This window comes from Anas acuta, chromosome 2, assembly GCF_963932015.1.
Source record: "Anas acuta chromosome 2, bAnaAcu1.1, whole genome shotgun sequence".
Lineage (NCBI taxonomy): Eukaryota > Metazoa > Chordata > Aves > Anseriformes > Anatidae > Anas > Anas acuta.
In genome coordinates this window covers 77956139-78244496 of record NC_088980.1, presented here as the reverse complement: position 1 = coordinate 78244496, position 288358 = coordinate 77956139, and the positions used below count along the sequence as shown (strand labels likewise).

The 288358-nt window shown below is 39.9% G+C and overlaps 3 protein-coding genes and 1 long non-coding RNA gene across 6 annotated transcripts; 2 read left to right on the top strand and 2 right to left on the bottom strand.

The window, feature by feature from the left end:
* Window positions 1-52567: 52567 nt before the first annotated feature.
* On the bottom strand, window positions 52568-66549 carry C2H5orf22 (chromosome 2 C5orf22 homolog). Of its 2 annotated transcripts, none has more exons than XM_068670872.1 (9): window positions 66414-66549; window positions 64520-64665; window positions 63298-63447; window positions 61385-61835; window positions 59303-59365; window positions 57037-57158; window positions 55259-55325; window positions 54427-54566; window positions 52568-53040 (listed from the first exon to the last, which is right to left on the bottom strand). In XM_068670872.1, exons 1-9 carry the CDS (start codon window positions 66504-66506, stop codon window positions 52911-52913), a joined length of 1362 nt encoding a protein of 453 aa, XP_068526973.1. In that variant the 5' UTR covers window positions 66507-66549; the 3' UTR covers window positions 52568-52910. The 2 variants fall into 2 exon arrangements, with proteins under 2 accessions (XP_068526973.1, XP_068526974.1); XM_068670873.1 differs by lacking the exon at window positions 66414-66549 and adding an exon at window positions 65061-65298.
* On the top strand, window positions 66496-137530 carry DROSHA (drosha ribonuclease III). The gene is made up of 32 exons (XM_068670871.1): window positions 66496-66664; window positions 68438-69295; window positions 71710-71802; window positions 72609-72840; window positions 73693-73834; window positions 76842-76996; window positions 79644-79724; window positions 81750-81836; window positions 81942-82028; window positions 84519-84590; window positions 86099-86180; window positions 87297-87371; window positions 90838-91007; window positions 94896-95020; window positions 97048-97147; window positions 100003-100110; window positions 103992-104099; window positions 106526-106664; window positions 107319-107379; window positions 109341-109400; window positions 111381-111480; window positions 114199-114301; window positions 116667-116737; window positions 117822-117866; window positions 121267-121424; window positions 123894-123999; window positions 127371-127512; window positions 128492-128574; window positions 128686-128789; window positions 130696-130788; window positions 131569-131615; window positions 134596-137530. The coding sequence occupies exons 2-32, from the start codon at window positions 68445-68447 to the stop codon at window positions 134724-134726; spliced, it is 4011 nt and encodes a 1336-aa protein (XP_068526972.1). The 5' UTR covers window positions 66496-66664; window positions 68438-68444; the 3' UTR covers window positions 134727-137530.
* A 19312-nt stretch (window positions 137531-156842) lies between these two features.
* LOC137850629 (cadherin-6) lies at window positions 156843-261073 on the bottom strand. 2 transcript variants are annotated; one of them, XM_068670870.1, is made up of 13 exons: window positions 260893-261073; window positions 214983-215105; window positions 209504-209858; window positions 185346-185640; window positions 183696-183815; window positions 181512-181679; window positions 179847-180034; window positions 178111-178364; window positions 172214-172350; window positions 167774-167895; window positions 166827-166944; window positions 166488-166739; window positions 156843-162628 (listed from the first exon to the last, which is right to left on the bottom strand). In XM_068670870.1, the coding sequence occupies exons 3-13, from the start codon at window positions 209729-209731 to the stop codon at window positions 162138-162140; spliced, it is 2373 nt and encodes a 790-aa protein (XP_068526971.1). In that variant the 5' UTR covers window positions 209732-209858; window positions 214983-215105; window positions 260893-261073; the 3' UTR covers window positions 156843-162137. The 2 variants fall into 2 exon arrangements, with proteins under 2 accessions (XP_068526971.1, XP_068526970.1); XM_068670869.1 differs by lacking the exon at window positions 214983-215105.
* LOC137850630 (uncharacterized) lies at window positions 220088-249058 on the top strand. The gene is made up of 3 exons (XR_011092693.1): window positions 220088-220288; window positions 243151-243269; window positions 248857-249058. It is a non-coding gene; the product is annotated as an uncharacterized lncRNA (long non-coding RNA).
* Window positions 261074-288358: the final 27285 nt, after the last annotated feature.

Genomic DNA, 288358 nt, shown 5'->3' with positions numbered 1-288358 from the left:
AAAAATAAATAAATAATCAATTAATACAACAATTCTCTCTTCCAACAGCAGTTTGGCTATTACCACATAAGGGTTAGAAGTGGCTGCAAAGATCATTCAGGCAGCAGGGCAGTATTTCAGTAATTAGCTCTACCAGGTGCAACACATCTACTATTTACACATTAGCTAGCAGACCCAGTATAACTCAGTACTTAGTTCCCTGGATGGTCCTGTGACTCTTTAGATGAGACACTGGACTGATTTGTGGCAATGGATTGATGCTTAACTAGGTCACTGACTGAGCCTTCATGATCAAATATTTGACCAATTGTTGCAAGAGCTCCCAGCTGGAGATTTTGGATAGGACTAGAAGCTCTATCAAGCAGTCTGCTGTGCCTAGTCCAATTTGTATGCTTAAATGTGATGATTAACAGCCCAGGCAGAGCATCCCAAAGACTCACCTACACAGTTTCTGTGCAGTATTCATCAAATTGTACACAAATAAGATGTTTTGCAACTGCCAATGGAAACCGTCTCTGCAGAAATGATTGCTGAGAACAGTTTTTTGTATGCAGACGTTATATTTTAAGTGTTTTGCATGTAGCAGTTAGGGTACACCAACAGCAAGGAGTTATGCATGTGCTAGGGTGGTTGTGCAGTGCTACTGCTGGCTGAATTATTAAAACAAAGCAGAACAGTACTTCAGAGAGTTTCTTCTGATCTAGAATGGGATTATGCTCTATTTTGATCATTCAAATGTAATCCATTATTGTTATTATTATTTTTTGTTTGCTTTAATATTGATAAAGCACCTGACATTTGTAGTGTCATGATGGAAGGAAAATTGCTGAGGACCAACTGTAAGTATAGTAGTTTTGTTATTACATGTCTTTTTTCCTAATTCTTTAATTTTCTAGTACACCCCTGGGTTCTTCTGTTTACTTTGAATAGTATCTTTCCTGTGGTGGGCTGAGGAAGGTGTTACAAAAAAGTAGATAAAATGTATACAAAGACAAGTTATTCTATAGTCAAACTCTAATCTTTGAACCAACCAGTGATTTGAACATGCTGAGATAGAATTTGATAGAATTCATTAATTTCAAGGAAAGCATTCACAAGACAATCCACTGGCAGGATTCCTTGATGTTGAAATGAGTTAAAGGAACAGCAAAAGCATTATCAACAATCTAAAAAGTTCAAACACTTAGGTTTAAAACATTGGCTAGAAAGATAATTCAAGTTTGGATGAAAATGCTGTTTTTCTATAGCAAAAACATTATATGTGAACAGTAATCTAGCTAAAGGACTGTGGTGGTTTTACCGTGCTGGGCAGCTAAACCCCACAACCGCTCTCTCACTCCCCGTCCTTTAGATGAGAAGGGGGAGAAGTAAAGCAAAGAACAACTCACGGGTTGAGATAAGGATAATTTAATTAAAGGGAAATAATTATAATAATTAAATAAAGACTACCATGAACTAACAATATCAGAGCATGTCATGGCTTGCTCTCCAAAGCTGTGAGTGGTCAAATGATGAGTTGATATATTTGCACATGACCTACTGAGGGTGTTAGTATTCCTGATAACAGGAGAGCAACATGCTGCCCTTTCTGTGAGTTACCTGGCTGTGTAGGAGCGTGATGCCGACCCACGTGAATAGAGAACGTCTGGGAGAAATTCTCCAAAATGTTCTTCAAGGCCTCCCTTTTCAGCCAGATGTTGTGTATTTCCAGAGTAGGGTTGGGCCAAAGCAGCATCTCTCAGCTAGAAATTTAATTTTGCACTGAAAAGGCGTACTGTGAGATTGGTCTGCTAATACTCAAAAGCGGCAGGCAGAATGGAAATAGATACCAATGAAAGATTATACTAAAAACGAGGCTTTCCTGAATAGACAAGTATCAATAAGTATATCAAATTACAGTATTTTGCGTATTGTTCTGGTGATGATGGGATCACTGATACCAAAAAGCACCTCCTTAACCACTTAACTCTTCTATGCTAGAAAAAGATAAAGAGTAGTAGACAACTCGGTATTTTTAAGAGCCTTCAGTGGTTGCATCAGATAACTCAAGCAGGTACAGTCAGAAGATGGCAGCTCAGAGTCAATTTATAACCTATTGTTCCCCATTGTTTGTGTTTTGTTTGTTTTTTATTTTTGAGACTAAAGTAAAGTTGTTGCAGTACTGTGATACAAGAGCATGAGAAGAGTTTTAGTGTTTGAGTCACACACTGTTCTTTCAAAGTGTATCAAAATTTCCGTTGTCTTATATAAAGGGTTCAAAACCAACAACAACTTCCCAAGAAGAGTCTTTCCTCTAAATCTTTCTTAATTTGAAAAACAAAACAAAACACTTTGCATTCATTTAGAGGCAAAGAATTACAGAGAGAAAAACTCTGGCAAAACCAGAGAAAGCAACAGTTGTTGCAATGCATTCTCCAGTTGGTGGAAACAATAAGATGACCAAGATCAGCCACACAGCAAAGATAAAAATACAAAGATACAATAGTTTTATAAACTTGTGTGGGTTCTTTGTTTGTTTGTTTGTTTGGTAGCTCTGGTAGTCTATCTCAAACTCAACATGAACCATTAAAGTAGAACCAATTCCTAATTTATGCATCGCCTTTTGTCTTTAAAAAGTAAATGCATTTAAGCAAAATCAGTCTCTTCTCTTAAGACAGAAAGGAGTGTGAAGTAGGTCAACTGGGTTAATCGTAGTTTGAACATAATATGGAGACGTGGGCATCTTGTTTTGTGCAACCAAACATTTCCCAAAGATCTTCTGTAACCTGGTGAGACTTCTTCACAAATCACAAGCCTGCAAAAGCTGTAAAAACACTATCTGCAATTGTTACATAGAACTCAGCAGTTAGAAAAAAATCTGATGAAGATGCCCGGGCACATTATTGCACACTCTGTGCCCATCCCCACCCAGAGAGTATCTTCACTGCAACTAAAAGGTGGTGTTGAGAGCAAAAATAGACATACCCACAACTATATTTGGGTGATTAGTTTATGCAGAAAATTCATGTGTTATACCCTAGTAGCACAGATGTCTGTACAAGGTTGCTGGCAGAGTTGCGTACGAGGTGCTGTTAACTCATCTTAACAAGGTTAAAGCTTGCTTGAAAATGTTTACACGTGCTACAGTTACACCACTGAAAAATCAGTGTGTCCTTACTTTAAAGCCCTTACAAATGCTAGAGAAGTCCTCTATATAAACAGCACTATACCATTTTTTTTTCCTTAAGCTCTACAGCACAGAAAACAAACAGTCACACTGACAATATATGTATTAACTTGACCTATGTGATAACCTAATAAAACTTGCTCTATGGAAGCTGTCAAGTGAAAACATGACTCCCTGTCTCATATGGTGATTGCCAAGGGTAAAAGAAAAGCTTATACCATATATGTTATAGAGAGTCAAACAAATAGAAAACTAAACTCCAGCTTTTATTTCTCCACCAGGGTGTAATAACAGTTCTTCTGAATCTAGAATGAAACTTTCCAGTATTCCAGGGGAGCAAGGAAGAATTACGTAAATACTAAGCAAACAGCATGAGTCAGGGACATCAGAGAGTGCTGTGGACATGCCCTTATCAGTCAGTCATTCCAGAAGCTGAGCTGTTTGGCCTACACATTCATCTCAGAACTGCTTCTGTCATGGATTAAGGGCTGAGCAAGCAAGGCAGCTCTTCAAGGGTGTGTTTGCTGCTGAGGACAACAGGAAACATCCTTCTTTCCACTCCACTCATGTATTCACAACACCCACGTACATCATCAGCAACTGAAGTAAAAAAAAAAAAAAGTCACTAATTCAACAAAATCCTGAGGAAATGTTTCTACCTTTGCTTTACACTTACATTGCCTGGAGTTTCAGTGAAGGGAAGTACCTATTATTAAATCCACTCCCTATCTTCTTGTGAGAAGTGGGAAGGAAAGCAACTCTAGATGCTTTCACCCTCATGGTGTGAAAGAGAGGAGGAGCTTTCTGCATGGCAAACAATCTATTTTCTGAGTATTTGTTTTGACTTTGTTTTCATGGATATGCTTATTAGGTTTATTTGGCAATGAACAGAACAGGAAGCAGTCTGGCTGTGGTGACACCAGAAATACAGAGCCCCATATCTTGAAATAAAAGCCTTGCTCCAAGCTGCTACAGCTTCATAACTCAACTGCAGGTGCTACACATGCCTGCAGCATTTTGTTTAACTCTTAGCAACCTCATTCTTAATTACCTGCTACTTTCCAATCTGCTTAGTCAAGGGTTGATTTCTGCTTGCCTGCTGCTGCCGTGCATTCAGAGTCTAATTCTACACTAAACTGGAAGAATATATTTATTCTAAAAGCTGACGTCCAGGTTTGAACACAATTATTCTGGTGCTGTAAAAATGTGTTTGTGTTTAAAAAATAAAATAAAATTTAAAAATGAGGATGGGATCACTTCCAAAAATTCTGGTCTAGCTATTACTTCTGTTGATTCCAAATTTGCCTTGAAGTCATGGATAGTGAAAGAAGGTAATGACTTCAACTAGTGAAGGCATCTGAAAGTAAAGATTCCTTCAAGAGCCTGGTATCTTGTACATGATATGAGTCGGTCAGAAGTACTGAACTTTAATATTAATTCTGAGCTGAGAGGCCTCAATACTTTCTAGATTAACAGATTTGAGCCCCTCTCTCCCCTTTACATATTAGGTGCCTTCATTCTCAAAATTTTCTTGCTGATGGGCATTTTAAATAGAAGTGAGGAAAAAGACATGACTGAGTAATCAGCATTTTTTTCTTCTTTTTTTTTTTAAAAAAAAATTCCTCTCATGCCAATGGAGATTTCCAAACATCACACTAAGGGAAAAAGCTAGACTAAGAAATCTGTATTCAGGAGTACGGTCAAAGCAGTCCCAAACCACCTTAAATATTTAATTTTTCCAGGAGGCCAAGCAGATGAGCTCTAGGTAAGGTACTCCCTAGAGAGCAGTGGTCAACTCCTCATAGCAGGGCACTTCTGCATGAAGGCACCTGGGGCATCCTCAGAAGCAGGAGGAGCAGCACCGCAGGGCAAGGGGGAAGAAGTGGATTTGCATCACTGCTGTTGCATAAATAACTGCTGTGACCCAGAGCTCTCCCACCACCCTGGGTAGTGTCTGTGGGGAACATATAGACTGTTTTTGCAGGGCTGCAACCCTTTTTCTATCTGGGCATTTAGAAAATGCAGGCTTTACGAGGTTTCTTTGGGACTTGGTCAGGAGTCACAGGGCTCTCGACATCCTTTGCAGGTGTCTGAGTTTGGTAGCACTTACATGCCCGAGCCCATCTTGGAGAGTATCAAAGGGGCTAATTTTTTAGATTTTTTTTGAGCCTGCCACTGAACAAGAACAACCAAATCCATCTCCTTCCCCTCCAAAACACAGAGTAATTTAAGAGACGCCAGTGGGAGGAACTAGTGAATTCTTCATTTTGGGTTGTTGCTATAGCAATGCACTGAACATTTACACCACTGAGCTGAAGGAGAGCTCTGTGAGGTTGTTTATCCCCTTGTACATTGGCCAGCCGTCACAAAGCAATATCTCATCTGCTCACATGCAAAGAAAATAATCATGTTTCCTACCTGAAGAGTTAAGGATGTTTTAGAAAAAAGCTGAAGAAGACTGATATGTTTGTTAGTGTTCTGCTTGCAGCAGCTGAGAACAGACCATGGTGAATATTAACAAAAATAATTTATATGTACTTTATTTTCATACACTGTATGCCAAAAAATGACAGACAGTAAGAGTTAATAATGTGGAAATTTCCAGCTGTGTCTGCACCGAGTTTCCATAAACCCTACTGACTTCAGCTGAGTTTAACTTGTTTTTTTTCCCCACTGAGGGAGCTCCATTGACAGTTTGTGTTAATGATGTGATAGTTCCAAAACTACGTGCACTTCTATAGACAGTTTGAAGCAATTAGTAATGGAAATTGTTTTACTTCCTTTAGGCATTTCATCTTGCTGAAGACTTCCATACATAGACATTACACATATGATGAAGTGCTGTAGTGCACTAAATATGCACTACTTGTTTTGCACTCCTGATATTTATTCAGAGAAGTATTTCACTCTGGCTTGTATTTTATTATAAAACTTGGTTGGAAAATCAGTGGTGGAATAAGAAACAATGCAAAACATTTGAGAGAGAGTAAAAATGAATTAAAGTAGGAGGAGACTACTATCAGATATTCAAAATAAGCACAGGAATCTCACTCCTGAAACAAAAACAAAAACAAACAAACAAACAAACACTCAGCATGTTCCTTTCAGAATATACACTGGAACTTTGTTACATCTCTATTGTGAAAATAAACTTAAATAAAAATTGTTGTTTCTGGGCAACAGTAAAAAATATACATCGTAAACTCCACTGTAGGCTGTTTATAGAGAAGCCCCTGGGCACAGGCTAGCTGGTGCACTGGTTGCCCGCAGACCAGCAGAACTCTGCCCTCATCTCCCTTCCCATGGGGTATGATTTCCCCTGTGCCCCAGTGAGCCAAGCCAAGGAGGGCTGGGGCCAGTGCTGTGCCCAGGAATTGTCATGGACCAACAATCACCAGAAAGCTGCAGCAGTGAGGCAGTTCCCAAAGCAGGCCAGGAAATTTAGGAGGCAAGACAAAATCTGGATGAGCAACGCAAAGGCAAGACACAGACATACCTGCAAGAAACGTGGGGAAGGGATGCTGACAGGCAAATGGGAGAACAACTCTTTCTTTCAGCACAGCAAGAGCTGGCCACGGTCACGTCTCATGTCTTGAACTAACTCAACACATCCCTCCCAAGCAGAAACAACCCGATGGAGACAAACCTTGTTAGAGCACTCTGATAATAACTGGCTATGTAGAGGAGCATTGTTATGTATGGAAAATTGTCATCCAAGTGAGAAGGGTTTCAAAGATTAATAGCTGATTTTTGCTGATTGACGGTTCCATTTGGCAGTCTCCCTGCCTCCAGCTATTGCTTGATCACAAAGTCCTTCTTGCCACACTCTGAAATCTCACCAGCTCACAGAAGCAATATGTTCCTCATCAAGTCTCCTCATTTTGGTTATTTTTATTGGCTTTCATTCTTTCCCCCAACCTAATCCCCATTGCCTCCTCAGTAAGCTGTATCAAGGTAAAAAGGGGTTTTCCTTTCAAATTAATTCAGCTAGTACAAACTCATGAAAACTGGAAGTACCAAAATCAATTTGGTATTAGATACAGTGTGTGATTTGTCAACAACACTCAGACATGTATTTCCATCCCTCTGCATGCTGACCATAATCCTTGTGAAAGTACAGATGTTCCAGTTCCTGTCCTGGAACAGTAACAACATTAAAAAAAATAATAAATAAATAAAAAACATCCATATCACTCTCTGGAAAATAAGAGAATAAGAAACTCTAAAGGATTGAGTGCTGTTTGGTTCAGAAAGCCTCTGCTGAATTATAGCTTATTGCAACATATCCTCAGCCTGTACCATTTAGATGAAAACCCACTTGCTACTGCCTTTCTTCCATATATTCATTTTAGTAATGATACATTACTATCCATTTCTGTATTCTTTTGTTGAAAGAGAACTAATGGATTTCATAACATATGACTCAGATAAACACTTGATGGAGAGTAAAAATTTAAAATCACCTGGTCTTCTGTTGCACCAGGAAGTTGTCACCAAGATTGCTTTATTTCCAATCTTCTGTCTTTGGGCTCTCTACTTTCCCCATGAACAGGCAGGAGCTCACTCTCTAAACCTCTAATCCCACCTCTTTCACCTCTTTCAGATTCTGCCTCTTAATTCCACTCAGAAGCAATGGCCCTTCAGTACACAGAAGGTGATGAAGCTGTTGCTTGTCTCCTATTGTCTCTCTTTTCCTGAATAACCCTCTTTGATATGTTTATTTGTTATCTTGTCTTAGTCTCTCCACATCAATTTCCAGCTGGCTTTTGTTTACTTGGACAGCATTTTGCATACAGAGGTCTTGTTTATAATGAAGGTTTAGACAGTGTGAAAAGAAAAATATCTCAGTAAGAGGAAGCAAAATCAAGCATCTCTACCTGAGTGTCTCCAGCTGTTGTCAGTATAAGAGTCCTAACTCCTTACCTCCAAAGTACGAGATTTGGTAGAAACACTTAGCTTTCTTGTTCACATTTTTTAATCATGAATTAACATTTTCATTGCCATATTCACTATTAACTGCAGCTCTTGGCTGGATGTAAATGGAGATGGATAATGCTCTGCAAACCCAGCTCAAACAGATCAACACACCGAGTTACCAAGCATAGGCACCTCATTCATATTTGGGAGGCTTCAGGTGTGTGAAGAGACTAGCACTACTGCAATAACAACAACAAAGCAAAAATGGGAACACTTTGGTGCCAGCACCTCCCTCACTAATTCCAGCATTCACTGGGAGAGAGGCTTCTTGTCAAGGACTGCTTATTCAAATTATCTCCTATGAGATAATTAGTTCTGTAAATGAAGATCTGCCAAAGGCCCATGCTGAGAGAGTATAGGTGCATGGGGAAGAATAATCTGAAGAGCATTTTCTGCACTTGATTGTTAAAGGGACTCTTGACACTTCAGTACAGTATAGGAAAACAAATGTACACCACCACCAAGTGTGTCTCCTGTGGAAGTACTATACATACATGCTGATATTGAACCAGAGCTTGGGTTTTGTTTTGAATCTGCTGCTGATGTGATTTGCCACCTAAGATAAAGGCCGTTTATTTATTTATTTCCAAAAAGAGCACATGGTACTGTACCATTCTTGTTTCTGTTTTAAAGAAGCCCTCTTCAATATGTAATCATATCAGCTTTCATAGTAAAAATTAGTAATTTTGTCATTAATAAATACAGTGAAAAATAAATAAATAACCTCCTGCCTGTGAGATATCAGTGATTTAACACTGTGTCCACATCAAGGCAAACTACACCTGGCTTTGGAGATGCCACAGACCTGACATGAAACTAGGCATAATGCTGAAAAGGAACTATAAATAAGAAATTATCCCCCAGCCAAATCTCATATTTTCAAATGTCTCCCCCTGCCGTTTTTCCTGACTGTTATTAGTCATACATGTATGTTGCTCATTTCATCTTGGTTAGGTAACAAATGCAAAAGGGAAAAGGAGAGAAGGAAGGATTCTTTTAATATATATTGTTATTCTATTTAAAGCTACACATTATGCTTCATTCTTGCTTTGCAGTCCTTGGCTTGCAAGAAAGGTTTTCTTCAGAAGGGTCTTTCCACATCTGTGATTACCAGTGAGGACTGAATCTCAATACCAAATGAAAACAAAACAAACAAACAAACAAAACAAAAACAAAGATTTCAGATGCAGATGTGCGACCTTACATCACAAGTGTTTCTTCACAAATGCCAAATGTCTCTGGTACAAGAAACACATGGAGAGACATCACCAGTTGGCACCCTTACACTGCAGAAGGACCACAACCATGATATCCCAAGCTCCAAGCTACTGCACCTTTCTGCCTTTAATGTACTCCTCTTACTGCAGATTTACATTACTCTGTTAAAATTTGTTTTAACTCTGTTTCCAGAAGTTTTACCTCTGTCTTCCAGAAGAATGCAGAAACAGAAGACATCTCTACTGAAAATCAGCTTATCACACAGTTTGTGAGTTTACAGAATGACATAATATTAAATGTGTTCATTCTAGTGATTTCTCTTCAGGTTAAAAGGCTGAACCTCTTGCACTGTTTTGTCAATGTAAGAATGCATTTGCTAATCTTTTTTGCTTGCATTTTCATAATACGAACAGAATTCTCTGAAGTTAAACAGGAACCTTGTGCAGGTTGTGACTGAAGGTTCACTAACGACTGATCATAATGAATTCCTCAGTTTCCTCATTTCTGTTTCATACCTTCCCTGTTCCCTTAACCTTCTGACCATGGAAGCCATTCTTCCTCCATCTGGTTGAAACCCCTGCCAAACACATCACCAGTTCCCAAACTGACATCTCACTTACTGTTCATTCAGCCTCCTTGCAAATCTTTTCTTGTTATCTAAACCAAATTTCTTCAGAATTTGTTCAATCTAGTATTTACTAAATTAAGCTCTCACTGCAAATTAGGCAAACTAAACACTTGGCTGCATTAGGAGGAGGATGGCCAACAGACAGGAAAATTCTCACCCCTTTCTGCTCAGCACTAGTGAGGCTGCCCTCGAATACTGCATCCATTCCTACACATTGCAGTTGGAAAGGGATGTGGAGAAACTAGAAAACGTCCTGCAGAAACCCACTGTGACAGGCAGGGGTCAGGGACATGTGCTCTGTTGAGAATGGGCTAAGGATCACATAGATGTACTTAAAGAGCAGCACAAGGGTTATGGTGTCAAACTCTGCCTGATAGGTCTAGATACAGCAGGAAGCAGCTGTCACAAATTATTGCTTGAGAGGTTCACATTCAGAAAACCTTTTTTGGTAGTAAAGTAGAGCAGCACAAGAAAAGGTTGCACAGAAAGACAAGCCTTTGTTGGAAGTTTTGAAGACCCGGTTAGATGTAGCCGCAGCTTACTCAGTGTCAACAGTAATCTTGGCTTTGAGCGGAAGGTTGCTCCAGATGACCTCCACTATATCTATTTACGACCTGGGATTTGATTAAGATTTGTTGGTCTCAGCCAGCAGTCAGTTAGAAAGTTCATTTTCAGTTCCTAGAAATAGATAATGCTGTGAGCCACAAGGACCCTTGACACAGCTTTAGTGAAAGACTCTGCTTCAGCGGAATGAAACAGCAGAACAGAGAGAAGCAAGGTAGAAATAAATTCATGGAGTCACAAAACATCTCAACATTTTATGTCATCTATTTGTTCTTATGTTTGTTGTAGATAGGGAGATATATTTATATTTTTATTATTTTCTTAGTTCCTTTTTCCAGTTCTCTTCAGTTTTTCTTTGTGACTTGTTTGTCTTTGGAAACAGATTGCCTAGCTCAGTTCCTGTTGAAGATATTAGGGTGATTAAATACTTTTTGTAGTGATTTAAGCTTTATTTTGTTTTGAGATCAGGCAAGCAAACACATTATGGTATAATTTATAAACAAGAGAAAAATAAAATCTTTTATAGCATGCACGCCTGGTTTTACTGATGACTGTAGTTCTCTGTCTCCATTAGCACAGGCAGATGCAACATATACTCTGGATTATGTGATGGAAATCAAGTATTACACTTCAGTCCTTCCTCTTAAATTTGCCAGTTTTTAATTGGATTTCAGCCCTGACATACAGCTTTAATCTTGATCTCCCTGAAGTCAGAGGGAATTCAGTCACCAGACAGAAACTGCAGAAAAAATGAAGAGAATACAAGATGACAGATCAACACTGAAAGAGTAAATAGAGCTCAAACATGTTCAATACATTTTGTAGGTTATTATACATAGTAAGTCACAGACTGCCTCTGCACTATTCCAACAGGACTGTATTGGAGAACACTGTACAAGAGTAAACTGCTTCCCACAAGTAAGGGTTGTTTTGAAGCCCCATGACTAAGTGCTCAGAGAATGGAATTACAGGCCTGGAGACTACCCGAGGTCTAGTGTACCAGCTAAAACAGCAATGCTAAAGGACGTACACTCAACACCTTCCAAAGATAAGTGAATGTGAGTGCATTTTCTGAATGACACACAAGAAACATGATATATCAGCACCACTCAAAACTGCCTTTTCTGGTAACATTTCTATGGAACAGTATTTTTGGTGTGTCTTAACATTTTAGAGACCTAGGTTGTCCGGTTTTGAAATTCTCTTAGACTGGTTGCAGAGCTATCTCAAAGCACCTACAAGCCTATCTCTTACTCTGTTTTTGAAGAAAAGATGCCAAATGTATTTCTGCACAATTACATATATGAAACTACGGTCAGTTTAAACTGAATTTAACTTAAGTATTAGGGCTCCATAATTTTAAGACTCTACAGAAGTATATGGCTCTGAGATCAAAGCTAACTGCTTTATGATGAAATCATGGAGGGAAAAAATCAAATGACAAAAACACTTTGTTGTCCTCTTCTGTGCATAAGCCGATCACTAAGTACTTTGCCAATTATATTAGCATATCATGTTGTTTTTTCTATGCTATATGATATCAGAGTTTTCTACTAGAGTAGAAACCTTTCTGGTCTAAATGTCTTTGCCTGGGATTTGTTTTATACAATAAGTTCAATTTGATAGACAGCTGGTGGATTATTTCCACTTCATCCTGTGGTTGGGGCTAAGCATGAAATGCTGCTCTGGATTGGTCTGGATTTACAGTTTTAAAGAGTTTTCTGAAAGAGGAAGGTTACCACTGTAAAAGTTAACTCTCACAATATAGCCGGAGATAATTCCCTCTCTGCAGCTGAGTCTTCCCTCTCAAGTATGCTTCCATGGTAACATACTCACATACTGCAATGCTGAAGTTAATCTTAGAAGTTAAGCTTTCCAGTTGATAACGTTCTGCACTGAACCATAGCTCTAGCCAACAAAGTCACAATCAATAACACTACTTGTTCCTCCACTCAACCTGACCATGGCAAGAGATTTAAATCAATACGTTCTTCTGCTTTACAGGCTGGGAAAAGAAAGTGAACTCGAGAGTGCTATTAATAAACAAAAATTACTAGAAGAAAATTAGAAAAACTGCACAGTGTTAAGGGTAATTTTAACGTTAATATATATATATATATATATGTATGTTTAATGAATACAGAGGTTAAGACAGATAAACAAACTTTCCCTGACACATTTATCACACAAAAAAAGTTGAGTCTTCAAATTGTGGTTGTGTCTGGTTTTCATAGAGCTGATTACATGCTCTGAATTGACATGTGTGTTCAATTTTCACTTTAAACAGAATTCTATGGCTTTGGTTAGGATATTGTGAAAGAAGCCTGGGCCATCAGTAGAAATTCTTGAGATGTAGCTGCTTTGAGACACAGGGTAACTTCCTCTCTGACTCAGTCATTCCAGAGTTGTGGCTGACACAAAGAGCACAAAATCTTCTTGACCATCGTCTGTGTTGGCAGAATGAGGAAATCCCTGATCCTAGAGGTCTCCCCTCCTGACACTGCTCCAGAGTAACCTGGAGCCACAGGGCCAAAAGCATCCTGAAGCCATGGCCCAGTCCCTGCTCCTGCTGCTGCAGGACTACCTATACTGGGGTCATTCCTAACCTGTGAGGAGGCCCTCTTGCACCCTGGGGTTTCCACATGGGAAATGCCAAAACCTCTCCAGCTAGTTATTTTAGTGTTTCTGTATACTACCATTATAAAAGTTTCCCTTATGTTTAATCCAGGTTTCCCTAGACACAGCTTAGATCCATTTTTCCCACCCTAGCTGCTGTGGATATACAGAACAGATTTTTCCAGTATGACCTGATTATTAGTTAAGTCACACCTCAGTCTTCTCTTCTTAATGCCAACAACCCCAGTTTTCTATTATGCAGAGGTACATAAAATCATGTGTAACACAAGATCTCTGTTCTACATTTTCTTTTTCTTTTTTTTTTTTTTTTCTGCAAATAACCAAAAATGTGTCAGTCGGCCCAGCTGCATAATGTAAGTTATATAATACAACACATCCAGCATACAATAGATCTACAGTTACATTTTCTTGAAAATAACAGCCAAGCTAAATAAATAAATAAATAATAATAATAATAATAATAAAAAGGTTGCTCAGTGGGAAAGGTTTCCCTCTGAAGAAAAAATAAAGACTAAGGGACTTAATTAGCATGATATTTTAACATACCATCCTTGAAAATTCAATGGGAGTGAAAGGTTCTTATCCTTGGTATATTTTTTCACAACTTAATTTTTCATTTAGCAGACTTCACACCTGAATTCAAGGGGGGATGTGCGGGAGGAAGAGGAAATACTTTCCTCTTTATTAAAAAATGTGGGTTTTAAGATGTTGAGATCCTAGTAGCACATAATAGAAATTATATTTAGTAGTTATTGTGTTACTTTTACTTTCTGATTTATTTTCCAATTATCTTCTGTTTCATGTAGTAACTTTGTAAAAGACTATTGTACAAAAGAGACTAGTATTAAGAAAAAATATTATTTTTAATTAATATAAACTTAAAGCTAAATATTATAAGGGAAATTAGAATAAATCATACTTTACAACTAATGCACTACTACAAGGTAGGAGGGACAGCAGTTCAAAAACTTAATTTACAGTAGGTGGATAATATTTGAAATTATTTCATTATTCAGGAATCTCTTAGTGTCCTCAATGCTGTGCATAATGAGATGTTAAAGCACCTCCTGATATCAGCATCTGGGGAAAATTCAGCCTGCATCTTGTCATTCACATCAGAGTCATTCCTGTATATTGGAAGCACATCCTGAATTTCCGTTGAATAGCACTGATAATAAATGAGCTACATGATTTTACTATCCATAACAAAATATTCATTGAGATCCTTCTTGAACATCTGTCAGTATTGATGAAGAACATCTGAAAATAACTGGATATAATAATAGTTATCAAAAGCATTGGGGGTGTTTTATAACTGTCAATGAAAAATTTTATTTGGTAGACTATTTTCACATTTGATGTATGTAATGGGCCATTTAGGTGGGGCCTACAACCTTATTGCAACTGACTTCCAGCTAAGGAACTGTACTCCCAGTACTCTTATGAACACTTGTAGTGTGCAAAATGTTTTTGGTTTGCTCAAAAGCTCTGTAATTCTGGAGAGTCTCAGGTTAGTGTTAAACTTAGATCAGCCTAGGTATGTAGAATATTAGGAATGTGCTATTAGTGAACATTCCCAAAAACCTTGTTCTCGAGGAATTTCTCAACACCTTACCAATTCCAAGCTGCTTCTTTCTTGCCTTACTGTAGATGGATTCTGAAATAAGCAGTAAATGAAGAAAAGGAACTGCGAGAAATTTTTTCACTGCAACTCCCTTTTTTCTATTCCGGATGGGTGCACAATGAGCTTGTGGTCCTGCTGTTCCTGCTGGATTTAGGACACATCCAGGTTGTTTTAAGAACTAAATAAGGAAGAATTGGATTTGAGTGCACAACCTTATTTCCATTGCTCTTAACTTATAAGTGCCTGATGTTATAAAAATACTGTCACAATGTATGAAAGAGAAAACCACTTGTTTCTTTTGGTTGCAAAGACTGCCTTCTAAATGTGAACAGCTGCTATTTTATCTTAGCCTGAAAAATTCAGCTGTGAGCTACACAAACATTTCCCATTAACATCAGTGTGGCATTAACCTGCAAGTAAAGTCATAGCTAAGGGTCACATTTGCAAACAGATCAGACATACACTTAAGTGGACATTTCCATTTGCAGGCAGTCTGAGCGTGACTCAGACAGTTGCATGTGTAGCAAGCCAAATGAGCACACAGTAGAAATTGTTCAGCATATTTTCCCTCCCCCAAAAGATATTTTAAATGAAACACTAAGCACACTAACAGATAAAAATATGCTAATGATTTATCCTATCCAGCTTCCCATTGGCAGTGAGTGGAATCAGCTGTGAATTAAGTTATTGCCATTCATACTGCTGTTCATGCCCTTCATTCTCTGCAGGTACCTAAAGGGGCTTAGGGGAGTTAAGTGCTCTGGTACTGTGTCTGGGAACTTTAGCTTTAGATGGTAAAAGGACTGGATCTGCTTGAGGGTAGGAAGGCTCTGCAGGAGGATCCAAATAGGCTGCACCGATGGGCTGAGGTCAACTGTATGAAGTTCAACAAGGCCAAGTGCTGGGTCCTGCACCTGGGGTGCAATAACCTCAAGCAGAGCTACAGGCTGGGAGACGAGTGGTTGGAAAGCTGCCTGGCAGAGAAAGACCTGGGAGTATTGGTTGATAGTCGGCTGAATATGAGCCAGCAGTGTGCTCAGGAGGCCAAGAAGGCCAACAGCATCCTGGCTTGCATAAGAAGCAGTGTGACCAGCAGGGCTAGGGAGGTGATCGTCCCCCTGTACTCGGCTCTGGTGAGGCCGCACCTCGAGTACTGTGTTCAGTTTTGGGCCCCTCGCTACAAGAAGGACATCGAGGTGCTTGAGCGGGTCCAGAGAAGGGCTGTGAAGCTGGTGAGGGGCCTGGAGAACAAGTCCTACGAGGAGTGGCTGAGGGAGCTGGGCTTGTTCAGCCTGGAGAAAAGGAGGCTCAGGGGCGACCTTATTGCTCTCTACAGATACCTTAAAGGAGGCTGTAGCGAGGTGGGGGTTGGCCTGTTCTCCCATGTGCCTGGTGACAGGACGAGGGGGAATGGGCTAAAGTTGCGCCAGGGGAGTTTTAGGTTGGATGTTAGGAAAAACTTCTTTACCAAAAGGGTTGTTAGACACTGGAACAAGCTGCCCAGGGAAGTGGTGGAGTCACCATCCCTGGAAGTCTTCAAAAGACGTTTAGATGTAGAGCTTAGGGATATGGTTTAGTGGGGACTGTTAGCGTTAGGTCAGAGGTTGGTCTCTTCCAACCTAGAAATTCTGTGATTCTGTGATTGCATAAAAAATAAACTTTAATGTCTGACGTAGTATATAAGAAAAGGTAAAGGTTGTTGCTGAGGTAAATACAGTTAAAAACCATTAGAAATTTGTGTTCTTGCTCCAGCAGGGGGGATTGGACTAGATGATCTTTCAAGGTCCCTTCCAATTTCTAGTATTCTGTGATTCTGTGAATTTAGTACTTACAATCTCTTCAAATTGATACAATATCTTTTTTTCCCGTCTTCTTTTAAAATGTAACTAAAAGAAGATAGAAAATTAAAGAAGGACATTGCAAAAGACTCCAGGCTAGTCAAGAGAAGCAACTCTACCTTTAAAATATCTCTTATAAGTAATCCAGTAAATATCTAATGATATTGATATGGATGAAGGCTATTTATTTAAAGAATCAGTCTTCTCTCATCCTTTTACTTCAGTTCACCTTATCCAAGAAGATGGTCTTCTTGGATAACCTGAGGGCATGCATTAGGATTACAAAGGTAACTAATTTCAACCAAATTTATCAGCCAAGCAGAAAAGCAATTTTTTAGGCTCTTTATACATTTTACTACTAATGGATTTTCATGATCTTAGGTAGAAGTAATTGAATTTCCCAGTACAATTTAGAATTATAATAACCATATCAAAGAATAACTACCTAAAAATGAATGAAAATGCATTACACACACACACTTCATATTTACAGCCTTGATTAAACCTTCTCCCTGCCTCTGCATTTACTCGGTCACTTAAAATTTTATGCTTATGTAAAAAAAGGATGTATCCATTTACTGTAGTTAAAACTGTGCCAACTGTACAAAAGTGTTTGATTAAAGAAAGTGAGATAATCTTTGTGAATGTATTATGAATTCCAGGAAGGAAAAAAATATATTTAATTTCTCCCCTTTTGCTTCCTTCTTTCCTCCTTCCCAGCCTCTCCTCCACAACACATTTCAGGCCCCGGAGAGGACATGGTAGTTTCCAGAAATATTTGATGTAATAGGCAAAGGTGGGTGGAATAAGAGGAGAAGCAGGCAATTTAATTCAGCTCTGTGTCACCACAGAAGAATGAAGTCTAAGTAATGTGAAATGGATGTTGTAGGGCTGTCTCTCAGGCAATGTCATTGTGGTAAAGATGATCCTAACTGTCTCTACAGTTTTAAAAGCTGAAGAATTGTATCAACAAGTAAAAGTAAGATTAGTGCAGTACTTTTGATTGTTTTGCAGAGGTTCATTTTGCTCCACCAGACTGAAGTATTACGGGCATCCATAATGATATCGGTGAAGTCAAATTTCAGTATGCAATTCTTCTCTTAGGAACTGCTCCAGTAGATCTGTCTTTTCAAGTGTTTCTTTTACTAAATTTTTTGAGACTTGGGAAAAAAAAAAAAAAAAAAAAGATTTTAAAAAGAAAACACTTACTGGAACACCAGATGAACACTATCCATCAGTTTTCCATTTATTTGCTATTCCAAATGGTGCTTGACTTTCTGATCACTACACTTGAGAAAAAAAAAAATCAGTCTTTTAAGTGAGCCTCAAAATTTGAACCAGGAAAGCAACAAGAAAATTAGTCAATCAGGGCATCTTTTTAACATAGTGGAACATAAAATGGCAAAAATCAAATCTCAGAACATTTCTTCACATTGTCCACAAAATAATAGCTATATAATAGCTATCCTCTGCTTGTTTGTTTCTCATTTTACCGCGTGTTGATATCAGTTATTAGCAGCAAACAGGTTTTATTGGAAAGTTTTTGTTCCCAGCCAGTTCAGGCACAACTGTTAGGTAGCCCAAAAGCAGACCAGCTACTTCCTAGCAGTTCAAGCATTCTGAAATGCCAGCTCATAGTGCCAAAGAGGCAACCACAGCTGGAAATTTGAGTCTGAAACTTTAGAAAGAGCTGCAAAGGTGTAACTGTGGATAATAGCATTTTTTTTATTATTATTTTTTTTTTTTAAAGAAATGTCATTACTGATCTTTCTCTTCCACTACAGGGAAGCTTTCCGTTTTTTGTTTGTTTGTTTGTTTGTTTGTTTTTTATTTTCCAGCTTATGTTGTCCACAGTAATTTGATGCTCTTTCAGCTTGTAGTTGAAAAAAGACTCTTTTTTTCTTTTGTTGACATTCTAATTATTTATTTATAAATGCCCAGTGGCCTCAGTTCATTTTATAAGGCAACTCACATGTAAAGCCAATGCTCACACATTTAAGTCATCCTTAAGGAAACACAACAGGAATTAATCCTCCCATCACGATTTTAAATCACAGCCATCAACTCACATTTATGTTCCCCCATGGCAGGGGACAAAGAGGAGGCCGGGTCTCTGCGTAGTGCCTGTGGGGCCCTTCCCTGCCTTGGGAGGCCCAACCCAACACCAGGGTCATCTCCATCCTGCCACTGGTCCCTCCTGGATGAACTCCTGTCCTGCCCAGTGACAAACTGGGCCAGAGAAGAGGGACACGAAGGCACCAAGGAGCTCATACTGCTGTGCCCTGCCTCCACCTAGAGACCAAGCATTAAGTGACACTGATCAGAGGGACTGAGACAATGGAGGAACAGTTTTACATTTAACTGAGAACACAAAGAAAACAGGCTTGGAAAAGCTGTTTAGCAAGTGCTGTAGGGCAAGCAGCTTATGGTGTTTTTGCTAGACCAGGAACAGGAGCAAGGCAGGGTGTGCACCCAAAACAAAGCAAGGTGGAGACAAGTGAGCCCTGTTCTGCTACGGATGTTCTGCCACCCCATGGGATAGGTGGTAGGTCAGCAACACTGGTGTGAAACAGCAGCCAGAAAGGGAAATATCAGCTTGCATCATTCAAGCAGTTACCAAACAAACAACAAGAAAACAAGCCCCAAGCACCACCAAAACCCTAAGCTATAAATAAATAAAACACTCATTTTTTTTGCTCAGTTTTTAAGAGAAGCCTCCATTTCCGTGTGCTGACTGCAACTGCACATCCATAGCATGCATAAGCAGATAGACAGATTTTCAGCTAGCCAGTTTAGGAGTTGCAGACACTTCAGCTGCAAACTTTGCACCTACCATTCTTAGCTGTATCAGACACTTACGAGCTATGTTTATTTATATGTACATAAGTTTTAGCACTACAAAAGAGAAACAGATAGTAGGCTGAGATTAAAGATCTGGATCAACAGTCATCACACCTTGTCAAATGCTGAGGTATATGACAGGCATGGATGTATAGGCAAGCCAGTGCAAGCGTACAGATTTTAGAAGTTACAAAAGAGCCCAAGTATTACACTTTCAGCTATGACTGTGATTTGGAGTGCCTAAGGAATATGATTTGGAGACTTCAAGTGATTTCAGCTCAAGTTGGTTTCAGCTATCAAACTGTGTTTCCCACAGGGTTGTGTTTTTTTTTTTTTTCTAATCCCCATGTCTGCGCCTTTGGAGTGTGACGAGGCAAACAGCTGGAAGCTGATAATGACAAGGAACACCATAAACTCCTGATGTATTAAGATCTGTGGGTTTATGATACAGAAGACCTGGATTAATCTGAGAGAGATATATCCAGTGGAATAACTCAGAGAAAGCATTTATGCAGTGGTGTTGACACATGCACAGCCTGTAACAGAGCCCTGAAAGTCTGCCTCCTGTGTTACCCTGTGACTGAGTGCCTCCATCCTTAAGAAATAATATTTAATGAAAACCATAAATCTTCAATATAATTTAATCTAGTTTGCTCTATATGCCATTGCTCATCTTCTTTTGCCAACTCTTCTTTCCTGTGTTATTCCCACCACTTGAACATTTAACTAAAGTGGTATTTAATATTAAACTAGAGGGTTCATCACTTTCCTTGTTATCCTACCCTTCAGCACTCAAAATATATTTTCATTAGAATTAACACTAACAGTTCCTTTAATCGATGCTCAGGATGCTAGGTCACTACTGTAATTGTCTTTGCATTGTATTCTCAGTATGGATTAGCTTCATGTATTAACACAAACTCTCTCTGAACTGAAGATACGAGGGTTCATAGTTACAGGACATTAACTGCAACATTTACTGATTTGTTAGGATCATTATGCATTCATCTTTTTTCAGTGAAGTAATTTTGAAAGAGCTTTTAAAAATCTGGCCATCACAGATATAAAAGCAAATCTGTGTGCAAAAAAAAAATCAAACATGATAGCCTGATTTATTTGTACTAAAAACAAACAAACAAAAACCACAAGAAAATAGATTCTTACAGCTTTATGAAAAGCACCTTTTCACATGTATCAGCACTTGGATTAATCTGAATTTGAACCCATTGTATTAATTTGTGGTTAAGAAATATCATAGTCTATAGCTGAGATGAGTCTTAACAGTGAGGATAAATCTTAACAGAAGCTATTTCTAGTAGTAAATTGGCAGATCTGTATTCAGCTCCATTGGGCTGCTACCCTCCTGTTACAGAGGTATGGCATTTAAATACTGCTTAAGAGCTTGTTACCTCTCACCAAGGTACCCTCGACTGTCAAGAAAGACCTGCAAAGATATTTAGATTAGCAGACTAGACCTGCCAAAAAACTTCAGGCAGGTAGAATTTGCAATAGCAGGTTTCACCATGAAGCACAATCACTTGATTCTTAAGTGGCTGTTATTTGCTAAGTAGACAGTCTGTTCATTAGCGGAACTGATGAAGAGTGAGATGTTAACTGAGTATTTTATTGCCAGCTTTCAGACCTCAAAGGGGAATATACAGAGAGAAAGTGAGCCTTCAGAATCTTCTTTCTTCATCATTACAGATGCTTCCTTAGAAATGCAAAGAAAACAGAGGAACAGCTTTGATGACTTTCCAAAGGCTGCCTTTTACAGCCATTCATGCCTTAGGTAGTTTAATCATATCATGATGCTTTTCTTCAGATACCAGTTTGAGAGAAGTCTCAAACTAGGCTCTTATGCACCTATTTATCCTTGATTTAGCCTAAGTTTGTGATTCCTTCTCACATGGGAAAAATCCTAATCTTTTCAAAAGTGAAGAGCCATGGACACATGCAGAACTGCTGTCTTCTAGTTGTGAAAGCTACATGTCTTTCTTTCAGAGCCCCACACAAAACTGGAGTTGATACAGCCTGTGAATAATTGTCAGGGTGTATGAGAAGCTGCTGTCTTCTCCATTCAGCCCATCAGAGGTTACCCCACCTGATGTCCCTTCTCTCTACCCCTACCTTACCCTGTCTTTAAACACTGGGAGTTCCTCGGCAGAACTGAGGATCCTCAGGAAGTGTAATATTTAACTCTCAAGTTCTCTACTCTGCAGTTCACACAGTATTTTCTTTGCCTTTTAAGTGGCAGGACTATTTATAACTCCCTGTAGTACAGAGATATAAACTCCTTCCCCAGTGCAAAATTCGATTGCAATCAGGTTTCAACCCTGAACCTTTAGAGTATGCTGTGGACACCTACAGTTATTACTGAATGTGGTAACAGTAAGATCTATTTACTTTTAAAATGTCAAAAGCCAGTCTTACAGACTTCATTTTTTAAGCTATCAGTGACAGCGAAGAAAAATAGACAAGTATATCTTCATTTCTATCACCTCAGCTCAGAAACTGGTGAGTACAAAGGACAGGATCATGGACCTTTCCATGTTTACTAGGTGTTAGCATGAATGTTTAGACATACTCTTGTTTTTCAACCTTGGAGGTGAGTTTCAGCTCAGGCACAAAGATCACTGGACCTAAGTGTTTGGCAAGGTAGTATCAACAGTGGATTTTATTTTGCTCTGTGAGGCTCCAGAAATTCCTGTTGCTTTTGGATGTTACAGTGACAACATGAGCCAAACTTTAATACTTATTTTCATCATTTGACTGTCTGCCACATATTTCTTGAGTTCAAGCAGGAAGTTAGAAGCCGCAGTTAAGAGCCCCCTATCTCAGTAAAGCTGAGATACATGGGGAGTTGAACTTCTGGAGTGAGCCTTTGTCCCCTGCTGTCCAGGGCCTGCCATGTGAGTACATTTAAAAAAGGCCAGAACAATATTTTAATTTTAAAAATATTACGTAACTGTTAGTTAAGCAACTAACATTCATTTTCAAACCAGACATACCTCTACTTACAGCTGATAACTTTTAAACACCATTAGGACATCCTGATAACCAGGGTCACATCTTCTGGTTACAGCTTCCTGTTAACATGCCATGGGATTTGCAGAATCCACACCACACACAAGTAGTACACTTGTTTACATTAATATTTCAGTTTCTGAAAGACCATTGACAGATACTATTTGTTCCAAGTACCTTGTAAGTTTGAAAAACTCTAAATACTTAAACAGTATATCTGACTATCAGCATAGGTTAGACATGGTTTTGAATTTGTTCATATTTTTGGCTTGTATCTGTTCCATGCTTCATGCTTCAATTTTATTTTATTTTTTAAGCCAAGCTGTACTTCTCTGAATTTATTTACATTTTATTATTTATTATGGAATCTCAACAAGATACTTTTTTTTTTTCCATTCAACAACATATCACAAGCCTTCCCCCTGCTCTTGGAACAGAGAGCCTGAAATGTGAGAATTTGCTTAGAACTGAACATTTTCTTCCATTTTCTCTTAATGACACTTTTTAGTGTCTACCCGGAGATAGTTGTAAAAATACATTGCAAGTCAAAGCAACAATGTTCAGAAAAATTTGTTCTGTCTGAAATTGGACATGTTCAACGCATTGTAATAACACAATTTCCCTGTTGATGTAGATTGTGTACAATAATGAAATATATATTGCATCTGATGATCCCTAAGCAGTTAAGCAATTGTCACAGCACTGACAAATCACTGTGTAGCAGAACATTTAAGGCAGCTGCTGGGAGCCCACATTTTCCTGCAGAAATAATAAATAGGCTGCAGATTCATCAGCTCAACAAGCATCAGGTTTTCGTTCCTAAGTTGTTTCTTTCAGGAAGAAGTCAGCTCATTCATTGCCCAAATATATTGACCTACAGTTATTACTTCTCTATTAAAAAAAAATAAAATCAATAGCATGACCTGTCTCAGTCTCTTCACATTGAAGTACCATAAAGTAGAGCCTTTCTTCTGAATGAATCTATTGTACTAATGTAGATGAGAAACTCTTGCTTCAGGCTTATAACTTCTGACCCCAGTAAAGATAACAGAACACTCTGTCAAGGACCATGGATGAAAAATTAGATTCCATTATGCTTGAGTAGCCAAATCAATTTATTTTTTCCTAAGAACAGGCTCTTGAAAACAAAACAAAACAAAACAAAAGCAACAACAACAACAACCAACTCACCAAATTAATACTCAGCTGCCTTCCAGGATTACTGCTAGCTTTACTTCTGATGGGTGTATGTGGTTCTACTTCTAGAAATCCAGTGATGCTACAATGTGACTGTAGATCTTACTCCAGCACACTGAAAATCACATCAAGGTTGGCTATTCAAACAGCTCCATGGTGAGGCAGATAAATGCAGTCACAGGAAAGGGGTTACGCAGTCTCTTCGCTGCACAACTAGGTTAGAAGTTTTATAATTTTTATAATGCTGGATATTTATTATCTATGGATAACACAGCATTACTTGACAGAAGCAGTAAGTACATGGATCACCCTTTAAGTCAGCATGTTCCTACAACTTTCCCTGGTGAAGGAGTTGCTCACGTTGTAGCAGGACTGCAGTCTACAGCCTTCTCTTTTGAAGCTGCTTTTTGAAGATAATGACTTGCCCCTACCTCCTTCAAGTCATTGCAGTATTCCTTCAAACCTCACAGATGGTTGGCTGTCTAGCCCACATCACCTCTGTGCTGTGTCTTGCACATGTTTCTACTGACAGACTTTCTTTAAAACATGAAAGAATATTTCACCCCAGTAATTCTTTCTCCAGCTTCATAATAACATCCTTGCTCCTCAGTACCCCCACTTTATTTACCTTGAGACCTCCCTCTCATCCTGGCTGGCTGTCAGCCCTGTCCTCAGCCTCTCTCCCGAAGACCTCTAGAAAGTGAATTTACAAGTTTCATATGCTTTGCCCCTTACTATCGAATTGCTAATACTATTGTCCTGTCCCCAGATGTGTTTTCCTCTGGCCAGTCCTGGAATTCCTTTATATTTCCAGTGTGGCACCCAGTACTTTCTCGATAGTCACAGTCTCTCTGCTACACTGAAAATAAGTAAGCAGTATCACCTTCTTGTCCTTGAAGCTTCAAGTTGTTCTGGCAGTAGCCTAACCCCTGCTTTCCTCTTTCTGTGCACAGAAGGCTATTTTTCTTCCTTGGTTATGAATTTTGGAACTAACAACAATCCCTGATCTAGAAGATCAGTTGAACTTGGATTAAAACTTGTATAGAAATCCTAGAGCTACTTGGCTGGGGAGTGCTACTCCAGAGACTAGCACTGTCACTCCTCCTTAATCTACACTATGACTACACTCTTTCTCTTAAAAGCGTATGCAGGCATAAAACAAATTGAACTACAACATTAATATTTAGATAAAGCCATGTATTTTTTATGCTCTTTGTGATCAAGTAAATCCCTTGATGTTATTGAGAAATTCTGCTCTGTAATTTATAGATATGAAGAAGAATTCATAATACACTACTTTTAAATCAAGATGAACAAGAGTTTTGACAACTTTGATCATTTCTCTAGTTACACCACTACTTTTTACAGAGAGCCAAAACTGTGAAATACCATTCAATCACAGGTGTCTGTTCTAACTAAGGGAACTTTTCAGATGTGCTTGTATACCATTTGCTGGTGCAAGGAAGGAACTGAAAATTAAGTGGTAACAACCAATTCCTCCCACCACCATTTCACAGATTTTTTTGCTACCCTCAGATTTAAACCCTGATTGAACACTTGCTAAATTAAAATAATGAAAAGAAAAAAAAATTTAAAAAAATTGCAAACATTTTGATTTTTCCAGAGCGACAGAAGCCAGGTCACATGTAGAACTATATCCAAAATATACAGATTTTTTTTCACCTAGTAAAAACTGTAACACCCCAAATGTAGATTCTCTTTTGCAAAAAGATTGCTATTCAGATGGCTTCCGTAGAGTGTAAACACCATTTCCAAACCATGGTATTTGTTTCTGACATGAGGTCTGTCACCCACCATAAACAATAGCTCGCTCTTAATGTCTGCTTCACAGCTTTGTCAGGGCTTGCAGCATAGATTTGGCCAGAAGGATCTTCTGTACAAGGTGATCAATTTTTCCTCCTGGTCCATATGTTACCACTTAAAATACATTGTCGTGAACTTTAAATAAGAACATAACAAATTAAACTAGAGGAGTCTCAAGGCATTTAAAATGTTAACAGCTGGAGCACTATAGCAAACATTTTTCCAATTTAAAAAGCTCTACCTCATTAAGTGTGAAGGAAAGTTCATTTCAGATCTTCAAATGCAACAGGCTACTAAACAGTCAATTAACTTTTGAGTCCTGTCTTGTTCTCCAAGCTGAATATTAATAGAATGCTATTAATTGAACATTGTATCTAAGTGAGAAGAAACAATCCATTTCATACCTAGTAATTGTTTAAATGAGCCCAATTATAGACAGTCTTTAATGCAGCATGTGTCCCATGTACAGTCTGCATTGCTCACTTTGAGATTTAACTGCTATGCAGTAGCTAAAACAATGATTATGCTGCAATAGTGTAAATGATAGTTGCAATCACCTCTACATTCCCTTTCACTCACATATACACCATTTTATCTGCTTCTTTTGTTCACTGCTTACTGTTTTCAATCCCAGATAATGCAGTGGGTATATATGGAGCTGTTTGTCTCTATTGGTATGTTCTTAATGACATCCTAACATGCACATCATAAAAAAATGCACTTGGGGAAAAGAACCGCAGGCAGGTCTGCAGCTTGATGTACAGAATGTTTTTCACTCTGCTGAACCATACACTGCACTGCAAGGAGGAGAAGTTTAGATGGCAGGGAAATTTAAAGTACAGTTTCTGCAAATTACTCAAAAAAAAAAAATGATAATAATCCTACAGGTAGGAGTATGGAGATGATTATTTGGAAACAAGCTTTTAAAAAGAAAGGTACTGTGGGTGGAATTTCAGCTCAGATAAACCACTGCAAAGCAGGGAGTTCAGACTCTCTGCTGACAGGATAAAATGCAGTGATGTGACATGAAACTCTAACTATACCAGAGAGCTACACAACCAAACTCAGGAGGTGAGTTTGTAGAAACTCAGTGTTTTCTGCACTCCTTCATTTCTCCTGATTTAGGAAAAAAAAAAAAAAAAAGAAAGAAAGAAAGAAAAAAAAAAAGAAAAAGAAAAGAAAAAAAATATTCACTTTCATTAAAAAGACAAAGCCAAAGGGAAAACTCTCTAAATTTGAGGAGAGTATTTGCACTGAAATGTTCAGATTCCAAATATAAATATCATGTTATCTTCAAGAACAACACCTAGTGCTTAGTTTTTAAACCATGCTAGTGTTTATCATAAGTGTTTCATGGATATCCATCAGGGATATATTTTGAAGAAAAACTTATTGAGCAGAAAGTAGTGAAGAAAGCCCTGTTCACCAAAGATAACTATGGCTGATTTTCATTACCCTCCTGAGTGGCAGGAGACTGCCAAATCTGAGTCCAAACATAGATTTTGTTGAACAACATTCCTCAGGCAAAGCAACACCAAGCCAACTTCAAAAGATCTTCTTTTCATCCTCCTTAGTTTCATTTTTTCTGTTCTTAGAGAAGCTTTACCTGTGGGGACTGAGCTTGTTACACCAACTTCCATCCACACAGTAGTTAATTCTGATATAGAATTCCCCAATAATTACTTGTCTGGCCCCAAATCTCAGAAGGAATATCACATTTTGAGGCAGCACGCACAACCATGTAGAGAGAGAACAGAATCCATGAGGTTATTATGTCCATAGTGAGGGCCATGCTAATTTATGCCTTGAAGAAATAAAAGTTTTATCTAATGCCAAATAGCTAGAAAATTTACATACACCACTGGTTTTAAATAAAGAGAGAGAGAAAGGAGGAAAAATGGTAAGAGCTTATTTTTCAGTCCTCTCTGCAGTATACTCCCCCTGTCCTGTAGAATTTCTATACAGTATAAGCGCATCTTCAAAATGGTACTCTCTTCAGCATCTCTTTCTGAAAAATCTCTATTCTAATATTTAATTGCTACAGCCTGTTGCTGGATGGTGAGCCTCTTCGGGTAAGTAATACAGGCCTGTGCTTCTGTTTCCCTTGTGGAAGCTCAGTCCTATAGTATACGTTTTTTGGTCTACACCCACATTTCCATAGCATTTCTGTTTCAGAAAAATCAGATGTAAGACAGCCTAAGATTCATTTTACTTGAAACTGAATAAGAATCAGCAAGCATTAAAGGCAGATCCATCTTCATCTTGACGAATGATTTATCTTAGAGAGAAAAGAATAAAGTGGTACAATAACTGCAGTATTAAGAAATGCCAGTTTTACTCAGCCTGTCTCCACAGGAGAGACTCTGTACAGATGGATTACAAAACAACAATGAAAAAGAAATGAATGCTAAAGAGCAATTCAATTTTTGTGTCTAATCTGAAGCTACTACACTTTTCACATACTTATTTGAATGCAATTTGCTGCTATTATTCTAGCATAATTCAATTGTTTTAAGAACTAGGATCACAATCTCTTGAGCAGTGAATGAAGATAACGAGAGCTGTTTAACCTTGAATGCTAAAACTAAATCAGAAGCCATTACCTTCTGAGGAAAGAACTCCCTTAATGAGTAGGTACCATAAGAAAAGTTTCTTAGCAAAATGTTTTTAGATCACAACCACTCTTTCCCAATTCTTGAACTATTTTGACTGGAAAGTCTGAACAAGTGCATGCATGTATATAAAAAAATAAGAAGGCCATCAACTTACCTGATGACTTTTCTTGTCTGTTTTGGCTGATATGAAGCTCTCAGAGTGTCATCATTTTATACAAGATTGACTAGGATGGGTACAAAGTAAAATTTCTTTAAGGCAATGAGTCACCTTCTGGGATCTCTTAAAGATCTCTAGTCTACAAGAGGAAATGTTTTCCAAAACCAAAGTAGTAGATGGTCCTGTGTGCACAGGGGTGTTGAACAGAATAACCTCCAAAGGCTCCTTCCAACCTTGACAACTCCATGACTCTGTTTTTACTGGATTTGTTCCAGGAATGCACATGGAGAGAACCTGGCTTGCATTCCCACATCCTGAAGCTTTAAGTACCCATGGAGCCTGTAATTTTCCAGGCAAGGCACTTCTATACCCCATGTCTGAGGGCACACAAATAAAAATAATTTTCATGTCAAAGACTATCTCAAGTCCTAAATGTTTTGTAAATATCAAAAGATAAAATTTTAACTCACCACTGATTTCTGAATGATCTGGCTGCAGTCAATTTCTGTTGAGCTCTTCTCATGAAAGATGACAAATTCCCAAGTCTGAACTTTCACAAAGATGGCTTGTGAATATGTTCCTGCAGAAGCTTGAATGCATGAGGAATTCATAAAGCTTAGGACTTGATTGCTTTGAAGTTGTTGAAGTCTGCAGGCTGAATACTCAAGCAGCTGGACCTTCTGCCACATAAATTAAATACCCCAGGTGGAAAATAAAAGATTATATAATTTTTTTGATTATTTCCCAAATCCTGTGCCTCACTGTAAAGTCTCATAGGAATGAAATCTGCTGTACATATATATTACAGATTACTTAATTTTTATAAGAGGTAACATCCAGCCCTTTTAAAAATCTTGAGGTTCCAGAGTTCACTTTGCAAGATAAGGTGATGAGACAACCTTTAGCAGCTGTGTTATTTAAAATAAATAAATAAATAAATTCTAAGGTATCAAAAGGGCTCACCATTTAAAATGGTCAATTTTTTACATAACCTTCCTTTAACACATAGATAAAGGAATAACTATATTGTCTGCTGTAAAAGGCTGGTTCAGACATTTTTGTCTTTGATGTTGCTGTTGCCCAAAGTGCATATTCTCCTGGTTCTTCTTAGGCTTTTGGACAGTTTCTACTCCACCTCAATCCACATGAAGCTCAACATTTTCAGATTAGTTAGAAAATACTGTTTCCACATTTCCTTCTCTCATCCCCCTACCCCATTGTTAGAAAACCCTCAAGATGAGTAAAAGTATATTCACAGATGAATCTTGTCAAAGTCAAAGCAAGCCTTTCTTCCATGCTCAGTGTTTTGCAGGACTTTCTTCTCCTGGGCAAACTGTGGTGCGGCAAACAGCTGCTTCCGTTGCACTCCCGAGTTGCTGATCTCAATTTTAACTGTATTTTCCTACTGCAAGTATTCTGGAGCTGGCTTGGGTCCCGACAAACCTCTGTTTTGCTAATCTGTGAGTTTCTTACGGTTGTGTCCATACTTGTGCTTGAACCTAGACACACAAGATGTGACCCCTGGGATAAACAGCTTTAGGCCAAACCTTTGCAAACTTTGTGAAGATCAAGGAGACTCAGATCAACCAGAATCAGCACTATCTGGGGAAATGGAAACATGGAGGAAACAGTCACACTTGCTCCCAGACCATTGTGATATATGGCTCATTTCTTTAGGAGGCCACACGTTACCAGGAATTTCTACAGCTCTCCTCCAGCCCAAATTCTTTATTTGTCCTCCATCTGCAGAATGAAAAGGGTTTAAAATGTTAATTCAGTTTCTTTTGTTTATTTTGTTCCCTACAAAGTTCAGGTAAGTAGGCCTATCACTATCCCTTCAGAACTGCAGAATTATCTCCAGCAGCCCTTGTCCTGAAATCTTTCTTAACTTATGAAACAATTAAAGCTTCTAAACCACAACTAGGGATATTTTTCTGTGTTATCAAATACCCATGTTACTTGCATATGTAAATATGTATGAGTTCTGTGAAGAGAAGAATTGTATTGTCCATAGATTTCCTCTCAGGTTTATTTTCTGCAATTGGAAGATTATTTTTCAGAATGTAGCAAATACTAACAATATATTATTTTCCTGTTATGTTATATTTTTATTTTTAAAGAAAAAAGTTTTTCCCTTTTCCTACCTATCAGTATTTAAAAATAATATATACAACTTGATGTTTGCTTGCAGAGAGCTCATATCTGATGCTATTCTATCTTTACAGCATGCCTAATTCTGAAAATCAAAACTGTATCTTCAAAACATAGCCACACTATTAATCCTACTGATCACAGGGAGAACACTCAGAGAACAACCATATTTAGGGTTGTGTCAGACATACTTGATAGTTACCCTTTCCATAGCAACTTACTAGTTTTCATATTTGCATTGATCAACCAGAAGTACATTCCGGGAAACAAAAATTATGCAATAACAAACATGAAAAATAATGAAAATATTTCCTTCTTCCCTTTTTCCTTTACTCAGTGGAATGCTTCCTGTGATTGAGCAGCTTGGGTAAAGCACAAGGTGATTGAGATTGATGCATGTCTAAAATAAGTTTTAATAAAAGATGAACTGTTACTCACAGACTGTCCGTACAGTTAGAGATATGCACTTATGAACACATAAGGGTCTTCATTGTATAGATTTCAGCTACAGAATCTAGCCAAAGATTATTCTAAGGCCATAGACCAACAAGCTGTTTATAACTATATATGTTTTCTGCAAGTAAATTTCTTAAGCCATTGATGACATACATGCATATTACGTGTAGCTGCCAATTGTGCTAAATTAACTCATTATTCTTAACATGTCACGTTACAAAGTGTGGTCAATACAATGAAGACCTTCTTTTAATAACTAAAGGACTCTGGGTATTAATCTAAAATGACTGGAATGCTGAGCACAGGACAGTCATATTCGTGTGACAAAATAACTTTTTGTTTTGGGGACAAAAGAGTACTACTGGCCTGATTTGAAAATCATCAAAGTTACGAATTCAGAACAGACAGTGGGAGAAAGTTTGCAGCAAGAAACAACAACAACAACAACAACAACAACAACTAAATATTATCAGGAGTGAAAACTCTCTTTGGTGCAAAACCAAACATTCTGGAAAGCTTTCATTCAAACACACACACAAAAAAAAAGCAAACTACTTCACAGAACAACCCGATTTGCAAAATCCAGAAGTAGGACCTAAGAAGAAAAACTAAATGTGGTAAATAAACTATTTAACAAAAGTAACCTAGCTGCTAAAGCCCTTTCATTAGTTGTATTGATTACTCCGGTGGGACTGTGGACATGACTAGAAGAGAGGTCTTGAAATTGAAATGCGGCTAAAGTAAAGCTGCTGTGATTTGCAGGATACTGTTTTGCTGTATTTTTTTTTAAATAAAATTATATTTTTTCTTGCATGTTAGATAATGTGACATAAAATATGACAAGTACTGCTTCTGGAAGAAAAATACAGAAGAAATTAAGTATGATAAATCCCAACCCACAATTGTTAAGTTTTAGACAATACTTCAGCATCCTAGTTGACAATATTTTTCTTGTTATTAGCCACTATTTGACAAGTTTATATATATTTTTTTCTTTTTTTAATCAAGAAATGTGGTTTTCTTCTGAAGAATGTAAGTTGGAATGTTTTGATATTTTTTTCAGTGAAAACTGTTTTTCAGATGAAATTATTTTTATTTCTACTTTTCCTTAATCTTACTTAAAAATATTTTAAAGTCTTTATGTTGAAGTAAATGCATTAAAAAAAAAAAAAAAAAAAAAGCAGATTTCACCAATTCAGCATGAAAAAGGCTTTACAAACTAGTAAAACTACAAATAAAAATGGTGAAGATTTGCTATTACCAGTGAATCAAAAGGGAGGTGGATTCTTTTTTCTTCAAATGACTTAGTCAGTGTTTATCAGCTATGAGTTATAAAATTAGACATAAAAAATGAAACATTGGAATACAAAAGGGTGAAATAGAAACTGAAGGAGCATTGTTGGCAGGTAGGGAAGGACACAAGAGATAAAAGAGGGGATAATAACCTCATTTATATTTGGAACTTTCTTCCAAAAGTACCTTTAAATGAGCAGATAATTTTAGTATTACTCACTTTGTATCATGCACCAGCTTGTGACTTAAAGTAGGGTATTTAATGCTATGGCATTAGAGTGGCTAACATTTAGGGCTTAAAGGTGTTTTGTGCATAATGCGTCCTGTGGCTGAATGTAGGACGTGGCTCGCAGCTCTGTCATCCTGCGTCTCCTGCTGAAACACAGACCCCAGGAAGGGCAAAAGAAACAGTCTGGAAGTCTGAGGCAGTAGGAGTAGTTTTTCTTTCTCCTTTTGACTAAATGGAACAAAAGAAGCTTTGTAATTGATTAATACAAAGGCAGATTAATAAGAATGGTGTTTTTCAGAGCATGTGAAGTGCAGATGACTGTTGTCTAGAGACAGACATTATCAATTGAATTATTAGAATTATTGAATTATTTGCTTCTGTATTAGAAGCAAAGGGAAGAAACCAAGGGAAGGAAATAGATTTTAAAAAGAGTGAGTGGGTGTGAGGGGAAGGAGCAGAGATTTTGGTGAGATTATTTTTTTGGTGAGGAGCACAGATTTTTTCTGGTGTTGCTCATCTCTATGAAATATAAGGAAGAAAGGACCAAATGTGAACAACTATTCTTCTGCAGTGTAATGATATGTGAAGTGACTTGTTAGAAAAAAAGGAGCAGTGTTCGCAACTCATCAAAGACAAAAATGTTAATGCACTCATTTTATTGCATCAAACCTGTAAGAACAAAATTGCTTCACTAGGGTCTGGAAGACTGAGGAATTGCCTTGGATTTTTTTGCTGTCAAGCACCCTACAAAAACTACAGTGTATCACTTACATTTTCTAAAGTTATTTCTACTCTCCTTGAAATTTATAAATGAGGAAACAAAAAATCTTGTGAGTAAAGTATTTCTAACTGACAAAAATTGTAGCTTGCACTGAGACTTCTGGCCTATCTGAGAAATGGAAGTCACTACTGCATCAGCTTTTGATTTGCTCTTCTCAATAACTTTAATGAGTGAGCCATGAACCAGTCCCACATATACTCAAAATAAAATGGCTCCTAGAGGCATGGAAACAGAATCCACCCAAGATTTAGTTACAGGAATGCCAATCCCAGATAGAAAGAGCTGTCTTTCTTTTTATGTGTTCAAGATGTGAGGAAGGACTGAGGTTTATCACATCAGTGCTGATTTTTGAGAAGAATTAGCTTTATATACCAAATGAGGATGATCATTCACCTCCCAGTTTAATGACCAGCCTGGAATCAAGACAGAAAGGGACTCAGAGAAGCAGTGGGCTGTCTGGAACACGGGGACATTTGGTATCATGCAGTTGAAAATGCACAGACAATAGTAGTAATTCATTAGACAGCCTTGTACTAATGGGAATTGTGTAGCTGGTGACCTGTACTTCCTTCAGGTGAAAAACTAAATACAGCTGAATTAAAGAGAAAGCCCCGAGGAGGGCTTTGATGCATTGAAGTCAGGTATTTGAGTTAGCTCAGGCATTAGTGTTCAGAGCTGAGTGACATCAAGAGCAGGGTGGGAACACCTTGTGTGGTGTGGAGCGTTTGAGACTGTTTTCATACAGCTTATTAAATAAACTTGTGTTTGCAAAGCATGTTTCCAAAGCAGTAACAAGAGTGGCTGAAAGAGATTCTGGACAGGAAACAGAGCACAAAGGGCATAAATATTAGAATACACAGTACAGTGTATTCACCATATTATCTCAACTTCATGTTAATAACACTGCCATGAGATGTTTTCTGACTAATTGACACTGTACATTGCATAAAGATTTAAAATCATTTAGAGCAGTTGAGGGAAGGACATGCATTAGACCTGCTTTAGGAGGTCTAGCCCTAAGTTTTCACATAACTGACTTCAATCTGTAATGTAGTGAAAAACAAACACAAATGTAAGGTTATTTTTCTGTTGTGCCAATGGCTTTGAGTAAAATTATATGCTAATGACCCTGCTAAGGTTAACTAATCTCATAGGAAAGGTCCCTAGCAGGCAATAGAGTCCCCTGTGTTGGACATGAGAAACTATTAGCATATTTATGCAAACTGCTGGCCATATATAACCAGCTTTCAGCCAGGGAGGGCTGGAATGACTCGCCTTTCTCCTCTGAGGTTGCTCCTTCCCTGGAAGGGCTAAATATCCTTATTTGAAATGATAGAATCCCTGACGTAAATTGCAATTAAATGGTAAAAAAATCAGAACCTGATGAAAATCCAGATCAGAACCACTCCTTGAATGCTTAGGGATATGGTGAGGAACAGCTTTTCCTTGCAGAAGAGTTGCCTGAGCTGAGAGGAGGAAGATGGGAGCCCCTGTGAGGCTGCAGGGTGGTCAACACCAGCAACAGGATCCAGCACATTTGTGACCTCTGCTTGTGGCAGAGAAATGGGGCAGCCAGAGGGCCAGAAATTAAATAAAGGTAAGGAACTAACCTGTCTTTGAGGGGTGTTATGGTGTTGCCCCGTGGATTTGCAGACTTAGCCAGACTTCCCCAAGCTGAGGCTGATGAGGCTGAGGAAGGAGGTTTGTGCCAAGGCACAAGCTGGGACTGGGCTTGCCAGGTCCCTGAGCTCCTGCCTGCCTCAGGGTGTGAGAGCTGCACCTCCGTTGCAGCAAGAGAGGAGATCCTTGTGCAAGAAATATTGAAAGCTGAAGGTAGAAAAACAATGTCTTTCATCTCCTTGCCCCTCCTGACAGTGGATGTGATGTGCAAAGAGTTTGTGGCACAGATGGGACTATGTGCCCCTGTCCTGGCAAGGGCTATCAGATAGGACCCTCATCCTGGGTCTCATTGAAATGGGTCCCTTCCCCTGAGACTGATTCTGCTGGAAAGCGACTTTCTTGCTTTCATGTCTAACCTCCTCCATAGCAGCAGCAGCAGTAGAAGAGAAATTCTTACGCAATTGACCCTTTGACCCCATAATCCAGTTCTGTCCCCAGCCAGGGAGACAAATTCACAATCCAGTCATCAGCTGGGGAAGGAAAGGGCAGAGCTGCCAGAGGCACAGACAGAAAGCCTGCAATGAGGGGAAGGAACAGTAACAGAGGGCATGGTAACCTTAGCCATCTGACTCATCCCCTGTCCATTTTTCCCTGAAAGAGCTCATCTAGTTCCAGCGACAGGCAGGGAAACCAGAGCATGCTGCTGATGCACAAGGAATACTCAGTGTACCTAGATTAAAACCCAGTTCTGTAGCACATGCAGATGTGTGATCGTTTTACTGTCGTAATGAAAAGACAGGGAACTGTTGGAGAGAGTCCAGAGGAGGGCCATGGGGATGCTCAGAGGCTGGAACACCTCTCCTACAAAGACAGGCTGAGGGTGTTGGGGTTATTAAGTCTGGAGAAAAGAAGGCTCCTGGGAGACCATGTAGCGGCCTTCCTGTACCTAAAGTGGGCCTACAGGAGAGCTGTGGCAATGGGACAAGGGGGAATGGCTTTAAACTAAAAGAGGGTAGGTTTAGGTGAGATATTTGAAAGAAGTTCTTGACTCAGAGGGTGGTGAGGCCCTGGCACAGGCTGCCCAGAGAAGCTGTGGAGGCCCCATCCCTGGAGGTGCTCAAGGCCAGGCTGGATGGGGCTTTGGCCAACCTGGGCTGGTGGGAAGTGTCCCTGCCCATGGCAGGAGGGGTAGAACCAGATGGTCTTTAAGGTCCCTTCCAACTTGAGTCATGCTGTGATTTTATGATTATATGATTCTATCATCTGTCTTGAAAGCTGAGATGTAATTAACAGAATTATCTCTGCAAGCCTCTGCTGTTGAGGAATATCTGTAACTACCTTCTGAAGTGTGTGGCCTCACTCCTCAGTGGTGGCAAAGGCAGTAGCAGGGATGACAGGGACATCAAGCTACAAGTCAGTGTGGGGCACTGCTGTCTAAAGAGGCATCACTATGCTGATAACCCCAAAGTTAGTTTTGCAGGGCACTAACGTCCCATCCTTACAGCATGGATTACAGTTCTTATGCATTACAGTTTCCTTGTCTTGCTCTGCACAGAAGATCTGAAAATAAGCTGAAAGAAAACTGAAGCAGATACAGGTAACAGAGGGTCCGTACACGTGGTCAATAAAGCAGCCACATACAGCAGACCGGAGCAACAGAGATACCTGCTTCTGGGTTTGTTTGATGATTACTTTTAGCCAAAGTAGAAAGTAGCCTTGCAAATTTCCTCTTAAAATAGAAACTAATTTTGTTGTAATTATGTAAGACTGGCATTTTCTGGAACACGATGCACAGTCTGAGTTAGTCATAGATTTCAGAGGATACTAGTTTGACATTAGTGAACAAAAACTGTGCCTGAAAGGAAAATTTCTTAAATAACTTAGCTAATACATAGAAAATTCATGACGATACTTAAAGTCTGCAGAACCATAGTGAAAGTATGATCCAGCTGAGATATGCTTACTGGTGATTTTTACAAAGAAAACTCCAGATATAACTGAAGAGAGAGAAATGACTATGCTAGTAACAAACTGAAATTTTACTGAAGACTTCCATGTATGCTACCAGTAGTCATATTGTAGTCCCAAGTCCCCATATACAGTGTTAAGATTTTTATCAACCATATTACAGGAGGCCTTGTCCCTTTGCAGGGAAAACATCTATGCTGGGCTTGGGTCAAAACTGTAAGTAAAAATATACACCTGTAGGAGATTAGTTTGTTGTTGTTGTTGTTGTCATTTTTCCCCTTCAAAATTAGATACCTTAGCATACTTTCTCAGAGTGTATGTGCATTCTTCGTGTTTTCTTTATTTACTTGGGACTCTTCTATTTCATTGCAAGTTTTCCAGGAGATGCATCAGCTATTAAAATGGTAAACAGTAGTGCTGAGCTTTCAATATAGCAGAAATCCTTGAATACGCAAGAGGGGATTATCCCATTTCTTTTTCATGACCGCAATTCAGTCAGGAGATGAACTTGCAAAGCCTCCAGGTTTCTTTCACCTTGTTTCCAGCCTTCCAGGCAGCTTTCAGATGATGCACCTGTTGCTCCACCTAGTGATGGCACCAGGTATGTCCACGGACTGGACGTTTAGATGTAGAGCTTAGGGATATGGTTTAGTGGGGACTGTTAGTGTTAGGTTAGAGGTTGGACTCGATGATCTTGAGGTCTCTTCCAACCTAGAAATTCTGTGTGTGATTCTGTGTGTGATTCCTCAGCCCAGGAGGCAACTGCGGCTGATGAGGCTCCAGGACTGTGAGGGACACAAGAGGATGATGGTTAGCTGTTTAGCTGCTCTGAGCAGCACAGAAGCACAAAGCAAGGACGCTTGTTTTTCCAATTATCACATCTGGGTAGCAGTGAAAGGGTCTGCACAAAGGATAGCGATGTGATGAAGCATTCTGCTAAGCTGCATGAAGTTGAAAAGCCTTTCTTTCATCCCAGTGCGGGATGCAAGTGATTTGTGAGGTTTCAAGAGACAGAGAACTGTTTCCTGTGCAGTAGGACTTGAGTAGACTTGACTTGCTGTCTGAGCTTCTTCTGGAGTTTCTGGGCATCTTTCTCCAACCCTAGAGAACATTCCTCTGACACATAACAGTTAATTCAAAGCCTATCACTGTGCAACTTTCAATAGAATCACAGCCTATTACAGCATGGTTAAACTAGCAGAGTGCTAAAGGCCTCTTCAGCTTTGGGGTGACTTCTGACTCCTCCTAGGACCTTAGCTTTCCTCAAGCAATGGGTGATTGCTAATGAAATGTGATTGGCTCATACACTGACCAGGGTTCCAGCTTTTCCATGGTATTAATTTACCTCTTTTACTTCAGATGGAAATCTGATGGTTGTGTCTAGCCCATGATGTAGCTGAATGTCTTAATATGCTGTTTTTTTTTGTTTTGTTTTGTTTTGTTTTGTTTTGTTGTTGTTGTTGTTGTTTTGTTTTTCTTATTGTTTGAAAACACCAGAAAGTTGTAAAATTCTGTTTCACTGTGGTGATTCCAGGGGCACATGTGCATCCATGAAAATAACACTTAGCCTCAAAAAATGCATATATATTTTAGAATGTGTCATATTGCACATAAGACAGTAGGATGGATGAACAGGTGACACTTTTACTCAAGATATACTACTTGATTCCTTACAACTGCCACACACCAAGAAATTTAAATTCATATAACTTGTCATGGTTCAGTAATAATACTCAGCTGCTGGTGCTGAAACCAGCTGTCCTTGGGTATTCTCTTTAAAAAATCTTCTGTACTTCTGATATTTTTAAGCATTTGTAATATTTGTGTCAGAAGGAAACAGCCAATCCTCCTAGAGCATTCTTGCTTTTGGTACCAACATAGAAAGTGCAGGAGTTACCTTCTACTTATAAACCGGAATTCTCCATTCAGTTCAGGTTTAATTTTCTGTCAAAGAGGAAGCCAAAGCTTTATCTTTTCAAGACCTTTTTACAAAGTCTGTATGTCTAAGAAATTATTAACTGTTTCTGGATGGCTCTGTGGCTTTCCATCTGTGCTATCTAACCCACCATCTGTGCATAAATGGAAATATAAATCATTGTCTAGCTCCGATCCATAAGGCTGCACCAAATACAATGTTTCAAAACAAAAAGTTCATATTCAAACCAGGCTAGTTATTCTGTCTTTCAAAGTAGTAGTGGGTAAGTGCAATTTTAAAAGGCTTTCCTTCTTACAACTTGAAGAAAAGAAAGGCTTGTATGACAAATATGCTCATCTGAAGTGACTCCTGTGTTAGTGCCTCAGAAAAGAGAACAAAGCATCCATTGCTGCAGTGCTGAAAAATGCCAACGTCGTTCCATTTCTTGACATAGAAGAAAATCCTATGCTGGTGGATTTAAGAATAAAAATGGAAATGAACTGTAATTTTAAGAAGTAATTTAAATTCTAATTGTAAGAGAACCCCCACAACATTCTCAAACTTGCACTTCATTGTAATACACTGCTGTTGTTCCAGGCTAATTAATGCAAATCAGTTACCTAACACAGTGAATGAAGAATATCATTAAGTGTTCAAAAGATCACGTATAACTGGTACAAAAGTCTCAGAGCAAATACTAGGTCTAAGATTAATGTTTCCAGGGAGACAACCATCTTGATGTGCAGACATCTTGAGAACTACTTAATATAAAAAGTTTCTGGAAATTTTCAGCTCTGTTCCTAGAACTATCTTGACAACGTCTTGCTTCCAGTCAAGTAAGTGAAAAGGATTAATGATAAAATTTGAAAAACCAAAAGCAGATGAAGATGCAGGCATCTGTTTTAACGGTAATAACCAAACTGGGGGTGGGTTATTCCATTCAGTTTGCAAAGACATCCAGTGCCCTAAAATTATAATCAATCCTTTCACTATTACTGCTTCTTCTGCAGTAAAGACTAGAGATTTCTGGAGTTGCTGTGTATGCAGCAGATCTCTCTTTATGCTCTCAAGTCTCACTGGTGGGTGGAGTAACGAATACCTATATAACTCACTCTGCTGTTACGGGTCCTTTTTAAAATCAAATCCTCAAACTCTCTTCAAATGGGAAGCTGTTTATTCCCTGCAAGCAATATGCCCGTACTTTTTACTTAACTGAGGTACTTTTTACTTAACTGAGTTAATCATAATCCTAGTGCCTAAACCAGATTTGCTATTTTAGGCTTAAGCTTGTTTCTAATAGTCTTATTTTTCCAAGCACTGAAGGATGCAACACACATTTTCACTTAAGTGTACTGCTTAATTAATACATACTTAAGGTTCCTTCAGTTATAACTTTTTTCAGTTTTTCTGATGTTCTTGACAATGTAATTTTATTTATTTATTTCATTTCTGGATACAATATGTTAAAATTTAAAGTGAAAGTCTCTAATGATGCTGGGATAAGTAAAATATTATATATTTTCTGCTTTATGAATATGTTCACAGTAAAGTTGTTCAGAGGAATTTTTTGCCTGTGTTTCATGTGTCAGTCTGTGGCAAAGGAAGCTGCAGAAATTAAGCAAAAACATTAATTGTTGGCCATCTAGAGGGACTTGCAGAGAAAGGGGGAGTAGGATTTTTTTTTAATATAATCTGAAATATAGGTATAATCTTACACAAGTATCAAAAGAGTGAAATCAGGATGAAACTGTTGCATTGTGCTAGGCAAAAACACCCAAGAAAATAGAGTTGTTGTTTTTTGACAGGATAATGTTTTGGTAGGAATGCTTTTGGGTAAAAACTTTCTCTTGACAAGTAAATTATATGTTGTAAAACCTGTTTGCTATGTAGTTGTCTCATGGCAAACAGGCTGCACCAGGCTCAACAAAAGGTTCTTTAAAAGTCATCAAAACGTTATAATAAAAATTGAGTCCCTCAGACTCAAATTCAATTATACCCACCATAATGTGAAATCAGTATCTGATGAATTACATAGTTTTTCATCAGTGCTATGGACAGACAGGCTCTCAGGAAGGATTTTACTTGTGTTGCAGTCTTCCACTAAGGCCCTGCGACCTGGATATTGTTTAATTTTAAAAGCAACAACCAACCCCATGCAAGGGTAGTTGGTTGAAGTTCACTACAATACAAATAACCGCATGGGAAATGAAGGAAACATTAAGTTATGTCTTATCTGTGGGAAACTGGTATAAACTGATCACGTGTAACCCACAAACACAAAGAACTAGGAACCTGTACTGAAGCTTGAGCTAGAATTGAATTTGGCATAAAGCATCCATCACAGGAGTGTATGCTGGTTTATAAACTCAGCCTTTCCTGATTTATTACATTAAGCCTTTTCAGCCAGAAAAACAGGCAGCAAGGTCTACCCAAGTCAGCAGCATCTGCTTCTCACCAATTCTCTTCTCGTTCTGGATGACTGCTTTCCTGGGTGGGCCTGCTTCCAGACTGGGTAAGAGCTCTGAGTTTCCCTTCCCTCTGTCCTGCTTTTTTATTTGTTTGTTTGTTTGTTTTTGTTTGTTTGGTTGGTTGGTTTGTTTTGTTTTGCTTTGTTCTGTTTTGTGTTTTTTTTTTTGTTGTTGTTGTTTTTTTTTTTTTTTTTTTTTAAATAATCTTTTATCTCTAGACCACTGGCCCGTCTATCAATTTATCACAGCATCTCCAAAATGATTTTTTTTGTACACCATTTCCTAATATAAATTTCAGGGTAATCAGTGATTTTGCAGTCATGCTTTATTACAAAAGCACAATTTTCATGGGTGAAAGAATTATCTTATCCAACTGACAGGTGCTTCTGAGAAAGGAAATTACTACAGTGCTGATTGCAGAGAGAAATAAATATACTGCATTTGAGCAGGAAGCTCTTCCCACAGCAAGGAAAGTATTTGATCCCTGACAAAGCAAATCTAGCTGTAAAATTGTTTACAACATTAGCAATTAACTTACATCTTTCAAGTGGCTGTGCAGAAGGAAGGATGAAAATGGCAGAAATTTCATCTTCGTAAGAGTCTTTTGTTACAGACCGTATTCTCTTAGTATCCAATCTCAGACAAGAAAGGCATGTGGATTTTGCCGTGTTAGCCTTCCATAATGCTTTTGACATGAAGGAAGCAGAAGAGAAGCTTACAGACCACACAATGGGCTTAGAAATGTGTACTCTGGTTGCACTGCCTGGAGTCTAACACCATCACTGAAGTTATCAGCTGTTGCAAAACCTTTCTTGACCTGAGAGAAGGTCTGATCTGAGAAGGAGCCAGACTGATCCGGTGACTCTGAGTAGGCTGGAGTCCAGATAAAGACCCTTCTTTTCCAGGTAAATGTATGGCAAGGTTGAAATTAAAGGTCTTTTTCATTAAGTCAGAAAATTAATTATCTAATTGCTTCATTTTGGAAGTTTTTTTACTCATGCGGTTATTTTAAGTGTCTCAAGTTGCAACATTTTTATAAATTTTGAAACAGCATTACTCAAAGACCCTTGTTTTGTCCATTTTCTTCAGCACCATATTCTTGAGTTTGTTCCAGAGGCTAGCTTTAGATTTGCTCCACTTCTAAGCATTTTTGTAAATGTGTGTGCTTGGCTATGAAAGAAAACATAGATGGTCCCGGGATCTATTGACCCTTTCTTTTCTGCTGGAGAAGCCTCATCTGCTTTGGCAAGTTTCTGTATCCTGCTGTGATGAAAAAAACAGCGTGACAGTGATGCAAATGATCTGTGGTTTCAGTTTGGCATCCAAGATGCTGTGAACTCTGAGTGAAGTGGGAAACCTATGAAGTTGTCTTTGTGCTGTTGCCTTCTGTCTCCCTGAGGATCTAGGACAGGATTAAAGGCGGAGGAAAGGCCCTTTAAACTGGCTTCAAATCCATCTGCTCCTAATGCCCATAAATTACCTGGGAATGTGTTTTTTCCTTCAGTGCTTCTATAAAGGGAAGATAATGATGCAGAACAGGGGATTTTGCTCTGTAATAAGGCCTGTGTACGCCTCTATTCAAAAGAACATCACCCTTACCCACCTGGTTACCAGCCCTCTATCTAATGGCGTGTGTAACACTACCATTCCAGACAGAGCCAGCTGCAGGAGAAAGTGAAAGAAAAAAGACAAAACTTGGATAAGATGATATGTGGATATGATCAAATCAATGACTTATTCTGCATAGAGAAGAGAGAAATAGCACTTTCAGGAAGCCGCAGTAAAGTTCCTGTGCTTTATAAGAAAATTTTAAGTGAAATAAAAAGTAACCTTGGAAAATGTCTCTGTCAGAAAACTGACTTTTATGACTTAGCACACATTAAGTTGTTCCATGTGCTGAAGATTTGGAAACTTTACACACATGTTGAAGAGTTGACTTTCATTAGCAAAAGCAGTGCTGGCTTCAGCTTGTCTTTGAAGAAATACAGAGCAAGGGGAGAAACAAACTAAAAAATGAGAGTAAAGATTCAAGATTCTGCTCATCTTCTCTGAAGCTATGCAGGGTTTTAGGACATTACTGTCAGTGTTTGAACCTTGAAACACATGGAAATGACTTTTAAAAACAACATCAATACATGAAACATCAGTGGGAATTCTGCTGAATGCTATCAAAATAGAGTAAAGTCGGTTATATGCCCAAAGTGTTTACCTGGTTAGGCACAAGGTACTTCCCTGGTGTAGTGGTATAGCGTCCATAACATGTTCTGATAAGAATGTCTATGAAAATTGATATATAGAATTCAATTATACATTTTTTTTATTAGTATTTTTTATTTAGCTGCATTTAACCACCTATGCCTGTATTTTTATCACTTCTCTTTTCTCTGTTTGTTTCCCTGTAGCTGGTATACTCTCAAGCCACCAAGCCCAATTAAAATTGAGGCTGTCTCCATGTTTACATCAAAGTTTAACCCAAACAACACTACCTAGCACAGGAAAACCTCAAAAACAAGCAAACAAACAAACCCTTTTCCATTACCTTTTTTTAAGATAAATTTTGCATATGCAGGAAAAAATAGATATCATTATTTCCCTATGGTTCTTCAGGTACTCTTACAAGTACTTCCTCAGAGCAGAATTCAACAGTAATGTCATGTTTAGCTGTGGCATCATGCCTTTTTGTTCACGACTTTTCTCAAGATGCACACATTTAAATTTGCTATTATGTGCTACTAGCAAGTTGTGGACTGTCATTCAAATTCAGCTATTTCACACAGAATACTTTACAATTTCATTACAATATTTGATGTTTACAGAAATGATTAAAGAAAGGAAGCCTAAAAAATCCTTGCTTCAGCACACTCTCAGATCCCAGCAGGTTAGGGACCTTGAGAAAGATTTTACTGCTATGTGTTTTAGCAGCTGTGATTGATAGACTAAAAAGATTATTAGAGAGAAAGCACGGAGGACAAATTCATCTGAACTTATGGTATTTACACATTCCCTACCCATGTGCTGCACAACTTATGTATTCTAAGGAAAATAAAAAAATAAATAAAATCCCTTTTTCTGTTTTTCAGGTCTGCTATCTCAAAATTTCATCAGATGCTCTCTAGTTCTTATATTGTAGAGAAACAAAAAATTATCTTCCCTTTCCACTTTCTCCATGTCAACTGTCATTCCTTTAATTCTAGTTCTTTACCAGAGTGAAGATTCTGCTTCACCTCTTCTTGTACGAAAAGACCCATACCTGATAACCCTCTTCCTTTCTATGGCACTACAACATTCTTCTGGTACTGCCACATTGATAGCAAGACTACAACTATCACCAGTGATTAAGATGTAAGTGCATGTTGCTTTCTTCTGTCTTTGAGAAGACAGTTTCTGTATTTGATCATTGCTGAACTTTGATCTTATCTTTTAATCCTGTAATAATTCCAAATTATTCAGTTTCTCTATGTCCAACCCTGGTGGGAATAATAATTGATTTAGGAACCAACACTGCATGTGTCTAATTAAGATGGTTGCTTGAGAAGAGATGACTTCTATATTGGTGCAATCATATGCTTGAGAATAGTCTTTGGAATCCTTCACTGATTAAAAACACAACTCTCAAGGGGAAACTGAATCCAACAAAGTCCATCTGGGCTTATTCAGAGGTTGCTCCCATCAAGATCTGTCTTTCTAGAACCTTTGCAGAGGACTATTCCTTTCTCTTTCCTCTTCCAACACAGACTGGAAATAGCAGCTAGTCCAAGATGGTATAACAAAGTTCTCTACACACTTCTTTTCATGCTGTCTTCTTTCTTCACCTGATGGTTGGAAAGCCAATTTGTCTACTTATCCCAGATGCATATATATGTGTTTAAGAAGTAATACATCACTGCTTATCTTGAAGTTAAAATTCCTGTTCTTACTGGAATACCGTATCTATCAGAACCTCAGTTACCTCTCACCCAAAGACCACCATGGCAAGCAGTGTTTCACCCCACAGACCTGGATGCCTTAGTTGCTGGTGAACAAAAATCTATAGGCAGCACCCAAAGTAGTACTGCTGTTCAGACCCAACCTTCACGAAGATACAATCAACTCTACATCAGCCATCTAATGAGTTGAAAGCATATTTTAAACTTTGTCTTCTTTTCCGTCACCTTTTATTTTTAGCATTTTCATCTCATTCATGTCAGAGGCAGTAGCATGTGATACTTCCCAGTTGTCTTTTACCATTCAGCAAGTTTTTTTCTGAGCTTTGGATAGTGTATCCAACAACTGCTTTCCCCACCCTTTTGCCCTTTCAGATGCATTGCCCAGCTTTGCATGCACGTGAATATGTAAAAGAAGTTTATTGCCTACCTTCCTTTCTAACAACTAGGATGTATGACTATTCAGCTCTCCTGTCTTCACACACTGAGGCATAAAATCAATTTTTATAAGCCTCTGCTACCTATGGGAAGAAAACAATCTTTATTAAAACATAGCTACTCTCCCTGCCAGTAACTCACACAAGGGAACAAAACATGATGCACTAGAGTAGTACTGAGAAATGCTAGTTTTATATAGTTACTTGCCAGAACAGGCAATTGGTGAAGACAGATTTGGGAACAATAATGAAAATGAAGTGCAATTTTAAGGCACAGTAGAAGTTTTAAGTTCTAATGAAACCCCATAGCTCTATCCCTCAACACTCATTGCAATAAGATATGCTGTTAAGCTGTTCTAATTAATGAAAATTAAACAGAACTAAGAGTGTTGTTAAGTATTCAAAAGACCACATAAAAAATGACTCTGTGAAAGTCAACACAAAAATACTGTGCCTCCCAAAGATGCACCTCCCTTAGCGCACAGATGGCTCAGTGCATATCTGCAACATCACAGTGCAAAAGCCTTTGTCTAATCGTGGCACTTGTTTTCCCAGCTCTCAGATTACGTTAGCCTTTTTGCTGCAGGATTTATTCTTCCTCATCCTTCAGAGCATGAAGAATCAGATGATAAGACATATATATGGCCAATTAAACGGGAAGTGTGCAGAGGTAGAGATCTAAAGCAGAGGCCGCTGCAAAAAATACCTACTAATGGTGATGCTGGCTCAGGGCATGAGATGGCCTCATCTGGCCGTCGGGGTGCAGCAAGGGCAGTGGCTCCATCTGGGCAGGGAGCAGGGTGCTGGAGGGGCTCCAGCATGGGCTGGGTTTGCTGCATCTACAGGGCATGGCTGGGTGGTGACAGCAGAAGGTTGTGTTGGCAGTCCTGTGATGGCTGGGTGAAAGCACAGAAACAAGCCAGGTCTGTGGTCAAACTGGTCGATCTATAAAGAAATGAGGGCACAGTTCTGGGCTCAGGCCCTGCTGCAGCATCTCTGGGGCAGAGTGGGGGGAGCCCTGGGGCAGTGCGGCAGGAGCAGTGAGGGCTGGTGGTGTCCCTGGGACCTCAACACACAGTGGAGGAGGAGGAAGGTTATAGATGAATAAAACCACCTTCACCTAGTACCATAGATAGCCCTGTACCTGAGGAACCATTAAAGGGGCTACTGGGCTACTGTCATGAACAACAGCGCAGTGTAATGTCAGGTCATTCTGTGTTAAATCAGGCAGAGTATCCATTCCCTCTCCCCAAAAAGCCCTGACCCAGTGCCTCTGCCAGCTCCAAAGCTTGGTCCCATCTTTACTCCGTTTTGACAGGTCTGGTTGTTTAATTTCTGATTTTAAGTCCCTTATAAAAATAATGATTTTAATGCTGTGCCTTTGTTTAGTAATAAGCTCAACATAGTTAAGTATGTTAGGGAGGCTTCTAGTTGTCCTGACACTGTCTTACGAGAAAATAAAGCAGATAGCATGTTTATTTAATGAGTTATTGTCTTTTTCTTGTTCCGCTGAAGGATTCTTCTCAGCAAATGAAATGTATTCCTAGTCTATAGTGTGGTAATATGCAGGGTTTAACAGCACAGAAATGGACATTTATTCTTTGGTGAACTCTTTAAGGTATAAAACAGCTGAATCTGGACAATGAGACATTTCCCTAAGAAAGAGCAGTAATCTTCCTGGCTTTGTGGTTCAGACCCTTGTTTTCTCTGAGTGCTGATCTGTGGTGATGGTAACTGCATCAAGCCAGAAGTTGTCTTGACTGATGCTTTATTTTGAAAGAACAGTTTGGGGAAGGGGAAAGGAGGGAAGACAGAAGCTGGGTTTTATATTTGTTCTGAAACATAGACAAAATATTGTAGAAATACTGCAATGAAAAAATTGCATGTTTTTGTGCCAGACAGAGGTCCTTCTTCATTCAGAAAAGCACAGAAGAGGGAGACTGATTTGACAGCAAATTTTTCAAGGCATGTGATTTTTCTGTAAGGATAGTTCCTTGGGACAAGTAAATTACACACTGTAAAAAGTAATGGGCCTACACTCTTGTCAAATCTCACAACATAATTAGGGCTAATTTATTTAAAACTGTCTCCACACCTTTTAAGGGAAGTGCCTCAAACAGCTCAGGTAAACAGGAATTCCCTTGATCTGTATGCAGTTTTACCTCCTCAGTCTGTTTGGAGGGGCTAGGCAGTCTTCTAGCTTTCCTATCAGGAGGTAGGATCTTGAGGAAGGGATTACTTCTGCAAGAATTGCCCTGAGGGACAGCAGTCAAGCAACAGGGCTGCTCATCGGAGCCAATAAACTAATCTGAATCACTGCTATCCAGTCCATACATATATATGTATATAGATCTAAATCTAGATCAGGTGGTAGGATTAATCCCCCACACTCATAAGCAGGAGCTCATGAAGAGGTATCTTCCTCATGTAGTCAGAAACACAGGCAGAACAACTGGCTCAGCAGCACCAGCCTTTCCCCTCTGCTCCTTCCCTCCAGCTATCTTGTGAGGGTTGTCTGCCTTGCTGCACTACTTTAGGTGGCCAGGAACCTTCCCATTTCCACTTACTCATTGCTTTGGCAGCAACCTTTTCTGTCCTGTCAGTGGCCATCACAGACTTCCCAGTGGTTTATTAAAATTATGACACAGAATCCAAAGTATAACACACAAGTTAGAGAAACAGAAAAGAGAGATGGTTGTTGGAAATGCATGAGGAAAGAAAGATCTTAAACCATCATAGCCTAGCAAGTAAACAATTTGCCTTGTTTTCTGCAGATTTTCAGAGAATTTCCTGAAGTGTTATCATAGTGGACTTCATTTTTAAGAGTAACTTCACTTGGGAACTTAGTGCTCAGAACTGCTTATATATGAAAAACTGGTTGTTCTCAGAAATCAGATCTCTAACAATTTTAACTGAAATTCTGCAATTGGCCTTCCACTGTTGTAGTGCTGAAGTATCATTTACCTATGCAAGTTCACATTCATAAAACTCTGTCCTGGTTTCAACTGAGAGTTAATTTTCTTCATAGTGTTTGATATGTTGCTCTGTTTTGGATTTAGGAGAAAAATAACGCTGATAACACAGGGATGTTTTAGTTGCTGCAGAGCAGTGCTTGCCCAGAGCCGAGGACTTTTCTGCTTCTCTTATTGCCCTGACAGCAAGGAGGCTCAGGGTGCACCAGGAGCTGGGAGGGGACAGAGCCAGGACAGCCGGCCCAGGCTGGCCAGACGGATGTCCCATACCTTGCGGTGTCATGATGAAGAATAAAAATGGGAGGGTTGGCCGGGGGAGCAGCCGCTGCTCAGGGACTGGCTAGGCATCAGTCAGCAGGCGGTGAGCAATTGTGCTGTGCATCACTTGCTTATTTTTATTACTATTATTATTGTTTTCCCTTCCTTCTTATCCTAATAAACTGTCTTTATCTCAACCCACAAGTTTACCTTTTTTTCCTGATTCTATGCCCCATTCCACTGGGAGGGAGGGAGCAGAGTGCTGTGTGGTTCTTGGCTGCCTGCCAGGTTAAACCACAGCAAACTCAAGAAAAGTTTTCTTTAAAATTCAGTTGTGTTTGGCCCCTAGCTCAGGCTGTAATTTTTCATTTGTATTTTCTTAACTTGGGCAAATTTCACCTCTTGTTTATCTGCATGACAGATCTTAGGGGCAAACATTGATGCAGAGTTCTTTGTGACTGGAAATTTTCTACTGCATTAAAGAGGCTGGTTATTCTGTTCTCCTTTTATTATTTCCAAAGGATAAATAGAGTTTAATCACAACGTGAACCTGGAAACGCATTTGCAGCCTTTCAGATAATTAGGACAGTGGAGACAGTAACACGCACTTCTCTCTCCACCTAGTGGGAAATACGCAAGATGCTTTTAACTGTGTTAGTGAAGCCTCAGGCTCCATCGGCACAGGTATTTGTGGCAGGAAGACAGGCATTTAAAAGAAGTCTCTTCTTTAGCTGCATGGAGATACGCTGTTCACTACAGGTTAGTTTCTTTTTGAGGCTAAACATAACCCATTCAGGTCTGCTGTCACAGAAATGCTGTACCAAATTCTTCTCTTACTTCTCCGAAGTATCTTCAGGTTAACATTGGAATTGATGCCCCTGCCCACAGGCTGGTGTGGATGCATCCCATCAAGAATGTATGGAGCTACATTTTACCATAGGTAACGACATAAGCTAAATTGGTGCTAAACTGGGATTCCTACCAAAAAAAAGGTTTACATGGCACACTTGCATCACAGAAAGGGCATCTATAGGCATGGGTCAGTGTGACCGAATCACGGATTTAAGCAAGGAGAAAACTAGGAGGCCCAAAGTTAAATATTGAGCAGGAAAAAAGCTTTCACATTTTGTTTACATTTCTTTTTCAGAAGAGGAGCACACTGTGGGAATAGAGGCATTTCTTACCAGTACCACTTTCAGGAACTACTGGTTACTTACATGAGAAACCACTGTGGGAAGCAACCTGTGTTGTGGAGTTTATCAGACTACATAATAAAAATGCTGCACTCTGCCTTAACAACTAAAATAATAATAATAAAAAATAAATAAAAATAATTAAATAATAAATAATAAATAATAAAAAAATAATAATAATTCTTGCAATTAAGTGTAACTAGCTTACTCTTTCGCTATAATCAGTGTAGCAACAGCTCATTAATTCTTGCATTAAAAAAAAAATTAAGCTGAAACAATACAAATTCGAATGACTGTTTCTTACTGTGAAGAGATCCTCCACACGACTTCAAATAACACCTATTTGAATTCTAAGTTAGTGTAACATTTAAAAAGTAGACATGATCCACCCATTCTATTCTGTATCAAAAAGCATTCTACTGCAAATATTCATTTTTGTAAAGAAATATTTGAAAATGGAAATCAAGTCAATATTGACTGTATGTCTTCTTGAAACCATGCTAATCATTCCCCCACTTCATTACGGAAGCTTATTTCTGGGACTACGTTGACATTTCTAAGCACAATGAGAAGTAAAAAAGTGACCAAATAAAATTATACACTGCAAACATTGCACAGGATGCTGATCTTTTCATTTGACTTAATGCAGTATAACCTCCATAATTTGTCTTAACCTGCTGTAAAATTCTCACTGTTGCACCCAGACTACGTATTGTGAAGTCAACCTTTGTGAACAGGCAAATGGAAAGACTACATAACTTTCTTTTCTGGAAATTAAAGAAAAACTGATTTGCTTTTTCATTAGTATTTTTCTGCATGGAGTAAAGGTAGCTGGCTGTTGACACATATGATTCCATTGGCACTACTTCTAGGCAGTATCAGTGCACAAAACCTCCAACAGACATCTAATCAGGCTTGGCAATACTTATGTTCTTAATTTCGTTCATTTTAATCGTTTGAGGGAAAAGGCTTCTAAGTGTCACTTGTAACCTGGTTATGTTTACCATGCTGAACACCAGTTTTGTGGAGTTTATATTCTTCCCCCAGGTTATGACTACCAACAACCTGGGCTACAGCTTGTACCCATCTTAACTGTTTCAGAACTTCAGTCGACTCCCATAGGTCACACCCAATCCTGCAATACAGGACTGCTCAAAAGCTCGGAGACAGTCTACAACAAGCCTTAGCATTGTGGGGGGCTATCTGAGATGGCTGCCAGGTGCCCATCCAGCCCCTCCTCTGCAGGATGGAGGGGAGAAAATGAGGCAGAAAAAGCTCATTGGAGGCCAAAATAAATAAAAAAAAAAATACATGTGCCCTCCTTTCTTCCCCAGGCTGTCCCCAAGGCAAGGCACTGGAATCTTGGCTGCTGGGCCCAGCCATACCCTGTTGGAGCCAGCACAAGGCAGCCCCAGGCTGATAGTTGGCAGGGCCTAGCCCAGGCCAACCTGCTACTGCTTCTGTTGGGGGACCCTGAGGAAGAATCCTGTCAGGCACCCAGGCAGAACTGTGCTACAGCACCTCTCCGGGGCTCATAGTACGCTGTAGCAGGGATGTACCCCAGCACCTGCATTTCAGTGCTGTTTTAGTTCTTTACAACCTTACCCAAAGCCCAGCAAAGAGCATCTCTTACACACATACACACACAATCCTCTCTGCACAAGCAGTACATGAAATTACTCCACTTGATTTCTGTACACAATATATATGCTCTGTAATTCATGAAGTACTAGGAAGCTTGGATCCAAGATTAGAGCTGTCTTTGTGACAGAACTCATAAAGAATAAAAAAGGTGCTGTAGTCATGGAACTTATTGTTTTAAAACATTTCTTCTATTAAGTATTCATAATCTAGTCATTTGTGTCAACAGAAATAGTACAAAAAAATGTAAAAGTAGATGAAGTCACTGTAGAGCAAACTATTAGTGCTTTTAAATCATCTATTTCAGAAAAGTTACAAGCATAATTTATTCACAAAAAAAAGCACAATAATCTAGGGGGGTAGTTTCTTTCCCATTTCAGCTTCATTTCCAAAACAATCCTCTTCTTTTGTTATTGTTGTTGTTGTTCTTGAAGTATCAGTTTTCTCTAGAATTAGATTGCTTTGCATATTAAATAGTTCTAAAACTTACTTTCCAAGTGGGAAATGACATGAGTGAAAGCCCGGTACAGAAGGCTCTGTACTTCAGTGAACTTAAATTTTTGTTCCTGAAGAAAACATCAATTCAGTTCCTTGCAGGATTCAGTAAATAAAAGCATGCACACACACATATTATTTTTATGTATTTAAAGGATTAAAAAGTATCTTTAAAAATAAAAATTCAACGTCTGCATATCAGGAACATTATCTGAGTCACCAAAGAAATACTCTAAGGTAAAGAGACAATATTAATGCAGATTATAAATACAGATAATATTCTGTGGATGGGAAGAAGCCATAAACTGCTCTTGAAAATGTGAGGGGAGTGCTGAAGTACAGCAGTTAGGAAAGATCACTACGCAACATCAAGGTCTCATTGGCACTACTGAGGTAACTTTTAAAAGAACAGAATGCAACTCAGGAACACATCTGTTACTCACTGAACTCCAAAAAGTTTAAGTTTATAAAAGAAATCTGTTTATTTTTAGATTTTATTATTTTTTTTTTTTTTTTTACACACACTTCAAGAAATCAGATGGAAAAAATACATTCTGTGGACAAACAGTTTCTCTTGACCCAATTTTTAAAATAAGCAAGACAGTAAAAATAACAATCAAAAGAAACAGGTAACAGTTCTGATACAGCTGACTGAAAGCAGTGCAACTTAAACCTAGCTCTTGGTCAGCTTGGGTTCTAGTGCCATCTGCTGAAACAAGTGTGTTTTTTCCCCCTGCAACCACAGCAAATATGCAATTTAAATTAATCTACTGCATTGGAAAGCAATATATGAAGACATGTCACAAAGAAGAGTTGGTTGAGTAATCTAAGTGCACATCCAGAGTGCCATACACCAAACCTAGTAAATTGAGAACCTTCTCTTGAATGATGTCAACCTGCTCAGAAGGGCAATAGTCGTCCAAACTTGATCTGTAACAAAGATTTGAATAAAACAATGAGGGAGTATAGATATTAATTTGTATTCTTGTAATGCTTTGTATCCAGGGTGTTGAAGCTACTTTCAAAGCATGAAAAGTTCTGCCTCCCAGTATCTCTTCAAAGCATACTACTGTGCTTTTCCTCTCTGCTTTCAACAACTGCAATTTGCCTGAAGTTGAACAGAAAGCCCACAGATGATCAGAAACATGACTTCCAACTCTAACACAACATGTTGCCAATCAGAATTCAAGCAAATAATCCAATTAAAGTACTGGTGGAAAGGTAGACTGAAAATTTCAATTGCTGCTAGTTAAAATGGGTAGAAAAATTAAAAAAAAAAAATCTGTGTAATTCCTGGGATAACAATATTTACCACAAACAGATGCTGGTAAAAAAAAAAAACAAAAACAAAAACAAAAAAAAAAAAAAAAAAAAAACAGAGCTACACTTCTAGGATTTTAGATCTGTCAAGACCTACATAAATACTTCTCTATTTCCTCTGCAACAGTGCATAACAACCCTGTGGCTGGCGCAGAAAATACAGCTTTCTTTTGTTGTAGGTATTTGCCATGGTATTTGTTGTTGACACAAATTATTTCATGTCAGATCCTAGTGTTGCTGCCCGTACTTTTAGGGCACACACGGTATTCTTCAAGTAAGTAAGTTGCAATAATTTGTTAAGTTACACTGTGGTCTTCAAATTAAGTTCTCCCAGGATAGGGTAGTACATTGGCCCCAACTCCATTCTGCTCTCCCAAATAATTCCTTTACAGTCCTGGAAGAGTAATTTTAACCCTATGCAAAACATCATTAGAGCTTTCTAGAATATAAATACCCTTCAGATTATTAGATGAAAACCTGTCCCACCTAATCAAAATTTTTTCCATGAGAAATTTCACTGAAAACAGATCTTACCAATAGTGTAATGAATCCTAACACAAGAGTAGAGAAGGCATAATTTCAGCCCATGCAAGGTTGTTTAAGATAGCTTTACTCTAAATTGCTAAACAGAAGTAGCAAAGGTAATATGAACCTCAGTGACAGCCATCCACTGCAACACACGCAAGGCCTCATCATAGGCTTTATATAGCCTGCACTGAAACTCATTAAGTCATCATGTTTTCACTGCTGTTGAAATCTGTGCTGGCCACTCTGAAGCCTAGTAAAACTGGCCATCAGCACAGAACCTTCCCTTAAGCAGTATACTGTCACTGCCTTATGATTAATGCTTTCATATGTCAATTTTCACTACACTTAAGTTTTCCAATGGAAGATGGATTTTTTTTTTAAAAAAGATACATTCACCAATGTTATATTCATAGAATCATTCAGCTTTGTAAAGCTGCCTGAATGTTTTAAAGAATCTACACATCTTACCGAGCAATTGTCACAAGTGTGGGCTTAGGCATGTTTTTCAGTAGAACTTTAGTGGATTGTATGAGGCCTTCAATCTCCTCTTCTGTGCTAACATGGTGGGGAAGCTCCATATAATCACAGGTCAGACCAGCCTGATGGACCTACATGTAAATTATACATATTTTCATTTTGTAATTAACAGACAATTAACAGATTTTCACTTGTCCTACAAACAAAGTATTGACATGGCTTGTCTATATAAGAAATCCCTAAATTGCTATCCCTAGCCCAAGAGGTAACTTACACACCTTCAGACAATAAGTTTTTTATTCCTAGCTAGTACTCAAACAAACAAAAAAAAAAAAAACACAACCTGAGTTTACATGGATTGTTTCATTATCTCCAGTGCAATCAATGTGCCTCTCCTATGAATTCAGAGCATGCTGCAGTCCTTGAAGATGGCAAGCCCGATCTTTTACAAACAGGTACCTTAAGTTCTATAAAGTATATCGACAGACCCTGGTGAAGTGAAAGCTAATTTCAAAAGAAGCAGCTTGAGACATGAGTGTCCTAAATATCATATTAATGTTGCATAAATATATAGACAATATAAAATATAGACAAGCAGAATAAAAATTCATATAACATTTCAATAAAAATTCATATAAAAAATCAATAAAAATTCAAAAGCTTTTAAAAAAAGCTGCTCTAAGCAGTAACATTAAAAAAACTATTAAAATCCCAAGTACTGAATCAAGGAGTCAAGTCTAAAATTAAACATAACTTTTTCCCTCCCTGTTGAACATATGTTTTGGAAATTACCAACTTTCTGCTCCTTTATACAGTGACTTACCATTTCATAGTCTGGGCTCTCCATCCTGCTTTTCAAACTGTGAACTAGCTGAACAAGGGGCTTCATTCTGCAATAAAAAAAAAAAAAAAAAAAAACAGAACTTGTTATGTAAAAACTTAGAAACTGATACATTTAACCTAAGTTAAAAAAAAAAGAAAGAAAAAAGCAGAAGTTATGTTGCCCATGTCATCTTGTACCTAAGAAAAATGGAGAGTATCAGTATTATTTTGCTGTTTCCCTAGGTCTCAGGAAACCCTACTATTCATACCTAGTCTGCAAGGCCTCTTCCCCTTTCTTTCAGGGCAGACCTAGAGAGAAGCTGTTGTCACGCAAAAGTTTTATTAACTTGATATACTTGCATTGATTGTTACAGAAGTCTGGCAGTAACTGCTGTATTTAACAGCAAAAATGAATAATCTTCCTATTAAGGGAAAACTTGGTCTTTTGCTCGGTTTCTTTTCAGATTAAAACATTTATTTAGAATCACAGCAGATGCCACTGACATGTTTTGTGGACACTCACTCATGTATGCAGCCTTTCACTCATTTCCATTCTTCCACAGAAAGCAAGGACTTCTGTAGCACCAAAGCAGCCCTTCTGTATAACCCCAATATTTTGTTGCTTTTTATGAGAGTTCTGCCTCACATCGATCACAAAATTTCACCAAACTTGCTTCCCTGCAGAGAGGACAAAATTTGCATGAAGGTTCATGCAGAAATCAGCCTCTATAAGGCTGATCTTATAAAAAGTTCGCCATGTGGCACTGCAGACAGACTTAACTTTTGCGTTGTCTGACTTGCTCTTCTAAAAGCAAAGAAAATCTTGTAGCCTTGCATAGATCCCATCCAGATTCCCACACTTTCTGTTAGCAAAGTGCTGGGCTAATTGGTTCCTAAACAACTGCATTACAGAAATAAAGGAAAACTGAACTTAAGAAGACTGAACACTTAAGTTCTTAGGTGTAAATCTAAGACATGTCTTACACAGACTAAATTATAGTTATTATTCCTGGCCTTAAGAAAAAGTTTAGGAAAAACAGTATGTGAATATACAGGTCCACAAGTTAAGTATTCTTCCATTTAAAACTGAAATATACAGATAGCTATCACATATTTTTCAGGAAACTCATTTGAAATCACATCCTTTTGACTCTGCTGCCTTATAGTACATACTGTTTTTCCTCTTCAGAGTTATTCTAATAGAAGACTTCTTCCAGAGCTATGACCTTGTCTGTGGTTCTGACACTTTTCAAGACTATCCACCAGGGTAAATCTGGAGGTCTCCTGCAGCACTGCTTCTGCAATAGGTCAGGAACGAGAGCCTTGTCTACTGTGCTCCAGAAAGGCTCCCAAGAAAGGAGCAGTTGCAGGAAAGAAACCTTACTGGCACTGGTAAATTGCCTTTTTTTTGGGGCAATAGACAGCTGAATCTTAGATAAGGGAAAGGAAGGTGCTAATGTAATGAGATCCAAGAAGAATCAAAACCTACCCATACTAGTATGGGAAAGGTAAAGGTCTTTCAGAAGAGGAGATTATTCTAGTAGTATTAGCAGGAAAGAGCTTGATCTAAAGGAATCAAAAACAGGCTTACTTATCTGAAATTGTGTCATCTCAACTTACTTAAGCTTAATAAGCTGACCAGGAAGAGTTCCAATATGATGGGAATAAGGAAGAACACTTTACTGTTAACTGTGTCACCAGTTCATGAAGATTCTTCTCCAAAGGCTACGGGAATAAACCAATGGCAGGAGGGTTTTAAGCCATTTAGAGATCTCCTACCCAGGATATGAAGCCCACTTCTGTATGGTTTCTTCATCATCATTGTCACACAAATCTGCAAATGCTGCTTCCAGATCTTCTAGCTGATGAACACGGTTTTCAACACAATCCAGCAAGCCTTCCTTTAAATATACACATATGAAAACGTGTTAGGAAAAAGAGGCAAGAATGATTTTCCTAGCTAAATCATGGCTTAATTGATCTAGCGTATGTGGGGAAACAAACAACAAGTTTATTGCTACAGAACACCTTTACAAGATGATCAGAATGAATGCCTGCAGAAACTGGTACCTTCAGAAAAACACACCTCTTTGCTCTGTCTTTCCTATAGCATATAAAAAGCTGCATCTACATTCTGGTAGAATTTACACAGAACAAAGATAAGAGCAAAGAAATGGTATTGTCAGATTTGTTTGTATAGCATTGAAATGTTGCAGTATTTGATTGATTTAATATTAATACACAGGAACTCTGAGTGCAAGCTTTACATCGTTGTAATGAAAGATTTTAATTTTATAAGAATTATGAGCATTACTCAATTAAACGGAAATTTTTTTCAGGAAAAAAAAAACACAAAATGTGCTATTGGAAGGTTTTGCAGCTCTGCATGCATGCCTGAAAGAATTTGGAATTAATTTAAAATGCTTGCTATGGCTGTGATCCTGCAAAAGTTTATGCACTTTCTTAAAATGTTCATAATACATGAAGAGGAAATCTTCTTGGAATAAGCAAGACTACAAATGCACACAAGTTGTGCATATAAATATTTGCAGAGGGAGGCCCTATATAGCATATCAAATGAAAAGCAACGTTTAGCACATTTATTGTAAAAGAGACTCAGTGCAGCACTGCGTGAAGGAAAATTACAAAGCACATTGGTATAAATGGCTATAAATTAAGAACAGTTGTTCCTCTTAGGATGCTGCTGACTACCATATAACAGATGCTGCTTCTTTTCGCTAGTGTTGTCAGCTTCAGGCTAAATTAAGAATAGCTGAGGGTATCAGCTATTCATGAAATACACCTTCAGGTTTCTGAGGGATGAATAAGACATCTTTCTGTGCAGCACCAGTAACTAACCTTAAAGATATATCCAATCTCTATCTGTACTGGAAAAAAAAAAAAAAGGAAAACAAAAGCCCCATTAACTTACCTTGCACTATGATAGAAATACACATCTAGTTGTACTTTGGAATAACTAACAGATTTTCAGAGACAAGACATCTAGAATACTTTTGAGTCCTGGAAAAACTCTGATTTCTTTAGTTTTCTGAATTTGGACCCTTTAAGTTAGTTGTCTCACTACAAACCAATCCATAGATCAGTACCTATTACTGAGTACCTATTACTCTGTACCTATTACTCACTTTCTGCTAACTACTTCAATTGCCTCCAATAAATTTGTCGTCTTAAATAAATGCGTCATGCCCTGAAATCACATTGTGAACTTAATCACAATCCTTTTCCCCTACCACATTTCCATACCTTTTAAGTAGGTACCTGTTTTCACCACAGTCTTGCAGATTGACTAAGAAATATGAAAACCAATTTGACACATCTCCATTTCTTTATTTTAACAAATTAAGATTTATTAATCTCGGATTATTATATGTATTCACTCTCTCTGTAAAATTTCTCTTTTATAATCATCTGTAAAAGCCTTCAGATGATTATAAAAGCAAAGCTAAGCTCTTGTTTAGAAATTATGTGGTATAATGACCACTAATATGACTCTTTACATGGTTTAGGCTCAGGGCTAAATAAACATTTGGCAGCTGCAGCAGGTGTATGTTTCCACGATTCAGAAACACCCAACACATACAAAGAGAAGTACACTGCAGTGGCACAATACCAGCCCTTCCACATCTAAATAAATAAATAAAATATCAACTAGGCATTTAGCACTACTTTCACTATCAAGGAAGAACAACTAGGGCAAGGAGAAGGAGACCCTAAAGGGAGAAAAAAAAACATTGAACCTTGAGAGACTGCAGATGACTTACTGTATTTTCATTTCTATCTTGTCAATTACCATTTGTTTACAGAAATTAGTGTTTACTCTCATGCTAAATATTTACATGGTTACATATTTAACATAAAAAATTCCTAAGACACTTCTGATTAGTATTCAGCATGCTGCATAGCTTAATTGGAAACCACTTCATTAAGCACCTTTTATAGGTTCTTTCCTTCTCATAATTCATTTTTACTGCATAAATCAAAAGAATCATTCCCACATAATGTATCCCACAAGGAAATGCCTTACCTCTGTTGCATCCTTATGCGGCTTCTTGAAGTTGTACAACTCTTGTAAGATCTCATACTCTGTCTTCAAAAAAGAAAAAGGGGAGAAAATTAGTCTCTTCAAATGACAACCAGGAACTTCAAAGCCATCTGTCTTAAAACAAACAAACAAACAAAAAACAAAAAACACCCACACTTCAACGTAACTTTTCTATGCCAGTAACACAGACAAATCCCTGTAAATGCAGGTGAGGAAGATGCTGTGAGAGCACTACTTCACAGCCTCAGCCAAGCATTTTTGAAACAGCTAAACTTTAAACCTGACTTCAATAACACAGCTGTATAAATTACATACATGTATTTACAAGTTCTGTTAATTAACCAGTCTCTGAAGCTAAGCATCTATTTTGCTGATCTAATGTCCCAATAAGTTGATGAATAAGACTGATAAATAAGTAGGATTTTAAAGGAAAAACAGACAGCTAAAGGCTTTAGGCTGGTTGAACAAGTAGTTCACTAGTAACAGGGGCTTGTCAGCCCTACTCCTTGATAATATTCAAGTTTCTTTAAACAATAAACATATCTCATTATTTACTTAACAGCATTGAAAAGGTGAACACAGGAATTTTTCAGGAGAAAGAAATGGTAGACTAAGAGACCATAAATTTTACAAAAATATAAAGCATCTTTAGTGCACTGTTTTGGATTTTAGTGTTTTGGTGGTTTTTTTTTTTGGTGGAAGGAGAATACTCTTCTGATTGGTGAGACGTATTTGCTTTTTAGCTTTTCCTTGGATTTTTATATTCCAATAGTTAACTTGAGCAACATTTTCTGATAGAATTACTGTATTTTACAGAAAAGGGAACGTAGTTAAGAAATGTTAACCACATATGAAGTTCTTATCAAAAAAGGTAATACTGGGCGCTCTGTGCAACTCCACTTCCAAAAGTGGTTCCTAGAGCTGAGAACTTATCTCAGCACAAGAAAAAAAAATCCGTTCCCACCCCCAAATAAACAAAACGCATTAAGACTCCTCTATGGCTTTATGAAGAATGTATTGTAAGCCCTAAGAGGGTATTCTTACATGACAAGACCCCTGTGGTGCTTCCACTTTGTCTTACATTTCTGTGATTCAGAATGATTGGGATTGCTTATTTTTGGAAGGTACCGGGATTATAAATACTGGATGTCAGAAACTAACAGAGGTCAGGGACACTGCATTCACTTCTATACACTGAACAAGGAAGCAGTACTCTAGCTAAAACTCAAAGATGTCAGTGTTCTCCAGCACAGACTGAAGTTAAAGTAGTGTTAAGAAGAGTTTTAATCACTAGAAACAATCATAACATTGCAGTAAATTTTTAAGCCCAAATGCTGCACACAGTTTTCAGGGCAGATGAGTTAGTTCCTAAAAAGCCTGTTCACATAAAGAAAAGCTCCTAACTGCTTGACACAGCTGAAGGTCTACATATTTACAACATCACAAAAGTGAGGCAAGTTCTGTACCCACAAGCTATACATTGAATATGGTGCAGAGTCTTAAGCTCAGAGCCACAACACCAGAAACAACAGCTGCTTGCTCATCGTTACACTCAGCAGTCCAGACAAAGGAAATCAATCACAGCCTCTCATCAAGAGGAGTTACCACTCAGAATAATCAATGCCAACAGATCTTTTGGAAAGGCAGTCTCAGGGTACCATTGCGGCTTTCCAACAGCATACTACTGGAAGGGGTGAGAAATACAGTCTGCCACCACTCCCTGATTAATCAATCCTGCTTTGGGTACTTGGGACATGAACTTTGGAAATCCAAGCAGCTTTTATTGCCCACACAACAAGCAGGAGCATGCCACATAACTCTAAGCCAGAATGTTTTCTCTACACCTATTTCAAATGTAAGGACCTAGCTTTATTAGGTTGTTGTACTTCTTTGGAATATGCACTCCCTTAAACTGTCTCTCTTCAAGTAGTAGTGTGATTCATCAATCATGATTCTGCTGATCTGCTAATTTAAATTAGATGACAGTTTCTCCAAAGACACTAAGCACTAGGAGGACTAGTACTCTTCTACTAATGTAAGAGGACTCTCCATTGTCATGCTTACCTGTGTGTACATTTCTTTGAATGGATTCTTAACTGAAAAAAAATCTAAGTCAATGTCTAAAACAAATGCATCTCCTTTCTGAAGAACTTGGCAGATATTTTTAGCAACCTCCCTTACTGGGCATTCATCATTTCTGAGAGAGCTTGAAGATGAACATTCTGCCCTGTTCAGGGCACTTGCATTTTGCATTTCCTTGTTCTTCACACTTGAGGAGCTGTGTTCAAGGTCACCAGGAGTCACTGATGAAGAGGCAGCAACCGTGTTTGCTGTGTCATCTGTATTTAGCTTCAGTCTCTTAGCAGATATTACTTCACCATTTTCTTCCTGGTTGTTTGATGTTTCCGTAGGATTAATGAGAATGACATGTAAATTTAAAGGCTTCTGGTTTTCTAGCTGATCAGCAGGGACATAAAGACCATCACTTAAAAAGTAATCATCTGTACCTGTAACCCTACAATTGACAGCAACTCAAAGTTAATACAGAACTTTGCAAAGAACTTAGCAAAAAAACATGCATTTAAAATGAATAGATGTTTGATGGGTAACAAAGCCAATAGAACTGCATATACAAAGTTATTTATTTTAATTCCCATTTAAACACTTGGAGATTATATCTACCTCTTCAATGCTGAATCACTACATTAAAATTGTGGAATTTTTTTGATAGCTCTACAAGGCTTCTAATAGGTAGAGAAAGATATTCTATATTATGTGCTACTAGGATTAGTTTGACATTGAATTATATCTTACATCAAGAATTTAACAAGATACTGTCAATGTTACGGCATATAAGGCTGCAAAGCACTGTATGTTTTGCCTTAGATCGCCTTTTTTCTTTAGAAAAACTACTTTAGTTGCATTTGAGAACTTCTGTGAAACCCATGGATATAATTTACTTTATTATAAGTAAAATAATATGCATTAATAGTGTTTAACTTTTCTCTACCTCTGACATATGATTCCTTATTCTAGGTGTAAGGAGAGCAGGTAACAAGGATTAATAGCTACATATCCACTTAATTTAAAAACAACAACAAATAATCAAAATAAAAACTCCACCTAGATTGGAAGTGTATAGAATATTATTTTCAAGCCATATTTCAGCACATTAAGCCTTACGTAACAAATTCAGACTGAAAAAACCTTGAAAGAAGTGAACTTCTGTTCACTTGTATTAAGACCTTGCCAATTACAGGGTACCACCATCCATCAACCACAGACAGATAATTTTATGAACAGCAGAAGTTTAGATCCCCATTGTTGGCCTCCTGAGGGATGTAGACAGCCTAGAGGAACAACCTACAAACATCTCATTAATTTCAAGAGAAATGAAAGGTCCCACATCTGAGACAGAAAAACCCCATGTGGCAGTAGCAGGTTGGCACAGACCAGCAAGATGCTACAGAGGAGGACTGGGCAGTCACAGTAGGAAGCAAATTACGCATGACCAAGCCGTACACTCCTACAGTGAAGACTACTCATTAATTTATCTGTACAGAGAAATTTTGTCTAGTACTAGCCAAAATGCCAAGAGAAGAGACTTCTTTCTCTTTGTGTTCAGCACTGGTGAGGTCACATTGCACATACTCTGCCAAGGTTTGGGCCCACAGGACATGAAAGATGTCAACAAACAGAAGAGGATCTAACAGAGGACTGCTACGGAAATTAGTTAGGTTGACGCATGTGATGGACAAGGGGAATAGCTTGAATTAGAAAAGAGACTACAAGGCACATCTTAAACTGTACCCATTAAAACATATAGTCACATTAGGTCCTAAAGAACTCACAAATACAGATTGTATTTTTCATTGCGAAAAACAGATGTATCACTATCTTTATCCAAGAAATATAAAAAAGGTCAATTAAAACTACGTGTCTTTTATATTACCAACATATGATAGCAGACAACCTACCTGATTGTAGTTGTTGATATGTCTTTCCCAACTAAAAAATTGTGTTTTCCCTCTGAGATCTGCTGAGCCCATGGTGGGTGAAGCCACAGAACTTGAGAAATATGGCCAGCATAAACAGCAGGCATAATCCAGTTCTCAATACTTAATTCACTGTAATGAAGAAGGAAAGACCAGGGATAATACTTACTTTTCTTGCAAGGAAAACATGGTCAAGAACAGCGCAAATACATTCCACATCTTGAAAGCCCCCATGCAAATCATCAGAAATTAAAACAAGAAAAGAAAAACAACAAATATTGATTTATAAGAAGAATCAAAAATGTCTGTAGTAAAACTAAAAAAATTACTAGGAAGTATAGTCAGCTTCACTTTTAGCATGGTACTTTGATTATAAAGTATGTGGACTTGTCCTTCTCTCTATTAATACATCTGACAGAGAGAAAGTGCATCATCAATGCTATTCTGAACAGAGCTCAAGGGAGTGTTTTATTGTAAATTGTTCTAAGTAGACTTCAAATATAACCTCAGTAGTGAAAGTGAGTCATCCAAAACCTACAAAATGTTTGGGTGTATGATGCAGCCCACAAGGCTTCTTATTCATACAACAACAACAACAAATACAGACTATAGGCAGAGTGATACAATTGCTAATATACTATTTATGCCATTCTTGTCACTGTTGTGTATCACCATAATACTGGAACAATCAATATTTATTTTAAAACAGGAAGAAAAAGACAAGAACACAGATCATTGTGTGTTTTTTTGCCTACGCAAGAAATTGAGGAAAAACACTGGTCTTAATTAACTTTTTCAACTTCACATTTGTATCTTGTCAGTGCAGATGTTATTTCACTCTCAGTCAATTTTTCAGTACGAAGAGAGAAAAGCTGTTCTAATACCACAGCTCTCCAGGTGAACAGCATCCACTCAGAATGCTGTCCTGTTAGCCAGGGGAGCCATCTGGTTTAATAACGTGATATGTTACTAAACAACTAAACACACCTCCTGGACACGTAACATAAATGTTTGACCACATTCATAAAACAAACATAACTTCTTCCATGCAAAATCATTTAGTTCTGAATAAAAGTGAAAAGACAAAAGAATACAGCTCAAGGATTATTTATACATTTTTTGTTCATACTTCACACACAGGTCTGCAAACCAAATGCAGCAAGAAGTGGAGTTAAAGTGTTCTGATGCAGTATGTAGGACTTACCTAAAAAGCACTTCTTTGTCAAATACAGTGTCTGCAGGCATATTCACAGGGATAAGGAGGTCTGGATGGGAGTCAAGATGAACAAAGCTAATGTTACTGGCAGGAAGATGCTTTGAACCAATGGCACGATAGATGAAAGGCAGCACCTAAAAGAACATGAACAAAAATAATTCTACTGCAATCCCTGAAATGATAAATACAACAGCTTTATCAGCAAAAACATTTGTCTCACTCTTACTCTCTTAGAATTTGGGTTACATATTGGAAGGAGGAGAAAACAGAAAACAATACAAAGGGGAAACAATTCCAGCAACAAGGCTGCTCGTGAGCTGCAAATACTGAGCCTGAGAGCTCTATAGATGAGAAGCTGCTAGAAAAATCACAGCTCTATCTTATTCATAGAAATTATTCTTTGCAGTGGCTCGTCTCACTAATCATACAACTGAATGACCAGGCTTTTCTTTTATTCCATTTCTAACTTATCTTCCCCTTTCTGCAGAACATGGCACCTGCGCTGCCTTTTCCATACCATAGAACTTACTCATTATGCATGGGTGCTGCAGAGATAAAAACTCTTCATTACTCAGATTTTAGAAGTTAATTGATACAGAGTGAAAACTAATGCCACCATTGTTTACACTTTAGCTGATGTTTAGGTCCACATGCTTATAAAGAATTTAATTCCTAACATCTATATAACTTAATAACTGCAATATACTACCTTTCCCAGGTACCTAGCCTCACCCCCTACCAAAGGTCTTCACTCAAAGGTACATGCTAATAAAGAAATAGGAACCACCTCAGCTCCTCAATTTATAGCATAACAAGTAACTGCTGTGCAACAAGGTCAGGTGGTGAATGGAAAACACTGATTGCTGGTTCCCAGTGCTTCTCACTGGACTGCAAGACGTAAAGCTTTTCCCAGTTACAGTTACATTGCCCCAGCTACCAGAACAAATCCAGCCAGAGCTGCGAATCCCAGCCCTACTACACAGGGAAGGTGAAGACTATAAAGGGACTGGGCAACAAAATCACTCTATGCTAAAGCAGAAGCAGAACTACCTTTTAGGAATACAACCGATTAAGATCACAAATCCTGAACAGTGCATGGATATAACTGGACAATTTGGCCAACGCCAGAAATTTGGACTCTATTTCACCTGTCTAGATATAAATTATTCAGTTTACCCGTTCCTTATGCAGTAAATAAAACAAGGTCAAAAATAACAAGGGTACCCTTGTTGTTCCACGACTGTAACATCTTTGGGAAAAGGCAATAATCTGGCCTACCTTTACAACCTACAACTTTTGCGATTTAAATCCAAGTTTCATCTCATTGTTTGCATAAACTGTGAGATTAGGAAGGGATGGGGGAAGGGAGAAGAGCCTAAAACCTCTAACTTTCTCCTGCTTTGGGCTGAGAACAAAACTGCCTTCGCACCAGCTGCGACTATTAATCATAGCGCAATGCATCTAGCGACCCCTTCCCACCGATCAGCACCAGAAATGGGCTGGATAAAGCTTTGGGTGCTTTGTGATGAAAGGTCCCGTATGCTTTACACGGCAGATCATGCACATATATGCATGTAGTGAGAACACAGAGCATGTATTTAGCGTGAATAGCCCTCGCTAAGCTAACTCAAAACAGAAGCGTAATGAAAGTTATGCTTATACCACTATAAGCAAAAGCTGCAAGCTGTTTACAGAGGTGCCCAAATGGCTGCATGGGGAGGGAAACTGAAGCCACCTGGGTGCTAAACTTCATTTAGGGGCAGCGAGGTGACGCTGCTATTAAGAGGGCGCCTGGGGCTGGCTGCGCTGTCCCGCTGGGGCTCCCCTTCCCCGGGCTCCCCCACCTCCGGAGGGGCTCCCCCACACCCCCAGCCCCACTCACGTCCTGGTGCTCCTCCACCACCCGCACCGGCAGGGCCGTGTACGCCCGCAGCCGCCGCCCGGCGGGGCCAGCAGCCGCCCCGGCCCCGCTCATGGCGGCTCAGCGAGCCCGGCCCCTTAGGGCGGTGCTCCATGGCTCCGTCCCTCCCGCCTGCCTCCTTCCCTTCCCTTCCCTGCCCGCCCATTGCTTTCCTCTTCCGGAGCCGGGGCGCTGCGGGCCGGGCCGGGCTGTGCTCGGCGGAGGGGCGGCAGGTGGGCTGGGGGCTCGGCTCGCTGCCGGGGGGCGAGGGGGTCCCGGGGCGAGCTCCGGGAGGGGAGCGGGGAAGGAGCGCGGCCGGGCTGGGGGCTTCGTTCACGGAGCCCGGGGAGGGGGTGGATGTGGCGTGGGTGCAAGGGGAAGGGGTTTTACCGAAGGGACGGCTGGCACCAGCGGGATGGGTTTGTTCTCCCCAGTGGCTTGTCCTCGGCGCCTTCCAGTTTGCTTCAATGAAAACAGCGCGACCAGAAGCTGCAGCGGAGGGAGCTTTAAAATAACACGGGGGCTTAAAAGCAGTTCACACGGTTTTCTCTAGTCTTTTCGCCTAGGGTTTTATCACTCTGAAGCCGCCAAGCTGCGGCAGTGGGACCAGTGTGGCTCTCTGATGGTGAGGGCTTGTAGCCATGTCTGAGAGCAAGACCTTTTGTCTGAGTGCCCTGGTGTTTTAAAACGAAATATGCCGCAAGCTAAGGCACACTGCAGCAGCGGCTTCTGCTTTATTTTAAGGTCACAAAAGTTTAGTTCAGCCTGTTTAAATAAAAGATGTATGTAAATGCCAGCAAAGCATATAAAATAGTATACTGGCACAGGGCTGGGCTATGCAAGATCATGACCTGAGAACTTAAGCAAAGCTACTTCAGTTCCTAATGGACTAGAATTAACAGTGGCAAAAGGAAAAAATGTGTTATTGCCAGGCAAAATAATGAAAATATAGACTTCTTTATCATGTTTCTTCTTGAGAGCCTTTAGAAGGTTGCCTCCTGTAAACGCAGGACTCTGTCTTACTCTGGCCTTTGTGCAGGGTGCTCTGAAGGGGAGCGGAATGAACACCACATTAGTGGTGTGTACCAAGAGATGCTTTTTGTCCTCTTGGTTCCTCCTCCCTGAGGTGTGTCCTCCTCCCCTTATTTCTTTTCTCTTCTCACACTTGTACATCAGAAGCTGCGTGTTGTACAATGCATTAAGTACATGTAGAGTTCTGAACAAGACTTCAGCCTACTTGAAGCATTGGCAATTGCTGGTAAAGTAACAGGGTCACACAGAAAGCTGAGGAGTTTTGGAAACCATTTATTTCAAAGAATTTGGACTACCAGCATGGCCTACCTCATGAGTCTTCTGTGACCTGTAACATTCTCATCCCACAAACATTTATCTGGCTACCTTAAAATATGGTGAAACTTCTGTTGAATTTGGTTCTGTACTAAACATGGGACACACATTTTCAGTGTAAGTTGCTACATAACTCATTTAAAAAATACATGGTTTGTTGGACCAGGTAGCTTGTGGCTAGGTATCAGAACAGGCATTCTGCCTGGTTTAGAACAATGTGCTGTGCTAGAAAGCGAGTCCATGCTGGGGGATCTGGGTTGCTAGAGTGACTGGTTTCTTTGATACAGTGCACCTGAAGGCTTTGTATCAAAGTATCCAGTGCATGTTAGTAGAGATGTTTGCACCTATGGCCAGTCATATCAATCAAGCATTAGAAAAAACATTACCCTAAGCCAGAGCATGGTCCAGTTTGGGTTCTGGATTACTACTACCAGACTAATGTCATGGATTAAAGGTTTAGAGGAATCAAGGGCCACGATGACCTGTACTAGCACTTTGAGGAATGCACAGGTCCCACTGAAAGGTGGTGGTCATCATCCACTTCTGTTAGAGGAAATTGCAGAAAACAGTTTCAGTGTTTCAGGACCAGTTCTTGCAAATGTGCTAAGGGCCTCCCATAAAACTCGTGTGACAGTGGACTTTTATTTTCCTTGTTAAAGGTGAGCCATGTCTTTCCATTCGGGACGAGGATGTCCCCGTGGTCAGGGGGGACCAGGAGCAAGAACTTCCACACAGACCTACCGCCCTCAGAACCTGCGGCAGATCCACCCGCAGCAGCCCTCTGTACAATACCAGTATGACCAGCAGACTGCACCTCCAACCTCCTATTCAAACCCTCCGGCCACTGGTTACATGCCACCCAGGCCAGACTTTGTGCCGTATCCTCCTCCAGTGCCCCCTTCCACGCAAAATCCCATCAGCCAGTGTCCCATGAGGCCACCGTTTCCGAGCCATCAGATGAGGCAGAGCTTCCCGGTGCCTCCATGCTTCCCTCCTGCTCCTCCACCAGTGCCAACCCCTAGCAGTGCCCCCGTGCCAGCAACTCCTACTGGGCAAAGCACGTTTCCATACATGATGCCCCCTCCGGCAGTACCGCATCCTCCCCCACCGCCTGTCATACCGCAGCAGGTCAGCTACCAGCCTGTGTATTCCACAGGGTATTCGCAGCAGTCATTCCCACCACCCAACTTCAACAGCTACCAGCACAACTCTGGCTCTTTTCAGAGCAGCACAACCAACAGCAGTGGTGGCAGCACCCATTTTCGGCACACGGGCCAATATCAGGGAGAGAAGTCGCAAAGCGATCGACGGTCTCCGGAGAGGAACAAGCACTACGATGAGCACCGGCATCGTGAGCACAGTCACATCCATGGGGACAGGCATCGGTCCAATAACCACGGGGATCGTCGGGATCGAGGCCGGAGCCCTGACAGGAGGAGGCAGGAAAGCAGTCGGCACCGGACAGATTATGACAGAGGAAGGATATCACCTCATCATAGAAGTTACGAGCGTAGCAGGTAACTTGGAATAGCTTCTGCCTGCAAAGGGAGAGGTTGCTGCTCTATAGTATTTGATTGAATTCATGTATTTCCTCGTGCTTGTTTTTCCTCCTGATGTGGGAGGTAGCCAGTGCTCATCTCTGGTGGAAAGAGCTGCTGTTCTGCCATCTTTCAGATGCACTGCTCCAGCCTCAGCTTTGCAGGCTCGTAGACTTGTTCCCCTTGTCTGTGGCAATGGCTGCGAGCACAGGAGCTTGTTTGAAAACTGAGTGGTGCTCTAGTCTACCATAGGATTTTATACATATCTGGCAGGAGCGTAGAGTTGGCACAATTTTGTGTGGAAGACCTTGTTCAGAGTTGAGCCTTAAAAACAGTAAGTCCCAGTACTTAAAAAAAATAAGAAGAAGAAAATAGAGATTTAGGTGTGAGACTTATGGTCCCAGATGTTACCTGAATTTGCCCTTTGAGAAAGCCCTGTATTTGTAGGCAGCAAGCAAACAGGCTGGGGGTCTATAGCCTGATAGATGCACACATGTAATCCCCGGAAAGCAACAGTAAGTTATTTTTTTACTAAAAAACTTTCTCACACCGTTTTTCATCCTGCTCCATCCTCATCCTTGTGGGAGACCAGTGTAGGCATGTTCAGTTCAGTTCAGGATGAAGACCTTAGCAAACCAGTCAGTGATGTCCAGGGAGGACTGAGGTGAAAACTCATGCACCAGTCCAAAGGAACAAAGAAGTTTTGTTCCTTTACATTACATTACTATGTTACTACATATAAGATACTACATTAGTATCTTATGATTCAGGTAGATGACTGTGGACTGCTAATTTTGGGATGTATCATGAAGTTTCTGTCCCCCTGCTTCATAGATAAAAGCAGCTTGTGAGCTATGAATTGGCCTAATACAGTTTGCTGCGTGGTGTTTTAGAGCACACCATCAGTTGTTTAGTCTTAAATTTGCTCTCTTGCTCGCTCTTTTTGTCTAATGATCTACATGTAGGTCAGAGTTTTCAGAGATACTTTAAAGTTGAGTTTATCAGAGTAGCTGGATCACATGCTTCTAATTCTAAAGATCTGATTTTTTCCATGTGTCCCATGTGAAACATGAATTTACGTTTAGTGCCTGTGGAAATGAAACTACTTTGATTTAAAAAAACAGAGATATAATTTCAGAATAGCTGTATTCAAAGGCAAACAAACAAAACACATTTAGCAAGTTTAGTTTGGTTTGGTTCTGCTCACTTTGGCTTCCAGAATAAGATTTTCCTAAAACTGAATGTGGCTGGCTTTAAGTCACGAGCCTTTACTGTATGATGAGTCTCTGTGTTTTGTAGGTGACTCAGTTATTTGCCACATAATTTCACAATTTGTTTGTTCTCAAAAGTTCAGGTTTAAGTTTTGAAAGTATTTCCAGCAGCTTCCTTCTCAAAGATTTCTGTGTTACTAGCTGAGGTCAACAGTTTCAAGGTCTAGTTCACAGTGTATCTCAACATCTTCTCACAGTGCCTTGGTGTAGTTTTTTGCACAGCATCCTCATCTCTCAAGCAAATCAGAGGGCAACAGAGCATGCTCTCTGAAGGCTGAAATCCATGCTTGAACAAGGCACAGGTGAAGGATGAATGTGTGTGGGGAAGGCCAGTAGATAATTCATATGAACTTTGTGCTTTATAAAATTGCATGCTATGTCATGCATATGTGTATGGAAGCATAGATATGTACTCCTAAATCTTGGTTCATCATCCTGCTCACCCACAAAACCACCCAAGGCATGTATTTGTGCTTTCTTGTGTATCAGCATACTCATTTACTAGGAGATGTGACAGTTACACAAATGAGTGTGGACAAACAAGTTGTCAGCTGTTAGTCTGATAACCTGCCTGTGTGTGATCTGTGCTACCTAAGGTAACACAATAATTCCTGTTAACTGGGGCTGTTTTGCCGCAGACATATGTTTGGGTGGTCGACTTCCTTATGAGTATCTACATGTTGAGTCTTGTAGGTAAGATTCATGGTGTCAGTGTTGTTGATTTTCTGTCTATCAGCTTTTTTTGCATGTGCCTGAGGTGGCTGTCAGGAGAAGAGTGCTTGCTTGAAACATTTGAGTTAACGCTGTGCTTCCAAAGCTACTGTGCATGGAAAAGGTTTTCATTCTGTTCCTTGAGGCATTAAGAACGGTTAAAGGTGCAGTAATCTTACTCTTCACTATTTGTAACAGAAGAACAGGACGAATGGCAAGAAGTCCTGTGGTGAATTTATAGAAGTTCTTTATACAGTATGAATTAGGTATAGCATTGAGATAGATGGCTTCATTGAATGTTGTGTCATTTTGAATAATGTGATCTCAGCCTGATTCTGCATCTCTTCCAGGGGTGTGGAATGTAAGAAATGCCAGATTTCTTATTTAACTTCTGTTTTTGAACTCTTTAAGGGAGCGGGAGAGGGAGAGGCATAGGCACCGTGACAGCAGAAGATCACCATCACCAGACAGATCATACAAAAAAGATTACAAGAGAACAGGAAGGTAAGGAGGACAGGTTTGGTCTCTCTCATATTTACGAGGCTCTGTGCATCATGTGTATGTGCATACATGCCTGGTTTAAAACTCAGAGATGAATCTTATAACCATCTTCATAGACGTGCAAATGTCACAGCTCTCTCAAGGCCTTGTAGACTTGAAGCAGGATTAATCTCTGGAGACTCGGCTGCATCTCAAAGACTCCCCTGTGCATCTGCTCCCGGTCTGTGAAGTACCAAGATAGCATAAAGTTCATTCTATGTTTAGATCATATTTTTAAGAACTTTTTCTTGTTTTGATGCTCCTTTCCTTTTAAATCCTGGGTAGTTGAATTCAGTGACATTACTGGCTTTAAAGACAAGTATTGTGTTTTTTTTTTTTTTTTTAAATAGTTTTCCTAAATTTGGAGCTTGTGTTGTTCAATGAACTGCTAGAGTTAGACTAATGCAAGCAATGGTTTTAATCCTTCAGTATTTATTCGGTATGCCAAACAGGTTTCTGTATAATCCTTCCAGTAAGATCCTGTTCCTCTCATACAAATAGCTTGTGGGATATATATTAAAACTTAATATGGTAACTTAGTTGATGGGCTTCAAACTTTGGAACAAAATTAAGAAACTGATCTAGAATACAAGTAAGAATTTCAGTCTAAGCTAGTGTGGATTTTTATTCTAATTATTGAATAAGGTTTAAAATACAAAAGCACTTTCAATTTAACTTTTCTGTAGTAGATCTAAACTATAGAGTACTTCTAACCGTTGCAAGTTAAAAAAAAAAAAAAAGTTAATTGCTTTTGTTTTTCTTCCATTAAGCTGCTCTCCAAGCAGAGAAAGGAAGAGACCCCGATGGGAGGAGGACAGAGAAAGGTGGTCTGAAAGCCAGAGTGCCAGTAAAGAAAAAAGTTACACTAGTATCAAAGACAAAGAGTCAGAGGAGAATGCATCTGAAAAGAATGAAGATGAAGATGATGAATTGCTTAAGCCAGTCTGGGTTCGCTGTACCCATTCTGAAAGCTACTATTCAAATGACCCTATGGATCAAGTGGTATGTTCGTGAGAAGTCAGAAATCACTGTACACAGTCCTTTATTGGTTATCTGATTACCTGATTAATGACAGTACTTCAGCAGGATCATGTTTTATGTCTTTCAGTGTTGAATCCTTCTCTCTTCCCAGCCATCTCAGTCTTGAACCCTGTAAGGGCTTTTTTGGTGTTCTCTATTTTCATGTTTCTTCAGTCTATTTTCATTCAGATTAGTGATACATGAAAGAGGAATATTTTTGTCTCCAGGAGAGAAGGTTTTATCCATAAACACCTGTATTTGAACAAAACTGCGTAAATTATCATCCCATAACCCTGGAGAAATTTCATACAGGAGGAGGAAGTCAGTTCTTTTTATTTGACAATAACAGTTGCTGGGGGAGTAAAGAAGTAGTAATTGAGTGAGGAGGTTTCTTCTTTCTCTTGTAGAATGACACAGTAAAATCAGTGTTTCAAAGGAGGCAACAACATCAGTTAAGTTCTGCGTGTCTAGGGTGTGATATGATTCTTCTGAATAACAAAATACTTGCACAGAAGGTCTGTTTTTTCTAAATCTGAGCTGTTAGAAAACAGTACTGAGCTGTATTAAATATGCCTAGCCATAGCTCTGCTTGGCTAGGCCAAAGGTTTGATAATTCCCCAGCAGATGAAGTTCTCTGCTCATTTACCTAGAGGAGCAATGACAGTGTTTAGTTTAAAGCCTGATCAAGTACTTCCATGTTTCATTTGAACTATGGAACGGAGATCTTTTCTTTTCGACATTGCTTTTCCTTATGAAACACTGATACACTTTGTTCTCTTGTCCTCTGTAATGTCAACACTGCCTTTACTTTTTTACCTGTTTTTTAATTAACAGGGAGACTCAACTGTAGTAGGAACAAGCAAGCTCCGAGATCTGTATGAAAAGTTTGAAGAGGAGTTAGGAAAGCGACAGGCAAAGGCCAAAGCAGCCAGACCACCATGGGAGCCACCAAAGACCAAACTGGATGAAGATTTGGGTATGCAGAGATGATGGCAAAGCTTTGAAATGGAGCAAACTGTAGTTAACCTTTTCTTTTTAGTACTTGTGCACGTTTAATGATGTCAGTAGGCTAATACATGTTTTTAAATCCATCCTTTCTATTGCAGTTCCATGGAGTTTTACTGTTGCTTTTGACTGAAGTAGAGCTAGATGCTTTGTCTAGAAGGCTTAAGGGAAAACAGAATCCAGCACTGCCTAATGCTGAAGTCTCTTCCACGGCATGGAAGTACCCTGAGCACGATCAGATAGGCCAAAGTATGGTGCATAAGGGGCTGCAAGGACCTCCTGCTCTTCATTTTTATTAGGAAAAAAAGAGAAGCAAGAGCAGTGATGCTAAGCTGTTTTGAAAACTGATATTTCTGCATAAGGTCACAATAAGCAAAATTGCACAACTAAAATACAATGTAGAAGGAAAATGAATTCAGTGCCATAACAAGCAGCCATATGAGTTGATCTACACTATCACAGTTCACATATGGGTCTTTTCACAGAGAAATATATCTGCTAGCTGTATCAGTTATTGGGGAAATATTGGTTGAAACAGCAGGGCATAGCTTTTGCTAGCAATTTATTCACTCATCACTCGTTGAAAGCTGTTTTTTCTGATTTGGTTTACTTACAACTGTTAGCTGTTCTTATTGTACTTCCAGCATCTCAGTATTACAGAATGTATCTTTTCCACCATGAAAGTAGTGTTCAAGAAATTCTTAGGCATATCACGTTAATTTAGATGCTCTTGGGCTTGCTTTGTAAGTGACGCTTCATGGTCTCATGTTGAGATGCTTAGATTGTCAGATCTGAGCCTAGTAACTTTCATAATCAAATACCAAAAACTGTAAAGTTGAAATACAAGTGTATATAACGACAGGGTCAGTTAGTTATGTGCTGCTAGCTTAAAATAACATAAAGATGAAAGGAAAGAAAAAAATGTTCCTATTTTATTTGAGCTGTGTAAAGAAAACACCTTTTTGAACATCAGATTTGCATGTTTAAATTCACTCAAGAATCATTAGCAAAGTCTTCTGCACAGTTATTCAGAAGGTATTTTCATGCACATAAGGGAAGGACAAAACTTCTACATTCAACCTACCTGTCTAAAGTTTCACTTCCTTGGATCTCCACAAGTTGTTCCTTCTCTGCTCTATGATAAGATATGATGGGGCCAAGAGCAACTTTAGCTGTGTTTCCTGTTCCACTGTTACTGGGGGAGCCAAAGGCTCTGCATTTGCACTGTACCTGGGCTGACATGGTGCCCGAACCAGCTTCTCCTACAACAATATTTCTGTTGGGTCTAATAGTTGGTTGTCTTTTGTACCTAGCCAAAGGCCTCTGTTGTGCCTTTCATTAGAAGTAGATGTTTATTCTAGTGAGACATCAATGTGCTCCAAGACTATTTTTAGATTATGAAAGGCTTGCTTCAGTACATGAAATCCAGATATTTTATACTGGTCTTTCAGAGCCCTGGTTTATTCTCACAAGCCCCGTGCTCTTTTTGCATTTAAAATTAGACTTGCACATTAATTAATATCATTAATATTTACTGCAAACTTAAAATTTCAAAAAACATGTTTACTTATTTTTCTGTGAATATGCATATATGTATATATATGCAGACATCCATATATACTTTCAACTGAACATATGACCTGTGTAAACCGTATGTCCCAAGGACAAGCATCTTGTACTGAATTAAGGGCTGTATCAAAATACATCTTGATTTTTCTCTCCCTTAAAAAAAATAGCTTATTACTTTTGTTCTTATGTTCTTTCACTTCATTTTTCTTTCTTGTAGCTAAGGGGAAACATTTAATAAATATACATTTACATTTTTTCCCCAGAGTATTTGAAAGCACCAGCAGTATAGTAATGTACTTTCTTTTAAGTAAAAATGAAAAAAAATGGAAGGAGTGTTACATCCCACCTTCCAAGAATAATAAACCTTACTTGTATCACGTTATATGTCTTGGCTATGAAAGTATTTATTTAAATTGGAGCTGAAGAGATCAGTGGAATGGATGGCATTACATATAGAAGAGTTGCTTCTAAGTACCACAGGAGTTTAGGGATATATGACATCAGGCTCAGTTGTTTTTACATTAAGTCCAACACGTAGTAGCATCACTTTGACAACAATGCAAAGGAGACGTTAACAGGCATGAGACCTGTGGGTTTTTTGGTTTGGTTTGGTTTAGAGTTTTTCTTTCCTTTGATGTATCAGAAAAATTGCTTTAGTAAGTATAGGAAAAAGTCAAAAAAAAAAAAAAAAAAAAGCTTCAGTGAAAACTCATGAAACAGGGTTTCTGGGTTTCTGTAAAACTTAAGCATGAATTCACTCAGCTATCATCAGCTCTTTTCAATCATGGAAAAAAGCTTTCTTCTCATCTGTGATTTTTAATGTGATAACTGATTTATTAGAGGTACTTGATTTGAAAAAAGAGTAACTGCACATCCTGTAACAATTCTATCCATGCGCGCTTTCTTGAACCTTTTGAATAGATCAAGCCCTACTACAGATAGGGAGCATTTTTTAGGTAAAATGAAACTAAATACAGCACTTTACTCATAGCAATCAGAATTAACTTTTTAAACAGCAGGAGGTCATGTATTTCTTTGTGGTTTTTGTTTGTTTGTTTGTTTAATTTTAGAGTAATATTTGTGTTGGCTATAGCCTTATAGTCTTGTTCCGTGAAGTATTTCATTGTCAAGTAACTGAACTTGCTTTTCTATAACTGATCAGTGGTGCTGCCTGACAGCCAAACAGCAAGCACTCCATTGGTGTAGGCCTTTAATATCTATAGAATTTGCTGTCGCTTTTAATTAATAAAATGCAGTTGCTGTCATTTTCAGTAGTGTGAATGTCATAGCACTTCTTTAATAACTTTTAGGACGCTGCTGAGCTATGACATGTTAGAGAACGTATTGATTCTGGGGAAGAGAATGTGTGGAAATGTTTCATCTAACTTTATTTTCCCTCAATGAATCAGAGAGCTCCAGTGACTCAGACTGTGACTCTGAGGATGACAGCAGCTGCTCTAGCAGTTCGGATTCGGAAGTTTTTGACGTCATTGCCGAAATTAAGCGTAAAAAAGCACACCCTGATCGTCTCCATGAAGAACTGTGGTACAATGATCCAGGACAGGTATGGTGAGAGGAAAATGTCATGCTTCTGAAAGTCTCTCCCCTGTAGACCTAAAATTCTGAAGTGTTGTCAAATATGCTGGGCAGCATCTATTTTAATATAAGTTCCTCCTCCTTTCTCTTCTCTATTTTTTTTTTTTTTTTTAAACCACCCCACTTTTGATTTCAAGTGTGTGATTCCAGCTCATGAATCCTGGGGAGTATTCAGCTGCAGTCATGTCTGGCAGCAGTAATAAAACCTGAATTGCAAACAGTGCACTTATGCTGTCCTATTAATCCCAAGATAAAGGTACACGGATGAATTTTGAGATGGAGGGAAGGCAGCATGTTTGTCTGTTTTACATATTATTCACCTAAAAGCTCTCAGGTCATAATAAATAATGTTTTAAACATGCTGTTAATGCTCCTAATTTCTTGTCTAATGGTTCTTTTGTAATTGCATGGAGATTATAGTTCTCATTAAATGTAATTGCTGAGCTTGTGAAATGGTGTTTTGAATGTATACATTGCACAGAAGACTAGCTTTTGTTTGCAAATTTGCCATTTTCATCTTTCTTACTTAAATATTTTACAGTCTATTCTAACTCCTTGTCAAATGGCACCTCAGTAAACTAATTTAACTGGTGTTTTGTATGATTCATGAGGCTAGCACGCAGCAAATCGTAATGCCAAGAGATACTGCAACGCTTATTGCCACTATGGTAATTCAAAGGTCTGTTGCATATCCTATTGCCAACTCATATTTATGCTTCTAGTTACATAAAAAAGAAGACTGAGCATAGCTAGATGGTTTTATTTATATGAAAAACAAAATTAGCAAACTGTTTAGGCATTTAACTGAAAAAAATGTGTGTTGCTCTTGGGCACATTTCAAAGTAATGTTCTAGCCTATAATATTGGCTAAATAAAAAGTGGAATAACTTGGATGAATAGTTTCAGGAATAAATGGCTTATGAATTTCCTGCTGAAAAGCTTTTTCACAGGCTTCCTTGAGATTTTCTCCCCCTTCCCTTTCTAGAAGGGGCTGAAATCAAATCATGGTGAGCTTGCCAGTACTGTATCTCTTCTGAGTAATTTTATTTGAAGGTTTGCTATTTTTCCTCGGTATTTATCTGGTATGCCAAAATGCTTTCTAACCACTGTTGCATAAGATGGGAAGGATTTCTGTGCACACTGGTGCATACAAGTTACCAGTTGGATAGTGTTATCCAACAAGTAACCAGACTTTTATAATGGATCTTCACAACCCTTTGATCTGAGTGGTGTTTGTTACTTCAGTTAATGTCCAGAAGTGCTTGCGGTGGTCAAAAAATAAATTGTTATAGCTGATGCTACCATTATACCCTTTGTTTTGCAAGTGTTATCTGCTTGTTTCCTTGTTTGGTCAGAGGAGGTTAGAAGCCATTGCCTTAGTTTATGTAAGATAACAGTATTTCAGTGTTTTGTTACACCTTGTGATGGCTCTTTCTGCATTTTCCTCTGTTAGTTGTGTTGTTGAGGAGAGGGGTAGATACGTATCTGTCTTGCTTCTCAAGTCCTGGGCCTTACAGGTACTTCACATCTCTGTCAGTCTTGGTCTGTCCGTTTAAAGTAGCAGAGGCAGTATGACTGCTGAACAGCTTAAAAGGACTAGGGACAAGATTTTCTTTTTAAAGTAAGTGGTGATTATTTCAATAGCCTCAAGTAGGTCTTATTTCTGGGGGAGTGCTGAGCAGTTGGATACTGACTGCATTATTTAACTTGTCTGCTCTGTAACCTTATAAACCAGTGAGGAAGTATATTTCTACCTATAGACGTCAACCAGTTTCATTAAACCTGTGCTTTCCTCGGGGTCACAGTGTGGGATTTAAAAAAAAGTGAAGAGAACCCATCGTGTCACTCTGTCTCTGGTTTGGTTCTGATTGGATTTCAGCAATGGACACGATGTTAAGAGCAGGAAGCTTTAGGATGTTGGTGCGATTGATAGCCTGCATCAAATGTGGTTGTAGAGTTGGAAAGAGACTAGCTTTAGAGTGTGCTGTGGCCCTTTTAAATACAGCTACTTGATGTCCCTACATGTAATATTGGTGTAAGTATCTTTTTCCCCTTTCCTTATCTTTACTGATCTGTTCACAGGATGCATTTGATTTTTTTCCATTACTTGAAAGTATCAAGTAAAACTTTCAAATTGTCTGCTCTCTGTGCTCTGTGGTGTTAGCAGTGCCGTGCTGCAGATGGGTTGATCAGGGACAAGGTGTCATTCAATGAACTGGGTGGAACTGTTCAAATGCGGAGGTTTGGGCATGTAAATAATTGGATGTGTGTGTTTAGGGCCTGAAATTTGTTTTAGGTGGATGACATGCTGCTTGTGTGTATATAAAGTGGGAAAGAGGCATATGATAGCAGGAAGGTACAGTTCTGCTGACACCGTTTATCCATTTTGTGCTTCTGAATCAGTGATGAAGTTCTAATGCTGTTTTGCAGTTTTCTTATGTTAGTTGTTAGTCTATACTGTTTTCGTTTTTACTGGCTTAAGAACATCCACTTAATCTAAGAATTACGTGTTTTTAGAAGCTTCTTTGCTTCTGGCATTGAAACCAACATGATTGTCCAGTCACAATCACTTTTGATTTTTCAATAAAAGCAGAATTCTGTTTTGTTTTTGACAGATGAATGATGGACCACTATGCAAATGCAGTGCTAAAGCCCGAAGAACAGGGATAAGGCATGGCATTTATCCTGGTGAAGAGGTAATAGTTGTAAGAATTGCAATTTTGAATACAAACTTGCTGTAGTAGGCTTGTACCTGGGTTGATCTGTCTTGCTTGCTTTTTTTTTCATGGCTTACAGGCTTAGTAAAAACTCCTGTATGACATTAAATCCTTTATTCATGTAACCTCACATTTAAAATGCGGTACCAGTAATGAAATCCACTGGAGAGCTATGGAAAACTTTTGTGTTTATGTTTGGTTGTAGGTTTTATAAGCTTCTGAAACACAATTGCCTTAAAAAAAAAAAAAAAAAAAAGTAGTCAAATGTCTCCTGTCTTCAAGTGGATGAGTATGTTATGAGGGTCCTTTTTTTTTGTGAAGGGATTGCTTTAAAAGGAAAAGTAAATAAGTCACTAAATGTACTGCTCGGGGAGCAGCAAGTTTTCCTTGAGGAGGTGTTGTCTCAGCACTTACAGCATGCCTGCACTGCACACTGTCAAACAGTTTGCTAAGTTCTTAATGAGTACCTGGAAGAGTCCATCAGCTTCCTGAAACAGTTATTATGGTAGTTGCTTTTATTTTGAAAAATGATCTAAAAATGCTGTTTGGTTATTTTCCGTAGAAATGTTCGTTTGTACAGAGCATGCTTTGTGATCAGTATTTCTGGAAATAGTAGTGCTTGGACTACCTAAAGTTTTATGTTTTAAAAAGCTTTATTCTAAACATTTAAGAATGTTAAAATGTAGTTTTACAATTTATCTTTGTAACTTCTCTTTAAGAATATAATTTTTCACTATGCCTTTTTACACACATTAACTGAAACATCCTTTTATTTCTCTGCGGTTGAGGATTTGTGAATGTTGCAAAGCATAAATTATTCCATTTCAGAAAAATGACTTTGGTCTGAAGCTGTCTGTAAATCACTCCAGGATCAATTCTTTTCCACATTGTCTGAAGTATTTTTCTTGCGGAGAAGGGGAGAGAAAATGTTAGTGGGAGAAAACTGATGAATAAAACCTGCTGCACAAAGACAGCTACTCACTGGAGCAAGGCTGGCTTGGAATTCGAGCCTTCAGAAAATTTGGGGTGTATGAATTTTTGGTGTCCTGCAGATAATCACACTTAGCTTTTAAACAAGCTGGTTCTTACCTGCCTTGTCATAGCAACGAGAAACTTAATTTGCAGCTGAACAAAATAATTACCCTATTTCTTGGGTGGATTCTGCAGGCTGCACAGAGCTATGCAGTGGTGCAGCTGCCTTGCCATTGCACAAGGCCAACTTTTGTAATGTTTCGTGGAGTACTCCACTTGCCACAGGGTTTTTTCCTGCAGACAGACACCTGAACAGGTTGGTGGAAGCCTCTGAACTGCAGCATATTGTATGCAGGAGGAACTCTGTTTTTGTCTGACTGCTGAGGATTTTTAGGTCTTTAAACAGGACTGCTTCAGAACAAGCTGGAGCAAATTGCAAATCCCCATGATTTGGCGTTGCATCGGCATGCAGGGAGAGGCTGCCTGCTGGTCTACTGTTATCAACAGAGAGCATCACGACCTGCCAGAGCAGGGCTGCCTGTGCCTTGATCTGCAGTAATGGTCTGGTCCCTTCTTTTTGGAGCTCCAGACTTGCCCCCAGCAGATGAGTGGATACTTGTCTCTCTTGATAACATTCTGAGATCTTCTTAGGCAATGTCCAATTTTATTTTTTATGGAGTTTTAAAATCAGTTCCCTTAAACAAATTAATACCCCCCAAAAATAAAGGAGATCAGTCTGGTATGTAGACAGCTAACTGCTGTGCATAGGAAAGATAGGGAGTCAAATGGAAAATGAATAAACTACAGCAGCATTTTTCACTTTTTTTTTTTTTCTTTGAATAGCTTTAGAAATAGTTCCAGAAGCGGCTACAGATAAGGCCCACTTTCTTCCTGTAAGAGCTAATTATGACTACCTGTTTTATTTAATTTTTCCTAGTGCATATTTCATGGCTATTAGAAATGCTTTATTCTCTCTTTTAATCTAAATTTGCCTTGACTTTACACATAATTCTACTTATCTCTTTCTTTAAGCCTATTAAACCATGTCGCCCCATGACCAACAATGCTGGAAGGCTATACCACTACCGAATTACAGTGTCACCTCCCACAAACTTCTTAGTAAGTATCTTTATAAATAATTCTAACTAGTTCTAATTTTGCTTTCAGTGGGGGAAGTAATACTGCTTCTTGTTTACTCCATGGTGGTTTTGTTTGCTTTTTTAGACAGACAGACCTACTGTTATTGAGTATGATGACCATGAATATATCTTTGAAGGGTTCTCCATGTTTTCTCATGCCCCACTAACAAATGTAAGTATGTTTGTTATTGCATAGATGGGATTTGTCTGGAAGGCAAGCTGTTTCTGCCCCAAAGTTGAGCTTCTCTCACATGTGCGTGTTACAAGTATCTTGCCAGCATTTGGAACTGGAGGAAGACATTTGTGCTAATGAGTCTCAGATTTTGTCTTGAGTACTTGTGGTAGGCAGTGCCTTCAAACTGTGACTGAGACTGTGATGTGCATCAGAGTAATGTTCTTTATGTTTCACAGTTTGAAAGTGAAATAAACCATGGAATAACTTGTTAAAACTGTTAATTGGATTTCAACTGGATGAGGTTTTATTAAGTTGAAGTTAAAAAAAGAAAAAAATAGATTTCATTTTCTGAAAGCAAATATAACAAAAATTATTGCTGCCAGATGACCCTGCTTTTGCAATATAAGATGAGTTAGCAATATCAGAATTAAAAATATGCAAATGCTTAAAATATCTGTATCTCAGATTTTTATATTTTTATATTTTAAGAACTTTTCAGGTGCTCTGAGGCATTGTTTTCTTGTTTTTATACCTGTTACTTGCTTTGCCACAAGTCCCAAAACACGGTATTAAAATGCTTATTGGTGCAAGACTGGAATCTAACACCTGGGACTGAGAGACACTGAGGGGAGGAAAGCATTTTTAGCTGATGCTTTGTTTCCATAATGTGTATGACAACACTTAAGTTCTGGTAAGCAGGGGAAGAGGCTCTTGTTGACAAGCCAGTGATTGAGTGGTGCTCACTTAGCTGGTGGGGTGGCACTGCAAAGCACTCCTGCCCTGCAGCATTAACTCAGCCTTGAGGTTCAAGGCAGTTTTATCCCAGGGCTTTACAGTTTCACTTTACAAATGAGCAAAAAAGGAACAGTATTGTTTTTTTCTCCTATTTAAAGGATAAAGAGACCACCTTTATCATTTAATGTCTGCTGTATAACCTGAAAGCAGTGTGTTACGAAAATACTTGTTTTATGTGGAGAACAAGGAAAATTCTTCTTGTTTGACATGAGCAGTTAGTGCAGACATTGAACATTACTGTAGAGTAGGTGCATTTAGGCCAGAATCAAATTGGAATTTCTCAACCTAACTAGGGGAAATGATTAGCAGCAAATGATTTAATTTTTACAGACTTGAATACAAAGCAACACTGCTTGTTCTTACTGCCAACAGGCATAAAGCTGTCTGGAAATAGAGTGCCTTGCTATCCTGAGATGATTTGGGGCATCATAACTGCTGTTTGAGACAGACATTTTGGAATGTATTTGATAAAAGGAATGTGACAAAGGGTAGCAGAAATACAGGTTTAAGCACCAACATCTTTGAACCAGATTTGTATGATATGAAGTCTTAGCTTGCAAACTGTTGAAAGTCTTACTTCTGTTATTACAGTTGTTCAGTAACAATTCAGCTGCTCAGATACTAGGGAAAATGGTTTGTACAGAGAAATTACAAATTCTTTAAACAGCTGCCACAGAAATTTTATAGTGCCAGCCAAATACTCCTTTATTATGCATTTGTTTTTGTATGTGGAACTCTTAATTTATGGAGAATTTGGTAATGGTTACCTCTCCAAAGCTGTTTTTCTTGTTATCAAAAAAAAGTAATCCAGTTTATTGAGTCTCTGAACATATCTAGTCCTGGTTCAACTCGAATGCTAGAAAGTAAGAAAACACACTGTACTTTTTTAAAAAGAATCACTGATTTAAGTGTGACAGGTTTTCCTCTCACATTTTAAATGGGACATCTTACCTTAGAAGTTTTTTATTTTTGTATTCACAACATTTTATATTGAAAGACTTGTGTCATTTCCTAGAAATTCAGTTTTTGTATTTGGTTGTTTGGTGTAGCTCCTTATTTATCATGCCATCAGCAGACATGTAAACAAACAGTCAATTTTTTAGCAGTGGGCTGCAAGAAGATGCAAGCAAAATACTGTGCCTCGAAGTCCACTGATTTCAGTGCAACCTCTGAAGAGTTAACTTCTAGAAATTTTTATTGGATGAGATTTGTATAATCCTCTACATTTATTCTGAAAATTCCTACATTGTGTTTTCACCACTTAACAACATTTTTTATGGAAGGTATAGCTGAAAGAATTGGCAGTGTAAAAAAAAACACCTTGTCTTCAGGTCAGCGTATTGATCTGACATGTATCCTCAACAATAAATTCCCTTCCAGACATACAAGGGAGAGCAGATGTGGGTTTACTGAGCTTTGCTTTTTCTCCTAAACAAAACTTCATCTCCAGTAGATGGCATTATTTAATCTTATATTACCATCCCTCCTGTCAGCCCTGTGTTATCAGAGGTGGAGGTTAGAATTGTTGCTTCTCTTGCACGCGCTTGCGTTCCTGTCTTTGCATGATCTCACTAAGCAGCTGTTCTATTAAGTGCCGTTTTCAGCAGACAGTAATACCTTTGCATTCAAAATTGTATTAACTGTACATTTGACACTGTATAGTTTTTCATACCGAATCTCTTTTCCTTCCAGATTCCTCTATGTAAAGTAATCAGATTTAACATTGACTATACCATTCATTTCATTGAGGAGATGATGCCTGAGGTAAGAAGGATAATTAGTTAAAAAGTCAGAGTGGGTTAAGAGTTGATATGCTTAATGGATTAAACTCTTCAGAATCCCATCTTGTGAAGAGATGGTAAGAGACAGGCTGTGTTCAGAGTGAATGGCTGAAAAGGAATTTGCACTTAAAGGTACTAGCATAAATCCATCTACCTAGGCTATCATACATTAAAATCAAATAGTAAGAAGTGCTTATACCCATAGCATCTTTTCATTTTAAGTTATATGTCAGATACTCTTATCTGTGAGCTGACATCGCCATTATCCTTCTTTTACAGTTGATGAAAGGCATGTGGAGGTGCTGGCTTGCCAGGACCACATAAACCAATGCCAGGGCTGAAACTTAATCTTGAATTTGAAGCTCTGAAGATCACTTATCAATACTTAATATAAGCTGTTGCCGAAACAAATTTCCTGTGGATACAAACAAAGCACATTCAGTTCATAATCTGTTTATGACAAATTAATCACTGGTGTAGCCAGTTTGCAAAGTAAATTACCTACACCTGCTATTCAACTGCAGCACAGAAGCACCCCTGCATGTTAACTACAAAGATAGGGTCAGTATTGTAGTCATAATTACATCTTTCTTTCTAGTTATCTTTTTTTCTTGCTCAACAGCAACTAAATACATGCAAGAGCCTGAGATTCCTCAGTAAGATTAATGTGATCAATGCAGTTCCCTTTTTGTTACTAAATCTGCTGTGTTGTCTCAATCTTTTTCTAAAACAATTAATGGCCACAGAGCAAGTTAGGGAATTTTACATTTTTGTGGACTCCTGGTCAGTTGCCTGTGGCTAAAGTGCAGTACTTCTAAACAATCTTTACCTAATTCAGCCCTGTGAAAGATTGTGTTGTTGGCTTTGGAATTTATAGCCGTCTTTATATATGTACAACTTACATTATCCTGTCCCGAATTTGTTTAGAAAGGCTTTTCAAAGCAATGGTTCTTTCACTTCTGACTGAAAGCTCTTTGCTTTTGGAGGAGCTGCTTTCCTGCTTGATGAGCAAGAATTTTTTTCCCCTTTCCTGCTGGGTGTTAAGGTCATAATCTCTATTTGCGTTGTACTGATTTGTTGCTATGGAAGAAGTGATCATGATACCACAGATGGTGATTTGTAAGCTTTTAATATGAACTTGTAGGAAAAAGGGAATTATGAAAGATCCTTCTCAGAAATATTATCTGCTTAGCCTACTCAAGTGAAAGGGTTTTGGTGCAAGGTGAATTATGAGATTCATAACTTCTGCCTATAGAGTGGATTTGGACATTGCACAAAAAATTACAATGCTTTCTTGACAGTTTTTTTTTTCCTGAAGAGACCACTGTGTTACAGTAAATGATTAGAGATGCATTAATACTTTCCAAAAGACAATGTCTAGAAGTTGACAAATATGAAGACTGTTAGTGGCATTATCTATATTACAGTACTATGTAATTATAAACTAGTTTTCTGTTTGTTTTTGTTTTGTTTTGTTTTTTTTTCCCCTAGAATTTTTGTGTGAAAGGTCTTGAGCTGTTCTCTTCTTATCTATTCAAAGATATTTTGGAGCTCTATGACTGGAATCTTAAAGGTAACTTATACTTACTGGAAAAAATACAAAAATAATTAGTGGCAGCTTCAGTAAATAGGTCTGTTTTGCCGTATTCTTTTTTAAAGAAAGAAAAAAGTGGGGAGTGGTCTCAATAATAGTCAAATGCTGTACTAATTGAGAGTAATAAACTTCTGCTTTCTTCTTTGAGAAGTTGAAACTTATTAAGATTCATTATTGTGGGTTATATAAAAAATGCAAAAGTCACGCCAAAGGTGTCAGGTAAACTATCCTCTATTTTTATAAGCTACCAAATAATTACTCGTGCAGTATTTCTCTTCAGTCATCTTACAAAGCAGTGTCATACAGACAGCCACAGAAGGGTAAGTTATTATAGTTTATTGTTTTGAACTTGAAAAGATGAAAATGTGTTCCTATGAAGACTGACAAAGGAGAATTTCAGGAATAATCCCTCCCTTGGTCTAAAAGAAAACCAAGACAATTTCAAAGGAACTTCATTTCAGAATCTGTAGGTGTGTTTTGTTGTCTTCTCTGTCTACAGAGATGCACTCTGCACTTGTATGACACTTGTACACTCCTTTGTTTAACTATATTCTGTGTAGCCTTCTTTGGCTAAATGTATTCAAATAGTAATGTTTCATATCCCTGGTTTTGATTTTAATTTTTTGTTTTAATGCCAGGTACTTACTGTTCTTATTTTCATGTAAAGCTTTGGATAATGAAATAGGAAAGGAAAAACACAAAACAGCATCATGGAAATTTCTGTGTTATATTTGTTGTAACAAGGAAAAAAAAAAACTGCTAGTCAAAAACTAGTGTTTGTGTCTATAAGACTGAAGTAGATTAGCTATATTAAACTTTTTTTTCCCCTGTATCACTGTTTTAAATAGAGTGGTATGTGTTTTAGATTATTTTTTTAAGATATTTCAATTTCATTTGATTTTGTCCACTAGGATGAATTTATCAGAAGTTGATACTTTGTTCCTCTGAGCATTTTGATACTTTTCTGTCAAACTTAAGCTCTATCAAATGTAATAATTGTTCATTGATTTCATCTGAGGCAAGCATTCCTTTTTATTTTCTTTTGTAAATATGTTGCTGTTCATTAATTTTCTATGTGTTTTTTTCATCTCTAAGGACCTTCACTTGAAGATGATGCTATTTCCTGCCCTAGATTTCATTTCATGCCGCGATTTGTGAGGTTTCTTCCAGGTAATGTAGTAAGATCTTAAATGCATTGCACGTTGATCTGGTGCTTCCATCTGAAGTCTTTCATACTCACTGATGCTGTGCATGGTTTACTCAGCACCAGTATTGTGATAGACAGGCCAGGTCTTGCATCCAGCTTTTGTCTGCCATGTGGTGACTGTAGGCAGTGCTGGGTCCGACTTGACTTGTCCTGTGATGGAGCTGTGGGATTTGGGTAGTGCTATTATTTATTCTCACATATGAAATTAAATTTCATGTCCCTTCTGCTCCTCAGGATGCATGTCATGCAATTACATGGAAATTATTGGTGTGCAATTTTGAGGGTCAGCAAGCTTGGCACTCCTGAGCATAGGTTTCTCTGTTTCCTTCTTTTTCTTACCTTAATGTAAGCTGAGACCTTGCAGCAAGCACTGAAAGGCAGAAAAACACCATTCCAGTGCAATTCAACCCCAGCCTGCCAGCCAAGGACAAGCTCGTGTGGAGAGTTGTGCTCAGTTTGAGTGAACAGCTTTTACAAGCATTTAACACATCCGAAGATAGTAGGACAGACTTTCAGTTGACATAAATGTCATGGCTCCGCTGAAAATGCGTCCTGCTGAGATTCTGTCAGTGCCTGTTCCAGGAGGGTTGTATGGAAAGGAGGATGTGCTCAGCTGCTAAACTGAGGGTGCAGATGAGATGTGGCACAGCCTATGTCAAGAGGGCTGTGGCCTGGAGGTGCTCTCTGCTTTGGGCTTTGGAACTTCGTTGTGATATTAATTAGAGCTGCAGCTAAATGAGGTTTGGCTTGCTACTGTGGAGAGTACTGATGGCTAGATTACTATGTTTCTAATTGTTGTTCCTTCCTGGATACACAACACTATTCAATCAGAAGCGGAGCTCTGAGGCTTGCTAGCAAACATTGATTTGGTTCTGCTGAAGCAATTTACAAAATAAGCCATCAAGCCACATGTGGCTGATTAACTTGACCTCATCACAAAATGAGAACAAGTTTGACCTCCCTGGATTGTGTAGCTCAAGGGTGTTTTCCAGTTACTTTGGGGTTTTTATACTCTGATTTGTTTTAGTTTTGAAGTCAGCTCTTTCTGCACTGTTGGATTGTTTATTGACAGGGAGAGATAAGTCTCTCTAACATGTATTCCTGTGTGACTTCTTTCCAAGGTTCCCAGGCCTCTAACTCTTCAAAAAAAAATGTATTTTTCCTGATGCTTCTACATATATAGCTACCTTCTAGGATCTTTATGCTAAATGTATTTTTCATTAAGTATACGTTTAATGTATGTCCTTGAGATTTTTAATTTCCAGAAAATGGGAATCCATTTTCCTTCAGGTGTTTGTGGTACATTATTTGTGTCTATTCAGAGATAATGATGCATTGGTGCAGGAGATCTCCCCATGCATCCATCAACTGCCTCCTTAAAGATAGAAATGAATTGGTGATTTCCCATTTCCCCCTACTTTTCTTTCTTATCTTTCTAACATGGTCTAAAAATGTGAAGTTTAGGATGTCAGATTTTCTATGTGGGATACTTAGAGACAGGCCTTGAGGTAGCTCTGAGCTTTGAGATAATCATGTCAGGTGTGCTGAGTGCCAGAGGTGTATAACATGCAGAATAGCTGCTGTATTGGATTTTGTCATAGATTTTTGATGAAGAATATATTGAAGATTAAAATGATAGAAAACTGTTTTCAATCCCCAGCTACTGCATGTTTTGACCCAAGAAAAGTAAGGTCTCTGAACTACTGCTGTTTGGCACAGCTGTCTGTAGCAACCTGTTCTTCCTGTAAAGTCGTCAGTGTGTAAGGCTACACACTGTCAACTAGTTCATATTGTAAGATGCAGCCCATGTCCAGCAATCAATGAAACAAAGATAAAAGCCACATGAATTGAATCCCTCTTTAATGTGAAGCAAAATATTACATTAAAAAATGTCTCTGTAGCTCTTCAGAAATATTTTCTGTTTCCATTGATGTTTGGGGTATGTTTTGCCTGTTTTTAGGTTCTAAGAGCTTGAATGAGGTTAATTATTCTAACAGGTCAAGTTATATTATTCCTTTTCATCTTTCCTGTTAAAAAAAAAAAAAAAAAAAAAAGTGCTGCAATCCTAGCTAGGGTAGGAGGAGTGCTTGTTCCCCTGTGTGTCTTGTGAAAGATGTCTTGCACAGCGCTGCTGTACGTTGTAGTTCTGCAAAGCTCTTTGTGTGTGCCTGGAATCACATTTCTTATGCTGTGGCATTATTCCCGTATCACTTGAAAGCTTTACTTTTTCTATTCCTTATTGTGTGTATCGTAATAATGTACTCTGTAGCAGGACTGTAATGATCTTGCATCTCTTGGGAAGGGAAATGAATGTTTATATTTCTGAAGGGTTGAAACTTGAAGATGCCTCCGTGACTGGAGTTTAACCCCTGGTTTTGGTACAAATCTCTGTGACCTCCTTCTTTCAATTCAGTATGTGTGCTCATATGAGTAAGAAGGAAGACACGTGACTAAAGCGTTTTAATTTTGAGTTTGAATTGGGGAGGTTCAGGCTGGATATCAGGAAAAGATTCTGCACCCAGAGGGTGGTTGGGCACTGGGACAGGCCCCCAGGGCAGTGGTCACAGCACTGAGCCTGCTGGAGTTCAAGAAGCATTTAAACAGTGCTCTCAGACACGTGGTCTAATTTTTTTGTGTGATCCTTTTGGGATCCAGGAGTTGGACCTAATGATCTTTGCGGGTCCTTTCCAAGTTGGATTGGATTTTATGAACAGACAGTGTCTTCTGAGTGGTGGTCTGTCAGGACTATCACTCATCTTTTGCTGTTAACATCTGTATCTGACTGCCTGGATCTGGTCAGATGTATATTATTATACTGTGTTAATTCCTTGCAAGCAGCCTTTGCTGTGCATGTTTCCAGGGGACTCAGAAGAATTTAGCAGTTTTCACATGCGCTCGATTCATTTAGTGACAGAAGACAGCATGAGGCTCTTTACCCTTCATTACTGCAGGTGCAGCACGTAAGCACTATAGATAAATTCAATATACAAGGATAACTTACTACATTCATCCAGAAGGATCCTGTAAAATTTTGAGTGTTCATTAAAAAACCCGCATAAATGCCTAAAGGCTTTTTAACTTGTGTTATAAAAGGGATGATAAGTGTGAAAAGGAAGACGTCAATGGACAATGTAGCTGATTTGTTCTGCCTCCTCATTTAGAAGTTTTTTAGGCAAGTTAGAAACTTCAGCATTCAGTAAGATGAAACTGTTATTCTTGCTACTGTTAACATTATTGCTTCCAGTTTAGCAAAGAAGTGTTTATGCATGTGTACTATTCATCACTAAAACATTTGCCTTCTTATTTGTCAAGTTGCTTAAACATTTTGCATTTTATTTTTCTCATCTGAATATTTTATGTGCTGCATATTTTCTTTCCTTTGTGCTTTAGGACTGAATAACTGAAATGCATTTTATTTATGTTTTTAAGATGGAGGGAAAGAAGTACTATCAATGCATCAGATTCTCCTCTACTTGTTACGGTGCAATAAAGCTCTGGTGCCTGAAGAAGAGATTGCCAACATGCTTCAGTGGGAAGAGCTGGAATGGCAGAAATATGCAGAAGAATGCAAAGGGATGATCGTCACCAGCCCTGGCATGGTAGAACAAATAATTCTGATTCATTAACAAGCCAATGACATGTGCATTTCTTGTTCTGAAGAGTCTGCTGCAGTCTGAATTGGAAAGGGCAAAGTTGACCAGTGACAGCTGCAGATTGGTATAGGAACAGTTCGCTAACTTGTTCCAACCCTGGGGAGATTTGTACCCTATGCTGTGCTACCAGCGGGCTGGTTTCCAGAGAAGCACTGTTTCAATGTGCACATTAAAAGGAATAGCTATGTTTTAAGTATAGGGAACAGTAACTTGCTCCTCTGCTTTCATATTTTCTCTAACAGTCTTGGTGCATGATCTTGTTCTGTTTTCACAGAAGCAGAGAATTAGTAATTATTTGCTATTTTCTTTCATGTTCCTCTTTTGATTCCCTAGCTCTGTTTAATATACTCTCTATAGATGCTGCCCTGAGTATTGAAAAGTTTCTGCCTCTGTGCTTTCTCCACCCCCCATCATTTTTTATGCTGCTTTCACAAGGAGAAATTTTGTGTACTTAATTGAACACAACTATTAATTTCCAGTGACAAACTTGAAACCTAAATGGCCTTAATTTCTGGAACAGTTAGCATTTAAAGCATAAGTTCTCAGCTTCTTTCAAATCCCATATATATGCAGATTGTCTATTTTTCTAAATTTTGTACTTAAGAGACGCGGGACACAAGAATTATGTGGTGTCTACTAAAAACTGCGGACTTCTGTTTGCATGGATTGGCCAGCATCACAAAGATGGTATCTCAATAACAGGCATGTTTTAGACCTCACATTTTAAACAGACATGCAACTTTATATGTTGTAAGACCTTCCTTTCTGTAGCTTCATTTTCCACTTTTATTGCACAACATATGAGAGGATAAAAATGAATTGGAATGATGCTTAAAGGGAAATTTTGTGTGCTGACTGAAGAACCTGTTCCCAGACTGAAGCCATGACGCCCTTCTAGATATACATATATCAAGCCTCTAAAGTACAGCAGCATTACATTTAGTAAATTACCTTAAGGTAATCATAATTTATCAGATTATTTTCCCCTTCGTTTCACCGAGTATTTTTTTCTGGCTAAAACTTCCTACACTGAAAGGAAAATAAGACCATGTGTGGGAGTGTGAGATACAGAACACGTGAACTCTCAGTATGGAAAGCCCTACTGGAGGTGGTTAAAATGAAGGTAGAACCTTGTAATATAAATTGTTAGCATTAATTGCTTAATTTAACATTGTCTGTGGTTTCTGTGATACAAAGTACTTGGTAGTATGCAAGCTTTCAGCATATTAATGGCGTATCTTCAGTGGTTTGGCTGATGATATGCTGACTTCAGCTAGCTGAAAGCTTGCTCTTTTTTTCTTTAGCGTGAGGGTATGTCTATATGCTCCTTTTGTGCATCACTCAAAAAACTAAATGCCTTCATGCACAAGGCAACACAGTTTGAGTGGTAGTGTTAACTTTGATTTCCCGTGATTTTTATTGACAAACTTTGTGTTCTACAAGATGTTTTTAAAGATGTGTGTGGACATCAAAATATGTAAGCATAAAAGAAATCTGCAATACTTTGAAACGTTGTCATGTTATAATGTCACCCTTGGAACATGTTTTTCTCTCAAGATTGCAAAGATTTTTTTCTTAGTTTGTGGATTTTTTTCGGTTCATTGCGGCATATTCTATTGACAATGAAAGTGAAAAATGGTGTGAAAGTGTTTTCTGTGCATTTTACAATGTTAGAAGATGAAACAGTTCTAATAGAGACAATGTGAAACTGTTTTAGTAAAAGACAACTTCTAAATTTAATTTTATGCATTTGACACGACAGAGTAAAACCACTAAATTTTATTTTGCTGCTTTCCTCCACTGTGTCACTTCAGAAATAATTTCTCTTGTGAACAGACTTTCTATGTATTTTCTTTTTTAAAATGTGGTGTATATATGTATGATGGAGGAATTGATAGGCATATGTCCCATTTAACAACAACCAATAAATAGCTCACTGTTATTTAAAAGTAATTTATTCATAGTGCTTCATTAGTTCAGTAAAAATTTGTATTGGAAGAGATTTAAAGGTTCAGATTTTAATCCTTTTTAATACTTCACTCTTTTAAAATGCTGCTGCTTTTTCTGCCAGTAAAAATCCATATATTCTTAACATATTTCGGTACTATATCTGGATATATTTTCACATGTCTAGCATGTGGAACATATAGAAAAATATTGCCTGTAGCCTCAATATATTGATTTTTAATCCGTATATCCAATATACTTCTTGTTATATATTCTCTTATCCGTATTTTGCCTTCCTGATTCTCAGAGAAATTGTTGTGAAGCAAGGCTGCTTTCTTAAAGAAAAAAGGGTGGGGGGAGATTCCTCATTTCCTCATTCCTAATGTCAAGGGGGCAGGGGGAGAATGGGACAGCAAGTAACTTGTGTTAAGTTCAAAAAAAAAAAAAAAAAAAAAAGCTTTTCAATTTATCTTTCTGCAAAACTCACAAAACCTCAGGAATTTCAGCTCTGGATTAGAGATCTAATTTATACCTGCTAGAAATCCTTCCTGTTTTTCATTAGACTTTGCTGTCCTATTCCTCTTTTATTGGAAGTGCTGTGAGGAAACCCTTTTTCATCTCTTTTAAACTTGCCAGCATGTGCAACTTTTTTTTTTTTTTTAGTGGGAAGATGTAGCTATGTTCTGCCATCATGCCTAAAGGGAAGCTGATAAGTATTTTTCCCTTGGAAAATGTTTCTCTATCTGAAAGTCCAAGTTTTAGGTAATCTTTTTTAGAATAGATTGGAAGTTTTGCCACCTGAGGAGGTTTGCCTTCATTTCTAGAATAGGCTTTGCTTATCCATGCAGAAAATGATTCCTGTGAACAGTTCTTCAAAGGTGGTTTGAAGGGTGAAAGCTTTGTTCTTGACACAATTTTTATTGTTTTGTGAAGAGAATGATGGGAGCTGTTTTTGTAACTCTGAAACTTGTCTTTGAGAAATTCGCAGTGCTGAATTAGAAGTTTTGAGGTGCAGGTAACTAGAAGTAATGCCCTTTTTCTGAAACCTTAGACAAGCAGAAGGTATCGGCCTCATACATCTGATTGCAAAGTGGGGAGTTAGCAGGCGCATAACAAAGCAGCTTGGGAGGTAATGGAGAAAATATTTACTTGAAGACAAGCTGCAACTTCAGCCGAATCCTTTTTTTAATGTAAGATGAGTGATCAAGAGCTCTGTAAGCAGCATGTCATCTACAATGACATGTAATAACTCATTTTCTTCATTTTTAAAGGTGAAGTGAAAGTCACCTTCTCTTATGCTGTCCTTTTTAACCAAAAAAAAACTCCTCCTGTTTTGAAATGTAAAAAGGACAAAAGTGTCCTTAATATACAAAACTGGATTCCTCATTATATGCATCAGCCTGGGAGCCTTTTCTAAGAGTAGCACGATGCTTTTTAAATTTTTTATATCACTTTGTGTGATTTGATCTAATAATTTCTGCACTTACACTGGGAAATAAGGACTAAATCAGAGAGGTAACCTGATCTTAGAGAAGTGCTTGGGCTTGGGGGAGCCTGAATGCCAAAATGCTAATCCTGACTTTATTTCCAGCGTGATGCTCAACCGAAGAAAGCTGCTTTAGGTTCTCAGAAATAATAAAACTGTAGATTTCCTAACTTGCAAAATGAAAATAGTCTTCCCTTTTTTTGCTGTGAGAGCTAAGTTAATTAACTTTGTTTCAGTCGTTGCCATTGCCAAATATTGATTATAATATAAATGATTAGTTTTACGTGTATTTTAATAAGCTTGGAATATTGCTGCTTCGTGGTTCCTGGACAGTGTGGGCTAGAGGCAATAAATTTTTCGTGGAACTGTTGTCAATTAGGTATATTTTGTTTTTCTCCTAGAAACCCAGCTCAGTTCGTATTGATCAACTGGACCGCGAACAATTCAATCCTGATGTAATTACTTTCCCTATTATTGTCCACTTTGGGATACGACCTGCTCAACTCAGTTATGCTGGAGATCCTCAGTAAGATGCTTTTCCTTCCATCTTCCATTCAGAAACTCATTACTGTTGTCATTTGTGACTTAAATAGGGCTTGTTTATGTGCTTATCAAGTCCGATACAAAGCTTAGTGCTTATGGGATTGGACACTAGCTTTTGCAAATTAGAGAATGAGGTGTAATTTCTTCTGGATTAATTCAGGATCTTCTCAAGTAAATGTGCATGCACATGCAAGAACAGTTGTGGGTTGTCGTTTGTTTTGTTTTTTTCCAGAGAATAGTTTTAACAGGAAAGAAGGAAAACACATCCTTCCTCAGGCTCTGCAGTATGTGGACTTGTGAGCTAGAGGACATGTTTAGACCATTTTGTTTAGCAGGCCTGAGTGAACCTACCTTTTGTAAATTTCTTAAATCGCTGCTTGAACCTTCTTAGTGTACTGACAGGAAGATTCCAGGTAATCACTTTCTGAATGCTGTTGTACATTATATTAAAAAAAAAAAGACTGAATTTCTTTTTTCTTCTGAGCATCTACATGACTTGATTAGATGCTCTTCAGGTCTTACGTCTATTAATGTATAATGTAGCCATTTACTGTTTGCTTTCTTCATGGCACTTACGTTTCTCTGCACCCTGTCTTCCTTCTTTGTCTTTTTTTTTTTATGACCTGAAGGGTTGAGTCTGTCTGCTGCTTTTAGCTTGGAAGATTTTGCATTCACTACTTTTGCATGTACCTTTTCTATCCTTATAGATACAGGAACAGAGTGAAGAGGGAAGCAGAACTTCACGAACAGCAGGGAATACTGTTTCATTATGGATTTGTGTAGTGGCATAAAAGTTGTTGCCAGGTTTTATTCTAGAAGTCTAGAAGTTTTTTGTAACTAATTACACTTTCAGGGAATTATTCCATTGACTCACAGGTCTGTTTTCTGAATGATGACAGAAAATAAACCCCAGCTCTTCTGCATGTATAGTTAAGGTTGTCTCTTTCCTCTTACTGATCAGTGCTATTTGACAACATTGAATTTCACATGCAGTTTTGAGGCCCGGTTACTCCAGTGCACGTGTATGACACACATTCTTCTACAACTCTTCGGGGATTTTAGATTTAATATTCTGAGTACTTCTGTATCGTCAGCAATTTTTTTTTTTACCTTAGTGTTTTCACTCCTTTGGTTGTCAAGGATGTGTATAGGAGTGCTCTTTTACATTTGTTTTCAGCAAATTATACTTTTTTAGTCTGAAAGGCTTGTGACTTAGTGTTACAGATTTTGTGAAATTCTGCACGATATTGACCTCTTTTTATTAACTTTGATAACTTGAGAATGGGGAAAAAGCTGATATGTGAACTTAAGCTTGCATCATAAGTCTTGCAGATAAGTCTCGGGGGTGAAAAGAGTGGGTGCTTATCCAGACAGTAACAAACCCTGTTGCCTAAATTTCCATCTGGCTAGACCATCCCAAAATGCAAGTAGGCAAGATGGCTGGGTAAAAACCGGGAACCTTATGTATGCACTAGCCACAGAGAACTTGGCACTGTAGGGCATGAACTGAAGCTTAATTTCACTATTCACAGAATGCTTGTGTTGCTTGTGACTCATAGGCCTTCTCTTCATGTGCTTCATTAAAATGTTTCAGCCAGTGTAAGGACAGACACTTCCTGGAAAATATTAGTACTTCTTGGTGAGCAACAGGGGAATCTCGTGGAGATGAGGGAGTCTTCTGCCTGAACTGAGATGTTGCACTATGGGGAAGTCTTTTCAGCAGGCACAGGTGGCCTTTTGGTGAGGATAGGTGGGGATCTGGGAGACCTGGGTTCTCCCCTGAGCTTTGCTGTTCACCTCACATTGCACCCTGATGCCTCCTCTATGTTGCGGTGTCTGTGTCAGTAACAACTGTAGGGATGCTGTCACCTTTCTTGGAAAATGCTTTGAGATCTTTTGAGCAAAAAGATGCTTGTAGGTTATCCACGTCTATGTGAATTCAGAAGGCCAAGCTCCAAGACGCTTCTGTTATATCAACTAAAATACTTGTTTTCTGGTTTTGTCCTTCAGATACCAAAAGCTGTGGAAGAGTTACGTGAAGCTGCGTCACCTGCTGGCTAACAGTCCCAAAGTCAAACAGGCTGATAAACAGAAATTATCACAGAGAGAGGTATGCTGGGCCTTCCCATATCTGATAATTGGGCACAGTAATTCAGGATGGAGTGAAGCTGTATAAGTGCCCTTTTTATGGAAACAATAGAAATCCTTCACAAAAGGTTTTCTTCTGAGGCTGCTAATACAGATTTTATTTTTATCTTTTCTTGTTAGTGAATGGATTTTTTTCATTTTTTCCTTTTATGCAACTCCCATACTACTTCAAGTTTTTTTTTATCCAATTACAGAAATGATCTTTGTGGAGCCATAACTTCTTTACAGCCCTTGCCTTTAATGGCTTCAGGAATTAGCATAAAGAAGGACTTTTCATTTCAGAATGCTCTTTTAAGCGTCTCATCATTTTAAATATTCCTCTTTTGAGATTAAAAACTGTCATGCTTGTGCATAGTTTTAAACTAATTTATTAGACTATCTTAGTGAATTCCTTAAGATCTTTGAGTGGTAACAGAACATCTTAAACAGTTGGGATAATCCGGTTGTTCTTAGTAATATTTAATGATAGGTGTGTGTATGAATATTTTTTCCCCCAGAGTGATGAGCAAAAAGCAATTCCAAAGTGTAAATGCTCAACCAAAAGTAGAAAAATAGTCACCTACATGTAGACAAAAGTAGCCCACTCTAAGGTATCCGTCATCTAAGGTTTTACACTGAAGCTTTGCATTTGTCTGGTGACTTGTCTGTCAGACACTCTACATTGGACAACTTATATAAATAATTCAGAGAGGAGAAATGAACTTCTTTGGCACAGGATGGATAGTGGTGTGGTTTTATTTATTAAAAAGCCAGGCTGTTATTTTAATTGCCTCTAATTTGCTAATTCTGTGTCCGTGGTTATGGTAGCTGTAGCTGTTTGACACCCTATTTGGTTTTGTTACTGCTGCAAAGCATATTATGCTGTTACATGACAAAGAGTCTTAGTTGATGTTTTATTTATGCTGGTGGTAAACAAGCCCTTAGCTTCCCTCCCTGTAAACGTGTGGAAAAAAAACCAGGGTTACAATTCACCAGTGCCACAATTTTTAAGGGGAAAAAAAAAAAAAATTGGACCCTATAGGAGATGGTCTTCTTTGCTAGAGCTTTCCGTGCTCAGAGGAGAGCAAGTGGAAGGGAGGACCATTGTGTTTTGGACATGTTTTTATCAGTGGCTATTGGATGGCTTGTGTAAAATGATGGTGGATTGGTTGTAGGGGAGTGATTGTTTAGCTTCAGAAGATAAAAATGTGGTGGTATTTACAGTGTGGTGTTCTGGTCTTTGTTTCTAGACTGTTTAGGATGATGGGTTTCTCAAGTTGTTGTCTGCAGTCAGAGAGAGGTGTGGGGCTGAAGCAGAAGCTTTACATGAGGATAACCTCTGCATTCTGCTAATGGAGGTGTCAGCAACACAGTAGGAGCTGTAGGGCTGCACCTAACTGGTGCATGTGCTTTTAAGGATTGAGTCATGTATTATGAGTAACGCTGGAGTGCTCCTGAGCCCGTCAGCCTGAAAGTACAGCGAGGTCTCACAAGCACGCTAGTGCCAGTGTTGTAAAACTCCCGATGGCACGGCCTTGAAATGCAAGTTTTAGACAGTGCCCAAGGGGTGCGGTGCTGTAAGCACCTCTGCCCTCAGTCATTCACCACTTGCGATTGCATGATGTTATTTGTGACAAGGTCATGCGTAGGGGCTCTAACCTGACTTTGACTTCTTAGAGCAGATGCATAAGTTGGGACCCTAAGGCTCACTTTGAAGGCAGTTAAGAGAGAAACGTGTTTTCTGAAGCCCCTTCACTGCATATGAACGGAGCCTGGGCTGACTAGCATCCTAAGCTAGACATCTCAGTACTGTCTAGAAACAGGTTTGATTAAACTGTTTGGGTAGATGTGCCTCTTGGAACCATTCTGTGAGTTTCTCTGGAGCAGAAAGCACAGCCTGTTCCTGCCCAGAGATGCTCGCTGGCTTCAGACTGGGAACTGGGAAGGGATGGCTTTGAGCGTGTGCCCTGTAGGGAGGAGAGGAAGGATGAGTTGCAGCTTTGAAAAGTTTTCTTGACTGAAGAGGGAAGAGCTCTGGGGGGTGTCTTTACTTTAGTGCATGCTGCATACTGCAGGGGCTCTGTAGTATTGGAACCAGAAGATCCTGGTCTGGAGGGGATTTATTTTAGTGGTTTTTCTTTTTCATTCCATTTTTACAGAGAATACTTTTTTAAAATGGCTCTGTCAGAGAACCTAAGTACCCATTTCATAGCTTATACAGCCAAAAGCACTGTTGTGCAACATCAAACAGGCTGTGTGTTTTTTTTTTTTAAAAACGTTTAAAGTACCTTTAATTTAATTGTAATAATATTGGTAGATTTCATCATAATAGGCTCTAGGACCAGCGAATGCTGACCCCTTTCCCAGACTGGTGGTACTGACAATAGTGTTATGATGTAGCTGGGGTCATGTAACTTTCATGGCTTTCTGTTATTTAATCTGTTGAATACCTTATTCCTACTGAATTCTTCAGACTGGGAATGCTCACGGACATAGACTTGAAGAGGTTGTTATGCACAATGGTAAAGAAGGTTCTTTCATTATAAGGATGTTAGCTTGCTTGTGTATGCACAACTTTGGAAGGTACAGGTAGAGCTAGTTTGTTTTGTCATCTACAACAAAAACTAGTCATATTTATCTTCTTGGTATGACAAAATCTTTTGTCTGCATTGTATTCCATATCCACCGTGGTCTGTGGCTGGCAGTTACAAGAGTTACAGTAGTTTTAGAAACCATTTGCCGAAAGTGAACCTTAAATATTGCGAATGCACGTGCTTTCTTTGATGCTGCTTTGCTGTAGAAAGTTCTTCACAGGAGCTGTGTTTTCTGCCTGTCTAGGAAGCACTGCAGAAAATCCGGCAGAAGAACACGATGAGGCGTGAAGTGACTGTTGAATTGAGTAGCCAGGGATTCTGGAAAACAGGGATACGCTCCGACGTCTGCCAGGTGACTAAACTGCAGAGATGCATGATGTATTGTTTTTCTCCATTGCTGCCACTTACCTCCTGTAAGAATTTGCTATGGTTCTGTGCTGAAGAACCAACCACTGGAAATTAATACCTTTGCCTCAACATGATCTGTTGCTGTAGGGAGCTGTTCTAGCCCCATTCACGCACACACACACACCTTTCCCAAGAAGCTATCATATAGGTGTAATTTTCCAGCTTGCTACTCTTGACTAGCACAAAGTGGGGCAGGCGTGGGAATGATAGGACTCAAGAATGGTGAATTTGAGACCTGGAGGTCTGAAATGCAGTAGGCTTGACTTCTATCAACTGTATGTTGAGTCAAGTGCTGAACATCAATGCTTCTTCATCAATTGGGTTGATATTAGATATTTTTAGCTTAAGATATCTTTATATTTAGAGATTTTTTTTTCTTACTGTAGCACAAAGTGTTTTTTTTTTTTTTACTTGAAAGAAAAAGAATCAAACATGGATTAAAAAAGGGTGACCCTCAGTAGGAAGATCTTTCAGATAAGTTAATGTTCTAAACGCATGAAACTTTCAAGGTGCAAATCTCTGCTGGATCCTAATCCCAACAAGCAGGTGGCAGCCACCTACTTTGATTACAAACAAAAGGTTTAAATATAATAAAATGCATTTGTCTAACATTGTATTAGCAAAATTCAAGTAAGTGTATCAGCCAAATAAATATAATAGTAGTATAATTGGGTTATTTTTGATGTTTCAGAGATGTTGATTAAGAATTACAGGCTAAAAAAAAATCAATATTAATGGTATGAAATAAAAACTTAGGGGTGACTTGGGAAAGGTTTAGTTAGAAATCCTGTTGATGTATTGGAACCTTGGTAAGGCCAGAGGGGGCATTTGAATGGGAGAAAAATGCTAATAATTAAAATTGCTTTTTTTTTCCTGTGTAAAATACTTATTTTGATTCTACAGTTGATTCTGAAGTCAAAGAACAGTTGAACAGTATCCTCTCACGTAGCAGAGGAAATTTATATCCCCTTTCTATTTTTTGTTGTAAATTGGATCTGTTACAAGTTAAGGAAACAGTATAAACTTCTAATTTAGGAGATTTGAAAGTTTCTTCTTATTCATAATAACTTTTAAGATTCAACTTTTAATGTGTCATTGGATATTTTTTGTTCTCATTTGCTGTTGAAGGATAGCAAATCACCTAAGAGCTATGGGAATAAAACTGCACATCTGCAGCCAGAACATCTAAATCAGGCAGTTCTACAATGAAAGTCCTTCGATTTTTTTTTTTCTTTGAGAGGTCAAGAGTAGGCAGACTGTAAATCTGTAAAAATGAAAGACTGCTATTGTTGCTGCATGTTTTTTTTCTAAATCAGACTAAACCTAAATACATGTAAATTAACTCTGTAGGTAGACCTAAAGTGCAGTAATTTAAAAATACTCGCTTTCCTTAGTGTTTAAAAGGATTATAGATTAGAAGATTGAAACTTAAGTCATTCTAACAGTTTAAAGTTGCTCCAAGTTCAATGCAGCTGTTGTAACACTTGTCTTTGTGACTTCAAGAATTAACTTCTTGGGGGGAGGAATAAAGGCGAGTGAAATGTTTTGAAAATGTGCAATGGCTGTTTTCTGCCAGGCTTACTTAACATTATTCAGTGGGTGAAATGCACTTCTTGGTCACTGAGAACTGTGATGGGCAGCACTTACTCTTCAGACTGGGTCCCACCATGAAGATACCCACCCATCATTGTCCTGCTCCTCAACAGCTGCATTAGGTGTTCAGGGAGAGAAATGATGCATTTCAAAACAGATCAGTTTTTCTGACTCTTCTTGGTAGCTTCAGGTCAGGGTTGCACTGGCAGCTTGGCTCTTGCCAAGCTAGGGGACAGCCCTGGGGACATCTGGGAGAGTCCTCTGCTTTGCAATGCCAGCTGCAGCAAGAAAAGAATAGGCAACAAAGGCTAGAATCATATACATAAAAGTTACTAGTATGTTTATAACCAGATTCAAGTACCAAGGTTATGGGGTAGCTCCTGTAGCCGTACAATTTAAAGAGAACTTTTTAATCACTAGCCATTCTTGAGCCTAATACAATTTTAAAGCCTACATTTCAGTTTCTTATAGAGATAAATAAAACATCAGAAACATCAAATAGCTATAATCCATCATGACACACATTAATTGAATCAATCAAGTATTTAGTGCTATGAAAGCAGCAGTTTGTCAATATAACTACAAGAGTCAAATTAAAGACCTTCTACGTGCCTCCCAGGGAGATGCCAATTCCTCATTCACTGCAGAACAGCTGATACAATCTGAAGCTTCTTATTCCAGTCTCAGACTTCGGGCCATATGTATTGGTTGCTCAGTGAAAACAACATCAAACCTTGCTTTGCTGTCTGGCAGCCTGCGCAGGGGAACATACAGGCAGGGAAGCAGAGTTGTCCTGTGAAGCAACGTTTTTACTTACTGTAACTAATTTCTTCCATGAAACACAAATGTGAGATTATGTGGAGATAAGAGGTGTGTTCCCCCAGCTTTTACATTACCCAAAAACTCTAAATGAGTGACATGAACAAAATAAAGTTTCATTTGGACATACTTGTTTTGCTTCCTGTGGTTTTGCATTTTCCTGCTATTCGGAGATCCAGAGAGCCTCTTTCTTGCTGTTAACCAGTTGTTTCCTTTGTTACCTTTGTTACGTGTTCAGTTCTAAAGAACTGAACCAGCAATACCTTACTTGAATAGAAACCTTTGCCATTGGTTATTCTTAACTTCTCATTATTGTAACTTTCACAAGTTTTCTTCTGCTGTTCTTTCTTTAATGCCATGCAGAAATCCATAACGTCACTTACCATGAATTATACATCATCCGATTTGTATGCTTGCTTTCTTGCATCTCTCCACACTATACATTAATCATCTGTAATCATAATATATTCGTCTTTATGAAATTAATATGGATAGCCCTCATATTTTAATTCCCTTAAAGCATGTTACCCTTTTGAATATATTCATGAAATGTCACTCATAGGAAAGACCTGAAATTTGACATCAGTGTCACAAAGGCAGTTACATGCATAAATTCTTGTAGTGCTCTCGCTTTTCACTGCAATGCAAGGTTTTTGATACTGATAATCATCATACTGGTACTGGTAAATGGTGTCATTTCAATCCAGATCATCCACAATCAGTAACACTAAGTGGAATTAGTTTTAAAACTCTGAAAGAGGGAAACTGTTGTTGTTGCAACATAAGTTTACTTCTTATTTATATTTCCCCCAACAGAAAAGTTTCTGTCCTAGATGGTAAAATGACAACCTTTCCAATATTTTTAGCACATAATCCCAGAAATTACTTCAAAAACCTTCAAAAAGCCCTTAACTTCAGTTCCTTTGAAGAAGAATTAATGTAGTAATAACAGTGCTTGAAAATTACTTTTCTTTGTAAAAAGCAGGTTAAAGTGGTTTACATGTTCTCTGATGTTATATGGGGCCAAGGGAGGTGGTCGGTCCTCCACTGGTACTAACCTGAAGCTGCAGGGTATTAAAGCATCTAGCATTGTATTCAGTCACAGGTTCTTGAAAATTTGACCCTGCTGGTGACTAGATGTTTTTCCTCATTCAAAATACTTCAGTAAAACTTAGTATGCATTTATTATTCTGTTTATGTTGGCAGGGGAATGTTCTCACTGTGATTATGCAGGTGGACAAATCCAACTTAACTAAGTTCTGGTGATGGGGATTGGGAAACCATGATTTTCTTATTTTTCTCACTTAAACCAAGACAATGGATGTTGTGACAAATGGGATGTTTGTATTTGTAGCTTAGTCAATGGTGTATTCTGTGCAGTGAAGATGAATGCTTTTCTTTATTGTTTTTTAGCACGCAATGATGCTTCCTGTTCTCACCCACCATATTCGCTACCATCAGTGTCTGATGCATTTGGACAAATTGATAGGCTACACTTTTCGAGATAGGTGCTTGCTGCAGGTAAGTTATGCAAAAATAAATTACTTGCCATTTTGTCTTCCTAAAATTTAGTTTATTTACAATCCTGTCTTCTACATAAAATCATGAAAATGAGCTGCTTTGAGATATTTTGATTGTTTGCACCAAAAATCTTTCAAATGTTTTAGTTATTCCGACAGGTTTTTAAATTAACACATCTATTCTACATCTATGCATGTAGACATCCACCTGCCTTTGCTCAGTGGTAAACTAAATTTGCTTGTAATGTGTAGAAGAAAAAGAATAGTCTGTCTGAAAAGACTGGACGGTACAGTACTCGTTATTTTACCTATTTGTGATGGATAGTGGGTTTCTGCAGATGAGTCAGTGCCTTGCTTTTTCCTTTTATAGCCTGTTATTCCAAAGACGAGTAACTTAAATACAAAATGAAAAGGCAACATTTATAGCTAGTGCAAGGAGTTTTCAAACTTCTCTTCAGCTCTTAATTTCTAAAAGTACGTAATGAAATGTTGCATTTACAAACAAGGGCAGGAACTGGAGAGGAGGGGGGGCTTATTTTTTTTAAATACATCCTTGTTGTGCGACCAGCCATTTATGTGTGTGTGTGTGTGGAACTGGTCAGCTCCAGAAGACTGACTTTTGGCATGCTGGTCCTTTTCCCCATATGTTTCTTCTGAAGTTGCTGAAGGAAAATAGGCTTCTGTTCAAGATCTCTCCCTAAAATACCCAGTCTCCCTCCACTGACTGTGGTAGGGGCTGAAAAAAATTAATTTAATTTTCCCAAAGTTCAAAAAATGCAGTTTCTATACGTGGATGTAGACCTTAAACATCCTGAAGAATTCTAAGTCAAGGCTTGCTGAGATGTTTTTTTCATAGTTTCTCTGTTTTCTAAAAGGTGCTTTTAGAGAAAAAGTCCTACTTCAGTCCTACTGAAAGTTGCATTAAACATTGGGGATCTTGTAGGTTTTGTTTGCAGGCTGCCTTGGTTTTAACATGAAAGATAAAAATGCAGTGACAAATCTTAAATGTTGAGACGAAAGACACAAACTAAAAAACTGATCACATTTGAAAAGGGGAGAACGCATAAAATGAAGTGTGTTGACATCAGTCAAATTAACGTTTAGTTATAATAAATGTTACAACTCTTTAATGCTGATCCCTGTGCATATTTATTTAAAGCACAGTAAGTTGTTCCAGGAAAGACTTGTTAAAAAATTTATATAGCACCTTTAACATTTGTGCATAGAAAATAACAGATGTATAGTTTTGCATTGATTTTCACATGTTCTGTCATATTGTGTTGTTTTTAAAGCACAGACTGGGTAAGAAAGAATATGCTAGCTTAACAGTTCAGACAAGGTAGTGTTTCATCCAGTACAGATGGAGCAGAAGTTGAAAATATGCAGTTATGACAATCTTACTAACATTAGTGAGGAACTGAAAAGGAGAAAATTCTTACTGTTGAATGACTATCATTTTATTCCCAGCAACTGAAATTTCTCTAAGTCTTGTCTTTGGAAAGCTGTAGCCACTGTTTGAATGAAGTGTGCATAGGGCTACTGGAATGTCTTTGCTTATAGCCTGCAGCAACATTCCTGCAAGCGTTTCAGAAACAACTTTCTGCAACTTGAATTTGCTAGTGTCTCTCTTATATAAGGGGTATATGAATGTATGCATCTATGCATGCAAAATATACATTTTCTTTGCATATACACACCCAACAATGAGTTTGCAGAGAGTCATAAAAGCAAGTTAGAGTACCTTTACCTGCTGCCATTTTTGCAATCTTGGTATCAGCAGCAGAGGAAGCTAGAGGGTGCTAAATGGTAGAAACTTAAAACAGAAGACCAATTCTGCCACTGATATTAACTTTCAGTTGAAGAGTGGCCCTCTATGGTCCTGAGAGTCCTGCTTTGTATAACTGTGCCAGAGATAATGCACTTTGTTTGTTTGTTTTTACTTGAAAGTAGGAAAGCTTTACTAATATTTAAATGCCCTTAATCAAATATGTGAATAGTGGAGATACTCTTTACTGTTCCTGTTTTTAATATGAACATTTGTCATGCAACGTTACAATTAGTATATTTTTGAATAAGCAAATGTAGTTGTATTTAAAACAAGTCAGCATAGCTGGTAAGCAAAACTGTTAGGGCAAATTGACAGTTCATGCTTCTACCTTCAAAGGTAATTTTTCTTAAAAAGAAAAAAAAAAAGAAAATTAATTAGGTAAAGTGATGATTGGGCATAAGGGTTGCTTCTTTTCTGACATCTGAAATCATACACCCTATGTTTAAATTGCTGGAACCAAGCTACTAATTGACGACATCACTTTGTAGCTTTTCTTCAAACTAAAAAAAAAGTAATTATTAGCTACCAATCTAGTATTTTTTATTGCATTTGCAAAAATAAACCTAAGACTTCATTTTCTTGCATGTGCTACAATACAGCTTGCCATGACTCATCCAAGCCATCATTTAAACTTTGGAATGAATCCAGACCATGCCAGAAATTCCTTATCCAACTGTGGAATTCGACAGCCAAAGTATGGAGACAGAAAGGTTCACCATATGCATATGAGAAAAAAAGGTACGTAGTTACACCACTACCATTTTCTCTCACCTCACTCTTAATCAGTAAGAAAAAATTTTGTCTGTTACTATTTCATTGTCCATTGCTCTTCTGAGATCACTTTAGTGGAGGATTTCAGTGGTTATACATACAACCAGTGGGATCTTTCTAAACAACTGGATTTTAGAAATTAGTCGAGTTGCTGAGAAAAAGCAAGATAAATTATAAATACTTTTGTAAAGTATTGTTTTCTTAACTTGCTATTCAACATTGTAAGCATACTGGAGGATATTTTGTAAAGGTATCTTATTAAAACGAAAATGTGGTCTGTCTGCTCTAAACTAGTCCTTACCCCTTAAATATATTCAGATGTAGAGAATATTTTTTTTTTTATTTTTGTGTAATGTTCAGAATGTCTTTCATGCAGAGGTAGTATGTCTCTGGCTTTCTGAACACAAACGTAAAAAAGCTGCTTATAATGGTACTGTGGTCAGTTAGAAAACATCTGTGAGGATTATACTTGCTGTAAGTGAGCTCTATAAATAACAGCAAGATTTTGTGTATAGCAATCACAAAGTACCATTTTGAGTAATTATTTTGTCTATGTAAATTGAATTAGCAATTGTTTAATAATACTTATTATATAATATATAATATCGTTTATATTTCTAGGGATAAACACCTTGATAAATATTATGTCCCGTTTGGGACAGGATGATCCAGCTCCTTCCAGGTAAAAAATATAATTGCTTTTGGATTTGTACAGCATGTTAATTATGATCTAGTTGCAAGGAGAGAAACCGTTGCAGGAGTTACTTCAACCAACTTATTGGCGGCAGCAGTTTTGGCAAATAGTTGAAATGGAGTAATGTGGAATTGATTTATCTTCTGGGGATGTGCTGAACTTTGTTTATCAGTGACATAGTAAATGTTTGCCTGCAGAGAAATCCTAAGGAAGGTTTTAAAAGCTAATTCTGTAATTTCTGCTTATCCTTGAAATAAGGGCGAAAATGCTACCTTTTGCTTTCTGCATGATGAAAAATAAGTTCTGTTACTGTTATCATTGCTGTAAATTGGATTCTCCATCACCTTTCCTTGTAGCAGTACTTTTCCTGGCATGGCACCTTGTTAACACAAGTATGATCTCAAATATGGGCTTTGCTGGTCTACTGGTCCAGTTTAAAGAGAGACGCATAAACAGCTGAGGACAAAAAGCTGAATCATTACAGTTGTATAGTATAAATAACCACTAGTTTAACCAATAGTTTAAATAACCACTAAGAGTTCTGCGCAAAAAAGTGTTTGAGCTTAATAGCTACAGACACCAGATGTAGCCAAACTGAGTAAACAAAGCTGATAGGGATAATGCAAGAAACAGTTACATGTGAAGTCTCCTTACTGCCTGAACTAGAGGATGGGGTGTATTGGTTAACCTGTGGTTATGACTGGGCCTTTTGAGAGCCATCACTCTGGGGGAAGCTAGGGAGCAGAAGTAGTTGAATTCTGAATAAACGATTGTTGTAGTGTTCCCCGAATGCTGTTTCAGCTAGACTGTGCCCTTTTCTTTGAGAGTCAATCTTAAGATTATTTCAGCCTTTGTAAAACAATGTGAGATAAGGCTAAATTGCATTCGCATTAAATAATCCACAAAATAAAATCCTGCTTTTGAAAGACCTGTATTTTCTGCTATGTCACTACACAGCAGAGTTTCTGTATTCATCACTTCATTGTTCTACACAGCATAGGTACTTGAATTCTTTCAGCCCATAACAAAGGTCTGCATGAACAAAAGTCATATAATCGTTGAGGGAATGCAAATTATCATAAAAGCTGTCAAACATTCAAAAGATCTTTTGGATACAAAACCATCCTGTGGCTATGGCCTTAATTCTGTTACATCCACATGTGAAATCAAAAGGTGCTAATTACATGCTTAGAGGTGTAGAGCAGAAGTTTGTATATATTTAAAGACAAACTCACATTCCTTTGCAATCCCTGTGTCCTGTTACTCCTTTGTTTTATAAACAGGCAGAGAGTTCAGGGGGAAATGAAACTTTATGCAAAACAAAGGGAAACTGGGAGCAATCACAAGAAATCACTGAATATAAAGTGTGTAGAACTTTACGGTATCTTGGAATGTATCTTGCTCAGCAATTCTTTGTTTTGAGCTCAAATGAAATTACAGAAAACAGTCTGCGTGTCTGTCTGGTATTTAAAGGTGCCATGAAAAATGAAGGTACTTGCTCCATTGTAGCTCTCCCATACCAACAAGTCTTGCAGAATCACCGTACCCTGCAGGTGTTGGTGTTAATTACGTACACTGCCCTAGTTACCCACTAAAGGCAGAAGGTGGTCATTTGTTTCAACCACCTGATGTCCTGTTATGAACAAAGAAACCCAGTCTCAGCAGGGCTTTACACAGTGCCAGTCAACAACAGTTTCCTCTCTGCATTTATTGTGCTCTGACAGTAGCTCAGAATGGAACACACAGAAATTTCAAAGACTGTCACTCGTGAGTTTTAAGACTTGTGTAGTTACTCTGTTTTTGTACCCTCATGCTCCAGAGAGGGTGGGGAAGGCTGCAGGAATGGCTATTCATGTCTGATTAGCAAGCAACTCATAAATGTTCCAAATGTACTGTGTAAGTTACAGGCATGTGCTATTTAATAGTAAACCTTAAATTGTCTTTTTCAGGATTAACCACAACGAGCGTTTAGAATTTCTGGGAGATGCTGTGGTAGAATTCTTAACAAGGTAAACAGGGAATTCTTCAATAGCCCTCATTGTTGTACATTATTCTCATACCATTTGGCTTATGAAGCTTTGCAGTGTATGTTCACCACCTGTGTTTGCAGTCCTGCCCCTGATATTTCAAGCTGCACATCTGCACATGCCTCTTGAAAATTCTTCTCATGCTGCTGCTGAGAAACTGGAGTTTGTTTTACTGAGTGTGATTTAAAGTTGATTGGAGTTCTTAGAAATTAATATTTCAGCAATAGTCAAATTGAACTTTGTATCCATTTTTTACAGGAAAGATTTTTATTAGCATGCCATTTTGTTTCCATAGGTTCCTTTTCTCTAGCTGCCAGTGAAAAACACTAATTGGTAATATTGAATGTGTTGCAGCTCTTAATTTCCAGCAATGAGGGCTATATCTTGCGTAGTGTCTGTATATAAATAAAATTGTTGAGGACAAATCTAAATTATTTAGAACTAAAAGCAAGAAATCATGCTTCATCAGAACAGCTCCAGTTTTGGTCCATTTCAAGTACTCTGAACTTAGTGAACAACACAAAAATATTGTAAAAGCTACCTTCACTGGGTTCTCTTAGTGGGCACTGGTGGCAGCCAATTTCCATGAAACAAGGATTATCCATTTTCACTGCTTTGTTTTACCACTGTTAATGGGAGAATAGTCTTGTATAAAGAAAAACTTTACAGTAAGTTTGATACAAATAACAAAATTGCCCCTATCTCCATTCACTGCTAGCCTCTACTGCCCATTAGCTACTCAGTATTAAAAGCTATTAGTCTGTAAAGGTCTCCACTGCCCTTAAAACCCATGGCCTTTTCTCCTATAGAACAATACTTGCTGGTAAGATGGAAGACTTGCTGAATAAATTGTCTTGCATTTTTCATTGTCATTGTTCATCAACCATCACTTGACTTTCTGAGCTAACTTTTGTCTCAATTAAGAAAAAAACTCTGCTATGTTTCTGTTCAATAAAGCATGTAAACACCTATTTAAATCTGAAGCTTTTTTCCCAACTCAACTTCAGGCTTCTGCTTTTGTGAATTATGATCCTTGATTAGATTGCCTCTAAGTTGTATAGCAACTCTCCTTCTTAAATCCTGTTCCACCTGCAGATTTTTTCCCTTAGTGGTGGATTAATAAGTATTTTAATAATTAGCACTCGCTTACCAGTGCAATCCAGTTTTGGGGTTCTGAAAACCCTCTTCAACTTTTCTTGATGTAGGTTCGATAGCCATATAGAGCTAGTCAGTGTCATTTATCTTTACTCAAGTCTTGGTTGTCTCATTGAATTCTTGTTTACTAATAAAGTATATTACTTTCACGATTATAAATATCATTACCAGCAGTTGAAAGCCTGTGACTTTAACTCATTTTCTCTCTGTTTGTGGTATTAATGACTTCACGCATTTGATAAATACAGACTGTTGATTCCTGTTCTTTGGCTCTGTTAGCATCTGTTTGGTAATGTTGTTTTTAAACAGACTATTTTTATTGGCATTTAAGAGCAATTATTTTCTAAAGTACTGTAAAAATAAATAAATTAATTAAAAAACTAAATAAATCCCAAGTGGTGGTCCAGGCTGAATAATATCATCGTAAAGCACTGTGGTGTACCTGTGGCACAGAGTTCAAGCCAGATGGTTCTCCCCTACTTTTATTGCTCAGCATCCTCCAGGTAACCCTTTGTTGTTGGTAGATGCCTTCAGATGAGGGAACTGCCTGTCACTGCAGGGGTTTAGAAATTATGTGCTGCCCAGTAAAGAAGCAGCACTCATTCTCCCCTGCTTCCTGTGCTACCCAGACAATATTATTGAGAACTGTTTTAATCTTTGATTGTTTCTTTACTTTCAAACTGATCTTCTGCCTTGGGAAGGGACCCATTACCAGCTAGGATCTGATGGGAAAGCAGTCTTCCATAGAGGTGTACATCAGTTCATCTTTAACCAAATGCTGACACCATCTTCATTTTGTTTTGCCAGTGTCCACTTGTACTACCTGTTTCCCACTCTGGAGGAAGGAGGACTAGCTACATACCGCACCGCCATCGTTCAGAACCAACATCTGGCCATGCTGGCTAAGGTACACCCCTATGCTTTATGTGTCTGCAGCTGAAACCCATGTGTGAGACTATTAGTGCATGAGTAGCTTCTTGAGGGATCTGTCTGCTTCAAACATCAGCCTTTATCATGTTTTGTGCACAGAATTTAGGGTACAGGAGCTTTTTTTAATTTGTAAGTTATTTTAGAGATGAAATAGGGCTTGGTGTTACCTCCAGAGCAGGTTTTTAAGAAGAATAGTTGGGTCATTTTTGCCAGCAGAAGATTAGGTTTTTAGGATGCTTATGGTGAAGGTGCCTCTATATTTAACTTTAAATAACATAGATGTTGAGATTGGTAATAGAAGGGAAGTAAAATTGGTTGACTTTAAAGGGACTGTGTGATGGAGCATTAAGGTAGAAGATGGCAGCAGGCTGTAGAGACAGTGGAGGGGTGGTGGTAGAGGAGTTTGTTTCATCCACTCCCTAACCTAAGCAGTTACCTTCAAACTTGCTGTGAACTGTGAAAGAACAAAATGTTAAGAAGTCTTTTGGTGAAAAGTAGCATTACATCATGGGAAAAATTGAGATGCCTCTGATTTTTATTTTATTTAATTCTGTGAATGACAGGAGCTTTTTGTATTCCTGCATGATACTGGAGGTGGGAATATGATATACAAAGCTCATTAAATCTATGTTCATAGATAATTTGGTATTCCCTTATTCAGATTTGATTGTTAACATATTTTTTAAAAAAACAGTCTGAGGCTTGCCAATATAATGTATTAGGCCATGCACGTGCGCATGCATCTCCCACGACCACCCCACTGTGTATTGCTGATGATTTTCAAGTCTCTCTTAATCTTGTCTGTTCATACTCATGCGATAATTTAAACAAGCATATACAGTCTTGAGATTTTGGCAAAAACTGCATGATTTCTAACATGCCTTTTTGCTGAATCCTCTGGAGAAGTGTAGGGTAGGGAATGAACAAAATCATTTTCCTCCAAAGCTTTCTTTAATGATTTAGATAGGCATGAATTGATTGAAAAACATTTCAACTGGGGCTTTGTTTTTAAATACGATATTGAACTGTCTGACGCTGAATTTACTTTATTTTTTAAAGTCTGAATCAGGTAAGTTTATATATTCTTCCAGCTCTTTCCACTATACTTACTATTCTAAATGAACGATCTTTGAAAATTTATTGCAACATTTTTTAAACTCTATTAGATAGAACAGTAAGTACTAGATATCTATACATTCCTGATTTCCTAACTTACCCTTTTTTCCTCTTGTATATCTTATATGACCATCCTGGTTTCATGCCCATTAATTAACCCCATGCAGTGCCGTGTTGCACGCAGTTTACTTTCTCAAAAAATTTCTCAACTCCTTCAGTTCTCTTGGGCATGTGGAATGCTGTTTTAATTGAAGATCAAAGGATAAATTTCTGTGGCTTCTAAGAGATAATGTTGCAGCAGTTTTAAAAACAGTCTGAGCCATGTCTTGATCAGAAATGAGATGTAAAGCATATGCAAAATATTCTGAATGCAAGCAATGAAAATGAAGCTAAGACATTGGAGAAAAGAGTTAATGCAAACAAATGAAAAAAATCTAAAGTTTAAATTTGTAGTAAAACAATATTCCACTTTGATGTTAACTAATGAGTGTTCCCTGCACTGGATAAAGTGGTAAGTGGTATTGTCCTTTGTTCTGGAGCTGTGAATATGTTCTCACACATTGAAAATGGAAGACTCCTTTTTTCAAATTGAGATGTCTAAGCCTCACATCTCAAATACCTTAGTTTCTCTACTTTTAGCTCTTAAATATACTCTGGGAAGATGAAGTTGAAAGTTAATGAGAAATTGGTCAGTAGCAACTTACGCCCATTTGGGAAGAACCTATTCTCATACAAATTTTGCAAGATGTGCAAATTTCTTCCTTAAAAATCTCAATAATGGTTTTGTGTCAAAAAGATGAATAGAAAAAGAGAACCTAGTAGCTCTTGCCTGCATTTCTATAGCAGAATTATCATACATTATATGATGCATCTGACTCACTACCTTAAGTTCTGACTGGCAAGCAGAAATATGGCTTAGGAAAAATGAATGTTAATGATTCACAGTTGAAAGGAAGAAGAAAGCTAGGTGGCACTGCAGATTAAAATATCAGTTCTGCTTTCAGTGCACAGAGGCTTTTGGTATTGCCACCTGTTGAAACTCATAAAGGATAAAGTCAGATGTTTACTGGATTGTGTCTGTCAGAGTTCCTGTAACTCAGTGTCTTGCTTTGTTCTCTTCTCGTAGGAGTAATCTTTTTCCTCAGCGTTAACTCCCCTCCCTTTGATTGCTGCTTCAGCATTTCTGAAGGCGAAGCACATGAGTGCAAACTACCAGCAAGAGACAGGGCACACTGTTACATCCATCTGATAGCAGGCTGTTTTTCTGTCACACCCTCAGCCCTCCTCTTGAATTCCTTCCTAAATTTAACTAATAACTTATTTTGATCTGTCTTCCCTTGAATCTTTGGTTTGATAATTCCCAGCTTTACCACAGTATTACACTGTAGCTGCTTGCCTCTAGAAAACAATTAAAGTGTTCTAATTTTAAACTTAAAGCCGATGTCTGAACTGAAACTGTGGAGAACAGCTTTAACGTTCCCTCAAATCCAGTTGCTGCATCGCAGTGGTGTAATTGAGTTCTAGTGACTATAACTTGTACTTCTATAACCATGGCTTTAACTCTTTTCACATTCTGCAGAAGCTGGAACTAGATCGATTCATGCTTTATGCACATGGTCCAGACCTTTGCAGGGAATCGGATCTCCGCCACGCCATGGCCAACTGCTTTGAAGCCCTGATAGGTAAACCACGTGTGTTTGTGTATGCACAAACAGCTGTGTTTTAATGTCTGCATAGCACATAGGTCTGTGCTGAGTAGTGCTACTAAGAGTAGGTGATAAAGCTTAATCATTTTCCACTGTTTCTTCCCATTTCCTGTACATGCTCCATGTGTATGACATGATGAATATGCAGCCTTACAATGAAAAATCTTGCACCTGTTTCATATTGTGGTATGGCACTTCCACCCATCGCTGGAGGATTTTACTCCTCATGCATGCTGTGGCCTGCCACATGCAGTCCTCTGGGCAGGAGCAGCTTGTTCACCGTGGCCTGGCAAGAAAATTGGAGGCTCACTGCTTCCAATAGTAATGGGGGGTCCCATGTCAGCCCTGAATTTTCATCTGCGACTTGCTTTCAGAGTGTACCAGCCCACTTCCTCTCTGCCCAGGTGACATTCTCCTGTGGGTTAAATGTGACATTTGACAAGTAAATCTTTTTTGGTCTTTTTATTTTCCTTACAAGTAATAATAAAAAAAAAAAGGCATGGCAATATGCCATGACTTATGTCATAAAGCTCCCAAAACTCACTGGCTGAGGATAAAGGGAAGCTGTGTCAATTTTGCTGCTGGGCACTAGCATGCTGATCAGTGACTGGTTCTGCTAGTGAATAAGTTTACGTGGGAGAGGTCAGGAAGACCTGACAACGGTTACCAAAATCAGCAAGCAGAAAGGAGGAAGTCTGATCCATTACATCCATATGAACTCCATTTTAAATAGCATCATTTTCTAAATCTTTGTTTGAATACATGAAACAATTTAAACTTCACTGATTTGTCTTCATATTCATACAAATGTGCTGTATGTGATATGAACTATAGAAATAGCCGTGTTCCAGGTCTTTATATTCCATACAGGATCCTAAAGCTCTTTGTTCTGCTTTGAAAAAACAGATCACAGCTGGCTTAGATGGCAAGTTCTGTGTGTTCTGCCTTGGGCCAAATTGCATTTCATCTTATCAAGAAACAGGAGTTGTGTTTCTAACTCTATTTTGCTTTCTTTGAGTGTTTTGATCTTTAAAAATAAATAATAAAAAATTAATTTAAAAAAGGAGAGGAGTACTAGATATGTATCTGTGGCTTCATTCGTATACTTCAGCCTGTCTGGGATATAGTGATGAGGACTATTTGGCAGGCACTGAGATTTTCTGAGAGCAGGATTGCTGTTTAAATCCAATATCAAGTTGTTCATGAAGTTAATTGAGCAGTAAGGCATTGTCAGGGCCATAGCTAAAATCTGGGAACTTGTAAAGGGACTGTAAAAATGTATGTGGGCTCTGGAGCTCCTATTTGAGAACCCTTCTAGAAGTCTGGTGTTTTTTCCCTGTGATGAAAATAATAAGCAAAACTGTAAGCAGACTGGCTAGGACCTGCTTAAAATTCAGTGCTGTCAACATGCCTCTGGCAAGATGCTCTTATAAACCCCAAAACCATTCTCCAAAGAGTCCAAAGAAAGTAGTTGACCTGAGAGCATTAAAAAGGAGGGTGGGGGTGGAAGCAGAGCAATGCAGAGTGTTCTCCCTTTATGTGGGAACATTGACTCCCTTGCTCTGTGCTCTTCATGTAGCTGTGTATTCCCTTTGCTTTTATACAGATGTGTGTACAAGGACTAACTTGAGGTTTTCAGAAGCTTTTCTATAAAGATAATCAAGGAACAAAGTGCTGATATTGAATTTTAAAAGTGCCTGTGCAGACAGAGTGCATATGGTATACCAAAAGCCTAATCTAACACAGATTTTGCAATTTGTTACTAATGGGCAGGTGGAGGGCTAGTGAGGGCTTCATATGCAGTTAAAATATATATATTTGTACAACTAATCTCTAGAAATAGAGAGAGTTGCAGTTAAGGGAGATAATGTTATGATGCTAAGGAGGCACTGAGGTTTGAAGTAGTTCTGACATTTATATGCAGAATATAATGTTGAAAGTGCAGAATAAATGTAAACTATTTGTTGGCTATTAAAATGTAGACAGTGACAGTTATTGAATATATATACGGTATAGATTGCTGGAAAACTGGAAACTACTTCTAGAAATAGATTGCTTCTAGCCTAATTTGCTTAAACTTTGCTTATTTGGTGTGTCATTTTCTGTCACTGAATTAAGTGTCAGCTTTTTCTGTGCATTTTACAACCGTTGATTTATGCTCATGTTTAATGTGCTTTAGATTTCTCAAAAACGGATATTCTATTTTGATTATTAACACAGCGTGCTTTTAAATAAATTTATTGGAAGTAAAGGCAGCGGAGATCTTTGAGTAACTTGTACTTAGTAAACTTCTAAGAACTAATGTATTGTTGCACTTGAACAAACTGTTTTATTCATGTAGGAGCTGTTTATCTAGAAGGGAGCCTAGAAGAGGCCAAACAATTATTTGGACGTTTGCTCTTCAATGACAAGGTATTTATGTATTATTGATTTGCCTTACATTTTAGAAAATAACTGAAGACATCTCAGAACATGTCTCCTTGCCCATTGTTTTACTTGAGAATCACAAATGAACAGGAAGACACCTGTGGTACTTAATTCCTGGAAACTGAATGTAACATAGCATGTTTAGGAAAGCAAGCTGCATTGGTTCAGGCAAAAAAAAATTATGGTGTTCACTCAGGTGTGCTGTTTGTTGGTTGGATTAGGTAGGGAAGGGAGTGTGGTGTGGGAAACCTGCAGGCTTCCATGCAGAGTGTTATTCTGACAAGAGGTAGGTGCTGTGGGTCCAGATGGCATGCTTTGGCGAAAGTATGCACATGTCAAGTGACTGTTGCTGTATCATAAGTTGTAGTATCATAGAACCCCCAGAAGTTTTAGCAACCTTAACAGATTACAGGGGATTTCATCCAACATTTACCAAATTGCTTAATTAGTCTGATCCGTTCCTGCATATTTTATCCTAGATCGCAGTTAGTTAGCTTTTATCCCATATAATGGCTAAGAAAGGTAACCAGTACGTTCTGCTGGGACAATACACATAGCAGTAGTTATGGGATGAATCAGTCTTCTCCATCCTGAAAGTCTGAGTCTGTGAAATGACAAAGTTTATTAGAAATAGAAGTATTTTGAAGCCTATTGTCACTTATGCTTACAGGCACCAGGCAGCAAATAATGAAGGAAACCTGTGTGAAAAGCAAGAGTACAAGGTTTTTCTTCATTTTACTTCTCACTTTTGGTTAAGTCAAACTTGCTACTGAGGAGTGCAAATAAAGTTAGACCTGAGGCCTAAAAAAATCTTTTTCCCTTTAACCACTTTCTATATGGTTCAAGGATTTTTCCACCTCTTTGACACAAGCTAATTGGGAGAACTACAGGCAGTTTGAACAGCAAATACACGATTTTAAAAATTAGTTTGCCAGCACTATTGAATTTGCAATAAGCAGAGTCAGCATCTGAAATAGTTCAGTATTTCAAGTAATGACATTTTATTTAGTACTGTGGAATTTGTTAAATGACTCCCTTGAGCATTAAAGGCATCTCTCAATGTTTGCAGGACCTGCGGGATGTATGGCTTAATTATCCACTGCACCCACTCCAAGTAAGTGTATCCCTTTCTGTAATAAATTTCATAGCTGTTTTATTTCTAAGGATGCTTTTCCATAGGTTTCCACTGTAGTGACATCTCAGAAAATTTTCTAAAAAGTAGCCAGAGGAGTGTATGTATTTGCCTTTGATTTTTTGATAAATAATGAATCTATGCCTCTCTCAGGATTAATCATTCACCTTTCTTTGGCTCATGTTTGATATATAACTGTGCTTTTCATATGATAAATCTAGTGAGAGGTAATGTTCTGGCATCTTCCTGTTATCTTCTGGAAGCTAGGGGCAGGGAAAGGTTACAAAAACAGCCCTTGTACCTGTTTTCTTAACCTGAAATTAAGACTGGAACTTTAATAGTTGAAAGTCACATTAGTTAAATGGCCTAGGAGTGTGATGCTGATTTTTGTTGTTGTTCAATGACAGCATGGTTCCTTCAGTGGCTGTTGTAGCTTTAATAGCTGAACACTGAAAGTATGAAGGTGTCTGAAAACTAATTTTTCTTTTATGTATTTGTGAGGTCCACCAGTGGTTAGCTTACAAGTTTGGAAGCTGAGAGAACTGCATTGTAGCTTCCTATCTTCACTTCTTCCAAGGGTGCAGGAGTGCTGCAAGGATATCCGTATCCAAGTTGTGATGCAGTCAGTAAGGTTTTCAGGATCATACAAACATCTAAGAGTGTTTCTTTTGTCCAACCAAATCTCTGATGTTTTGTGCAGTCAGTTTGACTCCTTTGAAACTTCCTTGTGAGCACACCCTTCAGCAGGTCACTTTGAGGCTTCCATCTGAAATGTTGCAGACAGATTTACAGATTTTTGCAATGGTTACTTAGGCAAAATCTTCAGCAACAAATCAATGCACCTGAAGCATTTTAAAACCAATTCTTTGTGGGTGTAAGACAGAACTAAACAGAAAAGAATGTTGGTGGGAAGATCTTTCACAATTCAGCACCAACTGTCCTCAGTGGTGGCACAAGTTCCCAAGAAAAGTTTCATTCTGAATTTCTTTATTTTTGATTTTATTTTTTATCCTTTGTCTCTGTTTTCATAGAGAAGGCTTGGACTCTGCTTACAGAGCTGGTGACTATATATGCTGCTAGATAATCTCCGTTCTGTCTATCTATGTATGATATTGGAGACTATATATGCTTGTCACTTGTTACCCCTATCCTGACTGCTCTGATGAAAGTGTTCTTTCTTCCATGTCTCAGAAGCTGTCTTAGCTCTCTGCTTGCCAGGAAGGGGAGGCACAGGTCTCCTAAGTTGCACCTTGGGTACAGCTAGCCTGACAAGTGGCAATTTAATTTTTTATTAAGCGTCTCTAACAATATGGCAAATTAGGTTCTGATTTAAAATAAACAATAATAGCTCTGGGTGAGATATAGAGAACTGGAAGGTCTGTAACCCTGTCATTTGATTTAGTCAAATCAGTGGAAAATATGATTAAAAAAAATATACATTAAGTAAAATGGAACAAAAAACAACAAAAAAGTGAATATTGTCAGTCCTACAAAGATTTAAAGAAATAGCTGAAACATAAGAAACAGAAGGAGTAGAAATCTCCACATCTTACAGGGACTGGAGATCAGCAGTGGATTTCCCTAGGTATCTTTGCTGAAATACAGGCTGTTCACATCTCCACCTTAGGGAGGAGGTGGAGCAGTGAGGTGGCAGTTTGACAACACCAAATTATTCAGGGTTGCAGGGACAACAGGAGGCTGAAGAATTGCAGTCTGACAGTGAGAATTCAAGAGTGAATAGCTATGAAGTGAAAAAGAACAAAATACCATGTAGGTAAATATAAAGGGCTTCACATAAGGAAGCAAAAAAAAACAGTCCCAGCTCCACATGCAACTGAACTCCAAACTGACCATAATCATCAAAAAGGGGATTTTAGTGCTGGGATATGTAGCCTTGTGAAGACATAGGGTGAAAGCTAAGTGTTTCAAAAAAGACCAACTGAAGGTTATCAATTAATAGAAAAAGGACAGAATAAACAAAAAATATTATAATGCCACTTCAAAAAACATGTGGCTTGTGTGTACACCTTGAATATTATGTGCTGTTCTGCCTCGCATTTTGACAATGATACACTAGAAATATAAGAGGTGGTGGGAAGAAAGAAGTAGAGGCAACAAACATATCCTAGAAAGGATCAAAATTTCTCTTGGAGGAAAAGCAAGTAATTTAGTGATCTTCAGGCTGGAAAAGAGATGATCACAGAATGGTTTGGGTTGGAAGGAACCTTAAAAGATCACCTGGTTCCAGCCCCCTGCCATGGGCAGGGACACCTCCCACCAGACCAGGTTGTTCAAAGCCCCGTCCAGCCTGGCCTTGAGCACCTCCAGGGATGGTGCCTGATGGGAAGGCAAGGCCTGGAACAGACATGTCCAAAACATTAGACAAACAGTTAACCAATTGCCTGTTCCAGTATAAGCCATAGGAATAATCAAAAAGAAAACTTGAGACCCAAGTTTGAACCAATCTGGTTCTTTAGGGGAAAAAAAAATCAGCAGATTTGTGGAAGTTGTTGATGAACATTTCTGGGGATACTGAAAGCTTGTATGTGACAATGGGTCAAGCTTGTGGAAGATGACTTGCACAACCCATTGTGGGTTACTAAGTATACCTAAACAGCATAGAACTTGGGCAGTCTATTGATAGTTGGAGGATTAAATAGTTATCAGGAAAGTCCTTAATATACTTGCATTATTATTGCTTTTCCTTTAGGCATCATTTGGATGCCTTCTCTTAGACGTTGTTATACAAGACAAATGCCCAGAGTGACTGGAGAAATTGCCTAAGTCATTTTCCAACTCCAGAAAGTCATTTTAGTGTCCCTACGTCAAAGATGTTAGACAAGAAACTGATAAGACAGATACTGACCTAAGTGATCGTTTTAATTTTCTGATGTTATTGTGTCCTTATGAATTTTGTATATGAAGTGTTCTTCATTTTTGATACTCGAGTGAGAGAAATAGATTAGTGTTTTCTCATCTTGATGCGTGGTGTGACAGCCATATTCTATTAATTTTTGAATTTGTTGTTCAATTGCAATTTCTTAACATCAGAGATCTGACACAATTTTATACATTTTATGAAGATAAGTAGCACGTGCTATTGACGTGAGACAAGACCATATAAGCAATGTGTTATAAACACCTTAAGTGTTTTTAAAAGAAAAAAAAAGCAAAAACGCATTCATCAGACCTCACGTTTTCTTTGCATAGCAAATATCCAAGAAAAAAAGCCAGAGGGAAACTGGATTTTCTCAGTTCTGCTGTCCACAAAATGACTTGTTCACTGTGTTCTTTGCCCTTGGTTTACAAAATGTTTTCTTTTTTCTGAAAAGTTCTGAAATAGTACCAGTTTGTCTTTACTCACTCTTCATTTTATTTACAGCTGCAGGAGTCTAATACTGACAGGCAACTCATTGAGACATCTCCAGTTCTTCAAAAGCTTACGGAGTTTGAGGAGGCAATTGGAGTCATCTTTACTCACGTTCGGCTTCTAGCACGTGCATTCACTCTGAGGACAGTAGGCTTTAACCATCTGACTCTGTGAGTATGCGGCAAGTGTCCTTGTATAGCTCTGTTGGCCCTGCTGTTAATATCCCAAATTACTTTGTTTGCAAACAAACTCTAGATGTTCTATCTCTTCTTCAGAAGAGAGAATAGCTATGTTTGTCAGCCTGCCTGTCTTGGTGTCCTGTCTCTGACAGTAGTCAATAGTGGATAACTTGGGAATTACATGTGTTAAAGAACCATCCTGGTGTATCTTCTGAGCTTCCTTCATCTGACTTTGGGACAACATTCTTGACGCTGTAGCAAAACACTCCTGAAGGTACATCTGGGCAGAGGAAAAAAGTCATGTTTTTTTGGTCTAGCTACAGCCCTTGTGTTATATTGTGTGTATAGCACCTAAACACAGAGTAGGCTTGGGTCTCTGACTAGAGCTGCCAGACCATGTAATAAAGAAAATAGTGTTGTACCAGTGCATATCCAGTCCAGGATCGAACATGGGTGTAAACCCTGATCCTTTTATTTCTTGTGAATGGACAGATCTTTCTCTATTGAAATCACTGCAAGTATAGCCCACTGTAGGAGAAGATCAGGTTCAAGACCATCTAAGGAACCTGAAGGTGCACAAGTCCATGGGACCAGATGAGGTTCATCCACTGGTCCTGAGGGAACTGGCAGATGAAGCTGCTAAGCCACTGTCTGTTGTATTCGAGAAGTCATGGCAATCTGAAGTTCCTACTGACTGGAAGAGGGGAAACACATTTTTAAAAGGGAAAAAAAAAAAAAAAGGAAAAAAAAGGAAGACCTGGGGAGCTACAGGCCAGTCAGTCTCCCTCCGTACCCAGCAAGATCATGGAGCAGATCTTCCTGGAAACTATGCTAAGGATGGAGAATAAGGAGGTGATTGGTGACAACCGGTGTGGCTTCACTAAGGGCAAATCATGCCTGACATGTGGCCTTCTATGATGGGGTTACAGCATTGGTGGGTAAGGGAAGAGCAATTGATGTCATCTACCTGGACTTGTGCAAAGCATTTTACAGTGTCACACAACATCCTTGTCTCTGAATTGGAGAGAAGTGGATTTGGTGAACAGACCACTCAGTGGATAAGGAATAGTTTGGATGGTCACACTCAGTGTTGCAGTCAGCAGTTCAATGTCCAGGTGGAGACCAGTGAGTGGCATTCCTCAAGGGTCAATACTGGGACTGGAACCGTTTAATATCTTTGTTAGCTACGTGCACAGTGGGATTGAGTGCACCCTCAGCAAGTGTGCTGATGACACCAAGCTCTGTGGTACAGTCAGCGTGTTGGAGGGAAGGGATGCCATCCAGAGGGACCTAGCAGGCTTGAGAAGTGGGCCAGTTTGAACCTCATAGAGTTCAAGAAGGCCAAGTGCAAGGTCCTGCGTCTGGGTTGAGGCAATCCAAAGCACAAATACAGGCTGGGCAGAGAATGGATTGAGAGCAGCCCTGAGAAGAAGGACCTGGGGGTGATGGTTGGTCAGAAGATCAACATGAGCCAGCAATGTGCACTTAAGCCTAGAAAGCCAACCGTATCCATGTACATTGTATACATCAAAAAAAAGTGTGGCCAGCAGGGTGAGGGAGGGGTTTTTCTGCTCTGCTCTTGTGAGACCCTACCTTGAATCCTGCGTTCAGCTCTGGGCTCCCCTAACATAAGATTACATAAGACGGATGTGGACCTGTTGGAGTGAGCCCAGAGGAGGGCCATGGGGATGACCAAAGGGCTGGATCACCTCTCCTATGAAAAACAGGCTCAGAGAGTTGGGGTTGTTCAGCCTGGAGAAGAGAGGGCTCTGGGAAGACATTATTGTGACCTTCCAGTACCTAAAGGAGGCCTACGGAAAGCTGGAGAGAGAATGTAGAGGGAAAGCTATCACGGAGTGTAGTGACGGGACAAAGGACTTTAAACTAAAAGAGGGTAGATTTAGATTAGATATTAGGAAGGAATTTTTCACTCATGAGTGGTGAGGCCCTGGCACAGGTTGCCCAGAGAAGCTGTGGATGCCCCATCCCTGGAGGTGCTCAAGGCCAGGTCAGATGAGGCTTTGGGCAACCTGGTCTGGTGGGAGGTGTCCCTGCCCATGACAAGGGGGTTGGAACTGGATGATCCTTAAGGATCCTTTCCAACCCAAAGCATTCTGTGATTCAATAGTTTGCTTGTTTTTAAGAAGCTACAGGTAGAGACCTTAACCCATCACAAACCTGATTTCAACTGGTCTTCAATTAGTCCTAGATCTGTGATCTAAAAACCGTGTTTATCTGTAGCTACTTTGATTTGCTTTCCTGCTCCAAGTCAGTATTACAACAGTTTGTTGTGTTTTCATCTCACCTAGTTAACTCTGGAAATTTGTCTTAAGTGTATTCAAAAATGAGTGAGGCTCACTTTCAGATCACTCTTTATTTTAATTTGTGTGTGCATGCTGGTTTTGTTTTTTCCTTCCTGAGTGCTTATTGATTTTGCTGCATTGATGTCTCATTTTTCAGAGGCCACAATCAGAGGATGGAATTCCTGGGTGACTCCATAATGCAGCTGGTAGCCACAGAGTATTTATTCATACATTTCCCTGATCATCATGAAGGGCACTTAACGGTGAGACTGCCATCAATCATGCTTTGAGAGAGCAAGTGTGGGATGCAGACTGAAATTACGGGAGCCGCTAGTGAATTGTTCTGGATTTGATTAATAAAAGAGGCCTGAGCAACCACTGCTCTTAATAAGACTGTTAATTTTAAGTCACGAGCTCTGCAATGAATAGGAAACGGTGATTTGTGAGCCCAGTGCAATAATTTTTGTTGCCTGTGAAATGGATCAATAATTTTAAGGACGTCAGTTACAAACTTGGGAGATAAGACTAGTTCATGTTTAATGACAGGTGTTTCAAGCCATTTATTTAAACAGGCACATGACATGGGTTTTATTCATGACTTCTAACCCTTTGAACCCAAAACCAGGCAGGGTTATCTTTCAAGACAGGAAATTTTTACAATCTATTTTATGATGTTTTCTTATTGCTTTTAATTTGGAGCCCCTATAATAACTTCTGAATTTAGTTTTAATATTGTTAGTCAGCTATTGCTGATTATGGTAACTTTTCAGCATTTCTTGTTCATGCTCTGAACAACCTAGTTTGGGGATCTTTCAGTTACTTACATTACTTTAGATGTAGGGTTGTAATATATGTAATGGTTTCCTGATTGACTGATTTCTTTAGTACTGCAGCTAGGCAGTATGAGAGGAAGATGTTTTTCTTAGGCTTGCTAAATTTTTCTTAGTTTTCAAGTCTTGATGATTGAAATAAAAAAGTGATACATGTATTAAGAATATATGTCAAGTTCTCTAGTTCAGATTAGAAAGTAACACTATAGATTTCTTAGCTATTGAGAGTGGATTTTGCAAATCAGTGAAGGGATGGTGCTGATAAGTATCTGACAGGCAGTGCGTTTTGAAGAAAATACCACTTAGGTGTTTACAAAAAAGATGAAGTATGTGCTCTAATTAAGTCATTTTCATTTTCCCTCACCATTTCTCAAGTGTCATTTACGTTGTGTGAATTCTTCTGCACCATTCAGGAGAAGCAGTTGATGAAGCCTGAACTTCTGATGTAAAAATTAAAAGGGACCTTGTCATATTAATTCTTTACAGAAGAAACAAAAGCATAAGGCAGAAATCCAAGACTGGCGTTGTTTTCCTTTGTAGGTGACTTTTAAGAACGTATGCATCAGTGTTGTTATAGTAAGATAAATCTTCCAAAAATATTTGGCAGGAAGGACATAAAGTGTTGCTATTAATGGGTATAAATACTCAAAACAACGATCAGAACATCACTGTGTTGCTTAATTTAATGATAAGTGAGTTGGCAAGTAGAACAAGCTGCACATTGTCCAAGATTTAGGGGAAACTACAAAGAGTGGAATGGATGCTGAAAATACATTATGACACAGAGGTAGGCAATGCCTAGAATAAAATTTAAATTCTGGGGATGTACATGCAGTGGAAAAGAAGATAGTCTTTGAATGTCTCTTAAATACGAGGGCAAATGAAATGAGACTTGTGAGGTGGAGGGAGACTGATGCAGGACCTGAAGAGAAACAGCAAACTCTGCGTTCTTTCTCCTCTTGACTTCAGATGTTTGGAAATAATAATGGAGCATTAGATGGGTGGTGTCTGTTGAATACAACGTTGGTAAACGATGGAAAGATACCACTTGACTGGCAATGCAGTGGCTTCCCAGTGTGATTATTTGTGAAGAGAGGTCTGTAAATTAAGTATGTGTAAGAACAAGGAAAGGAGAATGTAATCTTGTATGCATGTTTTGAGATAGCAAAATAATCTGCCAAAAAATAGAATGAAATTTTGTTGGCTACTGGAAGATACTTCCCCAGTGCTAACTTACGCTACAGCCATGGGTAGCAGTATGCTGCGTGAAAGTGGAAGAAAACCAACTCAGTTTTGATTAGAATTGAGATCCTCACTGTATTGCAAAGAGGAATTGAGCTTCTTGCTAGATTCCACTTATAAAAGAAGCAAGGTTTACTATGGCATAAGTTGAGAACCACAGTGGTGAATGGATAAGTGGTTCTTGCCGTCTCTAATTTGCTATGTAGTTTGTATGTGGCTCACTTATGATAGTGCTAATAGTGGATGTGGGTCCTGTCAAAATAAAGACTCTGCAAATACAGCAAAATAAATCCTACTTCTCCCATTGCAAAAAATGGATTTTCCTCACATGATACTGTATTTCTGTCTCATAGTTTGCATGTTGGAGTTAGGATTTGGTTAGGAAGAGTATCTTATGGGAAAAAAAAAAAAGGCTTTTGGAAAGGAACAAGTAGAAGATGAGTTTAAGCACAGGTTAGGAGGGCTGGTAGTAATCCTTTCTGCAGTCTGCCTTGTTTATGAAGATCAAGTTGCAAGTATCTGCTTCATACATCATTGCCAAACAAATTATGAACATATTGTTCTTTATTTATCTGTTGTCAGAGATGAAGTATCAAGTGCAGTGAATAAATCTTGATTTTCATAAGCTCAGTTGACGTTCTGGAGCCAGGTAGCACATAACTTGGATCTAATAAGCTGTGCAAATGTGATATGGAAGACAAAAGAGGTAAAAACATTGTATCCAGCTTCTCAGCTCTCGTTTATATATAAGCAGTGGAAGAGAGGCATTTTTCTCAGAATATCCCCCAATTTATTAAAATATGCTGTTTAATTTAAAGAAAAAAATTAAAATCCACAAACACAACGCTCACCTTAACCATGGGTTCAGAAAATATAACAAAAATCTGAAATACCAAAATACTTCTTTAGGCTGTGCCAGATTGCTGTATCTTTGACAGAGTTCTGATTAGATTGCTAATTTAGCAATCTGCCTAGAGTCAGTAAGCTCTTAGGGAGCTCTGCTGGGAAACCAGGTGTCCTGGACATTGTCATGTGTTGAAAATGTTAGAGCCAGATTTTCATCAGGAATACATCAGTTCAGCTATAGTGCCTTCAGTAGAGCAAAGTTTAGTTCAGTAGAGCAAACGTTACACTGATGTAATGTAGTGGACAATGGGGACTGTTCTATAGGCTTCAAAATATACATTTATACTTTATGTAGAATAAATGTGTACAACTTTGTGCGTTACCTGGACTAGAAGAATATAGGTTAGTTGAAGAAGTATAGGACTGATGAAGAGATGGCATATGAATGCAAAGAATTTCACAAGAAAAAGCATTGTAAATGCAAGACTTATCTATAGAAGGAATATATCTAGAGAATAAATTGATGAGAAGGGAAGAATCAGTGGTAGAAAATGCATGTGTACGAAAATCATTTGAGGTGTGCTAAAACATTCTCAGACTGAGAAGTGAGAGGCAGCAAGGATTTAAAAAATAAAACAAACCCCCCAGCTCGTCCTACCTTTTATAGTTTGGCATCTCTAATTGTTACAATTGAGTGGAACTTCTTTCTCTTGCAGCTGTTGAGAAGTTCTTTGGTGAACAACAGGACACAGGCCAAAGTGGCAGAAGAGCTGGGAATGCAAGAGTTTGCCATCACTAATGACAAGACGAAAAGACCTGTAGCTCTTCGAACTAAGACTTTGGCTGATCTCTTGGAATGTGAGTTAGGGTGGTTATAACAGCTTAGTGATTATGCAACTTTCTTATCCTCAGGGCTTATTTATGAAAGCCATCAGAAATTGCTCAGATCGTTATTAAAAATGTATATTCAGTTTTTCAAGTAAATTATGACTATACCTCTGCGCACCAAGTTTTTGAACACTAGCCTATATTTTTGAAGTCTGTATGAGGAAGGTGTAATTGCAGATACAAAACTGTAGGGTTACAAATGATGGCCGTGATGGTCATGGTGACTGGGTCAAAAGAATGTCTTGGAAGTTCAAACTTGTCACTGAGTCAAGCTGTTTAACAGCAGTTTCAATGTTTCAATAGTATGTTCTTGGTACTATGAGAACTATGGGAAGAACATTGTACCATCAGGAAGTGAGTATTTTTGTGGTTCATTTAACTACACTTTAGGAGGTTTCAAAATGGCCATTCCACAAGAGGGAAAGTTACACAGAAATTAAATGATTTGTTTGTCTGTTTATGAAAGCGTGTGCTACTTTTTTTTTTTTTTTCCCCAAAGGAAGTGGAAACAATGATCAATATTATGCAAAGAAAGTTGATCTATATCTTGTATATTTTGATATATTTTGTGAGCCATTCAGACTTCCTTGGCTTTTGCCAAGATCTCGTAGCAAATGGAAATTGCACACAAACAGTAGTGATTTAGATATAAAATGTTTTCATAGTACCCGGCAGCAATTTATTACTAAGTAGCCATGGCTTGCTGGTTAAAATGTGAAAGTCTTTAAATGACTGAGTGGATTTGGGTAAGTCATTTAGCCTCTTGGTCAACTTTATTTTCTTCCGTGTGTGCAAGACAGTAATACCCTCCTCAGATCACTTCTGTGAAACATAATTCAGTATGTCTTTACTGTACTCAGGAATATTTGTTTCTAAAAGTGTAAGCCATTAACATTCTCTGTGGATATAAATGACAGAACCTTTTTTTTTTTTTCCTCCTTCTCCCCAGCCTTTATTGCTGCCCTGTACATTGATAAAGATTTGGAATACGTTCACACTTTCATGAATGTATGCTTTTTTCCACGGCTAAAGGTAAGGCCAGTCAGTTTTCTACATTCCTACCACTACTGAATTTTAACACGCAGTGTTTTAGACTCATATCACAGTCTCTCAACTGTAATCTTCTTTGTGAACTTCTTATAGGAGTTCATTTTAAATCAAGATTGGAATGACCCTAAATCTCAGCTTCAGCAATGCTGCTTGACTCTCAGGACTGAAGGAAAAGAACCAGACATTCCTCTTTACAAGTAAGAACCAGCATCTTACAGCTACCAGTTAATTATCAATCTTTATTTTATATGGAGGAAGATATATGTGTTCACCTTGTTTTTCCCGTAGCCCTCCAGTCACTGTCTGAAAATGGAAAATGTTGAACTATTCTTTTACAAGTTTTAGATGTTTTAAACCATTACAGAATTATAAAGCATTTTTATCTTTTACAGTTTGAGAGGAAAACATTACGTTTGATGTATGTTTGATGGAATATTTCATTGGCATCATTCTGTATTTGTTTCTCCTTTAATGTAAGGAATGAGTATTTTATATGGAATGAATCGAACAGTAGGTGTTTGGATATGAAGTCAAAATACCTCCATTCTATTTTTCAGTAGTATGAAATTTCTCTACATCCCTGTGGAAACATAGATGCCTTGATACGTGCCCTGATCGTAGGTTGTTGGTAATCCACAGCTGGATGTATTTGAAGGGTAACAGTTGTTGGATGCTCACTGTGCAATTCACCCTGTATCTGTCTTCCTGTGTACCTGAAGCTGGATGGGATGGGCCTTACTTCTCTTTTGTGAAGAGCTGTAAAATAGCATACTAGCTGCTTTGGAGGCAATAATGAAATTTAAGATTGTATACTGCATCCATATCCACCCAATTATGCAGGGATGAGTGCAAAGTTAACCCCCAAAAGAAGAGAGGCTAAGAAAGTTCAAGGCTAGTGTTGTTGGGATTATTATATAAAAAAAGATATGAAGAATGAGTCTTCATTTGTCGCATGTATGGAGGTGAAGTTTTCAATGAAATGTAGTGATTCAGTGAGAAACAGTGCTCTTCAGAAATACGATTGTTTCAACACTGTAACTGATACACTGGAAACCTGACTCCTTAGGGTCTCTGTGAGGGCTCACCTTTATCTCGAGTGAGGGAGATAGATACAAAATAAATGATGTCTGATTCTTGTAAAAACCCACTAGGTATCAGATAACAAATGTTTGCTTTGTTTTGCTATGATGATAAATTGATTTCTGTAGCACAGCTTAGTTATCTCACTGTTATCTGGTTGAATACCTTTTCTTGGGGTTCTGTTTCAGTGCAGTCAGAAGTATTGCTTTTAAATTTGGGGTTGCTTCTATTTGCTCATGCTAGTTACAGAGCACACAGAGATACTTCAAATGTTGATGTGAAATTGGTACTACTTCCAAAAAGAAACAAGGTAGTGGACAGCACTCAAGCTGACAGCAGGCAGAGATTTGGGACAGGAAGAAGAGACAGCAGAAGAAACACTCATTGTATGTCTAGGGAATTATCTTTTTCCACAGGAGGTGATTGTTGATGCATGTCCTAGACTTTAGCTCAAATGGAAAGGTGTTTTTTTTGTGACAAACTGTAACTTTTCAAAGCTGATGGAAAATTGCTGTGATAATTCACAATGTGGAGAGGTGTACTATGCTCAATATAAAGTCCTTGCTAACTGTGCAACTCTCAAGGACTAAAATTTTAGTGCATGCAATCATATTGGTGTGATTATTTGCAATTGCACAGCCACATGCAATTTAACTGATTTTATTCCAAGTGTATTCAGTGTTTCAGCACTTTGCTGAAACAAATGCATAGTGTGCATTTTTGCCTATAGGTTAAGGCTTTAATTTTCCTATAGCGCTCCTTGATTGAACCCGGAAGAATTAAGTATACTCGATACAAGTGGGATGCATTTGATGTAAATTGCTCCTTTTTATTGCATGTGCACTGTCCTGGCAATCTCTGGGTTAACGTAACTTGTACAGCCATCGTTCAACTCTTGCTCCTTGCTATGTGCTAGTTCCACTAAGTGTATTTACCAGGCTGAGAGCTTGGTGATGTATGTGCCACTGACAGGTTCTGCTTTTTAATACTTCCTGCCTGAATAAATCATGTCTCTCATTTCAGGACTCTACAGACAGTGGGACCATCTCATGCCAGGACATACACAGTAGCTGTTTATTTCAAAGGGGAAAGAATAGGATGTGGTAAAGGTCCAAGGTACAGTAAAAAAATAAATAAAAAAATTAATCGCATATTGTCGAAGTTTGACTGTGGCGGTGTCCAAAATGGCCAACCACAAAGATAGCTAAGAGTCTGGTTGGCCTTAGAAGATGAAAACTGTGGAGCCTTCCTCAAGTCATTATGAGTTTCTGCTTTGGGAATACCTGAAGGGTTTGAAGTTGGTATACTTTGGGGTCTTTAGCGTTGAAGAACAAGGTGGCTCACTATAATACTCTACTTGTGGCTCTCAGAATGGAAACTGCAGAACAGCTTGCAGGAAATAGCAACTTCATTTGTGGCTTTACTGCAAGACTGTTGTTCAGCTTAAGCTGGCAAAGTAGGGGTGCAAGGCTCTTAACTTTTTTCTGATATTACCATTTTTAGTTGTTTTTTGATTGGCTTCTAGAATTGCAAAGACTTCAACTGTAAGCCCTATTTGCGCTACCAAATTTTGTTCCTATTTTCTCTCAGGTCAAAACAAATGTTTCAGTAAATAATGTAGTAGAATATTCTGTTAGTGTTATTGGTCAGAGTTCAAAAATATTCCACTGGAGCTGTGGTACTGTTGCTCATGTGTTTATGGAAAGGCTGATATATACTCTGGGAATTACTGGCTAGTGGTTATCCAAAGAGTTTTACTACCAAACACTAACTTTGTTATATACTTTAGTTTATTCTTCACAAGTTAAATCATATACTTGATGATCTTAGAGGTCTTATCCAACCTAAATGATACTATGATTCTATATTTAACATGTTTTTGTTTGGTTTTCACAGTATTCAGCAAGCAGAAATGGGAGCTGCAATGGATGCACTTGAAAAATGTAAGATATTTGGGCAACAAAGAAAATTATTTTTAGATTACATCCTTGGACTTTACTAAAGTGAGGTGCAGGTTATGTGGAGAAGCAAAACTGAACACAGCAGCTGAATGCTGTGTTGAATGCTGTCAGCTTCTGAGCAACAGGTTTGCTTATCAGTACTTTCAAGGCAATGTTGTAAAAACAGGTGTTAATGGTACCAATAGGTGTTTTTTTTTAAAGGGAGTTGGTATGTTACAGTAAATGTGAGATAGAGGGAACCACGAACAATGAAATTTCATAGCATATTCAAGCATGGAAAAAATCTCAATGGGATAAGTTCAATGTCAGACTAAACAGACTTACCTCATACTCTAATTTGGGGAGGAGGAAATTAATTTTCAGTTGCTAATTTGGAAAATAAATTTTGATTGCAAATTTTATAGCAGGTGAGGTTAAAATCTAACAGGTAGGTCTCCACCTAATGTAAGTTGATGCTAAGCTGTTAACAACAGCTCCTATCAGCTGAGGATCCAGTGATCTTTGCACCTTTCAAAATTACACACAGGAAAGCCAGCATTGGAGCAGTCCCACATTGCAATGGAATCTGAGATGAAAGGAGTGAACGTATGCAGGCATCTTATATGAAAACTTTGGCTGAGTTAAAATGCCAGATGTGCAAATACCATAAGCAAATAAATGGCATGCATTTTGTGCAGCAGAAGCTATCTAAGCAGAAAGACTAAAGTACATTTTATGTTTGATTGAAAGGCCTGCAGTTCTTCAGTTGCCCAAGGGTTTTAATCTGTTCCCTGCATGTGGAAATCCCAGGACCTAAAACTTTCAGAAGACAATGAATCCCTGTAATTCTAGGGGTACCAGAATTTTTTGTATCCATTTGCTAATTGTAGACTCCTCACCAGTAAATTTGGCAAGTAGAAGGCACAACTTCTCTAGTGAATAATTATAGAATCTTCATGAAGTTTTCCTTGTATTTCCTTGTGAGAATACCACTTCTCAAAGAGCTGTGAACTTCATCTCCTATTCGTGTAAGGACTTCTCACCTCTTTTTTCTGATATGTTTTTGATTGGATACTGTAGAATAATGTAGGTAGGGAGAGATCTCTAGAGGTCTTTGCTCCAGCTACCCCTCAAAGCAAGCCCAACTTTGCAGTTAGATAATGTTCTCAGGTTCTTGTGCAGTCCATTTTTGACCCCCCTGAGAGATGGAGGCTCCATAGTCCTTATGGGCACCTGTTCTGGTATGTGTATTTGTGGAGTGGTTCGGGTGCTTTTTTAATGAATGCATAAGTAGTTAACTTCACGTAAAAGTCATTTTCCCATACCTGTTTATATATATGATAGTTGTGGTAAGTTTATTATATAAACTTCTTTCTTCACATCATAAATGGGCTATAAACAGGTTGCTACCAAGCTAAGTTTTGCAGAGTTCTTAAAGAATCATGTTACAGGCACAACGCCAAAAATACAGTTTTCATTTTATGGTGCACATGAGCAACAAAATTTCCCAGAACTCCATTAAACAAAGCAGTGGAGTTTTAAATACAACAACAATTTAAAAACAATTTGCTTTTGTTTAGATCGTTTTGTTTTAAATAAGAATACATTCCTATACCGAAGTTGTGAATAACTGATGAGGAAACTTTTTATTCCTGTAGTGTTATAAAAAGACACAAATTTCGCCAGCCAATAAAACATAGCAATAAAGTCATTCTGCTCTGCCAGAAACTCCTGCAAATTAGGTGCCTTCCACACTGTGTTCTTCAGCTGAAAAACATCTTTGTTGCCTGGGACCTGGAAAGAACAGAAAAGCTCTCCTGGGGGAAAAACCACCCAGAGCCTCCATCTCTCTTGGTGCCAAAGGGCCTCTCCCTGAGGAACCTCAGCTGAATTCTCTTGCGGTAGCTAACTAGAGCAATCCTTTGCTAAGACATATTCCAGACTTGCTTATGGCTTTAAAGGTCAATGTAGCAACCTTTTGCATTCATCTCAGATACAGACAAGCAGCTAATGCTGATCCCAGAGCTCTGTTGCTGTAGGATCCCAGCAGGGCTTGCTGCCAGATGCAGACTCCCATGCACTCTGCCACCTCTTGCGTTCAGACTGGCTGGAGATGCAGGTCCAGGCAGTTGTCTACAGTGTAGGTAGATGAATGTCAGCGTCCTGATCATGCAGAAAATGCTGTATTCTGCCAGATGTGCACTAAATAGAGAGCAATTGCATAAGCTGATTTACAGCCTCATTTCTCACTACTGTACCTGTGTACCAGCCAAGCAGCAAATGTCTGAAATCACAAGTATCCACCCCCTAGCTATTTCTCCATCACCTCAGCTGCGTCTAGTCTATTTTACCCAGTCTTCACTCATCCATGCTCATAAACTATGCTAAGCCTGTGTACTGGCACATAACTAAGCGCTAACTTTTTCAAGAATGGATTTTACTGCAATCTATTCTGCCACGCTATTACTTTTCCATTAGGAACCCTGCCATAACGTGGGGGCATCTAGTGGATTCTGCATGATTTAAAATAATAATGGAAACACCTGTACAATGCTTGGAACCAGTGACTTATGCTTCCTGGAGTGAGAACAAGGCAAAAAAACCTTGACAGCACTGACAGTAGACTCATTCACTTTTCAGTACTGACCACTTGTTGCTAAGGGAACTGAATGTAAAAATCTAAGTAATACCTGGCCATGTTGCTATACCAGATTTTTTTTTTTTGTGAGTGTATTAGATTTGGCAGTAGTTTGTTGCAGGAGAAACAAGTGTGGAAATCATAAAGAAACCAAAGTCTTATGACAGAGAGCACTTGTTTCTATGGATTATTAGAAATGAGTAAAAATGGTAATAACATTATTCCCCTCCAACCCTTCATCTCATGAAAGCTTTTTTTTTTTTTTTTTTTTTTAAGAAAAAAAAAAAAGAAGCTTTCTGTGTTGCCAGTTTGTTTATTAATATAAAATATTTTTCCTTGTGTCAGATAACTTTCCCCAGATGGCCCATCAGAAACGGTTCATTGAACGGAAATACAGACAAGAGTTGAAAGAAATGAGGTGGGAAAGAGAGCATCAAGAGAGAGAGCCAGATGAGACCGAAGAAGCAAGGAAATAAAAGGAGGGCACGGAAGCAGTGGCATATTTACTTACCTAATAACTCTGACTGTGGCCTATGGAGACCTAACCTAGTTTCTTGCAGATGATGAATGAGGAGTGCCTGTTGATATCCAACAGGAAAACATAACCTCTGCTTCGAAGTGTGTATATAGTGTTTTGTTAGTTTGGTTTTAACTGTCAAGTTTTTGTTTTTGTTTTTGTTTTTTTTCCAATAAGATTTGTTTTTAAGTTTTAATTTTTAAGAAAATTTGTGGGATTGTTTTTATTGTTTTTACTATCTTGTATGAAATAATAAAGTATTAATTTCAAAAGTCTGTAGGAGAAAAAGCAGTGTAACAAGTGACTACTATGTCCCAGTGTTGTTGCGTCAGTTATTAAGTGTGGAGGGGGAAAGTGTTATGACATACTAATTCAGAGAACTGAAGTATGTATCTAACTCCAGCTTTGCTGCTGAGTGTGCTTCCTGACTCCTAAACCACAGACATAAACTTCTGGTCCTTTTACATAGATTGGTACAGTAACTTAAGCAAAGGAGATACTCACTTTTGTTTTAAACAGTGGGACATATACTTTGAAAGTGATAGATGTGTGAAAGGTGTTTTTTAAGTCAACACTGTGAAACTTCAAGGGTGGTGGGGAACATAGTACTTTTGAAGCAAGAGAATGCCAATGTATATTTTTTGTAGAGAATTTATGAATGTAGAGAATGTATATAATGTTTCATTCTCATCTTACTGCTTTATCAAGCTGGTGTGTACCTTCACTAACATCTATGAAGTGTACTTCATAGGTAGTGTACAAGTTTAAGTCCAGGACAACCAGGTCTGCTGACCTCCTGGACAACTAATGTATGTAATCCAGTTTCTTCACTTCTGGAGTCTCTGGCCTGTGTAAAACACTTCTACAAAAGCTGTGAATGTTCCCAAAGAATGAAATATCCTCCAAGTCTATTGATGCTTTGTCCAGCTGACTGTTGGCTTCATTGTATGTGTGTGTTTTTATTTTTAATTTGCCTGCTTCAAACCATTCATTTCTGTTGTGCTGACTTGTGAGATGGATCAGTCCCTTAGTACCTGTTGTGTAGTTGAGTCATCTTTGCATCTTCCTTTTCTGATGAGCAAAAAAAAGTTGAATCTGAACTCTGAATTTTCTGCCTGCTTCAGCTCCTGTTTGGTGAGTCATTTATGCATCTTTGCTAGTACGAATAGCAGATATATTTGATAAGGTAGCCAGGCACATTGATGAGCAAGGATGCATGAATCTGGCCCACAGGATTTAAGCAGTGTTCCCTGGGGGGGCGGAGGGAGGGAGAAAAAAAAAAAAAAAAAAAAAAAAAACCTTTGCCCAATGGCCATGCTACTCTGAGCAGTGTTTACCAGCACTAGTTTCCAGTACTAATTATGTAGTTGTCTGGAGCACCCTTCTGTAGGTGTGTGATGGAGATCACTAAAAGCACTTTATTGCAGGTGCCAAAGTAGACTCAAGCGTAGCTGAAAAGATCAGACTACACCTGTCTTCCCAAAGTTTCACTTCTGAGCTAATCAGTGTGTATTTGCATAAGCACAATTTTTGTATACATGCAACGTGAAGCGTGCTTAAATGTGTTTTTTAAAACTTGACCCCACAGCACTACCTCACTTCTTCCAGTTTGTATGATTACCTTTTCTTAATGGATTGATGTTTTGAATCCATTTCAGAGTATCAGAGGAAAACGTTCAGTAATTTAGAGAGCGATAATAAACCATTAAAACATAAAGAAAGGATAAAAACAATGAGATAAAGGCAAGAAGCTACTCTCTGCTGGATGCTGCCCTTCTTTGACTTTTGAGAAGTGATTGCAGCTCCTTACAGCTTCCCTCTGTAAATAAAAAGCTGAAACATCTCTGAACAGCAGAAGACTTAAAAAGCAAGAAGCATCAACTCCCCTGACCTTAAGTCTTTTGTATTTCAACTTCTTTTGCAGCATTGCCCCTCTGCTTCTACTAATAAGTTGAAGTGGTGCAGTGGTAGAGGGTCACAGGTAATTGCTTACATCATTATTTTTCTCTTAAAGGTGACCAGATTCTGTGTTTAACAAATAGAAGGTGCACTAACTGCATATTCATAGAGGTGAATTTGCTTTGTAAAAACCTCTCCTCATGTCTTGTGTCTCCAGTGTACCCCACGGAAGTGTTGGCTCATACTTACACATCACTTTTATTTCTCCTATACATCATACCACTTTTCATGTGTAAGAAGACTGAGCTTATTCATAAACGTTTGCATAAAAATAGGTTGTTGATTTCATCAGCTATGCTGTTTGGGAGGTGGAACCTGGAACTGTTCTCTTTTTGTCTTTGACACAGAAACTGCTTGAAAACAAACATAACCAATTTCTGCATTCTGTTACTATAGTCAATGAATTCTAGGTCTCCTATAGTAAAATGTAGAAGATGATCATTTTTCACGAGTGAGCTGCCCTCCTATCTATATTAACACATATTTTTAGGTGCTAATACAAGATCCAATGATTTGTTTTGTATATCAGAAGAACGGGATTGAGTTTTGCATGGATCCAGCAGGTACTGTTAAAGCATTTTCCTTTTTTTAACATGTGTAATGTACAGAGGATTGAATAATAATGCAAAATACAGCTCATTTGAATGGGGATATTAATTGAACTTACCTGAAATTCATCACTATTTGTGGAGCTTAAGCTCGCTTTGTGAGGCTTCAGGAAGATTATTCAACGGTGATAATAAAAGAGCCTTGGTTTCTAAGACTGGTGTAAACATTGTTGCTAATAAAATTTTCCAGAAGAGACTTCAGGCATGGTTGTTATTTGCTAAAGCAATTTGGAAAGATCAAAAGGCAAATCCTGATCATGTCTTCCTACTTCAAAGACTATTTGATTTTACAGGCTGCGTATTTAAATGAAGCGATTCACGTGTGAAAAGTTTGTTTGGAAGTTTATAAAGCCTGTAAGAGCTTCGGAAGTTGATCATCCACAGCGTACGTTATATTTGGTGGAGCTGATATTGCGATAAAAATTTGAGACTCATACGCCCCACCCTGCATTTTACTCACTCCTTCCCTTAGAGGTTATACATTCATCATCCAGCATTTTAAATAGCTTTGTGTAAATGGGGAATACTAAACCAGAAGGTGGGTCGTGTTTTGTTTCGTTGAAGCATTGTCTAGGCTGTAGCAAAAGTTATTGAAGAACACAGTGCTGTCTGCTGTTCCCTGCAAGGCTCAATATTTAGCTCTTGGAATGACTGAAATCTTATCATGAATAGGGTCAGAAAGAAAGGTGACACGACCTGTCAGTGGTTTCTGGTGATTATTCTTTCCCAGTAAGCCCAGGCTAGCCTGCTGTCAGGGGACAGACGTTCTGGATTCTGCTGTCTGTGTTCTTTTGTTCACCTTTGGGAAATACAGTGAATAACCTGAAAAGCAGCTGCATAATAAGCCTTTGTTGATTTTTTTTTCTGTGCTAAAAAAGAAAAATTGCCATACCGATACAGTAGGTGGGGCAGGAATCAATTCCCTCATCTGTCACTCTCACATCTCAATACAATTTAATCTTTCTGCAGAGCTGCCCATTAGACCATCTTCCACTAATCTCAAGTGGGTCTGCTTGAAAAATAGGTTAACTCCTTGTGTTTTGAAGCCATAATCTCTCTTTGATATATGAATGCTCACTAAAATGGACTGCAAATCTAGGGATGTGTTGGTCACTTCGAATTATAGACAAGATAGAAATTTTAGTTTAGTGAGAAGAGCCTTTCAAAAATATTTCATGATTTTCTTCCCTTGTATTCTGATGTATTTTGTGTTCCCAGCTTGAGTTACAGATGGTGTGTTTCGTAGCAAATTTTTCATGTTTATGAACATGCTACGTCTGCCTAGCAATGAAATGCTAGGTGAGATCATCCATCACAACAACTAGTTAGTGTTTCACTGGATTCCTCTTCTAAAATGATTCTCTGTAGGAGGAAATAAGGGTAAATGCACTTGTCTTATTTTCCTTATTCTGTTTGTGGTAGCCTACCTCATTGCTGTTGCGGTGAGTTGTTCAATCCAGAGGAACTCTCTGAGGCTTGCAGAATAAAAGACTTTCTTAGGTTCTTTTGTCTGTTTTGTCTGCTTGTAGGCACATTCCTGGCCTGGAAGGTAATGAGCTGAGAGAAAGGAGCATTGCTGGGAGCATTGCTGACCGGAGTGCATTGGCGGGTATCAGCATGCTGGAAGATCTGCCAGGTGCCACGACAGCAGGGCAGTCAGAGAGGCTGGCCCTGCAGCTGCAGCTGAGTGTTTTGGCCAGAACAGGTAGGCTGAGCCTCTGAAGAGAAATTAAAGGAAAGATCTCCCCTATTTAAAAAATAAAATAATAGTAATAATATTAATAACATTAAAAGACAAGGACGGCTCCGCCCTTACCTTCTCTAGCTCACCTGGATATTTCGTTTCTATGCCTGGTTTTTCAGGTACCCTCAAATTTCAGAGATTTTTTTCTATGGGCCTTAAAATGAAGCAGGTTATGTAATCTGGCCATTCAGATTTCCCCATACACCAGGGAGCAAGCGCATTTCAGAGGCACTTTCCTTCACCTGCTTGCAAAGAAAGCACCAAAGATGTGCACTTGAAACCTTGCTAAATAGGTTCATTCCCTTTATCTAAATCACCTTGGCATTCCTGAACAGGTTTCTAAAATCTTTCATGAATAAGCATATAAATGATATACGTGTTACTTCCATTACAATCCTATCTGATTGTCTCAAAAATGTGATTTTGTTGCTCTTCTCAATACCTATGTGGAGGGAATAAAGCGCTGTTTATCCTATTGCTGAGAAACGAAAGCGAGGACAAAATTGTCACTGGGGTCTAGGTCTGTGGAGGTCTATGGTAGAGCAATGATGCTTCATCCAGAGGATGCTCCAGTCTATGGATTAGGTATCTTTGTTTCAAAGTATGCTACCTTTCTCTTCCTGTGCCTGAAAGCCCCTGAGGGAGAAAAAGAGAGCTTGGCTGTGCAATCTGGACACTGTCACCCTCATCCCTTTTCCAAGGGTGAGTCTTGGGAGACAATGACCAAGGAGGTCTCTAAAATTGGGGACCCTGCTATGAGAAGCTAGAGCCCAAGCAACGTGTTTTTTGTACTCTATTTAGAAATAAATACATAAATAAGTTTAAAAGTCCCCTTTCAGCAGACATTTCAAAAGTAATCCATTAGCAAAAGACAGACTTTTGAGCTGACAAATTGTGAACTTTTACCAGTGGCAGAAGCAGCTCCTGTGTCGGCGGTCCAGAAGTGATGCGGCAGTGATGGGTGAGTGTTTGTCATTGGAGGTAGCTTCTTTCTTTAAATAAAGATGGGCATGCTGGTCATGGGGACCCACGTGACCCCACTGAAGCCAGCTGAGCCAACATTTCTAACAAAATTTCGTTCCCTGCGGGCTTCCTCCTGTCATTACTTCAGCCACTTACTGTGTCAGAACAGTCCTGACATGCTGACCAGCTAAGAAACGTTTTTGCTGCCAACTAGAATTACAATTCAAATGTTGTGGCTCTGTTTCCAGAGGAGTACTTGAACTGGCAAACGAAAAGCAACCATCTCCCAGTCCAGCAGCATTTGAAAATGCAAATATTTTTCACTATCCAATTATACAGTGGTGTTTTTTGTTTGTTTGTTTTTAAAGAAAATAAAAAAAAATCTAATTAAAATTATCTAAGATAAGAATTTTTAATGGCCTCATTGGACAAATCATCTAAAATTGCTGCTCTTACCTTATGTTCTTGGGCTGATGAACATTATCAAATACATGAGCATCTTTTAGCCTTGTAATCACTTTAAAAAAAAAAAAAAAAAAAAAAAAAAAAAAAAAAAAAGTAAATATCCTGGCATCTAAAGGAAAAAAACAAGAAAACGGCTGTTTTAATTTTTCATGTTTAATATTTTTGGTATTCAATACTGCTGTCTCCTTCCAAAAATCAAGCCATATATTTTAAATACATTTTCCACTGGTCAGAATGTGTTGAATTTTGCTGTCAACATCCTGGCTCCATGAGCATATGTACACGAACAGGTTAAAATGATCTATGTATTATTGCTCCCATCTTTTTGAATTCACATCCCAGTGTTTTAATTTTCTTCATTAGTTTAACCCAGTCTGTATTGTATTGCCTTTTATTCCAAGGAATATTTCAAGGTATCAGTTTCTTGCAATGACCTTGAACTCTTTTTCCTTGGAAATGATACTTCAGCATTTATATCAGAAATAAAGTACCAAAAGCAAGAACAAAAGCCTTAATGTACACCCACACAAATAAAAAAATGAATCTTTCTAATGTAGTTTTATTAGAGTCTGTAGGACACCGTTAGAGATGGTGAAGTCTTTAGGCATGTAAAGATGTACTTTTTGCAGCTTATGGTGTGAATTTGTGAAATTAGAGTGGCATCTATTTCAGCCGGCAATTTATAAATGGACATTTGTATGTGTAAGCAAGGAGAAAGAGGCAAGAAAAGACAGAACTGTTACCTAAGACACTAGGAAAAGGCCTATTTCAACATTGACTGCTGAGAAACAGATTGATTTGAATAGAAAAAAATATATTAACCACTTTCAAATATGTAGTAAATATATGGGGTTTTGTTCTAACGTAAATACAGTTGCGCCCTCTGCTTGAGATAATGATAGTTTAAAAAAATGCATTGGGAGTGGAGTTTTTTGTGAAGCCTTTAATATAAATCTAAAATATAAGATATAGCGAATCAATACTTTTTATGAGAAGTAGAAGAGAGGCAATAAAACTTCAGTATCTTAAGTCACAGAGGTGGAAAATAGTCTTAACAGTTCTGTAATAAGCATCTGGATTTTAATTAGGAACATATTTGAATATGTGTTTGAGGTTAACAGAAACATAGATGTATTTATGAAACATATGAAGTTTTCACTCATTACAGCATGAAACTTTTTTTAATGGGAAAGAAAAACGCCTCCTCTGTGCTTCTTGTTTAACAGGTATTAAAATATTGTTTGTATTGTAGTGGTATCGAGAGATCTCTGCTAGTGCTAGGGCTTTTCATGCCAGCCACTATATGAACACAAAATGACAGGTAGTCCCTGACCCAGAAAGAAATAGGAAAAAAGCAACAACTTGCTCAAAGTCACAGAACAGGTCAAGGGTAGAAATGAGAACAAAACCTGAGTCTGTCGAGCCCCAGCTGAGCCTCATTCTCTCTTCATACCATGTAACTATTTATTTACAGCATTTAGCTTTAGAGGTGGGAGTTGCTTTATTTCTGCATTAATGTAGACATTTTGAATTTCATGCACAGCAGACTAGAATGTGGTTTTACATAATCTCTTTCAAATTGAAAGCTCATGGAAATAATTAAAAAAGCGATGCATGGAAAAGAAAACACAACCAGTTGGTGCTGCGTGTTAAGCCTCCCTCCGCAGCCGCTGTGTTTGTCTTTGCTGCCTTTGATGTACACCTCCTGCTGCAGCAGCTCGGCCTCGTAGCTCTGGGGTCTACCCTTCAGTCTTTGTGACAGGCCATGGGACAAGTGACACTCGGCTAGAACAAAACCCATTTGAGCTTAGCGTGGCTCTGTGCAAGTGTTTCAAGCACAGTCACAAGAGAAAATAAGTGTGTAAAGAGCTGCACACTTATTTATGCATAGTACTTTGCTGAAGAGTGGCAAAGCAATTTCTTTGTCTCCTCGAAAAGATGTTTCTGAGGATTGTTTGCCTTCCAGTGATGGCCACAGAGAGACAGAAGGAGCCATGGGTTAATGTCACTCAGTGTCCCTTCTTCCCAGCCTCATGCTGAATGCAGCCTGTGCTCACTCTGGCTGGGTGGTTTGCGGCCTCCAGCCTCAGTGGTAGTAATGGGAGGTGGAGGTGGGGACAAGACTGCTCGCCCCCCTACTTGCACACGCGTGCAGAAGTGTGGAGTTGATGTATGCACTTAATTGGACAAGCGTGTGCATATGTGTGCACGTATGAAGAAGTCTGGGCCTGTGCAAGAGTGGGAGTGAAGGAGGCCCAGAGAGAGGGCTGCATGGCTCCTTCACCTCCTAGGCAGATCTGTCATTTCTGGCTATAGGATTGGTTTTGTTTATTTTATTTAACGATACTGACCTTTGTGTTGAATAGGTTGGCCTGTTGCAAAGCTAGGATTTGTGGCCTTTTGGGACTTCCACTGTTTGGAAGACTGTGGGTATTTTTTACTGCATCAGGTCCAAAGAGAAAGACTTCTGATGACCCAGCTGCCCTTATAACTCATTTGCCCTTTACCTTTTGACAGACAAAGTGACTTCAGATTTAGTCATATGTTAGAGACTGTCTAAATTTGAAGAATGTCCTGGAAATAAAAGGTATTTTATAACAAAGGGAAATTGAGAGCATTTTTGAAAATTTCTACTTAATTGCATGCACTTAACAACAATCTTGGGGGGATACTAATTTTAAAATTTTAATGTGAGTTTTAGAAAGGGCTTATCTTGAAAAGTAGAAGAAATATTTTGACTATATTGGAGGGTGCATTGCCTCAAACTGTACCTTCTTCCACAAGAGAGGAGATATTATGCCAGTGTTACTTTGGCTCTGAAAGAGCACTCAATTTCTCTCTTACAGTATAAGAAATTGTCCCCAAACCTTACTCGATTCTGGGACACTCAGTCCAATTGTACAGTCTGTTTTAACTAAATGGATGGGTACAGAAGGGTGTTTACAGGAGATGTTTTGCAGGACATCTCCAAATATGTGGTTTTTAGACCCCAGACTTGCAGTGGCCCTGATTCTGCAATGCTTACACCTATGATTAATTTTAAACATGCAATTGTCTGCGTTGAGCTGAGCAGGTCAGTTGGGAATTGGGACTCATGTTTCAAGTTGCATTCGTCAGTGGCAAGATCTTTGCAAGCTTCATGTGTGCTTGCAGCCCTCTGTTGTCTGCAGTGGGAATGTGATGGTGGTCATAATCTGGAGACACAGAGGTTTCGCAGGTGGCCCTGTATCTGAATTAATATTTCTGTAAATACACAAGCCCAAAATCCTCTCCTATTTGCTTCCCCTTAACTCTATGGGTTCTGCTGGGTGGAAAGGATGGAGGGGAGGGGAGGAAAAAAAAGGGGGAGGAAGGGGGATTTTAGTACTTTTTATGGAAAGTTAAAAACCCTCTTTCCGACTTCACACAGGAAAGGGACCTGCTGAGTAAGAAAGTGCTAATTTCACATAGTTGTTTTTGCAGTAGAGCTACGCTAAGTACCAAGCCTGAGAGCATAGTCACATTAATGAAAAATAGGTTATGATAAATTATTCAGGTAGATGAAATTACTTTGGATTCAGAAGTTGAAACTTTCAGGCCAGATCCTTTTCTGGTATAAAATGATTCAGTTTCTTCACTTTCAGGGAAACAATGAGAACTTACATCATTTAGCCGAGAGTCTGACTCCATAGTATTAACTATGATTGGCAGCATAAGCAATCATTTAAAACTCCGTGGCACATATTTCATCTACTATGGGTGACAGCCATAAGGTGAATCTTTTAAATTCTGACATGGCATAGCCTTTCTTTCGAGATCTGTGGTGTGATTTTAAAGCAGGTGAGATAAAAGCCATGCCTCTCCAAAGGCACCTTCTCTCTGATGTTAAGGGAAACAATGTAAGAATATGCCCACTAAATAAATCATCAGGGACTTTCAGAATAGATCACATCCTTCTGTCTTAAAACTTGTAATACAACTCGAGGTGTTCACCTGAAGTCAGCTTCTTTTGTTCAGCAATTTTTCTGCACAAGGAGGCATGTGTAGAGAAGGCAAGTCTGGAGGAGACATCCCATCAGATGTTCTGTGGAGAGAGAGAGAGAAAAGTTCCTCTCTTGACTTCTGGCATGGCTCTTTCAGAAGTTAAATCCTCATTGATTCCTCTCACTTCTCCGAGGAGGAAGGGATAGTGGGGAAAAGACTGAGGGCTGTTATTTTGCTGGAGGTGAATACCAGCAGCCTGTGAGTGTACCTGGCTCTGCAGAGCAGCCTTTGTATTTTAAGTGCCTGAGCCATCATAGTTCTGTGGAGGAAATGTGCTAATCTGGCTTCTGTTGCTCAGGGATGCGTTTTTAGTGACCTTTGTCTTCAGTTTGTGTGCACTTGAAGGCACAGAACAGCGGAGGTAAGCACAGGCTGGCACAACTGGCTTTCAAGGACTGTGGCTGAAGTTAGAACTTGTGGCAAGCTGCAGCTATAGAAGAAGCAGGAGCCCCAAACCCGAGGGCTCCTGGCAAGTTCATCTGCAGCGCTAAACTCCAAGGCTGAAATACAACCTACCATGTAGTAGACACCGAGTCCTACTGCTTGCTGTAATAAGTGGAGAGGGACGGCAACACCTCCAGACTGGTTCATAGCTTAGGTGGGATGATTCCCTCACAAGATGCGCTGTCCTCACTTGTCTGCAAACTGAAGGGCGACAGCTCATTTATCTCGGTGATTAGTCCAGTGCCCATGGTCAGAGGAGCTGAATCTGGGCTTTAAGCACGTGGCATATTGCTGCAGCTAAGACAAAAGTTGAGGCATCATGGCACAGCCACCTTAACACTTTGCATAAGTCATTGCTGTGGGGAGGATGCTCCGTTATCCCCAGATGACATCATAAATGGTATGTGACTAATTAGCGAGAAGTTAATGAGACAGCATTCACAGAGGTTACATCCCAAGGTCTGGCTGAGGCCATGGAAAATGTGGGAGAGGGGTAAAAACTGCAATTTGCATTGTTTTGCTAGCACTGGCATGGATGGATATTAATTAAGCCCAGCAAGGGCAAGTTTAGAATGGCAAAACAAGGAGCAAAATGTTAAAGGACTATGAACTTTGCCCTCCCTTTCTCTCCCCTGTGCCTTCCATCGGTGTCCCTGGGCTGGCTCGAGCTCCTTGCTGCTCCACCAACATTTCTTTGCCTCCATGGCTGTGCTGTGGCTCCATCCAGCTTTCCCTACCTTATGGCCCCCTCCGTGCTGAGAAACTTGGGTTCAAGTGTTGTTTTCCAGAAAAATCTGAAGGACTACTGGAACACCACAAAAGTCCTTTTGGAGTAGGTCACCAAGGTTATGTAGGCACCCGAGTCCTTTTTAACTGCATGTCAATTGCCCATCTGCAAAAGCAGAAAAGAACACTTCTTGGCCATACAATGTTGGAAGTGTAAGTCTGTTTTCGGTTTCTGAGTGCTCGCATACAAAGGCATTGAGCGCTGTGAGGACTGAAGACAGACTGTTGAATTACAGTGCAGTTGGTGATGGCAGAAGTGGAAGCTATTGTACTGACTGTGTTAAAGGATCCAAATGGCAAATTTATGTTCTGGGTTACTTAAACTTGAATAGAAGTATAAGGCCTCATTCTAAACTCATCTGAGTTGATAGGATCCTTCCCTTGACTTTAATAAGTGTCTGTACTCAGCTGAAAGTTGAACCTTGAAATGAAACCTTGGCATGTGAGTAACTGAGACTTTAAAAGCATGAATTTACAGTTTGTCAAAATATCAAGGAGACAGTGCTGATGAAACAACACCTATTCTGTGTACTAAATCATAATGTACTTATTGAAACACAGATGTCTCTTGAAAGAAAATACCTATTGAAAACCACCCCCGTGTTGAACAAGGGTCATCCATTTGCGCAGCTTTTACCGGTGGCCACTTACATCTGAACAGCTACGGGCTCTCTTTGCAACATGACGATTTGAAATGCTTGGGGCAAATGCAGCTGAAGGAACATACAGCCGAATTAGTGCTCACTGCAAAAGAGGCATCTGTTTATATGTCCGTATATACTGATTGAAGGAACCGGATGGAGAGAGGAGAAAATGATGAGCTGAGCTGAGGAGATGCTGTGACTGAGGTATAACTGATGAAAAGTCAAATAAGATCCAAAAAAAAAAAAAAGCACTGATGTCAGCTGTCACAAAAGAAAGAACTTACGAACAAGCAGGTGTAATGGGAAAGTAGGTATGTTGCAAGTAACAGAAGTTGAGCACTATGCCAATCTGAAGTCAATCAGATGATTGAGGGGAAAACTCACAGAGTGCCAGGGAGGAAGACTCTTTTTTGCTTCCTCTCAAAGCTTAAATTTTACAGATCTGTTCTCTCCAATTTTTTTCTTCTTTGTCTAGTGTTCTTAAATCTGGGCATTAATTACATCTCAGCTATCTCTGAATTTATTTCACTAGCCTAATTACTCTTAGATTTTTGCTCATGTTTAGCCTAAACTTCTCCTTCCTTTGCTTGTGGCCATTACTTCTTTATCTGTTATCTTCTGAGACTTGGTGTTATTTCCTTCCTTCATTTACATTGTTACCTTGAAGATATTTACAGGCTATGTTCATTTTCCTCCCGAGGTTTCACTTCTCCCCCTGTACTGCTCTCTTCGGTTCCTTTATTTTTTCCTCTCTTTCCCTCATTTGTATGCTCACCGTCTTTTCTATCACCAGTACAGCTCAGTACCTTAACTAATTTTACATGTGATCTTCTTTCCCGTGTTTGACTAATAGTAAGGAGCAGAACTCACCTTAAAATGGTTTGGGGGCAGGGGATGTCATAAAAATACTACATAATATTGCCAGTTTTCTCACATTGTTTTGTGCTTTTATTATACATCAGCAGCAAACATCTTGTATTACTAAACTAGCTGCTGCAGTGGTGCAAAAACCCATAGCAAAACCAAAACTAAAACCTTCATTTTTTCAAGGAGGACATTATATTCCCATTGCTTGGATTCATTACTGGTGCACAGTTATTTGCAAGCAGCCTGGACTTGGATGGAGCCTGTGTAGCTTGTGGTCTGTGTCTGTCCCTGGTGTGTGCATTTGAACAAGCAGGTAGCAAATGTGTGCTCTACAACTAATGTACAAGAATGGCACTCAGGATGCGTTTTCTGCTTCGGATGCTTTTCCTTTCCTTTTTCCTGCCAAGGGTCAGGCCGGGTTTCCAGCTCTATTTAAGCACATTGACCTGCGTGTAGAGGTCTAGTGGGATTTTCAGGAGTGACTGCTAGGCTGGCTGAGTTTCTAATGCTTACATTTTTGATCTTACCTTCCAACTTTGAATTCCTTTTGACATCTGCAACCTGGCTGTGGTAGGTTTTCTAGGCAGAAGCTGCCCTTTTCTCCATGCAGTACTGGGAACAGCAGAGCCCTGCTCTTCCCAGCTCCTCCTCTACACCAGGCTGCAAACAGCAGCAAAACAAGACTGAAGCAACACCAGGGTGCCATACAGGGTGAATTTAATGCAAAGTAAAAGGAGCCAAGCCAAACAGACACAATGCAATCAGCTCATCTGATGATGAGGGAGTGAAGAACTGACAAGCAGAAACACCTTGCTAATTGATCCAAGGTGAGGCATTGTGTTTCTGTTCCTTGCAAGCAGTCTGATAAAAAAAAAAAAAAAATATCCCTAAATAGGATGGAGGAATAGAAAGTGCGAGAATATACTTTTTCTTGCAGCCTTTGGCCTCATATTTGTTACCACTTATAAAAATTGTCTAATAGAGGGGCAGCCACAATATGAGAGTGTGCCTGTGCTGGCAATACAGTGCTGCAGTGCCAGGGAAGGGGAACCTCGAAGATGCCAGGAAAAACAATGGGAATCACAACCGACAAACTGAAGGTGATGCCGCTCCTGAGCCCTGGCTGCTGTCATCCAGAGGGTTTGGTTTCAATGTTGTGAGAAACCTTAGGCGATCTCACACAAAGCGAGTGAGAAAATGACAGCCCTGTGATGATGCAGCCGGTTTTCCTGATCAGCGTGATTGTAGGAGAGCGCTGTACTTAGTTATATTGATTTGTCTCTGAGAGCTCTTTCTGCCACATAAATCTCATCGAAAATCTTTAAAGATCTTGCCCCAGAAGGCCACTGTGTTTTCTTTCTCAGTAAAGAGAAGCAGAGCCAGGAATTCATTTCTCCAAGTTTCAACTAGAACGGCCCATTTTTGAGGCAGGTCTGAATGCATCCCTGCTTTACGTTCTGAAACATGTAAAAAGAGCACTGCACTTTATGATTAACTTTCGCATCTGAGCAGTGCCACAAAGAGCTGTATCTATCTCCTCTCCCTTTCTTTCTCACTTCAAGGGACTCAAATAAAGAAAATCACCTTTCTTGTACACGGGGGAATTTGGAGGAGCGTTGTGCTTTTTTGTAGCTCAAGCGTTAAGTACAATAGGCACCACATTATAAAGATACTATTTGTGCCAGTCTTGTTAAAAAGCCTGATAGTGTTTCCCTGATGAATTTTTTCAACTAGGGTAACTAAAATGATTTGAAAAATAAATATCTGAAATTAAAGCATCAGGTCTTTCAACTCAGCCAGAGATAAGGAACCACAAAATACAAATTCATAGTAATTCTCCATACAACTCTCAACAAGTCTGAGTCATAAACTGTGTCTTTATGCCTGGCAGACTCATTTGTTCTAGTATATATAAAAGCAAGTAGGAGAAAACAGAGGGAGCCTGACCCTTTTTTTTTTTTTTTTCCCCAAGACAAAAATACCCTTTTGAAAAAATGAATTATTACATCAAATCAACCTGTAGCATGGAAAGAAACTGTTTGTCTGAACACTTTCATGTGTGTGATTTTTGACTGTCTGTGGACAGAACAGCTTGTACTCTGGGGCTTTAAATATATCACTAACACTAAATGTTTAGTAACATTTTATCTTTTTCCCTTTTGATAGCCTTGTAAATTATTCCTTGGCTTGTTGTGCCGCTCTGCACTGATGCAGCTGTCTGTCTGCACACTGTAATAGAAGACTGGGGACTGCATTTCCTTTTTTTTTTTTTTCCTAAACAAACAAACTCCAATGCATGCCAAATTGTTATTTATTCGCTTAAATTGTGAAGCTCAGGGTGATTTAAATATAGTTACTGCATAGCAAAGAAAGCTACCTCTATAAAATCAGGACATGGCAAACATCTGATTAGACAAGCATCCTCAGACAGGTGCAGAACCATTGACAACAAAGGAGAGTATTGCATTAATCCAGAATGTAACAAGAAATTTAACAAACTCACATTTTGTCACTTATTGCAGGGGGGCACACTGGTACATTTGTACAGAGCCAATTCAAGGAAGCAAGCACTGTAGCAATCCTTCCAAATGCAGCGAGTATGTGGATAGGGCATTAATTGTGTTAATGAACCCTGTCCTAGAGTATGTTCACATGTTGATGAGTTTACTCGTCAAAGCTTCTTTGCACAAGTATGCTTATTCTGACTTTATTGTAAATGACTTGAAGTTGTTACAGTAAATAGAGGAGAAATCTAATGCAGTAAAGCAGCAGGGTTTTGAGGACTAGAACTGACAATGCCTAACACCACATGTGATAATTTTGTCGTGAGTGTGAACCCTCATACCTGCAGCATATCAGAACTTATTCTGATATACCCAGCTCCAGCTATTTGCCCTGCACAACGTTATCATACCTTTTGGTGTGGAGTGAGTGAAGAATGACTCAAAGAGATGATGGAAAATACAGATAATGTTATTGAAAAGGATTGTTCTGGTCTTCACAAGTGCAGAATTGTGTTTTCAAATAACAGCTCAGTCTGGCTACAGTTTGGATCCTTGTCCTGCTGCTGAAGAAAATAAGGTACCCATCTTGCCCAGATTTATGCATATTTTTCATTTATGTACCTGGTCTAGCGTCTTTGGTTTCAATGAACTGGCAGATGGAAAAAACATCGAACTAAGTATATATATAAAGTCAGTTTCTGAGCCCCCATCAGGTTCTAGAAATGAATTCATGTTTTTTGGAGCAGTCTTTGGATTTCTGAGTTCCCCTTGCTCAGCTCTTGTGTGCTTGTGATATTAATGGTTCAGGGTTATGGATGTAAACGTGCCCAGTAACCCTGTATGACAGTCCAAGTTATAATTGCATCAGGAACGACGTTTCTCCAGTCTACCACTCTGTTCTTCCTTTGCCATGGTACTACAGGTGGAGGGATGGGAAGATAATTTTAGCTGGCTGCTGATTTGATTATTAAAAAGGCTTCTTAAAGCTACTTTCTGCTCTATCCTTTCAGTGCTGTGCTTAACACCTGGTACCTGGCGGGTGCCCAGACCTAAGGGCAGCAGTGAAGCGCGAGCAGCCCATTTACACTGAGAGGGGTGACCCAGAGCCTGGGCTTTGTGCCTGGCAGGGTTTCAAAACACAAGACAGAGCAGGATAAGGCTGTGCCATCATTCACATTACAGCTCTATATGTACAGGGTTAGTATATAGCACACATGTTTATGAATGTATGCAGGCTGTGCAGAGGATAAAAGAAAGGAGATGCCAGAAGATGAGCTGAATGAAATGTAAGTCTGCCGTTCAGCTTTGGTCCAGTTAGTCTAGAGGCTGGGCATACAGGAGGAGCAGCCAGAGCTGGCACAAGATAAGGACCACCAGACGCACCAGGGATGTGACCTTTCTGCGGAGAGGGACTGGGAGAGAGCAGGGAAACAGCTGGCATACAGTGAGGTTGTTTGTTTTATTTTATTTTATTTTATTTTATTTTATTTTATTTTATTTTATTTTATTTTATTTTATTTTACTTTTATTGTGCAAGGTAACTGTTTCTGAGTAATGAGAAGAAATGCTGAAATCTCAACAGAATATTTTGTATGTTATGTTCCTTCTGCCGGAAATCTTTCTTCATGCGTGGTTCTTTTATTTCATGGCCCTCTGGAGCAATATCCACAGTCTGAGTCCCTTTGCCCTCTGCTGCAGCTCCTCCTGGCCATCACACAGTTAAGGCGTGTTGCCTTCCAGGAGTCCTGTCTCACTCCTGCCAGAATCAATGATAAAATTCTGACTGCAGAAGCGATTGAGCCCATGGGCCAGATGGGTATTTGTTATCAGAACATTCGAAAGGCTCTTACTGCAATAAAGAGCTATATGAAGTATCTGCTCTAAAGAAAAGTACCAATCTCTTGTCTCCAGGGCATTCGTAATCAATATTATATTACAGGTTGATTAAATACCAAGATATTAGAACGGTGAATCTCCAAGTTTAGTTTTGACTTTTCTCTGTTACTCAAAAACAACTGTAAAAATTGTTTAGAGAAATGTTGACAATACCGGAGAACAACAGAATCAAAACAGCATTGTAGCTGCTGTGTCTGAATGTGTAAGCTTGGCTAGGGGGAAATGCTCATCACTGGATCCGTGCCTGGCAGATGCTGTAGGTGTAGAGTATTACAGCTTTGTGGGCTAAATATTTTGCCCATTTATCCTGTGATCTGTGCAAGTGGGATGATTTCTGTGTATAGCTTCTTAGGCTGGAATCCAGCATGTATAAAAGGTGGGTGCCTCTCAAAAAGCTGGTGGCAGTCACAGGAAGCCAAATAGGAAGGTGAAAATCTGCAGTTTTTACGAATCTGTGGCAAAGTGTGTGTCTGGTACTGGAAGCTGAAGCTTTGATGCATTGACGCTGTGATGAAAAATGGGTAAGCAGGAGACCCAGGGCCATGTGAGGAGGCATGACTACACCAACCATCATCTGGAGCTGTAACACTTGGCTTCTCCTTCTTGCCACAGGACTCTCTTTATTTCTTCAGGCTTTCCATGTTTGATAATAGGTATTAGGTTCATGTCCATCAAATGGGAGTGATAAAGGCTGGGAGTGGAGTGAGGAGGAGGTGGAGAGAGCCTGGCTCCAGCCTCAAACTGTACAGAGGCAGGGACAGCAAAATGCCCAGCGTTATCAAAGCAAAGTTACATTTAGCTCAGCGTTTTGTTTCTAAGAGGAACCCTTTGGTATGTGGAGGGAAAAAGCATATGGAATGAGTGACGGTGAAGTGCTCGCCCTCTGTGAGTCACCAGCATGCAGACCTTTAAGAATGCTAAATAAGAAATTGAGCTGGATAGTCAAACCCCACTTTCTCCTCCTGCTTCTCCAGCTTCCAAGCACCCCACTCTTTCCCTTACCAGAGCTGTTTTATTCAGTCCCTTTCTCAGTGTCTTGTTACCAAAGTTAGCATTTGTTCTTTGGGGGTGTTTCTGGTTGTATTATATTTTATTAAAGGAGGTTTGAGAGTTTGTTTGTTCTAATAAGCTGGAGCTGTAATTGGGAAATGGGTTAAGCTTGCTTCCAATTAAGATAATTGACGTGAAAAACCCAATTGCGTCCTGAGAGAGAGAAAGAAATAAGTTCCCCAGCTGAGTTGTGGAAGAGAACAGCTTTGTCTAACAATGTAGGTAGAAGCAGATGTTTAGAAAAACGTGTAAAAGCAATCAGGAGGGGATTTATTCATTTGTTTATTAATTAAGATGCATGCATGAGCAGACAGCCAGCAAAGTTCTGAGTGAAGAAAGGCAAAGTTCTAGCAGGGGGTAGAGAGAAGCTCAATATGGGTGATTATTGGCTTTTTGTACAGGAAGAACCACCCCACTGGGGGGGAGGATTCAGGTTGATGTGTCCCCTTGCATACAACTTTCCTATCTGTGTTCCCCTGGTCCTAGTAAATCTCTTCTCTTTTGCTCAAATGAAGTGAGATGCATGATGAGGTCCCATAAGGCCAAAAGTAGATCCACAGCTAGTGTACAGGGGTCTGCGCACTCAGTGCTTAGGCATGGCTTAAAAAATGCATGATGAGTACTAGGGCAATTCTGAGATTGACAGGGAGTGGCTGGGGACTTCTGATGGTGCTGGATTTTGCTTTCTGATTTGGTGGGAATAAGCAAAGGCTGACTGGGCAGAGAGAGGCTGAGAATCTGTTAGTTGGTATGGTCAGTCTGGAGAAAAGGGAATGCAGAGGATGGGTGTTTGCTAGACAGCCATCTGTGCTTAAAATGGGACAATATTCCAGTGTTGGTAAGAAAGAGGGAAGGTTTTAAAGGTTTTTTTTTTTTTTTTTTCTCTCCCGTGCCCTATGGTCTGTATCTTATCCTACAAAGTTGGATTTTATTTACAGTGTCAAATGTAACATCATCTGGTATTAAAATTGGAGGGAAAAACACTGATTTCACTTGGCTGCTCATGTAAATGATCGTTACTGCAATTCCTATGTAAGGATTAAAGCCTTAGTGAAACATATTGCTCTCTTCTTGGGTTTCTTGTTTGAGCTGCCCTTGAAATTCAGCAATGACTGGTAAAACTTTTTTAAGACACTGTAGCCATTAATGGCTCACCTACGTAACTTGTCTCTGTGATGACTTTGATAGGATTAATGAATGATGAACTTTCAGCATGTTTGTGGTTTGTGTGTTGCTTGTGGCAGGGTGGAAAGAGGCGTTTTACATAGATAAAACTGGTAAATGACCGTCTGCGAACCAGATATGCTTTCTAGCTGAATTACCAGCCTCTAGCTGACTTTCCTGTGATTGAGCTGTTCTCTAATACAGTAAATCAAACAAGGAATGGTTCCAATTCCTCTTTCCCATAAAGAAAAGTGGTAGGGTCCATCTGCTCTGATGCTGGCACTCAGCCCTCTGTGTATGTGGAGGTCTGCAGAGCCTGGACCACTGCTCAAGCAGTGGGCAACCAGGATTCCTCCTCCTCCTCTTCCTGCTGCTGCTGCTAACATCTTCATTTAAAAGATGGAGCACTCAATCTGATGTTTTCTGAAATCTTGTAGGGCTGCTCTAACACCAAAAGTAACATTGGTAGCCTCTCTGTGCTGGCTCCCTCAAGTGTGTGACCTTACTGCAAGGTCTGGGGGGAAGGAGATGGGTGCAGGGCTTAGTTTCTGTGATTTGCTGTTTGGATAATGAAACAAAAATAAATGAAAACTTCTAGTTAATATGTAGACCTCTGTATTTATCACTTTATGGTCTATTATTGAGTGTCCAACAAAACTGTTTCTGAGCTAATCATACAGAAGACCTTCTTGAGGTCCACCAAGGATTGCAGGTGGATGTTTAGGTTAACTCCTTTAACCAGTTACAGAAGGTCCTCAGTTCATTCATAAACTACAGGTAGATCTCAGTGTTATACTACTTGCTCTTTTTGGTTAGTAATGCTTTTGGTGAAGTACTGCTTTGCTGTAACTTTTCCCAGTCTGTTCTTTGTCCTTCCATTTAGGAAGGATTTTAAATATGATCAAATTTCTGGAGATGTAGACAGATCTTTTATTTAGGAAATGTTAAAATGAATCATTTTCTCTGGAGGTTGTTCTGCTTATGTAAAAAGATATTGAAAATGACATTTGGACTCTTCTCAAGTGAACCAAGACTTAGTCTTTTTTTTTTTTTTGTACCTCATGCAATGAAAGGCAAATAACTGAACAGTGCCACTGTAGATTCTATGATCTTTATATCCTTCAGGGATGGTATTCCACATGCTTTACTTAGGCAAAGCTCCTGCTGACTTCTAAGGAAGCCAGAGCTAGTCAAAATGTGGCTTGTTTTCATAGATTAATATCCTCTTGATAGTAAGCATGACTAATGAATGCTTTCTGAAATTATATCACTCTTTTGGGATGCCTCACTGACCACAGGCTACCGATCCTACTGCTTTTACAGAATGTTGCAAGCCAGACACTTACAAATGGTGTTTTAAAGACTGAGCCAGTTTACCTCTGTACTTCAAAGTGATTGCAGAATCTTTTTGAAGGCTTAGTGTTACAATTGCTTTGTAAATACAAACCATATCTTGAGAGAAATAGGAAAAAAAAAAAGCAAGTTAGAAAAAAAAAACAATTTATTAAGTAGCATCATATAAATAACTTGTTACAAAAATCAATTTGCAAAAAGGCAAATTCACTCTGTCTGTGAGAAATTGTTGTTCAAATTGGTTTCTCATTAAATCCTTAAATTTCATTTCCCCCTGCTCCCCACCCCCAAAAAAGAAGCCAGTACAGTGAACAAGAAATATAAGGGAGAGAGTGCACACTTGCCATCTGACCATAACAAATTGCCCACCCATGCTGCAGAAGAGATGATCATTCCAGCATGGATCCCTTTGTAATAGAGGGAAGCTTCTAGGTGTAAATCTCGAAAAATGTTGTCACCTGCAAATGTTCCTCAGTGGTAAGCAGATCCATCCGATGCTCAGGCTTCCCCTACTCAAGGGGACACATCATGAGAGACGGTGTAGCTGGAGCATACCAGCAAGTAAATCTTCCCAGGTGGTGGCACTAGTTTCAATTTATGCTTGGAAGTATTTTTAATTAAAAAAGATCAATACCGAAAAGCATTTATTTTAAGGGTTTAAAAATCACAAATCGCAATAGGAGTTTGCCAGATTGATTTAGCTCAGTAACACAGTTAAGATGCACATAGCATTTATTATAAGGCCTTTTTTTTTTTAAGTTTAATTTTCAAAGCAATGAAAGTAATCACAGAATGAAAACAGTACAGTGTTTCTGAAGAGTTTTCATATGTCAAAATCCAGAACAGCTTTGTGTTTGCAGTGTTGTTTCTTTGTTGTGTTCACCTGAATGCTTAATAATACTATACATTTGTTTCCTTAATAAACACTAAAGTAATAGATTGTAGAAAACTAAAAGCTTATAGAAAGTGTCTCCAAGTATATTTACATAAATAGTGCAGTCTCATAGGAAAGGTCAAAAGCCCATGGGAGTGGAAAGGATTTCTCTATGTGCTGGACTTGCATCATCTTTGTCAAATTAAATTTGCAGAAGGAAAAATTTGGAGTTTGCAGCTCCTTTTTTTCCTTTTTTCCTTTTTTTTTTTTTTTTTTTTTTTTGAGAGAGAGAGAAGACATGCAGAAAACAAAATAAGAGCAGCTTCTGTAAAAGCTCCTTTGAAATCTAGTAACTCTATGTATAATATGACAGCTTTGTGGCTTTTAAGTGCCGTGGGCCTGCCTTGCACGTGACTGATTACCTCCCCCTGTCTCCCACTCCCTGCAATTCATTTTCCATTCTTCTGCCTGAAAATCCTGGGTCTCTGACTCTTGAACTCCCTGCAACCCTAGACATGGCTTTTGGATACCGTTCAGGGAAGTGTTTAGTGTGTGACCAGTGCAGGCATGGGCTGAAAAGTATAATATTGCAAAATGATGGGCAGGATCAAGATTGTCTCAGCTGTGCCTAAATAAAAGTGCTGAGAGGACAGGCTGGTGTTAAATCATGGAGTTGGCTGCTGTGTTTTTCCCCTTCTTCTGGAGCATGAAGCTGTAGATATTAAATATACTTTTGTTCCTTTTTTTTTTTTTTTTTCTTAAATAAAGAATCAACCTCTAAGAAAACAAGTCTTTCTGAAGGCTAAATTGAAAATAATAAATGTCGTGGCTCTGACATTGACATTTACTGGGGAAGGCTGCTGTTTCACAGGTCTAGAGGGGCTGGAAAAATACCCTGCCTTTCACAACTTACAAAATAGTTCATACTTGTCAGAAATAGCATAATGGCTGTTAATTTGTCAGCTCTCATTTGACAAGGGAGCTCAGACTGCAGTGTTAATTGAAACACAAATGGGCAGGGGATGGCAGCATCCAGTTGGGACGGTGGCCTTGTAAAACACTTCAGTACTGCTTATAGCCAAATGAAACATGGAGAGATTTGAAACAGATGGTGGCAGGAAGAGGTAACATGATGGTGTCTGCAGAGAGTTACCTGCTCAGAATCACTGTCCATAATTCACTGAAAACACTGCAGGAGGCCATCAAGATATATCTGATGCAGAAATTTAGCACATTTAATAATCAAGAGATAAGGACTTTCTTAACTAGAAATTTGCATGGAAATGGCCTTGATTTAATTTACTTGGTCTGAAAAAGATGATGTCTGTCTTCCCATCCACGCCAGTCTCCCTCTGGCTGTTGTAGGCAGTCTGGAAGTGTAGAAGTGACTGTGCACTGTTGTCCCTGTTCAACACAGTTAAGTCTGACTTTGAAACATGCCTAGCTCCCAATGTTCCCTTTATTATTTCCCTTCGTTTTATGCATACTGTACATGTGCACACACATTCCCAAAGGCATTTCTCCCTGTTCCACTTCTTTATGACCACTGTATTTCTGTAGGACTAGAAATATTCAGTTAATGGTTTTTGTTAGCTTATTTCGTGACAGAGAAAGGAAAATGGTGTGCCTTGTAATGCGGCCTGTTAATTCCAAAACTGGAGCATTTGAAAGTTGCCTCTCCCATTCATGTTTAACAACTATGAAATACCTTTCCATAGAATGAACCTGACAGCTAACAATATAAACAATCATCAGAAAAATATATCTGTTTCTTAGGACAAATTTAGAAAATATTGTTGTTGTTACATGTAGAGTGTTTCTCTTCTACTTGGGATCTTTCCCAGACATTTTTTTACAAGCAATAGCTGAAACATAGATAACTTGTTCTTGTGGGAGATTTTTTTTTTTCCTTATGATTAGATAGTGTATCCATCCATATCAGGTCTGGGAACATATTCCAGCCCTGTGGTACTGCCAGTCGAGCCGTCTGGAAAATCCCAAATTCCTTTGTTCAGAGCTCACTGCAAGATTTTGCCTTAGCTCTCTTCCAAGGGCCGGTCTGCATGGGGAGGTGTCCTGGCACAATCGTGTCGGCACCGTCTGCAGGCACGCTGGTTTGCTGCATCTCCACATACTGGTGCTGCTGTGGGATAGAGGGATTCTTAACCTGAAACATTCATTCTTCTGGAATAAAAATCCCTTTTCTGGAATAAAGTGGCTGATTTGGGAGTTGGGATGGAATACGCTGTGTTAGAAATGCTATTCTATTTCAAGTGTGGAGATGTTATTGTTCTGCAATAGCAAGGCTGGAAACGTCTCCCTTGTAAACAGGTCCCTGTGAATTCCTCGGTATCTTTTAATAGCTCCCCTATTGTTAGATCAGACGCATTTCCAAATTAAAAGCCAACTGCGTTGCTCATCTCTGCCTGGCTTAGCTAAATTTACTAGTAATGTTTCTTCTCTTCAAATAGGTGTGGTTGTAAGAACAGCAGGCTTAAAACAGCCTTGAAACCCACTTTATAGCCCCTAATCTAACACTTTCTTATCTATAAATGACAATTCTAGCGATGTGTGAAAGCATTGTTAAATACTAATTCTATCATCTAGCACGCTGGCATGCAACAAGGTGCAAAGAAATACTACTGCGAATTTTTGTATCCACTGCAATATGGCACTTTCAATATTTAATATGCAGTACTGATTTTATAAATTGCACTTTGTGGTACTGCCAAGCAAGAAGAAAAGACAGAATTGAATTCTTCTTGCTGTGAGAGGGATGCTAAGTCTGTCTAATTTGCAAGAAAAAATGGACCTTAAAACCTAGATGCATAATAAAGAATTTGAATGGAGTTTGCCTTGAGTTTTCCTAGGAGAATCCATTTGCTATTCAGGCACCATATTTGTGGTGACACTGTATAATTTTATATATAATATATTTACACAACAGGCACAAGAAGCCACTCTGTTATCTACTGTGTCACACAGTGGACAAGATAGAACCAGCTTTCAATAAAAAATAATAAAAATAATAATAAAAAATAATAATAATAAAAAAAAGGACAGAAAAAAAAAAATAAACTTGAGCTTGAACTGCCACTAACAATCACTAAATTCGACAAAGTCACCATACAAAGGTAGGGAAGTAGTTACAAGGAGGTGAGCAGTCCTCCTGTTGTGGAAGTAATGGGCGCTGCCTGGCGGGGTGCCTGCTCCTGTCAGGGCTGTGGCCGGGTTGCCTCCAGCCAAGTGGCCACAGTTCCCTCTCCCCTGTGAGCCGGGGAGGTTTTGTGGGGCTGAATATGCTCGGGCAACCCCTGGCCTGCAAGGTTTGGCAGCCACCTCTGCTGTGGCTTGCTGGCCTGAGGTGTGGGGACGATTGGCCTGATCGCTCTCGGCATCCAGCTCTGCCCTGAGTTTTTGAGGCAATTTGCTGCAGGTAGACCTCACAAAAAGGGCGAGGAGCCCCTGAAGGGTACGCTGTCTCAGCGTACGCTGTCTCCAGGGATTGAGCGTAGCCCCAAGCAAGGAGCCTTTGTGAGCACCTCCTTTTCCTCCCGTGTGTCTGAAAGCCACTGAGAAACCAGGCGGCCTGCTCCTGTGCCAGGGCTGGGGTTGAGGCAGGTTGCCTCCTGGATACACTGATTTCTAGGAGGCTACAAAGGGATAGGCTTTCAAAGATTATCATCTTAAATTGCAGAGAGGCCCTGAGGAGAACAAGAGAAGGGTCTGGCTGTGTCACTGCTGCCGTGCAGGCTCAGCCCTGCTATGCAGTGGAGTTGGGCACCTGACCCCTGAGAGGCCTCCACCAGCGGCACTGGGGATCAGCGCTCCCTGAAATTCTGGCCTCCTCTGCTCTGAAAACCCATCTGAGCTGCAGCACTGGGCACCTGTAAACCATTAGCTGCCTTGCCCTGAGCCTGCGAGCGTGTGGTGCTCCCCACTACAAAGGCATCCTTCCCAGTGCTGCGGGACACCGCAAATCCTGCATTTATGTCGTCGTGCTTATATGTGTCTCATGCTCTGGAATCTTACTGCTCTCTTTATTTAACTCTCTGGGAGTAATGAATTCCAGGGATTAATTTTTAATCCCTTTTAATTTTCTGTTTATTAACTTTTTTCCCTTGTCTCTTCATGTTTTAAAGTAAATTGGAGCCGTTGTTTAGTTTTCAAACTGATTCACGAAAAATTCGAGGGGAGAGGAGGAAGGAAATAGATCCATGCCTGTAATTCTAGTATTAAATACAGTTTCAAAATAAAATACATTAGATTAGTTATTTATGAGGTATATTAAAAATAAAAATTCTTCTTTCCTTGGCACAGTGCCATAGGCCATATCCCTACTTTGGGTCCAAGAGGTGCTCCTAGCTCCTGGAACTGGGTATGTCCCATGACTGCCCCTTAGAGTTTTCTCCAACTAGCCTCTAGATCACTGGATTTGAAGAGTAGCCACTGTATAGGTTTGACAACCAACAGAAAGAGTGAGTGGTGCGTAAGTCGTACGTAAAGAAAATTGTTCTGGCCTGAGACTATGGCATCTTCCCTGCCCCCATCCTTGGACAAAAATTACTTCGCTTGGCAAAGAAGATAAGCACACCCATGGAAAGACGTGATTAAACTGTCACCTTTTGGTGATGTCTTTAACAACCCTGGCTGAGTTGTTTATGAAAAAAAAAAAAAAAAAAAAAAAAAGTTATACACCCTGCTTTTCAGGCCATTAGAATGATAATTGATTTTCACTTATTTTTGCACTAAAGGCTTGAATCTGAAATGGGGCTGGGGCGAAGGGAGCCAAAAAAGCATGAGAAATTACTTCCTCTGGCAGAATACCAGCATTGTCCATCTGTAAAGTATTTTCCAAATGACTTATCTAATTCTTGCAACATCCTGATGAGGTAGGCATTATTTCCCCACTTTACAGATAGCAAAACTGGGCAGAGAATCAGTCAGAAGACACCCTGGCAGGGGAGTTTAGGACATAAAAGCACTCCTTCCTCCTTTACACTTGCTTCTTTTGACTCAATGGGTGGCAGTCACCTTGAGGTTACAGCTGCCCTCCTGCACGTGGGAACAGGCAGAAGTAGATGGATATGAAAAGCCTGACTCCTACCTCCCCAGCACAGTGGCCTTCACCACTGAACTGCGGTGCAGGTGGAAACTAGCACAAGTACAAAGAAAAGCACAGCTACGTTCTGCTCCTTCCTCTAAATTGTGGTTCAATCTGGAGTTGGATTAGATGACTTGTTCCATATCACAAGGCAAGTCTGGGTCAGAACTGGGAAACCACTTAAGAACTGGATTGGGGTTACTGACCACACACACATGCACGCACATCTCTCCAGCAATGCTAGGTCAGAAGAATATATACATAGCAGTCAATGAACTATATATATGTGTGTTTCTATGATTCAGTGCATTGGGGGCAATGGCAAGTTCTGAAAAAAACACTTGGATTTAAATGACCATTAGGCCTCACTACCCTCCTCATGAGTAAAATGCATTTGTTTTTTTCTCAGCTGACTCTACTTGTATAATAAACCTTCATTCCATCACCACTACTTTTGACTATAATACATAGGTTAAACTAGGGTACCTCATTACATTGGGATGTGCAATACACAATCGACAGAGCAGTCGTCTGAGCTGAATAATCTGAATACAAGTAAAAAGAGCAAGTGAGCTTAAACAGTAATATACTCCAATTTACAATATAAGCAGAACAAGTAAAAATATTGCTCCCCATCTGATCTTTTTTTTTCCCCTCCACTACTGCTGTGCCTGTAAGGTTGGCTTAGTAAACCGGATGCACTAAAAAATAAGAAGTTTGCCTCTTGGAAGCTCATAAAATGATATTAGAAAAAGTTTTCTGACAGCTGATCCACACAGACTGCAGTCATTAGACAACTGGAACCGGTTGGATAGAGAACCCTTTCACAGAGCTGTGGAGAAATAGAAAGAAATAGCCACTTCACATATCTCAATGCTGTTTCCGAAAATGAGGGAGGAAAAAAAAAAAAAAAGGCAACATATTAAGAGTCTTTGTCACTGTCCATCGTGCCATACATATCTGCTAGCTTTTTAAACCGTGGCCCCCAGTCACTGAGGTAATCATAGTCCTGATCTCCGTCCGTGGTCACCGACTCCAAGGAGCTGAGGGACTCTGCCACAGAACCATTACCTTCATATGCGTAGGTTGCTAACGAGTCATACGGGGGGGCTGCTGGATCTGTATCGTTTTCCTTTAACCTTTGGTTAATGAAATCTCTGACATCCGTGTTATCTCGCGCTGTCGCAGTCCGCCGTGGCATAAAAAGCGTTTCTGGCACAATGTCTCTGCGCAGTTTATTATCGTCTATGGCTTCGGGATTCCTCAGCGTGCCGATATCGAATGCCTGGGTGTCTTCCTCTCCACCACCTTCATCATTATAACTGACAATGTTGTCTCTGATGTCTTCTTTGGAAATAATCAAAGGCTCTTTTTTCCGCTGCCGTCTCAGTGCTGCAAACAGCACCACTGTAACTAGAAACAAACCAACAGGGGGAGAGGAAGGGAAAAGTTAATCCCCAACTCCATTAAAACCCAGGCGAAATGCTGCACCAGTGCTTACATTTCAAGTTTTTCTAAGATGTTTAGCAAAACTGCAGACGTACACATCCAACTTTTAGACTGTGTTCTGTCTGTGAGTACTGTGAGAGATGAGGTGGCATGGGTGGGTACGAGATGAAAGGAGATGTCAAGCTTGCAAGAAGTGTCTTGCAAGCTTGCAAGGAGTGTCTTTCTGTCAGGCATGTTTTTACCAGAGTCAAACAGCAACTTCATTGCTTGGGGAACAGAATTAGTTTCAGGAGAGCTGGGAAGGGAGAAACACCTTCCCCAAACAACCAACCTGCAGTGTTATGTATCTTGGACCTCTGGGATGAAATGAAACCTGTGCTGTGGACAATGCTAGTATCTACTGGGCTATGATAAAAGGTTAGCAAAGCTGCTCTTCAAGATCAGTAAATCTTTCCTCCTCTGGAAACGTTTGGAATATGGAGTCTCAGCCAGCAGAAAGTCCAAGCTGTATTAACTTTCCTGGCATGCTTTTACAATGGATGCCACATTAAAAAGTCTATAGCTTGCCTTAAAAATTACATAGCTTAAATCTTAAAGCCTGCCAACATACAGCAATGGTTTTGTTTAATCTGACAGGGATGAGATTTCTCAAACAGATATTTTATGCCTTTCATTCTAGTTTGTGTAAATATATACATTTAAATTACAGAGAGGGCAGGAATTCTATCCAAGCCCCTGATTTAAACTTAAGTATTTTTACTCAAAGATGATCCATGGTACTGTTGGAGAATTGTGCTATGTTCAATGTTTTATTTCCTTTTGAAGCTAATTTCAAATTTCTTAGCTGGATTCTGTCTTAAAATGGTAAATGACTGAATATTTACAAATGAACAGCAGCAACAAGCAGGGATGTATTACTACTATCACTGTTGCTTTGGTAGTCTGAGGTCCACAGTGCCCAGTTTTCAGCTCTGCTGTGCAAACTCTGAGAAAAAAAAGACAAATCTTGCTCTTTATAGTTCTTTCAGAGCAAAGCAAAGCAAATCAGAAAATGCCTGAACTCATTGATATGAGACGATAAGGTGGATCAAAGTTATCTTTCATGTCAGCTGTATTTCTAAAACTGTATTTCTAAAATGGTATGAGTCAAAGCACAGTAACTTTAAGACTTTTTTTTTTTCTTTTTTTTTTTCCTGCCTGCAGTCCCTTCCTTGTTTGTAACTCTGTTAAGGGCAATACTAAGGACTAAGGATATCCCCAAACCAAAATTTGACTCCATAGAAACTTAGTTTCACCTCACAGACAAAAAGCTGGCTGTTGCCCCCCCCCCCCCCCCCCCCCTTTTTTTTAAAAAATGTGTTAGTTCGTTTTTTGTTTGTTTGTTTTCATTTATTTATTTAATTCTCTTCCCTGGAGAATTGCTTAGATCTACATGCTCTCTGCAGGTGTCCTCAAGCATGCTGTGAAAGTGCCTCATACTCTTTCTCTATGTTGACTGTAGAGGGATCCTGAGATTATAAGGTAAAATAGTCTAATTCTTACTATGTCTTTACCACAGGAATTGTCTGTTGTATAATACGAGTCAAAAGGAAATAAGTAATGTGGTGAAACTGGAAGAATGAGGAAGACTGGTTCAGATGGTGAAAGCCTCAGACTCTCACCCCAGTGATGACGATTTACTTATGGGGTCATGTAAATGCCCTAACTTGAGCGATGCTTCTTTGTGCTGCTGTGCAGTAAGGGAGAAGCCTTGTCTTTAAGAGCATAAAGCTGTGACCCTACGCAGGAAAATGGGTCTGTGTGAGAGAACAGGGATAGCTGGGGAAAATTTTGGAGAACTTGAAAAATACGGTCAATTTTGAATGGGATCCTGTAATAGTGAGGGGCAGAATTATCTGAGAAAGCATAGGATTGATAGCTTTTATGCGGAAGGGTTTCTAAAGTATCTCATTAGCAAAAAAAAAAAAAAAAAAAAAAAAAAAGGTGTTACACAGAATATGCTAGGCAAATAGAACTTGAAGGGAAAAAAAAGGAAAAAAAAAAAAAAAAAAGATGTTATACGTTAAAGTACATCACCTTTATTTGCATGTCAGTTTTTAGCAATATCTGAGGCTTCCTGATAAGCTGCTAGGCTTACTCAATCTGAAAATAAACCCAGCACTTTACAGGCACTTTTTGTTGCTGCTAAACTTTAAATTGTGGTGCAGGTCTGCCCAGAGTATTGTTTTTCTCTCAGTAGTGGTTGCACATGCAAACCCTGCAACCAGCCTGAAAATAGAAAATTATATAGCTGAGTTAATTGAAAATCTGCTTATGGTGCATGGTGGCGTGAGCAGTAATTGACATAAAGTGCTGCTTAGCACACAGAATCAATTATTTTCGATTGACATAAAACAGGAAATCGTTTAATGTCAGATTGATATTAATGAGTACAGTTGTATTAACTAGTGCAAGACTATCTGCAGCACTAGATTTCTTTTTCTGGAAAGGAACTTGATGCAAAGTGAGCTCTATCCTTAGAGGCAATGATATAACGTTTTGAAAAATAAATTTAATGACAAATTAAGAGCACGATTGTTATTGTGGGAATCTGTTCTGAAGAGGTGATAGTGCTTATTTGAGCAAGCCATGACTAGGTTGTTAAAGCTTGAGTGTCAAAACACAGTCTTTGGCTTATCACTGGAGAGGGAAGTCATTTGTTAATAGTAACTAATGATCAGGGTGATTCTGCAGTGGTGATAAGCATGTCTGAGCAAGATACAAGCATGGCAGAAACAAGTGAAATCACTGAGGAAACATTTTCTCCCCTGCTTGTCCCTACTGCTACAAAATTGGTCTGACTCCCTTCTTTCCTGGCCAGATGCTATTGGTGACTAATAAAGTCTTCCTGAGGACTGACTGTGGTGTGTTGGACAGTTCTCCACAGACTAACAGGTTATGGCTAATGGCTGTTGGATAGATCTTCTCCGTTTGCTGAACAAGAGGGATGGAAGTTGCCTAAGAGGAATGTGAGAGATGTTGCAAACTGTCCTTATTTTTTAAATAAAAAAAAAATAAATAATAAAATAAAATAAAAAGGTGACCGCCTGTAAGTGCTGTGGCCAGATATCTGCACATCCTCGAGATGTGAGGGAGTGCCTTAGTAGCCACCCTATTTCAGCGTCCTTTTCCAGAAGACCAGAAAGACTGAGTGTGACTCGTTTCCCCTTATGTTAGACAGGGGAACTTAATTGGTTAAAACCAAGCTATCTCGCCTCTTTCTATGGTCAACAGTAAGAGTCATATTCACCCTGCAGAGGGGAATTAGTCTCGTCCTCCTCAGATACCAGTAAGGGGATGGGATGGATGGCTTTCTAGAGGTGCCTGTCTCTTTCCCTTGAGCAGAGGGTAGAGCTCAGCTGCCTCATTTTGATTGGACATGTCTAGCTTTTAGACAGGGAAGATTAGGTAGGATGTATTCTGTACACACTACAGAATATATCACACATATCCAGCATCCCTCAAAGGACAAAATACAATAATAAAAATGCAGGATAACACACAAATGCCTCTGCTTTGCTCTTGCCCTAGCCTTGGTATAACCACTTGCAGCAATGCAAAATAAGTCCCTGTCATCTGTGACACCGATTGCTTTGATCTGGCAGGCTTACCCTCTTCCCCCTTGTGCCATTTCTTTTGAGGTGAGCCTTTTGAATTTCTTGTTTGTTCTGAAAGTGTTAAGAAGAGAAACTCATTTTTTGTTTGTTTGTTTGATTGATTGTTTTGTGAAATGCTCAAACCCAATCCAACTGTGAAAGCAACAGAATGCCACTGAACCACTTACCAAGTAATATAATGATACAGAGAAGAATGGCAATAAGAGCCCCAGTGCTAAGACCGGTAGGATGAATCAAGGCTTCTGCATTACAGGACAGCATTTTTCCTCGATGGTCACAAGCACATACTCGAATAGTCACTGTTTCAGTGCTGCTCTGGATAGGGTAGTCATTGTCTGATATTACCACTGGCAAGAGGTAGGTACTCATTTCATGCCGGCTGTACCTGGTTTTTCGGGTGAAAATCCCTGCTGTGTTATCTGGAAACACAAAACACACATTTTATACTCATCTGAAGACTGAAAGCAAGGGTGAGATAATAAAGAAAGGTCTTCCTAGAAATTCACCTCTGTTGTCCTGGAGTGTAAAGTTTGAGCTGCTGGCTGCCTCAGGAGCTAAGGAGAATGAAAACTGGTGTCCACTGTAAGAGTCATCTTTATCAACAGCACTTAATGTTTGTATCAGCTGAAACAATAAGAACAAAATTATCTTTGAAGTCAGTGGACCTTACACTTATTTATCTACTGTAGGATTGTAAAGTGATATAATCGGTTGTGTTTTTTTTTTTTTTTTTTCTGTTTGTTTGTTTTACTTGTTTTGTTTTGTTTTCCTGCTTTAAGGCAGCTGATGTTGCCATGTTGACCTTAACAAAAGTGATCCATGTGCTACTGATGCTGTTTCAGATCACCAGGCTATTGTATCCCATACCGTTAGCCAGTAACATAACGAATCTGAAAGCTGGCAGGGAAATTGCATTGACATAGAGAGCAGGTTTGGGTTGATGCCACTCCAGCTGGGTAGGAAATCTTTGCATGTGACAGGCAACAGAAATGACAGGTGAGACAGTCCAAGCTGGCTACGTGTTCATCTAACCAAATCCCCCATCACAGGAACTGTTTGGCTGACTCTTTCAAATTATTTGCTACTTTGAACCATTTAGTAATGGGACTGGTAGAGTGAGAGTTATCTGGCAGAAAATAATTATCTCAGAGACAGGACCTGTAACAGTTTTTGAAGGAGACAGTGGAGGTGCCTGAATATAACAGAGAATCACAGAGGGAAAATGAATCAGAGATAACAAGGCACAGTACGGAAAACAGGTGTAAAACACAGTGTCACATTAGCTGCAAGAATACTAAGCGTAATCAGGTACTGTGCAGCCACTGTTTAGTTTAATTTTGCAAAACTGACAGTTTGATGCAATGCAAAGTGTATCTCCTGATGAGGTGATGCAAGAGTAGTAGAAAAACTCAATTCATTTGGAATATTTTCTTAGTACAAGCACGCAACACACCTGTTCTGCCTTTGCATTTTCACAGACGAAGGTCTCATAAAACATAGCAAACTCTGGAGCATTGTCATTTACATCCAAAACCTTAATGAACACTGGGACACGGCTGCTTTGTTTTGGGTTGTCTGAAATGATAAAACCAGAAAGAACAGAGATTTTATTTAGCCTAGCTACTGACCCAGTGCAGGAGAAGAAAAGGACAGACTTGGGGCCTCATTGCCTTAATTCTTTTCTCATTCATTATATTCTCCTGATTCCTGTGGAATGAATTATGGGGTGAATTCGACAAAATCATGCTCTATCACCACACTGATTCTGTGTAAGCTATACAGTTAAGATTGGATAGGATTTTAAGGTTTGCAAATTCCTTTTTTGAACATTCCAAGTATGATTATGAATGTATGTTTCATATATATATACACACATACAAACCTAATAATGGAAATAAATTAAATCCGTGTATTAGCCTAACTGATACAGTTTGGTGGTAACAAATTTCCCAGAACTTACTCCCTTCCTTATCTCTGAAACGGTAAGACTGAACAGTCATGAAATATGAGCTTGTGTTTTTGTTCCCTCTCCATGCATAATAGAGAATATTCCCTCCCGTGCAATCTCCCACCAAAGTTCCTTAAGCTACCATCACTACTCTTATTATAAATAAATAACTGCTGTTGTGATCACAGGTATTTTCTAACCTGCTGTGGATTGATTTGGCTAATATTCTAGAGTTGATATTAGAATGTATCAGCTGAAGAACACCAGCACTATGTAAAATCTGCAGGTATCTATATGTAAACTTTTCTTTTACCTTTAAGAACTAGATAGGATCAGGAGATTGAAACTGGCAAGGATATATCTGACCGTAAAATACTGATAAAAGTATTGTTAACTTCACATACGAAAATGAAAACATTTGGAAATACAGCACATTGTATAGACCATTCCTCTTCCTGTTGGACTACAGAGGAGAGAGGTTTTTGTCAAAAAAATAGTCAAAATAAGGAAAGAAAGGCAATGGGCAGCAACCTTGCCTGGGAGGTGTGAAAGAGCAAATAGGCATGATTCTGAAGCAAAGGGACACTTTGCAGTGACCGGCGGCTCCTAAAAGCTGTAAGACCTGCCAACAAGCCAATTGGTCATCACCAATCAAGAGGAAAACAAGAGATTTTTTTCCAGGAATTTACATCAATGTCCTTTGTCCTCCACATCACGCAAATATGATCCAAACCAGCTCGCCTAGACATAACATACCCGCCTTAGTGGCTGTGGGAGTGCAAGAGTGAAATCGGAGGGAATGAGTAGGACTGAAATGAGTTTTGTTTAAAATAAATACCTAGCCCCTTCCTTTCATGAGGACTTGCACTGCATTTTTCTACATTCATTTCCAAGCCTTGTAAATATAGTTTATTAAAACATTTTAACATATTATCCAAGTGAAAAAATAGTGGAATAAAGTACAGATCTGTGAGTCCACATGCTTCTACAAACATTCATTATAGTAGCTTGTTGAGTTAAGCCTTAATAAAAGCCCTATTACTGTATTTATCAAACTTTTATAAATTTGAAAATGCCTTCTCCAAAATTGGCGCTGTATATTTGTATTACAGAGCTCAGTCATTTGGACAAAATACTGCACTTTAAAGCTCCACAGGCCCATTGAAGTTAATATGATTCCATTAGGCATAAAACACTTTCTAATATAAACCATTGGGCTAAATTCATTCAATGTATAAAATATCAGTTTATGTACAATATAGACTAGGCTGAATTTTATGGTAAAATACATCAATATAAATGTTGAATTTTTATAATAGGCGGAAATCAAATGTATTCATTTGAATTTGCAGGACTACTTGGAGGACTATTTATAAGAGTATACCTTTCTAACAAATGCATTTAAATATATAGCCAAATGCATTTCTTTTCCTCCCAAGAATTACAATTTCTTTCTTTCCTGCCTTTTTTTTTTTTTTTGGAACTGTTCATTACATATTTTCATTTTACTTCTTCAAGGTGCTTAAGATCCCTACAATTGAAAATGATATTACAATAAACAGCAGCAGTATAAATACTACATGCTCTACGGACAGGGGCCTTTTTTCTGATTTCATGGCAATATGGGTTGAAAGATATTTATGCATTGTTAAGTTCTTTTTGTTTCTTTCAAATTATTTTTGCAAATGAATTGGTGTAGATTAATTTGTTTGCATTATCCTTTCATTACTACTGAGCTCCATCTCCAACAAAAATGTCCACCATATGAAAGAGACACATCTGCTTAAATCTATCCTTCTCTGTAGTGTTATGTTTTGTTTAGCCAGCAATCACACCACTAAAGTGTTTTTTTTTTGTTGTTTTGTTTTGTTTTGTTTTTTCTGAATGCAGCCTCAATGTCCTGCCAATGTTTGAATTAACTTTAAGTGTTAAGTAAAGAATATTTATTATCAAATGCTCTCAGAATTGTCTCTGGAGAATTGGCTGTGATTCGGCATCTGAGAGTCGGAAGCCCTGGGTACTGAGCTTTATTAACAGTTTCCCTCAGAGTGTGGCAGATGTAGTGAGCCTGTCTTTCACCAAGTATTTGTTTGCAACACCAAGAGCATGATTCTTAGGGCTGCTGAGCAACTGCAGCTCATGCTGGTGAAAACAGAGAAGATTAAAAATGCAGCTAGCTACGCTTACTGGCGATTTCAGAAAATTCAAGGCAAAACAACTTCTGCATTTCCATTTATTTTCTACTGTCAAATGAAATTATGAACAGTCAGCACTGAAAGATGTTTCTCTTCATGACTACCATTATTATTTTTTATTTTTTTTTACTTTTTATTAAAAAGGGAGCACACATCTCTCTGAGTGTGTGTACTGCCCGTAACTTGACTGGCTATTTCTTTTAGCTAACTTCAGTGAAATATACCCGGAGTTCGATATGATGGGGTGTCACTGAGTGCAATTAATGGTTAGCTCTAAGTTAGTGGAATGGGAAGTAGCTAGCTTTGCTAGAAGTGACTGGTTTTAGCCAGAAGCATTAAGCAGTGGTGTTTTCCAGTCTAGTCTCTTGAGACTAAAATTAGTGTGGTAGCCTGGATCAGACCAAGGCTCATTTCAAGAGTAGCTGAATTTCAGCCAAGAAAATTGCCTTTGGAAGGCATCTACCCCAGTTACGCCAAATTCAGTCTGGGCTCAGTGATGCACAGCCTGGGAAGCAGCTTGTTGCAGCCTGGAAGGTTTCAGACTAAAGAGGTATGTAATTAAGACATAAACCTGTGTCAGACACAAAACGTTTATTTGAGAGCATTTGGCCCAGGAGGTCTGCCCTTAGGGGAGGAGTCAAGGACTGAAACGGGTATTTCATATAGATGCTAACTTGGTTTTCAGGTAGTATACAGTTTGCTGTAGTGTATATTATGTCAATTCCACTGGGATCAAAGCAAGTGAGCTTACTAAATATTCTTGCTATTCTTTCCTTTTCAGGTGTTTATTTTTTCACTTCTCTTCTACCCATGAGCTCAGTCTGTAGTGCACAACTCTTGACCCTAGATCACTCCTTCAAAGACTTAACAGAAACACAAATAACTGGCTAAGTCAGCCAGAAGTCAGAGTGTTTGGTATGCTAAAACCAGATACCTAGCATAAAAAGGTGCAAGCTTTCAAAAGAAGGGGAAAACTATTTAAAAAACATAATTCCTGTAGGCTCTAGTGCACTACTCTCATACAACTCCATCTGCTTGCCTCACTAGTATTGTATCACTTCAGTTTTCAGCTTTAAAAAGACCTAGAGAACAAAGAAAACTGGAGTGAAATACCCCTTCGTTACACTCTTCTCGCCATAATGAGAACTGCAGCTGAGTAAGCCGTACACACGTACATGCAAAATGAGAAAGTAGAATTTGTATTTCTCTCAGATCATGTTTAAAAAAAGAAAGTTATTTAGCCTCTGCACTGTACAAAGACTCTGGGACAGTCACAGAACTGGTGGCAACATTAGATCTACCACTCCACTATGCTTCACAGTCATAGGCAACAGCTAGCATGCACATCTTTATCTAGATCCCTGGCAATTCAGCTCTTAAAATAAACGTGATTATTAGCAGTACCACAAGATGACTGTTTTCTGAGCAGTCCTAAACTAAGCAACAGACCAACAGACAAATTTGTGATACGGGCTGTGAATTCAAAGGACATTAAAAAAATGGCTATTAGTGATCAGAAAACATAGCATAGTTGCCTTCCTCCCTGCTCAGCTGAGTTACCTCTTGATGTGCGGTGTCCCTAGTAAACATAAAGCTGCAGATCACCTCCTCCAGAGTTTCAGCTTCTTCATTAGTATTGAGTGGACTATCCATATAACCTGACATCTGTCCAGCCGTGCTTTCCACACACTCAGCTAGAAAGCTAAATTCATTACATCAGGGACAGCAGTGGTATTTAGGTTTGACTTACTGATCTCTGCTGCTATTACTGTAATGTTGTGCCATAGCAGTGTTTCCCGGTCAAGGGGTTTTGAAGTAAATATCGAACCGTTTCCTGAATCGATGTTGAATACTCTGTCCATATCAGTGTGTCGATCTACAGAATATCTGCAAATACAGAGAGAGGGGTTAGGAGAATGCTTTCCTTTTAATTTCTATCTTCTTTAACCATTTTCTAAGACTAGACATAAAACACCCAGTAAATGGGGTTGCCTTTTGTTTTCAGCGCAGTCTTCAGCGTCGTTATATATTCACACAAAGAGCTTGTTCTGAGCTACTGGATAATGACACATTGGAGGTTTGATTTAGAAGGTGGGGCATTGTCACTGAATAAATGAATTACTGTGGAATTTACATACCTCGGAGAATCATCAAAGCTTTGTTTTTAGTGAGAAATGTGAAGTCTGTGCCCTGAAAGATAGGAAGTTTATTTTGAGGCTGAGATGTCTTTCCCATTATCAAACCCTCTTTTCATGGTTTGATATCTCAACTGTTCCAAATCATTTCTGATTTAAGATCTGACAGCTGGGGCGCGTTCCTGCCTTTCACTTCCCAGTGTTTAAAAAGACTGCCCCCCCAAAAAAACAAGCTGGCACGGAACAGAGATTCCACAGTGCCTCTCACATGAAGGTTTGCAGTAATTCATTAAAACTAATGTGCTCAGCCCTGCTTGATGGTATCTAGACGTGAAAATGAATGCTAACAGGCTCTGGAGGAGCTCAGAGCTTAAATACAGATGCAATTTTCAATATGAACTTTTTTTTTTTCCTGCTGAACTGAATCCAACTTTAAAAGTGAACACTCCAGTTCATGGGACAGTGTCCTACTATCCTGATCCAGATGCTTATGCTTCATTTCATCTCTCATACAAATTCTTGCATAAATTATGATGTTGCTAAAGCAAGAATACAACTGCATTATTCTGCTTTTGTTTCTAGCTTGAATGTGTGCTGACACACAGTCCAGGGCAGAGCCTTATGAAGCCCAGTGGTCTCTTTGCAGGCCACGTTGGTGGAGGCAAGGAAGCTACAGCTATCCCTTGTGTCTAGTCCAGGATGAAGACATGGCTGAGCTGGCATGCAGTCGGGTGAAAACTGGGCCAGGAGAATGACAGGCAGAGTTCATTGTCACTACAGAACTGCGGGGAAGGCAGAGGGTGAAGAAAAATTTCCACTCCCTGCTCTGCCCTAGGAGCAGCTGTGTGACATGTCCCTTACTCTGCATAGATTTCCCAGGGCCTGTGCAGCGTTTCTTAACTTCTGAGAATAATCTTGTATGGAGGCAGGAGAGAATAGAAGAGTCCAGCTGAAATGTGATTTTAAGAAAGGTTTATGTTTAAAAAAATAACTCACTAATTATTTTGTAACTTCATGTTTTCCCTTTTCAAATAAAACATACAGAAAAAGGGATAGAGTATCCACATCAAATTAGACTGGTCTTATTCTAAAATAAGAACTTAGTGTCAAGTACCTTCCTAAACAAAATTATAGTAGGTATTCATTATTCTTTTATCTTTTTACACATTAAGTTCCTATGGAAGCAACGAAATGAGATTCAAAGGTACTCGCACAGCAAACTTTTTTTTTTTTTGGTAGGACTTGCATAGGCATGCCTTGTTAGTTGATTTAGCCTTTATTCTTCCTGTCATTTGACTAAAAGTGTCAAAATTTTAGCTGCACAAAGTCAACTGCAGTGTCACTAACCTAGTTCCTTTATGCAGCATTATAGCATTACCATCAGCTTGAACAGAGCATGTGAGAAGGTACGTAATAGGCAGCACTGAGTGATGGGACAGCTCCAGCAAACCATGTCATTATGTCCAAATCTAAATATTACACATGAGTTTGTTGACTTAGCTGAAATGTTTGATGGAAACTAGTTTACACCAAGCAGTCCGACTCTCTTATATTTTGACAAAGTAAGTATTTGATATGGTAAACATTTCATTTTAACTTTCATTCATTCAGGCTTTTATATGATATTATGTTGGTATTTTGTGAATTTTTTTTTTTCAGAGATTCTTCAGATCTTTTCCATACCTTTCAGCTGAAATACTTCAGTATTTCCACTTCACAGTATATCTAGATTTTTCATTCTTATTTGAACTGAAAATATCAGGACTTTCCATAGATTAGCTGTTCCAGCCAACTGCAATAGTATGTTTCAGGCTCTTATTCAACAAGATATTTAAGTAAGCATCTAGCTGTAGGCATGAGTTGTCCATTTGTTGTTTTCTTCTTCAATTATGCCATCACTTATTCTTCATATTATGAATGGACTTAAAATTTCTTACAGCCTTAGCATATTTTAATGCTTTGGCATATTGCAATCACTGTCATTACTTTGTAAAATTGCCCTGTTCAATTTCATCTGTTGTAAAGTTTCTGAATAAAATAAAAGCAAATGTTCTGGACTTTTTCTAAGGTTACCAGAGCTGTATACATTGAGGATGTTAAGAATTAAAACATGTAAATCCCAATGAAACAATTTGTATATTTAGTCATTTGTGCAGTAGAAAGTTAAACTCAAAAAAAAAAAAAAAAGAACCGGAGAGCAGCTTCTTAATGAAATGTTAATTTTATTTCTTCATATTCAAGAGAAAATACATACAAGGTCATTGCAGTTAAAGTATAGTCCAATTATACCATTAACCCTGATCTAGAAGGATGATTTTAATAAGCTAGACTGTCACTTCTGTTTCCCAGTTTGTATAATCCAGTCTCTTTTGATCAAGGACCGTTAATTATGTGAATTGGTGGTGATTCTGACTTATGGATCATAACCTAGTAAGAATTAAGCAGACATCAAACTCGTTTTTATATTTATTTAATGAAATTACTCGTGCATATTTGTCAGATTTCAGACATTGTCCCTTACAAACGTTTAGGAATTGACAAGCTAGGAAGTTAAAGGTATCTATAGAGATTCCATTCTCTCCTTGTACATAGCAGGAAAAAGGAGAGAGTGAAAGAGAGACTCAAACACATGCAAATATGTTGTCAGTAAAATACACAAACAAAATTAAGCCTTACATTTGTTTGCAGTTCATTTTCATCTGGGAAACTTTAGTAAATCAAATCACAGCAGGGAGACAGTTCCAGTGACTGATGAACTTCATTATGCCTCTGAGGAGTTACTATAGCAAAAAAACTCAACTAGCAATTTAAAAAGATCTGATGTACAATACAGCAGAGCCAGCTGCAGCATTATTTTTCCAGTATGCAGTGGTTCCTAACATCATTTCTGTTTAGATCGAGCACAAGCAGAATGCAGAACTTTTTTTTTTACAACGCAGCTGGACAGTGGTGTGTCACTCGTGAGTGTATTAATGTCACTATGTATGGATGATTATTCAAACATAGCCAAACATCTATTGGTGTATTTTTGTATTGTCTTAATGTCATGTGGCAGCAAAGCTTAGTTATAAGACCTGGACTGATTCTCTACCAAAACACATATTGTGAATGATGAAGCACTCTTACAACCAGGGCAGGTACCTGCCTCATATTCTGCTATTGCTTCATTGTCCCCTGATGCTCAGCAGCTTGCTGTCTAATGCAACCACAAGTCAGGAAGATTTGTGGGTCAGGAAGGGATGTGTGTGTGAATTTTTCATAATGCATTTTCATAATGATATTGTGAAGGTTTCCTTTAATGGAAGATCAAAGGGGCTTTCATCTAACAGAGTTAGGGCTCACTTTGTTTAAAAAGAGAAATCTTCACTCAAGTAGAGGAGAAAATGAAAGGTTTTCATTGTAATATCAACTGTCTAAAGATCTTATTTTTAACTGTCAAGGAAAATTGACAAGCAAGTGACAAGTCATATATATACAGTCTAATTGTATCTTCCCCGAAGCTCAGAGTGAAAATCAGTTTTAGCATCTCCACTGCATGATGGAAAAAAATCATCCTGTCAAAAAGATGCAGACTCAACCCCTGACCCTAAATTCTAGGAGATACCCAAGATATTAGCACCATAAAATTACATATATTGCAAGATAACATCTCACAGGCTGCTAGTCTCTGCTGATTTCATTCCTCTCTTAAGATTTTCATATTTCTTCTTGCTGTGTTTATTTCTGTTATTCTAACCTCTTCCTCATTTTTCTTTTTCTACTCCTTTCACCTTGATTGTTGCTTGTTATTAGTATATAAAGGAGACAAGTTTTCTGCTGCTTTGCATCAATTTTGACATCTCTACTAAATTTTGTTCAGTAATTATGCTTTAATATGCAGAGTACCTGTACAGCATTTAATCACTGCCCTTTGAAAGATAGGTAAGTTTTAGCACACACATTCATTTAATAGAAAAGAGCCAGTAGGCAACACTCAACAATGCACAGCATAATCCCTATCCACTGTAAATCACTTAACAATTAGGAGGTGGTGTTGGTGTGAAATGCAAATGGTTGTAGTTATCACCACAGGGAAGCAGGGAAGCATTCCCCTCATTCTCCAGTGCCATTAGATACGAAAAAGCAGTTTCATATGAAGACTGGAAGGGGCCTGGGTTTCACTCCAACCAATTTTGTCATTTTCATTGTAGCATACCCACTAAGACATGCTATAGAAGTTATCTGTTTTGTCCCTGGGATTCACCACAGTCAACAAAGTACTGTGTTGCCCTTCATGTTACTATGCTCTGCTAATCCAGAACTTCCTATAATTCTTGCATGCAAATGAAAGCAAACCTTAATTAAAATTAGAAGGCTTAATCTTGAACAAGAACTCACGTGCAGAGCATTGCGTGAGAACCGAAAACAGTTTCTGCAAGAAAGGGTTTTAGGCTTAGTTTCTTCATCTAAGAAATTATGGTGATAATATTTACCCATCTCACAAGATGAGCTGAGAGCTTAAAACTTATTTATGCTTCATAGCATTGTAAGATATCTTGATGAAAGATGGTTGTTGCAGAAGTGCAAAGTATTGATGTATTGGATTTTTATTAAACCTGCATTGTTCTATTTTGATCTTAAGACTAACTATTGCATTTCCAAGATGCCCAGAGACATGCTGAAATTTGACCTGGATTTAATATTGCTGTATTTTTTATTTCCATCTCTTACTACCTTGTCAGTATTAATGAAATCTAATTAAAGCACACAGATATTTAAAAGTTCTTTCACGTTCTATCCAATATGATATAAATACTGAAGTATGTTTTCAAATACCCACTGAAACAATGGATGTATTAATTTACCAAAGGAAAAAAAAAAAAAAAAAAAGAAGGCTTTAGTTTAGCTACTCCAACCTTAACATTTCCTCCACTTCCTGTAAGACTAGTTTATTGATTCACGGCTAGAGCAATTTATGAGGTCCATAAGCCTGATTCTTTTCTTACTAAACTTACACTGATACAAGTGAGAACAGAGTCTGTGTGCGCACCAAGCTGCTTTTAAGGCACTTCTGCTTGTGGAGTATAGAAGGTAAATGCAACCTCTGTTAAGCAGGTCTGGATGGACAGGAGAAGAAAGAGATGCTGAATCACTCCCCTGTCATACAGCCAAGAGGATGCACTGCACTGCACTGGAAAATGTTAGAGGCGGGAGAAGAACACTAATATCAACTTAGTGTTCTTTTGCAGTACACTCTCCCAAAGTAAAAAGAACATTACACAAATACACAAACATTACTGAAGAGGCTAGTACGTAATTCAAGATGCAAGTGCCATGCAAACACCATCACACATACAAAGATAAGCTAAAGCGAGAGAGATCATTTACCATCTATGCTACCGCACATGCAAGCATATCTGAACAATTTCATTGTTAAAAGTGATTTTTTTGTGTGTGCGCTGACATAAAAAAAAAAAAAGCAAAATCAAAACAGCAACCGAATTAATAATGAGCTGAAATAGTCTATGCTTACTTGACAGGGTTCTTGGCAGCATCTGGATCTTGAGCTGTTACTGTTCCTATGACACTGTTTATTGGAACATCTTCTTTCACTTCAATTATATACGCTGGTCTGCTGAACACGGGCGGCTCATCTACATCCTCCACTTGAATTCTGACTGTAGCTGAGTCCTTGAATGGCCCCAAGTAGAGGAATCGAGGGTCCACATGAGTGTTGGTAGCTTCCACTTTCAGAATATACAAGTTTTTATTTTCGAAATCCAGTGCCTGGGAAGAGAAAGTAAAAGCTTGAGAGATGTGTGGGGACTGCTGTGTCTACCAGCCATATGAGCTAAATGAATGGGGGGTGTCATGGAGAGGCCTATGCTATGTAACAGGAGCCTGAACTGGAATTAACATACCAGCAGAAAGGAGAAAGACTGGCCTCTTTGCCACCAATAAGTTATAAAAAACAAAATAACAAACAAACAAACAAAAAAAAACAACAACCACTTTTGCAGGGCATTCTGTGCCCAGAACTTCTGAACTCCAAATAATTGTACCTTCTCAAATAGCCTCAACTCTTCATGCTCTTTATTCTGTCTTTTTTTTTTTGGGGGGGGGGGGAAGGGATGTTTTCTTGATTCCCCCTGTTTGTGGGAGGAGTGGGGATTTCTAGGAGCTACTTGTTAAAATATTGGCATTCCATCCCTGAAATGAATCACTGTCATCTGGTGTCAGAGGACATCCTGGACCACCCACAGAAAATATGGTTTTATGATAGTCAATGACTATGCCGCACACTGATAAAAGTATGAAGAAGAAGCATTTAGGGACGGTTTGTTATAGTACTTAAGGAAATGTGGGGAGAGACTAGTCACCCCACTTTTCCATTAAGTTGTAGAAAATTCACAGCTTCTGTCACCAACAGACAGAAATGCAAACAGAGTTAGACTGATATCATAATCAGCCCCTGGAAGGCATCTCTTAAAAAACGAGTAATGACAGGTGTCGTACTGATATCAACAAGCAAGTGCATGTTCAGAAAATCTACACAATGTCTATTTAGTGATGACTGAACTTGAATTGATGGAGGATGATATCTGTAACCTTATCAAGCTTGCCTGATAACCCACTGTAAACAATATTTCTCAAACCTTTTCTGACAGCCAGTGTGCAACCTAGTAGATGATGTCTGTTGTGATCCAACAAGGCACAATGATTTTTTTTTTTCTGAAGTAAGAGCATGTTGATGGATTTATTAATTACGTCTTTACAATATGAGTCAAAATAAGTTTGTCTATGTACTTTAATACATTTTAGCTATGCAACTTAATACCTTCTGATAGTGTGAAGCAGGCAATGTGATACCGCTTATTTCTGTGGTGTCAACACAGCACCTTCCTAGTAAGTGAACAAATCTTGTAAGCATGTTAGGGATAAAGTCACAGTCGGACGGTGCTTTCTTGAGTTTTCCTGTAGACATGTTCAAAATCAAGATTTTTTTTTTTTTGCAGTCCTATCCCACTCCATAGATTATTATTCTTTCAGATCCCTTAAAGCATGGACCTTGTTCTAGTAAAGCAGCAAGCATCCAAGTTGCTTGTATAAAAGAAACTTTATGTAAGTAATGTTATGGAGGTTCCTAATAGACAGCATCCAAAATAATAAACAAAACAAGTTGTGCTAAAAATGGCAAACTAATATGCAGTAGATAAAGTTTTTGCTGGTATTTCAGAGGCTAGGATGAAGTGTGTTTAAGAGGTGTACCTTTTTGACGGTTATAATTCCTTCCTGTGTGTCCTTGTCTGTGGTAATTCCAAACATGTCATATCCATCCCCCTCAGTGATGCTGTATTCAATCTCCGCATTTTCGTCCACATCTGCATCATTAGCTTTTATCCTGCCGATTGGTGAGTCAGGTGGTGTAGATTCAGGCGCTCTAAATTGGTATGTGCCTACAGCAGACAGAGGAGGAAACTTCTGTCAGTTGGACTTAGGGTATCTTGGACAACATCTCTGAGCCCACTGTCCATGTTAGGCTTGCACAGATGAGTTACTGAGCCTTCAGCTTTTGCCTTACTTTCATATGGAGAAAAATAACTGCTTCTACCTTTTTTTCTAGTATGAAGGATACATATATGTATCATTAGCTACATATGTCCTTTTCTGGACACTATCACAGTCTCTGTTGGCCACGTTAAAACTAGATAAGAAAAATGTGTTGAGGTCAAAAGACAAATAAAATATTAAGAGCTGCCAGAGGCCGATGCAGCTTAGTATCACTAAATGCAAATCCAGCCCAAATGCATATTACTAATGTGCTACACTGAATTTCTCCTCTGAGAAAATCCTACCTGGGGAATGTTGGCATTATGAGCCTGTATCTTTGGCTTTTATATTGAAGACACTCATGTCCAGAGATGTATAATTAACTCATTGGAGGCAGAGTGCTATATTTCCTCTTAACTTGCTCTAATTTAAATGGAAACACTTTGCCCACAGCTAAGAACAGACTTTGAACTCAAATGACAAGTTGCTTTCAGTAACTTTCCCAGTGACTTAACCGCCAAAGCTTGCTGATTTGTCTGATACTATCTGCAATTATTTTCTCAAACAGCTGCTCTTGACTTTGACACACACTGACACACTGATACACACACATGCACACACTGAGTATTGGTAAGACAAAGCAAAAAAAGAAGGAAGAAAAAAGAGAGAGAGAGAAAGAGAGAGAGAGAGAGAGAGAGAGAGAAAGGAAGGAAGGAAGGAAGGAAGGAAGGAAGGAAGGAAGGAAGGAAGGAAGGAAGGAAGGAAGGAAGGAAGGAAGGAAGGAAGGAAGGAAGGAAGGAAGGAAGGAAGGAAGGAAGGAAGGAAGGAAGGAAGGAGAGAAAGAGAAGTGGATGAAAGCTGCATCACCGAATTACTTATAACTATGAACAATCTGGTATATTTATGTATGTGCCTTTGCTTCTGTTTGCAATTAATGTCGGAAAATCCATTGAGGCAAATGTTTCCTGGGTATAGGCATTAACTTAAACAGAATTGCTCTTGGGATCATTTTACGTACTTAAATAAATGCTTCAAAAGTTAAATATGTTGTATTAGAGCAGATACTTTAAAAGACAGTCAACCACAAGGTCTATTATAGAAATAATATTGATCAGAAAATACAGATTGTATCAGTCAAAGCTATTAATGGGTAGGAAAAATAGGAGTTGTTTCTGTATGTTAATTTACTTCTCAAACTATCTACTGCAACTGTTTCCCAATTATTGCAATTAGCCTTAGCATGATGCTACTGTTTGCTCGTGTGTTCTCTTTTTCTTTCTTAAGTGACGTCTTAAACTCAGTAAAGTCATAACAGCAGAAACAATATATGAGGTCAAAATAATCCATTTTACTGTAAAGACATAGAACGTAAATGTTTCATACTCTGGGGGAACCGAGGAGGATTGTCGTTTACGTCGGTCAGTGTGATGTTCACAGTGGTGGTTCCTGATAATCCGCCCATCTGGCCTCCCATGTCCTTAGCCTGGATGACCACTTGATATTGCTCCCTGTTTTCACGGTCCATGTTTAGCAAAGCAGTTTTAATAATGCCTGAAAACATGAAAATTAAAGAGGCAAAATTCACAAGTAATGTACTCACTTTGATGGAAATTCTTGTTTAAAAAACAAAACAAAACAAAACAAAAAAACCCACAGCCTTAAGAACAAAACAATCTCTATGTAATGAGTAAACTTTGCCCAGTACAAATATTTACTGTTATGAGATGGCACATTAAATTACAGACTTGTCATACCAGATCTCAGGCTTCTGCCTATATGACAGACACAATAGCAGTGGCATCCCCAGAAAGATGTTCTACCTATTTGTGAGCAGTATTATTTTACATAACTATTTACCCCTTTTCAGTTCCATGCTAAAGTCTCTCACTGAACTGGAAGAAGGCTCATTGTTCATTATAATGTGCTTCATCTTTTCTCTCCTGTTCTGTCAATATTTTCATTTTGACAGACATGGCAAAAAAAATAAATAAATAAAAAGCTAACTTCAGCAAGACATCATTAAAGAGGCAGTACAACATTAAAATGGGAGAAGAGAAATTAATTAAGAAAATTGTGAGCATCCAAGCATGCCCAAGTATATATATTTCTATTTATACATTGATTGAAATGATTTTGCCAGTCTGTTCCTTCTTCAAAAGCACAAATGTCAGTTATAAGCAAAACTCCTATTGAAATTCAGTCATTTAGATTTACCGTGAAACAAAATGTTTGCATTCTTACTGGATGTCTCAAGGCTAAGAAATGACTCCTTTGTAGGCAAAAGGAATGAAATCCACGTACTGAAATCCATGGGAAAATTCATAGCAGCTTCAACAGAGACTTAATCGACTCTGGGAGTTTTGCAATTGATTTCCATGGCTGCAGAATCAAGCCTGTGGTTTACCTTGCTTTCCCTCCATTCCCCATACAACCCTCTTGCTAAAAGGTTATTAATACTGAACTTTCAGGTAAATTATCCTTTTGTACTCTAAGAATACATAGTATATTGTCCAAGTCTGAGTGAGTGCATCAGTGCAAAAATCCTCTTATTTTAGTATCTAGTACCTTATGTTTGAAGGGAAGCTTTTTCCACCTTCCATTTTCCTCTGAGACATCTAATCTTTACTTTGCCTGAGTCTCTAAGATTTAGTTAAGAAACAATGTGAAAACCCGATTAATTGTCTGGGATAATCCATTCCTTTCCTGTAAGGTTGCTGAGGAGAATGTCTTCTCTAGCTTCCAGCAACCTAACAAAATGGATGTTTCCGTTTAAAGAATTTCTTGAAATCCTTTGTTTCTTGTAGAAGAAGTTTGTTATAAGTCTTGGGAAGAGAATACCTATGTAGTGAGATAGTCAGTGGTACAGCAGATTCGGTCCACCAGAATTCGTATGTGTTACACGCACGGGTTCCAAAGCAGTCTGTTATTCAGCCCATAAAAAATTCCAGTCACTGTATTTAATTTAAATATCTTCCAAAAACAGAACTCAGAAGTTTGGGATTCTATTTGTGATCTGCTAGTGTAGCGCAACAGCCAATTTTACCTCTTCTATCATTATTCTTAATTAAGATTTCTTTCATAAAATTAGCATTAAAGTGATATGTTGCAGATGTACAGAAATTATAATTGCTTTAAACAAGTTTTGAAAAAGCACAAGGAGAAAAAAAAAAAAAAAGAGCAAACCTTCAGTCTTAATTTAGCCATTATGAAGATCTATGAGGATTAAGCACTTTTTTTCTACACCCACCTGTTTCTCGTTTTCTTCTAAAAGCCAACCTATTTGGTTTAATTTAAGCATCTACAGCAGTCTCTGTACCCACTGCTTGTTAAAAATGATTGAAAACTGGTTCTCATTCAGTACTAATTGTATTTATTAGACTTTGCTGGTAAGATTAAAATAATGTAGGTGTCATGTTTACAGATGTATCGCTCTATTAGATTTGTCAGATTTTGCACTGAATAAGATGTAATCTCTTTGAAGTTTTTGTCTAATATGTCCTAGCTTGGCTTAGCATGTCATTTTAAATTGCAGACATTGTCACAGAATGACAGATAAGTTCTCCTGACCTGTCTCAGATTCAACAGAGAAATATGGCTGTCCCTGGAGAATGCTGTAGACAACTTTAGCACTGTTCCCATATGTAGGATCATCGGCATCAGTTGCAGTGACTTGCACAACAAAGGTACCTGCAATGATAAATTAAACAAAATAAGAATCTGCATTTTTTTTTCCATGTCCATGACAGCTTATGATGTAGAAAAAAAACATAACTCATGTTCAAGTCAAACTTAGGGCAAAAAGTGGAGATATTCTTATTTTTCAGAAATTTCTCTGCTCATAAAGGTCATAGATCCAAAACCAAAATGATAGATGGCTTTTTCTCAATTTATTAAAATGCAGTTATTGACTGTATTTGTAGATCCCTTACCATAGTTCTTATGAACAAACCTGAAACACACCTTTCCCCACATCCGGAAGGTATTTAGAATTTGAATCTCGGTCAAAAATGTACTTTCAGAAATTTACTCATGCTTATGAGTTAATTATGAGTTAATTAATGAGTTAAACTAAAATTTACAATCTGAACAATCTTAGACTTGAAGGTGCTTGACATCAGAATGTAAATCTGTTTTTTCATACACCTTCTAGAGTAAGAAATGGTTTTGAATCCTAGGCAAAGTGTTAACAAACATGAAAAATTAGCTTAGGTTTAAAACATTTAAAACAGATTTGTGAATAAAGTATTCACTTCACATATTAAAATGTGAATATTAGGTTCTCCTTCAAAAGATGAGTTTTCATCCATGTGACAAGCCCCATGAATGAGAGGAGAGAGTATGCCCCAAAGTCTTTATTTTCATATTGGCTGAGCTTTATTTTAATCTCATTCTTGATCATGATTAATTAACGTTTCTTTCCCTAGGTATTATTTCAGATTAGAAATGTGCTTCTTGCAGTTCAACCATCCATTGCTCTCTGACAAAGAAATCAAAATGACCTTCCTCAGAATCACAGAGAAAAAATCAAAACCTGTCAACTTCTGTGAAAAAGATCCAATCTTAAAATCATATTTCAAGGAAATTATTTTCTTTTCTTTTGTTGATTGATTCTTACGGCTTGATACATTTGAAACCAATTGAAAGATTTCAGTGGACATCAGTGGACTTGGGAGCTCATTTTTGTTGCCTAAAAAAAGCAACAAGGGTCATAGGAAGTTAATGACATATCAAGAATTAGTGATGAGTTGACTTGGCTGATAGTTTTCTCTCTTGAAGTGTGTACATTCACTTCTGCACTTGCCATTTTCCACTTTTTTTTTCTTTTTTTTTTTTTTTTTACTTTCTTGAACTAAGCAAGATTTGCTTAGTAATTCTAGGGGTTGTGTTGACACACATGTAACATACTATTAAACTGCAACTAAATCACTTTAAAGGTATGTAACAGAGGTAAGCTCAGCTTACTTTCACTGTGAACTAAACAAGATTGCATTAACTTGCTTTTTCTGTGGCACAACAGAGAGATTGGGTTGCACTCAGTGGACACTTCTGTTTTCAGCAAACTTCTGTTGCTAATTCTCCTGGGGATAGATTTTTTAAAATAGCTGAGGTATTTTTACTCAACTCAAACAACAGATGTCTCTAAACTTTGGGGCCTTAATAAAATTCACGTAAAGAACCCGTATCAGACACTGAAATTAACTGTTAGTTAGCACCTACCAACTTCTGACATTTCAGGGATGCTGGCATTGTAAACGTCCTTTGTAAACATTGGCTCATTGTCATTGATATCATGGATCTTAATGATGAACTCAGATTCTGGTTCCACTGGTCTTCCAGTCCTTCTGTTTATAGCCTGGGCACGAAGTATGTATACAGGCTTTTCTTCCCTGTCTAGTCTCTTTGTGGCCTGGATGTCACCAGTGTTTTCATTGATAATGAAGAGGTCTCCTGCTCCATCTCCTGAAAGGATGTACTTAAGTGATCCATCTCCTTTATCCTGGTCTGAATGCAGCTGGTGGTGAAATGGGAATTAAAAAAAAAAAAAAAAAAAAGGAAAAATAAATAATTGGAACACAATTCTAGGTACTTTATCTTGTTATCATGATACAGGCTTTACTATTATTAACGCCCAGCCAAAAGGCTGTACACTGCTTTTAGGAAATGAGATGATACCTCAGTAGGAGCACTGAATTGATAGAGTTGTGTCTTGATGTCTGAATTGAATTGAAACCATTTGCTGTATAATAAAAAACTAAGAAAAACCACAAACTGCAGCTGCCACAAGCTAAGCATACGTCGATCTGATCTAAATGCCAGTGGCTCAGGTGAAATCCTAGGAATATATAGGATACTGAGATCCTACAGATGGAAAAACAGCAGACTCGTGGATTGCAGTAAGCAAAGAATTAAAAAGTGGCCATGCCAGTCACTTCCTGAGTTTAAATACTCTGTTCTGTGCTGTTATGTCCCCTGGACTACTAAGTACACAACTAACAGGAAAATACATGTATTAACAAATGGAACAAACTAAGAGCAGAGGCAGTCATGTGTTCCAGACCATTCCAGCACCGGCAATGAAGACATCATTTCCCTTTATCCAAAGGGACATGGACCAAGCTGAAACATGGTGGGGGCAGGGGAAAGAGAATGATGATAGCATGCAAATCATGAGCTGCCCAAACCATCACCTTTTTATCCCAGGAGACTTCCATTTCCCTTGAAATGCTGCTTAGCACACACAAAGTACAACCGATTAAATCCTACTGTGATGGATCTTCCTTTGATAAGGGCATATTTATTCCCCTGGCTTTAAAATCAAGGCTAATCAACTACATTTTATTTTCTTGATACATCAGAGGAAAAATATATATTTATTAAAATGGATTCTAAGTTTGGTTTCATCATTTTATGACAAAATTATTGAGGGAAAAAAAGATCAGGTATCAGATTCTGCAGATGGTTGATTTCATAGAAAAGACATGTTGATGAGTCAGGAGAGATGGACGTTCTCGATCAGCTCATTGCTTCTCCTCCTGAATGCAAATAACAAAAAATATACCCAGCTGAATATTGTGAATATGTATGGTGAAGTATTTAGCATTGCTGGATAGCATGCTGCATAGAACAGAAAGATTTGTAAGTTGGAAGAATATAAAATATTACGATCTTCATGTAGATTTTTCCAGTGCTTGGCTATGCCCCAACCACACTGGAAGGGCAGCCTCCAGTATGACCATATGGTCAATGTTTTGGGCTTCCTCCAACCTTCTGCCCAGATCAGTGCTATGCTGGCAGCATGCTGTCAACATCCTTGGTGGCACAGCGCTCCACCACGTGCCTGTGGTCCCTACAGAAAGCATGCTCCATGCAACCACTCCAACTTCAAGGGCAAATCTCTTTGACACCACACATGCAAAGAGTGTTCAATAAAACAAAATCTCAGAACTGTAGCATGCTTAATCATTAGCAGACGTGCCGAGGCACTGTTCCTTCATTTTCTCCTTCAGCGAGAAAATGAGCATTCAGTGTAATTTTGCACAGAGCCCTTTCTCTTGATAATAAGAATACCAATAGCCCGCTTGTATGCAACACTTTTCATCACATTTCAAAACCCTTCACAAAAGCCGTCAATAACACTTGCTCTGTTTTTTGAATAACAATGTATAGAAACTTCAAGTTTCCCAAAACTGTACATGGAATAGAGCTCAAATCTCCCGAGTCCCAGTCAGTTGGCTATCAGGCCTACAGAAATTATACTACTAGATAGAACCTAAGCCTCTGAAGAATATCTGTTAGACCTGCTTGTTAAGAAGTTAGACTAGAAGTCTACTGTGGGAAGTAATTATAATAGGATATTTGAATATAATTTTTTCAAAGGCAACCTGCAACAAAAAAAAAAGGCATGGAAAGAATTCTGTCTTTAAAAATGTGTGTTACTTATGGTTGTTTCACACCCCAAAATTTAATTTTTGTTTGCCTTGAATGCCTCTTTAATTTTGTCTGCATCATATTGGGAGAAAAACAGCCCTCGGTAACAGACCATCATTAATTCATATTAATCATGGAATAGTGCTGTTGTGAGATTTATTACAGGCTGACTCCCAAAATAATTTTTATCACCATTTTAATTAAAACTGGTTTCAAAGAACAAGGTAGCAAAAAAGGTCAAGCTAGAAAAGGTGTTGGAACCACTGGGAATTGTTTTCCATAATATTTTTTACATAGTCTAGACCACCTAAAGAGCTAAAAATAGAAATGTGTGATTTTTTTTTTCAAGTCAATAGTTTATGAAATTTCCATTCTTTCCCTACAACTAATCTACCTGTGTAAGATGGATTGTGACTCTGTGTATCAAGAAAACGTATATCTCAGTGTACTAACTCATTAATGTTGAAAATGAGGTGATCTTCATCAAAGAAAGCTTCAGTCTCTAGCCCTTCAGCAAAACCACTAACTTTTGAAAATAAATATTCTATATGACAAGATACTTTTCAACTCTGTTACCTTCAGTTTTAAAACTTTCCTAAGACATGACAGAACAAACTAAGTGTTCAGTTGGTCAGACAGTAAATGGCATATTTACTGTAAGAATGAAATCTGAGGGAGGTCACATCTTGTGACTGGTGTATGTTACACAGAGCTCAGTCTGGCTGAGTGCCTGCTCTTCAAACCAACAGTGCCCTTACAGTGTGTCACCACACATGGCCTCAAGAACCTGCTTCATAAAGATTCTCAAAAGGTATAATTACAATGCTTGATCTCAGTAAATTATGATGATTTTCTAACCATTCAGCATCAGGTGTTTTGTTTCTTCTTTTTGGTGGGATAGGCCAATATCACAGCACCAGCATCGACTGCTTAATAGCTAGGCCAAAATAGTTTGGATTTTGTGCCCTTCTTTTTCAGAAAATAACATTCCTGCAGATATGTAGGAAAGTTTCTTACAAATGTTAAATTTGCAGCATTCACATGTGAGGCAAATATCTGGAAAAACAATTTATTATTAGATATTACTTTATCTGTGCTTGGCTGTTTGCTTGGTATAAAATTTTATCCAGACAAAAGCAATCTGTTCTATTTTTTCTTAAGTGCCAGTTTACTTGGAAGCAATATTCTGTCTGTGTGACCTATATGAAAGGGGAGATTGCTGCTCTAATCACGTTAAAAAAAAAATTAGGAATAAAATGCAAAGGCGAAACTAATGGTGCAAGCTTAGGCCAAAAGAAGGGCCCAGAGGAGAGATGCACTTAAAAATGCAGTTGATGGTGTTGTACATAAAACTTAACACAATTGTTAGGTTATGAAGATGAAATGAGTAGTGGTAACAACCCTGCTTTCCTTTTAAGCTGAGGTTATTTTTCACTACCCAGACACCTCATTTCACAGGAAGTTTGCTGTGATGAGATATGCATATAAAGTATACTGCAGATGCTTTCAGCAGGGCAGATTGTAGCCAACACAAGACATTATAGCTTCACTCTGGGTGCTAACCCGTGTTGCAAAAGAGTGTCCATTATCCTCTGCATAAAGTTGGTCACAGGCCAGATAAATGGACCATGGCAGATAGTCATGGGATAGAATAATACATTGTGGGACACAGTGCTCATGTCAGCTGGACTGTATCGTATTACTGTTCCTCAATACGATGTTAAAACAGCCAAATGTTTTTAGTGCTCCACTTAAAATTAGAGTTTTTATTTCCTGAGGAACTCAGTGTTACTCAATGACATTCATGTCAGCGGGGCACTGAACTGAGCAATACTCCAAAGGTAAGCAAAATTGTGAAGAAATAGGTCTATGCTGTTGCAAAAAAACAGCAAATGCATCATCAATTGAGGTGTATTAATATTATTGTAAATTGATTCACTCAGAATCTTGTCAGGACACTCTTGTGAAATCACCCATCAATCACTGGCTAAGGCTGAGGATGAATGACAAATTAAAGATTTTACTATGCCCTAGGCATACTTTTACTCATTGTACTTTAATGCCACTGTTATGTGAACCATCTGGTTTGCCTTTAATGATTTATAGTCAAATAAAAACTGTCCAGTTTTTTCCTTCCCCCCTTCTCCACCCCCGAAGTGTCCTGGCCCAAAATACTAACATGGCTGCTTCTGAAAACAGCCAGGGCCTAATTCCTCCAGCAAGAAACACAAAGAGATGTTTAAAATGCTTGCAGGACTGCAGTGTTAGCCACCTGTATTTGACATCATGCTCATTGTCACATACATAGGTAATTTTAAAAGAGGATTTTTTGTTGAATGTAGCCACAATCTGAAGCAGCCTTGCTCTCCACAGTGTCACAGTGGCAGAGGCCCCCAAAAGCAGCAAGGGCAGTGACAAGCATCTCCTCAGCATGACTGAAAGGAAAAGGTAGGTGAAAGCTGTGCACAAAGCATTTGTACTGTGAGCATTTTTTTTTTTCTGACTGAATACATTTACAGTATTTGTGTTAATCTCCAATACGTTGGATTGCTTAACTTTAAAGCAAAAATCCATGAAAATTTTACCAGGTTTTCAAAAGTTGAATCAGACACATGCTGCACAAATAGGAATTACTTCAACAAAGTATGTGGGGAGAATTTAAGGGAGTCTTTCATGTACTTTCGTAATAAGACTATAAACTGAAATGGCATGAAAGCAGCAGATCAAATTGGCATTAAGTTGTTAATGTCTGGCTTTGGTACTGCAAAGTGCAAGAGCTGTACTCCAAAATGTCGGCAGTACTCCTGTAAGAAGCAGCGTTAGTGTGTTCTAACACAGGTGAGGGCCAGGCAAGGCCCCTCCCAGTGCCCCACAAGCAGGCGGGCACTGGGGGCACTGGGGCAGACCAAGCAGAGGCACCTCCATGGGGCCATGGCCGGGCTGAGCCCAGCTGGGAGGGGGCCACGGTCAGGCAGGGCAGGGCTGCGGGGAGCAGGAGCCCGGCCTTGCTGTGGCCTCTATGGGGCAGGGGCTGGTGGCCACAATGCTGCTGATGGGCCTCAGCCTGGTCAGAGACTGGTGGGGCCCTTTTGGGGCCCTTTACTAATCACGCAAAATTCACCTTGATACAAAATTGTATGAAACAGCAGCACCAAAGCTCTGTAATGAAAGTGAGGTCCCATGTATTATAATATTAAGCTCTGTCTTTTTTTTTTTTTTATGTGTGTTAAAATGGAATACATTAGAGAAAGGCAGCTTTCCAGCACACATACTTGTAATGAGGTTTCACTGAGAATGTACTTTTATAGCTGTGGTAATTAAATTCCAAAAAACTGAAATTGCAGGCCATGGATATTTTCCAGAGTGAAATAACATCCCTCCTCTACCTCACTCTGTAACACTGATTTAAACATTGTAGTTAATCTCATTCAGGAAGTGGCTTTAGGTTATGTAAGACAGCTGTAAATTGCAGTTTAGCTCCCACTAATGTCATATCACTGGTTATGATACCTGGCAATTCAATGGGCTAGGCGCTTTTCCATCCATCCTACAGACCAAGTTCTGGTTCCTGTTATGAATATAAACCCCAACTCCCTGAATTTTAGAACAGTTCCTGGACTTCTACAAAGACACAAGCCAATTAACCTTGGGATGTACACACTGAAACATCAACCTACAATTATCTAGAAATAAACTGCCTCATATCTTATTGTTTGTGTTTATTAGAAGAACTTGCTATTCTGGAGTTGCTGTGGTCACATTGTCTCCCCAGCACAAAAATGAAATAGAGACCAATTATTAAAGTAGTAAGTAGGCAGTTGGTAACAAAGAGAATCACTGGTTTACACTTGGCAGCATTCACAGCAATGATTTCACTCCAAATTGAATAGATCCAAACAGCAGAGTCTTGTCTAGTACTGAACAAATTCAATGACATGTATTGCTTGAGGTTACACAGTGAGATGCTACAGCATTCAGAAAAACTAAAGCACTCAAAATACCGTAATACTATAATATTGCACATAGTTTCTATTTCAGAATAATAACCTCCTTGTCCCTCCTGATGCTTTCTATCCCTGTAACGTCAACAACCCCTGTAAATTAATATCATAATCAACACCATTAAAATCATGAAATAATCATCCCAAAAGCTTTTACTCCGCTTGGTGACTCTGGAAAAAAACATTTTTTGTACATTACTACTTAGCACTAGTACTAAGTACATTAGTACTTATTTACTTACATATATTTTGCTGAAACTTACTTACTTGCTTCCTAATGCCCCAAAAAGTACCTGCCAAACACTGAATGTATGCTAAATACCTACAAATTCATACACTGTGTCACGTATCATCAGGGCAAATACTTAACTAAATACATTATTTTAAGACGTAAAAGATTTGTTTTTTTCTAAAAAGCTACTCCACAAGATCCACAGGGAGATCCAGCATCACCAGAAATGAGAGATTTCCTGGGGATGTGTGTGCCATGTTCTTATGGCTTCAATTATGCAAAGCTCTGGTTCCTTTCATGGTTCACATAACCTCTCTTTCTGACTCACCCCTTAGGCAAAGCATCCTGCTCTTCCTCCTATCAGTTAGCCTCACTGCATGGTATTTCATACATCCTGCTCCAGCCATGTCCTCAAAACCTCTTGCCTGCAAAATGCTAAGCTCCTTCTCATATCCCCTAAATCCTGGCTGGGAAAGAGTCAGAATGTTCCGTGTTTGGCAGCGGCTTATATGCCTACTTATGGCACAGCCAGCTGACCAGTCAAGGCACAAAGTAGGTTTCTTTGCTTCATGCAGCTACTGTTCTTCCAAACTGTTTAGGAAATGAACAGTTTCAACACTTTTATTGCTCTATAAAATTTAATTTGAAGTGGTTAATGGACTTAACATTATTGAAAGAGGACAGTGAACAGAGACTGTGGCTAGAACACTGAGGCTACTTGTCTACTGAGGTCACATACCTGGATTGTTATGTTAAGATGTAGGTACCTACCTTTAAATTATATCATTATTTCAAAAATTTAACTTAAATTTCTGGTAAAAATGGGAGGATGCTAAAAACTAATTTGGAAGAGAATAGGAGAAGGTGTTTAGAGAGCTATAAGAAGTGATTCCATTCTTACACAAAACAATTTGAAGATTGTATGAACATTTATACTCTACAGCCTCAAAAGAGGTGGGGGAACAGCAGTTTGAAGTAAGATTCAAACACTGTCGTTTCCAAAGAAAATAAACGAACCAAACTAGAAGTATTGACAAGCTGAAAAGAGAAACACAAACAGACTTGACCTTACCAGAGCACAGCACCATCATTCCAGATGTGCAGCTGCCAGAAAGAGCTCCTACATGCAGGGGCTTTATTTAGACTATTATGACAGGTGCTTGAAGTAGATAACCACTTTTTTATATCTCTTCACTAACCCAAGATCTGCTTTCCTAAGCAATCCAGCAATCTGGAGCACCTCCCCTATGAAGAAAGGCTGAGAGTGCTGGGGCTGTTCAGCCTGGAGAAGAGAAGAGGGAGACCTCATTGCAGCTTTTCAGTACTTAAAGGGGGCTTATAAAAATGATGAAGAGAAGCTTTTGCTCATGCAGATAATGATAGGACAAGGGGGAATGGTTTTAAACGGGAAGAGGGGAGATTTAGATTAGAGGTTAGGAGGAAATTCTTCACTCAGAGGGCAGTGAGGCCCTGGCACAGGCTGCCCAGAGAAGCTGTGGATGCCCCATCCCTGGAGGTGTTCAAGGCAAGGCTGGACAGGGCCCTGGGCAACCTGTCCTATTGGGTGGCATCCCTGCCCATGGCAGGGCATTGGAATTGGATGATCTTTAAGGTCCCTTCCAACCAAAGCCGTTCTATGATTCTATGATTCTATGATTCTATGATTCTATGATTCTATGATCTTCATTGTTCCTCACTTTCTTGACTTGTTCATCTTGACAGATGTTGCAGTTTTACAGAGTACTTGAATTAGTCTATTGTAGTGATTAGTTTACTACAGAAAGTGTAGTTACTATATTATAGTTAATACAATAAACCTCATACGGCTCAGTGTGATTGATTCCAGAGTGTTTGAGTTTGTGAATGCAGTTCTAATTTCCTTGCTTCCCACCAGGCCTAGTGAAGAAAAAGGTATGACAGGTACACAGTACCTATTTGAAGAAATCACTGCTCTGATGATTAGAAAAAATCTTGCTTCCCAGATTAGCTGTGTTCTCGTGCCAAGATTGTTTTTCTGTTTTAAGGACCTCCTCCCACATTCATGTATTTTTCCTCTTCCAACATTTAAAGATAATAATCCCTTATGCTTGCAGTACTTTTCTTTGCTAGGCTAACAGCCTATATGTATTCTTCTATTGTAAAATGGGCACTTTTCAGTCCTCAGATGGAATCCTGTTTACAGTCATAGTCTCTCATTTTCGAGTCGAGTGGATTCCAAAAACAGTCAGTGAAGAAAAGGCCAGATATGAAGGACTGATGTTCCCACTAGTTTTTCTGTAATTGGTCCATTTTTATAGTCTTTCCTTCTGTATGAGCGGATGCAGGTTTTTAAACAGTGATGTTAATATTTTCCTATCCTCATTACAAATGAGTAGGTACATTTGCCATTTTCATTGCCATATTGAACTAGCTTCTTCCTGTCATCCCAGGACTGACTAAAACACTCAGTTTTTTCTCCTTTTCTTACTGTTTCTGATTTATGAACATTCATTGTGTATTTGATGTTTTTTCCCAACTCCTATTTCATGAACATTGCATTTCTATCCTGTTTCTATTCCTTCCATCTTTAAGATCATCTTTTTCTTTCTGTGAGATATTGTGATCAGTGGTAAAGGATATGATACAGTACTAAAATCAGGTGTGCAAATATTAAACCTGTAAAACCTGTAATAAACTGATGAAACAGAATTGAAGAATTGCTAAGGTTATATGAGATTTCTGGGGATGTTGGTTTGTTTGGAGTTATTTGAAAATACACAATGTCTTATTTGTATTGTCCTTACTCTTCTTTTTTTTTTTTTTAATGCTATAAAGGGTAGTATAGCAAATCCAGAAATACTTTAAACCCCAAGATATTCAGTTGTGGAATGCTATTGATAAAATAATATAAAATGGGCTATGTTTTTATATAAAGTTCATACCTGCAACCTACTTCATGCAAAGAAACTGTACCAGCCCTAGTTGCATGGAATCAGGTAGATTAGCAAAAAAATAAAAAGTAAAAAAAAAAAAAAAAAAAGAAATTTGAAATATAAACCAAAAGTTCTGTAAAGGATTCAAAGTCCAATACTTGGACTCAAGTCCAAAATGCAACTGAAAAGTTTTATCAAGAGGCAAAGGTAAAACAAAAATGCCCCCTAGGTGCTCCTTTAACCAAGGTACTGGTCCTTAGCTCTAACCCTGAGGATTTTAAAAGATAAACATTCCATGAGTTTAAAGGAGAAAAAAATGCTAAGATTGTACGCATAGCAAATGGGGAAAAAAGCTAGATGTCGGATAGAAGCATTCAGTAACAGTAGAATCATCTGCAAAAATATTGTGCTGAGACTGAGAACAAAAGGACGAATAAAAAGACACCTAAAAAAAAAAAAAAAAAAAAGAAAGAAAAAAAAAAAACAGAAACAAAACAACAACAACAATAACAAAAAAACACCAGGGTAATGGTATCTATCTGCTTCTTGAGAGTATCAAAATGTCAGTGGTATTTCTCATTCACTTTCAAAAGCAGCAGTGCCAATCCATTCTCTGTAATGACACTGAGAGAAGCTAAAAACAGTATTGTGCTTCTGAACAGCTTCAGGAAATGAATGGACAGAGAAGCAGTAAGAACATTTCAAGATTCAGAAGCATACAGGTGCTTGAAAGGCAAACTGAGACCAAAAGATGCCATCTGATTTCAAAACAAACAAACAAAACACAGGGAAGGCCCTATGATAAAGAGTATACAGTGATGGGCTGAAAAAAAAAAAAAAAAAAAGGAGTAAGGAATAGAGTATAAAGGGCACTGGAATGAGAATTTATCATTTGACTGGAGACAAGAGACGAAGTGCTCTCGCTTTGGACCCTCCGGACTCGCACACTCCAGGCAGGTTGGAAGCCTCTTTTCATTCTGCTTTTGTGAGGACTGTATGCGAGACTGCATGGCCTGAGACAGACCTGGATGATAATTTGGCTGATGTTGTGATCCTTGGCTTACGGGACAGGCTGCCCAAAGAGCAGTCAGAAACCTGCTGTCCTCTTTAAAACATGCAAAACTAAGATTAAAGATCCGTGCTGTGGTGACTCATGCTTTTATTACACACCCTTCAAAATCACAAATGGTTTTTCTAACCCAAAGTGCAAACATGCAGCCACAGCTAATCAGCTTTGCAGAAAATCAATTGGGAAGTGTCAGTCCTTTCAACGTTGCCTAGGGCCTATCAACTCTTTCCCTCTTGGGTTCCCCAACTGCTGCTGCTCTTCAATGGGATTAAACAGGGACAATGACACACGAGCTTTTGTCCTGCACTGCAGTACATCAAACTGCGAAGGTCTCTTATTCTGTCGGTCGCTCCCTCTAGGAGCAACTTGTTATCACATCTTAATGACTATTTAACAAGGCTGCAAACTATGTAAAGGTGTCTCCATATTCTCTTGAGCTGAGAGCTGCTCAGCTTTTCTGTGGTAATGCAGTGTTATTTGTTCCTCTTGCTATTATCTCTAACCACAATTATAATTGTAAATGATAAATCCACAGTTATGACAGACAAATAAGTCTCTAGTTAATAAGGCAGATTGTGTCCAAGCCTGATCTTCTCTATACATAAGGGCCCTTGAATTTCACGTTTTCACCAAACTTCTTGCTTTTCTTTGAATTACATGATAACCATAAGAAAGAGATCCAGTCTCACTCTGTAGACACTGAACAACTCAAAGCCATTACATCTCTGAGTAATTGATTTCTCTCACTTAATATATACATATATATATTTGTTGTAAACTGATTTGTTATAAACTGATACAGCAGTTGGGTTTCATTATGCAGTTGCCCTCTCCAGCTAAACAGCAGCAATCATAACAAAATAGCAGACTTCAAAAATTACCCTTACAAAAGATACGGTTGTTAACCAGTTCTCAATTCCTTATGGAAGGCCAAGGTTGTTTAAAAAAATGTTTTTATGCTTTTTTGGTCTGTCCATGTCAATGTCTGGCATTTCTTTGTCATAGTGACTACCAGCCCCTTTTTGCCATTATTTTTTAAGTGTGCATAAGGTTAGAAACAGTACCTGGTAGACAGGGGGACTGGTTTTAGCTGAAGCATCAGTATTCACTTAGGGAAAAGCATGAAGGACTTAGCCACCACCAGACTTGCATACCCTAGCTCAGGTACTGGCTGAGAATACTCTCTTGCATGTATATCTGAGCAGAACATTAGGAGAGATTAAAAATTATTATCTAGTGTGTACACTTTGGTGGTCAGCAATGAAAATTCAGTCCTTTGAAGCTTTGAAAGCCATAAAGAGCTGCACAAGTCATTTTGTTATAGGAGACGGACTTGCTCATCACTGCAGGTTTCCTCCCATAACTGAATAGTCAGTCATTGGATTCGAGAATGTGTCTTAAAGACTAAACGGCACGGTTAGTTTGAGGCATAACTGATGATTTGCTTGGTATAAAAAAAATAACAACAGCAAGGAGTAAAGTGCATGCAAGTGCGTCTCTGACAAAAACACAAGTATGTAAGGGAAAGGTAGGCTTGTAGTTGAAAATACAGGACTTGCAGGTTTTAATATTGTCTCTGTCACAGTCTTACTGTCTGATCTTAGATCGCTTTTTGATGCTTCTGCGTTCTTCCTGCAGTCAAATGTGGGTTGTTAACAATGCTCAGTTCTGTACATAATGATTATAACATTATTTGAAAGTCTCAGGTATAATTTGCTCTATGTTAGCTTGTAGAAAGACTGAAGAAACTGGATTAAAGCAAGGGAAATACTGTGGCTTTGCCAGTGCCTGCTGCATTTAGCGGATGGGTTGATGTCCTATTCCTAATCCAGCTACAACACTACAAACTGTAATTGCTCTCAGGTGCTTGTTCTCTACCATCTGAAAGTCACTGTCATCACACGTTAGTTAAGGGAAGGGGTAGATGGGGGAGTTTCTGCACTCTGGAGCTGGCTATATGAGCTCAAATAACATCTGGAGGTGTTTTAAAACTTATGACTTTGTGCAAAAGTGAAAATAAATGTGTGTTTTTTCTTCTGCTGGGTGAGCTGTGGAGTTAAGGAAAATTAAGTGCCTAACTTGTAATGAGTTTCAGTGGGAGTGCAATGAGTCCCTGAAGAAAAGGCAGCCTCCATGGAAGTCTCTTGCCTAAATCCCCATTTTTTCAATGAGAATTGCAAATACAATTCAAGAGCACCTACTTTCCTTGTAGCTTTCTTTCAAGTCAGAGCAAAATAGCTCCCATATCCTGACATCCTTGTATATCTCAAAGACAGGTATGTGCACAGGAAAAGATACCTACAGCATAGTTAATGTACCTTCATTCTTTAACTTTATTAAATAAGATATTGACTATGTTGCATTTCCATTTTTGCAAGAAAAGGTACTCACTGAGCCAGAAGACATATATAAATGTATATATATAGATATCTACTACATATATACATATATATAAGCAGTCTTTTTAAAATCACACAGGAAAAAGGTATCATAAGAGTTTGTGTGTGTACGTAGTCATTTTATGGCAGAATACTTTTGTGGGTTGATCCACGTATCTTTAAAGATCTCCAGCTGACTTTTATGCATTACTTAGTCAGAAAGGGAACTCAAATAATGCTAGCTGACAACAGGTATTTACTGAAATTAGGATTTTTTTCTTCAAAAAAAAGAGTACTTTCTATAAACATGCACCTTGGTAACTAATAATTTGTCTCAGTATATGTCCCTTAATACCTAAATTACTTGATTAGAATAGTTACTGAAATCAGTCTGTATTATATGTCCAGCTTTGATTGCCTTCAGTATCTCAGGAAATTTACCCAGGGCTTACTCTTTATAAGAGGTCAAAATTACTCATTTAACTGAAAAGTGTTTTGTCAGACTTCCAAACTTTAAAAAATATCTCTAAATCATTGGCAGATACAGAACCTTAACTTAAATATTATATCAGCCTTGATCTTTTTTTTTGTGGCAATAACATGGATTCATAAAGTTAGATGAAGAAATACATTTTTAATGCAGTAAAAATCTCTATTCTTTGGGGAGGGGTGGGGAGGAGTGAGTAGATATCACTTAATGATGAACTATGGAAGAAAAAAAAAAAACATGCTTGGCCTAATATCCAGAAATGTTTTTATTGGGATGTAGTTGAATAAAACATCAGGCTTCTTCAGTAAGTAACAGCTTCTTACTACTCCCTGATGGATGTGCGTGAAAGCAAATGCTCATCCTTTGCTTACTGACAAAGGTGACCCCTTGATTTTCTGAGCTGTACTTAATGCTGCCAATCAAATCCAGAGGTATGTGTATGAATTTTATATGCTAGGTGAAAGTGTATGTGGCAGGGTGGAAAGTAGGGAGTGGAGAAGCGAGAATATAGACGAACACTCAAACAAAGGAGAAGCCAAATTCTCATTTAAATGAAGATCTAACAAGAAGGAAATAAATTCATATCCACAGGTTCAGTAGAGTCTTTAATCTGTTTGCATGTCTGGCTCATCTAGGGCTGTAAAGTGAAGAAAGGAAAAATTTCTTCTTCACTTCAGAAAGTGAAGAAAGGAAAAATTTCTCCATGCTGTCATGTTTCCTAACTTTGTTTCTAATGTTTGTGCTGTGTAAACAGATAATTAAGAAGTTGTGTGAGGCAACTGAAAAGGCCTCATATATAAATCTTGACAGGGCCCTCCTGAGGAAGGCTGCTAGACCAAGAGTTTACTTATGGGAAACCTGAGCCTAGGTTGTCACTGAGTAGATTCTTCTTTCAAGAAGAATAACAGGTGACAAATCACTCAAGAGCTTGCAGATAAAAGGACAGACCACCACAAGTGATATCATGGTAGGCATCCACTACAGGCTGCCTACTCAAAGAAACCAAGTATATGAAGGCTTCTTTAGACAGATGGTGGAAGGTGTGTGATTGCAGGCTATGGTACTCATGAGGGACTTTAATCATTCTGATGTCTTGCAACCCAGGTTTCTGCAAAGTGCCATAAGACAATTTCTTCACATAAGTGATTGATGAGTTGACCAGAGGATGCACTATGTTGGACGTGTGCAGAGAGGCGAACTGCTTGAGAATGTGAAAGTGCAATTTGCCCTCAAGTCTCAAAGGTCCTTGAGCCTGGCAGCAAAAGCTGGTGACATGACGCATTACACGGCAGATAAAAATAAATAAATAAAAATTAAAAAAGAATAAAGACCTTTTAAACAAAACAGATAAAATCAAGTCCATGGGATAATATAGGATGCATCGAAGGATGGTGAAGGAATGTTTTCTTTCTGTAATATTTGAAAAGCCATAGTGATTGAGGAACGTTCCTAATTTCTGAAAACAGGGAAAGTGATACCCATACTAAAAGAGGAGGAGAAGGAGCTGGAATGAGAGGCTGGCCAGCTATACCTCAGCCCAGGGAGCAAATTGCTTGGAAGCTAAATCTAGGAACATGGAGAAAACCAAGGTGATTGGGAAGAACCAGTGTGGATTGAGCAATGGCAAATCTCTTTACCAACCTGTTTGCCTTCCATGATGACATGGATGGCACACTGGACAAGTAGGGAGTAGAGGATATTGCATGACTTTAGTAAAGCCTTTGTTGCAGTATTTTGATGGACAAATTGGTAAGATACAGTAACGTGTGGAAGATTGGCTGGATAGCCATGCTCAAAGGGTTGAGATCTGTGGTTAGAAGTCCAGCTGGCGGCTGATTACTCATGGTGTTCCTCAGAGGAGGAACTTACTGGGGGTCAGAACTGCTTAATGGCTTTATTAACACCTCGAATGATAGAATGCACTCTCAGTGATTCTGCAAATCATAAAAAACTTGAGGTTGGTTGCATGGAGAGCTGTCAGTATTGGGAAGGAAGAGCTGCTATCCAGAAGGACATCAGCAGCCTGGAGAAATGGAGTGGTAGAAGCTTCATGAAGTTCAGCACAAGCAAAGGCAAAAAGTCCTGTGCCTGTGCTGGACTAATCTCTTGCAGCAGTACAGGCTGGATAGAAAACATTTTTCCATTGAAGGATCTGGGTGTTTCGTTTAAAAAATCTGAAAATGAATCAGCAGTATGTCCTTGCTGAGAAGAAAGCCAGCTGTACACTGGTTTCTTTTAGAGGTAGTGTGGCCCATTGGTAGAGGGCATAGTTCATTCTCCTCCATTCAGGGCTCGTGAGAATGCAAGTGGAGCGCTGCATCTAGTATCGTCCCTCCTCTGTAAAAGAAAGACATTGACACACTGCAGGGAGTCTACAGAGGGGTCACCGAGAGGGTTAGGAGGTTGGAGTGTATGATGTATGAAGAGAGGAGAAAGGAATGTTTTTGTTTAGATTTAAGAAGAGAAGGCATATTGTTGTTTACAGCTACATAATGGGGCAGTGTAGAGAAGACGGAGCTAGAGAAGATGGAGGATGAAAGGCAATAGACAGAAGCCGTGATGAGGGAAACTGTGATTAAATATTAGGAGAAAAAAAATGAAAGGAGAGATGGCTAAGCACTGAAGAAGGTGTGGAATCTCTGTCCTTGGAGATACTCAGAACTTGACTAAGCCCTGAGCAACCTCCTATAAATGGACCTGCTTTGAGCAGGGGGTTCAACCGGAGGGCTTCTAAAGGTTTCTTCCAACCTGCATTATTCAGTGATTCTGTCAGAGTGATATTCAGTCCTCAGCAGTTCAGATCCAACACAGCTTGTCTACGAACGGGGGCTGATTTTGAGTAGAGAGCCTGGAATTCTTTTGGTGAGAATATTTGTGTCTGTGTTCTCCAAATTGCTACCTAGTATTTGTGGAATAAAGAAATATCTTAAGAACATGTAATGGATATGATCCAATCAGTCTAAATCAGTCTAAAAGTAGTTTTCCAGAAAATATTTTCTGTAGGTAAATCACAGGTATTTGTGTGAGGTGGGCTTGTCAGGGTGTATTGTGTAGATCCTGAGGGCATTATCACTGGAAGTAGCATGAGGCTCAAGCTCACACCAGCTTACAATTATGAATATCCATGCAAGAGTTGTTATGCACAGGGCATTAACTCTCTGTCTGCAACACCCCTAGAGGTTGTTATTCCCTACGTGTACAGGACATTCTGCGAGGGATTTTAGCAGTTGTAAGCAGCATTAACTCTGCTTTAAGCAACTGACCTGAAATGTGTAAAACCACAGAAAGAGCATGGAGTGGAAAGAAGCTGTGAACGCTCTGACACCTCTCTTTGCATGCCCTTTAACTCCTCTGTTGGTGCCCGAGTCAGCTGGATTACAAGGGCTGCTATGTAGGAGGAACCATGTCACAGAGACAAAGGTACAGTGATATGGTTTGGTTCTGTCTTTTAGGGAGATCTTAACCCTTCATTGACGATAAGATGATTCTAAACACAGAAGTTACACACATTACTTGACTGGACTGATGCAGCCTTCCAACATGAAGATATAGTAGGTGCAAAGATGACAAACACACTAAAGAAGACAGAATGGTGATTATGAAGCTGTGCAGGGCAGTAAAACCTTCTTTGTTCAAATAGATGTCTAGTGGTGAAACAACACTTGATGTTTCGCAGAGAGACAGAGGAAGAAATAGTGCCAGGTAGACAGGATTGCTATACAGAGGCGCCAATCCAGCTGGGCTTTGCTAGAGTCCTGCTCGGTACAACATGGCATATGACAGCTGGGGATAGAAGGGCTGCAGTCTTCTTCGGATGATATAACCCCAGAATAAACAACTCTGAAAAGAAAACAGTAGGAATGATAGATCCAGAATAAACATTTGCTGGTAATTTTTTCCCCTTCTCCTGTAACGTACAGGTTAGCTCTCGGCTGACTCAGTTATTTCCTCTACAACATTTCTTGGTGGTGGTATATACTTTCTGGGGAGTGAATTAGAAGTAAAAAAGAGAAAGGACTGATATTTTTCCTTTCTCTCCTCCTTACGGAGTGTGATTCTTACCTTTCCTTCATCTGCCGCCTCAGACTTTGATACTAAGTATAAGCTTCACTGAACCCTGAAGTATTTGCAAGTGCATGCGAAGGTTTGTTTCACCCCATTAATGGTGAAAGCAAGCCATGGTCTGCATTAACGCATACGGATCAGCAGTAGCTATTCACATCACAACACATTTTCACTTTGTGTTTTGAAATGCTATGCTGACTGGCCACAGCTCTCAGTCTGCTGCTGCCCCACTGTGAACCTCTGTTCACCAGCAAGAGAAACAACAGCAGAAGCAAGGGGAGTCACAGAGGATAAGAGTTTCATTTAATAAAGAGATTTCTCTAAGCTTTATGGTTTAATATTGTCGGAGAGCCAACTGTAAATAATGAATGGTGGAATAACAATGGATCTTTGTCTTGAGCCTGAAAAGGGGGGGGGTTAGCTGTTGCTGCCCTGCAAATTTCATATTCGTGACATTGCAGCTTTATAGTGAGGACTTTACTCAGCTATATAAACAAATAGGAAAAGGGTAATCACAGCTCCAAAGACCAGTGATCTAAGTAACCCTCCAAATCGCGTGAACTTCACCTGCAGCCTGTCCTTGGGAAGAAAGATTAATGCGTTGAGCTATTTTTCTGTAGCTAGAAGTCTAAGGGCACACAGTTCAAGAAAACAGGCAGCTTGCTGGCAAGGGGAGGACAGGATGATCTGTGAAAAGAGGTGGCCTCAAATGTAAGCACTGGGTCATTAGCATACGGAAAACAAACTTGTGGAGTTCAGGGCACAGGAGATGAAAAATAAGTTTTTTTCATTTCTTTTCGTTTCTCAAGCCAGAGAGAAGTACTGGCTTGAGGGTCCCAGGATGTGCTTGCCTTGGCTTCTCTGGGTAGAATGGGAAGAAGGGGAGGAGGTTATGTACCGTTACATTGTAAGTACCATCATGTGCCATAAAGGAGGAAATGTGGTATGTTTGAGACAGATGGTTGTAAGGCTCTAATGTTGTGCAATGTGTTTGGGCATAAGGATGATGCCAAGTAGATTCACAATTATGAGGACCGTAAACATTAAACATGCTTTGTTTCCTCCCTTTCATTTTCTGAATAACATCCTTGCGCATCCCACCCATTTCTCATTATCTCCTTTCTTAGTCCCCATACGATGGCTTAAAATCTGCAAGCTGTTTCTGGATTCACGTCCTGGGCCTCTAACCTCTCAACTGCCCCTCGTTTCAGAATTATCTCCATTCCACAGGGACTGAGAGTATAGAGAACTTCTATCAGCGCCAGAAAACCTTTCAAAGAGGAGTATAAGACAAGTGTGTGTGTGTGTTTGTGTGTGTGCAATTCAATATAGGAACGAAGGGCAGTTGGGAAAGTCAAGTGGTGGAACATAAAATATGAATGATGGATGAGGAATAAAGGAAGTGCAGATGTGCTACGGCATTTGTTCCACTTTTTACAAGAAAGACACATACTCAGCCTGTTGAAGCAGGAGGCAGGTGGGGGCTAAGAACTCTTGATTTTTTTTATTATTATTATTGGTTTTGATCATGGTTTAGAGAGTTCTGATTTTTAGCATAGGTCACTTAACCTCCCTGTACATCATTTTCCTCACTTATAAAGTGCTGGTGCTAATGCTTCTTTCATGACAGTGTTTAACATATCATTGCAAGTAACTAATATTGGTCTTCGTGAAGGACCTTGTGACTTTCTTGTCAGGAGCAAGGGCAGGAGTTTCACAAATGGTCCACAAACGCCCTGTGCCCTGCTAAAAGAAAAGTGGCTTTGCGGAGCATGGTGCTGACAGCCATTAGTGCTCCCTGAGGACCCTGGTGCCCTCACACAGATGCTGTGCCAGAGGGAGGCTGCATCTGGAAAGGAACAAAGCTTTAATCCTCCTCCTCCTGCGTGGTGTGCACAAATTTCATGTGCACATCTGGCTGTGAAAGAGCAATGCTGAGGTCTCGCCAAGGACAGGGGTCCAGCACAGAGCCCTGTGTGGGCTCTGGGTTACGCTGCAATCATCAGCTCGGCTAATGCAACCAAGAGGTGGACAGTTTTGCTGTGAGCCCCTCGAAGACCAGGAACTGCTCAGCACCAAGAGGCCATTCAGAGACTGGCTCGTTTCTCCTGGAAGCAGAGCACTGAATCTAGTCCAAAAGAAATGATATCCTCAACATCAAAAGAAATCTAAAACTGTTTTGAGTAGACCCACTCAACAGGTAAAAGTCACAAATAGAAGTTTTAATTTTGGGCGATGTAAAGATAACAAATGGTCACCGCATTTGGAACAGGAAACTGAAGACATCAGGAATATGTTACAGCATTTGTTTCAAGGTAGAGCAAGTAAATCCTGTTTGTTTTGTGATTTAGTATGTGACTTAGTCCCACTAACTCAGAGTGGTTTGGAGAGACTCTGCCTTTGCTTTGGTTTGATTCTGATGGTGCTTGCCTGCAGAACAGCTGCAGCCAGAAGTAAAATCAGGGAGAAGAAAGCAGAATAGTACTGGAAATTATACTGCAGTATCCAGTGCATCCCTCCTCCTCAGAAGCAGGATCAATGGTGCCTACACCATTCCTGACAGAGGAGAACCTATCCTTCCCAGTATTCATTTGACACCAACTGAAAGGAGTCTGGTGCTGCTGAGAGTGCTGCAGTCTCCTTTCTGCTTTGCCAGGGCACATAGCGGCAGGACTTTGACTTTATCTTCCTTGAAAAATGGAGTTGTCAGCAAAGGTTGATTGTTTATGATGGGTGGTACAGGTAGAAACATCAGATAGCTTCCAGGCAAGCATACTGCTTGAATTATACGAACATCAGTAAGACACAGGGAAAATGAAAAGTATGTCTGGAAGTTTCCTTTTACTGTCAGAGAGACAGAGTGTGACAGAACCGCTCCACAGTTGTGCTCGCTGTTATCAGGAAGGCAAGTTGCTTCTTTCTACTGCAGGCTGCTAGAAGCAGTTTCTGGGTTAATGAGTAAGATTTAAGATTTGTTCAGACCTTTCTTTAGTCTAAAAGGAAGAAGCATCCTATCCCTTTATGTAACAATTACTTGTGGGTTTGTGCTCTGACGAGATGACTCGGTGATGGATGCCAGTACATGGATTTTATGCAGCCAGTGGAATAGCTGTGTAAAGACATCAGCTGCATACAAATGGCACCTACACCTCAGAGCCTGCAATTTTAACAGGGCAGATTTTTTTTCACTCTGTCGCCCAGTAATATCTGAAGACCTCTAGGGAACATAGCATATATTTTCATATATAGCTGTGCTACCACTTCATCGTTTACCTGTGATTTAGAGCAATGTTCACCCCAGACCTTTAAAACTGTACAAAACAACCATTGGTACAACTGGATCTTTGTAAAAACCTAACTCAAGTGTTGCAGATTTTTCTGGGTTGTAGTACTTGGCACTTCTCTACTTTGATGCTCATGTAATCTTTTTATTTTATTTTGGGATTGAGTCCCTGCCAAGTGCCATAATTCCTGAACCAGAAGAAAAGATATCTTCAGGTTAAAATGTCACCGTGCCCATCAATCGTACTTCAGCGAATAGCTGTGGCTCACAAGTTATTCAGCAGTGCAATGAATAATTCCAGCCTAGAACTTCTGTACAAGTTCCTTATATTGTCGTGTCTGAGACTAACCAGGACTGGAGGTGTGAATTTCTATTCTTTTTAAAAGGATTTATTTTGTGAATATACAGGAATGCAAGCACTGGACGATAAAATGGTGGCCCTGGTGTCAGTGCCACAGCATATGATCAACTTGTATTGATAACACCAGCAGTTTCTTGTGTCCAAGGTGACACAGCAGCATATTTGGGTTGACAGTAAAATATACGCCAAACAAAACTGGGGACCTCTTTGTAACAGTTCACAGTAGCCATGGGTACCAGAAAATGGCTAATGTTTCGTATATGCTTGGGCAATTATCTCCTAAAGGATGGAAGCATTTGGGTTTGTTGGATATAGAGTCCACAGAGCACTGCAGTGCTCTGGTCTGTGACTCATGGTGCTTCAGCATTGCATTCAGTACTGCCCTGAGCTCTACCGCTGTTTGATATCCTCAGAGCTTACCTTTTTTATTATCTCGGACCTGAATGCATTCCTTCCCTTCTCTCCAAAACTATTATGATATAAATGTGGGGTTTGTAGCATAAACAGTTACAGGCTTTCACAAGTGTAATTTGGGCAGTTATCGAAATAATGCTGCTGGAGTCTTTTACAGCAGACATGTTATGTCTCAAATTTTGGTACAGGAGTCTGAATTAAACAGATGTGAACAATGAACAGAAAAGACAAAAACAAAAGCAGCCTAAAAGATTTCTTTTTCTTGTAGCTTATGTACATCTTTTTTATAATTCTGAAGTTAATTCCAACTAGCTTCAACCACTGAACACAAAAAAAACAGAACAGCTAGATATGACTGCTTATACAGTAAGACACAAGTACCATTCCCCTTTACTTTACTTTATATTGCTTCTGTTTTCAAAGACCTTCCTATTCACATTTCCTTATGATACAAGAATAAAAAGGCGATAGCCGAATATTTGGACCATTTTCAGTTCATATTTAAAGTTAACATTTTGTCCTCTGAGCTAAAATATGCTTCATAAACATGTTCATTATCCTCATTTGCCCACACCAATCAAGTTTAATTGCTCAGTTAAATTGCCTGGTTACCTCGATTTGGAGACATTCAGCTGTTTCTATCATTTATCCTCACACCAATACTCAACTTTCTCTAATAATAAATGGCTGCTCTTCCATGCCTTTTGGCTAATTGTTCAATTACAAGGGTGTGAGCAGTTCTGGCATTTGAAAGACGTGTGAAAGGCCACTTGTGAACAGCCCAGGGACACAGAATCAATGACATTTATACATTATGTGTCATTTCTATGCTTTGTAACAGTAAGTGTATTATATTAAAGTACCAATAGACAGGAGAATAACTTTTTAAAATAACATCCACACTTTTTTTAACATCCACTTTTCTCTCTCAGTGACTCCACTTCAAACTTTCTTGACTTTCTGGTCCAACTAGACAATTTTTAACTGTCTCAGCAAATTTATCCTGCAGGAATATTTGCTCCCCTATCAATCCCTCTGAAGTCAATGGATTCTGCTTGAATTCTGCAGTGGAAAGTGTGGGGGGCTTGGGACTGAGAAGGTTTAACGTCAGGATTTGCAGTGGAAATGATGTGCTGCAGACAGACCCCACTGCCTCGACCCCCCCAGGTAATGTGTGGAACAGAAGAGTGCGTGGAGGAGTGCTGTCTTCGAGTTTGTGCTCTTTCTTTTTCCTTGACTCCATATTTCTCATCTGTTTGGGTTTTGTTGTTGCTCTTCGTTTGCTGCTCGTCTTCTGTTTTTATTGTGCTCTCTTTAGGTAACCTTTCTTCCTGACTCCTATCCCCATTTGATTTTCCTTTGCCCCTGCTCTGTTTTGATTCCTCTTTGTAAAGTTTCCTCTCCATCCACCTCTGTCTTTCTACTTCTCCCCTCTTACTCTCTTTTGGCTTTTTTTCCTACCCTCTTATCTTCCCTTCTACTTCTCTCTGAGGACTTTCTGCCTTTGGCTTTTTTCCTGTAGATTGGGCTCAATGGTACTCTTCGTGAATGCTGATTATCCTGGTTGGAGCTCTATGAGTGTTACGCCAGCTGAGTAGCTCTTCATTTGAATCATGCCTTGCAGCCATTTAGTAGGAAAGGAGTGTCACATCCAGCTTTGAGTGACAGCTGATTGGCAGGCAAGAAAAGCAGCCACCATCTCTCATGGGGATGCTCAGAAGCTTGTAGAGGGAGATAAAATGTCAAACCACTGTGATCTGTAGCCTTTGCTGAGAGGCTTGAAAGATCAAACTAGATCAGACACAATCCCGTTTAGTTTGGAAAACTAAGCTGTATTGTTTCTACTTTGAATGTCATCATCAATAGCATAATTTCTATATTCTGCAAGAGAGACTCCTATAGACTATGGCACCTTGGGCAGTCTAGACTCTCAAGATTTACCACGAGTGCAGTCGCTCTACAGTTCACACAAAGGTTGCTACCTACATGGGGTCTGCGGCTCAGGGAGGTGGATATTCTCAGAGTTGGGGTGGTATAAGGTGTTTTTTTTTTTTGGTAGACCCTTTTCTGTCAGCATGCTTTGAGCTTAGCAGTTTTTAGCTGCTTGTCACTGCTTAGTGTACAAGCACAGTGTGCTTCAACTCTTTGTAATAGCATGGCTTGTGGTATGATGGTCATGTCACAGAGCACCACGAAACCTCATCAGAAAGTGGCTGCAGCGTTGGTGTGTGCAGTGCGGAATAAGCACTGAAATGGTTGCCTTCTGTTGTGTAGAGTAAATCCTCACCAAAGTATGAGTACTGTGAATTCCAAATATCTTGGACTAGACCCTCTTCAGGTATGTATAGTTTGACACTACAAAGCTAAGGAGCATGAAGGAAAGCACGTATTAAATTTTAAAGCTAATAACTGGCGTAGGCTGTCCTATAATCGAGTTGCATTATTTCCAGACAAAAATTATTAAAAACAAACAAACAAACAAACAAAAAACAACTCTAAAAGAATTGTGTATGATGCGTATGATTGGCCATAGGACTTGCAAGTTAACTGGGAACTTTCTGTTGTGAATTACAATTTGAAGCTGAAGTGTACTAACCTTTCTGCTGAATTAATGTCCTCTGAAGCTGGGCAGACAGGAATGAGAAGTGCAAGCTGTAGCAGGCTTTGTTCTTACCTACTTGCTATTACTGACTTTCTGACTCTTCTAAGATCAAAACACAGATGTGTCTAAAAGAATCTTACCTTGCCAACATATTGGTAGTCAGTTCCTGTGTATTCCTCCAATAAAAAGAACTGATTCCACATCCAGCTCCTTTTGGAACGACTGAGTTCTCTCCTGCTGTTTCCAGACAATACCAAAACCTTTCCCTTCTCTGGAAAGCCACTAGTCCTTTTTGACAATGAAGTTAAGAAACTTTGGTGGGGCTGACCAGCCCAAAACAGCAGCCAGAAGCAATGGTAAGTTCTCATCACGGCAACACGAGAAGATCTAAACAGCAACTTTTTTCTTGTCCTCAGACTAACCTACTTTACTGCACTGAATCCAATCTCATGCCGTCTTCTTCCTTTAAATAGCTTTTGCAGTCTCAAAGGATCTCTGAAAAGAAAAATAATAAAATTTTAAGTATTTTCAAAGGTATTCAACATTCATCATTACAGTAAGTAAGTCCAAAAAGTAGAAGAGTAAAAGTGATCATTGAAAAGTAGGGCTATTCCTGGTTCAGAACATTGCAGGTGGTCCTTTAAGTAACTGGAGTTAATCTATGTTGAGTTGGAAGAGGTAGTCTTGATGTGTTTTGGTGGTGTTATTGTTGTTTTTGTTTTTGTTTTCTTTGCCTCAGTTTACTTAGTTTCATGGACTAAGGCAAACAAGGCATTTCCTTTTTTATGGCCTGGACTTCAGGATATAACTGATTAATTTCTGACCAGACATCTTGGTAGGATTACTTTACTATGTTCTAGCATATTACTTTACTATATTCTAGCAAGAATGCACACTCTTCTCAGGAAGCATTTTGGTTGCTATAGTTATGGACTGAAAATAACTCCAGAATATTCCCCTAAAATTTAAGGAATGTTGCCTTTAACTTCATTTAAGAAGGATCAGGTAAACAAGTTAGTGAAATATATGTATGCATTTGTCAATATGTCCCACATGCTAGGCCTGTTTAATACTATATGGGAGATTAAGTGGACATTTCAGTTTTCTTATTTACCTACTGCCTGAGTTTTATGTTGAGTTTTGAATCTTTAAATACATAGTTATATATGTAAATGTTTTCATTAGTTACTTACAAAAAATAGCTCGTTCATCTCTATCTGTGAGCTCTTACTAGCTACCGTTTCCTATTATTAATATTAAATATCTGTGCAGCTACAAAATAAATGTGAAAATGATCCCCATCTCAGAAGACCGCATGATTTTCATCATGAAAAAAGCCATCCATGCAGTACTACAGCTCGGTGTTGACAGTTCTGTTTTAAAGCAGTTGAAAGCTTTTATTCACAAAGAAGAAATGATATCAGATAACCAAATGCCTAATGATCAGCTCTGGAACATTTTATAATCTGAAGAAATCAGAATTAGTTGACAGAAACGTTCTACAACATATAAGAGTACTTTTCATAAACACTTTGTTCAATTTTTTAGTCCAAACAGATCCATACTCTTAAAGAAGGTTCATTTGCTTGATTTTCATTTTGTTTTGCACAGATGTTTTTTGGAAAATTTTTTTCAATATCCTGATCAAAAAATATAGATCATTCTGAACCAGCTCAAAATTCAACACAACAGCTCGCAATGTTTGTAAATAAAATTGTTGAATAGCAATCTAACTTCATATCACATCACAAGAGGTTTGTTTAATTTTCTATTTAATGTGTCACTATTTGGATCATATTCTACATCAAAGATAATTTTTTAAACTATATTTTATGTGTTTTTTTTTGTTGTTGTTGTTGTTGTTTTTAAAGGTGTAAATCAGGCAGAATTTAGCCTCTGAGCTACACTGATGGAGTTAAAGCATTTACAATGCCTCCGGTTAGCCACTCTTCTGGTTGTCACTGTTCTTAGTAATAAATTGTATAAAATAACCTCAAGTCTCTTACGGTTCCTCTTAGTAAATCATTTTCTATAAAGAAATACCACTTAGCTTTTAGATGGATAGTACGTAATGGAACAGGGCTGTTCAAACAATATCTTTTTACCACAAGGTAAAATAGCAAAAGAAGGTAACTTCTGGTTGGGAAGGAGTTGGTTTTTTAACATTAAGAGGAGGAGTGGAAAAGGCACAGTTAATTCTGAAGTGGTATAATTTCCTCCGGAGAGCAGGGAAGGCACCTAGTGAGCTCTTATTAGCACGGGTGAGTCTTCTGTAGGCAGTATCAGCCCTGCAGGTCTGTGGGCTCTGCATGGGTCAGAATCTGCCATAAGGCATGGATCAGCATCTGACCCATGGCTCTGTAGGCACAACCCCCATGTAAACGTGTTCATACACAGAGAGAGCCCTCTAGCAGCACGCCTGGCATGAAGCTCGCATGGAGCGTGGGTGGGAAAGGACAAGGAGAAGCAAGTTCAGGCTGCACGCACATGGCTTGCTTCTCTGGGGAGGCAGGGTCTGAGGTAGGGAGCACAGTGTACAAGCAAACCTATTATTTTGCAATTAGTGAAGTCTACGTGGACTGCTGAGGCATGAGGGAATTAAAATCATCACTTGACAGGCTCCCCCAGCGCTCATCTCATTGCCTCTATGGCCAAATCCCTCAGTGGGGCTCTATGCCTCTGCTCCTGTATGTGATGTTTTCTGAGCAGTGTTGCCTAAAGCAGAGTCACCTGCGTAGGATTTGTGCCATCCTTTTAAAGGATCAGTCCTTCAAATGCCAATTGCCAGGAAACAATTATTCCTGTGGAGGAATTTTCTGCACTTGAAGTCAGCTATATTTCACAGCTCTGATGTCATGGGAGAGGTTTTATAGTGGCTCATGCTGAAATATAGCTCACGAAAATGATATCATAGCTGTCAAACACAGTCTTTTATTCTCCTCTGCAGAAATGTGTCCAAAAAGCTGAAATAAGGGCATGATCCCATAATGTTCCTCTTGACTGGGTGGTCTTTGCATAGTGGCTGAGCAGCTAAGCCCTGACAACCTCTGTGTGAGTGGCAAGAGAGCAGAGACACTTTTACAGACCTTGGCTTAAATACGCAGTCAGGGTAAGTACCCACCGAAGTCCAGGGTGTCTTTGCCCTATAGGTGCTGATAACTATTTTATGGGTCATAATGATAAATGCAGTGAAGTGAATAAAAAGGACAGGAACGACATACTCCAAGCTGAGCCTTTAGTAAAGAGTGAGCTCCTGTGGCTTTTAAATGACATTTTGTGCTTCAGTCCCAATGCCTCATGCTCCAGAGAGGTCTCTGCAACGTAATGGTTCCTCGCCTGCAATCTCTGCGCTCACTCCCATCTTTAGTTTGAAAACAAGTCATTTTTTTTTCTCTAATTGAAGGTGTGCAAATATAATTGATGGGACATTTCCTTTGGTCCACACCAAGGGACAGGAGCTAAAATTTCTTTGTTTTCTTCACATTGTACAAAGACAGGCAGAAAGACAGAAAGAGTACTTCAGACATCTCACTTTGCTCAACCATCAACCGGTCAGCTGGTTGGGGAACGCACTGTGTTAATCAACTGAAATGTCAAGAGTGAAAAACGATTTTACTGTACAACAATCTCAGACAACTGGCTTAGCTCCGTCAGCTCAAATATATATCAAATCTGGGCTTTTTATGGGAGAAGGAGGAATCTGCATACCCAACCTTAAAAAAAAAAAAAATCCCAGTCTAAGTTTAGGTATGATGATTGTTAACATAAAAGCAATGTCACTTGCAGTCAAAGAACTGTCTTCGATGTGACAAGTCACAGATTTAAAGTTTATGTTCATGCCTCTTTGAAGGATCAAAACCTCAGACAATTGCTTAATCACTATAAATATCAGCTTACTTCAAAATTATTTCCCCTAGGTGACGATTTTCATAGTCAACCTTTCTATTCGCCCTTTCCCCCAGTATCTCATTAATGTAGATGTCTTCATGCCACCGATGTGAGAACTCAGTGTGAATTTACACCCTTCCTGCGAAGTACTTCATTACTGCAAGTAGAAATTGGAGGAAATGTCCATCAGGGTTCCTCCAGTGTATGAGGGAGCACAGTCCTGGAGATGGCTTTCCAGCACAGTGACAGCCATCAGGTGCAGGTTCTTGGCAGGAGGAACCCCAGACAGGTCCCACCTACACTCCCAGTGCTGTGGGTTGTGGTGCTCCTTCTGGGTGGTGGTTAAATCAACCAGACTAGCAAGGAGCCTTCCCATCAGAGACACCGGTAAGGAGAGGGAAAACATTGTTTTTTTCATTCCTTTCTCTTCAGCCCCATTGTATTCCCTCCTCAATAGACTCCCAAAGGAATATGACTTGTAAATTGTCCTAGAACCTAGACTTGAGAATTATTTCTTTTCAGATCCCATGAATTCAGTTCTGTTTCTGTATACATATCAATGTCGAACATTATGGGCTGCTGATGATTAGATTTAAATAGTCTCTAAATACGTCAACAATCATCAGTGTCTCTAAAATTTGACATAACCTTTATTCAAGAAGAAGTACCGTTATAATAGATCTTTTATTCCTTAGTCATCTAAGTATAGTTTCATTGTTTGAGAATTGGGTACAAAGCTTCACACATTAGGATTAAGGTCCACTACTACATTTGATTTAACATTGATTGTATTCAAGAATTGGTAATTTACTGTTATTCTCACATGAAGAGTGAAAAAGAGGTGAGTGTTAATAGCTGATGTGTCATAATAATTGAGGAAACGGAGTATGGGGAATGATACAGATATACTCCATGAATATTCAACTAACAGGAACAGTTAGTTTAACTTTTTTTTTTTTTTAATAAATATTTCCTTGAAGAAATAAGCTGTATCTATGCTCATCAAGATTGCTTAGGTTCTTGGGAAAGAAATGCACAAAGGCAGAGAACAGACCTTGCTGTTTAATTCTAGCAGTATTACACTATGAATGCACTTGTGCATGTGCCTCTACTGCCTCAAAATCAAGCCTGTTTTATGGGCAGTGGTGAAAAGGTGGAAACTAGTCCCCAACTTCAGCAAGAACTGTATCACTTGAAGTGTCTGCCACTACCTTCAGAAGAGAAAGAGGGTTCTGCCCTGAAAGCTTTACTTTATGTTTAATTTTATAGAAGATGAAGGATGGGGGAAAGCAGTACAAGTATTTTGATATAACTTCTAGATGTTTACCCAGCCAACACCAAGTGAGTTTACCAGGTGGAATGACCCCACAGAAATCCGCAACAGTTCTACAGAGCAAACTGCCAGCTGGGGCTGCCGGACCACAGGTTGCAGCTTTGCAGCTACCCTATACAAGAGGCTCAGCTGCCAGTCCTGTGCTGGGTCCAGGCAGAGGTGCTCTCCATAATCACCATCTGCTGTCAGAAGGACCCTGACCCTCCCCTGGCCCTGACATCAGGTGCAAGTGTTTAACCTGTCAGGCCTTCCTGAGAGAGAGGAAGGTAGAGCATTAATGGGGGAAAGCAGAATAGCTGGATACCGAGTCCTAGATTTGGTGTGTAGGATGTGGTAGTCCACAGTTTGGAACTAGGTATGTTATGTGAGGATCTGATGGTTATTTGCTTGGATTTTACCTTGCTGCAAAGACGTGCTGAAGAAGCAATATCCCAGTCCCTAAGAGAATTTGAGCAACCCAGAGGAGGCAGGACCTCAAGCTGTCCTTGGGGCTGTCCTCACAAACATCAAGTTCTGCTACCCTGCAGGCAAGACGGCAAGAAAAGGATTAAGGCTGTAAGGAAAATCTGCAAAAAAATTACTTTCTCATCATGGGGAGAAAGGTTAAAGGAGCAATAGCTACACAAAGAAAAGAAAGTATTCCAGCTAACCTTGAGAAATAGAGGCTTCCAAAGTTATCATATCCATTTATTTTCAGTGTCATATTCATATATTCAAATATATCATATTGATAAGTTTTTATATATAGGAAAGAATTTCTTGCTTGGTATTTCCAGTAATAACTAAGTTTCATGTACTCAGAAGCTGTAACATTGCAGACTTGTCCATAATTGACTTGGACTTAAAAAGCAGTTGAGTTTGAGCTTACTTTACAATTATGTCTCTCTTATGACCAGTTAGATCTGAAAGTCTCCATCTAATAATTTTCTCAAGTGTGAATTAGCTTTTACTGCTCTGAAATCCAAATGCCCTTTTTCCTTCATTCTCCATGGGGTATTCCTTTGTAAATATCAGTCATAAACAGGAAAAAGAAAAAAAAAAAAAAAAAAGTCAATTTTTCAGAGTAAAAGATAGCTGATGAAATTTTAATCTTCTGATGCTCACTTTTTTTTTATAGATATCTTTGTTATATAAACCCATATGCCCTAGCGATCATTTCTGTAAATACACCTCTGAAATACCAAACAGAACAGAGCCAGGAGAATTCAAACCAAAAGATTTGTAGTTTTAACCATAGGTTCTTTCTGAAGACATCAAGTACACAATGTAATTGCAGCCAGCAGTGGTTGATTATAGTGTCTTTGAAAACCATTTTTTTTTTCAGTTCTCTCAGCAGGAGAAAAGGTCCAGAACTATAAAAATAACTGAATGCAGCAGAAATGTTAAGATAACTACTACCTCCATCCTGCATTGGGATCTATTAGCATGGCCCTTTTGAACAATGCAGCTGCTTTAACCCCAGTGAACCTGAATGCACACAAACACCAGCCTTCACAAAAGCACACGCTGACAAAATAGGCAAAGTGAGAGGTATCTCTCTCCCTTTTGTGCCTCGGAGGTAATGGCAATAGATGACTGCATGACTTTTATAAGATTATTCAGTAGCCGGTGAGGGGACTGATGATGTGGTTTATCTGCTTTCAGATAGTTTGATTTTTTCACCTGCCGTTTGAAAAGAGCCTCAGTACTGTCTTGTTTCGGAGATGCCGATGCTAAGTCTCTGTATTTAGAAACACTGAAATCATGTCTTATATCCACTGTGCATAAACAGTCTCAACACACAAGACAGAGGCATGTCACAGAAGAGGAAATCTTGTTTCCACTGTTTGGCTGCACTAAGTGACTAATCCGTGGTCATTCAAGAATATCCAAGTCCTTCAGCTGGGTCGGGGTAATTGCCAATATCAGCACAGACTAGGGATCAATTGACAGAGGAGCCCTGCAGAGAAAGTCTTATGGCTGCTGGTGGATGAAGAATCAGATAAGAGCTGGCAATGTGTGCTTACAGCCCAGAAAGTCAATTGTACCCTGGGCTGCACCAAAAGCAGCGTGCCCAGCAGGGTGAGGGAGGGGATTCTCCCTCTGCTCTGCTCTTGTTAGCCCTGTGCTCACTTCTGAGGCCCCCAACACAAGAAAGAGGTGGACCTGTGGGAGCAAGTCTAGAGGAGGGACAGAAAAATGATCAGAGGGCTGGAGCACCTCTCCTAAAGGCTGAGGGGGCTGGGGCTTTAGTCCGGAGAAGAGAAAGCCTCAGGGGTGACCTTACTGTGGCCTTTCACTATGTAAACTACTTATACAGAAGATGGAGGAAGACTTTTTACCAGAGTGTGTATGAAGGGACAAGGAGCAATGGTTTTAAACTGAAAGAAGGAAGATTTAGGTATAAAGCAGACATTTTAGATATAAGGAAGAATATATATATGTATATTATTTTTTTTTTACAGTAAGGGTGGTGAGGCACTGGAGCAGGTACCTGTAGCAGGTCTACCTGTAGCAGGGCTGGAACCTGGACTCGGCTTTCCTAAGTCATACAGAAGCACTTTAATCACATTGCTATTTTTTTCCTTCCTGATGGTGTGCCAGTCAAGACATAGTCCCTGTGCTTTAATCACCACGTGCACCTTTGCTGCACATACCAGCTGCACGCTGGTGCATGCTACAGGGTGTGTGGGCAGGTGACATTGCAGCAGGAGCACCTGGAAAAGCATCTGATGTTGCCTGGGTCTGCAGGCAAGAGCAGGAACTCCAGCAACCCTACACAGGTGTCACAGGCTTTTCACCTCTGCAGCCAGCAGCTGCATGGAAAGGGTTGATCCTGTCCTTTTTGTGAGCTACTTCTGTGTGAGTTTAACAGGAAGCAGGAACTGATCTTGCCAAAGGCTTCCAGCTGCGTCTGCTTCGTGCAGGTGATGTGGGGACAGGCATCCATGGCATTTCATTGTTCCCCTGCAGAGAAAAGCATTCAGCTAAAACTGTGTTACAACCTGAAAATGGGGACAGGTATGTGACTAGCAGGTGATACAGCAGAATACTGTAAATAATATTAAGCTGGTTCTTGATGGAGGGGAGATAAAAACAGCTAAGAAAACAACTGTATCTAGTAGGAAAACAACTTGGTAGCACTTCCACTGCTGGGCATATCTAGCACATGGGTCATTTATTCCTAATCAATACCTTGATGGCAAAGTAGTAGATGTGCCTGAAGTGATAGCCAAAAAGCTTTCAGCAGTACCAAAAATATCCTTGAAGCCATGAAAATGCTGTAGGAAAACTTTATCACAGTACTTGCTGGAAATCTGCAGTTTTGCCACCCCCTCATGAAATGTACTGTGGTTTTCATACATGCAATAAGCTATTATTAAACCTACAAAATATTTTTTCTCTCTTATTATCAGGTTCTTTAAAGCAGGAGTGTCATAAAAGAAAAAGTCACTCCGCCTTATGCACCAAAACTTGATGTCTGAAAAGGAACCTAGCCTTCCTACCCAGAGAGGAAGGGTCTTGGGTGACCTGAAGTGCCTAAGTTAAAGCATTTTGTCTCCATTGAAAAAGCTATATAGTGTGAATATCTCTTCTTCTGTTTCTTTCTAGACTCAGGTACTTGAAAGTCTCATAGACAGGCTCTTAGAAGGGATCAGTGACTTCTTAGACTTTCTTCTTACAGAAAATATATACAGCTATTTTAAACAAGACTCCATTCTTAGAATAATATGAGATGCCACCACCTAAAAATCTCTACTAAGGGAACTAATCCAAATTATTAGACACATTAAAGAAATCTTGGTCAGCTTGTCCCTGAAAATTATCTTTTCCTTAACTAGATGAAATGCTGGGTTTTGCTTTTTCCATCCACCTACCATTTATTAGGCACCTGCCTCCATGCCATCAGAGGCCCCTGATGTCATCCACAAGCTCCTGTAAATGAGACAGAGCCACAGGCAACAGATCCTTTCTGTGCTGATCAGCAATTACTCTAAGCCAAGATGTCACAGATACTCTCCAAAACCTGGCTTGAGAAAAGAGAAAAAGCTGGGCTTGCAGCTGTTTCAGTGGCATTGCAGTTCTTCTTAAAGCATTGCAGTGTGACAGTGAAGGCAGAGGCTATATTGCCACATGTGTAGCCAGGAATAAAAGCAAGCAGGGGGGAGCTTCTTTTTCAGCAGGCACTAGCGTATCTTCCTATCAAAGACTGACTATTTTTGACAGTAGTAATTAGGCAGTTCAATAACAGACACGGATAGAAGAAAATTCTTTGACAGAGTATTTTGGTTCTGCTTTGGGCAGTATATATTGTTGTCAAGTGTGATACTAATTGCTGAAGTCCTAATTTGTTTCCTACAGAGGAAACCCACAGACAGAGATACCAGAATTATTAGAGCAAGTGGTCTAATTGAGGCAAACCAGGTAAGCAGAGTTCGCCTGATTCCAATTGAGGCATGTTGGAGTTCATACGTTTCTCATACACAATGAGTCATTATTATTTCTTTTTATTATTATTATTTTTTATTTACAGCCATCTGTAAATTCACATTTCTAGGAAAGCCCCAATGCCACATTTGACTGCTGCATTTTAGTCTTTTTTAGTGACCCTAATCTCTTTGGCTTGCCTTTTGCAGTTCTCCCTTACAGGGACTTTCCTCACCACCCCCATTGCCAGCACGCCCCATTTCATCTGTGGCAGAGCAAAGCAGTTATCTTTCTTAAGTAGTTTTCTAGTCACCAGCTGCTGTTTGCTTCTTTCTCTCTGCTAGAGGCTTGATGCTCTCTCTAGTTGTCTGTGCTTTTTTGACAGTAACATATGGTAATTTCCACCCTGAACTTAGAAGAAAACAATTGGTAGGTGGAGCATAATGTACTGGACCTGGGAAGGGCAGAAATAGCTAAACTTTAGCTTTGTATGTGATCATTAAGGGCTTTCTTATTTCTTGTGGACTTCCACAGCCATTTACCACGGAGAAATGGATGTGGGCTGCTACCAATCAGCAATCCCTGTAAGGCTCAGCATATTGCGGGCAAGTGAACTCCATTTATGCAAATATGCTCCAACAGGAGCAATTAACAGGAAAATAGAGGAATGCCCATTAAGACTCATTTCATTACAAATGTGCTATTAAAAGAACTGTAGATTAGTAGGTCATGTCTCTTTTTTTTGATGAAAGAGTCTCTTATTTCTTTGATCGTGGAAGTAACAGGCTGCACTAAAAGGCTATGGCTTCTTTAAAAGCCTCTTAACGCTACCCCTATTAACTGCACAGCTTAAGAAGCTGTAGCAGAAGGCAGGAGAGCTAATGTAGGTCTGCTGGCCTCCCTTCTCACAGCTCTTGATCCTCCCTGGGATCCCATTAAGGAGCTTGGAGATCTTCTCAAGCAAGACTAGATGGCCAGGAGTGGAAACACCTGTGGTGAGTCCTGGGTTCTCCTCACAGCTGGCAAAAGAAGTTGTAGCATTTAGGGGGATTGAGCCCTTTGTGAGTGATTTCAGAGTTACTAGGGCTGGATGATCACTGTTAAATGGGAATGAGGCATGCTCCCTGTTCATCTAGGGTGAATAAATACCATGCCATTACAGCAGGGATTTTCTAGCACTCTGCTCTCTAGGATATTCTTGTCCAAACAAGATGATCTCTATTCATAGTACAGCTCTAAGCTGGAACTATCTGTGATGTATCTCTAACCTGTATGGGAAATCAGCCCGTAACTTCAGGTGAGGCAAGAAACTTCACCACTTCACTGCGATCCAGCCATGGTGACTCATTACTTAACTGAGGTTTTGTGAACGCTGAGTGATGTTTCTGAAACTCTTGAAGTTCCCTGAATAGGAAACATGCATACTTGCTTTTCAAATCGCTAATCTGAGAGGTGGCTTTCTTCTTTGAAAGGGGCCTTTTAATATGTTTTTGCTAGTAATTTCATGTTTCTTAGAATATGAAAATGTATGAAAGAATAACGTTACTTGTGACTGAATAGCTTCTGAAGTATTTCATAATGCCACTTATGTCACTAGTTCTTTGAAAAACCTTAATGAGTTGTTTAATTAGGAATATTGAAGAAATTTGAATCACAAATTTATTTATTTATTTTCTGTCTCTTGGTGCATGCAGCTCAGTGTGCATATACCATTAACATCAAATGTTGTGCGGGTGACTAAGTGTCTTCTGTTATTAAGGCATGCTTCTCTGGGCATTGAACCCCATGAGAAAACACCTCTCGGGGGTTTATGATCAGATCCCTGTAAGCATGTTGCTTCTTAGGAGTAAAGAAGTCTGGGAAACATTACTTGATTTGCCTTAAAACAATGGGTGTTCACAATGTTGTTAAGTTCTTTGCAATTTTAAGTGGAATCTCTTTGGAATAGAAAGCGAATATATATGTACATATATATATATATATATATAGGGGTTTTTTTTGTTTGTTTGTTTGTTTTTTGAAGTCAGGTTTGTAATGGGGTTACTGAAAACTTCCCCTGTGTAACGGAGACTTGAATATGGTGTTTTGTTTTTAGATTTGTTCCAGCCAGACTCTGCTACTATTTTCAAGGGAATGGATTGGGGAGTCATACTGCAACTCTTAATTATACTATTAATGCTAAATAATTATGCGATCATATATGCAGCAAGCTGGGGGTTAGAAACAGCAAAGATAGTTCTGTCTTATGTTTTAGGCAACGAAAGAAGCTAATCCTAAATATACAAAATGGGCAATGCAAGTGGTTGTTCTTGGTCCAGGATTCAGAGGAGCATTGCTCTGTGCAAGCCATTGAAGGCTGCAAAATTGGCCCTTGTTGCTCAGTGGAGTTTTGATTCTGAATTAACTCCATGGAGTAGCCAGGATTGATAGCCAAGATCAAAGAGAGAAATGGATAAGCAGTTTGGGAGGAGCAGAATTAAATGAATCTGTTTCTGCATAATCTCTGCTTTCATGCCTGTAAACAGATGTCTCTGTTTAAAAAACAATGAGATACTAATCTGGACAAGAGAGACTGCCCTCTTATTTCTGAAATTCCTTTTCATCTAAAAGGTATTCCCCAAAGCAGTAAATGTTCAGGAAAAGTAATTTCAGTTATAAAAGGAAGTTGACCAACTGAAGTGTCAGTGCAGTCTCTGACACTGCTCTGTATCAGAGAGGGGTGAGTCTGCTGTTCTTCCATGACTGCAAAGAGTACTCTGTCTTCAGTTTTAGCTTGAGAAAAAACTAAACTTCTCTGATACTTTTAAACATAGCAGTGTACAGAAATAACTGGCTTTGGTCTTGTTGAAAATGATGAGAATTTCCTGAATTTTGTATCACTGGAGCTAGTTTGTTGCTTTTTTTTTAAAAAAAAACATTTTTAGTTCTACAATTGCTTTTTTCAATAGCAGCTATTCCAGTTTTATTGGTAAAATTTCTGTTAGCCCGACTTTAACAACTACTGCAGAAGATGCTGCGGCTTAAATATTAAATGAAGTGATCAAACGTTTACTGACTGTACCTAGGGAAATCCATGCTTTTGCAACAAAATATGCATTTAATTAAATCTCAGACATTCCTAAAAATTGCACTTCTTTGCACCCACGATATGTCCCACACCAAAATCTTAAATATTGCATGAGTTGTGACTGTCGCCAACTGAGGCGGCTTCCTTCTAGAGAGATAAAAGCCTCCTTCCTGTCAAGGTCACTTAGCTTTGATCCCAAAGTCCTCCCACTTTCTGCTTTCCCATTTCCTTTTCACCTCTAATTATGGGGCAAACTGATGTAAGCTGAAAATTGTCAAATTGCCCTGAAGGCAAACATGAGTGTTTATTCACCTGTCTAAGGTATCCGCGTAGTCTCAATTACCAAGGAGTTCGATCACTTAATAATCTTTATTGTATTTATCCTCAGAGTCATTTGGGGAGAACTACAAAGCTAGCATTTCTGGAGATGGAAACTGAATAGATGTAAAGATGAGACCTTCAAAGGCATTTAGAAACCTAACTTACTGCAATCAGGTCAATGGAATTTAAGCCTCTTATCATATTATGTTTTAGCACTAAATAAAAACCAGAAGATAATATGGCCACCAAAAAATCTGGGGAATCATTGTCATTTGAGCATGGATAAACTCAAACATACACATGTGTATCTTCCTCACTTCTCTGTAAGATTTTATGTGTTTCTACTCAGGTCTTACCAAATTCTGTTTTTAATGATCTTTTCTTACATAAGCTCTGAGACATTTACTGTTTTATGTTTTTCGCTTCCTGGATGAATATAGTTTCAAAACAAAATGAGAATTAACACCATCTACTTGTCTTAACAAAATGTTGTCTTTTCAGTTATGTAAGCAATCCATAGTCTATCTCTTCTAACCAGAAATTAGGTTCTCTCTATTATTTAAAGCCCTTGGAACTTAGCAACAATGCATGGTTATGTATGTGCAGGTAATACAGGGGAAGATTACCCTGGAGTTATCTGCCTCTGCTCCCTCCCCATAACCTCTAACCAGTACCCCTTTCTTCTGATTTACTGCAGGTTATTTCACACTGCAGGTTGTAAGAGAACTTATTTTCAAGCATGGGCACGTATAAAGCAGCAGGGATTATCCAAGGTTCAGGCTGTCTATGAAAAAATATGGTATTTCATTAAATGGGCAATCTGAGATTTATGATTTTAGATTTTCATTCTTTTCTGTTTAGAAATGCCAGATTGTCAAAAATTAGGAGACATTTCTTCTCAGAAAGAGCAGTCAGGCATGGGAATGGGTTGCCCAGGGAGGTGGTGGAGTCACCATCCCTGGGGGTGTTCAAGGAAAGGTTGGACGTGGTGCTTAGAGACATGGTTTAGTGGTGACATTGGTGGTAGGGGGATGGTTGCACCAGGTGATCTTGGAGGTCATTTCCAACCTTAATGAATCTACAAGAGTGTGACATATTGTCATTTAGTACCGTGTCCCAAGTGTTGAGCTTACGCGTGTGTATATATATAAATATATTATGCCTGTATCTGTGTGCTGTATACTATTTATGCAACTAAAGGCTATAGTAATGCTATTGTTAACAGTGGGAATTGAACTTTGATTTCAGTGCTGAGTGGTTAACGTGTTTCTGGCACGTTAGTGACCAGGATAGGATGGAGGCTTAAAACCATAAGCTGCTGTTGCTTGAAATCAAAGCGTGGCTTTGTCAGATGTGAACAGAGCTGAGCAACTTCAGCTTGAAAGAAAACCTCAGGTGTTTGGGGGAATAAAATCTAACACTTTGATGGCAGTTAATTTGACTGTAACTGGAAAAAGATGGGGTAAGCAGAGTTCTACTGACAGAAGTATTTATGGCACAGCTAATTGGTACGTATGCTTGTTTGGAGGAGAGCGTGTGTGCACCAGGAGTGCCGGTGTGAACACAGCTCCTGCAGCCCTGTGCCTTAGGAAGCATGATGCTGCCCTTGTTAGCCACAAACTGCAGATTTTATTCTACCTTCACATAGGCTACTTCAGGCCTTGTCTGGTCTGAAGCTTGTTGTAGCTGAACCAGCAATTGCCCAATGGGTGAGTAATGTCTAATTTGGTTCTTGTGTTACCTTAACTCTGTGAAATTGCATGGTTTTAACCTGAAGAAATTACTGTAACTGAACTTGTGGACCTATTAAAAAAGTGTTAGCAACAAACTGCCCGAAAACCCCAAGCAGACCTCAGGCCGAGGAGGAAAAAACTCTGGCCCCCAAGGGCGTCCTTCTCCCAGAGGGGAACCTGGGGCATCATAACTCACGGTGACTGCCCAGAAGAAAGGTGAGCGTAACGGGGCAGAAAGGGGGAGGTACCAAGGAATCGCTGACTAACAAACTGAATTGGGTTCTTAATGGGAATTAGCAAAGAAAATAGATAACATGGACAGAAAGTGTTAGTATCAACGTAACTGGGTGATAAATAGCTGTTTGCTTCATTTTGATTTTACTGCTGAAATGTTAATTAGGCTAACAATGAATGCTAATTGTTGGCTCCACGTACAAGGTGTGTTCCCTTGTGCCCATAATGAGACTTTGACTGTAGCACTCTATGTCAGATGGGTAACTTTTGTGCAGCACAAGTGTGGAAAAAGGGAAACTAATGAGAAGTAGTGGCACAGAGAAGGAAAAGGAGTGGCAGAAGAGAGGTTCCTCGCTTGGCAGCGCTTCAGGGCTGGGATACAGCTGCTTATCCAGCTGCGAGCCTGGGACACAGCCAGGCAAGGAAGGCTCAGGGCACAGGTGCTCCTTTTCTTCACGTCTGCATTAAGCCTGTGTCAGTGGCTCTCAGACATGCTGACAGCCCAGGGGTCAGGTATTTTATGAGGCTCCAGCACACTGAGCACGTGCAGCAGGTGTCCCTCGCCATGCTGTCAGCAGGGAGCTGCACCCAAGGCTGGGCAGCGTGCAGTCACAAAGGCTGCCATCAATGCTCACAGCATCAATTTATTTTATTTTTTTCCTCTTGAAGCAGCCCCCTGTCCTTATCAGTTTCACACCACTGGCACGAGCTCTGCGACAGAACCGGCAGCGTCAAGTTGTTAGTTGAGACCGACTGAAAGTCGGTGCCACCTCTCTGAGGTGCGACCTGTAATTTAGAGGCCTGAGGGAAGCGTGGATGAGGCTGACTTTACGCGGCCTTATTTTCTGGCATTTTGGAGGCCTGAAGTGGCCCTGCACAGTCCTGAGGGAGCTCTGTAGTCCCTGCAGCTGCCTGTGCTCTGCTGCTCAGTCTCCACCTCCCAAAATGTCTGTAGCACTGCAGCTAGGTGCTGCAGCCCAAGCCGTCCTGGTCGTGCTGCTCCCTGTGCTGGCATGTAAGTGAGCAGAGTCACTGATGTTCAGTTCCCATGCAAATGATGAAAACATGGGGAGAATGTCCTTCCTGGCTCAGTCTGGGGCTTTTAAAGCTCCCTTAACACCTCCTTAAACAGACCCTTGAGCAAACACGGGGAACCTGGGAGAGTGATGGATGGCTCCCTGTTTATGCCCAGTTGCGGTGTGCAATGTGACGCACGAGTTGGTTTTCTCAGTCATGAGAGGGGAAAAAAAAAAAAAGAAAATCAAAACAGCCCTCCAGACTGCATATACCTCACTGCTGTTGAATGCTGAAGACAGAAAGGGAGCGCAGAGTATGGCATTTCAGTGGTGTCGCACACCCGTAGAGCTGACATGAGGAAGGGGACAGGATGGGGCCTCCCAGATAAAAGCACCTGAGCCACGCATCCTGGATAAGCATATAAAGGAAAATGAGCTGTCTCCAAGGAAAAATGGTAATGTCTGGCCTTCCCTTGCCATTCTTTCTCAAAGAGGGGAGTAAAATATATCACCCCTGCTTCAACTCTGCATATTCAGTTAAGCCTAACATTTTGATTTATTAATAGCACAACTTCCCTCCTCTGTTCCCCCAGGTAAAGAATTCAATCTTTTCAAGGAGGTGCACTTTTATGCATACTTATGGGCAGGCAAGGTTCACAGAGGGTGACTCCCTACAAGAAATGTGTGTCTTAATGTCAATTTGTCTCTGCATTTGCTGGAGGACCCTGTAGTAACCTGGATGAGTACTTGCAGTAAATTGAGAACAAAATACGATGTCCTGGAAAGTATAGGCTAGCTTGAAACATGAGGGGGAAAAAAAAAATCCTTGTCCCTGTTAAAATTAGCAAAGTTGTTACAAAATGGAGAGATTTCCCTTTGTGTTCCGAAGTAATTTAGAAATGATTTTTTTTTCTTATTACAGCTGTTTGGTGAGTGGGATGGGAGAGAGACATAACTGATGAATGTGCTTGTCTCTGACATGGGGGGATGTAAGCACAGCCTGCGGCTGCGGGAGAAGGGAAGATTAATTGTCAGTTGGTCTATTGTGCGAAGCTTTGAGGAAAAACTTCTGCAGGGTTGCATCTACACTTCTAAACTCTTTTTCTTTCCTTGGATACATGTGAAAGTAATGCTCGCAGTTCTGGTTGTGGCAGGAAGGATGTTGAAAGGCGAAACTGCAGGAAGAAAATCAGAAGTAGAATGGGTCACTGTCTGACTGCTGAACGTTTCACAGCCTGGGAGGGGTAGGAAGGGAGCAGCAGACAGCTGTGGCTTGGGCAAACAGAATTTCCCCTGGGGCTTAAAAGGGAGCACAGGCTGGCACTGCATGTCTTCCAGTCACTGTGAGGGGGAGCCCTGTGAGCCCTTTGAGTCTATAACCCTATTCCTTATACTTTTGGCTGGGTAACGTCAGCCTTGTGCCTGTGGCTCTCTTCTGCCTGCAACTACACTTGTTTTAGTCATTGTTAGCTTTTTTTTTTTTTTTTTTTTTTTTTTCAAATTTGCTTTTAATTGCACTCTAAAACTATTGTTTCTTACTTTATTTTCATCCTCGCAGTGAAGAACACTGTGTGGCAGCAGTAGAGTAAAATCTATAAATTTTACTTGAGACAAGGAAAAAAGCTCTGAACAATTTTTTTAAATCTTTTTTTTTTTCTTACTTGCTGGTTATTTATAGGCTTGATCTCCAACCCCACACACTAGCTCACCTCTGTACCAAACCACATTAAGTCTTAATGAGAAAATCTTTAGGGTGAGATCATAACAAATAAATAGCTATTTACCCATGAGTCCTCTCTGTTGTTTCTCTTTTGTGTATGTGTGTTGTAGCATTTCTGTGGCTGATAGGATCAAAGCAGTCTGGCTTTTGTATTCCCATAGCTGGTCACAGGCTATATGAACATTTTTCAAATGCAACCTTCCACCCAGGACATGTACTAGCTCTCAAGGAGGCATAAAGGAAACATCCCAATCCAATGACTGCTGCAGATGTGTTCAATAAAGGAAGAGCTGTAACTACACAAATTACCTTTGCTAAGCTGCAGGGTGCTGCAGAACTCCTGGAATGAGTTTCTCCCTGCCACACTTTTCATTCTCTCTGCTGGTTGTGAATGAATACAAATTAAGACGAAATCCCTCAAAGAGGTTATAGGCCTATACAAATATCTTACAAGAGAATTGGACTGCTCGTACTGCTTATTTTTTACATTGCTATAGTTTTAGGAAGAAGGGGATGTTACCTCTTTTAGAAACCTCTATTGGTAGGGGAGGAAACTGAGACATTCAGCACAGCTGACTGGCAATTTCATTACAAGTCTTGCAATAATCAATATTTTAATTAAAGCCCCAGCTCCTGGAGATAGGTTATTGTGTGCAAATCTTCATTTTCATTTAGGAAAGCATGTTTCTAGCCTGATGTTTGCCAAATAACACTGGAAAATATAACCTGTGTCCCAGCCACCCAAAAGCTAGAATGCAGTGGAAGCAAATCTGTCCTTATGATGTTTTTTCATTGTTTGAGACAAAATACCTCCTGTGTTGAAAGCCCAACTCGTTCATGTTGGGGCCAGGCCCCAGGCTTTTAAGCATGGCATGGTCAACTCTGGGCACTTACACTGAAGATCTGAAACATGCTGAGACTGAGAAGAGCAGAAAGAAGGGGCCATGGTAGCCTGGAGTGGAGTGAAGAGGGGAGAGGGATGCAAAATGCCTGCTGAGATCAGGAGGAACAGAATAGTTGCAGCAAACTCTGTCCGCTAGCTGCGTCTCCAGGAGGAACAAAGACGTGCTCTCTGCTGGAGAGTGAGAAACTAACAGGGAAAAATTGCTGTATTACCTTCTACTGAGGAAAACATCTTCTTAGAGATTGATTTGCTCCATCTTTTGTCTTCAAAATACCATTGAACAGTGCATTCAATACTGCCAATAACACGTAAGCCCTGGTTCCAGTCTGTACACAACCTGGGCTCTCTCCAGACCTAACCTCCCAGCCCACTTCTTTCACCTGTGGCATCCTCAGCTCTGCAATGTTTTAAGAAATCTACCTGCTGCTTCTTCTCTGGCAGAGGTGCAAAGGAGCTGGTCGTCATTTGGCTTTGTAGGTGTGGAGGCAGCATTTTAATTGTTCCTCTGCACATACAGGTCTATTTTACTTCTCCTAGCAACTACTTTGTAGGTTCCCTCCTGCTGCACAACCCTGGGACATGAGACCAGCAGTTTACCCACGAGTGAGATGTTCTCCTATAGTTTTTTTGCTGTTTGTGGATTTGCTATGCACGATCAATTTTAAATTGTTATAAAAAGAACCAATGTGAAAGAAATCCAAAACCAGTAGCGAAGTGTTGCCTTTAAAACTAACAGCATTTTGGCTCCAGGCCAAGCAAGCTGAGAACAAATGGAAGAAAAATTCTCTTAAAATATTTAACATTACAAATGGGATTATATTGGATTACAAATAATCAAACATGTCTGTTTATTTTAAAAAAAAAAAAAAAAAAGACATGCACGTCAAGTGCAGTTCTGTAGCTTGTGTGTTTGCTACTAGCCAGTAGTTTAGTAAAAGCCTCTTATGGGTCAGCAAATGATACTTTATTCTTTACTGTTTTTTTGACTCTTTCTGATGTATTCAGAGGATTCTTGCATGGGTTTCCAGAAGAGTGGTGTGGGATCCGTACCCAGTTAGCAAATGGTGATTTCTCCTTCCTTCCCCACTTGATGAACCATACCATGTTACACATACAACAGCGGCCGTGGACCGACTTTTTTTGTTGTATCAAATTGTTGGTGTGCATGTATCCAACTGAACATGTGATCTGCTCAGCCACAAGCTGGCAACATAGGTAATTTGAAGCCTTTTTTCTCCCAAATGTGGCTGATAAGTGTCTACTTATATAATTGGCAGAGTTTGGGGAACAAGCTATATTCATTTGTTCTCTTTTAAAAAGACCAGTACATCAGGAAGATAAAAAAAAAAAATAAATTAAAAAGGCAAAAGGAATGTAGTAAGAGTGGTTATTATGTGGGACTTTTAACAGATTAGTGACAGTTGAGAGACAAAGAGGGTTGAAAACTGCAAAAGCAACTTCCAAATTATGGAAGTGATGTTTGTCCAACCCCTGAAATAAGATAGTGAATAGTATCAGTTCACGAAGTCTGGACAGGAGCACTGGGGCCCTGAAGCTCAATATTGAGAGCCTTTGAACCTTTTCTCAGCTGCCAGCTGACCCTAGAGGTGCCAAAATTCCCCAGGCACTCGTGTTTCTGCCATCAAAGCCCTCCAGGTGCGTGCACTTCTGCTACTGAGAAAGGGCAAAATTATGCAAATCTGATGCAGGCAGGCAATGTGGCAGCTAATGCTTGGCACCATTCACGAGCTAGACCCTCCTTTTCCTATTTCCCCTCAGGAGCCCCAGCTGGGACATCAAAATGCATCTACCAAATCGGAACAGCTTTCTAGCCTGTTTCCCACCTCCAGCCCCCATGCTCTGGTGGGGCTCTCCGAGCTGGATCCTTTTCAATGTGCTGTGCTGAGGCTGTGTAACGTGCCGTAATATTCACAGCACAGATTAGCACCCAGGCTGTCCACCTGACTCCTATCCACCAGACCTAAGCCTCCTTTCCCGTCTTTCTTTGGCCCAGTAGCAAAAGGAAACTTTTGGCTCAAGTTCCTTCTCCCATCTGATTATTTTCCTCTTCCCCGCTCCTGCCTAAGTGGGTAGAGCACAAACTGTGTTGCAGCCCTGCCTTACACAACCCAGCGGGCTCAGACGGGGGAATGAGGTCTCATCCACATGTTCTTTCTGCTGCAGCTGTGTTGGCTTAAGAGCTTTTTTGTCACCAGACACTCATCTGCACACCCTGCCAGGAGAGGAGCCCGTTAGCTGTACTACTCCTTAATGCATTTCAGCTGAAATAAACTCAGTGCATCTTGCAGATCTCAAGCAAACCCCTACAATCTGGACCTGAAGGAGGTGAGGAGGGCACTCAGGAGGGGTCTAACCTAAGAGGGATGTCTGGGATGATGGCCAGCAGATGGAGGAGTGGTCTCTCCTTCACCCGCAGCATGCAGCAAGAGGAGCACGGAGGAGCAAGACCTCAGCTGCATCGTGCAACGGGGCCATTGCAGCTTCTGTGCAGAATAGATGAAGGGACTGAAGTGCGTCCACGCCCCTGTGCTTGCCTCTGTTTTCTGGCCTGGTCTGCAAGATGCCAATTTAGCTATTAAGGTCTAACAGCAAAATGGAAAGCTCAATTATAAAAGATGAAATGTTGTGTTAGAGGTTAATAGAACGGTCAGATAAACAACTCAGTTGTTGTATTTCATCTCCCTATTACCAAATGACTGGTTTGTCACTTGTATGCTCCCACCCTCCTCTACTCGCTTTCCATGCTTTTTTTTTTTTTGCTTGTAATGCAGCTGATTTATATATGATCTTTCTTCTCTTTGAAGATAACAAAATATAACTAAGACTTAGCTACATTGCTTTAGCTAAAATATCTCCTGTCCTCTTATCCCTCAAACCACATCTCTTGCTTCAGTCATGCAGAAATGGATGAAATGGGAATCGGCTTGGGGGATTTAATCACGGTGCCGAAAGGCAGGGAGAGCCCTAGGGATTCGGCACCCTCTTTTAGCCGTGTGACGTTGACACCGGAGAAATTTGAGATGAATGTATTTGATAGAAGGGAGCCTGCACATCATCTCCATTAAAATCCTCACTTTTTTTCCAGTTTCACTGCATACTCCACACTTAGACACTTCTGCCAGAGGAGTTGAAAAGCACTTTAAAGGCACTGAGTGGAGCCTCGCAACACTTCTTTATGCTAAGTGCTATCTTTATTTAAAAGATTGAAGGGGGAAGCAGAAGAGGGAAGGGAAGCCAAGAGGGATTAGTGCCAAGAGGGACTTACAAAAATACTTGCGTGAGTTAACTTAATGGGAATTAGGCACCAGGCTGACTTCTGTGCATCCCGAGAAGGCATCTCGCTCCCATGGATGAGCTCCCTCAGGGGCTTTTGCAAGTCTCTTGAACTAACATTGTATCTCTGTAAATCTCAGAAGATTGTGTCAAGCCTGAGCCAACTGTGATTAGTTCTGAACATTTCTGCCTCTCATAGACTTGAAGCAAATGGGATTTGGGGCTGTAGAAGAAGCAACCCTGTACGTCTCTGAGGGTTTGACAGCGAGCCTGAATAACCCAGAGGCTTGCCATCCTAGCGTACCAGCCAGCTGCATGTGCTCACACACGAGAGGTCCACAGGTGTGCCCAGGGTCATTATTTACCTGGTACTGAGAGTAGCCCAGGACAGCCCCCAGAAGGTGAACACCTCTGTGGGGCCATGCACATGCCCATCCATAATGGAACGGGGATAAAATCTGGCTCAATTCAGGGCAGCCATGGGGATGGTGCTGCTTCTTGGCATAGGTAGGGGAAGGGCAGGACAGGGCAGGAGCCAAGGCCGTAAAGGCTATGGGGAAGCAGCCTGCTCCCCCTGAATTACTGGGATATCTGGTGGCTCTGTTGTGGCAGGCAGTTCAGAAATGCTCAGTATTTGCAATGTAAGGCTTTCTTCTTTTCCCGATCCCTTGATCTCTGTGATTACACAAGCCTTTTGAATAAGAGGATGTGCTTTAAAACCTTATTGTCTTTTCAAAGCCGAAGCAACGTCTCCCTCCCCATAAAATATCAGCAAGACAAGGGAAAGTATAAGGTAGAGATTGAATGATACGTAGACTGCTACATCCCCAGAGCATATACCTAATGCTAGTTCACTGCAGACGAGACACTGTCAGTTGTTTTGAAACCTCTTCATACATTTTACAGTGTGCTGCAAAAGCAGCAGGCTTGGCCCCGGTGCTTCTCTGATCACGAAGCAAAGAGAAAAGCAACAGCAGAAATGAGAGCTACGTCTGCTGATACAGGGAGCACTATCTAACCTGCTGGAGCACTGCTGATAGGGGCTGCATGCAGAAGTGTGTGTGTTTGCTCAGGTGTGAATATATGCATTGCCTCCCTTTGTTTACATGGATGCTTTTGTTTCCTGTGTTTATACAAGCTTGTTTGAAAGGCTGGCACATCTCATCTTTGAAGCTGTGAATCCCTCAAATTCCATCCAAACACACTGCCAGCAATCCACAGCTGTACACAGCAAGAGCAAGTGAATAAAACAAGTGTAACTGGAAGGAAAGCAATGCTGCTTTGCTCTCGTGTGAGCTTTCGCTTTAGTCCTGTGAAGGACCCAATTTAGCAGAGCACTTTACTTTCGAGCTGTATACTTTTACTGAAGACTGCTACCAGACCTACAGATAAAGATGTACTTGAATGCTTTGCTGAATTGAGGCCTAAGCAGCAGAGCATTACAGAGAAAATTTTGATCATTATCTAAGAAATGATGGGCTGGCATCATGCTGATGGAAGTACTTTTTCAATACACATAAAACAGTAGGGATTACAGGCAGGTGAGGAATGGATTTTTGCATCTTATCTCTCACTCATTGAAATAAATGGCTTTATGTTTCCAGCAAGTTTATTTAACTTACTCCTTCCAAACAGGCATTTTGGGTAGGCAAGAAGTTGAACGAACTCCTCTGATTGTTTAGCAAGTTTGGGGCAGCCTCAGTTTTCCTCCAGCAACACATCTGTAAGTGTGATGGAAGGCTCTGTGTAGGAAGTTTCGCACTGAGACTTCCCCTTTGCCAAGTGGAGAAGAACATTTTCTCTTACAGTGTGCTGGCAGATCAGGCGTGCGGTGACTCTCTTTATCGTCGATGCTGGAGACCCCTGCACCTTGCCTTTCCCAAAGTACCGAGCCTTTGTGAAACTGGGAAAAGCAAACAATCGTCTGGTAACATAAATGTCTTCCTGAGTTAACAATTTCCCTTGCAGGGAGAGAGAGGGGATGGGAGAATTTGAATTTGAATGTGCCCCCCACTCTGCACACACGCACGCATACACACCTCCTGCCAAAAGATGCATCTGGTTCTATAAAAATCCCGGATCCTCTTGCATGAATGCAATCTGAAGTCATAGGTTTGCATAAGAACCAAATCCTCAGCCAGAGGGCTGTGAAGTATCTGTCAGCTCGTCAGCTGGATGCATACAGAGTGAGCTATTTAGGGCTGATGTTGCTGCTTGGAAGACAGGGACTCGGTTACCTTTTTTCTTTGGTGCACCTGTGGCCTGCCTTGTCTATGCCGTTAAGACTTCTTGCTTTTACCTCGCCTCATTTGAGCTGAGGGCAGCCTCGTAGCAAGTGGCTAACATTCGGCTGCCCTAACCCTCGTGGGAGGCAAACCTTTCCCTGGGAAATGCTGAAGGAACGCGGTGCCTTGTGAGTGGGGTGGGGAAGGAGAGCCTGACCAGTGTCAGGGGGAGAGAGGCCCTTTTAGTCAACAAAGCCAAGAGATGTGTGCCTGACCCAGCTGGTCTGCAGGGAGGTGGCTTGGGAAAGGTCTGCTTTTATAAAGGAAGCATCTGCAGCAACACAAGGGCCATGTGAAATAGTGCGAAGTGGGGTTCACCAGATCCTCCCACGCTCGCCTCAGGCCATGCATGCTCTGCTTTAATTTCTGGTTCAAGCAGCTATGGGCTTTGAACAAAACTTCAGCCCAAACTATGCAGGTTAATCAAATAGAAAATCAGTGTAAAGTTGACCATATCTTTCTGCAGATAATTGCCTTCATAACAGAGGGCATTACTGAGTTTCTACCCTTTAAAAAAAAAATAAAAGGAAGAAAATGAACCATGCTTTTGGTCCCACTGCCTCTAGATCAGCTACAGATGTCTACAAACTTTCAGGATATTACGCAGAAGAGACACTGCAGTCCTATAACAGTGATGGTGTCAGAATTACTTCCTAGATGCAGGTGCTGGCCAGCAAACCTGAAATTAAATCTCACTGTGATGTTCTTTATCTTATTGCACTGAAACAAATGGGATAGTGGTTCACTGCTGACTCTTTCTCAAAGTGTGGTCTGTGACAGCGATCTTGGAAACGGGTCTGCAAGGCGAGCTCTCCCATTCCTGCTCTGAAGTGCTCTAGGAGATTAAAAACAGTGGGATGGAGAAGGAGAGGTTGCTGAGCAGTTAATGGCACTAGAATGGGGAGATTGCATGTTGTGATGAACATTGCCATAGTTTGTGACCTTGCCTGGTGCATGCGGTGCTGATTATATGAAAGGATCAAGCAGATGTGAAGGAAAATCGAGTTTCATCTCCTCCCAGCTATCACAGGCCCTCTTTGGTAAGTGGAGGATTATGATACTTTAGGAAAATAATGTATCTATCTGTGTGTGGCTGCAATAATGATGGATTTTTTATATTTTTCCCCCAACCAAAGTAACTGTGATTGATGCAGCTGGATGCAACCTATAACGAACACTAAGGTTAATTGGAGCCAAGGGCACAGCAGTCCTTAAGTAGCATTATTCTGTGGTGCACTCATGTGCTGTCATTAATTTTCCTATTTGTTTGACTTTACAAAAACACACAGAAAAAAAAATATCTGAAAAGAACAGAAAAAAGAGCTCAATTATACCTCTTACAAGGTAGTACTGAGGATGGGGAGGAGCTGAATCACCCAAGTGCTTGATGACATTATGCTTTTGTACAGCACAACGCCTCCAGGTAACTGGAGAGAGCATACTGTGCAGTGGCATTTGCTACATCTGTGTTCTTCCGTCTCTTCTAGCTGGTGCATTAAAAGGCTGGGCATCATCACACTGCCAGGCCACAGGTATTTTTAATACAGCAGAGTTCAGCGTGAGTCAGAATTCAAACTCCCGATGCAAACACCAGGACAATATGTCGAACATAGGATGAAAGCCATTTTGTTGGATGAGAACAAACAGGTGGCAGATCTAGACTGGTGTCACTCCTTTGAAGGTGGCCAGCACTGGGTAAAGGAGTGGTCACAGATCCCAGCAACAAGCTGATGTGGGGGTGATCTGCCTTCCATGTGGGGGTCCTGGTTTGGTGGAGGTAGAGACTGCTCTGAACTCTGAAGATCTGCGGTGTTTACGGCCTTTCCAAAAGCAGCTGTGGGGACCTTAGAGCATTCTTATTCACAGACAATTTTTTCTGGCCACACACATCTCCAGTTCCCTTTTGGATGTTACTGAAATTGGGTTTAGCAGAATTATGTATTGCAGTGGCTCCTGCAGTACAACAGTTTCATGTTGCATGAAAAAAACATTTCCTCTCCTCAGTATTTATTCGCTCTGGGAGTGGACCACAAAGCTTTGTGTTGTGGAGCATACTGCGAAGGGCAGAAGGTAGCGGGAATTACAACAGACGTGAATGAGGACTGATAAATCACAGAGACCTGACAAAGGATGTTTGTCTCTGCTGATCCCACAGTGTTGCACAAATATGCAAGACAAGTCAAGCCCATGAAACACGTGAAACATTGTACGCTTGTCAGAATACTCCAAACAAAATCCCACCAGCCTACTGCCTCCCCTCCCAACAAACAATGCGGTGCAAGATCTGTTGCTTTATTACAGAAGTCAACAAGTCAGAAATGATTCATATCCTTATGTAAAGTAGATTTTTACAAGGTTTTGTTTGAATGAATGGTGATTGCCAGAAAATGGCTATATTAGGACATGTATAAGAAAAGATTTCAGTGTAATATAAGCAAGGTGGTAAACTAAGTTCAAATTAAAAGTAAAATTAGGTCCCTGTTATCTATCTGAAGTGATATCCTAATTTCTGATACCTTTGCAAGATTTTGGGGCAACCAGTAACGTGCAAGGTACAAAAATTCATTCCATGATAACAGACAAATAATGATGTTTGGCCATCAAAAATAAATATACACAGCAGGAAAAAATGACAGGCATCTCCGTGCTGCCTACATGCAACTGTGTATGGGTGCTTTTTCACACTTGGACCCTTGCAACATATTGCATGTGAGTGAGGGAGAGGAGGAAATGGAAGCGGGGGCAGGATTTTTGCATGTCGTAGATACTGTTAGCAGATTTTTTGACTCTTTCCGTAAGACCTTCTGCCTGCTGTGCTTCATACATGAGAAGATTTCAAGATCCTTCCCTTGCTATCACTTATTCTAACAACTATGTGTGCCCTGATAAGACTGTTTTCTTGGACATATTCTTATTAGTGCTCTTAAACATGATATGCCTCTTTTGGCTCAGCTGCAGCACAGAATTGTAGATGCACTGGGAAATTAGGACATAGCTAGGGTTTTCCAGACTACTGAAAACAGCTAGACTTCTGAAGAAAAGCAATTATTATTGCTTTTAGATTAGTCCTTTCTTGGGAAACATGGTGCCCTGCCATGGTGTCCAGTATCACATAGAAATTTATTGGGTGGGCAGTAACTTGTAATTGTCAAACCAATAAACAATGGAAAAAACAGGAGGGGTGAGGAGTGGCAGATAAAATTCAAGCTCCTGAAAATCATTTCCGAGTCTATTTCACGTTCAGAATTTTAATTATTCATCGAAAGAAACCAGAATGACTGACAGGATTACAATCCTTTTTAGTGGGCCCTAAAAAGCAATCAAGATATTAACTCTGCTGGTTTTGCTCATTTGTTTTGTTATGTTTTAGTTTAGTGTGGAAATGTAATTAGAAAGTAAGAAAAAAAAAAAAAAGGTCCAATTTGAGACAATATATTCCTTAGTTGTTGTTTTTGTGTATTACAGTATTACAACGATAGTAGAACAGTGTTCACCTGTTGTAAAGGCCTGTATTTTATAGGGGGATATATTGATGGGACATAAGAAATAAGACTTGGGGCAGTACATTACCACAATGAGCAATATCTTGCTTTTGGCCACTATCAAGTGAAACTATTTTATCATGCATCTCTCAGCTCCTCAGTATGACGTTACATGATCCAGCAGAAACCATATGGTACAAACTCCTACGCAGTTGCAAAGCATTCGGGCTTTAAAATGAGTGCCACGAATCTTTCTGCCAATGCTTTGTGCTTCTAGAAATGATTACAAAGTCGGCTTTGCACAAAGGGAGCACAGGGGAGCGTGATTCATTCCAAGCAGTGGCTTTAGAGCAGCTTGGGGAGTAAAGGTAAGGTTAAAGGTGGCTTTAAGTCCTTCTCATACACCACTAGTCCTCACTCAGTTTCTGCCAGATCATACCCTTGATCTCTTCCTTTCCCTTACTGCAATGTTTTGCCATTTTTAAGCTGCTTCTGCATGTTCTCTGGGTCTCAGGTGGGCTACAGGATGTAGCAAAGGGTGAAGTGCGCTGTGCACTCCTGCAAACTAGATGTCTATTATGGAGAGACTTGTGATTATGGGAAAACTAGACTCAGTGCCCCAAATGATTCCTTTTAGTGCTATGCTCCCAGGAAATTCGGCAATATTTAGAGTAGCCTGAAGGCTATTTTAAGTTGTGCCAGCTGCTAAACACAGCAGGGATGCACCAGGACAATAAAGGACATTTTAGACCAAGCCCTGACTTATATTCTCTGCAGAGAGTGTGATTTAAATAAATAAATAAATGCTAGAAAATCTTGACTCAGCCTGTGAATTCACCTATTTTGGGATAAGCTTTCCAGGGCTGAGTTTAGGCTGAGGACAGATTTATACTGGAGGAACAGTGACAATCTGCACTAATGCAAATAGGGTCAGGCCGTGGAAAGGGACTAACAATAGCAGATTTATTTAAGGCTAACGATTGATATTTGTGACCTAGCTGTCTGGAGGCTGAGCTTTTTGGTAGCAGAGTTTTTGTTCATTAAGCCGACACCTTAACCCATTTACAGTCCCCAGTAACGCAACTCAACTGCACGGGTGCTTCACCAAGCTATTTAGAAAGGGGGAACAGTCCAAGGCTGGGCCCCGGCTGCCGGCAGCCCCCGCTTGAGGTCGCTGCAGGCTCGGCTGAGGCACGGCCCGGCCCGGCCCGGCCGGGCACGGCACGGCCCCGACCCCTCGGGCGGGCTCCCGGCGGCCGGGAGGGGGAAAAGGGTCTCGGTGGCTGGCAGAGGCTTCGCAAAGCTGCTGCTACAGCAAGCTACGTGCACCTCACCGCTTCCTAGGCGTGTGCTTAGTGTGACAATTAAAATAAATAAATAAATAAAATCTTTTCCTTTTTTTTTTTTTTTTTATTATTATTATTTTTATTTCTATTTCTTTTGAGTGCTCAGCTGGAAGCACGGAAATTAACATGGAGTGAAATATTTATGGGAGCTTAACGCAGTTTAAGAGCGTTATTTTCCCTGCCGTCAGGCACCAAGGCCAATTAACTATTTCCAATGAAGTGGCCTAAAACAAAATAACGTGCGGCGAGAAATAGCAACTGCACGGTTATAGCTGGGCTGTGCAGCGAAGAGAGGCTGACCCCGAACGCAGAGGTGAATGATTCTCTGACAGCAAAACATAAAGCTGCTATAGCACGAAGAGGCAACAACTGGATGAAATCACATTGGGAATCAACGCTATTAAACGCCGCTCTCCTGAAGTGCCGTTTGCTAATCACAAAGCCTTTTGGTTGTCTAGATGTGCCTCATACTGCCTCAGGTCCTGTGGCATGCAGCACAGAGGGACAGACTCCTTCCTGCTCATCTGCCGCGTTACGAAGTTTGGTCGTGTTCTGCGAGGCTCTGATAGACAGCGCAGCTGAATGTATACAGCGAGAGAAATGCATCCAGTTTTGTCTCTGAATGACTCGAAATTAGCTAATCATCTGTCTCACAAAGGCTGCGGCTATGTGTTTTATTACTCCACATTTTTCAAAATTACATTTTACAATGTCTAGCGTTTTTGACGTCTGAACAGTTGGAGCTGGAAGTTTGCGCCTCGGATGGGGAAGAAAGTTAAAATTTCTCTGAAACGGATGAGGTCATGTTTACAGACTCACAACCAGACTGTTGCTTGTGCTGTTGTTTGCTCTTCGGGGTTGGGTTGACAGTCTGACTGCCATGGTGACCCTCTGGAAACCTGGCAGCGTGCAGCAGCACTTCAGCAACTGAGAAAGACAGAAAGCTAGCGCTAGATTACAGGATAGCTCATAGCAAGGCAAAAACTTTGGCCGAAATCCCGCAATCCCAACGGCTGCATTTATTTTTCACATTGATGATTTATGATCACAATTTTCTCCCACTTTGTAATGACACCTCAGGTAAACTGTCTTGCTCACCAAGCAGAGCGTGGCTGTAATGGGGAGGACAAGTGCACCGCAGTCTCACTGGCGAAGCCTGACAAAAATCTTAAGATGTTCTGATGCTTTCGGGTGCTGAAAAAACAAGCTCAGAGTGGCTTTCCAAATGACAAATGTTTTCCTGGGAGCCCAGGATGAATATATACAGCAACGGTTATTTTTCAGCTGCCATTTTTCACGGTTCAACCAACTTTGAGTTATTTGTGCTGGAACAGTATCTTAAAGAGACCTAAAAAGGAGTTGTTTTCAAGGTATGTTGTAACAATCTTCCGTAAGATCATTACACGCAATGATAGGATCTTCCTTAAGCCTTTCTGAATGATAAGCAAAATTCTCAGAGTGGCTACACATGTAAGTGCTTGAGACTACTTGTGTCCCTAAAAATACACCCATGCATAAGTATTTGCAGGATTGCGATCATCTGGTCTAACTGGAGTCCACTGCAACTGTTATTAAATATACCGATGACTTTGTCTTGCTGTTACAAGAAGCAGCAGCAAGTTTAGTTGCAATTCAATGAGATTTTTTTTTCCAAACACCAGAGAAGAAGGAGCTTTGCCTTGAACTAGCACTCAGGTTTGACAGCGCTCGAGAGCTGTCTCCTGAGCTCCTGCTGGGGTCCAAGCCTGGCGTAAAGCAGCGCTCAGTGCTTGCTGCCTGCCCTCACTGGGGGTCAAACTCTGTCTGCAGCACGGGGCTATGCAGCGGGCTGCAACGTGCAGAGCCCCCAGCCCTCCCAGCTGCTGCCCCAGCACCGCGTCGCACGGTGCCTAATTCATCCTGCTGATAGGCAGCGTTCATCAGCCCGGAGGTGGCACGGGGCTGGTGCTGCTCGGCTGCTGTGGTGGGACCCCTGCCCAGCGCAGCGCTGGACCCTGGCACAGGAATCAGCAAGCGCTGGGATCTGTGGCATGGTGCCAAACTGCCCCGTGAAGATATTCTCATCACCTTGGTATCGAAATCAACAGCACTGCTATCAAACACCGCCTGGGAGAGACATCTGCTATCTAAATGGGTTGTATCAGATGAAAGGAATTGAGGCACGAAAATCCAGCACTTCACTTTTTCCTAAAATAATCAGTACTTTTAAGCAGTTTATCTGTTTATTAACAGGAAGGTTTTAAAACATTTTGCTTGAGCTGACATTCTTTAATTATAATATTCACACTGCTGAATATGCAGTCACACCAGCAAAAGCTCCATTGTGAAAGAACACGCAGATTCAATCTGTTTCTTTCTGTATATTTTTCTAACTTGTTCATGTATTTTTTTCCATTCATAATTATTTTTTGTTTGCTTCTCATATTTCTTCTTAAATGTATGTGTTGTTTTTTTTTCTTCTTACTCCGTTGTTCCACTTGAAAACACCAGGATTAGCATGCAGATGTTTTTTTGATCAGAGACTTTTTTTTAATCATTCCCATTTTCCACAGCCTATTTGGATAGCTGGGGATTTTTTTTTCTTTGTTTGTTTTCAGCCCTGTCTTGTTGCTTTTCTTCTGATAAATGCTTTACCCTAGTCTTCTGAGTGTAAACACCTTCTGTTTGCTATTGTTTTCTTAAGACAGCATTTTAGAAAATAAACTCTCTCTTCTAGTTAAATACCTCATGGGCTATGCGAACTCTACCAATAGTCTTATATCTTCCATGTTTTTGGTGCTTTACTAACCATGAAAGCTTAGGTCAAAGTGATACAAAGGTTTTGCCAAAAAAAAAGGGGGGGGGCGGTGAGGAAGAGGGGAAGGGATGACCATGTCTGTCTGTTGTAAAATTGCATTTTAAAACCTGTAAAAATTGCTTTCAGAATTCTCCTTATAGGATTTACTGAATGTAGCGTAGGTTGAGGAGAAAAGAAAGGAACAAATTTTTATTTTGCATTTCTTACAAAAGAATAATCCCCTCTTTAAATCAGCACCAACTGAAATTATGGCTGTCTTGTAATCTGCAGGCTAAGTTTCACAAGGGTTGAATTACATTTAATTTTTAGAAAGCTGAGAGGAGAAAAAAGGTGTTCAGCAGCTTAGCCTGGGGAAACCGCCACCAAATGCCACTTACGCATTGACCAGCCGAATGAACACAACCCAGGTTGTTATCATCCACGAAACTGGCAGCATCCACCGTCATTAAATCTGTATTATAAACATTGAAGAGGTTCAGAAATGCCCTCTCTCTTGCATTAGAACAAGTAATCAATGGATTTTACAGGGCTGGTATTTCACTATAAATTTTTAATGTTGAGAAACTAAAGTTGAGGTGGGGGTTGTTCCATAACCCTGAACATTGCCAGTAACTAGGGTTTCCACCACTGCCATTTATTAGCTACATATCTTTTTACGAACTCTTCTGCCTGAAGGAGGAGGGGGAAGCTGGTCTGTATGCCATTCCTCCCAAGGAAAAGCCGCGTAAGATCGCTTCAGCCAAAATTACCTTCAATGATGTGTGCTGGGCAAGCTCAGAAATGCCATGAACTTTAGTTGTGTGGGAGCTTGGCCAAATCAACAGAATGAGCTGCTCGTTTCCAAAGTTCATTTAATGTCTCAAACTTTGTTGGTTAATAGCTCCCTCTCATCCAGAACGATTCTGTTTTAAAGAGATTGAGCCTCGGCGTCCTGGCAGTCCCGAGGAGCAGCTCTGTGGCAGCCCCGCTGAGTCCAGAGAGAGCTCAGTTCAGCAAGGCACAAGCACAACCTACACAATTAATTTGCCTCTTACAGAGCTTTTGCCACCACCATACAGCAAACTGGATTCCTGGAAAGGGGTATTGGCTGAAGCTAATAAGCTACAAGACATTAAAATGTGAATTATCCCCTGTAAGTTTTTGTAGAAATAAGTAAATGCAGCAGTCCACAGATGATGCTTTTCCTTTTCTTTATAGCTAGACACCTCATAAAAAATGGATTTTTTTGAGTAAGTTCCTAAGACAAAGTATCTTTTCCTGCACAAGCGAAAGCAGGAGATTATCTCTTACCTGTAGCTATAATCAGGATAATATTACAAATCTTTTTTTTCCCCTACAATCCTATTTCTTTTTGCTAAAGTAATTAATTTTTTGTGGCATCACATACTTCAAGGAGAAAACACAAGATGACTGCTACAGCAGAGCAGCAAAGAGGAGATTTTTTTTTCTTTCTTGTTCTGCAATATTCAACAGAAAATGCTTTAGGGGTTAGTCATCTTCCTTTAAACCCGTGGCAGTTAAGAAGTGTTTTGCCAGCCCTTCTTCTGTGTCTGGTCATGAACAGACAACAGCAGAAGTTCTGGCAGCCCTGCAGCCCTTTTGCACCAGTAGAGCTGAAGCAAGGACAATATGGACAAGCTGCAAACCTCTCTCCCCAAAAAAAACAGCAAGGTGTTTGTGCAGAAGTCTAGATGTGTGCTGTCTCCAGTGAGGGACCTGGGTGCATGAGGTTACACAGGGATTATCCTAAGCTGCTGCCTCCTGTTTTGTAATCTAGTGATTTCCCACCCCAGCCCAGCCATTTATTACAGTAAGAACACAATTTAGTATCTCTCTGAACCATTACTACAGAATGTATCGTAATTAGTTTCTGCTTGCGAAGCACTTGGACACGAAAGAACACTGTAAGTGCTAAGTCATTACCATTCACCTTTACTTAATACATTTCTGGTTTATTTAGCTGCTTGCGACCAAGGAGTCGGCATGTCTTTGGACAGATTATACCTGGATGAAGCCAGTGAGACCCCAGGAACAGGGAGATGGAGCCCTGAAATCTGCCTTGCTCCAGAAAGCTGAGAGGTGAGTTTTCTGGTGATTTAATAAATTACTAGTTAATGAGAAAGTAATAAATTATTGCGATTAAATTAACTGTATTGCCAATCCCACGTCTCCAAATAAATCTTGAGTTGGATTGACTTGAAAATAGCTAAGATGATTATTCTTTTATCTTTTCCCCTCAGAAGAGTTTATGCTTTCAAAGCTTTCTTTATATCCAAGAGTTAGAATTTTTACTTTTTTTTTAGGGAAAATTAAAATCCCTGTATAATAATATCTTTATCTTACCAAGTCAGAGCTTTAAGAAAAATGAGTGGACAATAAGAAATGGTGCATGCAGGGCATTTGGAAATGAAACAAACACCACCAAAAATTAAAATATAAGGGTCTGATTCGTTGCCACCACTCACATCAGCTGAGAACAACTTCATTAAAATCTGTGGGTAAAATCTCAGCTTCTCAAACTAATGGGATTGCATTGAAAATGCTGCCAGGATTCTCCACTGGAGAGGGAAGAGCAACATTTCCATGTAAGTAAGAGTGAGTGTAGGTCCTGTCATTTGACCAGACTGTCTATATGACAGAAAACTAGATCATGTCCTCAGGTGTTAAAATTTTCATGTTTCTGTTTTGTTTTTCCCTTGGAGGTATACTGATTTGGCTGTCTTATGAAATGAAACTTCAGGCTGAATTTCATGTCTAACCTAGACTTCAGTGGAAGAAAGAGGTGTCTGTGTGAGATGAACAGCTATATGCATTTTAGATTCATATACATCTATTCCTAAGAGGATAAAACCCATTCTGTTTATGAACGTTTGCCACATGGTCTCTTTCGCAAGCTTATGTTTCTGTTAAGGTGCACATCTACAAAGCATAAATACAGATTCTGCAAACCCCAGTGTGCAGGTCTGCAAACTCCTATCTAAGTGAGTTATCACTGGCTTCATGAAATAACTTCTCCACTGTAATTGAGCAAATGATCTGCTCCAGGGTACAAAGACCTTAAAAGCTAGTGATACAATACTCTGTAAAAAAAAAAAAAAAATTGAACTCAGCATGAGTAAGAATTATGAAAAGAAGGACACTGATACTTCAAGCTTAAGTTATCTGGTTCCTTTTCAGAAACTATTCTCTAGTGGGTAGTTGCAATACTGTGGATGTATGCGGTCCCCTCTTTTCTGTTGCCCCTCCATCACAGGAGATATCACAAGTCAAGGTTTTAAAATTTAAGCATGTGGCCAGAATGTATTGGGTATATCACTGCAGATCTTTCACTGCATGACTGGAGTGTGCGAAAAGTTAATTCCATCCTGAGATAAGAGGCTGCCCTGCCTGTAGCTCTCTGCAGATATGAGAAAACAAAAGCTATGGCCTCTCTGAGTAACTCAGTGCGTTGTACAGGGGTCCAGAGGTTCAGGAATTCTTTCTTTGCCTGACTCCATGGCAGATGAGTTACTCTGGGATGAGCATTTATTCTTTTTTTTTTTTTTCAATCTTGTTACTGATGCAGTCCTTCTGCAGTGTAGACACTTGACAGCTGTGGAGGCTGAAGACCTTTATTTATCCAGAGAACAGATAGTGGATAAACAGCAGCAAAGAAAGGTTCTGCAGCTCGACAAGGAGCCTCACGCCTGTTCTGCAGGGACCGTGCCTGGCTGCTGGCTACCAGTGCTGCTCTCCCTGCCACTTCTGCCACTGGCTCATGGGCCAGTGCCACTGAAGGTCTCAAAAGATTATGCTGTTAATACAACCCCCACTATTTATTTTCCCTCTATGAAAGGGAATGAAACTACGTGTTTTGCTTACACAGTCCTCTGAAGAGCCATTAGGTGGTACTGATGGTGCTTTTGACTGCTGGCATCTGTTCTAGCTGGGTTTTGAGCAGGGGCCTTGAAGGTAGAGGGCTTTCAAAACCCATTTGCTTGCCAATCCTCCGAGGTATCCCAGCTATGTTGATATGAACATACTGAAAGATGTGTGATACCAGCCAGCAAGCCAGGTGCTCCCAGTGGCAGAGTAATAGTTTTATTGGAAGAGACAGGTATGTGAGGGTGAGCCGCGAAGTGAAGATGCAAAATTTCTCTTGCAAGGCCTTTTAAATACTGTCACTGAATTATGTTTTTCAAATAGCATTAGTTAAAAGCTTTTGGAGAGTGTTCTGTGCTGTTCCCCTGTAGCCCTCTCCCAGAGGCATATACTAAACCACAGCACTGAGGGGAAAGGACAAATGCTATCAGTCTTTCTTTCTTTTTGAAAGAAGGAAGGAAGGAAGGAAGGAAGGAAGGAAGGAAGGAAGGAAGGAAGGAAGGAAGGAAGGAAGGAAGGAAGGAAGGAAGGAAGGAAGGAAGGAAGGAAGGAAGGAAGGAAGGAAGGAAGGAAGGAAAGAAAAAGAAAGAGAGAGAAAGAGAGGCAAGAAAGCATTTTAAAGGCTGTTAGAAGGAAATACATTCTTTATAAATCCATTTAATATGGTCCACCAGTCTCATCTTACATTTCTTTCCTTGACAGTCCTGTTTTGTTTTCAAGTGCCAGTGGCCTGCATGGTAATCGTGCACCATGAGCCAGGCTGTCACACGCTCCTCATCCTGAGCAGAACACAGGTCAAAATGCAAACTCCTGTGCCCAAAAGAACTGTTTGTTGTTGTTTTGTTTTGTTTTTCCTGATGGAGGTAAAATCGCACAATCAAAATTTCCCTTCTGGTAAGAGATGCTTCCACATCCTTTTCTCTCTTTGCTTAGGGCTTTTAAAGAGATCATTTCTGCAGGACCTAGGGTTCAGCCTCCTATTTTTAGCACAGCATCCATGCTTCTGGCTTTGCATGGTCAGGGTTAGAGCTTAGAAAGCAAAGCTGAGTATTTATATTGCAAGGTATGTGAGTTGTGTCCAGAGCCAAGCACTCGGGAGGACAGAAAGCTTGCAGTTTGAAGGTATGCACCCTGTTCTGCACAGCAGACAGCCACCAGAAGGCTGCCTCCGTGAAAATGTACTCCTGCCTTTGGCATCCATTCAGTCAGGCAGAAGCAGCACATAGCGCAAGTGCTCCAAAGCATCCACTGCCTTGTAGTCACAGAGGCTAATTCATCAGATAGTAAAGGTGATGACAGTTCCTTAAAGTTACTTGAGATACACGTGGATTTACTCAAATTAAGGACTTGGCCCAGATTGGTTTGTTTTTTTTTGGTCTTTTTAAATGCATTAGCAGATGGCAAATATGTACTGAACACAGCCAAACTACTGGTTTTTGAGGGCAATGACTGCTTGCAATGCTAATTTGGGGTTTTATGTTTATGCAAGCTAACCTGAAGGGACACATTTCAGAGCTGGTTTGAAGCAGCAGAAAGACTCAATCTGCAAAGTGCAGAGCTGGGTATCGGTAACCCATTTAAAGCTGGGGTGTGGATGCAGGGCTGTCTCCATGCTCATTCTGAAGAGATTCAGAAAATAAGGTAGGAGGAGATGTTAAGAGGTCACCTACTTCATGCATTTCCCTCATTCATTCATTCATTCATTCATTCATGTCAAGATGAAATCACTTGCACAACATGGACGTCTGTTCAAGTCTCCAAACACCTTCATTGTCTGAAGGTATTTGACTTTATGGTTTGGATTCAGGCCAGCTGACACTCCACCACAGGCTGATAACCACATGTTCTCCTGGAAATGACATCCACATGAGAAAAATTTAAGTGCACTGGTGTGTGGTAGAATTTCATTAGTAATCAGCATCTAAAAGTAGACATTTAGAGAGGTGTATAAAAGAAACATTCCTTTTTTTTTTTTTTTTTTTTTTTTCATCTAGCACTTCTTTTGACCCAAACACCATGTCTGTGACTGCAAACTGTGCCATTCTACTGCAGATTGACATAGAGCAAAGTCAACATTTCCCACAAAACTTTGTTACTGTGGAAAGCAACCCAGTATACCCATAAAATACCTACTGACTGAGGTTGGACATTTTACTGTCTAATTCAGACTGTGCACACAGACAACAGGAATGAAATAGGGTTTTATACACTCTGGGGAATGACGATTAACAAAATAAAACAGCAAAGGGCTTTTTTTTTCTTTTTTTTTCTTTTTTTTTTTCTTTTTTTTTTCTTTTTTTTTTTTTTCTGGACACAGTTCCATCTGTGAATACAGTAGAAAGATGTGTGAAACAGGGCAGAATTTGTCCAGAAGACCACTGAGGCTTCTTAATGTAAGATATTATTGTGTGTTACTTTCAATGTCTTGCATTTTTTTCATGTCTGATTCATGTACGGGAACCAAGAAGCCGTCTTTGTGAGTAAAAATCACATTGATCTTACCTGAAAACTCTATGCACAGAAGACTTTGAAATCATTCCAGTGATTACAGGGTTCACATATACTAAGCACATAATATATATAATATATATAAATGATATACTAAGCATTCAGCTCTTTCTTTCTTTTTTTTTTTTTTTTTTAATAAATGTGCTTTAATTGGACAAAAGCATATTTGACACGTTTAATTTACACATCTATAACGGGGTAGAACTCACTTAGCCACTCTGTTCTAATATGATTTGCTGCAAAGCTAGCCACAGTTTGGTCAAATACTCCTACAACCAAGACTGATTTCTCCGAACATATTTGCCAGCTGGGACTCTATTAGGTTAGTGCAGTGCTTCATGCAATTAAGAACTGTGGGGACTAATGTAAGACCAATAAATAATAATATGTTGTTGTAGAATACTTTGGATAAATAATTAATTTCACAGATTAAGTATGAACTGTTTGCTCATGCTGTTTGCTATGTCACTGCCCACAGAAGTCCCATGACATTGCTTCTGCTCTTGGGCTGCATGGTTGAGGATTTTTCATGGGAGAGAGTGAAGGGAGCTCACTGCTCTCTGTTCCTGGGCATGTCCACTGTTGATAATTTTTTATGGATTTTCTTTTGCTTTCTTGGACCAGTTTTTCAGTTCATGTTTATGATTACAGCTCCCCAGAAGTCAAAGGCATAAGATTCATTTGTCCTCTTTGGACTGAGAATGTGACTAGTTAAAATTTCAGCCAGAAATGAAGGATAGAAACCTTGAGTGTCACTAATCCCGAATCTAAGGGACTTACTCCTCACAGATACTGCTTAGTCCCTGATTCAGCACAATCTTTAGAGCATTTGCTTAAATCCCACTGACAGTAATGGCCCACAAGCACACGCTGAATGCAAGCGCCACAGGAAAATGTTCTGATTGCACTTCTCCTAACACCTTGAAATGTGAATACAGCCCTAAAACTGAAAGTTAGTTTGTCACAACCTGAAAAGCCAGGCATATGAGAGATCTTCCTCTGAATGTGTTAGTGCTTGTTTTTTCTCTGAAGAACCAGCACTTTTCAGATTATGACTCCAGTATTTTAAAGCTTAAAGCCCTCGAGTCCAAGACAAAAACTAAGCTATCGATTAAATGAAAAGCCATGGAGATGTTGAGAGTTCAAATAAAGCAATGAAGATGCTTAAATAATCAGCATTTCTTTTGAGCCTTTTAGTGTCTTACTGACTAGGGAAACTCAAGAGGACAAGAATTACTTCTTCCTTGCTGTGAACCAGTGGAGCTCGTAGCCCCTAGTTGACAATCTTTTCCCTTAGCTCTACAGGCTATGACCACCACATCTAACCCTTGGTGAAATGAGTGTTAAGTCCACTGAAGAGTAACAGAAATGGAAATAAACAGAGGGGGAAAAAAAAGAAAAAAAAGAAAAAGAAGAAGATATGCCATACAATTTCCTGAAGCAGCTGAACCTGGAGAGGAAAAAGTCAAAGGGAACATTAGGTCAATTTGAAAATAGAAAGATAACAGAACAGACTGCTGTTGTTATTTTCTCTTTGAACATTAAAATAAATAAATAAATAAGAATAGCCTCGCCTGCAGTGGAGTGAATTCCACTGTGTTCCACTAAGGTGCATGTCTTTGGCCTGCCTTTGTGAGCAAAGTTTGGCCAGCAGAGATACTGGTATGTACTCCCTTCCACCTGGTGGCATCCTCCTTCCTGGGCTGCCTCTGTTACAGCAGAAATCGACAGCTCCTGCTCCACTGCTTCCCAGAACACAGCAGCAGGATCACCCCCTGCCTTCTCTCCCAGCAGAGGCTGCCCAGCAGTAACCTAATAAGCAGGGCAGAGAGGCTCATCAAAAAACATCACTGAGAAAGAGATACAACTAGTTGCATCAGATAAATGTCAAAAAAGAAAATTCTTCTCTCTGAGAAGGTATGTCAGGCAAGCCTCAGTCGTGTATCTCTGGATTTCACCCTCTAAAGTAGCATTAGCTGGACAATGTTCAGCTCTTAGGCTTGCAGATCTCAGCCTGACTCTACCAAGTGCCAATCCCTTCCATCCCAATGGACTTCAGGAAAAGCAGTGAAAAGCAAATGAGCCCAGCAAGAGGCAAAATCCATCATTTTGCAGGATGAGACCCATCACATGACACAGGAGGCCAGCTTTTCCTCTGACGTGTGTGAGGGGATGAGGCACAAAAAGATCAGTACAACAAACTGGTGCTCACACAAGCAATGTTTCTGAACCAGCAATGGTAATAATAAAAATAATAAATAATGAAAATGTAAACCTGGGTAAGGTTTCTCTTAGATGCAAATTAAGATTTAAATATAAAAATGATAGGCTTGTGCTAATCCTTCTTAGGAAGTCATAAATTGTTAATCAGACCCTAGGCGGTGTTGTTTAATACCAACTTTAATAAAATAGCTGCCTGAAGCACAAAGACAGTTGGGATCCTGACTCTAAAACTTTGGTAGCTTCATCCACATTTTTGTAGCCCGAGGCTCTTATACTACTATTGATACCAACTCCTTTGAAATATGCTCATTTTTTAGGCTGCTCAATTATTAAACACCTTATTAGTAGAAAGATTAGATGGAAGAGAAGCCATCTCTGTATGACGGAAAATGGATTGGAAGAGGAAGAAAAAGTTGAGGGAATATTTACATAGAAGATACGGCTCTGTTGTTGATATACAGAGGTAATCCATAATCCATAATTCACTTAAGAAATGAACCCATCAAATTACATCACAATGGATGACAAATTGCTACTGTTGAGCTATCCTATGATAAATTGCATGGAATCATTCCTGTCAGAGTAAAACTTGTCTGAGATTGAGAAAGCAAAGTCACTGGAAGGTTCTTCCCCTTGTTGTTTCACATGATCTCTCACACACGGTGTTTCACATTTCCATCACACACTTTGATAGGGGTAGCAAAAATTCCCTTGTACGGGGTAACCACAAAGTCTGCCAAATTAAAACTATTCTGAAAATCACAAGAAAGAGGAAAGGCAGAAGAAAGAGAAATGTTTCTTCTCTACTCCTTATCAATACTTGTCAGTCAGGTGAACAGATCTTTAGACTCAAAAAAAAAAAAAAAAAGAAGCAAAAAGCAGTTACATCCTTAAGTGCGATGCTTTCTCCCTGTATGTCCAGAGCAGCTTGTTAGCATGCTAATTGTTTAGTTTAATATGCAACACAGAGCACACATGCTACTTTGAAGTGCTTATTCATGATGTCGTGGATATTAGTGTATATTTCTTAATTACACAACAGGACAATCTTTTCCCCCTTCAACCTGCACTTTCTGTTGCTCTGATTGGTTTCTCTAACTAGCCAGAATAATCATTTTGCCACACAGAAGCAGATAAGAAAAAAAAAAAGTAAACAATTTTAAAAGCCATTTTAATTTAATAACAAATTGGGAGCTGTACTTTGTGTTAAATTAGCACTGCAAGCCTCATAGTAATTCAAGGCAAGCTTTCTTGTTCGTTACTGCTTAATTAATCAGTCCTGTTTCCATCTAAATGAAAAGTTTTCTCTCTCTCCCTATCATCTCTAATATCTCATTTCAGGCAGCACATCAAGTTAATCTTGCTTACATTAGCAACTTATTTTGAATGGCTCAGCTCAGTTATTTACAATAATTCATCCCATCCCAGCTTGCAGCTGAATCCTGCTTGGGCCCCGCTCCGCTCGGACGGTCACAGCCCAATTGGTACACCAGCAGGTGCGGGGCAAGCTCGCCCAGCCCCGTGACACAACGTGTGAGGATAGAGACCTACTTCCAACACATTGATGTCTCCTGAACTTTTGGCTTCCTGATGTGTCTTGTCTTCCCAGAGGCAACATGCAGAGAGCTGGGCGAAGGATCGTTTTGTTATAAAACTACAGATGAGCATGAAACAATCCAAGAGAAGAACACAAATAGGGAAGGGAAGGAGAAGATAGGAAGTTGGGTGGTGCCTGGAAATACGTCCTCATCACCCTTTATGCAGCACATCCCATAAACAGAGCTGGAATAAACATGAGTCTTACACTACCATCAGTGGTACATATAAAAAAAACAACAAACCTTCATCCATTTCCCCTTCAAAGGAGGTGAAGAATGGGACTTTATGCAGCAGCTGGCTGAGCGTCTCCTCCATGTGCTCACCTCACCATTCACAGAGCTGAAAACTGTTGCCACAGCCATAATATACTGCCTTCTGTCACCACCATAGCCAACTCCACTAAGTTTGGGAGTTAACAAAACACCCCCAGTGTTTTGGATCATGCTGACCTGGCCCCGGCCAACCACTTACTGAAGCTGTGGCCTCTGGTAGCCCTCCAGTCTATGTGCCCACGGTTCCTAGGTTCAGCTTCCAGGAGAAAGTTTTCTGGTTGTCTCCTGCAGCTCAGAGGTCTGCTGGGGTCAGGAGGGCTGCTACAAATCCCTTTCCCTCTTCAGGCAGCACTGCTGCTCCAGCAGCTCTGTCCCCGGTGACCCGGAGAGGTAACTGATACTTGCTGGGGTGAGGGCTCGAAACTAAATCTGCATCTGAAGTGCCTGAACCACGTGAAGGCTGCTTTTAACGCCAGTTTGGCCAAACGTGAATGCCTCTGTAATAAACACAAAATATGCTTAATTAAATGAGCCATTCCAAGTGGACAAAAGCTGTCCCCCGGTAACCCCGGCATTTACTTTTGCTCCTCCAAGATGCAGGATGGTATTTCAAGAGGAAGCAAAGATGTGCAGTATATTTTAATCTCCTAGGTTTGCGACAACCAGCTTCTGACCTCACATTTACCAGGCTGGCTGAAATTACAACCTGTTGCTAAGGAAAACTCTATCATACCTTAAAGTAGCTGTGATATCAAGTAGCTTTGAGATATCTGTCAAATGGATTGCAGGAGATTAATGGGGAGCCGTTTTAGAAATCCTGTAAAAGACAGCCTAAAATGTTAAAATATGATAATACATTTCATTTAATAACAATATAAATTCTGTGCTGAGAAAAGTGGGAGCTTTTTTTTTTTTTTTTTTTTTTTTGTTAAGAGGAAGAGAAATTCTTTCTACAAATCAGAGCGCGCAGTTCTGTTTCTGACGGGAAACGCTGCTCTGAAATGCGCTGAATTTCAAAGCTGCTTGAGATTAGATTGTCTGTGGAATTGTGCTGATGGCTGTAAATATTCATAAATAAGATGCACTGGGCCAGCATTTTTGCTTCAGATGTGCATGCACGTTCTCTTAAGCACAGACAACCTGAAGGCATGGGCACCTGAAGGAAGAGTTTGAGCTAAGTGTTGGCGTTAGAGGTGCAACACTCATGCAAAAGAAAGATACTCCTGCCACATTCAGCAGCCCTGCTTGGCATCCCTCCCTGACTTCCCCTAGCCACCGGTGGAAGCAGCAGCACAGCAGGGAACCCAGCTCCATGCTGTGCTAACCAGCCAGGGCCATATTACTTACTGAAGGGGTTCAGTGGGAAATGATGATCATTCCCCACTCAGTGGTTTCCACCCCTACTTTTCCTCATCTTCTGTTCAGGGACACCAAGTTTACAAATTTTCAGAGGTCACCCTTTGGTCAGCACTGAATTAATCGCAGAGTTATAAACACTGCCTTGCAAGATCCTGACATCTCGATCCAGGAAGGCACTCAGGAATTCAAACAGTCTTGTGGACTTCAGTGCAGTGTGGTGGTATGTTTCAAAGTAAACATGTCCTTAACAGCTTTCTGCTCTGGGACCAGGTATGATAAGGCAGAGAGAGAGAAGAGCACTGCCTTGTTTATAGCAGAAATAACTTGGCAATTATCAGCAGTGAGAAGGGAAGTACAGTAGCAGGACATTCATATTATTTAGACTTAAATGGAGTTTAGATGAAATACAGAGTTTTATAAAACTGGTTGGCACAGCACAGATTGCTTAAAGGGATGTGGCTGGTGGACTTAAAAGTTGCTTCTGCATCTTTTTCCCTTTCAGCAGTGACAGCTAAATTGAGCACCAATTTCACAAAAGGAATTTGCTCTCTGAAAGGGATTCTAACTCCATATATTCCTGCTCTGTGATCTCCCAGAGCACTCTTCGCAGTGTGAAAATGAGGAAATAGGCTCTCTTGAATCCTTACAGTGGCCGCTTGGTTTGTAAGGCCAGCTCCAAAAGCATTAGGGCACAGTGGGTTGCATGCAGCTCAGAGCCTGGTGCTCTTTGGATCTGACCCCACCATATAACTTGCAAATTCAAGGCGTCTTTTTTGTGTGCATGTCTTCCTGCCTCTCCCTCTATTTATTTACTCCAGGATCAATACCCAAGGCAGGGGTGTTGGTGCACGCCATGTCCTTATTCAGGTAGCTTTCCTTGGGCTCACCTTCATAGCTATGCGCTAGGAATACTGCTCCTTAGATGTTTACAAAGCAGGGGTGCTTTGAAATGAATTCCTACAGGCACAGAGGTGAAGAAGAGAGAGGAGCGTGACCTCTGGCTGCCCCAAGCCACAGGCAGCAGCATGCAGAAGAAGCAGCTTTTTATGAGACTTCTTTATCCCCTCCTGTCTCACACACATAAGTAGGTGGGAATGGACAAGGCAGGGAATGGCAAAGAAAGTCTGTGGCTGCTCCAACCAGGCCAACGCGGAGAGGAAGGTCATCTCCACCTTGCTTAGGGACAGCTCAGATTACTGTCCCCCGAGGATGAAATATTCAGTCTTGTCCCAGACTGCTCCAGAGCTACCCGGCCTCCCCCTTCCCCTCGGCGCAGAACACGACTGAACAAACAAGCAAAAGACATCCAGAAAGTCCTTTGGGAAGAGAGCGTCAAAGCGGCTGCAAGGAGTCCTTGAGAAAAATAATTGGCTTTCTTCTGGATGAAAAAATAGACCCAAATCTGATTTTTTTTTCCCCAGCCATTCTTTGATCAGCTCCAACGACTTGAGTGAGCAGCAGAGAGGCGGGAGGGTTGACTGCAAGCTGCACTCGCTGTAGATCCTGGTTCAGCATCCCTGCTGTGCTGCTGACTCCTGGCATGACCTTGGGCGAGCCACTCACCTCTGCTGTGCTCTGCTTCCCCCCTCCGTAAAACAGGGCCAGCTGCAGAGGCCAGCCTCTCGGGGGGCCATGTGGTGAAGACGTGTATTTTTAGAGACGCTGAAATACTCAAATAGCTTCTGAGTGAAGGCCCCATGTAGATCGACGACGCCTTGTCCCTTGTGTGGAGCAAGACCACCAGACATCCACACAGCATCTCACAATGGTAAAGTGCTATTTTTGTGACATGATACCATAAGCTATTTCGCTTTCTTTTTGTCCGTGAAGATGCTTTTGTCAAATAATGATTGCCAGGCTAATGACACCCTAAAGTTACAAACCACCAAGCACTCAAAGAGAATCAATTCAGCAAGGAAGCTGTTTTCACCTGAATGCTTAGGGCAAAACTTAAAGCAACCGTGCTTTTAATTGTTATTTTTGTTAATGTAGTGGAACTGGGGGGGAAGAGGACACGTGGGTTTCCTTCTAAGCGAGAGGGCTTTCCCTTGGGTGAGAGCATCAGCGCAGAGGTCAGTCCCTGTGCTACTCGGTGTCCTCGCCCTGCTGGGACCCCCAGGGGCGTGTGGTCTCCCACATGGCCTGTCCCACATGCAGAACAGACCTGGATTCCCACCTCCTTTGAGGACCGAGTGCGTGGTTACCATCAGAGGCAAGTATTTCTTTGAGCCTGGTCCCACCAAAGCTGGGCTGGATGCTAATGACGGTGTTGTTTGAGCAGCCTTTCTGCTTATAGGAGCTATTTGCTGACAATTGAGAGGCAGCAGTTAGGGAGAAGGCAGCTCTGTCTCACACCCAGACCAGCACGCACTTGCAGTACCTGGGGAAACGACTTGTGTTTAATTTCCGTGCTAATTTCCAGTTCCTGCTGACCCTTCTCCTAGGTGCTCCTGCTCTGGTTCCGTGATTAGATGCAGAAGTGGGAAAGAAACACTAGCTATTATCTTGCAGGAGGCTGTAAACATTACAGCAAGATAATGGAATTAGTTTAGCTGGGAGGAATTAAGGTACCCAGATAGGACGGACCCGATCCCATTCATAAAGTGCTCTCCTCTGTGTGCTGCGGTGTGTCATCAGGGAAGGGCTGTGGGGACGTGATGGGTGTTTATGTTGCAAATCAAATCAAATAGTCACATTCTGGCTATGACCGAGCACTTTCTGAATATATAGAAATATATATGTGTATCCTGGCAAGGCAGGCTAATTAATCCATAAAATATCTGCCCGCAATGCCAGAATGATGCCGTTATTGAGCAGGTTACTTAAAGCATAGCAAGGTTGGCACCGTTCCTGAGCGCAACCGGAGGGAAGTGTGTCTGCTCTTTGCATGTGTGCTTGTTGGAGAGGATGGCACAGGGACTGCTTCTCGTGGCTGGGGTGAGATGAATCCCTGTCAGTGCAATGGTGGATGTCTCAGCAGTTTTGAGGGCTCCGTCACCGTCACAGTTAAGCAACCACTGCGTTGCTTCCAGCTTCTTTTTGGGGGTCCAGCACCATAACTCCTGGGGAACCCGATGCCAAATGCACCTTTTCCATGCTGGCAGGGCCCATGGGCTCCCCACCACAAAGGCACAGTCATTTTCCCCCACCAGCATTGCCCCTTGCTGCTATAAGGGGGCTGCAGCCTCGGGGAAACTGTTCTGGTTTGCTTCAGAAGAGGGAAATACTAAGAGGGGAGGGCAGCTCCATGGGGACGGGACGTACTGACCAGCCACATTAATTCATATTGCTCTAAAAAGAGTCCTGAACTACAGTTATCCTGATTTCTTCAGGGAATGCCCCTGTTAACAAACAAAAGCATAAATACAAATATTCACAATATTTGTCCAGGCCTTTCAACGCCAAGCACACGGCCAGGAAAATAACTAAAGTGAGAGGCAATGTTGGCAGCCGGCCACACCTGGAGTAAGTACCGGGGACGGTCACGGGTGCAAGGCTGGAGAAGGCTGCCTGAATTAGGGAGGGGAAGCCGCTGGTGGGCTATGAGGATTGGGACACACAGCAGTGCCCTAGGGAAACCAGGGAGCCTGAGGCTGGATGGACCCCCAGCAAGTATGGGGCAGTCGTTTGGGAAGGGTGAGAGAAGCTCCTAGGGTGAGGTGTACAGCAAGAAGAACCCACATCAATGTGAGGAGGAGCGCTCAGAAAAACTCTGACTTAAAAAACACTTTTATGCAGCACTTTCTCCACCTAGCTCTCCTGCAGTGTCACTCACAACGCGACCCGGAGAGGATGACTTTTTCTGTCACTTCCCTGGTTAGCATAAGGCTGCTGGTGTTTTGCATTTATTATGCATTCTTCAAGGGTGTTTTTAAAACTCAAACAGGGACTGCTGATCTGCCCTGTACCTTTTGTTAAGCAAGCAGAGACAGAAAGCAGCTGAGTTTAATCACGCTAAATATCCCTGCTGCATCTCTTCTCTCGCCATCCCGAACGAAAGGAGCCGGGATGTCAGGACACCTCTCCTCATTTCTCCAGCCCCCTTGGAAAGGGCTGCCATGACTAAGCAAGCAGCACCAGCAAGCCAGCTGCTGCCGGATTTTATCTCCACCAGAGCACATTCGGGCACTTAGGCTGCAACTTGAACCCCGCATAGAGTCCACGGAAGAGATTGGGTTCAGCAGCATGCGGAGCCGTCTGCTGATGGGGGGCTCGCCTCTGAGGTTTCTGTTGGAAAGGAGCCGGATTTGGCCCCCGGCGGGGGTGAGGATAACCACAGCTACGGTTATCTGCCTTGTTTCTGAGAGTTGGGAACCGAAGTAATTATTTAGAAACAAAGCAGAAAGAAACAAACCCCCCAATGACTCCAAGCCTTTGAAGAAAGCAGCACGGTTGCTGCGGCTAGCAGTGTCTTGAAGGGGTTAATGAAGAAGTCTCCCTGACACCTAGCTCCCAACGCGGGGCCTCTCTGTGGCATTTCCCGCACGTGCACAATAATCAAAAGATACTGAAAACCAATTCTGTTTTATTCTGGTATAATTGCAGCGGAGCCACCAGAGGAATTGCAACCATTATGCAGGATGAGGCACCATCGCAGTGGGGCCTGCTGTTTCCAGCGGATTTTACCCACTCGTTCTTATAGATTTCAGCTACCTTTCATTCCAGTAATTAGCCACCATTTCCAAGGAGATCCATAAGCAATTTCCTGCCCATCTTGAGCCATACTGCTACGAGACTGCACTAGCAACTGAGCAGAGTTTAAAAGTAGTCAACGAAGGGCAGGCAGCATGCTAAAAAGTTAAGCAAGAGATGGATGCCACCATTTAACTGCAGAGAAATGACGATGCCCTGCGGATCTGTTCATCCACTGCAAAAAGCACGGGCACCTGCTGGAAACCCAACAGCGATTCCTTCCCAACCCCAGTTTTTGGAGTCTACAACACCAAGCAGGTCAGTGTGCTGAAATCTTCAGCCAAAGCCAAAATCATGGAGCAGACCCGGGGGGGGGACGATCCTGGCTGAGGGACCCTGCGTGCCCTTGGGTTGCCGAGCAGAGGAGCTCAGGTTGGATCTCGGCTGGGGAGCAGCACAGGCATGAGCACAACTTCCACCAAGTTAACATTGAGTTCGAGATCTTCAGCAGAAAGGAGCCGGGGGGAGGAAGCATTTTTTTTTTAATGCATGTGTTTTGCTTTCAAGGAAGTCTCTCAGCTAAATATTTTTGAAACAGCAGATGGCAAAACGCAAACTTTGTGAAAGGGAAGGCTGCCTTGAGCGGCAGGTTACTGCTTGCAGGGGAAAGCTGTGCAAGGGAGGGAGGGAGAAAGGAGTCAGAAGTTAAGATGCATATTTCTAGCAGAACAACTTGGTTGGAAAATGACGACCATGTCTATAAATGTGCTCTTTGGAGTGCTGGCATGGCAATATGTAAGAGCTGTGAACTGGTGTGAAAGCTAAAATACCTAGAGGGACTAATAAGTCCCCATGGGGACCCCAGTTTGCCAGGTCCTTAAACGGCTGCAAAGGATAATTGCAGAGAACTACAACAGGACTGAATCAATGCCACTTTCCCTGAAAAAAAATAATAAAAAAAATAAAAATAAAAAATGTATTGCTGCCTCTGATTACATTGCTCTGCAAGGACTGGCTGCCTGCCCCCCTGCCTCCTCCACATCAAAAGTCAACTGCAAGCCACTAGAAATATGTCCAGAAAGATTATGGTGCAGCTGAAAGCCAGAAGCATATGAGATTATATATTTACCGGTGCCGTGTCAGATAACATCTGAGAGGAGAGCAGAGGAAAAAGGGATTCAGCCCTGCAGTCTTTATTAGCATGTTTGGGCTGTTTAAAGGAGCTATCCAATTGTGCCATTGCTGCCAGGCCTCTAAAACTGTATATATCCATGATAAAGGAATCTACTTGATCTTGATCACAAGTCTCCAAGCCCAACCAGGCTCTCCTGTGACATGCAAACTTATTACCTTTAAACAGGAATTAGGAAAAAAAAAAAAAAAGAAAAAAAAAGAAAAAAAAAGAAAAGAAATGAATAGGGATGCACCATTACCCATGGCATTATATTGCTCAGGAACAGATGTTAATCAATTTTATGGAATGCTTTAAGTAATATGCAAGCACTTCTGCACAGAACTGGCTGCGTAATAGAGATTGCAGCCCAGCACATACATGAGATAAGCCTTTATCTTGACTGGGAGAATTATGCCTATTTTGCTTAAAACCAAAGAGGTCTGCACGTTCGAGCAATTTTATTTCCCTCCGAACTATTTTATTTCCCGGGTGCTATTACACACGGCCCTATTACAAAAGGCAAAGAAAATAACCTTGCTCTTGGTCGTGCCTTTCTCCTTGCACATGTGTTTGCGCACACAGCCCATGAAGTGCACATGTGGACATGTGTGCTGCCCTCGCCGATTCCCGGGGAGATGGGCACAGCTTTCCCCTGTGCTCCGGCTGTGCCAGAAGAAGGGTCAATCAGAGAGAGGACTGACCTTATGCTCGGCAAGTAATTTTTGCTGCACAGCCTCCCCGTGCAGTGCTAAGCGAACTTTGAAACCTCACATCGTGCAGAAGTAGAAGGAAAAAGATGCCCCAGCCTCTGGATTTGTATAAAAGTAGCAGCTGTGCCATCACGCTGGGAGTAATTTTGGTCATTAAGCTTCTTGATCCTTGAATGTCATCAGGAGTTACTTAGGTGACCATCCACTTGCACTTACAAAGTACTGCGTTTAACTCGCCATAAAATATGGATTTTATTGCAGCAGTGACAGGACTTCTTCCCACAGCCACTGACCTCTACCGCTACTGCTTATCTCTTGGCTCAACCTTCTGCACGAGAATACACGCAGAGAGTATCCGCACCGTGTGCCGGGGTGCGTGCATGTGGGTGTTGCATGCACATGAATATAGAAACAGTTCAATCTATCTGACACACCAAGCATGTTGCCAGCTCCTTAGAAACACTGACAACAACCAGATTCAGCACTTTCTTTCTGTAATTATCCAACTTCTCTCCTGTAAAACGCCGCTACGCCTACCCGCTCTCTTCCCCCAGCTCCAGCGCTCCCCAGCCCGTGCCTTCCTCAGCTGAAGGCAGGCATTCACGTCTGTGGGTGCCGGCAGCGTCCCCACATCTGCCCCCTCGGCCCCTTCCTCGCACCGAGGGAGCGCCTCGCTTCAGCCGGGCTCCCCGTTCAGCTCCGCACTTTGCCTCGCCTTTTGCTTCCGATCCGGGGAAGGGGGGGGGGGTTGCCCTGTATCCATTTCCCTGCGACTCGGCGGTGCCAAAAAGCCAGGACAGTTTTTTCTTTTTTTTTTTTTTTTTTCTCTTTTAATTTTTTAAGTTCTTCTACCGCATCTCCTCTCCCGGCGTTATTCGTGCTCTTATTCTTGTTTTTACCGTTCCCACCATTGTTCCAAAGGCAAGCCACCCTCCTCCTGCCCTCCCCACCTTCCCTCGCCCCCAGCCCCTCGCTGCCTAGCGGGGACACGCCGCATCCCTTCGCCCGGCTTGCGGTGACAGCGCCGTGCCCCCCGCCCGCCTCCAGCCCACCCGGCACAGCCCCGGGGCTGGGATGGAGGGCTGGGGCTGGGATGGACGATTGGCTTTGGGATGTAGGATTGGGATTGGGATGGAGGGTTGGGGTTGGGATGGAGGGTTGGGGTTGGGATGGAGGATGGGGGGGGGGGGGGGTAGGAGCCCCTCGCCACCCTACAGCCAACTTTGCAGCATAAGTGCTCCCCCCCTCCCCACCCCCCAAATCCTTGAATTAGCGTTCCCAATAAGCGCAGGGAAAGGGCAGGAAAAAGGGGAAGGCGGCTGGCAGGAGAGGGCGGAAAGTTGCGCGGAGCCCCCGCTCCTTACCGGCACGCAGCGGCGGCGGCTCCCCGGCCCCTGCTCGGCGGCGCTCAGCCCGCCCGCCTCTCTCTGGGGCTGCCGCTCGGCCGGCAGCACTTTTTAACTCCAGCATGCAGGCAGCCCGAGCCGAGGGGGCTCTCCATCTGATTGGTTTCCATTCAGTGCTCCTGATTAATAAAAAAAAAAAAAAAAAAAGAGAGAGAAAGAGAGAGAGAGAGAGGGAGAGAGAGGAGGGAGGGGGAGAGGGATGGGAGGGAAAAAAAAAAAAAAAAAAAAGGCAAACTCCTCCCTCCCTGCCTGCCTCCCCGGCAGGCGCACACCCGCATGCACACACACACAGACACACGGACACACGGACACACACACCCGCACCCCCAGCGCTGCGGATGCCGGAGCCGCCGCCCCGGGGCTGGGGTGCTCGGAGCGGGACGGGCTCTGCGAGGGGCGCAGGGGGGGGTCCTGCCCTGCCGACCCCCCTTTTTTCCAGCCCCCCGAGCGGCTCTGGGTCCCCCCGCGGGGACGAGTGCGGCGGGCAGGGGGCGCGGGGGGACCCCGGCCGCCGGGGGCTGGAAGAAAGGGGTCGCAGGACGGGGTGGCGGCTGCCTGCCGGCACCGTTTGCACCCAAAAAAAAAAAAGGAGCCCCGGGCGGCTGAGCTGCGCTCGGTCCCCGCAAGACGCACGGCAAATGTCGCCCCAAGTGCGGCTTTGCGCTCCTCGCCTCCCAGCGCCTCTCCCCGGCCTTAGGTTTGACCTTTATCGTCTTCTCGCCTCCCTTGCTAGCCCACCGTAAGCCTTCGGGTATTTATTTATTTTTTTTCCCTCCCTTCTTCATCCCACCTCCCGCAATCTGCGCTGGCTCTGAACGTCTTAAGGATGGCTCTGCGCTGGCTCTAAGCCACCTTTGTGTCCTCCCGCTCCTGGACCGTTTCAAGGCTTTTTAGCGTGATTTAAGCGCTGCGAGCACCACAAGTTCAGGTAACTCTCCTGCTGCCCGTGCTGTCCCTCCCGCGGTGCTGCAGCAGCTCCGCAACACGGCCCTCATCCCCCACATTGGGCCTGGGCTCCTTAAGGCTGCCCCCGAGCTGTTCCTGCAGTGGCTGTGCTGGCAGAGCCCTTCCTCAGCACAAAATCGGACTCCGCGTGATGCCTCCCATCGCCAAGGCACTGGAAAGAGGCCGGATTCTGCCTGCTGTCTGGTTGCAAGCCCTCCTAATGCAGATGGCCCCAAAAAGCCACCTAGGTGGCATGGCTCTTGCCGGCCGCCTCGCCTTTCCACGCGGCTGGCTTGTTGCAGCGTGCAGATCATTCTGCTGGCTCTTCTTTGAACTTCCCCTGGTCCTCTCATTAGCAGTTTTTTTGGCATTGATGGGTCAGGAGTATTTGTGGAGTATTCCCGAGGGTCCCTCCTGGACACTGTCTCTCTCTCCCTTATGACAGACCACATTTGCAGGCTTCCTTTTTCCCTGCCATATTGCATTGTCAATGTCTGATTCACTGCCCACTCTGACCCTGAGGTCTCCTTGGGCATTATTCATTCCTGGATGTGTCTCATTCTAGTTAGCTTTAATAAGGCTGCTCCAGGCTTTTTTTTTTTTTTTTTTTCTTTTTTTCTTTTTCTTGGCATTATTTCCTCAGTCAGGACAGGGCTATTTATGTCCTAGATGGACTTCTGTATTTTCGTCAAGAAGGGAAGATTAGCATGGGAACAGTTGTGTTCTCCAAAGCATCTGCTTGGGGTTTTTGTTTTCTCATTAATTATATCAATTTGCGGTTGACAATTTTAAGTCCATAGCTGTGTGAAGAAGACTTGTTTTCATTTTTGAGGGACATTGTCAAGGTGATGCCCTTCCTCTTCAACTCTCTCCTGTTGACAGCTTTAATGATATTAGAATTCCCAGACTGGATCAGGCCATTAGGCCATGAAGTGTCCTGTACCTGACACATCAGCTGAGTGAAATGTTCAGCTAGGCATGTGAAAATTAATCAAAATCAACGTTGGTTGAAATCTGCTGCCCTGACATGAGGTGGAGAATTTAAGAAGGTTCAAAGAAGGACTGGCTGGCTATGTGTCCAGCTTGCAGTGGTCAGAGTTGTTACACTTAATACTTATTAAAAAAAAAAAACAAAAAACAAAAAACAAAAAACAAAATGGAAAGTAGATTAAACATTTTTTTTTTTCAGCTGTTGAACCCATCTAATATTTGGAAATAAGGATGAGTACTCCATGTAAAACATATCATCGCACACCCACTTTGCCTGTGGCTGTTTTCTGAAGCAACTGTTTCTGCCCATGGATAGACACAGCACTGAACTGGTGAGAATGAAGATCCAAAGTGGCGACGTCTGCCTCTGTGGTCTCCGTGGAATACCCAAACTGTGACCAAAATGTCTATGATGCTCATCAGTGCAAAAACCAAAATACAGTGTGAGCTAGGAATATGTGATATTTTCCTCTAAGCTATTCAGGAGAGATCCCATTTCTAAGCAATGGAAGATTTTTATGTGGGTCTTAAGGACTAGAAAAAAACTTTCTGAAGCCACTGAAAAGCTACCTGCGGTTCACTACAAGCTGCAGTATCTGTGAAACAATCTGAAGGTCTCACTTTGTAAATTCACACATGAACAAGACACTTCAGAGTTTTCACAGCCCCATTTATTTTTCAAAAATGTGAAGGGATCTTCTGACTTGGTAAAGGGGAAACCTCAATGTAACAGAACTTCTCCTCACTCTTTTTATTTTTATTTTCCAGATGAAGACAAAAAAAATCCCCCTCCCCCCCTCTCCCCAAATTACAGTTTTTCTTCACTGCAAGAGCAGGAAAGAAAATTGTGTTTAACCTGGTAAGCAATAGGCTGATGCCAAAAATTTTAAGGTAGAATAAATTATTAACTTGGTGTCACATCATTACAGATGCAATGCATGGTCACCATGCAAATCTTTAAAAATCCACAGTTTAACACTTCTGACCTTCTGTAATAATGAGTTCCACAGGTGAACCATATAGGGTATAAGTGTGTCTTTTATGTTTGTTTGCTTTGTATTTATAGCCCTTTAATTGCAATGTCAGTTTATATTAAGTATCAGGAAAATAGTGAGCTCCTGGATAGCTTAAACCATGTATTTTTTTTTCTTTTCAATTTATTCTTGCTACTAGAATCCAAATTGTTTTCATTTTTTGCCTCCCCAAGGTTGAATGCTACATGTTTTCTAAGTCTCTGTACCCTGTCCTGTAGATCTACGTGCAGGGATCAAGGATCAGCCAGACAATTGTATGAGGCCAAGATCCCTCAAGCCATACAAGCTTCTCACAGCACTGAACATGACCCTGTGTGTGTTTCTAATCCCAATCCTTTGCAAATACAAAGGAAACCAGCTAGTTTCAACCACTTTCCTGTCCTCTTCTGCCCATACCTATGGTCTGCTGGACCACTGGAGAGATAATGGTTTGCTAGATGAATCCCAGTGATTGCACACAACCCCCTGTTGCATGTTTTAATTCTCTGAATAGTTTTGTTCTTGATGACATCCTTCTTCCAATCAGGCTCCCCAAACAGAAGAGGTTATTCCAGCAAATCTAAATTCCTCATTCTAATTTGAGTTTGTTGGATTTTTTACTGCCTTCAACAAGCGGTGAAGAAAAGTATGTGATAGCTTGATTTGTGGCTTCATAAGCCATGTAAGGAAGTACTCCACTTCTATCTATGCCATAGATATTTTACAGCAAAAAAGCTTCCAATTGCAAGGTACAAAAGAATAAATAAACAAATTTTTCATCATCCTTTGCTCTTTTCATGGAAACATTATGAAATCTGCCTGGTTTCTTGTAGCTTGTTCTCTGAACCTCTCAGCTGCCGCCCAAGTAGGGAACCTGGAACTCCAAATCCTCTGAGTTCTCAAATTTGATGGTTTCTTGAGCATCTGTCTTTTGCAATTTCAGTAGTGAAAGTCAGGAGATGAAGGTAATTAGAAAATAATAACAATTTTGGTTTCTCCTTTGTTTTCTCCTTTTAACAGCGTGGAACTTCTGGTTGAAGTTTTAGTTGAAGATGAGAATTTATTTTAAAAAGTGTTCTGGAAATTCAATTTTCTAACATGCTGTCTGTTTCTCTGCTGCTCTGTGCACCTCTGAACTGTTCAAAACAACACAATTTTTATTTAAGAAATGGCTATTACTTCCAAATTGAATAGTCCTGACTATCATGGCCCTCCCCCAGTTTTTCCTCTGGTCTCTTGCCCGTGGATGGTAAAAACAAGCCCTGTTTCAGTGAAACTCATACTGAAACAGATATTTTCAAAGCTGTCACACACCTCCGAATTTCTTGCCTCTCCTAATTCCAGTGGTATTGAAATATCACAAGAACAGCTGTTGTTATGTTGCTTACGGAGTCGGTAATTACAGAATTGTGTTGTGAAAGCAACAAGCTAAAGGATGGCAGATACATCTCACATATATAAAATTCAGCTCTGTTCAGCCGGACTGAACCGTTCAACTTCAGGGTTCAGCCCAGACTCGTTGGAAACCACAAGGAAACTCCTCTTTTAAGCGTAATGGTAAGAAGTCCTTTGCCTCCACATTACCAATATGCCTGACTGATCATTCCTGACAGAAGCATAAAAATGTGAGCATAGACAAATAGGACATGTAAATAGCAGCTAATGCGTTGGGAGTTTCGTTGCCTCAACAGGTTATAATTGCTCTAATCAGCACTCCCACGAGCAGTTAGCACTTCTGCTTCCCATAGAAGAGGCCTGAAAGGGCAGAAACATCTCCCATTTGAAACACCATGGCAATAAATACATCATAACCAGTATGGTCTTTAAAACCAAAAGCTTGCAGATTGGGATAAGTGAGGAGCCAATGCACATCTGCATGCATGGGCTAGTAGCAAATGGAAAATCAGGTTGTGTCCCTTCAGCTGAACAAACGCTACACAGTGAGATCAGTTCAAGACCATGTTTCACTGTAGGTCATTTGGGCACACTCTGAATCTTGATGGCTTCCCTGTAACTGATAAGAAATGTTATCAGTGATCTTCTGATGCTGCTGTCGTAGGAGGTGTTAGTCATGGGCACTGGGCAGAGTCTGTAGACATTACTCCTTTCCACATGCAAGGATACCGCAGTAATATTAGAAGCCAGTGCTGTTTGGCCAGCTCTGTAAAAGCTTTGGGTGTTTTGGGAATATTTTTAAAAATGCACAGAAGCATTTTTCAAGAAATGCTTCATTTTCTTGGAAAACTCCCTTTAATTTGTTGTGGAGCTCACAGCACGCGTCTGTGGGGCTGCGTTTGCTATGAAAGTGCACCACTTGGGCTGTGAATGCTATTATTTATTTCTGTGAAGCTTGCATTCTTGGCAGTCCCTAGTCTGTTTATATTCATCAATTCTCTCTTCTTCTAGGGATCAAACTTTCTGTGTAAGTTACCCTGGTTTAACCAGTTTCTCCTCCCTGCCAGAGCCATGGTAGCTGTCTGTGTGTACTCTCGGATGGTAGGGAACACCATGTAATTTGACTTTGTTGTTCCTGTTCACTGTGGACTCGGCTAAAAGAAATTATCTTCCATTTGTTCCTGGCTAAGTGTGCCTATACGAACAGTGTCTATGCTTCAGCTGATGCTGGCTACTCGCTGTGCAGTAATAACTTGCTTGTGAGTCTGACATGAACATACTTTATATTTAATAACCTCAGGAGAATTGACTGTCTTTGCAGTCTGTGCTTGCACAGCACCTAGCACAACGGGACAAAAAGCACTAAAAAGGTGATGCAAATAATTAATACATCAGAATCCATGTGTATTTTTCAGTAGTACACATGTGCACATATCCACTCACAGACTTCCCAGCCCAAAGGGTTTGTTACCTAAATTGAGCGAAAAGGCAAGTGCTGAAAAGGAAAATGAAGAGATGAAGTGAGTTAAGGTTGCACGCAGCAGGTTGGTTTAGATCTGGGGATGAAATCCAAACCTGATTCCTGCTCCACTCCAGCTCACACCAGTGTCTTATCCTCCTATTCACAGTGCCTGCCACATCTGGCTCCTACCAAAGGTTTCAGTCCAGACATATCTTTCTCATGTCTCAGATAAGTCCTGCTGAGAACCACAGGTCATTCCTTCCTCAGCTGATCAATTCTTCCTTCTCAGGATTATGACTTATTCCAAATCTTCATCTCTCCTGATAACTATTCACTCGTATACCTGCTTGTGTGTGGTTAGTTCATCCACACAAGCAATACGGGGTCAGTTTGGAGTAGTTTTCTAAAAAGTAGTGCTTTTCTTTCCCTCAACTCCTCTACTTTTTGATTCCTATAACCTTGGTTGACCGCAGTCATCTGTGGGATTACACTAGAGCTGAATTGTCTACCATATACCTTACACTAAGGTTTTAAATCCACATTATATTTTTATTAACAAAGTCGCTTATGTCACTTTTCCCTCTTCAACCCAGGGTCAAGTTGCTCCTGCCTGTCACAATTCACTTCTCTCCAGACTTCTGTCACCAAAACCACCTGTGGGATGTGCTGTATGATCAGTCACAGAAGTTGGTGTCATTGGAAACCTAACTTTGGCTAACGTCATTTTTAGCTTAAATATTTGAGTCATCTGTTGCAGTGTAAAATATGAGGAAATGGTGAACAACTGCATGTATATACACACGTACATACATACATGTACATACATGCATGCATATATATGCATATATACATATATACATACATACATTCAAGTGTATGTGGAGGCTGGGGAACTTCTTAAATGACAATGTCATTGGAAAAAAAAAAAAGTAATGTCAGATTGCACATTAAAAGGTACATTTCCTTTTCAGGAGAAATTATACAGCAGCATAGTAATGAAAATGATAAAAAGTCCCCAAGATACTTCTCTAGAATAGCTAGCTATGTACAGAATTTGCAAAATGAGCTGGAGGTTTGCATGAGCATTTACGTGAGCTAATCAGCAAATCTGCTGCCGCCCTTCCTGCTTGCAGAGTGATATTGTCATCCCAGCGAAAACAAACACCCTGTACACCATGAGGGCCCTCTGCATGACACTTTATATAAGTGCTATAACTTGGTGTTCCTGATGTTTGGCTGAAGGCAAAGGGCTAGCAAGATTCTCAACAATGAAGTTTATGTGGGCTGTTTTACTATTCTCCACAATAGGTCTTTCTTCTGCTTCCTTCTTTTTTGGAATTCCTCTCATCTGCTTCCTCCCAGGAACCTTCATCTGAAGAATGGACACTGCAGCTCCTTGTGCCTGGCTTCAAGCCGCCAGGTGGGCCAGTCATCAGAGACCTCCTAGTGATCCCAGTTTTTGGAGTCCAGTGACCAGTATATTTTAATAGATACCTCGTCCCTATCTCTTGTGGGTGTAAAAGTCTTGCTCCTGTAAGAGGGTGACGCTAATCTGAGCCTGCACCTTAAGAAGGCAGGAACATAGTGAATTCAAGCAGATGTCCACATTTTAGATGAAACTGTGATTGCAGCCAAAAGGCTAGGGATACCTGTGCAGCATTTGTAAATACACATAGTTTCCTTAGGAGGCTGCAGCCTTTTGAAAATTTCCATCTCTTCTGCTCCCATGCTGGTTGCCTGTACCCCCTCCTTCTAACTCTTTGGGTTGTACAAGTGGTTGCCCAGTCATCCTGCATTCTGTCTCCACACAAGCCCTACTCCTTTCAGGTAACCTCTAGGAACAAGGATCCAAGGATCCAAACCCTATTTTATGTCTCCTTTCATACGGAATTGCACAACTATACCTACATGTACGGGCGACATTTAGAGTACGATCCCTATGGATGTGGCGTCTCGCTGCAGGTTGCCATGAAGTGCAATGAAAATATTGAAACTGCATAATGCAGCTGGCTTCTCAGCCTGGTATTAATGTAATTTTAGGTCTTTTTTCCTTAAATGAGAAGAAACATTCGCTCCGCTGTAAAGGATTTGCAGTCAGAAGGAGAAGCGGCAACCTTTTATTTTGCATTTAATGAGAATAGCCCCCACTAGAAAAGATCGTATTGTCAGGACCTTTTTTATTTACTTTCTCAATTAGCAGCAAACTGTGATAGTAATTCATGGGGGAATTAACACTCTGTTTTCTGCATTTCACTGTCTCCTCTGCCTGTAGCTATTTTAGGAAGTGTTTTTACCTAGTTCCCGTTAATAGGTACTGTACTGAAAGGAGAGAGCTAAACATCTTCTACCTGAGCCTCTTTCTAACTTCTTATTCAGTGGGCCTTCTGGCAGGGTGGGAAACATTTCAGCAGGAATCAGAGCGATGCAAGTGGGCTTTTGTAAGAACAGACCATCTTGCAGTTGCGTGGAAATGAGTAGACTAGCAAGCACCCATGATAAAGCAGAGGAAGGCAGCAGCTGCTCTTGGATTCCTGGCAAGCGTGAGCTGTCCATGCTCAAGGGATGATAAGTTTATCTGTGACTGAAATGTTGGTTTATTGACCCGGGTTGCAGCTCTGCAAGTTAATTAGCAACAGGCTGAACTTTGGGCACCTGAGTTCCCCCAAGGCTGGGATGTCTGGTTTGCATCTTTGAATCAGGGGTTGAGAAGCGATGGGGATTAGCACTGCAGCAAGCCCCCTGTGGACTATGGAGGGTTAAAAAAATCCTATTTACATGTTCTCCTTGAACTGGGTGAGGAAATATTTCCTGAACCCACAGGCTTTTTTTCACACTTGAAATACTGTATAGCCAATTTGAATATTTTTCTAGTGCTTAACATTAGCATCTCTCACACAGTTTACATTACTTTGACTTATGGAGGTCCCACTGTGGAGGATTTGGAAAAACTAAAGTTCTGTATTAGCAAGCCCGTGACAGAAAAAGAGGCAATTATCTCTTCCTTTAAAAGCTCCAAAGTGTAATTCTTGCAATTAATTCCTACAAGGTTCAGAGAATCCAGGCTGGGTTTGGTTTGTGGTAGATATTTACATTCTCCTTGGATCGGCTATATGTTTATATATAAGAACACTGATTTCAATAACAATCTTCTATTTAAACTTGCGAGTCAAATAGACCCTATGGGGCATCTGATGTAAATTAGTGAACCATTGTTAGAAGTCCAGCTGAGTATCTGATGCCACAGTTTAAAATATGTTTCTTGGCTTGTCTTTGACTCAAAAGTTTAAAAAAAAAAAAAAAAAAAAAAAAAAAGAAAAGAAAAGGAAAAACAAGGAAAAAAAAAAAGCTCATAGATTCATAACATTCTTTCTTTCTAGAATTAATTCTCTTTTCTCTTTTCTCCCATATGACTGGCTATGTAGCTATGTATCAGCTAAACAACATGATAGGGAAAATACCCAACTATTCAGAGATATAAAAACAACCTAATGCAGCACACACCCCAGTAGGAATTTCACCCATAGGAACTGTTGGGGTGGGGCATTAGGAAAGAGATATAATTTATAATTGGCTACTGTTCATCAGACAAAAAAGAGAAATTCTGAGTTCAAAAGGGACTTCAAAATGTGAACCTGTCAGAGCCTCTGCATTGTGTTTGCTTTGGATAGTGCATTAACATCTCTAGCAAAGCTTATGTTATTTTGAGTGATGGAGGTCCTACTGTGTAGGGCTGGGGAAAAAAAATAAAGTTCTATATTAGTGAGCATGTGACTGGAGAAAAAGGCAATTATCTCTTTCTTTAAGAGCTACAAAGTACAGTGGTGGTAGCTTCTGACAAGAGTAAACTCGATGTGCACAGCTTAAAGGCAAATTGAGGACGTACAGATGAAAAGTTCAGCCCTCTCTTCCTTCCCCCTCCTTTCCTTACCCACCCTTATGATCTCTTTGCTACAGTTTGAGAGAAAATCTGGGGCACTTGTTTCTTTTATTTCTTCCAGATTGTTATTTTATCTTCATTTTTGGTAGAGCAGTAATGATATCCAGTGGCTGCTTAGATGAATCACTGATAGATATTCCTTAGGGATATTCCAGAAAAATGCATCCCGGCCAGGACTTATTTCCTAAGTCACAGCGTGAGCCTGAAACCTCGATGGTCTGCCAACAGTAATCAGCTCCTGTCACTGGTCAGGTTTCCATTATTTTTTCCCTGGTGCTCATCTTCAACCCTTCTATTTTCTCCACCTCCACCAGCAATTAAAGGCTGCAGCGACTCTCTTATGTGCGTTAGGAGGACAGAACACACACAGGAGCCTTTTCTTACCTTTGCATTTTATCTCCAGAACATTACAGCTTTTTTTTTTTTTTTTTTTTTTTTTTCTCCCTTTGCACTCACTAGCTTATGCTGCCTTGGTTTGGGATTTACGAGATTCTTCCATTTCTTTTCTCAGGTGCTTCACAAGGGGAAAACTGGCTGTGCGTTTCTCCTCTTTGAAATCTGCGAGGAGTAGAGGCATAATCAATAGAAAAAGAGAAGATCAGGAATATTACAGTGAAAAGAGGTGAGCTCTATTCAGGGATCCGAAACCTTGCCATGAAAAATGACATGTACAAAGGCTCCACATCAATTAAGGAGGCGAATGCTGCTGCTGTATTCGGTAGTTGCTTCTAAAGTGCAAAGTAATCTCTCCGAAGTGCAGGCTGTGTCGTGAACTGAACTAAGAGCTAGAGAGCGGGGCTGTTCTGCTACTTCTCAGCCACCCAGCCAAATTTTGACCGTGCTGGTAGCCACCAGGGCTGCTTTGTCACTGGGAATGGACCGTTGCAGAAGCCGTGCCAGGCACGTCACAAAATCTCCCTGCAAAATCTCTGAGCTGCGGTGTTCCCTTTTATGGGAAAGTTGCTCTCCCAGCACGGCTTTTAGGGTGACAGCACATCAACGCTCCCTCCCCAAGAAGCCCCTTTCAGCTGAACTCTACTTGTTGCATCAGCTGCCTGTTAGAAAGCAGCCAGTCGCCGCTTTCACTCCGTAGGCAAATTTCTAAAGAAAAACGCCACTAGAGCTGGCCTGAAATCATTTCCCTGACTTGTCTGACAGTTTATCTGTTACTGTAGCGGTACTGAGAGCTCCTGCGGATGAGCTTACATGATGTGGAGCAAATGCTGCTGGCTTTTCCCGCGTGTCCTGCGAGCAGTGCAGGTCACTGTGCTGACCCCACCATGTTTCGAGCTCTGTGGCAGTTCCTCCCTGTCATAGTTGATGTACATGGTGTATATTTGCAGCATTGCTCCCAGAGGTATGAGTATCTTAGGAACAGCACTCTGTCACACTGGCACTTCTCACCGTACAGTCTTTGTCTTAAAATAGGCAGAGCAGGCTGGGAAATGTTTGTTTACAGTAAAACAAAAGCTCTAGGTGGAGCAAATTATCCTTGTGGTATTTAATTTGTGATTCAGGCTTATCTATGACTCTTCCTGCTTCTCTGCAATTAAAAGAGCCTGTAACTACCTAGTCAGGTTTGGATGCCAAACTTCTTTTGCTTTTCAGCAGCATTTGGGTGCTAAACTATTCATTCTTCCCTTAAAAAGAATCCCAGGATTCAAGGTGTACTTTTTTATTATTTTTTTCTTTTTTTTCTTTTTTCCTTTTTTTTCTTTTTCTTTTTTTCTTTTTCTTTCTTTTTTTCTTTTTTCTCTTTGTGCCTAGGTTTTGTGTTACAGAGATCCAGTAAATATTTTACAATTCTCCCACTAGTATTTCAATAACAACTCCATGGGATATTGGAACACCATAACAAAAAAGCCACACTCATACATGTAAAATTTTTAGCAGATCCTAGCTAACTAGCATATTTGCAGGGTGCCATGTCATGATCAAAAACTGGTGTTATCATCCCTGTAGGAAAGCCCCAGTAAGGTCATGTTGCATTACAACTGCTGAGGATTTTCTCTCTCATGTCTTCTGCTTGGGGCTAGAAAGACTGTAAGCTGGGTGTTTGCTGTCCCAAAGAATTAAACAAAACTCCAAACTTAAAAGCAATTATTTCTGCTCATTTTAATCAACGTTCACCAGTTTGGTTCATCATCATTTCAACAAAAGAATTGTTTATCCCATTCTTATTAGATCTCAAATTAGTATCTTCTGGCGGTACAGTAACTGGAATAATAAATGTACTCATATTAGCTGATACATATTAGCACACCACAATTCATGTACAACACATATGAGTAGTGTTTAATAAAAGTTTGCCTAATGGGACATATGCTAATATGGTACTTTCTTTCCTTTGGATCTGACTATAGTGATGTGATTTCTCATGCTATATCTTAGCCTTTCTAGGCCTTTAAACTGCTGAGTAAGCAGAGGCGTAAGGTCACTCTTCTTTTCCGCTGCCACTGCTATTAGCAGCAACTCATGTAGTTGCAACAGAAATAATGCTATCCTCATTTGTTCTCTCCTCTGGTATCATGCAGAAGCTTTTCTGAATGTTAACAAAAGGCTCAAAGTACCTGTCTGGTACGCATAGAAGGGCCTCTGCCATCTTATTTCCTCCTTAATAGGAGGAAAGTCGCTGCCGGAATCATAAGCCCAGCATGGTGGCAGTCATCTTGTGCAGTGACTCCATTTATTTTAATCGTGCGAAGCTCTGAAGTCAGATCCTTGTTGTCTTTTAATCAGAATAAACTCATCAACTTTATAGTCTTCACCTTCAAACACTGAGTTATCCAACTTGTGGGATCAAAGACATGGTATGGAGCAGGCAAAAGCTGAAAAACAGAAACATTTCCTAATGGGATATTTGGTTGACTAGAAAGTGCAGAAATAGATAGATACCCCTTTTTTTCCCTCCTAATAGACATATACCCCTTTTTTTTCCTCCCCAGTGATTTGTCCTCTGCTACTGTGCAGGCTGTAGATACACTGCTAGCCATCCATGCTACTGACACATTGTTGTGGTCAACTAGGAGGTATTCTTGGGCTGCAAGACACACTTGGGTTATTGGGTTGCTGAACACAGAAAAAAGTTGTCCTGACTGCTTTGTAGCAGAGAAAAAAAAAAAAAAAATTCTTTCTGTACTTCTGTATTACCTTAACTCTTTTGAGAAATATGTGCTTTCTCTGGAACAGGCTTACTAGTAAAGAGCAAATCCATCTCATTGCTTTGTATGCATTAATTCCTACTGATATTGTGTAGATGCCTTCAAAATCTAAAACAAACAAAAAAAAAACCACAACACTTTAAACCCAGGCCCCCTCTGTAAATATAGCTACCATATTTCTGCTTTTATTCACAATATAGTTTGAAAGACTGTAACTTGCATAAGCTATCACCAGTTGTGTTTTCAAAAAAGGTCAGGGCTCTGCCCCGATAACATGCCCATGGAAAGCTGTCTTTGTTCTTACCTTTTTTCATCTCCACCTATGAATTGAAACAAAGCTAACTGTACCAACAGCTTTTTCTAATATTGGTATGCATGAGTAGAATTGGTTATTCTCATAAAAGGCCTACATATATTCCAAGTAACAAGACGTGAACAATCTGAAGTTATGCAAATCAGACTCTTCCAAAACACTGAGACTGAGAGGCCCCCAGCTAACAAACTCTTCTGTCATCTGCCAGGACAACTCTGTCTTTTCTAGCTCCACAGGGTAGGGACCAGTTCAGGCCATCCCTAGTAGGAGAGGTACAGGAACAGAGAGCGAGGTTGCAAGTAAAACAGCAAACCTTGTTGTTGAGAAGATGCAACTCCACATACTTCTGCAGGGCAGTGCAGTGGAGACAAGGTTACCTGGGTCCCTTCCTGCCCATGGTGCAGCTGGAAGGGTTGCTCTGCAGAGAAAAGAGGATCTAGCAATGCCCCTTTGATGGGGCAGCGTCTGCTCAAAAAGCACCATGCAAAGTACTCCAGCAGCTGCCATTCTCTTCTGGCTGCTGCCTGTTTGTGGGACATGTAGAAATGCTGCCCCTGTTCCCCTGCTCTGGGGTCTCTGAGGAATCAGGCTGTACGATGCCAGCTGGCTTATAGTGAAGAGTAAGATGAACAATGCAATATATTTTTTAATACAGCTCTATTATTTCCAAACATAAATTTAAGTGGAGAGGTTAAGGATAGGAGCCTGCTAAAAGAGGTGATTTGAGCGTTATTAACTGGAGTAAAAGGAAGTGTGTGCTAAGTGGGGATCTCAATTGTGAAAAAGAAAATTAATCTATCTGTCAAATTATTTGCATGGGTGCTATCACCATGATATCTGAGCACTTTACAGGTATTATGAATTTTCTTAGTTCACTGTAGCTTCATCAGAAAAAGTTCATGCTCTGTTCTGAAGTGGGAGCAGCATCAAGCTCACCAGAGGTGCTCAGCGCTTCTGCCACTGAACTGTGTATGAAATTTACCATTTGTGGGAGTTGTCTGTTACTCCCAGTATTATGAGCTGCCAACTGCAGATGAGTAGGGAACAGAGGAATGAAAAGAGAATGAAAATAATCTGACAGCATTTATAATATTTTTCATTCCTCTTCTTAAGCATCACTGCAACTGTGCTCTGGAGCCTTTTTGCCCTGTAGGATCAGCACCTGGGTTATCAAAGCTGGTATATAGAGTGTTTGCTTTATGCTGGGTCATGGTCCTACATGAAGAGATTTACAGGGTCAGAGGAAACCCTTGGCAGAGAGAGCAGAAGGCTACTTCTTCCTGTGAGCCTACTTAGGGGCAAGGGACTCTGGAGGCTGGGGTGGGTACTGGGGGCTGGGACATCCATGGAGAGGAGCAGGCGACAATGGAGCCAGGGTTCAGAGGTGGCTGAGAGAAAAAGGCATTCCCTGGGGACCAGAGGGCATGGTCTGCATCTCTGTACTGCTGGGCTGGAAGCAAGCCTGCAGTCATGGACCTCTCTTCGGGATGCAGCAAGTGTGGTGGGGATTTGATTACAGCCCTCTTATTTCTCCTGTGTCGCACCAATTGTTTTGATAAGTGCACTTAACAAGTTCAAATTTATACCTGGTTTCCTGTATCTTTGAAAGTTGTTTGGCTTTGTTGATTCTCTAATTAAAATAAAGTTTTAAGCTTGCAGGGCATTTAGATTTTGGGGGGAATTCACCTCAAGTTAAAGGTGTAGATGGAGCACCCTCAAAGCTCTTGGCAATGAAGGTTCCCTCCTCCTTTTTTTTTCTTTTTTTTTTTTTCTTTTTTTTTCTTTTTTTTTTTCCCTTTTTTTTTTTCCCCAAACTGCAGGTATTTAAAAAGAACTTTTTAAATAAACTGCAGTAGTATGGATAAAAATAGCAGAGGAGAAAAAATTTCTAAGGAAATTGCATAGGTGTGATACAAGTTTGTGAACACTGTGTTATAAAGATAATATCTGCTTCCAGATAAATGGTGCTCTGCAAACTGTGGTAGTTCTGTACGTATCTGTCAGCTTGTAGTGATTCACAAACTGCAGGACTTTCAGCCAAGAAGCAATTTCATTTCTTTTTGCTTTTTCCCTACATTATGTGTTCAAGTACTTTGAATCAAGCAAATTCTGGGTGCCAAAATATTATGCATCAGAAACGAGAGAAGGTGAAAAGTGTGTGTACAGTGCTTGGTTTCTCATTGTTCCCAGTGGCTTCAGCTGCAGAAATAGGAAGCAGCTGACAGGGAGAGGGAAAGGGCACTGGTGGCAGAGGTGGGAGGATGCAGTGGGCTGCTCAACTGTGTCATGGGTGTGTGCGGGTGTCTTTAATACAGACTGTTGCCCCCTGAGCTGGACTGAGCCCAAAGCAGTAAAAAGCACACTGTGCTGAAGTGCATCCTGCTGTGTTTTTCCAGCTCATCATATGCAGGCTGGCCCATGTGAGGGTGTGTGTGCTATGTGCTACGGCCACACATCTCAGTATTGACACAGCCCCAGACTCCACACGGAGGACTGAGACTGGGGAGAATGGATGAGGACAGAGAGAATGAAGGTATGTGGATTTATATACAGACTTTATTTAGCAGTAGCACTGTTTCATTGGCTCTATCTGATACATTATCACCAAAGAACTAGTTTGAGTTGGAGTCAATTCAGTGTGAATGAATAGCCTATGCTGACCTCCATGTTACTATGTTGAGTTTATTACTTCTGCTATTCATACCTGTTAGGTGAAAGCTAGATTATGTATCTCCACAGTGTGCTGAAGCTGTGTCTGAAGCTGCAATATTTACCTAATGTTAGGAGCAGGGACTTAAGAGGAGTAGGTCCTTGGAAAGCAGTGTGTAGCTAGCAAACTACTTACACAGGCACCACAATGCTGCCTCATATCTGGGAATCTTAACTGCCATTTCTTAGCTGGTAGTTATAGTCTCTGTAAATAAAGATATATGGACATTTCCCTGTTCTGGAAAGATGTTGAAAGATGTTGGTCCATGGGCACTGGGAGCTTTCTTCCCTAGAAAGGGTGATTCAAGGTTGGAGAACTGTACCTAATGCTTAGTCCACGGCTTTTCAGTTGTCCTTTCAGTAGCAGGATCTCTCCTTACCATTCTTTTTTTTTTTTTTCTCCCCCAAAAAGAAACAGTGCAAGAGAAAGGCTGCCTTGACCTGTGTAACACAGTAGTAGAGTTGCTTAAACATGATCTGTCTGGGCAACAGTTTCACTTAAATAGGATTTTATGAAATTTTACGGAGATAAAGTTCTTTTATCAGTGATTGGTATGATAAGTGAGGCACATGTTTTAATTTTCCAGAAACTTTAATTCCTAGATGTACAAATTCACCTGTCAGTCAGAATAGCTACTGGAAATCCCCCCAAAAGCCTGTCCCTTTTCCAACCCAATCCAATCTCCAGGTGAGAACCCAAGTAGTGCAACACTTTGGACACTGAGCTTTATGAACCCAAGACTGGAGACCAAGATGGGTCCAGACATGCAGTCTGCCACTGCTGTCATTTTACTTGTTCAGCTTGAACTCCGCATTGCCCTCTCCAAACCCCATGGCTGCTCATTTCAGTGGTACCAGTGCCAAGCCAGCAGCAGCAGGGCTGGAGCAGTCCTGCCTGATGCTTCTTCACAACAAAGAAAGTAAGCACTCAGGCAGGAGGAGCAGGTGTAAAGCAGCTTAATCCACTCTAATCAACAGTGGCCACCAAACTGCAGACTATTAAGAAATGATGGGAATATCTAAGGTAAGTTTCTAGCAAAAAGGCCCCCAAAGGTTCTTGTGGGTGCTGTGAAATCATACTTGTACCAATGAGTGGCCTGGGGTGGTCTGTCTAAAGCTGACATGTAATGAATCTGGACTGATTTACGTGAATAATTTGAGCAATAACTTCTTCCAACTGACGAGTAAGGCTCTTGCAGGAATGATTATGTCATAATTTATCAATGAAATGGGCTTCCAACATGCAGAGTCAGCAGGATCTTTTCCTTAGCCTGGGTAACAGATACTGTTACCTCTTGCTTGGTCAGAGGTGAGATACTGCTCTTTTGGCCTCATTAAGCTTATCGAAGAGTCTGTAGGTTATTTAGTTAGAGTTTAAATAAAACTCTACTGGAAATGCATTGCTGCTTTGGGACTTACCATTTTTCTCACTGTTAGGTCCAATTCTCAGTCAGGTTCCCAGGTGCTCTTTCCAGGCATTTTTAATATGAAAAGCCTTGAAGGAATTAACCGAAGTTGACCATAAATTTGTGTTTTAGTCTACATGTATGTACTAGAAGTTTATCTGCTTTTTTTTTGTCTCTACTGTTTTTAGTTAAGGCAAAACATAACTTCATCTATTAATTTGTACCATGGTTTTTAAACTATTACCTCATTTAAATCCACATTTTTAATTTGTAGTGTTTTGGTATGAGTTTGTATAAATTTAAATGTTTCATGCAGAGATGCCAATTTTTCATTAGCCTTTATGAGGATTTATTTTTTATGTTGCTGGAGAGTATGCTATAATTCTGTCATATAAGCATTTGCCATACCTTAGAGTACTGCAGTTGTCAGGAATGCAAAGCTAGTTTGTTCAGTAGTATCCCATTCATCAATGCTGAAAGCCACAAAGGCCATAAGAAGGTGCTCAGCTTCCCCGCCTGCCTGGGAAATTCACCTTCCAAATGCAAGATCTTCAAATTGCAGTTCCTGCAGTCTGTTTCTGAAATCATCTTCATTGTTGCATCGTTTACAATTTCAGCTAACTACTGGGATGTTGGAAGTTATCTGTTCTCAGAAACTTCAGCAAGTCCCAAAAAAAGAAAAGGTTTGCTTTCTGTTAGTAGAATTTGTAAGTCTCTTTGTGTCTATCTAGTTGCTTGCCAGGACTAACCATGGCTTTATTTAGCTAATATAGTCTAATAACTGTTTGAGCTGTTAATTTCTCTTCGACCAATGAACCATTTGAGACTATAACTCCCGTGATCCCAGACACCTATTGATACCTAATGGTACTGCAGTTCCAAAACCGGAATAATTGTTTATATATTATTTTCCCAATCCAGAGAAAGAGCTAAAATGAGAACAATATGTAGTTACGAATACTTTTCTATTCTGTATGGTGGTGGGAAAGAGTGGTCTCCATATTTCCTATAGCTCTGATAATTAAGAGGTGGTGGGATTGTGCCAGTAAGCACCAGATAAAGCCTAACTGCTGGCAATCTCTAGGGACATGCTCAACAAATCAAAGGAAAACAATGGATGAAAGAAAGACAAACCCAATATTTATATGACAATTGGCTTTATGTTTTGGAGTGCTGCAGGAGGAATTTGTTTCTTCCATTTAGGATGCAGATTACACAGCCAGAAGAAATGCTTTTGTGAGCCATTTCTTCTGACTCATTAGTCGTGCAGGCCATAGGACTTCCCTAATTGACTAAATTATCACCTGAGTTTGCCAAATATATAGCTTGCTATATATATCTTCAGACATCTCATCCTCACTGAAACATTTCCAGTTGATGGAGATTCTAGCCTGTAACACTTCTAACACTCCGGTGGTTAATTATCCTCACTGTTAAAAATGTCTGCCTTACGGCTGGCTTGAATTTTGTCTAGTTCTGACTTTCAGACTTTGGCTTTTCTTATGCTTTGTTTGCTAAGTTGAGATAATGAAGAGACATTTATAAAGAGTCCTTAGGTAGTGCTGCCCTGCCTTTGATCAAATCACACCTCAATCTTCTTGTCATTAGGCTAAGAAATGTCACCATAGGGCATGTGTTTCAGTGCATTTAATCATCCAAGCAGCTCTTCTCATAACCTTTGTCAATCTATTATCATCCCCCCTGTAGTGTGGACATCAGAACAGGACTGTATTCTCTCTGTAGGCTTACAGCATGCAAAATACCCATATCCTATACCTTAATCTCAGTTGGGATTCTTCTGTTCATTTACCCAAAGGCTGCATGAAGAATTGAATTAATTAATTATTATTATTACTTTTTTGGTTAGAGTTGGATCCTGGAAACTGTTAATGTCAATTGTGCAGCTTGCACAGAGTAGCCAGATGTTCCAAGAGGAGTGGCAGTGTTTGTGTTTTGCAGTGGCCAGTGCTATGACTAGTACATGTTTGCTTTTCAACACTCTTGAAACAATTCTGTATGGGAATACGTGTTCCTTTTATAGCTGGCCATGTGTTCCAGTTCTACTGAGCAATTCTTACACCTACCTGGGCAACCTGCTCTAGGGAAGCTGCTTTGGCAGGCGGGCTGGACCCAGTGATCTCTTGAGGTCCCTTCCAGCCCCTACAATTCTGTGATTCTGTGATCGAAGTATGTTAGTTACAGTTATCCCAAGTCAGTTGATATGCAGAAGGTTGCAGGTTCTCTCCCTGCTTCCCCCTCAGTGCTATTTATCTCAAGGTCTACTTCAAGGTCTGCTTCAAGCTGGAGATGTCTTCCCCTTTCTACCCTTCAGGAGCAACAACAATCCTTACATTATCTATTGTTTGTTTTATAGCTTTCTCCTGCAAGGTCTTAATTTCTTTGGAGTTTGTTGTTGTTGTTTGTGTTTTTTTGTTTGTTATTTTTCCTTCTTTGCCTGCATCTTATCAGCTTTAACCTGAAGGTAAGATATTAATTTCTCTGACTCAGTAATTTACTTTTTAAGTCCATATTTATCTATTTTGGAAGAAGGGATGGAGGTATGGAATGATGGCTGTTTTGCATTTAAGTTTTATCACCAGCCAGTCATCTCATCCACCCCTGAAGTTAGTTGAGCCCTGAGACAAGGTAGCACTTTTAAAGCAGCAGAATTTTCTAGGGATGCAATCTACTCTGCCCATTGGTATTTGAGCCCCTTTTATCTGAGGGAAGGATCATAACAGAAGTCCTTTCTCTTTTTGCAGTAGACCCGAGGGCTACAAGGCACATGGACCTGAGTCTTTCTGCATCTAGAGGGCTCCGTGTCATCATTTGGGTAGGGACTGTTCATGTCTTGATGAAGACGAAAGATCATATACATTAGGTTGAAGGAGGTTTGACGAGACAGTTTCATTGCACCTGTTTTTACAGAGTTTTACAGAGTTTCTTTGAACTACCATAGTGCCCTTGGGGAGTATAAAATTGGTCTGGAAATCTCCATGCCGTATTTTTGGAGAGATTTCTCGTTCTTTCTCTTCCAGCTGAGCATAACAGCAGCTTTCGTCTTCGTGTTTTGGCATCTTCACTTCTAGTCCCAGCTGGAAGTGGGAAATGCACTAGCAAATGAAATTGAACAATAACAAGGACAAAAAGGGGAAAAAATAATAAAATAAAAAGAGTCACAGAGGGTTCATATGTTGTGCTGCATGTCTTTCTCCTGAGGTGGGTCTTGATCCTGCCAACTGTTCCCCCGTAAGAAAGTTTATGCCTGTGGGTACTCCTGCTGAGTTCAAAGTTACTCACATGAATAATTGATTGCAGGGCCTGGGACGTAGTTTGCAATTCCTTTTTCAAGATAATTTCATTATCATCAGATCTCCTCTTGCTCTGAACATTGCTGGGTTAGGGACAAGTAGGTCAAAGGGATACCTGATTTTTTTTTGTTTCAGGAAGAGCAAGCAACTAGTAACCTGAAACAGTGATTTAATAATAATAATGAGAAAAAAAAAAAAAAAAAAAAAAAAAAAAAGGCACTGTCACTCTTTTGTTGGGGTAGGTTTTTATCAGAGTGGTGAGCTTTGAACAGCTTGTTCAACAAGAGTTCGAGTCCCGGGGGAGACAAAGAGCTCAGAAAAGCTTTACGTTTTACAAATGTTTAAGTGGTATTATTCATGGCATAATACACTACTCTGGTGTCTGCTTCAGAGCTCTGCTGCCGTATTTTCTGCCATATAATTTTCTAGAAGTCATATATTCCCAAATTTATACTCAAGGAAATCAGTGTAACATGGAGTAATTAAGTAATAGTCGAAGTGGATACTAGCTGCTTCAGCACAAAGGGTTTTAATTGGTTCTTATTTGGATATATCTTTAGCAGTTGGTGTACCACATTGATACAATACTACCAACTCACTGAAGGGAAAGAGGGGAAAAAAAAAAAAAAGCAGAGTTGTAGAGGATGTAAGAAGGAAGAAAAGAACAAAGAAGACTTTTCTCCAATCAAATGCAAATGGAAATGACCCTAAAGATTCTGGGAACACAGGCTTTCTACTGACAGTGAACATTTTCATGCAGTAAAATCCATTTTTGAGACTCATTAGCAAATGCTGTGATCTTGCTTATTTTCTATAGCAGTGTCTAGTTATTTCAAATTGATTAGGAAACTTCCAAATTGATGTGAGAGAGTGAATCATGAGCTATTCCAGGTATTTCTGTAATTGGTTATTATGCTTATTTACAAATGTTTGAGTACAGCTAGCTTGTTCTGAACTTGATTTTCCCTGCATTTCAATTGCTGCTAGGTGCGTATTAGTTAAAAAAAAAAAAAAAAAAAAGTAAATTAAACTTCCAGAATGCTTTTGTTTTAAAAGAGCTGAAGATTTACATAATGATGGATTAATTTAAGATGTACTATCAATAATGATTTAAAAACAAAAGAACTAGACTATCTGTCTATTGATCACCTATCCATCTCAAGGGCATCTGTCACTGTCAGTGTTACCAGTCTGTTTTGGGTCTAATTAAAGTTCCTTCCACATGGCAACTTGTATTTGCCACTTACTGGTTAAGGTCTTGGTTGCCAAAAACAAAAGTCCTGGATCTCTTCACAGTTACACTGCCTTGATATGCAGAAACTGGAAGATGCAGCAACCTGCAATGCTTGTGTGAACTTCATTAAAAAAATGGCTATCAGGATTATGGTGTGTCAGAAAAAAAATAAATGTCCATATCTGGAAAGGGAACAGGAGGTGCTTTGAAGAGTGGTGTTGCCTGTCGGTGTGGGCATCTGTTTGTTTTGCAAGGCTACAGCTGCCATTGACAGCACTCATATACAGAGAAACAGGGAAAGCACCAGGGTGACAGAGGATGCTTGTGATGACACAAAATCATTGTTTGTCACAGTCTGGAGTAAGTTGCTTGATTAATAAGTGTGTGCCCTTAACTGGTTGCAATATCCCCGTTAGCTCTACACAAAGCCCCATCTTCTCTAGAGAGGACAACACATCAGGGAACGAGCAGTCAGGGGTTTTCATCTGTATCGCTAAATCTGTGCAGTTTGTGATTAACATCACATTCTAAAAAACGTGAAAATATTTATCACCCAGCTCTGTCGGGAGACTAAATATTGCTAATGAGGAGACTGTGTACCAAATGTTGCTTCCAAAACTTGCCCAACTCTGTTTTGCTCAGTCATAGCTTTAGGCATCGTCACCTGTTCTACCAAGCAGGGTAGTGCTGTGCTGTGAGAGCTTTTTATTTTGATTTCTGCAGGAGGGACTAGTAGGCAGGAAGGATCTCTGAAGAAAGAATAGTATTTAACAACCCAGTAGCACAAATGTAGTTAACTTTATTCAAGATACCTTGCAACACCTGCATCATCACAAACATTTCTCTGTGCTTGGATGTCCTCTCACTGTAAAAACCATTTAACCGAACGGTGTGCGTTTGGGTTGTAGTTCTTCCGTCAAAACAAGCACCGCGATGTTATTCTTTGTTTGGTATCTCTCCCCTGCACCTTCCTGAAGGTTTGTTATGAGGCCCAGGCAAATGAGAAATTGATTTTGTCTTGCAGGTCACATCTCTGTTGTTTTTGGTAGACTCCAGGACCTTACCATAGGTCCCTTACCTGCAGGAAGGATATAAAAGGATATAGAAGAACAATGTCCAAGGTCCAAAGCTTATCCTTTGCCCTATCACTCCTTACTCTGTGGTGCCAAGACTTTCTGGAGTAACCTCACAGGAAGTTGACTAGTTTCTAGCAAAGAATAAACTTGCCCATTTACATATTTCCCAAGTTTGTAAGAAATTAAATGTTGGCGAAACCAGAAAGAACCCTAAATATTTTTCCACTTGATGGTTGGTATTATATGAAAGGAATGTGGTACTTCTGAATTAAGGGGGCTGAGAAAATCTGTTCTAGTTTGTACAGGCTTTTATCATCATTGTGAATGTGAAGTAGAGAGGAGAAACTGTTAGTTTTTACATTTGATATTGAAGTAGTCTCACCAGCGTTACTTGCTTGCAGACTAGAGAGAACCATAAACCTTTTAAAAATCAAAACTTTAATTTAAGTCTTAGCTAAATGAAAATTTTCATGCATGCTTTTGAAGAATAAAAGGCAAGCTCTGAAGACTTTTTCTCTCTGTAGCACAACTATCAGTTCTTGCTGTCCAAAGTATTCTCTATCAGCACTTCAGTTAAGCCTCTGTGCGTCTGCTGGCACTAACATTTTTCTTTAGATTTCCCAGCATTTGCACAGCACTGATTCACCTCTCTTGGTGATAACAACAGTCAGAGGGGCTAACGGGGACTAGCTGCTGGCATTTTAATCTTGCTCAGAGCAAGCAACAGTGAAAATCCTGTCACTGCCTGGTCTGTGCTTATCCTCCCTGTGGTGAGGCTGTGCTGCTGGTAGAGCTACAGAAGTTTGGGGACACTGCTCCTGTTGTGAAAGCCTGTTGGCCCTATGACAAAGGGAGAGACCTTCGTTTGACAGGTAAAAATGCTTACAAGAGAACACAGATACAGAAGAGGGAATAAGCAGACCCTGAAGTAGCCTGCACAGGGACAAAAGAGAGGCTCCTGCTTATTCCAGCAAAGAATGTATCTGCAAATTCTCAACTTTGATATTTGTTTGGAAAGCTGAATAGATATTTAAATGAGATAATTTGGCCCTGAAGATTTACTGGAGCATAAGCTAACTATTCGTCTCTTTTCTTATTTAAAATAAAATAAAATAAAATAAATATAAATAATACAAAAAACACATACATACAAAATAAAAAATAACCGCCACAATTTCCATGGAGATAAAAAGAAAAATACACTTCAGAACTCTTACACGAGGATACTTTGCTGAGATTAGTGAAGACTAAAGCACACAATGTGGTAAGAATAGATTTGCTGGAGTCTGCTCTCTTCTCAGTGGGGGCCTATTCTCTTCTTTCCCTCACTGTGCATACCCCCCATAAATGTTAATGGGAGCTATTCACTGACAAGAAGAGGCCCAGAGACTCCAACATATGCAATTCCCATTCATGATAATAAGCAGGGAGGTTTGATTCTCTCTGTGCCAGCCTTAGGTCTCTCTGAGAATTTGTGCAAATAAGCTGTGGGTATGGACACCCAAATAAGTTTCTACAGAGGAAGCGAAGCTGTGAGTTTGCAGTGTTTCAGCAGCTCCATGGTAACATTTTTGCATGCATACTCTTACCCCATGGTAATTGCAATCTGAAGTATTTCATCCTTCTGTGAAAGAAAGGAAAGTATAAGACACAATGCATTAATCATAGGTTTAAGGATATGGAGAAGGGAGAGCGAGGTACTACAGGTTTACATTTTAGCTTACCCTGCAGAAAGCTCTTTGGGTGTTCCTGAACTGAGAGGCCTGGGCAGGCTTCAGTAAGCAGAAGATGGAAGGAGGCTCTTGGTGAAGGGGGTGATTAGGTGACAGGGAGGCCTGAGGAGGCATGAGGTTTCAGCATATTGTGGGTATCAAAATCCTTGTTACAGACAGTCTAGTGGCAGGAAAATAAGTGTGCCAGCACCGTGACACATGATAGTAATGGATGTGGATGCTGTGGCTGTAGGATCTTGGAGAATTGAGCTTTTTCAATTCACCTTTCTGTGAGAGGAGAGAAAGAGGTGTGCGGGTACCATCCAGAAAGGATGTCAGCTGATGGAAGCCCTGGTGATCATGGGGCCCTGGGCAGCTGCACAGGTGGCACATGCCTGTGGCTGCCCCTGGATACCACCGCATTGAAGCTGTTGATGGAAATTAAGAGGAGTCAACGGCACGGATCAGGGGAGGAGAGATCCCCCTGCCTGTGTGTGCAGAGAGCTCTGACACCGGATTTGTGGGAGAAGCACTACACATTAAGCATGGCTCTTGTTAGGAGAGAAAGTGTCACAGCAGCTACAGCAGCAATTTGAGCAGCAGGAGACTGGGATATACTCCGAGCTCTGCCAAGGTTTTGCTCCATTACCTCAGGCAAGTTGCTGAAAACTGTCATTGATTTCGGGTCCCTGGGTTTTTGGATGCCTAGCTCAAATAATCTGGGGTCTGAATTTCAGAGGTGTTTAGCTACTGCAGTTTTTACTGACCATGACTGATACCTAGGGCTCGGCACATCTGACACGTAAAGCTTAGCTGGCTCACCTGAGGTATTCTGAGTCCTCTCTAAAAATTTGGTCATGATCTTAGTGTCTGAGCTTGCAATACAAAATCAATTGTGATGGTGATATCTACCCAACACTGGTGCCCTGATAAGAAATGCAGATAACATTAAAGATTTGCATTGAAGATGCGTTAAGTGTAAAGTATTAATTTCTTGTTTACAGTTTTTTTTTTTTTTGTTTTTTTTTTTTCCCCGAAGAAAGACAGCCTACTTAAAGACAGAACTTCATTTGGTAAAGTATCTTGATGATGTCCTGTTACAGTTATTAATAACATTGCAAATGGCACAGGGGAGAAAAAAGGATGGGAAGCCAAATGTCATTAATAATAGCTGCAATATTCTTAGTGTTAACAAATTATCAGCTGTATAAATTTTTAATTAATAGGAGTATGAACAGCAATTTGACTGTCAACAGGCATCAGTATTGATGTGTGCGAGTGAAGCATGGCAAGGCAAAGATCAAAGGGGGAGGATAACAGAAACCACGCAGCTGTGAATGACAAGTCAGCGTTTTCTGAACAAACTTCTGAGAGCATCATGACTTCAAGTGCAGGCCTCTGTAATGAGAAGAAAGATGAGTCTAGGTGAAGGTAAGAGAACCTTTTCATGGTGAAGATGAATTCGTTTTGTTTGGAGTGGCAGGGATTTTCCTGTATTTTAGCTGAGCTGGCTGTTAATTGCAGCAGTGAAGAGGTGTGTATGAAGTTGGGTGGGAATATGGAAAAAGAATAGTAGTGCCTCAGGTTAGGGACAGAAAGGAGACTTTTATTAATGAGAGCCACAACAAGATACCCAGTGAGCAGGTAGGATTCAGGAGTGTACACTAGTTCTTCTTACTGCTCCTTTCTATAAATTTTAGGAGTTTCCAACAAACTGCTTAAGAGAAAAATAAGCCTGTTACCAAGGTCAAAGCCTGACATAAAGAATCAGAGCCCAGAACAATCTTACTTGGTTTAAAGGAAGTTAGAACAGTTTAACCTTACAAAAATTTCAATAACAGTGTTAAACCTCCCTTTCTCACCCAACCTGGCAGTTTCAAAGTTTTATTTTTCTGTAACTTTCAAAGTGGCTTTGATTTGAAAGCTTAGAACTCTTATCTGAGCTGTAGTGTGCAGTATTTTTACCCCTTTTCTGCATTCTTATGCTATGAATCCACTGAAACAACTTTTGTCTTTGGGCATATTAGAGAAAAATAGTTTTTTTTTTTCCTTTTTTCTCTCTTCTTTTTTTTTCTTATTCTTACCAGAAAACTATTCAGAACTACAAACGAGAGAGGAAAATTCAGCATTATGTATCTAAAGATACCTTTTCCCCCATTTTTTTTCAGTGTGGAAACTTTGGAAGGTGGTTTTTTTTTTTTTGGTTGGTTGGTTTTGTTTGTGTGTTTGTTTTTTTTCTAGAATGTATGTTTGTCTTTATTAGTAGTAGATATTTATAAATCTCTGAAAGATTTAATATTAAAGTGCATAGACAAAATAAATGCACCAATTATAGATAAAAATTATTAATACTACAGTAACTCTTTCTATCTTAGTAGATTATAGCAGTGTTTCTGTTATATCATTAATAATCTAAAGATTAAGGCTTTTTTTTTTTTCACTTTTCATTTGAGGAGATCAAAATGCTTTAAAGACATTAGCTAATTCTCCTGCTAATCCTGGGAGATTGGACAGTGTTATGATAATCCTTTCACAGATGAATAAATGGAGATAAGGAGGAGGCTATGTGACTTTTCAAAGTCACAGATATAATCAGTGGCAGAGCTGGAAATATAACCTTGGGGTTCTGATTACTAATTTTCTTGTACAGTCATAGAAATATATATGTGTGTATAAATACATATTTTTTTCCACACTGCTGACAATGCACAGTGAAAAACATCAGTTATGTTTATAATAATAATGATTTTATTTATTTAG

Bases quoted from the DNA above. Each gene is read 5' to 3' on its own strand.
- DROSHA (XM_068670871.1), top strand. From the start codon at position 68,445: ATGTCTTTCCATTCGGGACGAGGATGTCCCCGTGGTCAGGGGGGACCA. The intron at 114,302-116,666 runs GTAAACCACGTG...TTATTCATGTAG, and splicing joins CTGCTTTGAAGCCCTGATAG to GAGCTGTTTATCTAGAAGGG. The intron at 121,425-123,893 runs GTGAGTATGCGG...CTCATTTTTCAG, and splicing joins GGCTTTAACCATCTGACTCT to AGGCCACAATCAGAGGATGG.
- LOC137850629 (XM_068670870.1), bottom strand. From the start codon at position 209,731: ATGAGAACTTACCATTGCTTCTGGCTGCTGTTTTGGGCTGGTCAGCCC. The intron at 185,641-209,503 runs GTAAGATTCTTT...TTTCACCACCAG, and splicing joins ACTACCAATATGTTGGCAAG to CTGCATTCAGACCAGGATAA. The intron at 180,035-181,511 runs GTATGAAACATT...TGTCTGCTGTAG, and splicing joins TCCTCCTCGGTTCCCCCAGA to GCACATACCAATTTAGAGCG.
- C2H5orf22 (XM_068670872.1), bottom strand. From the start codon at position 66,506: ATGAGCGGGGCCGGGGCGGCTGCTGGCCCCGCCGGGCGGCGGCTGCGG. The intron at 64,666-66,413 runs GTGAGTGGGGCT...ATGTTCTTTTAG, and splicing joins TGGTGGAGGAGCACCAGGAC to GTGCTGCCTTTCATCTATCG. The intron at 59,366-61,384 runs GTAAGCATGACA...TCTTTTTTGAAG, and splicing joins TCAAAGAAATGTACACACAG to ACAGAGTATGAGATCTTACA.